The sequence below is a fragment of the Tachypleus tridentatus genome, chromosome 11, assembly GCF_004210375.1.
Source record: "Tachypleus tridentatus isolate NWPU-2018 chromosome 11, ASM421037v1, whole genome shotgun sequence".
NCBI lineage: Eukaryota > Metazoa > Arthropoda > Merostomata > Xiphosura > Limulidae > Tachypleus > Tachypleus tridentatus.
The window spans coordinates 97,877,869-98,160,092 of NC_134835.1; the positions used below are offsets into that span (position 1 = coordinate 97,877,869).

The 282,224-nt window shown below is 33.1% G+C and overlaps 2 protein-coding genes and 1 long non-coding RNA gene across 12 annotated transcripts; 2 read left to right on the plus strand and 1 right to left on the minus strand.

Moving 5' to 3' along the window:
• Nucleotides 1-30,870: 30,870 nt before the first annotated feature.
• On the plus strand, nt 30,871-211,947 carry LOC143232870 (BAI1-associated protein 3-like). Of its 2 annotated transcripts, XM_076468859.1 has the most exons (33): nt 30,871-31,007; nt 133,033-133,120; nt 151,539-151,622; nt 153,244-153,411; nt 154,389-154,455; nt 156,712-156,967; nt 157,688-157,732; nt 158,909-158,986; nt 160,681-160,762; nt 161,710-161,916; nt 163,112-163,215; nt 163,535-163,658; nt 164,702-164,826; nt 165,576-165,666; nt 166,256-166,312; nt 166,800-166,897; nt 169,956-170,007; nt 170,609-170,641; nt 170,935-171,089; nt 172,768-172,891; nt 178,562-178,633; nt 180,083-180,157; nt 181,691-181,780; nt 183,759-183,974; nt 191,472-191,540; nt 192,198-192,338; nt 194,833-194,946; nt 196,728-196,811; nt 204,288-204,369; nt 206,951-206,989; nt 207,600-207,723; nt 209,476-209,669; nt 211,280-211,947. In XM_076468859.1, the coding sequence occupies exons 1-33, from the start codon at nt 30,877-30,879 to the stop codon at nt 211,363-211,365; spliced, it is 3,555 nt and encodes a 1,184-aa protein (XP_076324974.1). In that variant the 5' UTR covers nt 30,871-30,876; the 3' UTR covers nt 211,366-211,947. The 2 variants fall into 2 exon arrangements, with proteins under 2 accessions (XP_076324974.1, XP_076324975.1); XM_076468860.1 differs by lacking the exon at nt 170,609-170,641.
• On the plus strand, nt 47,872-58,090 carry LOC143232872 (uncharacterized). 6 transcript variants are annotated; one of them, XR_013017838.1, is made up of 3 exons: nt 47,872-48,090; nt 54,822-55,099; nt 56,748-58,088. It is a non-coding gene; the product is annotated as an uncharacterized LOC143232872 (long non-coding RNA). The 6 variants fall into 6 exon arrangements; XR_013017837.1 differs by lacking the exon at nt 47,872-48,090 and adding an exon at nt 50,118-50,402 and having other exon boundaries at nt 56,748-58,087; XR_013017840.1 differs by lacking the exon at nt 47,872-48,090 and adding an exon at nt 50,415-50,805 and having other exon boundaries at nt 56,748-58,090.
• LOC143232869 (uncharacterized) lies at nt 108,331-116,519 on the minus strand. 4 transcript variants are annotated; one of them, XM_076468856.1, is made up of 2 exons: nt 116,155-116,519; nt 108,331-108,783 (listed from the first exon to the last, which is right to left on the minus strand). In XM_076468856.1, the coding sequence occupies exons 1-2, from the start codon at nt 116,320-116,322 to the stop codon at nt 108,709-108,711; spliced, it is 243 nt and encodes an 80-aa protein (XP_076324971.1). In that variant the 5' UTR covers nt 116,323-116,519; the 3' UTR covers nt 108,331-108,708. The 4 variants fall into 4 exon arrangements, with proteins under 4 accessions (XP_076324971.1, XP_076324970.1, XP_076324973.1 ...); XM_076468855.1 differs by lacking the exon at nt 108,331-108,783 and adding an exon at nt 109,259-112,141; XM_076468858.1 differs by lacking the exon at nt 108,331-108,783 and adding an exon at nt 109,260-109,857.
• Nucleotides 211,948-282,224: the final 70,277 nt, after the last annotated feature.

Here is a 282,224-nt window from a genome sequence, read left to right on the forward strand (position 1 = left end):
ACACACACACAGGAAACAAGCTCTTCATGTGACATGGTTGGTTCATTGTATCTTGGAAGCAAGTTCTTCGTGGAATGATTTCATTGTAACTCAGCAGCAAGGTCTTCAGGTGACATAGTTTCTTTTGTAGAGTTTAATTATACTTCGTAAGTTCTTAAAAAATGAACTTACTTGTTAATGATCATAATAATATCAGTTCCTAAATGGCACAGCGGTAAATCATAAGGCCTTAAAATGACGCTAAAAACCGTGTTTCGAAATCCGTTGTGGCAGATTACCATTGTGTAGCTTTGTGCTTAACTTCAGACAAACATAATATTAATACATATGTTTAATTTATTAGAACGTTGCTGTTTATATTCTTAAACTGTTTTTTCTTCCTCAAACCTACTTGTGTAGTTTAATAATATTCCCCTCACCTGTTGTTTACTTGTTTTATAAGTGTGTGTTTTTTTTTATAGCGAAACCACATCGGGCTACCTGCTGAGTCCACCGAGGGGAATCGAACCCCTGATTTTAGCGTTGTAAATCAGTATACTTACCGCTGTACCAGTGGGGGACATGTTTTATAAGCATAATTATATTTTCGGTCCGCGTGTAATATTTTCTCTTCTATATGATTTAGTTTTCAGCTTTTATTTTATTCAATACCGGGTGTAACGTGCTCAAACATAGAAATAGAAACTTGTACTTGGATGTTTTTGCGTATATTTTATTTTGCAGAGCTCAAGTTGTTTGCAGTCCGTGGTTAAATGTAACGCATCTCGACGTATCAATCTATCTTTCGCTAATCTTCGTCGAATCCAGCCATACTGCACATTGAATAGCTTCACTTACACTAATGCCTGTACTTCGTTTCAGTTGGAAGTACATATTGTAACTAAGCCGTTACTTCTTTGGTGAAACAGCATTTTTATAGTTAACAATTTCTGCATAGGATTTTTTATCATAATCACTTTTCGTTTTAGAATGGCGCGTGACATCTTTATTTCATGGTTAATTTTAAAATGACAAATAAAAACCCTTGTGACCGTAATTTATCTGAGTTTGATGTAAGATGTTTCTCTACGTTGTAATTACTTCTTGGTTATCATTTTGTTAATTTACTTTGGGAATATGTTTAACCATGATTGTTTTTCCGTTAAAATTATTTTCGCTACAGTATGCTAATTTTTCTTCTCTATAAGAACATACAGCTGTAAGTGGTATGAATTTCGTAGCTATGAGAGCGGTTGCAGGTTTTAAAGGTATATTGAAATATGTAAATTTTGTGGGATAGGACGTTGTGCATAGTTGAAATCTGATTGATTTTTGATGTTTTAAATGTAACAGATCTTGACTGAAATTCAGATCTAGGTAGTTAGACTGATTTTGATCCCACAAATGTTCACCTTGTTTGTCAGAGTATTTATTTAAGCTCTTATAACTATGTAATTTTTGAGTAGTGAGGTAATTTTAATATCTGAAGGTATTTTGTCTCCCTATTGAGTTATTCTGGTTTCGCTACATTTTTAAATGTTGTTCTACAGCCTTTTTTCCAGGCTTTAATTTTGCTACCATACTTTGTTTCTTGACAAAGTATTTTAACCTCCTGGCTACATTCTTCTATTTTTGTCTTTTTGATTTTTAGTCATTATTGGAAGATCTCAAAAATGTTTTGAACTTACGTGTAACTTCTAAAAGTTTTAATCATTTTAATATATTAGACCCAATCTATTCAATAAATGCGGGCGTTCACTACATTATTTTTTGGGGAAATTTGTAGATAATCTGTATGTTACTGAAGAATAGAATTTGATGATATATGACTGAAATTAATTACTAGAATATTCATCTATATCTAATGTTATATAAAAAACAGTTTATCCCAAATGCAACTTTTATGCACCAAGTTAAGCCTATTAAGGTTATGAAGCGTATACAAATACCATACACTATACTGACCCGTTTAATTAAAAAATTAATAAACTGAGTTATTTCAGATATTACAAACATAGCGTATTCCGAGCAAAACATTAGCCCTCTCTAAAAACAATGTATTCTCTAAGAGTCTCTAACATTGCTCTTTGAGAATTGCATCTGACGATCTTGAGTAAGAGTTGATCAACTGGGATTTTTTATCAAGTTAATAATCAGAACGAAATGAAACTGCACAATTGATGAGAAATAAACGATAACTTATAATATACAAATTTTAAAAGCTTTGTTACTTTATGGTAAATTGAAATACAATATAAATAGAACAGGATGTTTTTCTGATTGAATATTATGTACTACAATGATAACAGTAATTGATGAAAAGTAGTAAATGCTTAAAATGTATTTAGAGTAATATTGCCCATAACTCCATAATCTCGCAAGTCCATAATCGTCATTCGGAAGTACCATGAACATCTAATGGGATTTTACTAAAACACGTTAAAACAAAGAAAGAAGATTCATTTTAATTATGCATTTATTCGTAAACATGTTTTTAAACGTAAATATAAATATTAGTACAGTTAAATTTGTTGTCGTAGAAGTAGCATATATTAATGATGAAGATTCGATAATGTAGTCATGTTCGGTATTTTTGTACCTCATCTTAAGATGAAAAACATACTGTAACGAACATTTCCGATTAGAAGTAGGTATCCTTATACGTTTATAAACTATATTCATCTCTTGTTAGAATTCAGCAGAATTACTAGGTCTGCACAAAAAAATTATTTTTTATTCACCTTTACATTTTAATAATATTCCAAGACAATAACAATATTTATTAAATTAGAAGGTATAAAATAACCATTTTAAAGGTTAACAGAAAATTAAAAAACTAACGAATTAAAAGTTTCATATAAGAATATTTAACGGTAAAACGCCTTGGCTAATAGAAACTGTGCAGTTGAAGTTCGTATTACGCAAAATTTGATATTAAATTCGTTCCAACTATTTGATAATTTACTGTTATGCTCTCTTTCCCGAAGCAAAATTAATTAAATGTAGTGTATTTAGAAACTGCGTTTGCAGTAGCAGTGAAAATGTTTTTGTTGTAACCTCCCGTCCATGAGGTGTACTCCAATCAGTTTTGCATACATGATTAATTTTCTGAGAAAATACACAATTGCTTGTGCTGCTATCTAACAATTTTTGAAGAAACGTAAGATAAAGTTTGTTCAAAATAAAAACTGGAAGGTAAAAATCGTAATTTTAAGAAAATGTAGGCTTAGGTGACTGTTGAAATTTAATGAGTATGGTCTTTCTAACGTTGTTTTATAAAGCGAGTAAATGAAAATAATGTGATAACTGTCGGACTTTTGTTATAGTTTTGACGAATAGATAGGAACTTCTCAGTCGAGGAGGAGGATGAAATACAAAAGGTTCTCTGTAATACTAACTATGTATGCAATATAATATTTTAAAAGTTATAGTGTAAACAGCGAAAGCTAGCGAAACGCTAGAAACCAATAGGCCTAAAATTTGTGAATAAAATCAAGTTAACTGCACATATGTTTTCCGTATAACTTGTGAGAGACGAAGATTAGATAGACAATTTAAAAGGATTGTTAAAAACAATATGTAGTTTGCATGATTTAAACACATGTTGCATATCTAAATGATTAGCAGTTGAGGACATTTTACAGTGTTTGATATTGTTTCGTTTGAATGTTTATTACTGATCTTATCACTGCTTATAGGCATGCAACACATATTTTAGTAGGATTGAATTATTTAGAGGAAATCCTAGTCATTAAGGCGATATAACGAATTGTTATTACAGCATGCAAAAACAACAACAACAACAAAAAATAAGTACGATTTAATTCTTTGTTCTTCAGGTTACCTTGCGTGAAGTAGAATATTTCTTTTAAACATGATGTTATCATTTTGTTGAGATGAAACGGTATAAAATATTTTAAAAAGTCCAGAAAGCATGAATTGTGTAATTAGCAATAATTAATCACTTAAAAGAAAAACGAATAGGCATGGTTTCAGGTAGATTATGTTATATGCAATTTTGTGATAAACACGTTTTAGCACATAAAATTTTATACTTTATTGTGCATTAAGTTTTATAACTAAATAATCGAAATTCAGAAAATAATTACTGTTTTATATTTACTTTTTTTATTTAATGGTAAAGCCACACAAGGATCTGTCTGCTTTATGCCTATTCCAGAGATAAAGCCCCAGTACTAGCTTTATAAACCTAGTGGGAGGCTCATGATAAGAAATAAATATTCTTTTAGAATTTTATATGATATTAATTTGTACGCATTCATTAAAACATCAGTTTATTATGTTAGCGAAACATTTTACGAGTAAAATAAAAATCCGTATGAATAATAATTTCAACAATTTTTTTTTTATTCTGATCATTCTTTAAAGAAATTGAAGTACAAAATATGATATTTCTTAATTACTAGCTGACAGACAACCTTAGTTATACCGCTGAATCATTCAGGTAAAAAATAGTGACTGTACTGAATACGTCCTAGAAACGATAGCCTTCACGATGCAGTATTAAGGGTAGGGTGTGCTACAATACATACATTCATCCCTGATTGCAAGTTGCGCCTGGAATGGTAGTGGTACATTCTGTGACTACCTTCAATCAAGATTTCCTCACGTGCTTTTTGTCATACGCTCTTCGTTGGACGCTTTCAGAATCATTACTCAAGATTTTCCGTGTTTGAAACAGACATATGATAAACCAATGAACCAATTTTATTTGTTTTAGCACACATTCATTCAGAAACATAGTGTATTGTTGTTGGTTTGTTTTGACAAACACACTGTACATACAAAATAAATGTTTATAATATTTGGCATTGGATTTATTGCTCTCACTCAAACTTCCAAACTCTTCGGCGCTTGAACTAGGTTCTATTGATTCTTTTTTTTTTTCTATATTGTTATTCGTTTAGTCACTGAGTGTGTGTTTTCTTATTATAGAATTAAGTCTGTATTTAGGAAACGCATGTTTTTATGAACTTTTATTAAAAGGCATACTTAACATTTCTATAACGCAGTTTTCGTTCAGGGCTTTCGACTAAATAGCTTTTCGCTTCTTCTTTGTGGGTATTTGGGCATGTTGAATTGTTTTTTAAATACCCACGAGGGTCAGATGCACAAGACCCCTTCCTCTATTCCTAACTTTCATGTCGACTACTACTTTGTTGTTATTGTAGTGCTTTTGGGCCAGAGTATGCCACAGTACTCCGGCCCTTTTCAGGACAATGTCCGTGTATTGTCTTGATTTGCCCTTTTTTATTTATGCTTCATTTTTTTAATTTTTTCCATTATTACTTTTATTATTTTTTCGTTTTATTTTACTTTATTTTTTCCTTAATTTTTTCTTATATATATATATATATGTCTTTAACGGAAAAAAGAAACATTAATAATAATAATACACACATAAGAAGTATGAATATTATACTAGTTTTAAGCGTCTAGTGCATGGGGGCCAGGCCCGGCATGGCTAAGCGTGTTAAGGCGTGCGACTCGTAATCTGAGGGTCGCGGGTTCGCATCCCCGTCGCGCCATACATGCTCGCCCTTTCAGACGTAGGGGACGTTATAATGATACGGTCAATCCCACTATTCGTTGGTAAAAGAGTAACCCAAGAGTTGGCGGTAGGTGGTGATGACTAGCTGCCTTCCTTCTACTCTTACACTGCAAAATTAGGGACGGCTACTCGGATAGGCCTCGAGTAGCTTTGTGCGAAATTCAAAAACAAATCCTTGTTTTACATATTTTTCTTGACTTTACTAGTTGTATGTTTAACTGGGGTAGTTTTTAATTTTAGATCTTCTTTAGCAAGCTGCTTAAACTCTCGTTTAAGGTTAGGCCACCTACACTTGACTTATGTCTCTCTTTTCTTCTGTAGCCGACATGTCTGCTTCAAGAAGACTTGCACCGTAGCCCTGCCGCTCTCCTTCTTTAGTTTTTATGTTGATAGGGTTTTCTTTATATGTTTTTCTCTCTTCTCCTGTATTTCACGCAACAGAGTGATTTTACTTCTTACGTGTGTTTTTTTCTTTTTTTTTCGTCTTCCAATATACTATACCATAGTCTGAGCCCTTTTGAGACCGGCTGCTATCAATCACACCGCGCTATACGTTCACACTTCTTAAAAGCCCACAAAATCGCTGTTTATCTCTTCACTCGCCAATACTAAGTAGCCTCTCTCTCTCTCTCGGTGTTTGGGTATGATATGTTCGTACCCTGAAGGGTCAGGTTCTCTTTGACCTCTTCCTCCTCCCCGTACTTTTGTGGTCTTGCAGTATTTGATATTGATAGTTACTTCATTTTTGGGTCAGAGAGAACTGATTATTTTTCCGACCCTTTTCAGGGCAATGTCCATGTATTGTGATACACATATGGGTATTATTTTGCCCTATCAGTAAAACGTCAAGATTGTTGGTGGCTCTTTTTATTTTTTATTTTTTTATATTCAATATTTGTATATATGTACATACATTTTTTATTATATATTTAGAAAACCTCCGCTTGTTTGTTATTTGAATTTCGCGCAAAACCACACTATGGCTATCTGCGCTAGCTGTCCCTAATCTACCATTGAAAACCAAATGGCAGGCAGCTAATCTTCACTGCCCATCACCCAATTTTGGGTTACTCTTTTACAAATGAATAATGGGATTATTGTAACATTATAACACCCCAACGGTTGAAAGAGCGAGCATGTTTAGTGGGACGAGGATTTTTTAGAATGTATTAACATAGAGTTTTTATTAAGAAGCTATTTTGTGTTCGTGAAAATACTTTTGAAGTGCCAAAGATATAAAAATACGTTTTTTGACAAATTAATAATTTGTTGACATCTTTATAATGGATAAGTGGCTGAATATCAGTAATAAATCTGATACAAGTAAAAATCTTCCTAGGCCTAGGCCTAATACGAATTCAACGGCTTTATTGTCGTGGGCAAGCACTTCAACGCAAAATGGTGCAAGAAGTACCGAAACAAGAGGTAAAAGAAAGTATCGTTAAAGTTTTATTGAATATGATTTTACATCTACAGGTAATGAAGATGGACCTAGTGGGTTGTGTGTTGAATGTGGAACAGTGTTGAGTAACAGTAGTTGCATCCAGTAAAGTTAAAACGGCATCTAGAAACCAAACACTCCTAATTAAAAAATCCAACTTCCGAGTGTTTAAAAAAGTGTTTGCAGTTAAATGAAAGAAAAGCTGCATTTCTTTTGTTTGTCCATTAGGACAAAAAAGGTTCTCTTATTGCTTCATATCATGTTAGTTACTATATTGCAAAAGCAGGTGAAGCTCACACAATTGCAGAATATTTGGTGAAATCATGCGCAAAAAAATTGATAGAGTGCACGATTTATGAGAAGTTTCTTAAAACCATTAACTCTGTGCCCCTTTCTGACCACTCGGTTTCTCAAAGAATCAAGGATATGTCAGCAAATTGATTAACGGAGTTAATAAGGCGAGTAAAAGCGAGTCCAACCTATTCGCTTCAGATGAATGAATCAACAGATGTCGCAAGTTATGTGATGTTACTTGTGTTTGCTCACTATATTCATGAAGCTAGTTTTGAAGAAGGCATGCTAATTTGCAAGCCTTCGCCTACTCAAACAACAGGCGAAAAAATATTTAAACTGATCGATTGATTTATGGAAGAAGATAAGATTCAATGGCAACTTTGCTTAAGTGTTTGCACTGATGGAGCTACAGCTATAATTGGAATCTTTTCAGACGCAGTGGCACGTATAAAAAAGAAAAACTCGGACATCGAGAGTATCCACTGCTGTCTTCATCGTCATGCACTTGCAATGAGGTGAATGCCAGAAGATTTAAAAGAGGTATTGTTGATGTCAAAAATAGTTAATTTTATAAAATTAAGACCACTCAATGCGAGGATCTTCAGTTTACTCTGTGAAGATATGGGAAGTTTGTATAAAATTTTACTGTTTCATACAGAAGTTCGATGGCTTTCTCGAGAAAAAGTGCTTGCTCGGTTTTACAAACTGCGTGAGGAGATAGATTTCTTTTTTTTTTAATGCCATTTTGAACTTGCGTACAAATTAAGGGGCAAATGCTGGATACAGAAAGTGGCTTACCTTTCGGACGTATTTGCCTATCTAAAAATATTGAATGCTACAATGCAGGGTACCAGGTGAACATACTTCAAAGTTCACAGTAAAAATTGAAGCGCTTCAACGTAAGCCAAAACTTTGGGGTGAAGGTATACTTTTAGAGAACTTGATTGCTTCGAAAATCTCAGTGGTTTTTACTTATGAATGAAATTTCCTTAAGTGAAGATGCAAAAGTTTCAGTCTTGCACCACATATCTGATTTGTGTATAACTACTGTGGAATACTTCTCTCATCATTTAGAATAATTACTGTGGATTCAAAATCACTTTGTTGCCTCTGCAAATATCAGATATTTGCCTTTAAAAGAGAAAGAACAGCTTATAGAAATTTCAACTGATTACAACCTAAAAAGAAATTCAGCAGAAAGAAATTACACGATTTTGGATTCAAATAACTATGCAAACCCTGAAATAAGTAATAGAGCTTTGAGAATTTTGATGCGTTTCTCAAGAACATATCTTTGTGAGGAAACAATTTCACTGTATACAGCTACAAAGACCAAATTTAGAAACAGGCTAAATATTGAAGATGATATGCGCCAACATGTAACAAACATAACTCCAAATATTGAACTACTTTGTGGACAAAAGCAAACCCATCCGAACCACTAATAAATAAATAAGTACACTGCACTTTTACTGATATAAATTTTGTGAGCAAAAATTTTTGAGCAAATGTGTATGTGTTTTTTATTATAACAAAGCCAAATTGAGCTATCTGCTGAACCCACCGATGGGAATCGAACCCTTGATTTTAGCGTTATAAATCCGTAGACGTACCTCTGTACTAGAGAGGTTTTTTAACCAGAAAGTAGAAGTAAAAATTTTTCTTTAAATATTGATATTTTAAGAACTTTATATTTTAAAAGCTTAAAGTAAACTTTATCTGGTGCTAGTGACCAATTGTTTCTATATTTAGTGTATTTTTTATTTAGATTCGGGAATGTCTTTTCTTTCTGATGTGAAGCTCCCGCAGTTCTAAAAAGTTTGGGATCCTCGGCTCTAAACAACCTGATGAATCCAGCTTCTTTACTGTGTTTTAAACTTCTAATTAATTAATAAACGTAATTTGAAATTAAAATAAGTAATTCGAAAAACTTATTAATAAAAGTTGTCTCTCGCTTCTTGTAAGATATTCAAAGAGGCACATTTCAACCGTGTATTTAGCTATTATGGGGCCGTAGACGCAACTTTTAAGCATTACTCTTGACATAATTATTTAAATAATTGATAATGGTGTGAATTAGTTACTAATAGCAATATGGTATTAGGAATAAATATATATAATAATATAAACTCAAACAAATAAAGAATAAATAGGTACTTCATATCAAAAATTTTCTGAAACTTTAAACTGCAAATTGATCAATAATTTCTTCCTAATTCATATGTTCTAATTTATCGTTTTCTGTGTTCAGAAGGGAAAGATAAAATAAACGATTCTGGGTTATTGTATTCCGTAAATAGTTCTTCTTTCTTGTTAACACTGAAAATTCACTCGTAGCATTGCCAATACAAAGAGTTAAAATTATCAACACAGTTTATACGTTTACAAATGTCGATTGCAATTCATTCGATAGTAAATTATATATCTTACTCTGGTAGAAAAAAAGACCGGCATGGCCAGGTGGTTACGGCCCTCGACTCCTAATCTGAGAGTCGTGGGTTCGAATCCGCGTTACACCAAACTAGTTCGCCCTTTCAGCCGTGAAAGCGTTATAATGTGATGGCCACTCCCAATATCCGTTGGTAAAGGAGTACCCCAAGGTGATGATTATCTGCCGTCCCTCTAGTCGTACATTGCGGAATAATGGTAGCTAGCGCAGATAGTTCACGTGTAGCTTTACGTGAAATTCAGGAACAAACAAACAGTCATGTTTTTCTTTGTATTTTGTAAAATCAAATAATATTTTTAAAAGTTTAACAATGGCATTATAACTTTCAATTTTTGTTAATATCTGTAACTAGTCGATCACAAATTACAAATAAAATTCTAGAAATGTATAAATTTTTACCTATTAACACATACTTCATTAGTAATTTCATCAAAAAATATTTTCTTTTCTTTCGCCTGTTTCTTTTTTTTTGTGAAATATTTTATTACTGGTGTTGAATAAATTACTTGCTTTATTTTTAGGTGTGTTATGTATTATAATTTATCTCGGACGAGTCTCCGATTTATTATGTTAGGTACGTTATGTACGACAATTTGAAACACCCGAAAATTTTTAAAATTTAGAAGTTAATTGAATATCGATATGTATCAAATTTATAATGTTTGCCAACAAGATTGATATACGCAATTTTCTTTTTTTAACACAAGTATATTTTAACATATAAACAAATAAACAATTTATAATAACGGTTGTTACAAATAAAGATTTATTTTCAGAAGTTTTACAAACTCAAAACAATACTGAGCCTTCTATCTGTCTGGAATTGAATATTTTATCGATGGTTCATGATGAGCAAAGTAATTCTACGTTGATACACAGGTACCCTTCACTTGACGGGAAGCTAGCTAGCTTTATTCCTCACAGAAGTGATTTTTCCCAACTGAAATATCTAATGTTCTCATCGAAATACTAAAGTCCGAAGTTAGTTCACTGTAGTTACACAGTTTGTAATGCTTGAAATCTATAAACGTCGTGGTCAAATATCTGTAGTTTTCTGATCAATGAATGTTTATCATAGTTACAGCTTCCGAGGTTTACAGTATACTAACTGTAGCAAACCAACAATATTCTAGAAAATGTCTTTTGGTGCGTCTATTTATAAACCTTAGGCGAGGTTCTCGAAAGCTCAGTTGGCAACAATGTAAAACATATATTGTTGATTCTTATACTCGAAATCTTGTACAAATTTAGAGAACAGGCGGAACTTTTTCAATACTCATTTAACAGTATGAGTTACATGCATTTCTAAATATATATCAAACTGAAACAAACATTCATATTAAAATAAATATACAATATTAAATTCGTTACAATTTCTTGAGAATTTTTATATATTCCAGTCCTAATTGACACCACAGTTCCAGTTTCAGCTATAGTATTGGATATAGTGTTACCATGTTCTATGTCATACTGGTGTTCTTATACTCCTTTGTCTTCTGACCTTGTTTTTAATAATGAACTCATCCGTTAAAGGTTTACTGTTGACTATATTGTAAGCCAACACCGTAGATTTTAGCCCTTCGAGGAACGAAACATATTCTAACCTAAATTCACACCATTGTTGTTGTTGTATTAGTCCTAGTAATGGTAACTGTGTTGCCGAAACTAATCGGCTGTAAGTAATAATAAATTTTTACCATTTGTTTTGCTAAAAACGTCTGTTTTGTATTTTTTACTCTTTATATAATAACACAATGTGTTTGAGAAAAATATTGTTCTGTTACGATTTCGACATTCATAATATAATTTGCCTATATTTCCACTATTGTTCCCCGCTGGTGTAGCTGGTCTACAAATTTACAACGCTGAGATCAAGGTCTCTATTCCCCTTGGTGGACACAGCACATACATAACCCGATGTGACTTTGCTATAAGAAAACACATCTCCCAAATTTTCGGATTTTGATGTTATGTAATAATCAATAAAGCAGTATCATGTGATTAATTAATAGTTTGGCTTGAATATTTTTCAATTTTAGCCTGATTTCGCTTTGGATCATTACTGCTGGTTGAGGCTGCGTTTATTTGATCATCATACAGTTCACAAGCATCGTCGTCGTTGATTGTTTTCTCAAATAAGCTAACTTTACATTCGGCCACATGGCGTCCTAGAAAATGAAAATTACACTACACTGTTTCTGTTGCTTTTTCTTTTATTTTTTGTTCGTTTCCTTCTTTCTGTACCGAACTGGTATACCCTTTTAATTTTTCTTATTGCACAATGTAATTTAAAAAAGGAAAGAAACAGTTTCACTTAGAAAAAATATTAATTTTTTATATTTGTCCTACGTAGGGCAATTGCAGCAGTTATTCCTACTTCTGAATGCTGTTTAGGTGGATGTTACTTGTCAGAGTAAAAGAACCATGGTGGAAAATGCATGTTGATCTTATGGTTGCAAGTTGAAATCTGGCGCTCTTCCCGGGCATAAAGACCTGTTCATGTGTGTTGTATAGGCTTACCAAGCTTTTAAAATGCAATTGCGGGAGATAAACTTGTTTGTATATATCTATTATTTGAGTTTTTATAATTCATGTATAGTATTTAATAATTCGAGGCATATAAAGGCTAATACTATGCAAGTGATAGGTTGATAACAATTCATGTATTTAAAGAAAACTATTTTTAAAATAATGACAAATTTTTATTTTTAAAATATGTCTGGTTTGGATTTGGCGTCTTCTTACAGAAAGTTTATCGTTATGGTATGTCATGTCTTCCTTTCCTGTGGCGCTCTGACGCATCCTGCAAAGTCCCTCTTGGTCTACTCCTTTGTCTCTTTTAGTTGGTCTTGACCTCCAATAATGTTCTCTGTATTGCCTGCTCTCTGACCAAATATTTGTGTGTTATGGGTTATCTGTCCTCTGTCCATTGTGGATGTGGAAACACAGATTTTAGCGTTGTAAGTCTGTAGACATACTGCTGTGCCACTGGAGGGACTGACTATAATATGTGCACGTTCATTGTTTTAATGTATTAAGTAACGTTCTTATAGCTTTGATCTTTCTAATACCTAAAAAAATGCAAATTAAACATTCTAATTTTCTGTGAGAAATATTCATTTATATTTATTTTCACTATTTCACTAGAATTAAAAAATAATTTTACCTTTTCTATGTAATACATTCTTTTTCTCTGACTATTTATCGATTTCTTTTACAGGACGTGGAAGCTTTTTAATTTGTAAGCAAAATTTATTGCAGATAATTTGGCAAGCTTTCCGGAAACAAGGAAAATACGTACGATTTCGGGAGGACTGAAAAGCTTAGTGTTGTGTATGAATTACTGAAATGTCAAAATAACTTGTGAATTATTTAAATAGTAAAAATTAAAAAAATATGTTTTTTCAAAGATAATTAATTTTTAAGTTGCCTAAAGGGTATTCTTAAACTTGATGTAGGGAATGGAAAATTAAGATGTCTCAGTACAAGATGTTTCAATGAATGACAAGTCATTTATCAGAAGTGAAAGGGTTAAGGTGTAGTGATACAAACTCCGTTTTGACGAAATCTAAATCACGTACTTTGCTGTAAATGTATGTGCATTGCTCTTTGTGTAATAAAATAAAAATAAATAATTATAATATATATCATGTACATGTTTCATAAAATATGAGACATGCATATTAACATTTTGAACTTAGAGTTTGGGAACTCCTAAAATCGTGGGCCCTTGGCGCCCGTCTTTTACATCCAGTGATAAACCCACAACTTACATTTTATCCTCACACTATTCTAATATCAACAAGCAAGCATGTCAATTTATACACATGATTGTTTAAGAAATATTGTTACAGTAAAAATGTGTTGCACAGCATAGGTAGTATAAACGAGCACTTTATAGTTGCCCCTAGAAAATACACGCCATACAATTCTTACATAAACCATTGTTTTAGTTTATTATTTTTAATGTTATAAAAATCAAGTTTGCAGAAGAAGCTGCTTTGTATTGTACTATCACATTTTTAAACAAACATGGTGACGCACAACGTCAATTACAGTTAATGTCAGCTATGTCTGATTAAATGGTGTAAATGATTTAGTTTTGTTTATTGTAAGTAGTAGTATTCTTTTTTGATTTATTATTACGTGAAAACATCAACATTTCTCATGAATGCTTCTAACAGCTAAACAAACAAACGGCTAGAAGATTACGAAACTTCAAGTTGTACTGGAATTACAACTGATGATAAAACTATTCCTAATATTCTGTTAATAAGATAATTTATTATAGGAACAAGCGATGGAGGATAATCAAATAGAGATTACCATGACATAGGAATTGTGCGCGTACCATTTATGAAATATGTAAAATATTTTCTAACTATTTTCTATCTATTTAACTACAAGCCAGCTAACTATTTCACAATAGATAAAGTATTATTTCTTCACTTTTCAGAATTTAATATTGTATGTGTATATAGTTCATGAACTGATTACCAAAAACCACACTATTATAAATGACATGGCTAGCAAATTAATATAGCAAATATAGAGAGTAAATGAGTGTATTTTGTGTTAATATGATGTTGAAGTCCCAGGTGGCTAAAATTAATTCTTCACACAACTATAGCATTAATTATAAAACATAAGTTTATAGATAAAAGCTATAAATGAGATCATATTTTTAGTTTTGTATAATGTATATTACTCCTGTGCAACATAAAATAATTATCTTATGTATTTTCCAGTCGACCTCGTCCAAAATAATATCTATTGTTCAACGTAATTTTAAACAGAGAGGTTGAACTGAAATTGAATAATATTTTTGGAATAAAGTATCAAGTGAATAAGTTTAATTAAAGTGTTACGTCTCTACAGCATCGGAAGCAATGATGTTATCGATTATGTAAAGCAAAAGGAATCAGACTGGAGCGGGTAAAGAGCTTTATTCAAAACTTCTTTAAGGAAGAACAAAAGAATATTGATTAAGGAAAGTAATTACGGAATAAAGATAGCTCGTTTGTTTGTTTCATTTCAGTCAATAGTGAAGAAAAGCGTTACCTTCATTTCGCACTTACCGAGACAGAATGTTAAGCATTCTAGAAATTAAAGCGTCACCTACTTTACCATTTATTTTATTTTAATTGCCATGCTATACCAAAGTTAAAAGCTCCAAATAAAGGTAATTGTGTATTCTTCAGTTTTATGTTGAAGTAGGGTGAGATGTATAAATATAATACTCGCTTCAGTATTAATGGACTGTACAGTTTAGAGACACTGAAACTTAAAGTTTCAACTAAGTTTACAAGATACGATATTTTACATTTCATATAAACATATTTTTTTAGAATTTTGTACAGTAGTCAATAACTGTTTGTTTTGTTTGTTTGTTTTTTTAAATTTCGCACGCAATCTGCACTAGCCGTCCCTAATTTAGCAGTGTAAGACCAGAGGGAAGGCAGCTAGTCATCACCACCCTCCGCCAACTCTTGGGCTACTCTTTTATCAACGAATAGTGGGATTGTCTGTCACATTATAATGCCCCCACGGCTGAAAGGGCGAGCATGTTTGACGCGACAGGGATGCGAACCTGCAACCCTCAGATTACGAGTCGCACGCCATAACACGCTTGGCCATGCCGGGCCCAGTAGTCTATAACACCCATGAATCAACCTGCACTCAATGCATTTCATACTTGAATACTTTTCGCATTCTGAGCATTCATTAGTCTAGCAAGTAACGTAGCGACGATAGTAAAGATGAAATGTTAAAATAATACGTGTAAGGAAGTTTTTACATTTTTTTCATAGAATTGAAGTAAACAGGTTTCGAGATCTTTTAAGTCAAAGGAAACGACATTCAATAAAGCAAACGCAATAATGTACTATATAAGCGCAAATATATGTATATGGAAACGTAAAAAAACAACAACAAAATATTTCATTCAGTATCAAACATTACTTCTTTCTAATCATATATTTGAACTTTTAACAAAGTATTTTATATTTAGATAAGGTTTACTTCATACAAGAAGACTTGCAAACTCTGCAATAAATCTTCGAAAATTTTGAAGGGAAAGGTTTGCATGCCCAGTAGTTCTGTTAATGTGATATCCATTTCCTTGCCTGGCTGGAAATGTGTATTTGTCGTGAGTCAGTGCAATAACACCGACATGTTCATTAGATACTAACATGCTTTCAATTTCGTATGAGTTAGTGCTATGTGGTAACGCATCTAAATAGTTTGGAACAGATACCACTTGCAGCATCACTCAATTAATTCCAAAGAGCTTCATTTGTTACTTTTATAAGAACACGAGTGATTAGCTTGCAAGACTTTGGATCCTGATCTCCTGTTTGCATCCCGTTATCGAAAGAAGAAGAAAGAAGCTTTCTACACTTTGAGTCCGTGGGTAGGTTATAAAGGTAACGATCGAATCATACTATTCAGCAGCTGGATGCTGTTAATGAATTACCCACTAATTTTTCTTCTTAACCTGAAGATGATTTAAGAAGGTCGAAACTTTGTTCTCTATTTATCATTTAAAGTGCTAATACCCACACTAGCCATTTTGAGATACATACCTACTAGTTTATCAATTTAAATTTAGGTACGGCTAAAGCAGGCCTCGAGTAGTTTTAAACAAATATTCTAAACACAAAAGCAGAAACTCACATTTTCATATTTGTTATTGAGAATATCGAATCTCTTGTTTACGAGAAAGGCGTAATTACTCCTCAAATGATGACACATAGATAGTGATGATAATTCTGACAAAAGTAATAGTATCAGCTGATTAAACACTGAAAGTCTACACCGTCTTCATTAACCTCACCTGAAGATAAACAAAAAAATACACCTATTGTGCCAGAAAATATAACTTGCTTTATTTAAATCAATGTTTTACCATTACGGCTTCATTGTGGTAACAAATACACTTACTAATAGATTTGTCTTACATGTATATATATATATTCATATTTTTAACACTGCGTTTAAATTCTCATAACATTTCGGGATGGTCCTCCAGTGGCTAAGCGGTATGTCTGCAGACTTAGAACGCTAAAAACTGGGTTTCGATACTCGTGGTGGGCAGAGCACAGATAGCCCATTGTGTAGCTTTGTGCTAATTCAAACAAACAAACATTTCAGGATGACATTAAAATTTCTTAACATGAGTCCTGAAGAGGTTTTAATGTGTTATATATACAATATAAATGAAAATATAGATATTAAATGAGACAAATAGCCTTACTGTTTATTGTTTTTCTCTAGCGAAAAATGATCTGTCTGCGTTATATCCGCCAAGAGGAATTGAAGTTCGTATATTTGCGTTTCAAGTTCATAAACTAACCGTTAACCCACATTATGAATAAAGTAAACACGAATAATTACCGAGAAAATCACGCAGGTGAACTTCATTGCAATATGGAAACAAAAAACTGGGCACCATGATTGAAAGCAGCAACAATAAAACTCGTGACACTTACTGTAACGTGGAACGGAAAGTTGACATCGTTACGTGCCTACGTTCTTTTCTAATTATAGGTTTTAGGATGCGTTCAGAATTGAAACCTGAATGAAATTTTCAGAAGTATATTATGTGGCATGTTCGAGTAACTCAGGGAGTTAGTGAACAACAAAAAACAAATTATATCTTATTAATTTAATATATTTCTAACTCCAATGCAGTGTTAGCAACATTAACTTCTATAATGGTACAGACAATCCTATCTTACCAACATTAATAACCAAAATAAAAGTAACCTTCGTTGTATAATATGTAAATAATAAGTTTTAAAAAATGTGTATTTTTGAAACACGTGGTATAACTTTAAAATATTCTTTATTAAATATTTTAATGTCACATTCTTGTGTTTTAATAACCACGTGACATACGATATAAATATTTAATCATTTAATGCTCTGACACCGGTTATTGTGCCGAAGTGATCGCATGGTGCTTTATGCCAATTTCTGAGGGAGAGCCACAGAGCTTGGCCGTGTAAAAAATCTCTACTAGTAACATTGGATATCACAAATAGCCAGTGTGTTCTTTAACACTCTGCTGGTTTGGTTTTAGGTATAATCTGAATAAACAACTTATTGTTAGATACATAATTTGAGTTTTTAAAATGTCAGGACTCATCTCCAATTTCAGGTGCCCGCTATACACCTGCATATAACCATAATGAGACAGTCCGTAATGCACAACTTAACACTACGTTGTAACATTACATATAACTATAGCAAGTTAATCCCAAAGTAGTGCTAAAAATACTGAATGTTCATGTCTTTATCGTATCTGAAATCTATAGGGCTCGAAGAAGAAATAAAGAAACATTTTATTTCTTCTAAATGTTGCAAAATGATCTAAAAAATAAGAAAAGTCAATTAGGCACACGGCATTTGTGATCATTCGTGTGTCTTTTTTTCGGTTATAGTTATTCAACGCAAGATTAGCAGGTCGAGGTTCATTGGTTAAGAACAGTGATCAGTACTTCAGGCCACTTTGGAGTCTCTAGTTCTGAGTGAGGGGACTTTTGAAGAGATGCAAGCAGAGAGACACATTTTCCAGCTCGAAACGCAGCTCCCAGAAAGCATTTTAAACGGTTTAATAAGTGTTGTTTTCTAGAAACAACGTAACAATGTTGTCGCATCGCAACAGAGCATTCAGTTCCAGTTAGTAAATAAATATATTGCTGGTCAGTAATACAAGGTGATTGATAGTTTAAATATATTCTATAAAGATGCACATACGTTTGTTTGTTTGTTTGTTTGTTTGTTTGGGAATTTCGCACAAAGCTACTCGAGGGCTATCTGTGCTAGCCGTCCCTAATTTAGCAGTGTAAGACTAGAGGGAAGGCAGCTAGTCATCACCACCCACCGCCAACTCTTGGGCTACTCTTTTACCAGCGAATAGTGGGATTGACCGACACATTATAATGCCCCCACGGCTGGGAGGGCGAGCATGTTTTAGCGCGACTCGGGCGCGAACCTGCGACCCTCAGATTACGAAGTGCACGCCTTAACGCGCTAGGCCATGTCGGGCCTCCAACTAAGTCAAATAACAACTTTCTATGTTTTTATCTATTAATAAAACATATCTTAGAGTTAAAACCAAGCACCAGGAACTGTATGAGAGTAGCTAAATCCTCTATGAAAATTTGCTTTATTAAGAACGTAAACATGATAAAAAGTTAAACTACCTGTGTCCATGTGTTCCTATGTCACAACTGATTACACATACCTTATACATTTTTTTTTTTCATACCAAAGGTAAAATCGAAAAAAAAAAAAAAAGAGAAGAATTTGTGACGTAGTAGTCTGATGCTTTCTTTTGATTGGCCTTGCGTATCTTCGGTTGTAGATTGCAGTTTCGCTTATTCATGGCTCATCAGCACAACTTGTGGCGGCAAACCAAATAAATTCAGTTGGGTCTCTTATAACGGTGATTTGTATTAAGGTTTTCAAAGTCCCTTTTTGTAGGGATAAAAGGGCTTAAAAATGACACTAAGGTCGTAACCAGTTATTTTGTATTGACTTGTTCGTGATTATATTCTATTGTTAATAGTTTATTGTTTACAAAAACGTTTAGTAGGGAAACTTGTTTTTGTCATGTTTGTAAATGTTTGTTTTTATAAAAATAATAATTTAATTAGAAAAATGAATAATTGTAATCGGGATTGTTTACAAACGTTATAATCAATCAAGACTATCGCAAACGTATAACTTAGCATTATATTTTATAATTACATAGAAATATAATGATATAATCCACAATATATATAATTACAAATAATTATAATTAGACAAGGTTAGGACTATATCATCTCCAACACTAAATTTTGACATTAAATATGACAATAATTAGATTGTTTATAATGCATAACTTAACAGTATATCAAATGTTTTCATATTAGACATATACTTTCATGATATTTCAAGGAAAGGCTAAATATATGATGTTTTGCAATGTAATCTGTCAAAAACATAGCAGATCAATTACAATATCAAAGATACATTTCAGGTATTCCTGCAGTAAGATATTATAAACCTTTTTGGTAATGTATACTTCAAATACCAGACAGAATCTTACTAATAGTTACTTGACACAGCCGTTCATAATATAACTAAATAAGCTAGTAAAACTTTACTGTTGTAGTATACTGGCTGAGAGTACCTGTTGTAAGAAAGCAAAAATTGTATAAGGGACAATATTAGATAATGTTACCTTTCTTTTTCCTTTTGTTATTAAATCCCTAATTATCTCATTAAATTCTAATTTCATACCCTGCTTTGTAATAATAGACCAATTTAACTGCTTTTTTTGTTCCTGTATAGTTCAGCATAAGCTATACAACAGAGTATCTGTGCTATGCCCAACACGGGTCTTGAAACCCTTTGTTATAAGCTTTCATACTTACCACTGTGCCATTAGGGAGCCTTATTTAACTGATGAAGTGTTGCATCTTTAAATTCAAGTCAAACCTCCTTACAAATATGGAATTGTTCTCTACTTCACTTTTTCTCCTTCTCCCTAAATTAAAATAGCTCACGTACAGTTTTCAGCTACTATATAAGCTAATTGAACCAGTCAACACTGGCTATATATATAACAATACACACACAGTTGCTTATCTCCATAACAAGTTTCTAAAGAAATATTGTCGCGTAGACTGTAGAACAATATTAATTTTATTAAAAGCTAATTTTTTACTCCATTTATTTTGTAACTTTTACCAGAAGACTTCGTTAAAATCTTCAAGAAAAATTAAAATTTCTAATATTTAGTTTTAATATATATGAGTAAGAGGCACGTCACAAAAAAAGTCTCTATAAACACATAGCTCTTGGTCATAAGTTAGTTATCCTTGCTGTTAGCGAGATATTCAGCTGTCATACTAAGAACAGCTGAAACGAATATGGCGACTTAATGAATTACTCACGTACGAGAGTAGAAATCTCGTACGAAAAGCTTCACGTATCATTCTTATCATACTTGCCCAGTGCAGTTACTATTGTTTAAGAAATGTAATAACATATATATTAGTCTACTATAAATATTATAAATAACTAAACTGCTTACTGAACTATTGATTTTTTATACTATAACATATATATACATATATATTATAACCATATTTTTAAGCCATAAACAAAACAAATTAAAATTAAAGAAAAAACCTTGCATTGAAAAAAAAGATCTCAGGATAGAAGCTACAAAGTGGACTTATAAAAGATATCATACGTTTTAGAAGTGACTGAAAAAGTAGAACCTACCTTGAGGTGGAGATACACTGTCTATCAATCTTAACCTCCAATTGATGAAAAGGATATCAATACAAATATTTTTGACAAAAAAAAATATTTTGACTTTCCAGTTTATGGTTTACCCTCCTTACATAGTAATGTGCTATACCCATCTGTTATAAACATTATAATTTTGTAGTTATTCAGATATTGTAAAATTTGTAATGAATTACAATATTTTATTAATAATGTTGATATACTAATACAAAAAATAATATTTAATGGATTTAATAAAGAAATTTTACATACAGTTATTAAATTATTCTGTAACAAATACAAAAAATGTAGTAAATAAATACAAAGAAAGTAAAATCAGAAAAATTTTATTAAAATTACTAATACTTATCTTTAGTTAAAAATAAGGTCATTCAAGAACTTGGCACTACTTTATTCGGATGTACACCTCAAGCCACATATAAAAGTACGACAGTAACAGTAAACTATCTCTTTACTGATAGGGTTCAATGTCGTGTTAATTAGTATCTCTACCATACTAGGGGCAGGAATGCTAACTTCGAGAGGTAAGTTTTATCTTACCCCATATAACAGTACCTTCATTTCCTTATTTTCATATTTTTATTTTATTTATTTATTTTACATCTTTTTTTTATGTTTATCTTTTTCTTATTCTTATTTTAACTTGGAAGCGCAGTCACCTTCCCACAGCTATCTGCAGGCAGTGAAGGGTGATATAGTTGTGGGACGTTGTAGACTTGAGCACCTACATCTTGCTCTCCTAATTTTCAATCTTCTTATGTGAGACTAGCGAATTGGAGGTTAAGACTGATAGACGGTGTATCTCCACCGCAATGCGAGTCCTATTTCCGTAGTCACCTTCAAAACCTAGGATACGTTTTATAATCCCACGTTGTAACTTGTACCCTAGGATCCTTTTTTAAAAACATGCAGCGTATTTTGTTTATAGCTTAAAATTTATGGTTATAATGTAATTAATGAGAAGTTGGGATATGTTGTTTTTAACGCAGTTCTTCTTCATGAGTTTTACTTATTTAACTTCGTTTAAATGTAATTATTTAATTTCAGTAATATATACATGAGTTCTCATGCAACAGGTCACAATTTGCATATTTTACACCATCATCATACTAAAAGTGACGTTTTGTATGTATGTACGTGCATTTTAAAGGTAAACAACGTTAGTTTTTCTCTGTCTACCGCTGAGGATCGAACCACTAATTTTGAGCGTTGCAAGTTCGTAAACTTATCGCTGATCCAAAGAGAGAATAAGTAAGCCTGATTGAGGCCAAATTAGAAATATCCTTATGAAGAAAACAAAAGGAATGTGACCAGTTTTTAAAGTTGAAATAAAATGCAAGAAAATTTAGCAAATAACATACAGTTTTAAATCTCTGTGATGTGATACATATTTAGACTTGTGTTGGAGTAGGTAGGAATAAAATAGTTATTTTCATTGTATAGCGATTATTTTAACTATGTGAACTGTTGATTGTTTTATCTGCTAGTTTTATATATGTATGTTTCATGTAAATATTTTAAAGATCCCTCGTTTGCGTCTAATCAGATTGTTAGCTGCTGCTTAAACGATATCGCTTGTAAAATAATTTTATTCAAAATTTCAAAACTTTTTAATTGCTGATTATTCAAAACAGCACAAAAAATCATTTATTCGCAGTAGGCCTGACAGACTTTGTATTTTCTAAAGGGAAGAAAATTATATTAATACTAGTACAGCTAGAGTTGCATACTTCTGTTACGGATAATATATCCTCCATCAATTTCTGTCCATGGTATAGCAAGAATGGAATTTTCAACTTTCAGTGTAATAAGGAAGCTGTTGTTAAAAGGAATATAGGTTCATTAGAAGTATCAGGTATGTAAAGGCAACAGAGGCAGCGATAGCAGGAAAGTTATAGCATTAAATTATTTTTATCCGTATTTATTAAAAGAAACGGAGCCACAAACAAAGCTTACCTTATTTTACATTTGTGTTAAGAATACTATGGATATTCAACGGTGTTTTTAATTTTGAACTGTTGATTAGTGGAGAGAAGGCAGTCAATCAGCAATATCCTACTACTTATCTGTGCCAAGGGATTGCCTGTCACTCATATAATATATCCTGAGTTTATAGTGTAGGAAATATTTTTGGTATCTTCAGCTCCAAAACACAGCGCTGACACAGGTTAAGATATTGGTAATATTAATATCAAGGTAAAGAGGTTCGTAAAATCAAACCAATGCTTTCCCGGAACATGATGAAACCTTTATTTTAGAAATTTTTTTTTTCCAACCAATATTTATGAAAATATTAGAACATAAAATACATAGGTAGCCTAAAGTCAACAAAATTAGAAAGTCTCAAAAATGAAAGTGTAAAATGATGTTGAACTGCTGTGCTAAATCTAACTATCAAGAAAATATATTATTAAATTACAATCTGCTGAACCTGACTAGCTGTGTCGGATGTGTTTTGTGTTTTATATGTGAGTAAAGAGTTTTAAGTTTATTGTGGTTGATAATAATTCTGACGTATAGAATGTAAAGTGAAGTACATTGGCGAGATACTGACGCTGACTTTATTAAAAAAATGCACGAAGTGTAGTAATACAACTAATGAGGATGTATGAAAACAGCAATAAGACTGTGTTGTTACTAAATCTCTTAAGTTCCTTTCTTTCATTAACGAGCTAACATAAATAGTTTTTGCATCAGATAATAGTATAAGATATCTTGGTAATCTAAATTAATCTCATTTAAAGTTTCTGCTTTTTTTTTCGTTATTGGTAAATCATTGTTAGTATGTCTTCTTTTACATCTTTTTATGCCAATTTTTAAATTCTTAAAAGGTGATTGTGTACCTAGGTGCTCTATAAATCTTCTTTTTTGACATTATATACTCTTCAAAACAAGAAACGCAAAAGGGATATTTTTGTTATTTTAAAGAGAAATATATGTAATAACGTTACAAGCTCAAAGTATGTGATGTTACACGTGTTAAGGCACTGATTGTCAGACCAAAATGACAATAAAAGTTGTGCAGTTTGAAAACGGAGAAAAACATCAGATTTTTCGCCAAAACTCATGCGTGTCCAATAAATTTGTTTGAGAGATCTGCATGTTCTGCAAATGCAACATGTGCAAAATCCCTATAAAAGTGACGGGTCCTCAGTTTCCATAGCTCAGTGTTAAGCCATCGACACGCAATACAGTTACGCCAAGACTGACTGAAGCACAACGCAACAACGCCACTGGTCGTTGGAAGCAGGCGAATCTCGATCAGATGTTGCCAGAGCTGTGAATGTCCACCCAAGCACCATCACAAGGCTATGGAATCGTCACCAACAACATGGATCAACTCGTGACCGTCCACGATCTGGCAGACCTCGTGTAACCACGCCCGCACAAGATCACAACATCCGGTTACGTCACCTTCGGGATAGGACCACCACTGCCTCAACCATACGAGGGCTGCGTAGGATTTCCGATCAGACCGTACACAAACGTCTACGAGATTCTTAGGACCCATGTGCAACCAATCATGGTGAACGTCAACGACGTTTTTCAACATGACAACGCCCGTCCTCACACAGCCCGACTCACCACTGTCTTTTTGAGACTCCACAACCTCAACGTTCTTCCCTGGCCCTCCAAATCACCAGATTAAAACCCCATCGAACATCTTTGGGACGAGTTGGACCGACGTCTGCGACGGCGACAACCTCAACTGCAGACTCTACCTCAGCTTGCAGCAGCTTTGCAGGCTGAGTGGACAGCCATTCCACAGGGTGTGATTCGTCATCTCATCGCTTCCATGGGCAGGAGATGTTAAGCAGTTATTAATGTTCACGAGGGGCATACTCGTTATTGACGTTGAGTGACGTTAAACTTCACCTAGTGAGCGTGGACTTCGCCTTTGCAGACTTTGGATGTTCAGCAGTGAATGTGCAACGTTTCACACATGTCATACAGAACTACCCGGAATAAACTTGCTAAAAATTTGTCTCATATTTCGCCTTTTGCGTTTCTTATTTTGAAGAGTATATTTTATTGTCTTTATTTTTATTTATTGTCGAAAGCATAAATACTATTCTGTGTCCTCACAATTCCAAAGGTAGCACTTAAGTTATTCTCTTTTTAACGTATGCCATCTAATAGTTTAATCAGATTTCGTTTGATTTGGATATTCGCATAAAGATAGAAATGCACTAGCTATTCTGTGCTTTTAATAAGATATACGGTATCCAGCCAACAGACCTATTTCTAACTTGCTAAATGTCAGGCTACTCTAAAGAAGTATCGGGACTTCTTCGTCGTTCTTATAAACCTATTTTGTTTTCGGATCTGTAACCACGAACACTCGGATCTACAATCTTGCATGTTACCACTAAACCACGCCTGCTTATAACACTTTAAAATAATTCATTTATATAGTTGAACAGAAATAATGGCAATAATATCAGCGCTTAATCATCACTTGTAAACTCATCTTACTGGCTTTTATGTCAAAAAAAAGTTAATGCGTTAAGAAGGTCTAATCATTATCAGTCAGGGCTAGACGTAGCCTAGAGGAGAAGTAGCCTAGAGGTTGTCCTGCCAAATTCTGAGTCAGATGGTTTAAGAAGCTTCGCGTCCCGTTTCCGCAACATCGCTCTCCGCATACTAGTGAGGAGATGAGTTTTAAAATTGACAGCTAGATTTCACTCTTTGGTCAAACAAGAGTTGTAGTGGATGTTGCGTCATTTAACTTTAGAAGGGCTAGCGCAGGTCATCCTTGTGTAGCTTTCTGTTAATATCCAAAACGGCAACAAGAAAAACCCAACAACATCCAAGTCAATTCATTGTTATTAATCAAAATAGTTTATCGTAAGAAATTTGTTAATTAATTAATGCTGTAAAGTCTATTAATAATTAATTAATTTGCCGTAAATAATTGATTGTAAATTAGTTGCAAATAGTTAACACAATAGTCTATTGTAAAGACTTTGGCATATTAACTACAATTGTATCTTATACATTTGATTATTAAATTGTTAGAAAGTTGTAAAAATATATTATAATTTATTAAGATATTATTAAATAATATTATATATATTTTGTGAAATATTTGCTTTATAGTTTAATAATAATTATCTTATTACATAATTCTAGAGAAATATTTTTAACTAGTCTGATTTAAATATCTTAATATTAATCAATTAATATATTATGAATATATATATATTTATCTAATTAGTCTGTTGTAAATAATTTATTTATTTTAAAATAAGCCCGAGGTAGAAATGAGTTTAAACTAATTAACATCTTTTGGAAAATGATATGAACTAGCTGCAAACAGTGCTAATTATTTTGTTATAAAGTTTTTATGTTTTTAGTCACAATATTGTAAAGTATGTAGGGAGGTTTGTGCCAAAAGAAATAATTAAAAAGAACATTAAAGAAACGAACACGTTATATTGATATGTACTACACTTAGTTTTACAGACGATGGAAGTATACAGCCCTATAAATATTTTTAGTTTTAGAGATAGGAATATTAGACTTATTGATAGACGTGTGTTTGTGTGTTTTCTTATAGCAAAGCCACATCGGGCTATCTGCTGAGCCCACCGAGGGGAATCGTACCTCTGATTTTAGCGTTGTAAATCCATAGACCTATCACTGTACTAGCTGGGTGCGTATTGATAAACCATGTTATTATATTAGTCATACAAACAAAGAGAACCTGGAATTTTAATCTCGTTTTTATAATCCAGAGATGGGCATACAAAGTTTCATCTTTTTTTATTAGATTGTCATTTAGAATTTTTTTTTTTATTTGTCAACATGTTACTGTCTTTCGAGGATGTTGATGGTAAAACAGCTTAGCAATATAATTTATAAACTGTTTTGGTTTGTAAGATTGAAAATGACATAGATGATGAGGAAAATAATTAACTTTTTATTAAAGCCATAGCTCATGTTGCTCATAGAATACATATCCTCTTCAAGCTTTACTTTATGTACCTACTTAGCGATTATATGATTTAAATAAAAAGTATAAAAATATTTCTGGTTATGGTATTTGTATGCTAAATTTTCGAACGTAACAATGAAATGAACTGAAAATTTGATTGAAAATAGAATGCAACATCAGAATGAAAAGTTAACAATTTATTTGTCTTGTATATCAATAGCCAATTAATAGCTTTCAGAAAACAAAGGATAATTATTAACCAAATAATAATCATTTTCATAACACAATTTTTAGATTTCACTGAAAACGGAATGAATGTATTCCGTAACGTTCGAACCTTTTAAATAAAACGCCTTGTGTTTAATCAACCGTCTTTATTTTCGTTATTAGACATTTTTATTTCCTCATCATGAATCCCTTGTCAACAGGGAAGATTAACAACAATTCCACTTTAGTTTACTAACTTAAGTGACTACATATAGATTTAGTTTGTTTTCGTGTTAATATATAATCATGGCTATATATGTGTGTATAGAAATGGCGAGGTATATGAGTGTACATGTGTGTGTTGTTGTGTATAGTTCAGAAGCTTTCAGCAAATGATTCATTGTTACTGACAGCTCTTTTGTTTATTATCTGAACTCTTCAGAAAACCTGAAAAAAAATGGACAAATCATTCGACAGTTTCTGAATTTACAAACTTAATGAGACGAGGAGGTTAAAACAAGTTACTGCACCTCCAAGTACGTCATGCTGATGGACACTCTAGTTGATAGGACATAAAGCTACAGCTAATTATCTGTTTTGTCAAGTGGAAGTCGACCACTCAACATTCACGATAGACCCTAGTGATGCGAGTAAGCTGTATACACAAACTAGAGATAATGATATAGTATGACTATGAGAACTTTGGTTGTCTGGCACACAAGAGTGTTTAGTTCACTTTACTAAGTTTGTAAGAATTGATTATCCATGAAGTATATCAAGAGCCTTGATAGATAGCATGGACAACCTGTATGCATTGTGCTGTACCTAAGCTTTGATTAATAATGGTTTATGAAGATGTGAGCTTTCTCTGACATGACATATTCGTATATTTAACTTATTTTGCTGATTAGCAGAAACTGATCATCGTATATTTATATAACGGTGATTTAACACAACGCTTTAGCTTTTAGCCTCTCGTATCTTAATAAAATAGACATATGTGAATATACGTGTGTATGTATGTATATATGCAGTTGATATAAGAAACTAAATCAAAATAAGGAAAAGTAAGTATTAATTAAACTAAATATGGTTTTATATTAAAAGACAATCTAACTTAAAAGCATGGACAAAATTATTCAAAACATAGTAAGAAAAACATTCAGCAACTAATACGAGTGTCTAAAATTAAAGTTGAAGCGACAGTACAACAGCTATAATTGATATTGCAATAAAAAGTATAACTAACAAATATAGAGAAAAACAATTAAAACCCTTCAAACAAATATTTTACTTTTATAACTTTCTAGTTTAGTATTTATAATTTATTTCTTTTTATTTAATTTATTACTATTTGCTTTTCAAGTAATTTAATTTAGTCAAATTAGATCATTTTGTTTCCACCATGGACGTCAGTCATTTGGTAGGTGTATAAGGTTTCATTTTTTATTGTTAATGACATGCTCTGATTAGGCGTTGTCTTATCTCGTCTAATACTTTCTATAAATAAATATTTATTTCACGAATATCGTATTAAAAGTTTTAAGTATGTTAGAACTTGCATATACTATGTGTTGTCACTATTTCTTGTTGTCACTAAATGTATAATTTGTTTGTTAGTAATATTTTTTCTTTGGGCCGACAGGGCCAGGTGGTCGCGGGTTCGAATATATATTACACTATGTAACAAAATGTTTACTTTTTTTTGTTCCTGCGCGGAATGTATTATTTCCCAATTGCTTATGGTTAAAGTAAATGTAAATGACCTATTTTTCTCTTTAAACTTTGCTTTTGTGACCTGGGAGCGTATAACGAAAATATGATGGGAGTCTATATTTGGGAGCTGACACGTGAAAGTGATTTACATTACCGTCGCAAGTCTCTAAAAACCACTCATTTCTAAACATTTTTCTCATTTTTGTATAACTTTAGTATAAATACATGTAAATCTTGATTCATATGTTTTGTTCAGACCTTATGTAAATGAAAATGTGCAAATTTGCCCGTTTTTACATAGAAAATAGGTTAATTTCTAAATTTCATTATCCAGGTCACAAAAGCTAAGTTTGAAGTGAATAATGGCCATTTTCTGTACTTTTACAACATAAACAGTTAAGAAATAACAATTACTATCTAGGAACAAAATTTTTTACATAATGTTATCAAAACCTTCGTAAAGAACTGATGTTGAGAATAAGCGTTACAGTCAAATATGAAGCTAATAATTGTTGGGCAAAGCAAGAATAAAATTTTTTTTGAAATAGTGGAATTTGAAAATGTTCTTTACTCCAATAGCAAAAACGTAGAGGTTTCTTTTTCAGTATTTCAGTGTATTTTTTAATTCGATCAGAACATTCAATAAATCATAAGTCTAGAATTTCCTTATGCAGCTTTTAATCTTTATCTGGTATTTTCATTGCAGTAAAGAACATATTTTGTAAATCTCTTCTACACAACAATCTTTGTCAGCTACATTCAATAATACTTCATTAAACCACGTTTTTCTCTCTTAATAACACAGAACCATAAAGTCGTTTCGTGTTGCTATATTACGTAGTCTAAGGGGAAATGGGAATTTTTTTGGGGGTAGACAATACGTCGTGACGTATTTGGCTCTTTCTTTCAACAAGTAAGGTTTTACTGTTCAAAGTTATTTGCTTTTAAACTGTTATTGGATGAGATAATTTTGGAATTATTTGTTTTTAAAATATTAATGTTTGAAGCAGTATCAAATTAATATATTTTAAATCATTAGTGCTTGAGATAGTAATAGAAGTATTCGTTTTTAGAATATTAGTGTATAGAATATTTGTTTTTAAATATTAATGCTTGAGATGTTAATCTAATGATTTGTTTTAAGCTATTAGTACTTAAGAGAATAGAGGAATTTGTTTTTAAAATATTAGTGTATAAAAACGGTGTGGGAAGTGTTTGTTTTAAGCTATTAGCGATAAGATAATAACAGAAGTATTTGTTTTTAAAATGTCATTGTATGAAGTAGTATCAAAAGTACTTGTTTTAAATTGTTAGTGTATATGGTAGGTTTAGAAGTGTATCTTTTTAAAACACTAGCGCATGAAATAGCGTTAGAACTATTTGTTTTTTAAACTATCATTGTATAGAATAAAGAAGTTTCAAAAACTATTAGTTGCAAGATATTACTTAAATAACTTATTTGTAAACTATTAGTGCTCGGGATAATTTTGTAATGGTGAAACTTAGATATATTCTGAAACGGTTTACAATTGTAAGGTAGCTGTTATTTATATAGTTAAAATATATGATTTTATTTCTTTTTGTTTTTCTTTTAACTGGTTGGGTCTTAAACAAACAAAACATTTACCATTTAAAAACAAACAACAAAGTTGTGTTTAACGAGGATCAGCAGATTAACTTTATAATTAAGACATTCAGGTGAAGTGTCACTGAATGTGCAAAACCTTCATATTCACAAAAAAACAATTTTTAACCCGCACAGTGTCTTACGAAAAGCTGCCTTAAATAAATACAATCATTGCGTGGAGTCAGGATTGTCTGTATATCAGATGTATAGGTTCGACTATTATCAGCCTTGACAATGAGCACGCATTTGTCAAGCCGAATGCGCTGATGACACGCGCACCTATTCACAGGTATAATAGAAATAGATCACTCGGGACGACACAAACAAGCCTGATTCAGAATACATGCTAAGTGAGTCTGCTACGCAGGCAGCCAATGAACAGAGAATGACCTCATCTTTTACGGGTAATAAGTTTGAGAGCCAGAGTCGATGCGAAAATGTACTCATCAATCAACAGGGGTCTAGTGACAAATGGTAAGAACTGTTTCTCAGAAACATGCATTACTTGTCACGTAATTTAACACATTACGTTTATTAATACTTTTTAAATAAAAACATGGAAAATTCTCAAAAGCGTAATTTCTATGCATTTATCCTTGCGCGTTTAAATATTTTGTTACTTTGTTGCATGGCGATAAAATGTTGCTTAAGCAAGTAGTATATATATTATATACTACTTTAAAGTCTAAATTTTAAAGTCTAAAATTTGTATAATATAACATCTTACTATTCAAAGAAGCAAAAATTGTCTATCCTACTTTCTAGAGTTTTTTTGCAGTGCTTGCAGGTAAAATGAGGTGCCCAGGGTTTGTCTTGATCTCCGACAGGCATATCGAAATATGCCTTGTAGGCTTACACATTTTAGTAGATGCTGTTACAGTGTACTTTTTCGCTCTTGTTTTGATAAATTGGCCACATACATAGCAGAATGCGTCTGAAGAATGCCATCTCTTACAAAATCAGATAGGCAGCTAAAACTAAACTGAAGTGGTGAGCCTCTGTATTATTATGGAAAGTTCTTAAATTCTTAAGTTCTACAACATTCTAGAAAATTTCTTGTAAGTTCGAGAAAATTCTTTATCAGCTATCGGCACTGAATTTACCTGGAATGTTCTGGAAAATAGGTAAATTTGAAAAATTCATTACCCAGGTCACAAAAGCGAAGTTTGAAGAGAAAAAAAAAAGGTCTTTTACCTTTATTTTAGGCCTAAGCAAGTGGGAAATAACACTTTCTGCCCAGGAACTACAAAAAGTAAAACTGTTGTTACACAGTATAATAATTTATTGGAATTTTCAAGTTAATTTCCGAATAAATTATAATAATTGTTATTACTGGTAATAATGAGACAAAGAGTCATCGCGAAAGTGAAAGGGATTGGATTTTACTGCAAGAATCTGAAACTTCATCTTTCTGTTAGGGTTCAAGCACTGGTTGGATAAATTACATAACTAACTAAATAGAGCATGTGGTAGGGTAGGTTTTTAAGTTTCAAATATGACTTATGAAAACAAAAGTATTGCGTTTTATAAGCTGCAACCGTATTTTTTTAAATTAAATGCGTATTCTAATAAACATAATCCATTATTTAGGTATCTAAAGAGTCGCGCAAAATTACTTCTAAAACAAATCTAGGTGATACATCATACTAGTGATAATCAATTCGAACAAAATAACCAGTGGTCTCTCAATTCAGAACAAAATGTTACAGCATAGCGATGATTAGTTGGAGCAAGAGAAAGTGTAATCGCGGTAGGTTTCAAAAATCCAATCTTTTTTGTTGTTAGTTTATTTTGTTGAATAAAATGGTTTGGGTACCAATTATTTTTCAAGACTTTCATTTCATACTTGTTTTCTTTACGACAATTTGATTAAATTGAAGAGAGATTTTAATATTTTCTCATTGACGTTTTAATAACCAGAACTTTGTGGAAAGAGAAGTCGTGGCAATAAACTCAAATGTTTATCTACATTCTGGGGTTTAAAATGTTCAGTAATCGTTAGTTCCATTGCTTTTGTCTGCAAACCAAGTATCTAAGAAAAACTTTTATTCTTTTCTGCTGCAGATTGAGTGTCATTGCTGATGACTCAACTTTTTTTCCAAAATTTTGTTTATTGGTTAATTTGTCATCCAGATATCTTGTATATATTTCAGTTTTGTTGGGTATGTGTTTGTATATCTTATAGTAAAACCACATAGGGGCTATCTGCTATGTTTACCGAAAGAAATTGAACACCTGATTTTGGCATTCTAAGTCTGAAGACTAATCGATTTTTCATGGGGAATCAATTTTGTTGGGAGTTAATACTTAGACATAGAAACTAGAAGTCATTCAAATTAGAGAGTACATAGTTGTACCATAGACTTGTTAATAATGCTCATTGTACTGGAATTGGAAGCTGTCAAGACAGTTTCAGTACGGTATAAGTTTCATCTGGTGAAAGTAACGTCCGTTGAGTCAAGGTCTTGTCTTCATGTGATCTAAGGCAATCTCTTACGCCACTTTGTGTATAGATACGAACAGGCCTATGAAATCAAACAATATCACTTCTTCATTTTTGTTGACGGACGGTTTTGAATATAATTTATGAATTTAAAACTATTTCCGGTGTTTAGAAGGGTTGTGTGGGTGAACTAATAAAACTGATTATCTGTCGTTATGAGATGTTCTCTTTCAACACCTTTTTAAACTCATTTTTTCCTGTTTCTATAAGTACTCTTCTGTTTGAATATTTTACATTTATTTTAAATTTTTATTTGAATATTATCCTTCAACAAAGGTAATTTCTGATATACTTCATCCCTTTTCCTAGACTTTTAGTCTTTGTTGTAAGCATCTTTTGGAGAATCGCACAATTAGCCAAGATGATTCTTTCAACAAAACTGTCTTATTTATGTTTTTTGTTGTTGTCATCGTTTTACGTAATACTTGCAGGATTCTTAATCTTTCGTTGTTTTTTAAAATTTCAGTAATATAATGTCTTGGAGAATTTGCATTCTTTAAAATTTTAACATTTTCTCCCTGACTGACAAATTGGTTCCTTGAGTATTTTCCGTATAGTTTGTTAAACGCAAACCTATACAATGTATAGGAACTTTCGTTTTCGGAGTTACCGTTGAGCCACTGGGAAAGGGGTTTGGTTTGTTCTGAACTTTACGCAAAGCTACACGAGGGTTGCCTTCTCTAGCCGTTCCAAATTTAGCAGTGTAAGATTAGAGGGAAGGTAGCTAATCATCAATACCCAACGCCAACTCTTGCGGTACTATTTTACCAACGAATGGTGGAATTGATAGTCATATTATAACTCCCCCACGCTGAAAGGACGAGCAAGTTTGGTATGCCAGGGATTGATATTTGCTCAGTATTCTTTATTTTCAAATTACCGCTTTGAAAAATGACCCTTTTAGTACTTAACGAAACGATGTAATTGTAAAAAAAATTACTTTGTTTTCTAGATGAGTCGAAGATTTCACAATTTTCTTCATCTTTTCCGCAAGTTGATCAAAATATTTCATCAACTTTAATACCTTAACTAACATTATTTTGTTATTTGTTTAGCCCAGTAATCATTACTGAAACTCATACGCTGACAAAACCCAGATGTTCAACAAAATCATTGCTAAAAGTAAAGCAAGAATGGTTTGAATCCTTATTGTGATCTGTACCTAAGTCCGCGTAACTCCATATTTTGCAAAGGGTGTTTAGCGCTGTACTGATGTATCCTTATACAAACGAAATTTTCAGTAAGCACTGAGAACATACTGTTCTTGGCAGTTAAGATGTAATTGGGAATTTCCATATTTTCCAATTATGAGAAAGGTCAACTACGGAGTCATGTTAAAGAACTTCTGATTTTCTTTTTATACAAAAAATGTGTCATTATTCAATTATTTGATTCAACTTCAAACATCTACTATTGGGATCTACTTTCATGAAGGTTAATTTGGTGCTATACATTTTGCAGCTTAGTAGGTAATAAGAAAACGTTTATTGATAATCTATGATTCTATTTTAAATCATACATTGACGTGACAAGCTAAATATGAGACAGTACAAGCTGCTGATATGATACAGCTTACTCATCTTTAACGGATGACAGTTGCTTTCACTTCATCAACACTGTCTAGGTGAATCACCAGCTACCAAGCGCCTTTAGATGCTCATTGAAGATCTAAGTCCAATTGACGTGGTGGCAAAGACTATCCATTCACTACTGTATTCTTACGGGAAGTTGTTAACTAGTTGAGTACTGTGTAGGAAATGCGTTATTGTCCATTTGAAGAAAATTCTAAACAACTGGATTTACAGATGGAAAAATTTATACGTTAAACTTTGTGGATGTGATATTACAGTAAAAGTGAGGAAATTCCGACATTTTATGTCAGATTCACTTTTTATCAGAAGTGCTCTTAAAAGAGCAAAACAATCAAATAAAATCGCAATGTTCATAAAATTCTCTTATAGTTAGCGTTATAAAACACTAACATATATATTTTTAATCATCTTATTTGTGTAAACAAAATTGATTTTTGTATCTCAGAACGGTTGGTATGAGTATTAACACTTATATATAAGCAGAAGACAACGTTTCGACCTTCCTAGGTCATCTTCAGGTTGACGAAAGGTTTCAGCAAATTATGAGTGTCACTTTATTACCTCATTTATTATATTCCACTTGCAGTCTCAATTGTAGGTAATCAAGCTAAAGAACAAAATTATAATTAAGGCTACGTATGTTCAATTGTAGTACATTAATAATATTTAAATTAAAGATATTCTTATATGGATGGTATATTATAATTTAGTAAAAGCCTATTCATTTTCTAATATTCTTACCAGAATGTTTTCATTTTTAATCCAAATTTTGTTTAGTTGAAAACATTAAATCATTTTTATTTTTAACAATCTGAACATTTGTGATACTCTTTTCACTAGCCATTAAAACATTCCACAGCGCATTTCAGCACTGATCACTTTGTTACACGTGATATACGCTAGCGACGTCTTACTTTTACTTGATTATGTATTTACTCTTACCTGAGATATGTGCGGCTATTTCTACTGAATTGTGTGTTTGTTGATTTTAACCACTTACAAAACCTTGAACTTTAGCTCGGTTGGAGTACGACTTGTTGCAGGTCTCCTTTTGGACAGTCCTAGTTTCTTAAATTGATAATTATTCCTTTATTTCTTAATGTCATTACATACAAGTCTAAATTCCCGATATTAACATATGATGTGAATGGTTCGATATCTTATGTCGGAAAAAGTTGTCACTGACAACTTCTCAAAAGTGAACAATTTTCGGGACCATCACACTGTGCTTGAAACGTTAAACAATGTCCAAAATGTAGTTTTGATACCTTCTGTTCCATCGCAACTTTATATTGTCCAAAGTTGTCACGTGACTTTTTGATTTACATATTCAAAATAGTCTTAGTATAACGTATTAAAACTTTGGTACAAAATATTGACGTATCCTAGAACACAATCTACCTTTTGTTGTTCGAAAAATATTTGCCAAAATCCATATAAATAAATTTTCCTTAATTTTTTGAAAATTAACTACTTTTCTTATTTTGTATTAGAGATTTTATGGCTTATATTTAAATGTTTAACTTCAAATTATTACCTTGAGTTCAACTTCATTTAATAAACTTAAATTATTACTCTTTGTGGCAAGAACTTTATTTTACGAAGTAACTATGGTAGAATTTTCTTTTAACTTTTAACACTTTTAAGTAGGTACAATTTATGAAGCCTCCAGTTGGTCTATTCTAACTTCTCCAATTTCGTAAGATATCAGTTGAAGAACTTTTAACACCGGATTCTCGATCTCGAGCTATCTCGTTTATTTTCACCCTTTAAAATACTCATTCTAAGAAATCTCTAGAATCTTGTACGTAGCATTAACCAAATTTTACAAATCCTAGTTAAGACATTACGTCAGTTGGACCTTGTTAATATTACACGTAATGGGATTTTTTGTTGAAGTTTTTCGATTTTATCTACGATTTTCTTAACATGGCAATAATTAATTTCGGTTTCTAGTGGTAATAAACCATTTATATTGTCTAAAACCCTTTTTATGAAAATAGTTCTTTCATAAACGTCAAGTATGAGAATTTCCATATTTGTCAAAAATATGGAGACCCTTCACTGTATTATTTAGTTACATTTCAATTTTATGCGCAATGTTCAATGGTCAGGTGATTAAGATGCTCGACTCCTAATCTGAGGGTCACGGCTTCTAATCCCTCTCGCACCAAACATACTTGCCCTTTCAGCCGTGAGGGCGATATAATGTTATGATCAATCTTCCTATTTCTTTGTAAAAGAGTAGTCCAAAAGTTGGCGGTGCGTGGTGATGACTAGCTGCCTTCCCGCTAGTCTTAAACTGCTAAAGTAGGGATGGCTAATACAGATAGCCCTCGTGTAGCTTTGCGCGAAATTAAAAAATAAACATACATTTATTTTGTTGTGAATATTTTTCTAGAATCGCAACAGCACGGCGTCAAAGTAAACGAAAATGAAATTAAAACTTAGAAAAGTGTTAAAATACTTTACGAGTATACATGTCTTCATTTTCTTTGTTTAATTGTTAATGTTAGTAATAGACTAGTTCTGAATGTCAAGACTGTATTTGTTAGATGCAAATTTCGTTTCGTAACATGTTTTTTTTTTTCTCTTTAACTTTTGTTTCAGAAATTTAAGGAATCAGTTAACGAATCTTTAAATCCTATGGGAGTATCTGTAAACAATAAATTCATTAGCAACTTAATCAGAGCTAAACATTTAAAATCGTACATGAGTTAGACAAAAAGCAGTTAATTCACAACTGTAAGAAAGAGGGTCGATTTTCGTAGAAACGTGGAGAATTGAATCAGATTCTTAAAGCATAAGTCCAATCTTTTGTACTAGTATTGTTTTATACGTAATTATCTTTAAAGAAGCGAGTAGATATAATTACGTCTAAACAAAAAACAAGAACATTCATTAAAAATGAGCTGGGAGGCAACTATCCCTCTTTCACAAGTTTTGTTTTAAAACTAATGTGATTACACGAGTCCAAAAAACTTAAAGTACAAATTTTAACATCAAAGAGTAATCTGTGATGTTAATTGTACTTTTAAAGTTTTTTTTTGGAAGTTAAGAGGTGTCTGTGACGCTGCAAAACCGGTTTGGTAAAAAATGAAAATGTTGGAGTTTTCATTATACATATTGATCTTAAAGCAAAATCACATTTGAATTGCAGTTGATTTATGCATATTACTTATTTGATATTCAATGGACAATACAATATTTTAAACTCCCAAGATAAGGCTTAGACGATTGCAACCTTTACAACAATCAAACTTTCTAGTTTGAGATATTCATGAATACAATAAGTCCTATTACAAACAATGTGTTTGAAGGAAGTAAATGGAAACATATTTATACTGTAAGATTTCTATAATATCTCATTTTCTAAGACAGGTTGATTAAATTGAAGGAAGAAGGCCGAAAACGGGGGGGAACATTTATCAGATGTACTTGTACGGTCGAATACTATGAACATAAATAATGGGTTTATCTGCTTTACAATAAAAGAATGTCACGTATGTAAAAAGCTGAATTATACGTGATTGTTAGCTGTAGCGTTCACAACGAGTAAGGGTTATTTCGGGAACTCTCCATGTAGACAACAGCCATGCTCATAAGACTCGAATCTATTCTGCAATGAAAGAGTCATTTGTAGTAATTGATTTTTAAAATTCAGGAAATTCATTATTTTATTATTTGGTGATTAATTATCTTTTAATAAGGTTATTATTTGTTTTCACATACCTTGATATTATGTTTTTATGAATTAAATTAGTTCTTTGTTCTTGTGTGAATGTCTTTTTTTTTTTTTTTCAAGCTGACAAATAAAGTAACTATTTCTTTGTTTGTTCGGATATTCGTCTGAAACTATACAAGAGTTATCTCTCTTTAAGCCTGAATCGATAGATTTGAGAGGCTACGGCTAGTCAATAGCACTCACCACCGAATCATGAGCTAAATTTGTCTGCCCGAATAGTGGAATTCAAATTTTTCTTCAATGCATAACCATATATCTTCGCATTCTTAATCCTGTGCATTGAACCACTGCTCACGCATTGAAGAAAAGGTGGTTTTAATTACTACTACTTTTAAAACTATATTCTTACTTATAAACTATCAGAACTTCCACCGATCACATAAAAAAATGAAGGAATATCCCTTATGTTTTACCTATGATTCTAGGAAACTTTCTTTTCAAAGTTATTTCTGTAGTGTTGGCACGTGATAGTCTGATTGTTGAGCGCTTGCCACATAAGATGGAACACGCGGCATATAAAACCTGGCGTTAATCGTGTTCACTTTTTCACCAGGCCCGGCATGGCTAAGCGTGTTAAGGCGTGCTACTCGTATTCAGAGGGGGGCGGGTTCGCAGCCCCGTCGCACCAAACATGCTCGCCCTTTCAGCCGTGGGGGCGTTATATTGTGACGGTCAATTCTAATACTATTGTGACGGTCCTTCTTATTTGAAACAAAATAATTATTTGGCAACGCATAACACAAGCCCTCCCTCCTCCCGAAAAGAGAACATGACGTTTAATGATTGATATCCGTTATCAGAACTAGGAAGATTCTGACGAGCGGATTTCAGTCATTGTGAAAACTATTAGTTATAATTAAACTTAAATGATTGTATAAACCCCATAACCATAGCCTGACCATAACATAGAGATGAAATAGATTTGTCTGTCTGTCAGTCTTCGATAAGTTATCAGGTTTCTAAGTTTTATTTTGAACGTACGGGAAAAGGGTGTTTGCCAGCGAGACATTTAAAATAGAGAAATTTACTAACTTTGCAGCTAATGAGTAAATAATACTGCCTATATCATAATGGCGATTTTGTAGAATAATTACAGTCCTCGCCTTATAAAGTAAATTAATTTGTGAAAATTAAAATAAATACGAGTTACCGCCCCATCTTATTTAATTCGTCCATGTACATATGTACCAGGCTCATAACTGTTGAAACTTTCCGTATTTCTTCAAAATGCGATGAATGTATATATATTTTATTTATGATTAAAATATTAATGATGAATAACAGAACGACAGTAGTAACAACGAATTTGTGTATGATCAGTAGCAAACATTTAATTGTTAGACGTTTCGGAAAATACATATTCCATATTCAGCAAATTATATTAAAAATCCTAAATTATTAGGTACAGACATATTATAGAATTTAAACGTTCTATAAAAATAATTAAAATACAACACAAGCGTATGAAATAAATTAAGAGACAATCGAATAAACAGAGAATAGAATAACGCAACGATACTATACAAGTATTTAGAAGACTTAACTGTAGTGAAGTTATTATTTAAAGTTGGGAGTTTACCTAAAACAAAAAAATTTCTTTACTAAAAAGTTCAGTATTTGATGATACAGATGAGATGACTTTGGAATTCATAATAAAGATAGGGTTGTTAGTGTTTTCAGTGTGTGTGAATCGTGGAGTCTGGGGAATTTGATAATTTGTTTACCAGTTCTGCTTCATATTCCCATATGTTTGCGGGTATAATTGTGGTATAGTTTTACCAGTATAAGTAGAATTACAGTCACCACATGTGTATTTATAAACGGTCCTGGAACGCATGGGTGTAGATAATAGGTCCTTAGATCAAAATAGATCTTGTATTTTGAATGGTGATTAAGATAACGAGGTGGTATATCTAACGTGAACAAATAAAACATTTAAAAAAGGAATTTGAGTTTGAACAGTAAGTATTAATTAGTACTTATTGTCAATCATCAGTGACATATCAAATAGGGTGTGTTTTTCTTATAACAAAGCCACATCGGGCTATCTGCTCAGCCCATCGAGGGGAATCGAACCCCTGATTTTAACGTTATAAATCCGGAGACATACCGCTGTACTAGCGGGGAGGCTACATATCAAAGAGACTCCCAGTCTTCAGAAGATAACGTAAGGTTTTAAGGTAATAATGGTAGGAAGTGTAAATTAGTTTTATTTTATAGTGTTATGTTTTATGCTAGATAATGGAAGTTTATAATAACTGTCATCATTTACTTCTATCTTATTCCAATAACATACTTTACTCTTCTTTATATACTTTTCGAGAGGAAGGAAACGTGCTCTGCACTAAGGAAACATGTCCTGCAATATGTTTCTAATTCGCGAGTCCTTCCGTAACATTAGAAATATCACGAAATGAATTTTCTTCCTGTTTCCTAAGCTGCACCTGAGTGTCTTATTGCCGTGAAAGAAATTTTTTTTCCTGTCTTAAGAAAAAGGTTGACGTTAATTAATGATACGACTATTCACCACTGAACATGTTACATCACTTGTCTGTGTAGTAAATGGTTTCGTATAAACATGTTTAGAAGTTTTCTTCATGCTCTAAAAATTTGTATACTTCTAGAAGATTTCATATGCTGTAATGCAAGCTCGTAGAGTATACTAACCTGATGAGTTAGTCGTTCTATTATCAAGGGAATACAGGTATATATCATACATGTTTGATGCTTACATGGTATACTCATCTTGCAAGTTATCTTTTCCCCGAAAGGTACATACACTAGTAAGTTATAATCAAGGTTGTGAGGGTCATCATAGCTAATAAGTTTTCTGTGTTGTGTTAACAGTGTAGGATATGTATCACTACTAAGTTATTTATTCTGCAGCCAGGGATATACAACTTCTTGAGTGTATTATACTTGCTTAACAAGCTAATCTTCTGTTGTCAAAGCTATGAGTGACTAATTTGTGATTTACAGATATAATAATAATAAGTGAGAGTATGGATTATGTGTACTACCGCAGGGTCCCAGAAAGTGTTCTGTTTCATGAGTAAATAAAACAAAAATTAAGAGTAACAAATAGTTTTCTTTCTTTTAAAGTTTGTATGCCACGCTGTGTTGTAGCCTAAAGAGTGCATAATTCTTTTAATGGCATGCGCACTTTTCACCAATGTCACGACAAACTGCAACATTAAGCATTTCTTATGGTACATCACTTCAGTGTCTACTAAATGACTCACAGACAATACAGTGCTATATAAAAATAGGCGACCCTTTTTTAGTGGCCTTCAAACCCCTTTCGGATAAATTCTTTAGAAAAATCTACGGAAACTCGAATTGTAAACGTAACGGATTATACCTAAATGTTCCTAAATTTATTGTTGTGACATCTGGATAAGCAGACTTATTATGATGAGCGCCGGTTTATGATATACTAAATTTATTTTTATAATTTTGTTCAATCAAAACAAATATTTAGTCAGTTTACTAGGTCTAATGACGTAGGTTTTGATAGTGGAATCAAAGTTTTAATAAATATTTAGCCAATACATTTACCGCTGAATAAAACTGAAAAAAATAACAAATAAATGGGAAAAGTAAAAAAAAAAAGTGTTACTAGTACGCAACGACTGGTCCACCCTTCTTTTGGACGATTCTATCTTTTAAGATGAGAAAAATATGAAATTTAATTTAAGTACAACAGAAGTATATTAATCAAGAACATAGAAAACAGAAATTATACTTGCCGTTTACTATTGGAGAAAATATTCAGCTTCTTCTTTTATATCCGAATTTATTGTTTAGTTAGTGGTAAAAATTTAATTGTTTGAGTTACTTTTTTATATCTTTCATTGCGTATTATAACATATTGCACATTTCCCAGTTCCTGATAATTTTACTATACATCAGTGTCTACGTTAATTATAAAACTTGCAGTAGCTTTAGAGGCGTTTAAATTATTTAAGTTATTCTTAGTTTGTTTTATATATTTGAAACTTTCTGTATAAATATTTACTGTTTCTAATTCGTACGGGCACATTAGCTGGCAGAAAGATTAACATTTATTGCTTCTAATCCATATAAACACTCCTTAGCTCAAAGGTAAACATCTACTGTCTCTAACTGCTTTAGACACTCCAGGTGGCTTAAAGGTAAACATTTACTGCTTCTAATCTATATTTACACTAGCTGGCAGAAAGATAAACCCCTACTGTTTCTAATCCACATAGATATTTCAGTTGGGAGAAAGGTAAACATCTACTGTTTCTAATCCTTAGACACTTCAGATGACAAAGATAAACAGCTACTGTTTCTAATCCACATATATATTTCAATTGGAAGAAAGGTAAACAGCTACTGCTTCTAATCCATATAGACACTTCAGATGACGGAAATATAAAAATCCAATGTATCTCAGAACAGCTGGTATGGGTATTAACACTTTTTCTAATAAAGTAGAGAACAACTTTTTCGACCTTTTCAGGGAATCTTCAGGTTAACAAAGAGATACATTTTTACATCAAGTTGTTGTCATCACAAATCACGAATAAACACCTAATGCTTTTAATCCATATAGATATTTCAGTTGGAAAATGGTAAACTACTGTCTTTAATCCGTATTTACACTGCAGTACAAATTAAATAAAATTAATTTCCCACAGGAAGAGGTTAGGTCATTTAAAGGTGATAGTTCTTTGTTTAAAAGTTTATTCAAAGATTTTAAATCAAAAGTTACTCTTCAACAATTTTACCTATAAAAGTGCAAACACGTATTGTCATCCCGTATTCGGAAATAGTAATCAGAAGGAGGGCAGCCAACCAAGAGCATTAGGTGCCTGACAGATGTTATGTGACTCTTCAAATCGAATAACGGGATTGATATTTTTTAATGATGTGTTCGCATTGCTAAGCGTATTCATCAGCTTAGACCTGTGAACTCGGACACCAGCAAGGTAACGACCAGACGATATGTTTGATTCTGGAACACTTGTATTAACCTTTTAAGTTCATATGACAAACCTTATATTTTTATTGAGTTTTAGAGAATTTATCAAACTTTGCTAATTGCTTCTAATCACGTTACTACTTACCGTAGTATCGGAAGAAAAAACATTAAAAAGCATCTAATAAAAAAACAACAACAATTATTCCAAGAATACGTCTAAGAAAATCCTGTTAAGTACGGACATGTGTAATATTTTGTTACTGATGGAGTTAAAATAACTCTTTTTAATTCTACCCGAAGACATCAAGAAAATTGAGGTATTGTATAAGTAATAAGAAAAAAAACAACGTATATACTTATTTCCATTTATAGTGCATGTGTGACAGTGTTAGTATTTACTCACATACGTTACATAAGGTAATTAATTATTAATGTATCAGAGCAACAGTAATGCAGTAAACTGTCTAATAGATTCCTTAGTTTAATAACTATTTGTCGTTCTTATTTTATGGCATTGCAGTTTGTTATAACATGTGTTGTGGTACAACATGTCATTAGTGTGTTATTCGATTGGAATAGGTAAGAGTTGACGAAGGGCACTGTTGACTAGCAGTCTTCCCTCACTGTCTGGGGTGGCTATACGTGGATATCCATTGTGCAGCTTTGTGCCCAATTCTAAAATAAACAATTAATTAGTACTCATATTTACTATAACCAGAGCTTATGGGAAAAATATTCATAGCACTGGGAACCATGTGCTCCGTGTTTATTTTCACCATAAATAATCTACTAAAGCGTGTTTCACAACTAATCGTTAGTTGTTTTGTATTTTGTTTGTTTGCTGTTTGAATTGTGTAATTCAATTTTGGTATTTCTTCCAACTGTATCCGAACTAGTTCATACTAATTATAGTATAACTCTGGCAATTGTAATAACGTCATATCCTTCATTCTCTTCTTAACTAATGAAAACATTCAACTTCTATAATAGCGATGAAGCTTAGATTGGTACAGCAAAATGTGATCATAGAAAATGCAAGTTTTTTAACGATTTCACAGGTAGTAATAGATTTCTATAAATACGTTTTAATAAACAGCAAGCAAATTCTGATAATTTGAAAGTAAGCCAAATTTATTAAACTTCTCAAAACAATGTTGCCAATGTAACATTAAACCTGTTTGAAGAAAGAAAGTAAAGAAATACAATTGAAAACAAACGTAGGTTCTGATAATGACACATTAAGTTCGTTTAAGCTAATGATTTCTTGTTTTATCCAACTTGTATTGTTCTTGTTAAACTAAGTTATTTTTAAAAGACAAGAGATATAATTAGTGATTTAGGAGTGTTGTTATGAGCAGGAAAATAATATTCTTCAAAATAAATACTTACAGTGAAGTTAATAAGATACAAGAACAATCACAGGAATGCAATCTCTGTCTACAGATGTTTTTTAAACAAGCAGACTAACAGACAGGGTGATTATCAGGGAATTTTATATCTATATCTTAAAAACTGCTTTTATTAAAAAACTTCATTTGAGGTACAATTAAACGTTCCCCGCTGGGACAGCGGTAAGCCTTCGGACTTACAACGCTAAAATCAGGAGCTCGATTCCCCTCAGTGACCACAGTAGATAGCTCGATGTGGCTTTGCTACAAGAGAACACACACAATTAAGAATTATAACTTTTATTTTGAAAACATTTGGAAATGGTAAAAATGTTTCAAGCCTCATCTACAAGCCTAAGCAAGTTATATTTCCACCAAACTTACAAGTTTGGTTGTTTTCCTTGCTCTAGGTTTTATTTCCACAAACCGTCTTTAGTTTAGTTTTACATCGTGCACTTGTGTTCAATACTTCTAGGATGAATCATAACTAACCAGAACAGGTGATGCTGCTTAATATGCTAATTGAAAGTAGCTTAGATGGACGATTTTGTAAACATAACTGACAGTTTCGCTATTAAGCTGTCGATTAGACAGTTTTACTATCATAATCAGAAATAACACGGCCTTTACTATGATAATTGAAAATTTGATTATCACAATTAAATGCTTTCATCATAATAGGATGGAGATTTTATAATACAACTCCACAGGTTTTGCTATAAACAGTTTAATTTTCGTGACAGTTCATTATCACTGTCGGAAAGCTTTACATGAGAACCAGATGTAACAATTTGTTACGTTGTATAAATGTATACTATTAGTCCGACCGTTTCGCTTGTTTTGAACTTTGTACCAAGACACACAAGAAGTATCAACGTTAGTCGTCCCTACTTTAACAGTGATAGGCTAGAAGGAAAGCATCACTCCCTCCTCCAACGCTTAGGCTATTGTTTTACTAACGAATACTTGGATTGACCGTCACATTATAACATCTCCAAGGTTTGTTTGATGTGACGGGGATTCAAGCCTGCGACCTTTAAATTGTGAGTAAAGCACGCTAGCAGCATGGCCATGCTGGGAATAAATGGGTTCGCTACCACAGTGAAATAATAACAGTTATGCAAATAAATGGCGATCATAAGGTGCCGAGTAGTTTGTTTTTGCTGTATAAGCATTTTTTCTTGTGACAAAAGGAATGTGGAAAACTGTTTAACTGACTGATGCCTCTTATACGATATTCATATGATATATGATATTATACGATATCATTCAGATTGAAAAATATCGTTACATGATCAACAGACATATAAAACTGTTTCGGAAACATGTGTTCTGAGAAATGTAGCATATTGTTTAGAATATTCTTTAAAAACATTATGCATTATCCTCAAATACTTTTAAAGTAAATTGTTTTTTACGTCATAAGATAATAAACATATAAAATACATACAGAGTCAGAAATTATTTCTCATGGTGAATAGATTGATTTAATTAGTCATCGACCCTTTTTGTTATCGATCAAACTTCTCCCAGATATTATGCACCAAATTTCTTTCACCTAAGAGTTGAAAAAACACGTAGTATTTAAAATTAACTAGTCGCGAGGTAGCGCCATCTTAAGACTGATAAAGAAACCTACAATAAATGTTTTGGAATGAAAGTTGAATTTGATCATTTTTTACATAGTAACACTAGTAAAACAATATCTGTAATTTTAGGACTATGGACTTAATTTTGTTAAACAATTAATAAACCGTAATAAATCTATAGAATATCTAACACTGGTTTAATTAGTTTTTACATGTGAAATAAAATAATATTAATACTGTTTACTAACAAGTACATTTAATTGTACGATGTAATATAGCTCTTAATCAGCACATTATAAACATTTCAGATCTCTAAGGTTAAGAAGTAACACAATACTTGACACTCACTTCTCTGATTTCAAAATACATTCGCTGTAAAATTCCAATTAATGCTTCTCAAATATTTTAGAGATATATAAGAAAGTCATTTAAAAGTGCCCTGCGATAAAACGCATAATAAGCGCTTAAAACATACTTTATCGTTTTTTTATTACCGACAGATAATGGAGTGCTTAGTAGTCATTTTGAATTATTTTGCATACTTTTGTCAGTAAAACGAGATATAACACTTGATTGGAATATTAGAATTAAACTTTAGTTTTAATTATAAATGCCACTCAGTGTCAAAACAGTGTCTGGTGAGCCAAGCACAGATAGCTCATTGTGTAGCTTTGTGTTTATTTACAAACAAACAAGTTTAATTGTAAAAAGCAATAATAATGTTGAACTTTTTTTTAACATACTATCGGCAAGAAAAGTAGCATTTAATAGACGTTTTAACTAAATCATGGTAGATAAAAATAACAAAACACTAGTTCGATTCTGTTTCTCTCTCTTCTGTGTTATTTTCTATCTGTTTTGTTACTTCAAAGGTTCCTCATTAGGATATAAATTTACAAAATTTATAAAAATCATTAAAATACACGTAACTAGATTTAAATATACCTAAAAATAAATTAATTGAAGTTTCCGAAGCACATTTTCCCTTCTTTTCTTGACAAGCATAATTTTTCTTTGGATTAAACTTTATTTTAATTATACGTTTTTCTGTAGCTGTAGAAAAGTAGTTTATTTGCATAAAGTTAAACAATTTTTTACAAAATATAGTGGTTAATTTTCCTTTCTGTAATTCATAGTTTTAACTGATCCCTTTATAATATAACATTAACCTTTATTCAACCACTGTTCCTTCTACCTTCTCAGCTGATAGTCTGATATGGCTTTGCTATAAGAACACACCCCCTCCACATACACACTGCCTTCTTACCTTTCATCAAAATATTTATTAATATTGTTTTGAACCTTAGTCCTTTAGGTTTTATTTTACATGTCTGAAAAGAGAACACGTGAAAATATAGTTCCTTCATTATTTTAAATATGCTAAGAATACATTCATTAAAATGTTTGACACATTTTTAGTGAATCTAGCGCGGAATTTATGTAAATTTATCATTAAGTTTAAATTATTTGTTTGATCAAATTCACTACAATTTACCCATTCTAGAGACATATTGCCTTTCTAGACTTACAATTAAACAAATTTTTAATAAAAACGAAATATCTTTAGATTTCTTTTTCACAACCGAAAATACCTTCTTTACAAAAAATTTTTTATATTTAATTTTTGTTTAATTTAATAATGTACATAACGTTTTATGTTGCTTCCTTGATAAAACAGTTTTCCTGTCTTTGAAAACTTCTTTCAGTTTTTAATCTACCATTTCTTTTAATTGTGTATTCACAAATAAAATATCAATACGTACTTTTGGACAAGGATTCACTGCTACAAAAAGTAAAGTATTCTCTTTGGTTTTACTAATTTTTATCTCTATATTTATAGTGATTTTAAAATCGCATAGATATAGCATTTTCCGTTAGTTACATTGAACTGAAAACTAGTTTTGTTTTAATAACCAAGTGGTTTTCGTTTCTAAACGATATAGTTTATTTGAATGATTTACTGGGACGTTTTATTGTATTTTTGATGACTACTATAAAGTTTGCATACTGAATCAAGTTTGTAAAAAATATCAGTTACAATGTTTTCTGTGTGGTGAAACACTTAGTAAAATCAATTATTTCCTGATATTTACCTGCATAAAATTTCAAAGTTTTAAGTCCATAATAATGTTCGTAATATCTGGATAAAGAACTATTGTATCTGAAGAAACAAGGGTTAGATTTTATTTAATTTTTTGGACTATCTTTCAATAACTTAAAATCACCTCTAATTATAACTGGGACGTGAGTTAAAAAGGGGTTTTAATACGATGTTCAAAATATCACTTAAATTTTTTTTTCACTCTTTTGGAGACATCGGATTCACTAATCTTATCTGATACTCGTTTTTATAACAAGTTTATTCCTACAAGTGGTTTTCTAATCGTTTACTTTAAGGAATTTCTTGATGTGTTTTGATAATTTTAGTTATTTTACTAGTTCATTGTATCAACGTAAAGAACCACACGTATTTAAATAATGTGGTGAATAAGGTTAGTTGAAATTATTTTGAAGATAACGAAAATAAGGTGTTTTTTTTCTAATTACAGGACAGGGTACACAATTTTATCGAAAGAAAAATAGTGAAGGAATATAAAAATAAGGGAAAATGTATTCGATAAGTTAAAACTAATTTATTTTGAATATGTTTTGACATATTCAATTTATATAAGAATTTTATTCTTCGTTAGCTCAATCTCAAGAATGTATACTGAATCCAAGTTATTTATTATTTTTAGTCAGAAAGAGGTACTTGAAATTTTTATAGAACGCCAGTAAACTTACTTCCTGAACAGTGACTTTAAATTCAGTCACAATGGCGGTAGAAAATCCCGCAGAAGAGCCAGAAACAGTAAAAATCAATGATTGTAGTGTTTGAATTATTTGACAAATAATTAGTCCTAATATAATATAAATGTTGTGAAAGTAATTTATATAAAACAAAGAAAAACTTACAAAAAGTTTATAAAATTAACAACAAAAGCAATGTCCTTTCTGCGATTTGTTTCTCCTGGTGGCTCAGCGACAGGTCTGAACGTTTATAGCACTAAACATGAGTTTCGATGCCTGCGATAGATTAAAAGCAGGGACCCTGTTGTGTTGCTCTGTGTTTAACAACAAATAACAAAACAGACAAATTTTCGACTTTTGTAATTATTATACAATATCTGAAACAAAATTTTTAAAATTTGTTTGTTAAGCATAAAACTATACAGTTGTTTCTCTGCTTTTAACCCACAGCGAATATCAAAACCAAATTTTGGCGTAATAAGCCTTCAGACTTACCACTGAGCCAGCGGGAACAAAATTGTAAGAATTAGAGTACATAGAATATCTAAATGGTTATTTTTTTTATAAAAGTAAAAACAAGAAGGTAGATAGAGATAACATATATTTCCACTATATTTCTAATTTTGCCATCATTTCAATAATACTTAAAACTGAAATACTTTAAGGCTTTTAATGAATATCAGTTTGTTGCTATAAAAACATGCTTTTTCTCCTTTGAAAAAATCGACAATTTCAACTGTCTGCCCTTAAAATAATTACGAACACTCCTAGCAGCCTTATTCACTTACAAAAATGCGGTTCATTAATTTATTTCTGGTAATGTCAGTTTCACACATTTTATAACTAAATAATAGCAAATAAAAGTAAAAGGTTTAATCATTGTAATAAAGTTGTTTAAGTAAGATACAGGTGCAATATTCGAATGGTTATTTTTCGCTAATACCTGTTGTTGTCATGGTTACTGGATAAATCTGCGTGCGCACAAGGGACACGACGTCGCTTGTTGTCCTTTCGAGAGTTGACTGTATGCGGCATATTTAGAGTGATTTGATAGGTAACAAGGGAAGGTAGAGCCTCAAAAATAGAACATCTCAATTTAATTACAAAACCCGTCCTGGTTCTTCCGTATTTAGTAATATTACAACCATAATAACAATTATTCTCTTTTGTAAATTTTTCTAGAGAAAACACCCGTAAAAGATTAACTTGATTTATTGTTCACATGTAAAGTTGAATTTGGGGATTTAGACCACTTGAAGACCCTTTTGGTGGGCAATGAACGTGCTTTTAAAGTACTTGCTGAAGACTTTCACAGTGAGTACTGTTGATTGGTTGTTCGTGGTTAAATCTTAATTGCCTTGTTTAATGACGATTAAAATCTTTGCTTTCGCCCTCACTTAGTGATAACATGAGGTTTTCAATAATATACTCTTCGTTACTGAATTATTTTAAGCTAGCGTTGGATTAGTGCACTGCTATTAGAAAAACACACGTATAGTAAATAATAGAATTTCCAGAAAGCTGTGTAACTTCTGAAGGTCGCTATGGTTACTTTATAAACCTTTTTAAAGTACTCTTGCTAAGTTTTTGAAGTTGATTCAGCTATTATTATTTTTGTAAAGCAATGCGTTTTGTAGTTGAGACATACCCAAGATGACGATAGATGGAAATATCTCAATTTGAGATTTGTATTTTACTTGGTTCCAGCTGGTGTAAAGTATTTTTCATTTTTATAATTTTGTCATTGTTCTGCTTGTTTCTACACAGTTGTTTAAAATCATTTTTGCTCGTTGTTAAATACGTCTACGTTTATAGGAGTTACTACCGAAAGCTATGACACAACGGTAACTTATTAAAATTTTTACTGGACAGCCGCTCTTTAACCTGCTAAAGTGGTTTAGTAGGTACACATTACTGTTCTTAATCTAATGAAGCGTTTTAATTGGCACAAAAATTTATTCTTTAATTTATTAAATAATTTATTAGGTACCACAGACTGTTTGGAGCCAGTTAAATCTTCTTAGTGAGTAAATAAAGTTTTTCTTTAATCTCTCAAATGTTTTAGCACACACTAGTGAGTGAATGTAAATATCATTTGTTAAAGCGTTTTAGTAGGTTAGTGCTGTTATTGTCTTAGTACCTGTTGAATATCGCTCCGGAAGTGCTATAGCTTTTAGATAACTTTTAATGCGATAACACTCTTTTAAGTCTTAATCAACTGTGCTAAGTTTTTAAAAATTCCGAATTTTAACCGTTGAAGGCTATCCCGGACGTGTATTAGACTGCTTGTTAGATATTTTGCAAATATCTAAAGTTTATTCTGGATACTCTATTCTTCGAAAACGTTTCAGTGAACACTGAATTATATTATGTACATCCAAAGTCATTCATGCTCTGTAATATACTGGAATTATTTTGCGAAGTTACTGAAACTTGCTCAGTAGCAGCTAGATCTTGAAGGAAATGTTTGAGGTTACTGAAAGTTATTACGTAGAAATTAGGCGTTGAAAACTTCTATGATATAACTGACACTTATGTGTTAAAGATTTGTGAGTTTTGGAGGAAGTTTTTGAGGTTACTGAAAAGTTGTAATTAGAACTAGATGTTGACACACTTTATGATGTGCTTAAAATTTATTACTATAAGCTAGAAGTTAAAATGTTGTAATGTTACTGAAATTTACTTATTACGAGATACATGGTGAAAAACTGTGACGTTACTAAAAGTCATTAATTAGTATTTAAATGTTGATAACCTGTTTAATATGAAAGGTTATTTATGCATTGTGACAGGTTGAAATTTATGAGGATATAGAGGATAAATAGGAAAGTGTGTGTTTATGGGAAATATCATTAGTTGATTGAGATGTGTTGTAGTTTGTTGTAGTAAATAGTGAACTAGTATATTTGAACTCTTGAAGATTGTTTTGGTGGTGTACATGTCACGGTAATCGTTGAAATTGGTGTTGTGCAAAATGCTAATTGTTAAAAAGTGATGATATATGGCATGCTAATTGTTAAAAACTTATCACATGTAGCCCGGTTTAATAGATACCATACTAGTATATTTTAGTTATTAGTGTCTAGTAGATAAAAGGATAAACTACCATAACTCAAACTGTTTAAGTGAAGGCTAATAAAGAGTGAACTACTATCTTTTTAATTAGTGTGGTGTGGTTTAAGATTATGGAAGTTAGCTTATATAGAGGAGTAGTATATTACTGAAGTCAACTTTGTAGTGAAGTAACGTGTTACTGGTCAACATAAGTAGTGACAGGAAGTGTGACTCAATTGCTTTGCGAAGTGAATTGGTTGCGAGTTCGGAGCTGGGCTTCGTACCATTGTGTCCTTGAGGAAAGAAACTTTACCAGAGTACTCCAGTCTACTTACCTATCCGAGTACCACCTGTTTGCTGGGAATTGACCTACGATGGACTAGCATCATATCCAGTGAAATGAATCACCGTCCTCATCACTTGAATAACTTAACTGTAGTTCTAAAGCAACGACTATACATGTTCCTTATAAAGATAGCAAGGATTGAACTTTTACAAAGTAAATTAGTATGTTTGATTATTAAGTTGCTTTAAGTATTGGACTCCCCATATTTGTGGTTATTAAAGTCAGCTTAAGTTGTAAAGTAATATATTTCAATGCCCTTAAGACAGAGTCTTGAACATGTATTATTGTAAATGGTGATCGTTCTTAGCTTTCAGGTAATTAGTGTTTTAATACACTGAAAACAAAACTCATCACATACGCCTTTAGATATTTAGTTTTATAGTAATTACCGATGTTTTTCTACGTACCATCAGTATTCATTAGATAAATAGTTTTTAGTAAGTACCCTACATCTATAATTACTCTCCGTAGTTTTCAGCAGTTAATGACTTTTAATGGTGCTGTTTACTTACGCATGGCTTTCTTACCCTTTAAGTTAATTATTAGTGTATTCTATAATAATCGGTTCTTTCTCCTTTAGATCTTGTGTGGAATCGATTTCTGAAGCATGAATTAGTGTTGTCAATTGCTTCATTTATTACTCTATATGCTAAGCAATGAAAAACTTTTCTATATCTGTTTTGAACAACCTATTTAATGAAATTAAACCGACTTTTATGCTTGTTATTGACTTAAGGTGTAATGATTGCTACAACTGATGATAATGAAATTACCCTCCTGTTTAATAATTTAAAGGGTCACGAAACGGAACATCTATTTTCTTGTGTAAGGTGTTAAAGTTATATGACTGGTTAGTACCTTAGGTCAGGGGTCAAAACACCTACACCAACATGTTACGTGTAATAAAATTAAACCTGATGGTAACTTTTTGTTCTAGCAGTTAATCATTTATAAGGATACGAAACTGAAAACTGAAAATCTTTTTCCCATGTGTAGGCTATAATTAGTGTTAAACTTAAAGAGAGTTAATACAGGGCAATGAAACGAAGCAGTCAACATAACTTTTAGCAAAGTATAAACTTTATGGACTGGAAATAATCGTAAAGGTTGGTAAATTGAGGTTCTAGAATGAAGGAGGATGTAAAAAAAGTTCTATCTTTCCTTAATGGTAGGTAAGTAAACTTACTGTTTAGTAATATAATATGCTTGAGCAGCTGAAACCCGGAATTTATAGCTTGATCAGTAATGTAACAAGTATCAAACGGTACACTCACGTTATAAGGCTTAGTTATTCTTTGAATAAACATTTTTCTTTCATTGTTTATAAAATCATTGAGGCAGTTAAGTCTTTGTGTCTTATACTTTAAAGTGATTTTTCCATAATTATTCTTTATGTCGGAGATACTATGAGCTCATTCCTATAAGTATCTTGATCAATTATCAAGTATTCGTTTTTCCACTTACTGAGTGTTGAACCAGAGTTCTTAACACTTGAACCGTCCTTATCAGACGGTGATAAATGTATGTAATTAATTTTTTATCATATTTTAAATATTTAATTTTCAGGGTGAAATTCGTCCTCGTTAATAAGGAGTCTTGTTTATTTTAACGTGTTTACATTACTTTGTAGAAAGGGGCTTAATGGTAGCGAGTTCTTAAGATGTTTAGGGAAGCTCTTTAGATTATTGAAGTAACCAGCAAGAAACTAAATGATGTTTCTGAGGTTACCAAACTCTGAGCTGACTAAATATTGTACATGAATATTTAAGCTGCACATTGGATATATTTAAACTTGCCTGTTGTGATATACTAATTATGTACGAAATTAGTTATTATGATAGTCACTATTGTTTAAAATGGTATATTTTAAACTTTTATTTAATAAGCACGTAAGTTTTATATATTAGATAATTTTAAAATGTTGCAGCTATTAATTACTTATAAATGAAATACTTAAACAAGTATATGTACATCTATTTGCAGTTTGTATAATAAACTGTTGTCTAAATTCTCCCTTAAAGGACATTACAGATTTTATTTAGAAAATTTAATGAAGTTATTATTGTGAAGCAAGAATTTGTTTCTGTTTACCTTCTTGAACTTCTCATGGGTAGTTAGAAGATTCTGACACTTGTTTTTGTTCTCCAAACCTTCCGTTAATTGAGCTTGTAAGTGAGGACACTACTGAAGACCACTTTAAAAACGATAGGCTAATCTTTCGTAAAATGTCATTAAATTTGTTTTAAAGATATTTCATCTTTCTAAATGTTTGAAGTCAATGTTGTGACACTGTAAAGTGGTAGCATATTGATGAAATGCTTACATTACTGTAGAAACTGTCAAACTAAGTTGATGGGACTACAAACACCTTTAGAACATTGTAGAGATCCTTGGTCATTTTGCTGATCAAATGTCCACACAAGACTAATCTCCATTTGGTCTTTGCGGTTGTCGAAGTGTCTTTCAGACTGGCCTTCAAGTCTTTCCTGGAAGGTCTTCTTTCCATTTCTGTACCATCTGTGGATTATGAAAAGCTGATTGACAGAATAGTGCCTGGAAGAGGCACTCGCTCAAAAGCGGCAACCAAGACGAGAAGAGATTTAACATCCTGGTAAGGTTGTGTTTATCTGTGCTATTTACCCTGTTTCTCCTCGTGTATTACCCATAGTGGCCATTAGATATGTTCATCTGAATGTGTATGTTTTAGAAATGTCTTACAGCTAGGCTTATCAAAGTACTGAGTAAACCCATGGAATTTAGGTTCCAATCGATAGTCCACGTGTTTCTTAAAAAACTAGACGTGATGTAACCAAGTTCTTTCCGATGTTATCTGTTTAAAAATGCATATTTTATATCCATTTAAATTCAGACACAAGTTTATGTTGGTATAATCAAAATTCATAACTTTGTATGAAAATGTAGTTTCTCGAGTTATTAATTATTTAAAAGTATTTACACTTTTAGTAACTTTTGAAATTACAAATACTAAAAACTGTTGTAATAGGATACTATATTATAGCTGTTAGGTAACTAAACGTGTAACGAATATCGGTCGTGCGCCAACTTGTATTTTAAGTCGTGTAGTCCTATATAAGCCTATTATACCACTTATGTAGCGCTTAGTTGTAATATTTTACGTCGTATTGTTGCACATAAGCATAAGACTCGTCGACACTAAATATGGTAGGTGTAGTGTGACTGACATATTATTTCATATTCCTTTTTGCATTTACTCAAGTTCTGAGAATTAATCTGTCTGCATTGTCGTAATGTGAGCCTGAAATATTAACTAGATAGATCTTTCAACTGTAAAACGTTTTACAAAATGTGAACATTGTTTTCAAGGCCAAGTGTTTCTTTTCTAAAATTTATCTATCGTACTTTGCACTTAGAGTTACCGTGTGTTTTCACTAACTGTGACGATTCACATTAGTCTCAACAGAATAAAACGCTTATTTTGATATTTTCTCCCCAAGTTAACTAAATCTTGTATGTATTACAACAACTTTCTTTTATAATGATAATGAATACAGGGCATCTTAAACACCTCTATTTCTCGTGTTTACAGTCACTTTTAAAAACGATATCACTAGTTCACAGTTATTAAATGTTTTACCTTGTGTCCCAAATCTTGAATACTATAATAGGTTTGCAGCAGACCTTGTAAACGAATTTTGTATTGTATTTTATGTTTTAAAGTTGTCCGTAAGCATATAGCAAGCCTTATATTGTACTTTAACTTGTACATATCTTTAGATCCCCTAGTGAAAATGCAAACTGCTTCATCTCTTATAAAATGAAGTACCATAATCATGTTTTTAAAGCTAACATTAAGCACGTGAGATACCTTATCTCTAACAAGATGAAGTAGTTTCAGTTTCGTTTTAAAGCAGTCAATAAATATATCATAAACCTTCTATTATACATCAGTGTATGGTATTAAGATGTTAACGTCCTCACTTAACACGTAACAGACCTATATTTTGTACAACAGAGTACAGGATTTAGTGCCGCCAATAAGCATATAAGATACCGCATGTTCTTTAAGTGTATGATATTAAGGTTACTGACGTCATTATGCATGTGGCATACCTTATTTTAAATTTAAGAGAATATATTTCATACCCATAGGTTCATGATGAAAATTTGTTAGATTATATTGATCTTGATATCTAGAAAATTACGACAAAGTATTGCTTATGTTATCGAGTAAATTACTTCTTCAACTTAGATACTTTCATTTATTTTAATAAAACCAGTAGATCTTGGTATGTGGAATCCGTATTGGATTACAGAAGAAACTCTTGAAAGCAGGGGAAACAGAATCGAAAACATCTAATGAATTAACCTGAGCATCCGTTCACGTCACACATTTTCTTTTAAAAACTTTTCCGTGATTGGTTTTCACGTATGTATTAAAGGACCAAGATTAATAAACTGCCGTTGCGTAAAATACAAGTTATCTATAGAGACCCTATTGGATTTATTCTTCCAATTTACGATCGATTTTTAGATGAGCAACAGATTGAACAGTGCGTTGTTTAGTGTTTGCAATTATGTGCCTAAGTTATGATAGTATTATTTGTTTAAAATTATGTGCATAAATTATGATAGTATTATTTGTTTTTTAACAATTAGATGCCTATATTATTAAAATATTATTTGTTTTTAACTTTAAAAAAATTATAGATACAATAATTTCGAAAGTGAATTTAAATATTAAAAAAATCTGTATAAAATATTAAAAGCATACGATATTCGTTTGATTGAATTAAAACAACTATTTTTCATAGTGTGATAATTTATTTCCCCACTGAACTTGTATTATATTTATAAGCATCAGACAAATTATGCTGCTTATTCTGCACTGGTTGTGTGTTCTCTCCACCAGGTGACTCGGTGGAAAGTATGATGACTTAAACGCTTATGCTGAAACTAGTAGGAAACCGCAACTAACTCATTTTGTAAAAAAACAGCCGGGAAATAAGCATTAAACGAGTTGAGATATAAACGAAAGTATCAGAAAAAAATAATCCCTAAGGGACGTAGGTATAAATAAGTTAAAGCTTTAGAAACTTGCAGCATTAGGCACCAGATAGTGTTGCTATAAAATAAGTATTAACAAAACTTAAAATTAGTATAGGATATTATAAAGTTTGATCCATGAACAAGGAGAACTGGTAGCAGGAATTTGACCATTAATCAGTGAGGCGCGTTAAACACACAAATTATACATAAACAGCATCACACCCATCAAAATTATTTAGTCTCTATGTATAGATTTTATTAGAGTCGGGTCTCCTTGTGTACAACTCAAAGCAAGATTATATAGACTGTTTGTTTTTGTTGTTAGGAGTGTTTGTCTGAAAATAGACGTTTAGGAAGAACATTCACATGTTTATTTCTCAATACAAACATTTTGTGTGAAGGCCAGGAATGCTTGTTACATAAAATTAAACTACGGCAAGAGATCCTAATACTTTGAACTACTGTCTTAAAAAAAAAAAAACAATAACAGCCTATTACAACACCTAGTAGAGATCTGTTGACGTATTGTAATAAAACCTTTCTAATATGATTTGTAGTCCTGATAATAAAAATATACTCGTACACTAAACAGTCATTTTATTAGAATCGCCCTACCTCTTATACCCACATAGTTAGTTAGACTGATAATATGTTCTACTACGTAATTGCTTGAACTGTACAAACAGTCAGTGACTATGATCTAACTGGAACGTCTTTATTAAATACCACTTCGTTGCTTGCTTTTTAAAAGCATCTGTCATCAAAGCCTATCGTCAACGGTGACAGAAAAGGAATACATATGATAATATACATATACTCTTGTCCCAGACTATTGAACATGTTTTTAAAATGCAAAATGTATAAGATCATGTATCAACTGCGTTCACGATTTGGCCACCTTCAACTGTAACATGCAAAGAAAATTGCAAAATTAAAACTACCTACATCATGATAGCTGACAACCAGTGCTAAAAATAATTTCAGATGTAAACACGAATGTTTGGTTCGAACATTATTTATATCACAAACTGTATACGTATATTCTGTGCTAAACTGTGTATATTGTACAATTGGGAGTTTATGCTTTTCTCAACTATGTAATATGTATAACTGGGAGTTTATGCTTTTCTCAACTATGTAATATGTATAACTGGGAGTTTATGCTTTTCTCAACTATGTAATATGTATAACTGGGAGTTTATGCTTTTCTCAACCGTGTACAATGTATAATGGGGAGTATATGCTTTTCTCAACTGTGTACAATGTATAATGGGGAGTGTATGCTTTTCTCAACTGTGTACAATGTATAATGGGGAGTGTATGCTTTTCTCAACTGTGTACAATGTATAATGGGGAGTGTATGCTATACTCAACTGTACATATTGTATAAGTTAAATTGATGTATTAATGAGGGAAAAGCTCTTCTAGCAGGCATTTGACTCCTAGGGTGTACATGTTGTCCGTCGTATCTACAAAACAATGCTGTGTTTCCAAGTTAATAGAGGAAGGTGCTTTCGAAATATATTAAACAATACTAATATGATGGATTATTTTGAAAGCACCTTCCTCTATTAACTTGGAAACACAGCATTGTTTTGTAGATACGACGGACGACATGTACACCCTAGGAGTCAAATACCTGCTAGAAGAGCTTTTCCCTCATTAATACATCAATTTAACTTATACAATATGTACAGTTGATGATTTCAACCATCTTGCTTGACCATTACAGAAATCATATCTTTATCCGATTGGTCGTCTTTAGAATGACCTTAAACATTATAATTCTCGACGAGTTGGATCTTATTGAACTTGGCACCTTCCAGTATTTTTGGTGACTATGCCACCCTGATTTTAGACTACCATAACAGCAAAATGATGGTGGTGGTGGGAGAATCTTAATAAAGTGCCAGTCAGTTTATGTAGTTTTGTATAATAAACCAATTAACAGATCAATGTTTTAATGTATTCTCAAGACGGCTTGTATGGGTATTAGCACTTTAATTAAAATACACAAGAGGAATTTACTGTTCTGTACTTTATTTTACTTAAAGTGCTAATACCTATATCAGCCGTTTTGAGAATACATTTTTCTTTAAGTGGATTTCTCTTCATCACGAAGATCTTTGTCTTATTACTTCACCACCTAAAGTTTGGATGTATGATTTACAACGGGTCTTCGTTTATGTACTTTTATGACTCTTGTTAACATTTTATCCATTTATAGTTTTTTAATATCAACCAAAATATTTTTGAAATAAACAAAAAAACAATTATTTTAACGTGTCCTGATAACAGGAGAGGTAAGTAGATCATAACTCTTATTCTAACTGACACACACACACACACACACACACACACACACACACACACACACACACACACACACACACACATTGCTTTTATTGCTCTCCATTCTCAGTCGAAATACAGACTCCGACAAGTTAAAGTATAACTTCTGAACATAGTTTCCGAGATTCACCGCTGAAATATCTGAAGTCTGCCTGTATGTTTTAAAACATTTGCCCTTGTTTGTTGTTTTTGTTAAGCACAAAGATATACAAAGGGTTGCCTGTGCTCTGATCACCACGAGTATCGAAACCCGGTTTCTAGCAGTTTATAAGTCTATAGACATACGCTGTACCACTGGGGTGCGCTTATTTGTTAGTTAATTTAACCATGAGAATTTTGCATTAAACAAAGATATTATCAAAATTATAACTTTCAGCAGCTATTGGTCTGTTTGATAACGTCTCATTTTAATTAAAAACAAAACTTGATTATTAAAAAGTTTCTGTTCAATAATTTTATTCAGCTAGCAATAGTTACTTTTGTGACTCCCAATCTGTCCGGTTCATATTTACAAATATTAATACTTTTAAAACACTAGTTTAATTTCCATTAAAATGTCAAAAACTGATAAAAAAAAGTTTCTCATAACAGCCACATAGGGGCTATCTGCTGTCTACAGAGAGGAATCGAACTCTTGAATTTCGCGGTAAAAATTTTAAGATTTACTGCTCTCCCACCAGAGGACTAAGAACGACACATTTATGCATGCAAAATCTCTGCTTCAATCGTTCAAGACAAATTAACAGATTAAATTAATCCAGTATGTAAAGACAAAACATAATTTAAAGTTTAATCTATCTTATAAATCTGTAAACTACAGTACAAATAAAAAAAATATATATATACTTTTACCTCTGCGTCTCATACCCTAGATTCTTGTAGTCTTCAGACTTTAAACGTGAATTGCTTATTCATTTATTAGTTATATTGAATGTACTATTTATTATATATATATATATATATATATGTATACATTTCTTCTGTGTAGAAGAATGATATGTCTTAATGGTGAAAGACATTATTAAAATCATATAACAGTAGCTGTTTCAAACATATATGTAGAGAAATACTGAAAGTGAGTAACGTCGAGACATCTCAGCTTTGAACATTTCTTTCTGTTTAACAATCTTTTAAAATTCATCCACAATTTATTTTAATAATCCACAAAGTAACTGAGTATAAGGTATGATATTGTAATTGTGCTTTTAATGCGATTACAAAATTTAAAGGCAATGTATTTTTAATGGAATACGTGAAAGTTTGAAATAAAGTTTTCGTAGCAAGAGTGCCTTATTTTTAAATATGTACAGTAAATTAAAAACTGTAAAGTGTTACAAAGCTCTAGCATAAACAGGATCGTTAACAGTTTTAGACGGTAAATTTAATTAGGACGATAAAGTAGGCTTATTTTTGTTGCACACTGTAAAGGTTGTAATTCTCGTGTCTCAGTTTTGACCATTAATGATACCACTTACAATCTGTTCACAGTTTGGCAAAATTTTATTTTATTTGTAAAATTGGAAGCCTAGACTCAGTTGTTTTTTTTCTCTAGTATTATCGCCCCTGTACAGCCGATGAGTTCTGGAATTACAGTAGTACGAGTGGAGTTGGAATTTGGGCTGAAGATGAAACAAAAATAAATGTTTTATATCACTTCAAACAAATGTCTAAAATAAATAGAATTATTCAACTTATTCCTAAATCCTCACAAGCCATCGTAAGTGTATCGGAGTCTAGGAGTGCTTTAATGTGATCTTAATATCAGGTTATAAAGGTTGAATAAACACTATAAAACACCTTGGTTACACCACTTAAAACAACATGTGTGAAAAATTACGCATTAAACAAATATGAGAAAGTTAAAGATTGCTTTCAAAATGAAATGCCGACTAGAGTGACATGTTTAGGCTCAGTGCAACAAAAATTTTTAGATCTATATTCACAAAACGCAAGTTTTGAACAACTGCATCGCATAACCATAGAACTAATCAGTGAAATGTGCAGTAAAGAGAGCGTCGTTGCTTGCTGAAGTCTGGCCTAGTTTCCTCTTAGTTTGTAAATTACCTTGGATTAACATAATTCACTACTAATATATTTATTTATTTATTTAATAGTTTGTTGTTAAGCACACAGCTACACGATATCCAACTTGAATTTTTGCGTTATAAACCTTCAGATTTACCGCTGGTCTACTGGAGTCTGTATATTTAAAAAGGGAAATATCGGTTAAAAATCTGCTGAGATTTGTTGTCTATGACGTGTTGATTTACGGCTTGCTAGCACATAATGAATATTTCAAAATTTAACATGTCAAGACTACGTGCATTAAATGATGTTTAAATTAACCTAATATTTAAAAGCACACTTTTAGTAATTATATTGATAATGTTTTTGTAAACGTTTACATTAGAATTAATGATTTCAAATGTCAGATAAAAAGGACATGACTTCAATTGTTTAATGAAATACATTAGAATTAGCGTTGTTCGTTTGGTTCCAAACGTGATACTGGGTGTAACATTGGAAGGAAGGCTCACTACGTGGTCACTGAGTGAATGAACGAGACGTACGTTTTGCTAAGTCCGATATTTTGAGAGCAAGTAGTAACTTGACATTTATATAACCTTAAAACGCAGTATTTATCTACAAATAACCTCCTAAACATTTGATGCAATATCTAGTTGATCAGTATGCGAAACGCATACAGTAGATCTTATACGGTCGTTACCAACCACACATCAAATCTGTATATAATGTTTCCAAAACTTATCGCTGTCCTTCACAAACCTACAGCAATTTAAAACAACTAATTATTATTCTTTGCTTGTTTATAGTTGCTGCCCCCACCCCCACTTTAGTGGTCTATAAACAAAATAACTAGTGTCATACCTGGTGGATATCAATAGACGATACTGCTGAACAATTTCCGTTCTTTCAGCTGTGGTCAGGTTATAAACCTTAAACCAGACAAAACACTTTCGTGGCTGGTGCTCCAAGATAGATACATTTCTTCTTGACAGTACTTCAGAATTAAGGACAACTAGATTTGACAACTGTAGTCATCTGACCCGACTGTTTAATCGAAGTTGGCATTATGTGCTTATTTCAAACCCATCACTGTGTGCTGAATGAATCGTCAATATTTAGATCGATGTATGTTATAATTTAATTTATAAAAAGCTTTGTGTGGAAATACACAATAACATTTATAGTTAATCAAGGTTTAGAAAAAATAAAAAATGAATTCACTAAATATGTAATTTTAAGATTTTATATAGTGTGCGTGTAAATAGTTTATAAACTACTTACAATATTGAGAAAAGAATTTAAACCTTATTGAGATTTATAAAACAGAAAACTACCACGTTTAGCACATGTGTATTGGTTCTTAAAATTAATATATTGCATGATGCAATTACATTAACGCTTAGGATATATAATGACCATATATATTCTAATATAGTTGTTCCTAATGTTTGCTTTCTTTGTGATTGTCTTTTAGAGAAGCAGATATTTATGGATCATTCTACACTGTAATTTCTTTCTTTTGTCTAACAAATGTCTTTAAGATGTACTAAGACAAATAGTCGGTAGCCGAGAATCAATGTAGAAATTCTAATTACAAAATGAGTGACGTTTATTCCTGAGATATTTTAAAGACATATGTATATAATTAAAATAAACATACGTCATTTCATAGTAAAATGTTTTTTCTGTTATTTTATGTTGACAGTTTAGTCGCAAAATATAAAAAAAGGTGTTTAATCTATAAGATCAGTTTATCTTCACGTCCAGATGAATACACTTGCTAAAAATCTATTGTATGATCGTCTATTTTAATTTTTATTATCTTCTTATGTAACGACTCATCTGTTTTTAATTTGATTTACGAATTATAACAGTAGAAATGAAAAAAGGGGGAAACGGAAAGGAAAAACGTGTCTTGTAGAAACACTTTTTATATATTTATAAATGTTCTGAAAGACTTACTTTTATATTTGGATCGGGAGTAGCTTACTATGTAACATGTTATAACTTTTACAGTTAATCCTAGTATTAGTTGGCGGGTGCTGCTAACTGTTTGCTATCCCTACGAGAAGGAGTTTCATATCAGGAATGACTATACCTGGATTTCTCTGATCTGGCGGTTTAATAATTATATCGCATAAGTTATTGTTGAGGCTATAAATATTAAATAAGTCTTTCACATCTTCGGCTGATCTACAGATATATTGCCTACAGTACTGGATGTACTTTCGCACGGTTCCCGAACGTGTTTTGTTTAAAGAGTAAATAAAATCAAAATTCACAAATGTTTTTATTTTTTACTTTTGAAATTCATATGTCATGCTGTGCTGTTACATAATTTTGTTGTAGCAAAAGTGCATAATTATTCTTGTGATTCATGGCATGCGGACTTTTTACTGACGTCACAACAGGACAAATTGCAACGTCAAGTGTCCGTTATGTGTCATCATTTTAGTGTGGTCTGTCTGTTTTTTGATTATCGGTTCTTTAGTTTTAGTTTCTATTTCGTCAGAGCTATCTGACATCCCAGCATGGCCTGGTGGTTAGGTCGCTTGATTCGCAATCTACAGGTCGCGGGTTCGAATTCTAGTCACACCAAACATACTTACCCTTACAAGCGTGGGGGCGTTATAATGTTACGGTCAATCCCACTATTCCTTGGTAAAAGGAATATCCCAAAGGTTAGCGGTGGGTGGTGATGACTAGTTACCTTCCCTCTAGTCTTACACTGCTAAATTAGAGACGGCTAGGGCAGATAGCCTTCGTGTAGCTTTGTACGAAATTTAAAAATAAACCCGCTATCTCATATTTAAAGCCAACTATTTGAAAACAAAAATTTTAGTTTTATTAATTTAAAGATTTAGTTTTAAATGTATAAGAATATGTAACTATTTAAATATAACGTTGCTTCGTGTACGAATAGTTAGAGGATCAGTGTGTGTGGAACTTTAATACTTGTGTTAAATCCTATAGTGTACATTAAAGTTTTTAATACAAGTGTGAAGGTCTTCCTTTCTAGCTGGCAAATCTATGTACAACTGTGATTTTCTTGATGACGAGAAACCCACTTGAAGTAAAAATGTTTCTCAGAACAGCTGGTATGAGTATTAAGACTTTTAGTAATAAAGCAAAGAACAACGTTTCGACCTTCCTAGGTCATCTTCAGGTTAAGAAAGAGAGAGTTTATAACTGACCGTTGCCGAACACGTCTTAATGACGAGTCTATAAACAGGTACGGGATTGTAAGGGTTGTTGCAGTTAGATGTTAGGTTATTAATTAGTATAGGTATAAAAGTGTTCCTTTATATTGGTTTAATTTTGGGTTTAGTTGTATAAGTGGAGCTTTTTGATTTTGCGTGTATTTATATTTGCTTCCCTATTTAATGTGTTTAGTGTTTTCTATGGTTATGTTGTGTTTATTTAATTTGCAGTGTTAAAAAACGTGTGAAGGTGTTTTTTTTTTGTTCTCTGAACCTAGTTCATATCTTTCTGCTTGTTTCTCTAATATAGAAGTTGTGGCAGCTGTTGCGTTATATTTTATAAATTATTTTAATGTTGTGTAGTTTTTACATAGTATGGGCCCCCGCTAGTACAGCGGTAAGTCTACGGATTTACGACGCTAAAATCAGGGGTTCGATTCAACTCGGTGGGCGCAGCAAATAGTTCGATGTGGCTTTGCTATAAGAAAACACAAACACACATACATACATACATACATACATAATTTGGCATTTACTGGAATTTTAAGTTTTTTTCCAAATGTTTATTTTTTTGCTGATGTAAAGAACATATGGTATGCCAGCAGTGTAAGATTTTGTAGTTTGTTGTATCTTGGAGTTTATTATCGTTTGTTTGTTGTTGGTCTAGGTGTGTGTGCGTACAATTTTTTTTCAACGGTTTTGGAGAACATTTGTTGATGTTGATGAAGTGTTGTTTTATTTTGTTGACTTCATCGTTACTTTTATCGGGTGAACATACTTTTGTGATTGTGTTTATTTGGTTTCTTGATGTTCTGAGTTTTTGTTTTGTTTGAGTCCAAGGGAATGTATAGCCCAATGTGGGTGATTTTTCTGTGGACTTCTGTTTTGAATTGTGTATTGGTTCTTGTGATCTTGAGGTCAAGAAATGCTATTTAATTAGTTTTTCTCGTGTTCACAGGTGAACTTAATGTTGGTGTATCGAGTTAACGTGGTTGAAAAATTAAGTGTGTGTTCTGTAGACGTGAATCCAGCAGTTTTATCGTCAACATACCTGTACCCGTATACTGGTGGGTGTAAAACTGAACAGATCGCTTGTGATTCAGTCTGTGTCATACAAATGTTAGCTAGGACTGGTGACATGGGATATTAAACATAAAGTTAGTTTTGGTGGTAGCGAATTCTATAAGGGTTGCTGAAGATATTTATTAAGAGGTTTGGGTTTTGTATATAAAGTTCTAAAGCTATATTGCAAGCTTCGGTAGGGAGATTGCATCAAAACTGGCCATTAAGGCTTTATGATTTAGTCGGTCAATAAAAGATTAGGAGTTAAGAGTCTTTGAAAAAGAAGCCAGTTGATGTTACATATTTAGAAAATTGCCACGCGATACATTTAACAAGGTTGTAGTTAAATGTTTTATAAGTTGACATTATGAGTCGTAGGGGACAATCGGGTTTGTGAGGTTTGGAGGTACCGTATAGTTATAGTGTGCGTGAGACGGTTCATCAGAAATAAGAATAAAAGTTTTCTGACATTGTGTTGATTTTTCATTTGGAGCAGTATTTTATTTAATTAGTTTTCATGTGTTTTTGTTTGATTTGTGCTTATTACTTTAATGTTTTTTGAGTCAGATGTTTATTTTTTGAATGTATTAATGTGTGGTCATTATAACTATAACATTGCCTTTATCTGCTTTTAGAATTTTGATGTTGTTGTCTTAAGTTGCTTTGAGAATTAATATCTTTTCGTGTGAGGTTGTTTCTTAATTTTCTTTACCGTGAAATTATGTTGATGGTTTTGCGTGAAAATTCTTTGAAAAAGTTGTTTGAGATACTGTTTAGATCAATGGTTCTTAACCTTGTTGGAGGTACTGAACCCTGGAAGTTTCGTACTTGCATTCGCTGAACCCTTCGTAATTGGAAAAATAAAATGATTTTTTTTCAAATTTAAAACATAAGTAGATATTTTATTAGTGCTCAACATGAACCATGCATCAGTTGCACACAATATCACTGTGTTCAAAGAACAAAAACAACAAAACATGAATTTCACACAAAAACATAACTCAATGAATATTTACTTCAAATCAATGTGACTTTTGCTGTTGCCTTTCAGAGACAAGTTCATAAATGCGCTGCTTCACCTTGGCAAGTGCCACTCTCATATCATTTTCGCAACAAAGTCTGTTCCTTTTCTTCGTGGCCAAGCGTATTAAGGCGTTTGACTCGTAATCCGAGGATCACGGGTTCGAATCCCGGTCGCACCAAACATGCTCGCCCTTTCAGCCGTGGGGGCGTTATAATGTGACGGTCAATCCCACTATTCGTTGGTAAAAGAGTAGTTCAAGAGTTGGCGGTAGATGGTGATGACTAACTGCCTTCCCTCTAGCCTTACACTGCTAAATTACGGATGGCGAGCACACATAGCCCTCAAGTAGCTTTGCGATAAATTCATAAAACAAACAAACAAACCTTTTCTTCGTTTTTATGTGTACCATCCTCGTAAAAAATTGCTCGCAAAGATGCGTTGTAACAAATGGTATGAGTATCTCAAGGGCTTTTTTAGCAATAAGAGGGTACGCTACGATTTGGTGACACCAAAACGTTGAGAGCGTTGTTCTGAAGAGTTGCTATTGAACCTGGCTCTGCTGAAGTTCAATGATTTCGTCGAGGTATTCATCATTGACATTTGCTGTTGCAACGCTAAACGTGAACGGCTGTCTCACCCATGCTGGATATAAATCTCTGGTGGGGTAGTATCCGTCGAGAGACTTTGCAAGCTCATCTAAGTACATGGCAATTGCTTGCTTCAGTTCCACGGGAACAGAAATGTCTCCGATTTCAGACACATCTTCGATCTTACTTACACAGTCGTCCAGCAGGGGAAAGTTTGCGAAGTTATCATTCTCTGTTCGTCGTTTCCATAACGGTAGGTTTTATGAAAAGACTTCAGGTTTTCTTCCGCTTCGATGATGTTGACTTTACCGCCCTGCATCTGTTGATTGAGATGATTGAGAGCATTGAAGATATCGGTCATATATGCCAAAATTAGAATGAGCTCAGATTTTCGAAGCAATCTGCATGACAATGTTGGCGCAAAAAACAGGGCTAATTCCACACGCATGGCAAAAACACGATTCAGTACCTTTCCCCGGGATAACCACCAAACGTTAGAATGGTACAGAAGTACCTCGAATTCAGAGCCCATTTCATTACACAGCTCTTTGTGCAAAATAGTGTCCTGAAGCACCGCATCTTCAAAGTTCACACATTCCATTACAATTTTTAATACTTCTGCCAGTTTTAAAGGCAAGGTTTTTGTTGCCAACGCATGTCTGTGCAGAACACTGCGTTACAATGATCTGTGGTGCATCTGCTTTCAGCAGCGCACCAAAACCAGAGTTTCGTCCCAGCATGACTGGAGCTCCGTCCGAACAAACTGCAGAAACCATATCCCACGATAGATCGTTGTCTCTGAAGAAGTCATCCGCAAGTTTCTTCACGTCGGCTGCCTTAGTTGTTGTTGTAAGAGGCTTACAAAATAAAAAATCTTTTATCTCGTCGTTCTTCACATAACGCACGAATACAACAAGCTGGCTTAGATTGGAAACGTCGGTGGTCTCGTCGATTTGAAGGCTGAATTTTGTTGGGCTTGAAATCAGATCTGTAACTACTTGAGCCAAGATGTCATCGCTCATGTCATCTCTTCTGCTGCTGATGGTGTCATTTGAAAGAGAAATTTGGGATAACGTATTTTCAGCAGCTTTTCACACCATGATATTCGTCATCTTCAACGCAGCTGGTTTTACGAGTGCTTCACCAATGGTGTGTGGTTTGCCTTGCTTTGCGATCAAGTACGCAATTTCGTACGATGCTGTGAGGATCGGTTTGTCGATGGGTACAAAGCAGAGAACAGGCGAAGTAGCCTTTTTTACCTTGAATTAAGCAAGCGTAGTGCTCTTGTATTTCCCATCTCCATGCAGCTTTAGGGAGTGTTCTCTTAGTTTTGCCGGTGCTAGACTAGAATTGCTCAACTTGGCATTGTAAATCATGCATTGAAAACGCTGATTCCCATCTTGTTCAGTTATACACGTTAATCCATATTGTACGTATTCGTCCGAACACTTTCTGTTTTTGCTCGACATAGTTACTATGAAGGGATTGAAAGATTAGGAAAAAATCACAAATGATACTCGATTACTACAGTCACAAGTCGACTGCTAAGCGCACGAAGTTCTCTGCAGCACAGATATTAAGGCCAAGTGATGTGACGTGATTAGCCGCAGCCAATGATGGCCAAGTGGAGCATGACGTCACGAATCATACGAGTGGGTGAACGGAACGGGCACATACACAGTGTGTGTGTGTGTGTGTGTCTTGGCCTCCGCCGAACTTTAGAGACTGACTAACCGAACCTCTGGTGTTCGATTGAACCCAGGTGAAAAACCACTGGACTTAAGCTTTTGATTTCTTTATAAATATTTCATTATTGTTCAATTATCATTATATTTTGTGTAACTGTTTAAAGTGTTTTATTGTCCTTTAAGCTTTTGTTTTTTACTAAAAAGTATGAATTATCACAACTAGTTGTACTAATTGTATTTCAAAATAGATTATTGAATCCCATGGTTTATATTTTTATACTTAGTTTTCATTTACATATTTGAAAAGTTATAAAAACTGTTTAAAATGTCATCATTTAACAACGATGCATGTTTCTTTTCTTAAAGATTTTGACCTTGGGTAATCTGACAACGAGTATTAGGTGGACGGTTTGTACGAAAAAGTACATATTTTAAAAACATAATGGTTTCTATTACAGTAATAATTGAGTGCTACACAACTTAATGGAACTGTGGGTATTAATTACTAAGTTCCGTATTCTGTGGCATACGTTACCCTAGACTGTAGTATAGTGATTATAATGAATGCCAACTACAGAAGTTTTTCCTTTCATTACTGTTTTGGTTAGCGACTATTTTTTGGAAATCAGGATAGTCCCTGCAAAAAGTTGTTATACGCATGATAGTAAAATGTTGTATTTTCCTTTATTCCGGTTCAGTGATTAAGGATTAGGGAGGGGTCTCTTCATATGTACTGCGCACTGACAAACGTATTGCAAGGGGAATCCACAATTGGCGAAAGGAGAACCTATGTTTTGGTCGGTGATAATTTTCTTCATCGTCTAAATTAGTAAATAACATAACTATTTCTTTTTAAAATTATACCATATTTCATTACTTCATAACGGACTATAGGTCGTGAGTTATAAAGTATGGTGACAGACGGCGTACATCAAACACTGTGTGTCTTTACAGACATTTTCTACTAATGTTTTCAAGTGTTCGATCTCTGTAGTTTTGTTGTTTTTTACCATATTCTTGACTGAAACTGAAATATATCAATGATACTGAGAAGTTATTACATTATACTCTTTGTTTAAGATCCTAAATGTAACTTAAATTTTATTGTTTTACTCAACGGAGTTACAAATTTAAAAGGATATTATTATATTCAATTTTAAGAGTAAGGCTACTAATATTAAATAAAGGAAATACTGTGATAGTTATTTCTGATTTTTAACAGCTGTTTATCTTTAGTTGACATATATCACATGAACCTCTTTGACCTTAAAATGTTTAACTATTGTATCGTCTGACGAGAAAACTTGATATTAAGTGCTGTCAGTTTCTTAATTTTAGCATTTAATTCTAAAGGCTTATAGCAAACAATAACGAAGGTATTTTAGGTTTTGTTCATATCAAACCAAATAACATAGCAGACCAAATAACACAGTGAGGAAGAACATCAAATGTTTTTATTTTATTGTCGAAGAAGAATAGAGCTAGTGAACAAATAATTAAAAAAAAAAAGTGTGTATTTCAACCTATTGCAGCGAAAATGTAAAGTAACTTTCTAAACTTCCTAGATTTTTGTTTTAATGCAAGGAACCAGCGATGACTGAAGTTCTTATTTTTGTTGTTAATTCAAGTTGTTTCAGATCATTGTAGCGTTTTGGATGACAAATGAAGCTAAAAATGAGTTAACAGAGAATAAATTTTGTTTTAAAGTAATAAAAAAGATGTGTAGCATCAACAGTTGGGCTGAAATTTTAATAAGGATTCGATTATTGTATATTTATTTGTAGTTTCGCAGTATACGAGTATATCATTGGTATTGGCTCATCGTTGCCGGACCTTCCGTTTCGTTTATCTATTTTTAATAATGAGAAATGTATCGATTTCTGTTTACTACAAAACATAAATAACTGAAGAAGTTTAATGCTTTGCTTTTAAACTTCAGAGACATTGTATCAAAATCAGTTTTTGGATTTAATCTTATCTCATTTTAGTTTTATACGCGTAGTTCAGAGAAATTTCGAATTTATGTATCAGTTTGAGGGAAAAGTTCAAACGTATACCTTCTTGCAGAAATCGGTTATCACGCTAAATGCCATAATGCATTTTCATGTTAGAAAATTTATTACTTCACTCAGGATGGCATAATAAATTCAACACTAAGTGTATTACAGAGAATCTACTTATTACTACTAAGAACTAAATTAAAATCATGAGTGTTGAATTGTAATTCATAAAACACAAATAAGAGTCGTGTAAGTCCGCCCTTATAGTTTATTTAAATATTATCTCATAAGAAAGTCACATCAACAATTAATCTTGTGTATTGTCACTTGAAAGACTTGATATAAAACGTTATAATTCGTAACGTATATAAAGCATGATATATTCAAGAATGAACTGTTATATCTATTAAAACCATTTCATGAGGGAGAATGTCCATTAAAAAAATATGCACTGTTCATATGTGATATCGGTTAAGTAACAGAAAGGTGTATATACCTGAAAAACAGGGATCTGAGACAAATATCTGGGGTTTTATGTTATCAAAGAATGACAGATAAATTAAAAATTATTTTTGGTTGTTATGAGACCAGACACTTGTTATGACGACTGTATTACAACATAAAACAATGAATAAGTGGTTGGCAGATGTTTAGTTGGTCAGTACTTATTGTATAACATGTTGCAGTAGATTAAACTCACTAAAGCTGATATGACAATAATTAGTAGCAATAAAATTGGGTGCGTTATTATGAAACATAACTTTTAATTCAACTTACTTTAAGTTTGAGTAACAACAACAGAAATCCAATCTCCTGGATGTAAGCAATTTAGTGGATCGTAGTTAGAAGGCCAGTTGTTGCTTAGCGATCACCGTGTTGTTTTGAAGGTTTATGGTAAGCGTTCAGTGGTCACAAAATCGTGATAGACAAGAGTAGCTCAACAGTTGGCGGTTGATGACTAGTCTATCACTTTCAAATTAGAGACGGGTATGAGCAGATAACCTTTTGTTTAATCTTGCGCGAAAATTCTCAAACAAACATTAAAAAGTATTTTCAAAATATTATAAAACGAATATCAATCATATTCTGTATTTATCACATTTATATGGACTTATAATTTGTGTTATAAGTCTTACTTTGTTGTTGAAACTAAGTACAAAATACATAAAATGTATATCATATACCACAAGAAACGACAAAAGACATTAGTAAACAAATATACAGTACAATAATCTAACAATCAAACAAAGTATATTTTCTCAGTCCTTAATATAGTAACATTCTTTAAACACTCATAACGACTTTTTCTCAAACAATAATAAATTAACACTGAGTAATTTAAAAAAAATATATACTCTTTTAAGAATGAGCAAAAAATAAAATCTTAACAAACCAGTATTTCTTGGATGTTAACAACCTGACAGAATTTTAATTTTAATTGACACTCTCTCAAACGTTAATAAACCGATGCACCATCAGTCATAAATAAAATGATTCTTTTTCTGACATTGAAATGTTGTATCATTTTTCAGATATTAACAAACACGCACATGCTCAGTTGTCATCCATTTAACGTTATAAACAATTAACAGATCTTAAATATAAAACATTGGTTGACTTTTGCTGTAAGAAATAAACAAATTGGTTTCGAAAGACGTTGATAAACGGACACTACTCTTTCAAACACTGACAAAATTATAAGGGATGAGCCACTAATAAATAATTACGCTCTTGGAAACCCGGACACAGAAAGTGCTACGAACATTAGGACTTCCTTTCTCATATACTAACGAGGTGTCTTAACCAAATATTAACAAACTGATACTTTTAGTCACTAGCAAACGGTCTCGACTAAACCATTAAAAATCTGACAGTGACACTCTCGGAAAACACTAATAAATTGTAATTATTTCATACGTTAAGGAATTCATAATTATTAAAAAAAAGCCATTGAAAAAAAAACAATTGAAACTGAAGAAAATACTTTTCAAGAGGACCAACCTGTGCAAGACAGACTCCACCTGGATGTGACACACTGTACACAACTCAGTCGCACAAGAGTTCCACAGGTACGAACGCTCCCTCACCGGCAGGATGTTATGCACAACACGCTAGTTGAAAGCCTTGAGTAGCTATCAACATGGTGCAGCGCAAAGCGGCCCCAAATAACCTCCCACGGCAGAGCAGGGTGGTGTCGCTCGATCCTGTGGGTACATTGGAGAAACAGCAGGCGGTAGAGGGAACGAGAATTCGTCGATACTTCTGCAGACACTGTAACGACACCGCCGGATCACCGCAGCAACATCGGCGTACTAAGAAGAAGGGTCAAACCACGCAGACGTCTGCAGGTTCAAAGGAACACCAAAGAGCCTGCGCCCCGTGCCAACCAAGAATCTCGCGAGGTGGCAACTGGGGTAACCCTCCAAAGACAGACAGCCAAAGATAGCTGAGAGAAGAAGGGAAAGACACTGGGTCCGCACACATGGGATGCAAGGCGGCAGCATCAAGAAGAGCCGAGACACGGCCTCAGGCTTTCCAACCCACTGGAAGGTAAAGACATGGCGTTCAATGGCTCGTGCAGTGCAGTCATTTAGAGGAAGGACAGCCCCCAGGTACCAGACCAAGGGGAGGATCCTCCTCCTTACCACCTCTGCCCTGTCAAACAGGTTAATTGTGCACCGCTGAACCACCCCCTTCCAAGAAGCCCCAGGGCTCACGAGAAAACGAACTCCGAAGCAGGTGATCGGGGAGGGGTCCAATCCAGAATAAGCAGACGAGGCCCATTTACCAAATCCCCGTGCATGAGACTTGGGAATATCTAGCCGGGAAGCACTGGCCCGAGAGTATCGATGGACGATGGTCAGCGCTGAACCTAACGAAGTGAAGTTCTCAAGGAACAGGTTCGCATCGTCCGCGTGCGTGATATACGTCATATAAGCCCCCGGTATCTGGAGGCCACGCACCGACACCGAGTGGTACAGATGAAAGAGCAGGCACTCGATAACCAACACGTGAAGCGTTGGGAACAAAGGGCAGCCCTGACGAACCCCCTGTAAGATGGGAAAGGAAAACGTCAGGTACCCGTTAACGAAGAGCCTGCTCGAAGCAGTCGTATACAAGACTTGTACGCATCGAATAAAAACTGGAGGAAGACCACACCTCCCCAGAACGGACCACAGAAATCCATGGTGAACTCGATCAAAAGCTTTGCTCTGATCGAGGGCACAAAGAAAGCAGGGATATCCCGATCTGTAATGTAGTGGAACAGGTCCCTGAGAAGCACCAGATTTTGGTGGATACTTCTGCCCTGCAGACTGCACGTCTCAGCGCAGTGGACCAAGTAAGGCATAACTGCACCCAAACGGGCACACAGGACCTTAGAAATAATCTTTGCATCCACGTTCAGGAGAGAAATAGGTCGCCACGAGGAAAGATCTTCTGACTGACTGGGATCCTTACAGATGAGAGTAATTAGCCCATCCAGCGTTCCCGGTGGCAGAGACCCCGCTGTCAGACAGTTAAAAAGTCTGACGAAAGAGGGTCCAACGAATGGCCGACCAACTCTCACCCAAGCTGATGGGCTTCACCAACTGTTCGTAAAAGGAAGGATTGAGAGAGGGTAAAAAGCGAAAAGAAACGGCTGTAATAGCCGAGGCACGCGTCCAGAATGTCGGAGATGTCAGATGATGAACGACCATTCTCCAACACCAGACTGGAGATGTGTCTGGTCTTAGCCATCTCCTGTGCCCTGCACAATGGAACCCTAATGGCAGTTCTGAGATTGAGCTACTCGATCAGACTAGAGATGTTCGCCGCACGGAACAGTTTGAAATAGTCCAAATCAATGTCCCGACGTAGTATCTCAGTGTTGAAGAGAACTCAGCGATCCGTCGGTCTGCCACGAAGCAATGCAGCCAAGGTGTCGTGCTTGCCCCACAAGGCCAGGCGGCGGGCCCGCCAGTTTATCGCAGCAAAGAGGTACTGGCTTCCTTGAGACCCCCTCACCAAGACCCGGTGACAAACTCGACAGAACAGAGCTTCCGAACAAGAGCAAGCAAAGCGTCTCCAACCTCATTCCCGGCAAGGAGGGAGACGTTGAGCCTCCACACACCGGGACCCTGATAAACGGGGACAAAATCTCAGATTGTGGGGAGAAACGCCCGATGGTCGAACACATAAAACGAGATATCCCCAACCCGTTGAACAGCAGCCCTGTCGAGGCTCTGCCGAAGGCCAGATGCCACATAGAACCTGTCAAGGCGACAAGAAACGCCCTGACTGGTCCAGGTAGCCAAGAAAGCAGACCCATGCAGTGCACGCCAGACATTGGAAAAGTCGAAATCCGACAGCACCGCACAAAGGGACTGCATATACTGATCACCAGAAAGAGGATAATCACAATCTTGTCGATATGAGGATCCAAAACGCAGTTGAAGTCGCCAAGAAGGACGACATCGGCCTGTGTAACCATGAACCTGTCCAAGCCCGAGAAGAAGGCATCCCACTCCCCGGTCCGGGCAGGCACATAAACAGTGATGTTGTTGCTGGGGGTCCTAAGATTTGGCTTGTCAAAGTACACCACCCGCCCCTCAGCATCACTATGTGATGCGATGATGGCCTATGAAAATGCGGGTGGAGAGGATCCCCACCCCACGCGAACGTGTAGTGCTAAACAACCAGAAGGCACGGACAGGGTAACGGAAGGAAAAGGAAAAATGATTCCTCTGAGAGGTAAAATGGGTCTCCTGCAAAAAGATGGCATCAACTGCAAAGCGGTTGAACAGGGAGAATGCTACGCATCCCCTGGATTTTAAAGTAAGGCAGGAAAAACCCATCAATCAAACAGAGGGGAGAAATCAGTGACACTGCTGCTTCGACAAAGTTGATGGAGGCAGGGGGCGTGCAGCTTTTTGAGGCTACCCGACTCGCTCCCTCTACGCAGCAGCGGCCGCCGATATCCGACCACCGCCGTTGCACACGAGAGATATCCGGACCAAAGTGCGGTAACAAAACGGGGCTGCAAGGCCCCCTGCTCCTCCTCAATGTCCTCACCCAGTCCAGAGAGACAGGGAAGACTGGGGAAGTCCAAGATACTCAGAAACGAGCTGCGTGACGGCAGCTCGTCCAACGTCGGGGTCTGCGCCTCGGGGGAGAGGGCCAGAACAACCACCATTCCCAGAGCTAGCAACGAAGGCCCCTCAGAACCCCCAGCTGCAGCATCACCACCAGGCGAAGCCTGAGGCTCCACGGAGTCCCCGATCACCCTTACTGACCCATTCTGACCAGAGAGAGCAGGACCCTCCACAGTGAGAACCTCCCTAACACTTACAGGGGTGGCGGAATTGCTGGCGCTCATATAGCGCCAAACCCTACATAACCCGACCGTCCAGATCCTCCCCAGGGGCCCTGTCCAAACCCAGGCCCGACGGATGGGCCGAAGCCTCCTCAGAGGCCCCCTCCACCCAAACAGCACCCACCCACCACCCCAGAGGACGCAGCTTCCACGATCTGAGTGGGGGAGAAGCGATCCTCCTTAGGGGACCGTGACACATCCTCCCTGGATGCTGCAGCCGCCGGGACAAGCGCCCCCTCGGGGAACCCACCCACGGCAATCGCGGACGATGCGGGAGGACAAACAGCCTTCTTAGCCCTGGTCTTCTTGGGCTGCAAAACCGTCGGCGGCCCGCAGCCATCGAGGCATACGTCGTCATACGCCTCAGGCAATACGAGGGCGTGTGCCCATCACTACAAATACTACACTTGACAGTACAGGCACTATCTATATGTCCATAGGCCAGACACGTCCTGTACCGCGGGGTCTGGCACTCTGCCAATAGGTGGCCCTCGAGGTCACAGCGTCGACACAGGCGTCGCATGCCCGGGTAATTGCACATTACCCCTAAACCGTTCATCAAAACAAAGTTCGAAACCAGCGTCCGCATGTCCATGCAGACACGTCGGTTCCCAGTGCAGACATTCGGGCGCGACTGTCGCCTCACGTTTAATACAGCGGACCGTCCTTGACGACGTCATGGGACATGTTAAAAGGGGGCGACTGGAGGGTGATTAATGTTTTGCTCGGCTGGCTCCACAGGCACACTCTGTTCCCGCAAGGGAAAGTCTCCCCAGTCCAGTAGGTAACGGGCATGAGCGGCAGACGCCAGCGTCGCCACATAATGTTCGCCGCCAAAATGCTGGAGGCACTCAGTATGGCTACCCCGACAGCGGCGTTCAAGGCGTCTATTACCGCCCAGGGTATTGATGGACCCCCCCGGTCCATCAGCGTTGTGGTGCCCGCGGCCGAACAGAGTATGGTCGGATGGCCGTGGCCATACCGACCTACACGAGACTGTTGCACACACACACACGAACACGAACGAACGAACGAAATGTGGCGCGCAGTCGCACTGCAACAGGCAGGAGCGCACCAAACTAAATGTCTGAGGTGTACATAGGGCAAGCCTCATTCCAAATGCTGAGTAACGAACGTCTAATCATGTGCACCTGGTGTGATACACCTGTGTGAGTTGAGTCATTTTACGTAGAAATAAATGTGGGGGTGTTCTAACGTGTTCCTCAGTTAAAATATGCATTTTTGTAGAATTACATTTACAGAAGATCTTGAAAAGTCTTTTCTTCAGTTTTAATTGTTTAGTTATATTCCTATAATCTCTCAGTATTGTTAAAATTGAGATTAAATATCTATATATCCAAAAATGTTACACAAATACACAGGCTTTCATAGGGTGTCCTAACTTTTTTCACATGACTGTACATCGTTATACATGTAACAATAGTTGTTGTTTTACATTTTATTAAAGCAGGTTTTGCTACCTGATTCTTTGAATTTTAAACGTAGGACAATAATAAACATTCTAAGAAATTGGTTAGCTCTGTTTATCATTTTGCACAGAATAAGTTAGAATTCGACTTCCAGTTGAAAATTTATAATATCGAATTACGCATTACGCTACGCTCATCTTTTACTGTCGCTCAACTTGATGTGTTATTTGAATATCTTTTATTATAGACTGAAATCCTAGTAAATGGTCTCTTAATAATGGCTGAAATTCCAGTCATAAATCTTACGTTCGTGGCTTTAGTTGCGCTAGTTAACATTAGAAAATGGCAAAGATTTGTTTTTCTCCTGAGTTAACTCTTAATCTCATGTAACAGTACACTGATGATCCTCTCTTCCGTGTATTAAATCCAATATTTTACGATTGTTTATGCTTATAATCAGGTTCATGGGTTTGTTTTAAAAGTATAACGTTATTGGTCTGAGATTTTAGCGTATTTACAACATGGAAGAAAGTATGTTGTGAATGTATAACAATAAATTTATAACCACAGTGTATACGAAGTCTTCGAAAGGTTAAAGATTGGTTGGTTGTTTAGCGCTTATTGGTACCAAACAAACGGTAAAAAGTTTAAAATAAAAGTAAATAAATTAAAATATGCAAAAACGTAATCATGTTAATACAAAACAAAAGCCAATTTTCGAATTTAAGTCTTAGACAGAATTAAAAAAGGTTGAAGGTATTAATGTAATATCTAAAAATTATTAATCAACATTAGTTTCCACACGGTTTCACCATGAGGTGTCAGAGTTTGCACATGTAAAATATTTTTCATTTATATTGTTGAAAAACTTATTGTGTTGTTAAAAAGATGCGCTGGCAACAGAAACAATGCAGTTAAAACAACACATTTAAAAAACTATAACTACACCTTATGTCTGTTTCTTTAAATATGTTTTAAAGTATCAAATATACTATTGAGATATTTAACTGTTCATGAAAGACGATGTATATAGAGCATCCAATATAAATATAAAATGAAATGCACCATAAGCAACACCTTCATTTGTAATTTAAAATGTATATGGTGGTATTTACATTAATTTATCCCAATTCTATAATTTTTATCAAATTAACATTTTGCACTTTAATAAGGAATACGCCTGTATTAAACCTAAATAAAGGCATTTACACTGTAACTATATTACTTTATTAATTAACTTTAATTGATAAAAAGCAGTTCGAGAACGTAATACATGACAAAAAAAAGCCATAAACATTTAATAACTGTTTGCTTACAATCTGTCTTTTTTTCATAGGATAGTGTTGACAAATTAGTATTTATTGTTGTAATAATCGCTATAAACCTCAATATTCCTGATTTTCCTTTCTAATCATTTCTTCACTCTCCCAGTTGTTAATGAATTATTATTTATATGAAAGTTGATACAATAAGTTTGAAACATGTTTCGTTTTCTATATTTTCAGCATATAAATGTATTAGTAATTCTCTTTTATTAGCTACTGTACCTTTTGGTTCATTTATATGCTACAGAGAAATAACAAAATATAACCGCTAATTTTCAGGTAAAGTAACTTTATTTGACTTAAACTAGGAACAAACCACAGTATGCTGTTTATTGATACACTTACTAACAAGTTATTTCATAGAAAAGAAAAATTGTTTTATTCTTGGTCAAAATACTTTTGGTTTAAGTCCTCACTTCCATGTTACTGTTTGTATTCATATATGAAACTTGGTTCCTCGCTTTGGACAATAAAGGCCATAATAATGAATGGTTGAAAACAACAGTTTCAAGCAATATCAGCTCTCAGTAGGTTGTTAAATGTTATCTAATGTAATTAAGCACCGTCCGAGTTGGGAATACTAAATAAGTGCAAAACTTATTGACACACTGGCCACTGATTTATTTTATATAAAATAAATATTGTAAGGCAACCCTGCAGTACACTTCCTCCACTACTCGATTTATCACATACTTATTCCAAAATAAAATGTGTACTATTTAGTGTTAAAAATGTTTCTTAATTTGTAGGTAGTTTTACTTAATGTTATAAGCTTTATAGATCGAAACAACAGTTTTCAATGAACAAGTATTAGCAATTATCGAAGTGTATTTATTATCCTCCACTGGTTCAAATGTAAGCTTGTGTGCTCATAACACTAAAAATCGGGCTTTGATATTCGCGGTGGGCAGAACACGATTGAATGTTTTGTAACTTTGCGCTTAACAACAAACAAAACCATTTTATTACTAAAAATACAGAGAAAACAAATACTTTGCTTTGTCAACGTTTACGTTGGCGACTTAGTAAAGCTTTAACAAGGCTATCATAGATTGTGCTTCCTACTTGTTGCTAATCAGATGACAAAGCTTTATCATTTTTGACCAGCTGTTGATATTTTGGTATTTCTCATATGTTGTCATTAAATTCTTCATACCCAACAAACAAGACTTTGTGATTAGATTATCATATTAAATTTATTGTCTAAGGTAAATAGGATAATTTTTAGAACAAAATAATAACAAAACTGATATAATTTTTGCAATTACTTTGCTAGATACGAAAAATTAAGTTTGACAAAGCTGTATCCTTTTATTACAATATATAGATGTATATATATATTAGTATGTATGTGTGTTTGAGTGTGTAAGGAAGAGAGAGTTTAGCATCTTCTGGAACAAATAAACTATTGACTTAAAAGAACAAAATCTCAAACAAACTTTGTTTTGCGTTAAGTTAGCTGAAACATTTCTCTGATTGATATGTTTGTAACAAATCTGTAAGGTCGCAGGTGCTGGAGATTACTGACATAATGAGAAAAACTAACGAATATCTATTTCTTCCTATTCTTAAACTTATTTGGCTTAAAAAAATTACCTTTTGTGTTTCATGAAAATGGTTATACATTTTTCTTGTATGGTAAACGGAGCTGTCCTGAAAGTTTTTACATTCGTTATTAATGACTTAATTAATTGTGAAGAATGCTCAGATCAGAAAGCTTTGATCATTAAGATGTTGTGTTAGACACATGATTAGAAGTTCTGTATTTTCAGTGATATACACATCAAACTTTGCAATGTACAGTATTGTGCAAAAGTGTGTTAGATAGTTAGTTATCACCATTAGATTCCATCTAGGAACATAGGGCCGCAATCGCTTGCGGATTCTTCAACAAGTATTTAAGTGAGTAGGTTGTTAGCCCACTGCACGCAAAAGTGTGTTAGAACAAAATAATATTTTGTCATTTTTTCCATTTTATGGAGCTAATTTATCCATACTATTGCAGAATGTAAATTTCAACACTATGGTAATGCTTCACTGATTCATATTGAAAATTTAATGAGCCAGGGTGGGAATATTTTTCTATTTTATAGAATTCCCATATACTTGTACCATAGGAATACCATAATAATTCTACTTGAATAAACATACTGATCAGACTTAGGGTCTGAAATAACTTTCATGGTATCCCATGCAGTGTCTTAACTATTTAAGCAGAAGCCAACAAGAAGCTATTATATGGCACCGGTATACGTTAGAAGAAATCAATTTCATAGCACTCCACAAATACACCTTAATGAAAACAATATTTAATACTATATATTAAGTTCTGCTGTCATGCAACAGCACAAAAAAGCGCAGTGAATTGTCAGTAGAACAGAGAGTTTACATAAAAGCTTTACGTGATGCTTGCTGGATTCTCTAGCAAATTGCTGCAGTCTTGAAATGCTCCCCAAACACTGACAAGTACGCTATAGTCCGTGGGATCGAAACATGTAAATTTGAAATAGGCAGAATACCTAAACTCAATGATACTGATGTTAAATATATTCACTTATGCAGCCTACAGCACAGAGGGAAGACTGTTACTGATCTCAAGCATGAAATAAATGACCGTGTACCAAATGATAGAAAAGTGTCCAGATCTACTGTATGAAGAAAACTCAACAAAAAATTTGATCATATAGCAGTTAAAAATCTTTACTTCGATCTCCAAATATTGTCAATCGATGATTTAAATTTGCTAAAAAGTACAAATACTGGACTGTTGATGATTGGAAAAGGGTGTTATAGACGGAAAAATGCAAGTTTTAAATATTTGGTGCCACCCGCTAGTACAGCGGTATGTCTCCGGATTTACAACGCTAAAATCAGGGGTTCGATTCCCCTCGGTGGGCTGAGCAGATAGCCCTTTGTGGCTTTGCTATACGAAAAACACAAACACACAAATATTTGGTTTAAAGCGTAGATTGTACGTGTGATGGAATAAAGGTGAAAGATACTTATCTCAATGCATAGCACCTATCATGAAGCATGGAAGAGGTAGTGTGATGGTTTGGGGGTATTTTTCTGCTAAGACGACAGGAAATATTTTCAAAATAGATGGAATAATGGACCATTGTAAGTATCATCGGGTACTGATTTGTTACGATATACCCAGTGATAAAGGATTCTACTACTAAAAAGATAATGATCCCAAACACTAATCCAATTTTGCAGGAATTACTGTGCTAAGAAATAAGTTACTGGAATCATTCAAATGATGCAACGGCTCCACAGAGTCCTGATCTTAATCCAATTGAGCAAATTGAAAAATTTAATGGGAGCGTGTTAGAGACATTTGGAATAAAATTCCATAAAACAATGTTATTAAACATGTTGCAACAATGCCTGAAAGATTGTCTGCAGTTATTAAAGCAAAAGGGGGACAGACAAAATGTTAACTGTTTGCTGAAATAATGCACATCCTCTGAGTTTTTATTGTACTGAATATTAAATTAACAAAAGTTTGTTTTATTTGTAATTTGCCTTCCGCTGTTCTTTGAAAGTAGCCTGAAATATAATTTTTGACTTTGTCCTAACACTTTTGCATAACTCTGTATATTCATAAGAAAGTAGTTCATTTTGTACATTAAATGTACAGGTAAAAATGTAGAATTTGTAGCTTATACATCATGTTTCAAGTTTAAAATATATGTATGTTTAAATATATAAAATATACCCAATTAATTCATTATTATATACAATTAAACAATTGAGATTTGATGAGTGCGCAGTGAGCATAACACATACAACCCATTGTGTAGCCTGGAGGTTAAACACAAGCTAATAAATAGAAACTACTGTATCATAAGTTAACTGTTAAATCATTTTATTTATCATATTCATATAGCTAATTTCAAAACTTATTATGATTGTTTTAGTCTTTTTCTAAGCGTAGGAATATCTATAGGACATATAAAACCGAAAACTGATACTATTTAGCGTGTTCATACATTTGTGAATGAAATTAATAATAACTATAATAATAGAACACTGATGTTGGCAAAACTGAAAGTAAATTTATTACAGATAAGACTTATAGTAGTATTGGATCAAGAAGTTTTACGTAAGTAAACTCGCAACCAAGTAAAATTGTCTTTGTTTATTCACATACTTCATAGATGTACAGTAGCTAGTGGTGAGGACCCAAACTTTCAGACGTTTTGAATTTGACCTTTCAAATTTGTTATAAATTCCCTCTCATTACAACAGTGTTGGACCTGAATTCTACATCTTAGTTTTAAGCATCACTTGACGTATTTACAAGGCATGACAAGTATAGTAGTAACTATGTTAGTAAGAGACCACAGTTGGGCTCAAAATCGGTAAATATTTCTACCATTGGTGGTAATGACTTTTCTCGCATATTTCTCATTAAATGCTATAAATTTCATATCGTTAAAAAGGTCTTTGTCCGTAAAGTCGAAGTGAATACTGGAGTTTCCATTCAGAATCACAACACTTGTAATTTGCTTTGCCAAACTTTTTAATGGAATGACTATGGTACATGATGCCAACATGTGTCATATGTTCATATTGTGCATAGTAAATGATTAAAACATAACTAAACTGAACGAACTGAGAATATTTCTTAGGTTTAATAGCTTTTACCATTTACTCAGAAATCGTATTAAGAAAGTTAGTACTTTATCCGAAAAGAATGAAGATTATGATATTTAAAACAACCTATTATAGCAAAAATATTGATGACATAGCGAGAAATTTGGTGCATTTTATAATTTTTCGAAACATTTACAAAACTAATTTTACTCACCATAGTTTCTGCAACATATTTCATACTAACTCAACGTCTTATGTAATGTTAGAATGTAGTACCTTAAATAAGATTCTGATGCCGCCTGAACTATTTTCAGTCGAAATTTCACAATGTTTAGGAATTAAAAGGATCTTGACTTTCCAGATAGTCAAATAAAAGTTGAACGTTATGTTAAGTAATCATGTTTTAAAATATAATTAAGTTTTTTAAGAATTTTCTTTTTTCAACACTTTGTTGATAAAAGTACATTCAGTAAAGGCACAGAAGATTTATTACAAAAACATGTCTTTTTTTTTTCTGGTTTCTAGCTAATAACTGACACTACAAACATTTGTGGAAAGTAGAAACAAATAAACAATCCACAGTTAAAACAAATTATAACCATGATGTTAAAAAACACGTAGGTTCAAGAAGTCTTGATAGAAATGAATAAAAACGAGCAAAGTGGAAAATGGGTTGACTCCCAGTCTGTCCCTGAAGAAAGATCTACCTTTCGAAAGCGTTCAAGTTACATGGTTTTTATTCATATCTAACCGCAATTTCTAAACTTGTGTTTGAATAAACAGTGATGAGAAGTAGAAACATTAATTAAAACAAACAACACATATTTGCTCTAATTTTTTTTTTAAAAAAGGTTGTTTACAACTCGCTGACTGCAGTACTACAGCAAGACTGACAGTATATTCTGAATAACAATCAATGGTCACACGTAAATAACTTACACAGTTATATCATTATACGTAGAAGAGTCCACACTGGTATTGTTTATTGTGATACATTGAACTAAAATAATTAAAATAAGCCTAAAACGAACATCTGACATCAACAGAAAGAAAAGGACAAAACTTCTAAGTAACAGTGAATACATTATCATTCAAAGAGCCGATAAAGGAAACTTGACAGGGCTTTTACCAGCCAAACAGTACGATTCCTTAATGTTAATTAACGTTCACTCAGTCAAATACTGACTTTAACTAAACATACAACAAATGAGAGAGCAAATTAATCAAAATAATATTGAAAGTGAAAACATATATATTTTTGTATACAAATCAACGAAGAACATAAAAAAAAATATAAGATTTACCAAAAGTCCATAAAATCGAATAAACCTACACCTAATTATGAATTCTTATAAGTCTTTAAACTACAACCTTGTATTATAAATTTAGTTTACACTATATGTATCACAAACAACATCGATGAGAAATTTGCATAAACCAGTTTTTTACTAAAGTAATGATAGAAATTGTTAATTATTTTATTTTTTGAATATACAAATTACATTTAACAAACCTAGAAACAAAGAAAACAATATCTTATATATAGTAAATACTGGTATACCTTCATCAAAAATTTCGAAAATACTAACACATAAATGTAACTTTAACATAACGCTTAGATTCGTTTTCATTACCGAAAAAGAGTACACTCATGTTAAAACCTCATATAAAGAACTCGCTCCACCAGCAAACCTAAAGATCATCAGTTTAAAACATCATCATTTCCCCTTTCTAATTCCATGAACAAAATGGAACAGCTTTCTGAACAGAATCTCAAATTACGAAAACATGAGCCTTTAAGAAGCTCTAATGATAAGATCAAAAGTTTATCAAATATCCAGGTACTTCTCTATATGTTTTTCATCATTATTACCTCAAAACGTTCCTAATTTTATCCATATACTTAACATAATATATTTTACATTCCTTTATAAATTATCTTTATTCACTTTTTGTTGTTTTTTGTTCTTCCATATATATATATATCGATCTGTTAATTCACGCAGATAGATATGCATATGCATAACTAGTAACTACTATAAATTCTAAAATATAAATACTTTGTTAAATTTTCGAATGATGGTTTAATATTAAAACGTTTTTTAACTTGAAAACTTGAAAGTGATCGCACCAGTGACGGCTCAGTATTTAGAAGGCCGATAGTCATGAATTTTTGATTTTCATCTGAAATATAAGATAAGAGTGAATAATTACATAAATAAATTCGTGGCTCCACAGTAGATGTTGGTCTCAAATAAAACGCTTAAAGAGTATATTTTGGGCTTGCTCTCGTTATAAATAAAAACATAAACATTTGAATCATCATTGTACTATAAAATTCATTTCACTGGCTCAGTGTTAAGCTTTTACTAATTGCAAGCTTTCAACATGTTTAATGAGTCGTGATTATAACATTCGTTGTTAGAGTATTATAGAATAAAAATGATGAATATCCAGTCTCTCAGAAGAGAGAAATCCAATCCTCATGAGTAAATATGCGGGCTTGCAGCTAACACTAGACACGTGTGCAACAAAATAACATCGGGAAAATGATAAACATTATTCCTCCATTCGTGAGAAATTGTTACATTCTATATCATACCTTGCGGTGTTTTGGTAAAAAAATTAACAAATTTCACAAAACAATCAGTTTAACATTTTAATTGTTAAAATATAAATATTTGGACTACCGAACCTTCAAGACAATGGATTAACGGACATTTATCACGTGGTTGAAACGTTGCAACATCCCTAAAAACAAATCTTACTGTAAAAGCTGTAATATGTAAGAAAATGTAATATTAAGTTATCTTAGGTGCATTAATGACAAAAACAGTTTACATTATAACAATATTGATTGATACCATTATCTCATTTTAGATTTGACAAATTGTAAATACTTCTATTTAGTAAAATTATTGTTGCATATCTATAAGTCTAGTTATTTTTCCAGTTGTAGTAGACCAGGACGAGTATATATTGTCTTACTCTAGTTGTATTTCCAATTGTAGCACAAGGGGTGATTCCACGTGATATCGCGATAACATTCTCACACGTGTATAGATACGACACGTTTTTCAAAATTATACATCCTTGTCTTAGTCTATTCTTGTTTGCAGTACACCATCGATTTAGTCGTAATGATTTTCGCATTTACAATCCTAATCCTTAACCTTTTCTTTACTGTGCAGACAAATGTACCTTTATTTTTGTTTGTGGAATTCGAAGTTTTATTTTTGACTTAAACCCAAAGTTATAAAAAATATGATTTGTACTTTTCTTTTTCTTCTCAGAATATAAGGTAAAATATTTGGCTGTTTTTTTGTATAAAATTTTGTATGGTTGAATTTATTATTATTGTCTAAATAATGAAGTTATTCAGCTTATTATTTGTTGTGAAATTGCTCATGACTTGAAACGTGTTGGAACATAAATAACTCGAAGTGAAAGAATATTTACTTTTATGTAAAGTAATACGAATCGTTTTTTCTATGCTCGACAGTAAAGAATGTGATCTGTTGTTTGATTATAAGAATATTTACAAAGGAAAGCTAAGCACTGATTATGTTTCCATGTCCTAAACTTGGTGGTTAGTGCATTCGATTAGCAGTCTGCGGGTTAAAATCCTTGTCACCGAACTTGGTTTGGAAGACGTTATAGTGGGACAGTCAATCCCAATATTCTTTGGTAAAAAGAGTAACCCGAGCGTTGTCAGTGGATGGTGTTGACTATCTCTCTTCTTTCTATTCTAATACTCCTAAATTAGGGACGGTTGGCACAGAGTAACTTTGCAAGAAATACAAAACAAAACACAAAAACTGTAAGCGTAAGAATTCTTGATGTTTCGATAGTTATGTTTAAATAACTTATTTACTTCTTGATAAGTGGGAAGCCGAATCACAATATTTTATCAACATATGTGTTAAAGGCCTTAGAGTTTATAATTACTGGGCTCTAGAATGTTTTCTTCGGCAATGGTTAAATTACCTTGAAGTTCAGAAGAATGGAGGATGAATGGATTTTAAAAAGGACTTCTTTATGTGAAATTCACTTCTTTGACAAAAAACAAACGCGCCACCTTTGAAGTTTCTATGATTAAATCATAGAAATATGACATTTGTAGAAAAAAAGAAATACGTCCAGTTTCTGAACTTTAGATACTGATTGGCGTAGTTAAAGAGTCGTTGCTGTAACAACCACCGAAGTGCATTCCAGGCGAGTCGCTTAGTTGTTTAAAGTATTATGTGCCATTCTCTTTCGCATACACTTATAGTCAGAGAGTTGTCATGGAAACAAATCATTAGGAAAGAAAAAAATCCAGAAATGACGCTCAAAGATTTTAACTAGGCATTTTCAAATTCTAGATTTAAGACAACAAAGGAATATAGTGAAATTAGTGAAATGGTATTCACGCTAGCAAATTAAATTAACTAAACATTTTGGATTTATTGACTCTTCGTAATCATAATATTGGACTCGTACTGGATTATACGAAACAAACAAATGCAGCATATGTAATGTAACAGATAGAATACTCAATGCTTTCTACACTATATAATCACTGTCTTTAGAGAGCCTGTATTATGTATGAAGTAAAGGAATAATTAGATTTTATCATAGGTTACACTAACTTTCAGTCAGGAGTGAAACGCTATAAAACAACTAATAAAATCCTTTTTAAATGTGAAATGATTTAGGGATGGCATTGTCAAATATATATAATATAAACAAAAAATAGAGATGAAATAACTATAATTAGATCATCACTACATTACTTTGAACAATAACACTTAAAACTTACATTGTAAAATGCGTAGTTGACTTAATATTACTCCAACTGGAAGTTATATATTTAAATTGGTATGCAGTTTGTTTATCATAATATCATGGTCGCGTCGGGATAGGTAGGCATAAATGTAGAGTAACTAAGAGCCTAGGATTTATGTACAATGAAAACAAAGTTGAATCAAAACTTGTCTTTATTTTAAAAGACTCTCGCTCTCCACGAGATCGGTCGAATTGACTGAACCTTCATGAAACCATTTCGTACTTATGCAGTCTACAGTGTTACATTAATTTTAATATTGAAACTCATGTAGAGATGAATTATGTTTAACTGTTTCATTCCTATTTTCTGTTTGTATTTTTTTTGGCACTGTCACCCCTACCTCACTTTACATTTACAAAATACTTTTTATTACTTTGCGTTTCTACAAAATAGGTTAAGAGACATGATATTTTAATAAATTATTTGTGGGACTAAGTAATGGTTTTATTGTTTTATGATGTATATATGTGTGTGTGAATTTTTCATCTTTGGCAAAGCTATTTTGAACAAAAGATTAAAATGGTTCGATATATAATTCATTTGTTCATATTCGAGAGAAAGACTAAACGAAAATAAACAACTCGAAAATATCCTCATGTACTGAAAAGGTAAAAGAAGTGCTTTACAGCTTCAACATACTCTCCAATTAAACTGTGTTTAACTCAGCGAAATAAAATGAAACTGGATGACGGAAACTAGAGAATTCAAAGTTCTTATAATTTTTGAGTTTATTTTGTTAGTTTGTAGTGCGCATTGGAATTCTTTCATGCTTCATTGCTTGAAAATGTGAATTCCAATGTTCAGAGAGTTCTTTAACTGCTTGTCTGCAATCCATGGATATTTTAAATCAATAAGATTTCGACATCAAGGAAAAAAACGTCCAATAGGTCAAGATTAGAAAAGTTTGCTTCATGGTCAGGCTGAAATAGGTCAAACATTTGACGAATTTTGCTGTGTGTGTGTTTTGGTTTTTATATTAGTGTTTTCTAATTCATGAATAGTAACTAATACATATATATGATGTGTGCATTGGCTCTCGGTTTTCATATATAGGTTAGTGAAACTAGACTAAATTTCATTTACATTGACTATACAACAGTTAATTGAGTTTGATATAGCTTCAAAACCGTGTCTTTATTGAATTTTATACATTTTAATTTTTGCAGGTATACTGATAAGAATATAGTAGCTAACAAACATATTAATCTAGTGGAAAATTAAAATTCTCTCAGTTCTGTCCCATTTCTTACAACTGCATCATGTCTATTGTAGCAAGATACCAGAAAAACTAACACAGAAATTAAAGGCAAAAAAGATAGAATTGCTGGCTCCCCCTGAAACTTATGTATTTATTGCTGGTTGTTTACACAACTTATTACTTCTTTGGGCCGCACTAATGTATTCGACTCTAACGGCTTTCCAAATGCTCAGAATTATCTTTTCACCATTTATATTACATAAGAACTACATTTGTATATTAAGTTATACGTTTTTTTGTCCAAAAATACTTTTAATTAATGTTTCAAGGTTTTTCATTCCCTGGTGGGAAAGTTGTAAGTCTATAGACTAAAAGTCCGCGGCCCGACATGGCCAAGCGTATCAAGGCGTTCGACTCGTAATCCTAGGGTCGCGGATTCGAACCTCGGTCGCACCAAACATGCTCGCCCTTTCAGCCATGGAGGCGTTATAATGTGACGGTCAATCCCACTATTCCTTGGTAAAAGAGTACCCCAAGAGTTGGCGGTGGGTGGTGATGACTAGCTGCCTCCCTCTAGTCTTACACTGCTAAATTAGGGACGGCTAGCACAGATAGCACTCGAGTAGCTTTGTGCGAAATTCAAAACAAACAAACAAACTAGAAATCCATGGCTAGATTTATATGGTGATAGTTTTCCTCTCTAGAAAAGTGTTAATAGCTTCCTTTACAGCAACGACATGGAATTTAGATTAACAGTTTCTCGTCATCACACCATGCAATCTATATAGCTGTGTCAAGCATCATTATTTATGCTAATTACTTAAGCTAATATCACGTAACGCGAAATGTTCTTTAATTAGGATAATTTTATAAAATGTAGTAAATTTGTGCTGAAAAGTGGCAATGAATGACCAATAATAATTTTCCAACGGTATGATTGTTTCGAAAATTTGAGCTTGAAACTGATAATCTAGTTTGCTTATCCTAACCAACATTTCGGCTATAGTTGTGCTGTTGTAAGTCAGCCGTCTTTAATCCAAATGACAAAAATTAAAAATGGCCCACTTTTACTTTCAGTTGAAGTTGCACTAAAAGAGTTAGACCAATAGTTCACATGACGTTTTGCGTTGGCATGCACAAAACTTGCATTCAAATTTGAACGGGTTTTGTACGTGTGTCTTACATTTAAATTAAATGAGACCCATAGTTGTAGGTTGGCAAGATCTATCAGTGTACTAAATTTTAAAAAATTCATAAAAGTTAAGTGTGTTTTTTATCAAACGAAGTTTTAGTACTTTAGATGCGAAGAGAAAAAGGAAAAAAAAACTTAATCAAAATTGGAGGTGTTATGTCTCAGATATTTCTAAATGGGTTGTCATGAAATTTGATATGCGATATAAGAGTCCAGTAGATTACATCAACTGAAAATGTGTGATAGTTTGGATTACTACAGTCCTAGAGAGAGAAAGTGAGTATATCTAAACTATCACTTCTGTTAATAACACACATTGTGTTTCTTTTTATATAATACCAGTTGAAGTAATACGTTTGAAGATGTATTTCAGAAATACTCTTCTCTAGAACAATTAATTATTTCTATTTGGTAACTCTAATTCAGTATATATATATTATTTGCATACAGAAAGATGAGACACTGAAGAAGAAATACTTCACTTTTCCTGCGTTATTTTGAGCTACAATTTTTTTTTTCGCAAAATGTACGTCCCTTAACCAAGGCCCTAAATGGCACGGCGGTTCGTCTGTAGACTTACAACGCTAGAACCTGGGTTTCAATACCTGCGGTTGGCAGAGCACAAATAGTTCATTGTAAAGCTCTGTGCTTGATTAGAAAGAAACAAACCTTTAGCCTAGTGTAACTTTCATAGCTCTAAACTTTCAATATCGCTAGCACGCTGCAGCAAGAGAGAAAGAAAAACTCTGGGTTATTATCTAATGCCCAAATGAAAATACTTATTTTTAGCCAATTATAAATAAAGCACAGATAGGTTTAACAAAACTATGTGTTCAGGGTTATTTTGAAATGGGCATAGATTATGCATTGCAATGTTCATAAGTATAAAGACGTTTGATTATTTATTAAAAAGTATTAATCTCCTATATTTTACTTGGTATCTAACATTAATATAAATAATTAGAGAATAGCCTTATTTCTTATCATAGTTTTAAAAATATATTTTGAAGAAGTTGCAGAAAAGGCTTAATTAATATATGTTAACTGCTGTATGTGTTTCTGGAATCTCTGTTATGTAGACATGAAGTATGTTGAAATTATTAGAAAGACAGTAAACCGTATTGGATACCTATGTAATTAAATCAATAAGTCTAATATTTTGGTAAAGTATTTTAATCATCACTTGTCCTCAGAATGCATATGATATCTCAGATTTAAAGTACTACTTTGAATTATTCACAAATGAAAAATCAGCTGTATCTTTATCCGTCAACTGACTTAAAAATAATGTATTTGGACCACCCATAATTGTTTCAATGGCATCATAATAAAAAGCAACCTATGTTACAACAGTCAGCTAGGATGACTATATTGGTAAGAAGTTAATTGGAATAATTACGTTGATAGAAGGTACATTAGAATAATTATCTTTGTAAAAGGTCATGTAGGATAATTCTATTAATAAGAGGTAACCAAGAATACTTTTATTAACAATAAGACAGATAAGCCATCATTATTTATCTTGAAAAGAAGACAGGCTATCACTAGTTGTCTTGATGAGGAAACAACTAGATCATCATTAATTGTTTTGAATAGTAGACATCTAAGCTGTTATTATTTGTCTTGAAAAGAAGACAGCTAGGCCATCATTTGTTGTCTTGATGAAAAGTACTCTAAATCATCAAATAATTTGACAAGAAATCGACTACAACATCACTAGAAGTGTTCGTGAGAGGTTAACTAGTTCGTAATTAGTTGTATTGATTAGGAGTAATGTAAATCGTCATTAGACAGTTTGATGAGATATCAACTAATCCATTGTTATTTTACTTGAAGAGAAATAAACTAAGTTAACAACAACTGTCGTGATGATACGTCAACTAGACCTACATTACTCATTTTTGAGACGTTTTTTAAAATTATTAAGTTTTATTAAGAAGTCAGGTTTTCAATAGTGGGCTTGACCATGTATGAGATACCCCAATATTACGTGCTTGTAAAATAAATCACGTAAACTATCACAACAAATATTATCACATATAATGTCTTCGAGGAAGACTGTCTGTTAATTTATCCATATAAATAAATAGATAGACTGAAACATTTTTTTTACAACGATAAAATATGTATGAAAATTAACATATACCGTAACTTTGTATGTTTACATAAGTAAGTACACAACCAACGAATGAAGTTTCCTATAGCTGACTTGTTATGTTAAATAAAGGTAATATATGTCGGAAATACATTCTTCAGTTGTAGATTAGCGGACATTTTACAAAAGATGAAGGTTACTTCTCTCCACGGTAGAACAACTGATAGTCTGTTTTTCAACCATTGTATACTTAATGAGAAAAAACGTTGTACATTGGACATTTACAAAAGATGAAAATGTTTTAGAAGTACTATAATCCTTAAAACAAAAAGCTATTGAATCATTGTTTGTTCACACTTCAAATGTTTCCACAAGCGTGGAAATGGCAAAGCAATTTTGCCATGTGAATTGGTGACTCGGTATAATTTCAACATGAAAAATAGCAAATTTATCATAAATGTGTTACATTTAACCATTCCTACAAAATACTATAGTTTACTATTTTGTTGTATTTTCAAAACATGCTCACAAAAAGTTTTGCAATCATCATGTTACTACATGCAACATGCCATGGTCAGAATGAAATAGGTTGTAATTTGCTTTACCGAGGGGAAGGATTTCTTGAAAAACAACACATTTTTTTTCAGATAACCACAAGTATAGTGACCACTACATGGAATTCTCATGGAATAATAATTTTAATGGTCCATGTTAAAAACTTTCAGATATATCTAAATAATTAAAGTCACAGAAACAAATAATAAGAGGTATGTTTTGTGGAGTATTATCACCTTCAGATACTTTTTTTATGACTTATAAATCCGAATGCTGTCGTAATTTATTTGGCAATGCCAGAAATAAATTGCATTATATAATTTTGTCACATTAACACGTATATTATCATAATCGCATTTGGTAATATATTCTCTGAAGACATGCTTTTCGCTACATTACTTTTCTTTTACCCTCCAGGACCTAGTGAACGTTACTGGTAAGCGGACACGTTGGGATTAAAACTGTTTGATTTCGATCGATATTTGATGCACGTTACTTCGTATTTCACTACCCACGTATTTTACATTTACCTTACATTCTGCTTCACCGTGGTGGAAATCCTTTATTACAACAGTATTACACATACATTTTACGCTCAAAGCAAAACAAAGCATAAAGGGCTAGAAAGTGACATAGAATTTCTTATAAAATCACATTTTACGTCGTGCAAAGCATTTCTTCCGAGAAATTTGATATCAAGCAATAGAAGAATGAGGATAAACAAAACAGCAGATTGTCTTGAACAATAGGTTTGTCTTGGTTACATTTTTCTACTACCGACGTTGCTTTAACATACATATACGGTTCCATCTGGCTATCTTTTAACAAAATATTTGATTAATATTGTTTGTAACACGCTAAAAATCATAACCAGAATAAACAATAAGGTAAGGAAGACAGTACTTTTGGTATGAAAATATAAGAAACAATTATTAACTAAAATAGTAAGTCTTATGATGTCCATTTCAAGTATAATTCTATTTTTGCTGCAGTTAAGTTTGAAAGAAAAGAAAATTGTAATAACATGTGTGATGTATTAAAACTTTCGTTGTTAAATATGTGAGCTTAACAACAATTTTTTTTCTGTAATAAATATCTTCATAAACAGTTGGTTACGTATCTAAACGCCCTCCAATGGTATGACAATATGTCTGTGGACTTACAACGTTAGAATCTGGATTCGATACCCGTGGTGGGCAGAGCACAGATAGCCTATCGCGTAGCTTTGTACTTAATTACAAAGAGACAAACATATCTAAACTTAGAAAAAGAAGCATAACACTCGTCCATAAAGCCCTTGTATATCTCAACATTATTCGTTATCTATACCGTAACCGATTCTTTTGATTTGTTTGTTCATACAAATCAGAAGGTAATGTTTTTATTATATATTTTATTAGTATACCTTAAGAAAGCAGTCTATTATTACTTTCTTTTGATGTGTTTGTTTGTTTGTAATTAAATACAAAGCTACAGACGAAACTAACTGTGCTCTGCCAGTAACAGAAGATTTATTACAATGACTTGAAGACAGTCTTTTCAAGGTAGAAGCACGAGTATTTCTGTTTTATGAACTTTAAGTAATCTAGACCCTGATATTAGGGAAGATACAGGAATTTGGAATTTCCACTCGTCCATGTTTCAAATCCCAGTAAATATTATGACACCCACTTTGACTGACCATATTTTGAATCCTAATAAATGTTATGACACCAACATTGAATGAACTCAAACGATTATTATTTGTTATTTTATCGAATACACATCTGAGCTGATTTCACTGAACCAATTATTATGAATTTGGTTCTTTCACGAATTTAATCTGAGTGCATCGAATAAACAGTTAAAATAACAGTCCTATTCCTACATTTCAATTCATCTTCTATCTGTTTCAGCTAAATCATTATTTAAAGCTTAGTTCTTTTAAATGATCACTAAACATAGTTAGACTGAATGAACCATTGCACATGTTGATTTATGTTTCTTTGTTTTCCGGTGCCATATTATACAACTGTGTATAGCTAAAGATAAAAGAAAGCTGTAAATATAGATTATTGTTTTCTCTTTTTCTTATATAACTTGAGTTTCTTATGACTGATAAAATGCTTTTGTTGTGTTAAAAACCTTAAACGATTTAGAATTGCTGTGTCTTGGTATAAAACAGTTTTCAATAAAATTAGAAGTTTCCAAGCATTTAATAATCATATCATAATAGAAAATGATATAAATGGAATATTAGGCTTAGCAACGCTTATCTTTATTACAAAAAGCTTCTAGGTTTCTTTCTTAAAACTACTTATTCTAGAAAGAAAAATGTTAGAGGAGTATCTGTCTGGGGAATTTGACAAGCAAGTGATCTAATGGGATTGTCACGATTTGGTCTCTTTCGTCATTTTTGTTTTACCACAACAACCGTTGGTTTCAATATGTGGCTAGAAGTACATGAACCTTTTCATCATGAAAAATCACTAAATTTGAATAGTTATTTATTTTCTTTCTAGCAGAATCAGAAAATATGCGCAGATCAGATGTAATAGTTTTTCTTTTTGTTTGGCTGGGAGGAGGATGGGAGTGATCTTATTCCATACTCATAACTCTTACTTCGCACACGAGTGAGTTGTTGTAAATTGGCTCAGAGCGTGTCTTCAGAACATTGCTGTCCTAAATGCCATTCACGTGCTCCAGGCAACTGTATGCAACATAATTAAGGATTTCCGTCTGGAAAAGCGACACAAGTTACGCGTACACAAATTATTTCCTCGATATATCCACTCAACCGCAGCAAACATAAGCGGCTGGTAAATGAAATGGTTATTCATGTTATTCCACTGGAAGACATGCCTATCAACTCGCCGTTCACAGTACTTATGCATTTCTATGTTATCGGACTGTGGAAATGAGCACTGAGAAACCATCTTCTTCATACACAAGACTGATTCTGAAATGCCTGAACACAGGGAGGTATGACGTGCTTAGAACATGACAACCTTACGAAAGATTCTTTTGCAATAGAAACTATATTGCAGGGCTGCTGTCAAGATACGCAGACGCTCAATAGAGCATGATATAGAAGTAGAGTTATGAAATGTAATAACATGGGAAGGTTCTAACTCTATTTTGTGTAAGCCCAACTCTATATATGAGGATCAAGTGAAATGTTGACAGCTATGGATACTATGATGAAAATTAACTCTGGAAATGAGATTAGTTTATTTTACAAGCTGAAAGTTAAAATAGTATAGATATTGATCAATGCATTATTAAGGAAGTATAAACAGATAGTGGTACAGTAGTTTAGATGGTCAGTGTAGATCAAAATTTGACTTACGCTTTCCCTATGTTTGTCTATCTTGATGTTTTGAAGTTGTTGATTTATGTTTCTCAAACTAACTAACAAAAGTTACGTTTATTTACAATAAAATAGAATACTACACATTGGGCTGTCTGTGATCTGTCCACCATGGTTATAGAAACCCAGTTTCTAGAGTTGTAACTCCTCGGGTATACCGCTGTGCCATTGGGAACATAAATGGAATACAATGTTAAAATATTAATCAATAAATAGTTAATAGAAACAGGGACTTGCCTTATAATAGCTGTACATATATTTCAGTGTCACTCCAGAAAAACATATGTAAAGTCATTTTTGGGCGAGTACCTACCTGTTTTTAATAACTGTTTATTGGGTAAGCTTTTTAGCGGTATATTCCATTTAACTCTAAATAGATGTTTTGCACAAGTGTTTTTGTTTGTTTGTAATTAGCAACAAAGATATCTGTGTTCTGCCCACTACCAGTATTGAAACTCGGTTTCTCGCGTTGTTAGTCCACAGACTTACCGCTATGCTATGTTTAAGGGTCAAGACAAACTATACAAAAAATATGAAAAACTTGTGTACGTAGCTTACTGTTATCTCTTCTTTCTTATTTAAGTTTCGTTCCACTTTGAAACAACTGTGAGTTTCCGGATTTACAACGTTAAAATGAGGGATTCGATTCCTCTCGGTGGACACAGCAGATATCCCAATGTGGCTGTGCTACACGAAAAACACGTACACACATTATTTAGCTTTCATTACGATTAATGCTGGATGCATCGTTGCTTAAATTCAGCAAATAACATAGGTTCTTATTACGAGTCTTGATGATGGTAAGGACTTCCTTTTTGCGATTATCAATAAACTACTTTTTGGATCACATCTTATCAAAGGTGGAATTGCTGGTAGATATGAAACGATGTCATAGATAGCAATGCACTTTCTCTTTGCTCCAGATCCAGTAAAAAAGAACAATTTACATTCACCAATGGTATTATAATGATGACATGATATTGCTATCGTAGTATCTGGAAAACAGACAACAATTTGTATCATAACCATTGATTTTGGAGTATATGAAGTGCAAGGGCATCCTTGTATCAGCCTTCTCGTAGTAAAAAAAATAAGAGATAAAATACAAATTGTATTTTGTATTTGAAACTGGCAACCAGTGTAGTCCATAAGATTACAGATGTTTTTTTAGAAAAAATTCTTAACTAAAAAACTCTGATTTTTAGTGTACAAAAGATTTGCAAAGTTGATTAACTACATGCAGTCTTGTGATAATACACATAGGGCTTTCAGAGTTATAGTAAGTATAATATCATGGTTACAAGGTCGATCAAAGAGGTAAAAGGAGCTATTATCGTGTGTGATACTTATTTTGAAAAATAATCCACTATGCTTATGGAAAATAGCATAAAGGGTTAAACGCTAAACATACAATTAACGTTGTATCTAGAATTTTGCAAAATACTTCCATCGACACAATTATTACATACGTGTAAGGGTTACTTCAAATCAATGCACTCTAAATACTCTATCCATGTGGCCCTTTTTATTAAAAATCCATTAAATTGTAATCTTTCAAACAAACAATGTTTATGATTAGTTTAGTTATGGATAGTAAATTTATTTAATAGCCATGAAAGCAAAAGAGCCTTCAAACGCAGATATTTGCATCTGAGCACCAAGAAAATCACCCTAACCGCAAATTGTTATGCTTTTACCAGTTTCGTATTGTCTAAAACCGTATGTCTCTAAATCATTTAGAGTATTTTTTTCAACTTTAGAAGTAATCTAAAACTGATTTTCGTGGTGTTGAATCCCTGACTACGAGAATAATATTTTATTTCTTCTTTGCAATAGAATTACTGTTTCATACGAAAGATTTCACGTTGAGAGCAAAAGTTGAACAAGCCTATGCAGCTTTTATGTTTTCTGTCGATAAGCACATAAATACCCAATGGGATATTTATGCTGTTCCGACCAAGAGTATAAAAACCCGGTTTTTAGCGTTGTAAATCTACAAACTTATCACTAAGCCATCAAGAAGCAGCTGTGATGAAACATGAGATCTAAAATAAAATTAATTGAATGCTGTTGAAACTATTCATAAATTTAACTATCAACAGATAAATTTCAGTGTTGAAGCTCATATTCTCTGCAGAAAAATTAAAGGATAATCGGAATACCTAATATCACATCCTTACGAAAATAAAAAAAACACTACCACAGAACAATCATAATTAACCTCCTCAAATCACTCTTATGCGAACTAGAAATATAATGGTCATTTATGTTATCAAAAACTCAAATGGCTAATAATCTAATGTATGACACAGACATATAATGGTCTCATCACACAAATTTATATTAATGTCAATTTGAAATTAAACATAGAATTTAAAACACCTCAATGTGTTTATGGCCTATAGCTAGATCATAGAGAATTTTTTTAATGTCGACTACCTTTGAATGTATTCCACTTAGTTATTACAAGCTATTATGAGTTACTTATTATTGTCTTCATGTGTCGCTATCAGAATATGACTTCCGAATCAACGGCACAATTATTAGCACACTTGGAAAATGCAAATAAACTTTCTCAATAACACGAACAGACGACTGCTGCCTGTTGATTTTGGTTTGAAGCAACCTAAAAGCATTTAATCTAAAACTGAACCAAATGTCTGTAGATCTAACACCACAACTAGAAGACTCCAGTGTGTGCATAAGGTTAAAAAGAGTCTGTATTACACAGCCACTTTAGGCTTAAAAGAAATAACAACACAAATTCCAGCAGTATTTCCATGGACACGTTAAATTGACGTAAAGCAGTATTTTTCCTAAGACGTATTGCATTTCGCTCGAAATTGGATAAAAGAGGGTTCACTACTTTTGTAACAAAATCTGGAACCAGATCATAACAAATTTCTCTAGAGCTAAGTAAAGCATACTTACTCGAAATTTTAGTGTGAGTGGGAAGACTTACCGCTGTCCCAGAAAGGAACTGTAGTATGAGTAAGAAGACTTACAACGTTCCCAGTGGGGACTGTAGAGTGGGTAAGAAGACTTACCGTTGTCCCAGCAAGGGACTGTAGTGTGAGTAAGAAGACTTACTGTTGTCCCAGTTGGGGGCCGTAGTGGGGGTAGGAATAAACATCCTTAAACGTACAAATTTCGATATTCTGAGAAATGGTAAATTAACATCTACCATTGTAGTATTTTTACTGCTATATACTGATGTAAGTCATCTTGCTTCATCATCTTTGGATGATAACACTGGTCCCAACCATGCTATACAAGTTGTCACTTTGAAGAAAAATAAATTGATCACTATACTTAGTGAATTTCAAGCTCAACAAGCGTTATTGGGATGCTCTTGAAATCCGTGTTGCATCCTTTAATTAGACTGCAAACATTTAATAATCTTTCAGCAGAATAATCGCAAACATTTCAAAATCTTGTCAGTACTTTGATTTTAAGCACGTGCTAAAAAATCCAAGACTCAAGCTTACTGAGTGTATTCTGTATTTTCTGCTGTAGACGCACCATAAATGTGGTAATCAATAATGCTGTTAGGCTAATATTAGTCCTGTAGGGGCGAGGTATTATAATTACGTGTGATTAAAATTGATAAAGGCTTAGATTATTTAAATGAGATACAACCATTAGATAATCACACTTTAGGATTTTAGTCGGTCAAATTTTGTAAACTTTCATACGTGTATATATATATATATATATTTATATACACATATATCTATGAAAGTATATATATTCATATACATATATAACAAATCTTTAAGCTTCAGTCGAATTAGAAAAAGGTTGTACATAGCTAGGTGGTTAGCATGCACAATACCTATCAGAAAGCTTAAGATTCGCAACCCGGTATAGCGTTGTACACAATCTACTCTCACCTTTTTTTTCTAACAGTCAGTCTGACTGGCTACTTAAAGCCAATTCTAGTGTCTAGTTTATTTCCTGATTTAAAGGCGGCTCTATAAGCTTGAGCTTCGAAGCCTCTGCTCTAAAAGATACAGTTAATACCAACTTTAATCAAAGGTACTAAACTTTTGCTAACCCTGATTATGAGTACGCAAATATATTTCGATACTTGTCTCCATTGTAGAATTTTTTCAACAATCAGTGGTGGTCAATAATTTCAATTTTCAGAAAAACGTTTGTTTAGGATTATAATTATTCAGTAGGTGTACAAAGATAAGACCTGCATACTCTAAGTATAGAATCGCTACTTAAGGATTTTACACTTTTCACAGATCATGTTTTAAAAATGTCGTTTCGTAAAAGAATATTCCCAAATATATGACTTAAAGTTTCATAAAACATGAAGTATTTATGTATATATATATATCTATATATATATATGCATAGTAATAACAATTTACAGGTACTGTTTAAATATAATTGTTACATTATTGTACTTTCGATTTGCTGTTAAACGTATATATTTTTGGAGAAAAGAAAACAAGAAAGCATAATAATGAAACGTATAGCTTTAAATGTTTTTAAAGTGTGAGTTTTAATTTTTCGTCTCGTCCAACAAAATACTTTACTAACGGTTTCCATGGAGATAAAGACGTCATTGAGAAGGAGAAAATGGTTCAAGGACGAGAGCACAATTTCATATTTTTGGTGTAATCAAAGTAAGTCAGCATGACGTTTTTTCAGTTGAAATGGTAAGCTGTGTTACTGTATAAGATCTATGCGAGTTGAAGTGTATGTTAATACGTCCCGGGTTTCAAGTTTATCTTATGGAAAATTTTCAATGATGCTGCAAACGTCCGCCTAATATCAACTTAAAGTGCCCAGGAATTTCAAATATGTTCAAGAATTTTAACCACTCTGAGAGGCATTGTAGTCGAAAATTCATCGTTGGATGACGACCCATCTCAAATGTATATGATATTCGTCTAACAATTACGTTTATAATTCTTGTTTCAAAACAGCCTTAGCTTCTATGAAAGTGAACATTATCGTTTTACTTTGCGTTAATAGTTAAGTCATATGAAAAGAATTTCCCTATAAGTATGATGTAGGAAAAGCATTTTTAAGTGACTTTTTGTATAAAACAAGCAATTCCTTTTGTTAATGACCTTCAGTGGGCGGTCAGCGGTAAATTTATGGACTTAGAGCACACAAAAACAAAACTACTTCGGTGGACGGTGCATATACAGCCATATTTTACCTTTGCTTAAAAAAACAGCATAAAACGTCTGGTTAGCTGCATAAAAACATTCGTTCAGTGGCTGTCAAAGGTGTTGTTAAATTTCTCGCAAAGTTTGAGGACTATCTGCGCTGACTGTCTCTAATTTTGAAGTGATGGACTAGGAGGAAAGTGGTTATCCAATACCATTCACCTCTAATTTGTAGGATGATCTAACCAAATAGTGAGATTTGACCATAACTATTATAACGTACTCACGATCCCGAGGTATGGAGCTCGAATTCATTTTTTGTTGGCATTAAGTGGATGCAAACTATGGAATCCTAGATTAACACTCCGGAACGGAATCCACTGGGTCCCGCTGAGTCTCCATGTTAAAGGAATACATAGTCAATAATTTCCTCTTCTGAAAATATCATATCGAGATCAGTTACGAGCTTCTTTTCTCCGTTAATTCCTCTTAGAGTATTTCTAAAATAATATTAAATATATTAACGTTATTTAAAATATTTGTAGGTGAAAATTATTACCAAACTAATAATTTGTTTTAAACTGCTTATACTTTTAAAATAAACCGCAGATAGTTTATTTTATTTTATGAAGTATTTTTGTTGAAGAAAACATGTTTATGATTATAGAAATATTTGAAATCTATTACCGCAATTATAGTCGAACGATCCTGTTATCTTATCTACATGTTGTTCATCGATACCAAGCATGGCCTAGTGGTTAGGATTCTCGACATCCAATATGTGGTTCATGTGGGTCGCCTAACATACTTATTCTTTCAGTTATGGGGTATTACAGCGTTACGATCAATCTCATTATTCATTCTTGTGTACAGAAACACATTATTCTAATATAATTAATATTAAATTGACAAACAACGATTTATAAGCATAACGAAGCTGTTTTACTCTGCGGAACATACAAGATGTTTCGAAGAAGACAAACTGTCGTTCTGTCGTGACATACAAGATGTTCTCCAAAGCAGAACGGCTTCAATATGTTAAGTAGATTTTTGTGAGATTCAACTAAAAAGTCTCCTGGTAAAGCGGTAATTCTTTGGATTTACGATGCTAAAAATTAGGAGTGCGATTTCCCTCAGTGGACACAGCAGATAGCCTGATGTGGTTTTCCTACAACTAAGACACACTTAACAAATAAAGATCCAACGTCATATCTACTAATAAAGAGATTTATTTGAACTTAAAATATATTAAGCAATATTTACATTTTAGTAAGGGTATATCTTTTTGTAGATCTTAAATTATATGCGTGTTTTCTCATAGCAAAGCCACATCGAGCTATATGTCCACCGAGAAGAATCGAACCCGCTGCTTTTCGTATTATAAATCTTTAGACTTACCTCTGTAGCAGCGGGGAGCTTTTTAAATTAGATAAGATATTCTAATAGACCATATTAATACACATATATTTATATATATACAAATTTTACGTTTATTTTTCCAACAAAACAATCTACATTAGCACGAATTAACTTTCGAAAAATAACTTAAAATTCAGCTTAAAATATGTTTATTCAAAGTAATTGCATAAAAAACTATTTTTTGTTTATTATTAGATACAAAGCGCCCCCCAGTGTCACAGTGTCTGAAGACTTACAACGCTAATCACCGGACTTTGATACACGTGGTGGGCAGAGCACAGATTGACCATTGTGTAGCTTTGTGTTTTGCTTCAGGCAAACAAAGATAGAATGGTGGACAGTGACTTTTCTGCACTGTGCCTATCACAGCGATATTTAATACTGTGAAGAAGATTTACCACAGAATCAATTGAGGTCGATATCAATATCTTTTATTTGTTTTTGAATTTCGCACAATGCTACTCGAGGGCTATCTGTGTTAGCCGTCCCTAATTTAGCAGTGTAAGACTAGAGGGAAGGCAGCTAGTCATCACCACCCACCGCCAACTCTTGGGCTACTCTTTTAACAACGAATAGTGGAATTGACCGTAATATTATAACGCCCCCTCGGCTGAAAGGGCGAGCATGTTTGACGCGACGGGGATGCGAACCCGCGACCCTCAGATTACGAGTCGCACGCCTTAACACGCTTGACCATGCCGGGCCGATATCAATATTAATTTATATTTAGTTTAAATAGACACGATTGCTTAATATCGCTGAAAATACCTTTCAGTATCTGCAGACATTAGTAATTAAATGGTTACATGTTAATGTGTAACTTCTAGGTTTTGTTACAAATTTTAATGATTCAGTTTTTGGAGTCATAATTATCACATTTCTAGAGATTAAACTCAATGAAAAATCTTATTACAGTTATCATTATGATTATGATATATTTTTACCATAAACAATTTTTCAGTTATTTTTTTTTTCGTTTACACTTTGCCAAATTAAGACAAAGCTTGCTTGTCAGTCATTGCACATATCTTTTGTCTTCAAAAGAGAAAAAATTGTATCGTTAAATAAATGCAATTCCATAATTGATGGAAAATGGCTCTCGAAAAGCTTTTTTAAGCATTTAACTTGCTGAAGAAAAATTAAGATAAAATTACCTGATAAAGTAAAAACAATCTATGGGATTATAAAAAATGTTAAAAGAGTTATATAAAACATTTCAACTGTTTGAGTATCTTTGTAAACTTGATGTTTCCCTGTTATCAGTCAAATGGATATAAACTAAAAACAAAGACAACATATAGCTAAGTATTAAATAATACATGATATATGTAATTTACAAATAATTTGTGATGCATTCATAAATAGTTGTGTTTATTATTTGTTCAGCAGCCTGAAAGTTATGACTTTGACAAGCTTAGTTGATCCTTAGCCAACAGAAAAAGCACGTACACGATCTTGGGTTGTTATAATGCTATAAAATAACTTATTAATTATCTAAAATTTCGATTCAAAAGTACTATGTTATATTGATCTTATGAGTTACTTGTGATAACATTATTAAATCTATTCTTCCTTTTTGTTCCTGATCAAAATCCCATACTGTTTTTATTGTCATCAGAGATGGGAAGGTATTTTGAAACCTGGCCTTGTTGAATCATATTTTCTGTCTCGTTCGTTTCTATTATGTTGTATCATAAAAAAACTCTCTTTCCAGTAACTGTACTTGCTCAATTTAGTTAGAAAAAATTCGTTATATTCCTGTCTCGTTAAATAACTAGACTCGGTAATTTACTCCAAAATAACTTATGGAAGAAAAAAAATTACTGTCCTTTCACATAATCATTTGCCAAAGGGTTAAGCTCTTAATATTGTTGAATAAATTAATACAATCACTACCTTCCAATTCACTACAATATGGTCGTTTAATTAATTGTACTTTAGTTGAATCATCTTGCACACACCTAGTGAATAGTTAAATGTACGTTTTTGTACTCTTGTACAGGACTCTTCTTGCGTATTGAGGTTTGCAGTATATATCAAATATATCACGATGCCTATGGCTCTTATATCACGTAATAACTTTACATTTAATGAACTTAAACAAATGGGGTCAGCATGGAGAATTTAATTTCCTCTAAGCAAAACTTCCCGACATAATTTCAGTTGTAATCATAATTGATTTCAGTAACTTACATTAGTAAGAACTGTTTTATTTGCAAACTACTAAATCACAATCATGCTTAAACATTTGTAAAGGATTGACTTACGTTACAGCACATTTTAAACAGGTTCTTTAGACTTAGACTTTCCTTTTGCTTTGTTAATTAATTTATTTGAAATTGAAAAAAAACAATATCATTATATTCAAATTTATTTCCATTGTTCAAAGCTAGAATAAACAAATATTTAAACTGTTCATTCCTCTAGTAACTTTAACAATAACAACTTGCTGATTCCACGAATTTGTTATATAATTGTATTGATAATGTTCCCTGTTAACTCTTTAACTCAGTATTATCTCTTTGGTATTTTAGATTTCTAGTTTGCAAACTTGTCACACATCATTCACTCATTTAAATTTAAATATAGCTTACTGATGATATTCCTAATACACCTTTTAAAGTTTATCACCGTTGTATTTCAGTATTTTTACTTTAAAAAACAACTTTTCTTGTTCTATTCCTTTTTTTTTAATTTCTTTATAGTCCTCCATCATTGTCCATTACGTTTCTTAAGACACATGTAGCAAAACTAAACTTAATTCGTACCAATAGCTTTTCAATTCCAGGACGTTTTTTTATGAAAGCCATCGACTGTTATCAGTGCATTGTTCAACGCATTAGTTTTTCTTTATATTTTCCTTAATAGTTTTTATAATCACCAACTAGTTATCACTACTAGTTGTTTGTTACTCTTGTACGTTTTTCGCTCGTGTGGTTTGTTAAAAAAAGTAAAAAGTAATTTAATACTATGTTGTTACAAAGCATACAACAAATAATATACATGTTTTAAGATTAAAGAATTTGGGTATTTCAACGTCATCAGTGTTTTTATATTTCTTAATGAAATTAAATTATTATTATATTCTAAGTAGTAACATTTGTTATTAGTTTATTTCAAGTAGTAACATTTGTTATTAGTTCATTTCAAGTAGTAACATTTGTTATTAGTGTATTCTAAGTAGCAATATTTTAGTAGTGTGTTCTAAGAAGTAATGTTTGTTATTAGTGTGTTCTGAGTCGTAACATTTTAGTAGTGTGTTCTAAGAAGTAATGTTTGTTATTAGTGTGTTCTGAGTCGTAACAGTTTAGTAGTGTGTTCTAAGAAGTAATGTTTGTTATTAGTGTGTTCTGAGTCGTAACAGTTTAGTAGTGTGTTCTAAGAATTTTAGTAGTGTGTTCTGAGTCGTAACATTTTAGTAGTGTGTTATAAGAAGTAATGTTTGTTATTAGTTCTGAGTCGTAACATTTTAGTAGTGTGTTCTAAGAAGTAATGTTTGTTATTAGTGTGTTCTGAGGCGTAACATTTTAGTAGTGTGTTTTAAGAAGTAATGTTTGTTATTAGTGTGTTCTGAGTCGTAACATTTTAGTAGTGTGTTCTAAGAAGTAATGTTTGTTATTAGTGTGTTCTGAGTCGTAACATTTTAGTAGTGTGTTCTAAGAAGTAATGTTTGTTATTAGTGTGTTCTGAGTCGTAACATTTGCCAAAGAGATTACTCTTTCTCCAATATACTTTATATCTAGGCTTTTTAGTATTCATATTAATTGATAAAAGCTTCAAATCAAAAACCATTTTTAAAGTAATTTAGAAAACCACTATGTATGTCAGTTATATGAAGATGATTTTATTTAATTTTATATATTTAACGTTGCCTAGGTGTATCTTCCAATCTTATATAACATTATTCTATCATTGCTACACTCAAAATTTTTTCCAATTGTGTTTGTCAGTGAATATTGCTTTTCCCTGAGGCTGTCAGCATGCCCGCCTATGTCACCTTGATTTATTCAAATGGTTCGCAGTGAACAAAGTATTTTGAAATTATGCTGTCTTTTTCAATAACTAATGAATTTAAGTGTTGGATAAACTGGAACATACATATGTCGTTTGATGGTGAAATTTTGTTTAAAAATATATTCATATATAAACTCATTGTCATATTTTATTTATAGATGTATATTGTAACATAGTTAATCTTTATTTCGGACGAATCTCCAATTTATTACGTTATGTATGTTTCGTATTACTATGTCAAATAACCAGAACTTTGTATTTGAGCTTAATAGTTAATATGTATTAAATTTATATTATTTGTCAACAAGATTGACACACACAGTTTATTTTTTAACAAAAATGTATTTTAATGTACAAACTTTAAAACAATACATTTTATAATAATGGTTATTGCTTATACCTATTACAAATAATGGTTATTATTAATAACTATTACAAATAATGGTTTATATACAACAGTTTTACAAACTTACAGACAACACAGCCTTATATCAGGTCTAGAACTGAATATTTTATCGACAGTTAAGACCACGACGAGCAAATTAATTTTGAGTTGATATTGTTGCAACTAGCTTGAGCTAGTTAGTCGGTTGTTCTCACACTGGTTAAAGCTCACTTCTTATCTATGAAGATATTTCATGTCCTTTTAGAAATTCTATCATCCCAATTAATTTACTAAAGTCGAACGGTTTGGGATGTTCGAAATTTAAAAACTTTCCTGGTCCAATTCTGTAGTCTTCTGCTGGGACAGCGGTAAGTCTACGGAATTACAACGCTAAAATCAGAGGTACGATTCTCCTTGGTAGATACAGCAGGTAGCCTGATGTGACTTTGCTATAAAACACACACACACAGAAATTTTGTGTTTTTCCAATTGGTACGCGTTAATCACAATTATAGCTTTCTAGTCCTATAGCACACTGATTGTAGTTGTTCAATAATATTCTTCTGTCTCTCGGATAGCCGCCTTTTATAAGAATCACACGAGTTTGTAGAAATTTTGAAAAATTCACGCACGCTTCTTTCAAACAAGTATTGTTGATTTTTTTCTTTCAAGAACAGGCGGGACTTAGGCAATAAACAATCAAAAATATACGTCATACGAAAAAAGAAAACTATACAGAAACAAGTGTAGGTATTATAATAAACGTATAACGGGAAATCCGTTACATTTCCTTCCTCAATAATTAAAATCTGACGTTAGACAATTTCTTAACTAAGATATTACATAAATATATATATATATATATACACTAATAACAATTTATTAAATAACATACATTGTCAAAGAATTATAAAATTTTAAAAATCATGACAATATATAACACAATCAATACAAATAACTTCATGATAATAAAATTAAATAGCACGTGAAGGTGCTTAAACATAACTGTTATCTTTTTGGTTTAACAAAAAAATCAGTAATCAAATTACTTAGGTGTTATTCAAAAGTTCAAATGCGTTTTTAAAGGAGTAACAAAATTTTTCTAGCTAAGTTTTTTAGCCAATTGATATTCATGACAACTTTTACAAAAGTGAGAAATATCTTGTCTGATTTTTTGGACAAAAGAAATGTCTCATAATTTTGTCACATATCTTGTTGACTCTAAATGGGTTCCATGAGAAGTTCATGGGCAACTTTCAATATTTCAGAATGATATGCTTTTCGAACACCAGTTTGATAAACTATAACCCTGTCCTCTGAAGTTGATAGATTTGGTGGTCTCCATTTCCACATGAGCACACCATTTCTTGCAAAAGTAACCATCGGGAACTTTCTCCACTTCATTCTTTGGGAGTGAATATTTAAATAGCGAACAGATCTGGAGATCTTTTCTTTGCTCATGGATCAGTTTGCTTTTGGTAAGCGGCCCTTCCCCAGCTGCTCCGGATCCCTCATGTTCATCACTGGCAATCATCAAAACCTTATCAGTAGGACAATCATTCACAAATTCCATGTTGGACCAAAAATATTTGTGACAAGTTTATAATGTCATCCTCTGAACACACGTCTATAATTACTTTTTGGATGAACTTTCCTAGCCTGAGCTCGAGTCACAGTACATGAAGGAAACATGTCTGGATTCTTCTCAACAACAACATCATCCTTAGATGAAACAATTACCGGCTCGCTAACCATTTGGATTCGGCAACAGCCAAATCATTTTCCAACAATAATTATAATTATGCACACTGATTTGGCAGAGCTGGTCATACTCTAACCACAACTAGTACCGAAACTAGGTCTGATGTTAAACATATGTTATGAAGAAAAACATTAATAAAAGCACCCTCTATACCCTAAGCCATAATAGACTCAACAGTGATAAAATTCAAATCTAACTATAGTACACCTTTTAACAACAATAATTGTGGCTTCCCTGTATCACGTAAAATACGTATGAATACGGGATTATCAGGTCATTTGTCAAATACACAGAACAAACAGACAAAAGGTCTAAGTTCCTCCCTAGCCTCTTCAGCCTTTTTATCAGTGGACAAATAAACAACATCGGGTGATCTGGTGAAGTTATGTCCATGTGTATTGTTGTTGTCTTTTTTCTTTTTTATGTTTTCAAACTCCAACAATCAAACATAACATGACCAGGTTTTGATTGTTTTAATAAAGTTTTGTCATAACTGTCTGAAGATTTAGAATTATAGAAGCTGGATTTTCTGGGAACAATGTTTAACCTTGGTAAATTGGACATATACTGGTTTTTGCTGGGATAGCAAGAATTTCTTTTTTATAAAAAGTGGTTTTATGTGTTAAATTGAAATCATCGGAAAGAGCAGCTGCTTCCTGTAGTGTTTCAACTCTCTTTTCATCCAAGTAAGTTTTGAGGTCGTCACTTATAAAGCATTTAAATTCCTCAATCAGACATAATTGTCTTAGTTTGTCGCAACTTTTGCGAGAATGTATAGAATTACATCATGAATCGAAATAAACCTTTTTCTCGTGGGCGAATTTCATATAAGTTTGATTATCTGTTTGCAATAACCTCGAAACGTTTGGCGATAAGCTTCTGATACTAACTCGTACACAGTTATAGATATACGACACAGACAAAAACAAAAACTATACAGAAACAAGCGTAGGTATTATAATAAACGTATAACAGTAAATTCGTTACAATACTAAGAGTGAAAGCTAAATGAGCTACGTTCTAAAAATAAATTTATATCTCGAGTATGCAATGCCAGATGTAAGGAATTTGCTGTGGTACATTTATTTTATCTGTGTTTATTTCATTTCGTTATCTAAGAAAGCATTAGGAGAACACTCTAGCTACTAGGGTGGAATGATAAAGTTAAGTTTGAAATTCAATTAAAACTCAAACAAATCGAGCTTGAACAAGCCCGCTTTGAAGCTAAGAAAGAGCAAGCCCGTTTCGAAGCCGAAAAAGACATTGGTTTTAAAGAACTGAAAATTAGACTTAACTGTGATCGATCAAGGCAAAATGTTAACCTTGATCTCAATCAGTGTATAAAAATACCACCATTAAAGGAAAATGAAGTTTATAAATTCTTCCAACATTTTTAGAAAGTTCCCCAAAGTATAGAGTGGTTTACCCGAAAAATGTTCATTATTATTATGAAATTGTTTGATTGGTAAAGTACAAGAAGCTTATTCTTTGATAGATTGTTTAAGCAGATTATTCATGATGAAACTTTGTAGAATGGACGGCAACTGCCTGTTGTGGAGTTACAAGTGTAGATTTCGACGTTTCAAAAGTCTTGCAGGGGTTTAGCTTAGAAAGAGAGAGAAGCCTGAGAAATTCTCTCTCCAACAGGGGTGGTCAGGAACGTTGTGGTTCCTCTTCGTCCCTACTCATGGAATATTATTTACTTTTACGTGGAAGTTTTCTTATAATTTGATTTGGCTTGTTTAAGGTAATGAAGTGAGGTGGGGCATTGTAAAATTGAAAAGTGAGAAAGGGGAGCGAGACACAAGCAGCACAAGGGAAGTAGGCTGGGCCGGAGCCCGCAGTCCGACGAGACATCAAGTCAAACGGCACGACTCGGGGCCGGGCAAGAATATTGCCTTGGCTGGGATCTAAAGATCCAATGCCTGAGATTTGGATGTGGGGGAAAACGGGAGTGCCCCGAGAAAACCCACTTTCACAGTGAAGTTTCCCGACGACAATATCTAATGTCTTCCCTGAATGTTTTACCTGTCCTGTGCCCAGATCTGAAAAGAAATACATATAAACATAAACATATATTCACCTTATTTGTAATTACGTATTTTGTTGAGTGTTTTGTAATGGTTGAAATATGATATATGGTAAAATGTATTTTGTAGGAGCGCTGGCTAATTTACATAATGACGCAGTTAGTTTGTTTTTATGTTCTGCTTTTAAGTAATATTTGTATGATATTTCTGTGACCCTTTTTCTAAGAGTGGGTAGATAACTGAGTTTGACAGGTGTGTATCATGGTAGTCTGTTTGCTGCTCTTAATAATTTATTTTGTTGTATTTAGATCTTTTATAGTGTGTTTTTAGACATATTGTATGTGACATCCATACTTTATTAACGGACAGATGTAAGCCTTGTATATTTAAATGATGGTTTCTGGTGAGCAGTTTGAGTCTTTACTAGTTATGGTTATCAAATTTGAAATGCATTTTTGATGGCTAAATGTATGATGTTAACATGTTTTTTCCATGTTAATCTGGAGTCGAAAGTGATGCTAAGAAATGAGATGTGTTTGCTCATGTTGATAGGCGTATTGCCGAGCGATGTGTTTAGTTTTTCTAGAGTCTTTCTGTGCCTTTTTAATATCCTATAAAAAGTGATTGCTTGCGTTTTTGTTAGATTTAAAACCACGCTCCACTTATTGCTCCAGCTTGCGACAGTATTTAGTGTTTCCTGAAAGCGAGGCATGGCCATTAGAGGGATTTCTAAAAATACTCCAGATAGCAATGTCGTCTGCGTATTGTGAATTGTAAGTGTAAATTACACTAGGGAAAGGTATATCACTAACGAAAATAATGTAAAGGAGTGGCGAGAGAACGGATCCTTGGGCACTCCCACTGGCGAGAGAACGGATCCTTGGGCACTCCCACTGGCGAGTGGACGGATCCTTGGGCACTCCCACTGGCGAGAGGACGGATCCTTGGGCACTCCCACTGGCGAGAGGACGGATCCTTGGGCACTCCCACTGGCGAGAGGACGGATCCTGCACTCCCACTGGCGAGAGGACGGATCCTTGGGCACTCCCACTGGCGAGAGGACGGATCCTGCACTCCCACTGGCGAGAGGACGGATCCTTGGGCACTCCCACAGTTATTTTAAAAGATTAGATGTTTTTACTCTTACTTGAGCTTTTCTATCTGTTAGGAAGCTTGATATTCATTTGATAATAGTTTGTTTTACTTTCAAATTAGTTAATTTATACTTAATGGCCTTATGCCAAACACTGTTAAATTCTTTTTTTAACATCTAAAAATACGCCTATGGTTATTTTCTCCATCAGTTTACCAAGACACCTAACAGATTGATGGGACCGAAGTTGTCAGGATTAGTCCTGTTTCTTTGTTTCTTGGGTATAGTGGTGATGATAGCTTTTTTCCAAATGTCGGGGTAATAGCCTATTGTTAGTGAGAGATTCAAGATAGTTGCGAGATGTTGTAATAAGAGATTGGAGCCTTTTTAGAGAATAATATTTGGTATTTCATCATGTCCAGGGGAAGTTTATTTCAAGTTTTTAATGCTAATTTTGAGTTCAGTGGTGGTGATTTTTCTATTAATTGAATCGGAATGGCTGTTTAGAGTGTTACCGGGAATTGTGGCGTGACGGAAGATTGATTTGTATGTATGTAGTTGTTAATATGTTGATGGTGTTTTGTGTCAAAGTCAGCAAAGTTTAGGTTACCGAAGGAGAATTCGAAATAGTCGGCTAGTTGGTCAGCCTTCTCCGAGTCCGTCCTTACGATTGTGTTGTTGTATGTGATGTGTTGGAGTAAGTAATTTGTGTTTTTGTCCGAGGAAATACTCTTAACTTTTTTCCAAAATTCTTTTGGGTTATTCTTAGTTTTTTTACAAGTTTTTACAAAAGTTAAGCCAACTTGTTTCATTGTTATTTTAATTTGTTTTTTTTAATTTTTGTGTTTCTTCTGTTGATCTATGTTTTGATGATCGGGTCGTGTGTTGCAAAGTGAGTTCGTCTTAAATGCCTGCGTTTAATTATTAGAGCGTGAATTTCCAACGTTAAAGTCCATTGATTATAGGAGTGTTTTTTTCCTTGTTTGTGGAATTGTGTTTTTAATGGCTTTGTGTATGGCTTCAGTATCTTGCTCAACAAAGTTCTCTAATTCACTTTTATTGTTAGCATGTTCAACTAAGTGTGGTAGATAGGAGTTGAGTGAAGCGTTAAAGGTGAGCCAGTCAGTTTTAGTGTACGTGTACACTGAGGGAGTCACGTACCTCGCCGCTGGGCAGCGCTGTTAAATCATACAGGAAATGGAGAAATAGTCGCCGGTGATTTCCTGTTTGCTGTGTCCTTGGGAGCTATGATGAAATCGAGTACAACATTGGAAACGTTGGCAAAAGAAAAGTGTGTAGGTGTATGGTTATTTATTAGGTGTATGTTGTTTATAGAAAGAATTTTTTTTATAATTGACCCTCTTAGCTCTATGTGTGAGGAGTTAAAGTCCCTTATGATAATTGATTTCGGATAAAGATCCGCACATTTTTTAAAAAAGGTAATGTCGATATCTTTTGAAGAGGAACAACATATGGCTAGGATAGGGATTGTTAGACGGTTATTAAAGTGTATGTTGCAAAAATTGTTTCATTTATGTTTGATTTAAAAGTATCTTCTATCGAGATGAGATGTGACATTTTTATGCTGAAGTAAACTATTATACCTCTGCCGTTTATAGAGTGAGGTATACTGTATCTAATGAATCTGGAGCTTGTGGTGTTTTGTTTATCTGTGCAAAGTGTTTCCGAAATTATGATGATGTTGACGTTTATATGTTTGTTTACGTTGTAAATTTCTGTTCTTTTATCTTTGAGGTTTCCTTGGCGGTTGATATGTAGAATCTTAATGTGTTTTATCATTGTGTTGTGCTACTTTCCTTGTATAAATTAGGTGATAAATGATGTGATTTGAGATTGGGTAGGTGAAAGTAGTGTTTAGCCAGGCTACAGAGAGCATTGAGTGACTCGTGTCTTGAGGGAATTCACTTAATTCAGTTAACATGGCCAGTAAGGTTGTAGTGAATTCGATGGAGTTGAAGGTGTGTGTTGTCTTAGTGCGTGTTGTTTGTGGTTGGGTGTTTGTGTTAATGGTCTGTGAGATTTTTGAGTTTCTAGTAGTGGTTGTTTTGTGGTATGAGTTGTTGAGAGGCTGTGTGTTGGTGTTCATGGTTTTAAATAGGTTTCTGTTTCTGATCTGTGTGTATTTGGGGCAGCCTTTATAACTGGATGCATGTGGGTCCTGACAGTTTGTGCATGTAACTTTGTTGCGCTCACTGGGGCAATGAGCGACCTCGTGAGGTCCGCTACGTCTCATACATCTGTCTTTGGCCATACAATTAACCTTTGTGTTTCCGAACCTCTGGCATTTGTAACATTTTAGATTGGTCTTAGATGTGGTTTTGCGAGTTCGGTCGTGTGTTTTTTTTTTAAAGGAAGCAACTGTCTTTTAGTAGCTTGTTTTGCTCTTTTTTCGTGTTTATGGTCACCTTGACTAGTGGTGTTTTTGTTTCGTTTTAACTGAGCTTATTCATTGTGGTTTTGTTATGTCGTAGCCTTGTGTTTTAAGTTCTTCCGTGATTTCGTTATCTCAACGTAAAAATCTGATAATTACAGTTGGTTGAATGGTGTTGTTTTTAGGTGTCTGGATGGTGGCATTGACTCCGAAGACATCCTTAGGCCAAAGGGCGAAAATGTAAGCGAAGTAAGTCGTGTGGTTGTGTACGTTTAATCATAACTCTTATGTTGAGAAGTCTTCTGATATCTTTAAAAATATCCTGGGAAATATAATCTCAGTCGTTTAACAATCTGAGGAATGCGTTTTGTGTTCTGTACGTCTTCAATAAACAGAGTTGGGATTCCGTATTGAGGATCCGTGTGTGCTTTTGTGTTTGAAACCGTGGGGTGTTGTTAATTTTAGCATTGTCTGTGTTAGTGGTTGTATCGTTAATTTCGTAGTTCTTAGAGCTATTAGAGTTATTTGAAAAACCATACTTACCATAGCCTTTTTCCTGTTTTGTTTCAGTTTCTCTGGGGTTGGTTTTCCATCTTTGGTCGGCTGACTGGTTGGTTGTTCCGGTGCCGAGTCCGAGTTTTCACTATCTAAGCCGTCTGTTGAAGAGCTCGAGATGTCTGAGGCTGGTCCTTCGATAGCCTTGTTCAGCATTTCTATGATTTCTTAGTTTGACATGGCTTCTCCAGTGGATTTCGTCACTACCTTGTTCTTAGGTTTGCTTTTTATAGTTTTACTAGTCCTTATAAGGACTAAGGGGTTGCCTTTTTTAGTAAAACTCAAACGATTGCTCGTTCACTATACTATTCTCGCTGCTGCACACTGTACTCTGACTTCAGTGTGTGTGTAAGTGTTGTCAATCTTTTATAGTGTCCTGGTAGATTGTGGAGAGCGTGTTATGGTTGGTTGGATTATCACTGTTTCTCATTGGAGAAGAGACTTCGCGTATATTCAACCAATGGCAGCCACAGGCTACTCACCTATAATCTGGAATTTCTGTTTAGTGAAGGTTTAATAGTGTTAATATAAAATTATTCTTTGAATTTTCTTGTCTTCCTTCGGTGCCTGTCCTGTGAAAGTGGGTTTTCTCGGAGCACTCCGTTTCTCCCCACATCCAAATCTCAGACATTAGACCTTTAGATCCCAGCCAGCGGGCCGTTTTACGTTGATATCTGCTTGTCGGGCTCTGGCCTGGCTCACCTCTCTGGTGCTACTTTTGTTTCACTCCCTCTTTCTCACCCGATAATTATATATTGCCCAATCGCATCGCACTTCATCACCTTAAACAAGTAAAAGAATAAATACAGGAAAATTTTCAGTTAAATGATTTTTTTACGTGAGAGGACGAAGAGGAACCACAACGTTCCTGATCACCCCTGTTGAGGAGAGAATTCTTGAGACTTCTCTTTCTAAACTAAATCTCTGCCAAATCCGTTTGTGTTTCTTGTTTTCCGGAATTTGTCTGTGTCGATGATTTTAGTTTTCTCCCAATTTATTCTGTGTCCATTTGACGTGGCATGTTCTGCAATAGCTGACTTTTGTGTTTTTATGAGTCTTGTAAAATCTTTATGTTATTTTATTTTTGTCGCGAGTTTTCTTCCTGTTTTTCCAATGTATGTATCGTTGCAGGAACACGGAACTATATAGATTACGTTTCTAAGATTATCTTTGGTAGGTCGCTGTCTATTTTTTAGCAGAATGGATTTTAAGGTATTGTAGGATTTTCACTGGACTTCTATGTTAAATTTCTTGGCAATGCATTTGGGTTTTTTACTAAAATGTTGCAGGTATGGTAGTTAAATGGTGGTAGTAGTGGTGACTTTATGATCTTTTCTTTCTCTCGTGATTTTCTTCAAGGAGTTTTTGATGAAGGAGGAGGTTTAACCATTCTGTTTAAAACTCTCTATGATCGTTTAGTGTTCTGCTTCAATAGATGTCTTATCGCAAATGTTTTCTGCTCTCTTGTTTAGGTATTGGATTATACCACGTTTTATCGAGGTAGTGAGTTCCATTGTTTACAATCAACCTATTTCCAATACAATGAGGAACTCTATGAACAAACAAATGGTCAGGCCATGGAATCACCACTCTCTCCAATCCTAGCAGAAAGGGCTCTTTCTTCAAAGTCTTCCATGAAAATGTCGTCCTTCAAAACATTGTCCTCTGCACTTGTGTCTTCACAACAGGCAGTTGCTGTTCATTCTACAAAGTTTCATACAAGAAGCTTATGCCACTCTCTCTCTAGAAGAGTCTACCAATTATAATAAAGTTAAAGCATACGAGTTAATACCGTAGGTTTATCGCCAAAAGTTTTGAGGTTACTGCAAGAAAGATAATGAAATTTATATGGAATTTGCTCACAAAAAAGAAGTTAATTTTGGTCGATGGTGTAATTATACGCATATGTGAAACAGTTTTGACAAACAAAGACAATTATGTCTAATTGAGGAATTTAAATGCTGTACAAGTGACGACCTTAAAACTTACTTGAATAAAAAGAAAGTTGAAACACTACAGAAGCAGATTCTCTTTCCGATTATTACACTTTAACACATAAAATAACTTTGTATAAAAATAAATACTTGTCATCTCAGCAAAAACCAACACATGTCCGATCCATTAATGTTGAGGATCCTCTAATTTGAAATATTTTGACAAACAAGATAAAATGTCATCAAATTCTCGTCATCACTTTTATGTCTTGGTTGTTTCAACATGTTGTTTACCAGCTCGGTTCTAAACCGATCAAATGTAGTACTTAACATCCCAAATCAATAGGTGATCTTGAAAGATTCCATTATATTTTGAAAAATATGATTTGGACTTACTGTCTCCATAAAGAGAAGAAATGAGCTGAAGGAATTAATTTATTATTATTTGCTATTTGTGAATCAATTCAGGAGTTGTTAGGGTCTTAGTCCGTTCGAGTTGGTGTTTGACCGTTCAATGCGTGACCCTTTAAAGTTGCTGAAGGAACGATGGTTGGAAAATGATCCAAAAGAAATGTACTTATTGTATTACGTCTCCAAGTTTCGCTCCAGATTTCTATGTGATTGTGAATTGGCTCGAAAATATTTGAAGTCATCTTAATCTAGAAGGAAAGACATTTATGACTGAGAAGCTGAAGAGAGTAAGTTCTATCCTACTGACATTGTCTTAGTATTGTTAACTACTATCTGACATCCATTCAAAGCTAGGTATCGTGGTCCCTGTAACGTAGTTCGGACAGTAAATGAGACAGACGATGTAATAAAAACACGTGATCGTCGAAAAGCTATCCAGTTGTATGACACCAATATGTTGAAGCCTGTGAAGAGTTCTCCTGATATTGATGGGAGTCTCTTTGTCTGAGACACCCGTAAATTAGAAAATTATGGGAGATGAATGCAACATAAGACTGAGTGATTTTAGCATTCGGTCCAATCATGTTGCAAAACTTGTTCACTTGCTTCCTGAAGAGAAAAATCACTTGGTAGTTTATTGATTGAATGTTAATGTATATTTCTGGATGTTCCTAATCAAACTAACAATGGTATTCATCATGTACTTATAGGTTATGCATCTTCTGTGAAACAACATTCCTATCATGTTAATCCATTCAAGGCCAATAAAATGAGTAGAGAAGTATCTTATATGCTTGAAACAGCGTTATAGAACCCAAGAAAAGTGATTGGTCTTCACATTTTGTACTTGTTTCTAAATCTGATTGTTCAGATATATTCTCTACAAACTTTCGCACAGTGAATGCTTTGATAAAGACTGATTCCTATCTCATTCCAAGAATGAAGGATTGTATTGGTAAACTTGTGAAATACAAGTGTATCACAAAATGTAATCTGATTAAAATAAATGAGCTTTTGCTCTAAATGACAGAGCAAAACAAATATCTGCTTTTGTTACTCCTGATGGATTATACCAGTACAATGTAATGCCGACTGGGACGAAAAATTTCTCAGACACCTTTTCAGCGAATGATAAATCAATGACTCAACATTATATTAGATGTTGGAATTTATGTTGATGATACTGTAATTTACAGTGACACCTGGGATGAATACTTATGTGTATTATGTGGTGTTTTTGAAAGACTTAAGAAAGCAATCTCACTATTAATTTAGGAAAAAGTGATGTTTGTAAGGCCGAAGTTGTTTACTTCGGTCATGTGGTAGGTCACAGTTGAGTTTCTCTAATTCAAGCCAAAGTTGATTACATTGGGAATTTTCCAACACCTGCAAATAAGAAAAGTTTAATGAGATTTTTGAAAATGGCTGGTTATTACAGAAAGTTTTGTAAAAGTTTTACTAACATCACAGTATCATTAACAAATGTATTGAAGAAAAACTAAAAGTTCAAGTTGTCTGAAACATCCCCATCTGCTTTGGAAAAGGTCAAATCTTTATTGTGCATTTACTCTGCATTGATAGCACCTGACTTTCATAAGTCTTTTGCTTTAGCTGTTTATGCCAGTGATTGTGGTGCTGGTGCCATTCTATTACAATCAGACGACAGAGGTATTTAACACTATGCTTGCTTGCCATTTTTCTAAAACGTTTAACTGTCACCGAAAAAACCATTCTACTGTGGATAAAGAAATATTGGTTTTAGTATTAGCTTTATAACATTTCAACGTGTATGTATCTGCATCTCAACAACCTATTGTAATTTACACTGACCACAGGAAATTGACGTTTTTGAACCAAATAGAGGGCAAGAACAGAAGGCTGTTAAATTGGAGTTAATATTACAAGAATATGATTTGAAGAAAATCCATGTCAAAAAGGCCTGATGCACTTCCACTATGTAATTTTATTATCATAAAGTTATTTGTATTAATTGTGTTATGTATTACAATGATTTGTTGAAATTCTATAATTCTTTGATAGTGTATTGTATATAATACATTGTTATCAATGTATATACATAATATATTAGTTAAAAACCGTCTGACGCCAATTTTTAGTTGTGTTATATATTTACTTTAATATTTGTGTTTGTTTCAGTTTGATGCATATGACGTACATTATTGAATGTGTAATGCGCAAGTCCCGCCTGCTCTCTAAATCTGTAGAAGATTATCTACAACAAGAATAAAAAATATACGGCTTGCAAAAACACTAGCTTGTCTTCGAACATTGTTGGACGTTTAAGAATCTCGCCTAAATGGTGTAAAAGGTAGCCGAGAGATAATAATAGAATATTGTCAGTTAGCTACAGTCAATATAGTATTAACCTCAGAAGCTATAATTGAGGTTAACGCCTATTAATTGGAAAAGTACAGAATTTGACCAAGCCGTTTAACTTCAGTGAATTAACTTGAGACTTTAGTTTTTGTACGAATACATTAAATATCTTTATCGGTAAAAAGTCAGCTTGTATGTGGTATGAGACCAGTAAGGAAAAGAAAGCACTAGCTTAAGCCAGGTGTGACAACATCAACTTAGAATTAATTCGTCGTCGTTGTCCTGGACCATCGATAAAATATTCAGTTATAGACCTGATAAACAACTCAGTACAATTTGCAAGTTTAAAAAACCTTTGTATATAAACCCATGTTTGTAATAGTATAAATTACATTGCTGTTTTTTGTATATTAAATTATACATGTGCTAAGAAAGAAAATTGTGTGTATCAATCTTGTTTGCAAATATCATAAATTTGATACATATCAACATTTAATTAACTTCTAAATTCAAATTTCTTGTGACTTAAATCTTAATAGGCAACGTACATTGCATATTAAATCGGAGACTCGTTCGATATAAATTATATTATATAACACAGAAAATCTATAAATTTTATTTTATTTTGTGGAATACTGTCACGATGGTTAAAGTATTATATAAATTTTGATTTTTTCTATACATCTATACATAGAAGGTATATTCAGCATAATATGTACGTTTATTAAAAAGTCTGAGCTTAAATAAGTGCTTAATTCCTCAAAGTTTCCATGCTAAACGAGCACTTAAGAAGTCTTAATTGTTTAGCGATGCTCAGAATTGATGTACAACTGTCGTTGTCGTTCAAGCTTCAGTCTATAAGAATAACTCTCTCTGTTGTAGAGGATCCAATATTTAAGGCATGAAAAGAATCAGTATACCATAAAAAAAAGAAAGCCAAGTCTACTTTGATGTAACATATATTAAAGACTCACATAGGTAAAATCCGTAATAACTTGGATTAGGCAACTGGTTTGAGAGAACTTTCAGCCCTATACATGTTAGATTTTCGCTAATGCAGTATTTAAAGTTCTCTCAAATATCTGAAACCATTTTTTCCGGTAAAGATGTGAACTGGTTTGATTTGCTGATATTATGCACTTTGTTGAAGTGATTATGTAAAATTTTATAACTTACTGTCAATGTATACTTAGCTTGTGTACTGAAATTCAGAAATAATTTCAGCAGAAAAGAAAAAAAACTGTTTGTTTCTAATATAACTTACTTATTTTAACACACCTGTTTTAAAAGAAAAAGTTTAATTAAAGGTAACATGTCATTCTTGGGTAAAACAGCAGGAAGTGTTTATTTAAAATAAGGCCAGCGGTAAGAGTTAACAGTGTATAAATGTAGCCATTAATCAGCCATCAAAATCTAGAGCTGTCAATCCAATTTCGATACGTCTCCCTAGTTTTAACTTGAAGTCTGATTAAAGACAGTGCTATTTACATCAAAATTATATACTCAGGTGACGTTTAGAAACAGCTATTTATCATGATTTACCCTTGTAAGCTTCCTTATTCTAGTCATTATTTACTGCAGTTTTCTTTTTCCGATGCCAAACATCATTGAACCCACGCAGCTATAGAGACTCAATGATATGAGGGAACACACTTTATAAACTGCCTGTTTTGTTGTTGACTGGTTACTCTACGACTCGTTTTCTTTGTTTTATTTATATTTTTAGAAAAATGAATGCAAACATTGGTTTGAGAAATCAATCGTTAGATAATGATAATGCTTTTATATATGTGTGTTTCTTATTTTGTGTATTATTGTGCATTTGATTTACTGCCTTTCCATTTTTAATAATTTGTAATCATAGAGATACAAATTGAGCGAAACTAATTTTACAATAATATAAATCATTATTTCTACAAAGAATTTTAAGACTGGACTTGGTCTAGTAGTTAACGGAATGAAAGGTCTGTGGTGTGAGCCATTTTATGCTTCTGAAGACGTTTCATACCTTCAGTTGTGAAGACATCATAGCCGTGGTAGTCAATTTCGAAGCTCAATTAAGAGTAACTCCTTAGGTAGCAGATGTATCTGACTGGTTAGTTTTATTTTGGTCAACAATTCTAAATATGTTTATTTACTTTTCCAATGTTATTTTGGAATTTCTTATGCACATATTTAACCCATGCTCATTACAAAGTACATTTCAGATTGTAACTGCAAACGACATTTTTTTTTTAAATAGAGATTCCGTTACCTGTTTTTCGTTATTTAATTTGAAATAACTTTTCTCTCTCTCTACTATTACTTTCTTCTTGGGCAGCTAAAGCCTTCTATCGATTTACCCAAGATATTCTTTAAAGTCAACCATCAGTTATAAGGTTTTTATACATAGGTTTGTTAAAGTGTTTTTTGTTTTATTTTACCAAAGGTGAAATTGAAAATAGGATCTGTGACGTAGAGACCTAATGCATTGTTTGATTGACCATGCTCTCTGCTGTGAACTGTAGTTTCTTCCATGTAAGGTTCATCAGAACAGATTTGGCCTAAAAACCAAAGATAAAGTGTATGTAATATCCATGTGGTTTTGAATTGAAAGTGGCTCAAGATACCATACAAGTAAAAAACGTTTTCTCTCTTTCTATGAGTGCAGCCATGTATAAATTCACGTTTAATCAAATTATTATATATTTTGCATATAGCATTTATTTTGTTCTTTTGAAGAATTCAAGAGCCTAAATAAAAAACTCACAATTTATTAGTAACTACAGTAATATATTTATTTGTTTAAGGTTTAATGATATGATCTTTACATCTAATACACTTAAATCAAAATTTAGCGTTTATTTTTAAATCCTTTTTTAATACAATACTTCGTCTCGAAGTAAAATCTCATGCTGAGTACTAGCACGCAAGAAGTTCTAAAGTTTAAACAATATTATAGATTAAAACTTAAAGATGAACCTTCAATTACAAGGACAAAACATATACACGTCATCTCACATTAATATGTAGTTAATGAAAAGACATTATCTCTCTTGGCCCGGTATCGCCAGGTGGGTTAAGGCGTTCAACTCGTAATCTGAGGGTCGCGGGTTCGAATCCCCATCACACCAAATATTCTCGCCCTTTCAGCTGTAAGGGCGTCATAATGTGACGGTCAATCTCACTATTCGTTGGTAAAAGAGTAGCCCAAGAGTTGGTGGTTGGTGATGATGACTGGCTGTCTTCCCTCTAGTCTTACACTGCTAAATCAGGGACGGCAAACGCAGATATCACTTGTGTAGCTTTGAGCGAAATTAAAAAAAACAAACTAACTTTCTCTCCTTGCGAAATTTTGTAGTGTTTTTCTTGTGATTTTTTTTAAATTTCGCGCAAAACTATATCGGGGCTATTTGTGGTAAATGTTTATAGTTCAGCAAAGAGGAAAGGTAGCTAGAGGAATTGACCGTAAAGTTGTAACGCCATCATAGTTGAAAGTGTTTGGTAGGACGTGGATTCAAACCTGCCACCTTCGGTTTGAGAGTCGAGCGCCCTAACCACTTGGCAGTACTGGGTGGTGGGTTTCTTACAAGGAAGTTCTTATCTTTGATATTTTAAATTAAGCTCTACGTCAACGTCATCTTAGTTTATTTTAGTATTTATGTAAAGTATTGCAACTCATAATTATGTTGTTTATATAAACACGTGTGTTTATATCAATATAGCTGCACACTGGACTGTCTTTGCTCTACCCATTATGGATATTGAAACCCAGTTTCTAGTTTTGTAAGTCCGTAGATATATCGCTATGCCATTATCGGGGTGGGAAATTGATGTATCAGATCAGAAAAGTTTAGAATCGAACTTCGACACTAGCGGTTTACAGAGCATAGGAAGTTCATTATGCAGTTTTCATTTAACAACAAACAAGGAAACTTTAATTTCATTAAATACCCTCGTAATTTTATATCCCTAGTATCAGTAAGGTATTGGTCAAGCTGGACAGATTTGGTTGAATCACTCAACTACGTCCCCCGCTGGGACAGCGATAAGTCTTTGAATTTACAACGCTAAAATCAGGGATTCGATTCCCCTCGGTGGACTCAACAGATAGCCTGATGTGGCTTTGCTATAAGAAACACACACACACTCAAGTATACCACTGTATCCGAAATTACTATATTATTTCTTTTGTTAGACTTAGTAATCGCAGTATTATTAATTTTTACTAAGTCGTTTTAATGCTTAAAGTTTTTTAATTGATACTGAAAAACCAAATTAACAATCTAAAATATGATAACTAAAATATCTTAAATTCTGTTTCTCAATTACTCAGCGATAAGAAGCGATTTCTGACATTCAATGTTAAAATACGGGCTTGTATTCCTCATGGTGGACAGGGTCGAGATAGCCCAGTGTAAAAATCCAACTATAACAAAAACCTAACGTAACTGAACGATTATTCAAGTTTATACCAAATAGGTTGTTTAGAGAATAACTGTGAAGATCGTTCAATGTATAAAAACAATCTTCAAGTTTTAAATTGTTTAAATAAAAAAATATGAGTTTTGTGAGGTGCTCTTTAAATTATTCAAATAAGCGTAAATTGACTTTGAAAAGAAGTGAAAACAATAACAAAAATTACAATTTTTGAACCCCGATACTGACTTTGCTTAATTTCAAATAATGTAGGACATAATGAAATATTTTATTAATATAATTTAAGTTTATGAAATCTTAAACGAGAAATAAAATGGTTAAGTCCATAAATATGGTCAGTAAGTAGGTTGGCATGTGTAAAAGAGTAGACTGGATACTTGAACATAATACCCATTAACAAATTGAAAGACACATTTTTTTCTTGAGATGCATTTGCGACCTTCAATATGTGGACGTGACGATTGTTACCAATGAATAGCGTAAAATCTAAAGTTTAGACAGCATTTCTAATATTCTTCTCAGTAATGTGAAAGACAACATTAAAACGCTTTTCACCAAACAAGATCTATAAACTAGATTAACAGCTTTAGCAAGAGAATAAAACATACGTATATTAGAATCATCTTATATGCTAAAGATTCTCTACTACAGATAAGATGGCAAATGTCCTAGGAAGTTAGAACACTTAATCCTCATGTCTTCATAAATAAAGGCGGCACAGTGGTATTTCTGCGGACTTACACACTATAAACCGGGTTTCGATCCCCGTAGTAGCAGAGCACAGATAGTCCATTGTGCAGCTTTGTGCTTAATTCAAAACAAACAAACATAAATGAAGTCTAAATTCGCTGAATATTATAAATGCGTCAAATAATTTACTGAACTCATAATATCAAAACAAAAGTAGCATCAACTTAGTGACATGCGAGTAAATGTTCAGGTATTTCATTTATATCAAGAGCTGGATACTACAATAATATCTGATACCATCAACATTATAGTAACTAATATTAATAAAATGCTTTTTATCAGTATTACTATATAAGGAAAAGTTATGATTTCACAATGAAACAGACATGAATATACGTTTCATCATGTTTTATTCATGATAAATTTGTTTCAATTTCTACAAGCTTATGTAGAGTTTGTATTGTAAATAATCAGCTGTGTTTGAAATCTAGCGGTTTAGTGCAAATGTATAAGATTAAGAAACAGATAAGCATGTTCTAATACGTTTCAATAATACCAAAGAAATCAAATGTTACACAACAGTACTGAAGCTGTGTGGAAACTATTAGTGAATTATTATTAATTTATCTTTGTTTTAGTTTGGTTTAATTCTGTTTTATTTAAAGCTTTCGCTTAAGGTATGAAAACAATTTTATTTTATTACCTGTTATGTTACAAAGTCTGTTTTGACACTTACACGAAAGTAATATCATAAACAAAGGTATTAATTTTTCCTTACTTCTACTTTTTTCCTAGAATTTTTTACATGATTTATGATGTTTATTGGCAAACATGTAGAATGCAAGATTTATCTTTTAAATGATTCTAACCTTTATTACAGATTATTTCGTTTCTATCAAGTAAAGATATTCTCATCACACATTACCGAACGACATAATTGATAAGTCGTAATTTATCAACGATAATATAATTTTGTGTTGTACAATATGAGCATAGTACACGTCAAAGAAGGTTTTCATTAGTAACATTGAAAAGTAACAGAAACTAGTCCAGTAGCCGCTAAATTTTTGCTAGTTATAACGTTTGGAAAAAGCTGATAAGTAAATAATTCTCTAATTTAAGTGCATTCGTTTTCGTACCTCTGCAAGCATTATTACATTTCCTGACGCACATCCCTTCTCTTCTGGTGTGGGATTTTTCAAAGCCTATAAGAGGGTAAATTTTATTGATCAACAATATTTAAGTAAGTAAATACACAACACACATGTTTGCAAGATACAGTGGCTAGTGACAATTTAAAGCTAATATAGGTTTCAAATGTAGTATGATATTATGATACGTTTTAGAGCATCTTTCTTCTAAAAGTAAAAAAAGAAAAGAAAAGTAAAGATAGCGGCTAATGGTCACTGTATTCTTCAGGCGACCCTTTCTCATGCAACTTGTCTTTATGTTATGTCATGGTACCTGAGAATTATGCTATTAATCATGCAGGAAAACTTAAGTGTTTATGACCGAACTCTACGCTGACTGTTTGAATACGCTGGTTTCAAACCAAGTTGTTACTGTAACATTATTTACATTTTCTGGTTACTGTGTTAATAAGTTGCTGAATCAGCAGCTGAAAACACGGCTAGGTCTTTTTGTGGTGAGAAGAGCCAATAAATTAAAAGAAAATGCCCAGTTTTATATTATATATAGTATATTTGTGTTTAAACAATTACAACGATTAGTGTGTATAAAGAGCCACGCAAACATGTAAAACTGTTGTATTTTAGGATTGTTTTCAAACGTGCAGTGTCTTATTAGTTTTCAGGATAGAGTTATTAACATTTGTACTGAAACACAACGGAAGAGGTAGTTTTCTTTTTCCTGTGATAAAACACAGTATTGTGCTATAAAGAAATACTACCAGTAAAAACATTCGAGTCAAAGGTATTTCTGAAGGAGGTGAAAAACTTCCTCCGTCTCTGTATTATTCTAAAGACGGCTGATATGAGTATTAAAACTTTAATTAAAATAAAGTATAAAACCACGTTTTGACTTTCTTAGGTTAACTTCAGATTAATAAACTTCAAGTAGGTTTCTTGTCATCTTGAATCTCTTCCCTTTCTGTCTACACTCAGTCAAGACATGACGATAAATGTCAGAATATGCTTGTATGCTATGCATTTCATAACAAGATAAGTCTTGTAACGTTTTATAAATTTCAAATTTCTGAGCATAACCTGAAGTGATATTAACATTTCTTTTGATATATAAGATTATAAATGATTACAATCAAGTTGTACTTTAAATAAATTTCTGAGAATTAACACAAGACTTTTTTCTTTAATGTAAGAAAATACACCAATTATTTTGATAACTTGCAATAGTGTTATTTTGTAGGCGATGATATAATACAATATATAAAATAAGTTTTTGTGCTTCTTCCAACAATGCCATAGAAACGTTTCTCTTGTCTTTGCTTGTTCAAACGATAAAGATTGCAGAAATGTCAATTAAAACATTTTGTACGAATGGTAATTACTGAAAAGGTTTAATGTTGTGGGCGAAATATTTGTAAAATTACGAGAAATGCCCCAGTGTAACTGATACTGAAAATTCAGCAAATAACAAAAGCTAACCAACATGTCTTCATCGTTATATTATATTATATTATATACAGACGGGAATCTGGAGGCGTCCTAAAAATATTTGTATATTTCTTAGTATGGATACCATGTTCCACTTGCGTACCAAGTTTTTGTTAGGTTGGTATGTTTGACAATCCACACCTCTAATGGAAGTATTTTGACAAGAGTAGGTTGTAGGAGAAATTTGATAAATAAATGTCACAAAGAGACAGTTGGAGTTTATTGGAAACGTTATGAGGAAAGAAGAAATTGAAAGAATGGTAGTAACTCGATACATTGAAGGAAGGAGAGACTGTGGAAGACAAATGTTGAATTATGTCAAGAGTCTATTAAAATTGATGAACGTATCGACATTGGAAATTATTTGTGCCTCAATGAAAAGAGATCTGTGGAAGATTAAAGTGACCATTGTCCCGTTTCAATGTGATATCTAAAGTGAGAGACACATTTTTTAATGTTGTCGTATCTTCCCACACCTGGAAACAATGTTTTACCCCTGGCGACGTTTCATAATGTTAATATTGTTTTTCTCTCGTCAAACCATTACAGTACAAACCATATTTAAGCTTATCTCAGCACAATTAAAGAAATGTTTAATCATTAGCTCTAGTATAATCTAAGGATGTTACGAATAGTTTAGTTTCGAATCTTCGATGCATTCACATTATATTTATAAATGTAGGGACATCCACATGTAACATAAAACATGTAAAACATGTAACACGTGCCACATTTTTACGGTGCATGTAATATTTTTTTTTTTGTGTGGAAACAATTCCACACAATTACAAACTGTTAGTATTTAACATTATATGGACAAATGGCAATCTTGACTACCAGAAGGTTTAGTGTAGAGACACCTCTAGGTAACTAGAGATATTTTTAGGTTTGATTTACTCTTATAGGACCAACTGTTTTTTTCGAAACATGGCGTTCAAGTTGTAAGAAATTAACTGTTCAGTTATACACTTGTCTATAAACCAAATTCATAGAAACGAGCGCTTGGAGAATGAGTTTTCCATTAACGAAAACGTGGTCTGTAATCTGTATTCGTTTTTATTGTGGCAAATATATTGAACTTTAATCATGAAAGACGGCAGGAAATGGCCGCAAGTAAGGAAAACAATTCTTTAAAAGAATACATTGAAGTTGCTATGACAACGAGGACATTTGATTATAAGACAGTTCTTTTCAGTATTCAATAAGAATAGAGGAAAATCAAATTGTCTGTTTGAAAGCTCAAAGAAAGGTCTTTCTTCAAAGCACGCTTGTTAAATTCTTTATTTCCAGAGGTATATAAATTATTTCATTACTCATAAAATTTATACTGATTAGAGAAACCAACTTGGACGTTAAAGGAAATTATTCACTTTTTAAGAACCAAAAGTATATTTTTGAGACAGAAAAATCTAACAATCTGAAGAAAACTTGACATAAATGAAACTAAAGTGTTTTTAATCGACAAAATAAGATCACATCTGTAAACATCACATATTTGATCTTCGTTTTCAAACAGCATGTTTTCTTTCATTCATACAGTTCGGATTTCAATGTTTCTACAAAACACATATTACGCTTGTAGTATCCAAAACTGAATGAATGGAGCAAAGTACTATTGTGCTACTGGAAGGAAATTAGAATTCTAATCTTACGTGCTAATCATGCAGTAAAAGGTTACAATTTTACCACGTAAAAAAACTGTTCAGTAAAAGAGAACTTTACATTTATTATTTTTGATGATAGTCAATCAACATAACACTAAGTTATGAACTATAGCTTCCTTAAAGGAGTGTTTAAGGAGGATAAAACAAATAGAAACATTTAAAATTTAATTTATTTAACTATGAAATACGGGTGACATTTAACTGAACAACGTAGGTGATAACTGAGTGAGATAACTATGAGCCAGATGCTATAGTCATCCATTATTTATCCAAATATCAAAAATAACACAGAAGTAGAAAATTTACAGCTTTTTCTTTCTATTGACCAAATAGAATAGAATAGGTAAAACAGAGCTGAAATAAAGTCTCTTTCTTCAGATGGCTTCAGAGCATCAGAAAGATAGAGCTAAGAGCTCCACTAACACTTTAATGGAGGTAAGAGTAACAAGGATTTAGATGGTGTAATGTGTTATGTCTAAACAACAGTTGTTTAAAAGTAACATACAACTAGAAAGATTGCAGCTTCTTTTAAATGAACATGTAGCGAAGACAACATAAAGTTAGATGGTTGAAAGTTGTGCAACATAAAGTTAGATGGTTGAAAGCTGTATACTTTCTACACTCAGATGGCTATGTACCAGGGACAAACTAAAGGCAATTTTTTTAGCTTCCCCATGCATAACTATATGCACGGTTAGAGAATCTACTGCCTTTTTCTTCATTAGATTAATAGTAAAAGCCAGAGACACTGTAGGACCCCTCTTAGTTGAGTTTGTAATATTTCTTTGCTTGCTTTGCATTTTGCAACAAAACTACACGAGGACTGTCTGCGCCATCTATCCTTAATTTAACAGTGCAAACTTAGAGGTAAGACAGTTAGTCATCATCACCCACCGCCAACTCTTGGGTTACTCTTTTACCAACGAATAGTGGAATTGACTGTAACATAGTAACGCCCCGATGACTGAAATGGCGAGCATTTTTTATATGACAAGGATTCGAACTCGCGATCTTCAGATTTCGAGTGGAGCGCCCTAACCATCTGGCCATGCTGAGCCAAAGAGTTTCTAGTAATGGTAAGAACAGTACAGAACTAAAGAAACTAAAGGACTCCTTTTAGATGTCTATATAGTAATGGTAAGAGTGATATAAGGCTAGAGAAGCCAAAGTTTAGTTAGTTAGTAGTAGGGTTAACAAAGAGAATATAAGTTATAAACTTCTTCCTAGTTAGACAGGAAGTAATTATAAGAATAACACAGAACCAGAAAATCTAATGACTTCTTTCTAGTTGACCAGGTAGTAACAGTAACACATTGGTAAGGAAGTTACAGACTCTCTTTCTTTCTTGACTTGATAGTAAAAGTAACAAAAGATCAAAGAAGCTACACACTTTTTTTTAAACCAGACAGGTAGTAAATATAATAATAACACAGAACTAGAGAAACCAGAGACTTGTTGGTCAGACTGTAAGGATAAATAACTAGAACAAAGAATCTAAACTAATATCTTAATTTAATATATCAATGTAGAACAACAGAACAAACATTTACAAGAATATAACACTGTTATCATATTTAAAGACGCTTATCGAGCAAATCAAATAGTTTTTCATTAAAACTAATAAGTTTAGAACACTGGTCACCAGAGTCTGCGTCTAGTAGTCACTTTTTCTTCGTATTTAATTTCAAAATGCTGATAGTCACTTCTGAGTAAATTTGCCCTGAAAGAAAGCGTAACAAAAGTATAGTTCAAATATTTATTTAGGCATCCATTTAAAAAAAAAAAAGGTTTTTCGTGTAGTAAAGGTAAGACTAACACAGTGTTAGTGAAGTTATAGACTCCTTCCTCCTCGGAGATACTGAAGCAACACTGAAATAATTAGTTACAAGTTTATTCACCATCATTTGGATAATTTCCAGTAATGTCTCGTTAAAGCCACAAATACTCATACAAAATTTTATTTTGGACTATTATACAAAGTGATAGTTTAAAACTTTCAATATCCATGTCGTAGGATTATAAAAAATACGACTAACTACAATATGAATAATTTTAAGGGTAGCACAATAGGAACCTGAACGACCACTTCCATTAACCTAACATATTGAAAAACTATATCACATTTGTTGTTCCTCTCCTTTAGCTATGTATTTCACACTAAATTCTGTGTGTTGTACTGGCAAGCAAGTCAAATATGGCGACACGTAGAAGGATTGTACCTTGTTTACTAAAAGAGTTATATATTGTTGAATCTACTTTAAACATGCCAATTTGAAAATTGGAAGATGATTACTAATAAGAGCAAATTTAATTATACTGAAATTACAATTAACTCAATATGATCTACATGTGCCACGTTAGATATACTCTTCCAATCATTTACAGCTTGTTTGTATACGTGGTGCGACTTTATAAATGAGGGATTTTACCAGCGTTGTTGATCGCAAGGCTTAATTGAAAATAGCTCTTAAGAGACGAACCTTTGTTACACGCCGTTATGTATATCAGTAAATGTACGAAAAGATTAAGCGGTGTATGTTACTACGGCGAAAGTCGACTCTAATACTTTGTAACGAATGAAGCTGTTACATTAAGAACCTTGTATACATTACTATTGCTTTCGTGAGACATATTTATAACGGTTTAAAATATTTTTAAATTTTACCTTTCACATATAGGAAATGTATATTATAGTAAAAATTAGTTGTTAATATATGTTTTCTACTACAACATTTATGAACACACGAAATATATATATATATATGTATTTTAATTCAGTGATCAAGATGCCGATGAAAGTTTCTTTGAGAATTTCACAGCGTTATCTTGGAAACAGGAAAATAGAAGACTTCAATCAGCACGAGAGGTAAAGTATAATATTATAACATCTGTTTTAAGTTCTATAATAATTATAAGTTATTATTTATATCTTTCCACCTGCAAACTTGAGGCACACTTTATCTGTTTGGCTTTATGATAAATATTATATTTCCCGGGATACTGAGTCTATAAATACCTAAATTTATTATGCAATTTTATTTTAGTACTACTGAAATTTGCAGAAAAAATAAATGTTTTCCATCAAATAAGATAAGATTAATTTAACTAAGCAATATGGAAAAGTTGTTCATTTGCTTGAAGTTAAGGAAAAGTTACACAGCTGGCTATCTGTTCTCTGCCCACCACGGGCATAGAAACCCGATTTTTGGTGTTTGAGTCCCGCCACATACTGCTTTACCACTGGGGATCTTAAGAAGGCGATTCATCGTTAGAAAGATATAATATCAGTTTATCAGTATCTAAAAAATACAATTGGAGTATTTTATGCAGTCATAGGAATTCCGTTTGTCTTTCTTTATATTTCATGTGGTTACAATAACCCTCAAACGAGAAGGAATCCTCAATAACCGCAATTGTAATAGATGGTCAACAGATGGAGCTATAAGCAAAACATTTGTACTTGAGAAAAACTCGGAACCATTCTTGAGCCGCTATATTTGCAGTTCTTAACATTGTTGAAGGTACTGAACCCCGGAAGTTTCGTACTTGCATTCACTGAGCCTTTCGTAATTGGAAAAATAAAATATGATTTTTTCAAATTCAAAACATAAGTAGATATTCTATACTGTACAAAATCAACCATGCATCAGTTGCACACAATATCACTGTATTCAAAGAACAAAAACAACAAAACATGAATTTCACACAAAAATAAAAACATAACTCAATGAATATTTACTTCAAATCAATGTGACTTTTGCTGTTGCCTTTCAGAGACAAGTTCAGAAATGAGCGGCTTCACCTTGGCAAGTGCCACTCTCATTTCATTTTCGCAACAAAGTCTGTTCCTTTTCTTCGTTTTTACGTCTACCATCCTCGAAAAGGATTGCTCGCAAAGATACGTTGCAACAAACGGTATGAGTATCTCAAGGGCTTTTTTAGCAATAAGAGGGTACACTACGATTTGGTGACACCAAAACGTTGAGTGCATTGTTGTTCTGAAAAGTTGCTATTGAGCTCTGCTGAAGTTCAATGATTTCGTCGAGGTATTCATCATTGACATCTGCTGTCGCAACACTAAACGTGAACGGCTGTCTCATCCATGCTGGATATGACTCTCTGGTGGGGAAGTATCCGTCAAGAGACTTTGCGAGCTCATCTAAGTGCATGGCAATTGCTTGCTTCAGTTTCCCGGGTACAGAAATGTCTCCAATTTCAGACACATCTTTGATCTTACTTACACAGTCGACCAGCAGGGGAAAGTTTGCGAAGTTATCATTCTCTGTTCGTTGTTTTCATAACGGTAGCTTTTATGAAAAGACTTTAGGTTTTCTTCCGCTTCGATGATGTTGACTTTACCGCCCTGCATCTGTTGATTGAGATGATTGAGAGCATTGAAAATATCGGTCATGTACGCCAAAATGAGAATGAACCTTGATTTTTCGAAGCAATCTGCATGACAATGTTGGCGCAAAAACAGGGCTAATTCCACACGCATGGCAAAAACACGATTCAGCATCTTTCCCCGGGATAACCACCGAACGTTAGAATGGTACAGAAGTACCTCGAATTCAGAGCCCACTTCATTACACAGCTCTTTGTGCAAAATAGTGTCCTGAAACATCGCATCTTCAAAATTCACACATTCCATTACGATTTTTAATACTTTAGACAGTTTTGAAGGCAAGGGTTTTGTTGCCAACGCATGCCTATGCAGAACACAGTGCGTTACAATGATGTGTGGTGCATCGGCTTTCACCAGCGCACCAAAACCAGAGTTTCGTCCCAGCATGACTGGAGCTCCGTCCGAACAAACTGCAGAAACCATATCCCACGAAAGATCGTTGTCTCTGAAAAAGTAATCTACAAGTTTCTTCACGTCGGCTGCCTTAGTTGTTGTTGTAAGAGGCTTACAAAATAAAAAATCTTTTATCTCGTCGTTCTTCACATAACGCACGAATACAACAAGCTGGCTTAGATTGGAAACGTCGGTGGTCTCGTCGATTTGAAGGCTGAATTTTGCTAGGCTCATGTCATTGCTCATGTCATCTTTTCTGCTGCTGATGGTGTCATTTGAAAAAGGAATTTGTGATAACTTATTTTCAGAAGCTTTCCCCAACATGAATTCGCCATCTTCAATGCAGCTGGTTTTAAGAGTGCTTCACCAATGGTGTGTGGTTTGCCCTGTTTTGCGATTAAGTACGCAACTTCATACGTTGCTGTGAGGATCGGCTTGTCGATGGGTACAAAGCCGAGAACAGGCAAAGTAGCCTTTCCATCGAACCTGGCATTCTTTACCTTGAATTCAGCAAGCGTTGTGTTCTTATATTTCCCATCTCCATGCAGCTTTAGGGAGTGTTCTCTTAGTTTTCCTGGTGCTAGACTAGAATTGCTCAACTTGGCATTGCAAATCATGCATTGAGGACGCTGACTCCCATCATGTTCCGTTGTACACGTGAATCCATATTGTACGTATTCGTCCGACCACTTTTGGTTTTTGCTCGACATAGTTAGTATGAAGGGATTGAAAGATTAGGAAAAAATCACAAATGACACTCGATTACTACAGTCACAAGTCGACTGCTAAACGCACGAAGTTCTCTGCAGCACAGATATTAAGGCCAAGTGATGTGACGTGATCAGCCGCAGCCAATGATGGCCAAGTGGAGCATGACGTCACGAATCATATGAGTTGGGTGAAAGGAATGTGTGTTTGTCTTGACCTCCGCCGAACTTTTGAGACTGACTCATCGAACCCCTGGTGTTCCTTTGAACCCAGGTTAAGAACCACTGCGCTATACCATGGCTAAAAACAGGAAAAATAATTTTATATCTAAATTGTTTGTGGTCAACTATAACTAAACCGAATGGGCTATCTATGGGGTCTTACATAAATATTTAATTAACTCAGAAAACATTTGCACACACGTTAGGGTTAAAATATATTCCTACAAATATTTATATTAACATTTTCTTTTTTTTGTTCAGTTCCTAAGGAATGTGACCATTATGAACATCCGAAGGTCCAACTTCGTGTGATAAGTTATAAAATATTACCATAAATGATCTGTTTTATTTAAATACTTTAAGGTTTTTTTAGACTTCGTGTGGCCTTGTGGTTAGCCCGCTTATACTGGGAATCAACGGATCGCGACTTCTTGCTGTGTAAACACGCTCTGCACTCTTAACTGTGTGTTACAAGGGTCAATATTCAATCATTTCATTAGTTCAGATAAGTCCATATTAAAAGTTGGAGATGTTTATTATTTTAAAATAAGTTATGATTTTGAGTAGTTAGCCTCTTGTGTACTTTTGCACGAAATATCTTGAAACCAAACATGTTTCATTGGCTTAGTTACCTTTCATCAATTAAATTTGCATGGTAAATGTTAGTTTTAAGTGTGGGACGTTGCAGGCCTTAATAACTACAGTATCAAAAATATTTATAGTAGCAATAAATAAAGCGATTTAAACAATTATGGGAATGGTTTCCTTCTATTGTATGAAAATTAACTGTACCAGAGAAAATTCCATTTTTATGTTGATATTTCATTACGTGATTGATTGCCTGTATTCCAACCAATCAAGTTATATTGCTGTATATGGACACAGAGAATATCAAGTACTAATTGTACAACTCAGATGAAATGCTGGTTGTAATACATTGCACAACATACCGATATGAGTACTATCAAAGTTGTGTGGGCTTATATCGAAACAGAGAATTTGAGACAGCAACCACACATCTTGGTAGGTAGTAATACAGGACACTTAGTTTACTATTCCACCAATATATCCATCAATAAATATTAGGTAGCATAAAAACATAGCATACTTCTCTCTTTAAACAAAATACAAAATACTAGTTCTTATTCATATTTCTCATGTATTTTTTACAGCAATGTATTGTAGTGTTAGTAGGTTGGTCATATAATTCCAATTTTTTGTGACTGTTGTATCACATGTACATTTCCGTAATTTGTTTCCAGTATTGTTTATGATATTCTAATTTTAACTTATAATTAAAAGATTTGCTAAAATTAAAAAAATAATAAACATATATTTTTGGCCATACGTTAATGTTCGATAAAATAAATTGTTCTTACCACTATTAAAATATACACAGGTGAGATCTAGTGGTTAACACACTCATTCCGCAAAAATAAAAAGAATCGAGCTTCGTAACGTGACTCTGTAGGTGCGTTATAATGGTAATGGCCCAATCTTATTATTCCATTTTGCGGTGAGTGATGTTGACTAGCTGCCTTCCTTCTTGTCTTACTTCACACTTTTTGACTACTAGCGTTAGTACATTAGAGCGAAATTAAAAACAAAAACAAAACACAAATCCAGCAGCGTTTGGAAAATAATTTGAAAAATTAGTGTTTTTTTTTTTGTAATTAAGCACAATTCTAAGCAATGAGCTGTCTGTGCTAAGCTCATCTATGGGTATCGAAACCCGATTTCTAAAGTTGTAAGTCCGCAGGTTTGCTGCTGTGACATTTGGATCACATAAATCGATGAGTACATGTTAAAGTTTTCAGGTTTGATATAAACAACTTTGATAGCATGATTATTTCTTTGACACAACTCACAGTCCTGAATATTTCATTTTTAGTATATGCTCTCAAGTATCAGTCATATTTAATGATGTAAGAGAGGAGATAAGAATTTGCTTACATATCTGTCCACTGGTGTCGTGTGAAGTCATGGCTGTTGAAACAAATAATACATAAATTCATTTTAATGTTATATTTTCCCATTTAGAACGACGAGTGAAAACGTTATTGATTACTTGGTTGTTTTCTACCGTTCTCTCTTCACTGCTAAATGCTGAATCAATTAAATTAAATGAACGGTAAACCTATAAAAATACCTTATCAGTAATGACAAAGAACTAACTCTGAATTAAAAAATACATTACAAGTTTTAGAGCATCTAAATCTCTTTCTTTTATCGGCCCGTTCCTATTCTGAACATAGTGTATAAATAACACTATGTATGTTGTTTTGAATTAAGCAAAAAGCTACACAACGGGCTATCCGTGCTCTGCCCATCACAGGTATCGAAACCCGATTTTTAGCGTACTAAGTCCGCGGACGTACCGCTGACCCACTAGGGGCAACACTAAGTAACACAAATTTTGTTCCTGGATAGCATGTGTTATTTCTTAATTGCTTATGTTTTAAAAGTACAGAAAATGGCCATTATTCTCTTCAAACTTTGCTCTTGTGACCTGGGTAAAGAAATTTAGATATTAATCTATTTTCTATGTAAAAACGGGCAAATGTACACATTTTCATTTACATAAGGTTTGAATAAAACAACATATGAATTAAGATTTACATGTATTTATACTAAAGTTGTACAACAATGTTTAGAAGTGAGTAGTTTTTCGAGACTTGCGACTGTAATGTAAATCACTTTCACGTATCAGCCCTCAAATATAGTCTCTCATCGTGTTTTCGTTATACGCTCCTTGGTAGCGACGTTCAAAGTCCAGTATATATTGGTGGAAGCGCTCGCTTTGCTCCTCTGAGTATGTTCCTATATTCTCATTGAATTTATCAGGATAAGCATCAAGGATATGGACTTTCAGGGACATCCTACATCCCATTTTGTCGAAGTTCTTCACCAGAGCCTCAACTATTCCACATAATTTTCGGCCTTGTGATTGCCAAGAAGCCCCAAACCACTGCGACAAAGCTGCCCCAAGCTTTTTTCCCTCCTACTGAGCTTCTTGGGGAATTCTGTGCACTCCAGTATCTTCTTTATTTGTGGTCTAATGAAGACATCAGCTTTGACCTTTGCCTCAGACAGCTTAGGGAAGAAGTCTTGAAGGTACTTGAAGGCTGCAGACTCTTTATCAAAAGCTGTGACAAATTGTTTCATGAGACCCAATTTTATGTGCAGTGGTGGGAACAACACCATCTGGAGGTCCACTAATGGCTCACACTTGACATTGTTCCTCCCCACAAAGAACGCAGTCCGTTTGGCCAATGCCTCCTGTTGTAGTGCGCAACGGTGTCTCTGCTGTCCCAATGGCAAAGATAACAGGGAAACTTGCTAAAGCCTTCTTGGAGACCCATAAAAAATGCCACCACTTTGAAGTCTCCGATAACCTCCCAGCCATACTCATCATACTTCAAGACTTCTTGCAAGGTCTTGACGCTGTTGTATTCCTCTTTGAGGATACTTATTCCCGTTATGAAACAACACAGTTTTGAGACTTCTGGATGCATCTGGAAAATGCTTGCAGCTTCTTGATGCCATCTCTGATAAAATCAGATAGGTCTATGTGTTCACATAGGCAGCTAGAACTAAACTGAAGTGGTGAGCCCCTGTATATATATATTACTATGGAAAGTTCTAGAAAATTCTAAATAATTCTTGAAAATTCTCGTAAATTCTACAACATTCTAGAAAGCTATTGAAAATTCTTGTAAGTTCGAGAAAATTCTCTATCAGCTGCTCATCACTGAATCTATTTGTAATATTCTGGAAAATGGGTAAATTTGAAAATTTCATTACCCATGTCACAAAAGCAAAATTTGAAAAGAAAAATAAATCTTTTCCATTTACTTAGGCATAAACAATTGGGAAATAACACTTTATTCCAAGAAAGAAGAAAAAGTAAAAATGTTGTTACATAGTGTAAGAGATATAAGTTTTGATTATCGTCGTATATACCTTTTAAATAATTTGCGTTGCCTTTGACTTTAATAACATTATCTAAATTAAACGATCGATATTTGAATATGTTCGATGAAGTATTAATAATTAAATTTTAAACTAATTCTTTTCACGGATTTTTCAGGTCACGGTTATTTCTCTGTTTATTTTTAACAATAGGTTAAACCAGAAATATGAGCTCATGTCTGCTAATACATTGCCAAGAAAACGTAAAACTTCATTCTAAATACTAAGCTTGAGAGATATTCCTGCTTGTCTAATCAGCTGTCTATGGTTCTCTTTTATGCATTCTGTTCTAAAAAGTTTCTTCAACTTTATTTGCAGTAAATGTAAAGGTAGTTTATTTTATGTTATGTTGTATAAATTTTCTGATACATAGTTGGCCGTAATGTACGTCGAATCTATCAAAACTATGACAAGTGTTAAAACTAGTTTGTTACAGGTATGTAATTTTGTTGTACTATTTTAACATTATAAAGATAATGCAGAAGTGTTAATACTGTCTGATTTTTAAATAAATTAGTTGTGAATAACGTATATTGTTTAGCAAGAGTCTTAGGGTTAATATACACTTTATTATATTGCTTGGAAAGCGTTTGTTATAGCAAAGCCACAACAGCGTTGTACTGTGTCTAAGGCTGGGAGGCAAACAGCTGATCCTAGAGTTATAAATCGAAAGACTTACCGTTGTCTCACCTAGAGATACACTGCTGGTCAAAGTCTTAAGGCCAATGAACATAAAGAAAAAAATATGCATTTTGCGTTGTTAGACTCAACCACTTATTTGAGTAGAGCTTTGAAAGATGAAAATAAGAAAAGGGAAATTTAAATTAAAAAACGTTTTTAGCATTTAATAGGGAAAATGTGAACACTAGGAAATTAGCCTTAATACTAGCTGGTTAAAAGTTTAAGACCATACTGAAACGAAACGTTAATCGGTAAACACGTAACGAAATTTAATCATTTGTGTTCAAGCATTAGCGTTGTCAACATCTCTCACTGACATCTCCTGTGTTACATTGGGAAAAAACATGGCAAAGGCTAAAAAGTTGACAAAGTTTGAACGTGACAAAATTGTCAAGCTGCAAAAGCAAGGTCTCTCTCAACGTGCCATTGCTGGTAAGATTGGGCGTAGTAAAACTGCTGTTACAAATTTCTTAAAAGACCTTAATTTATACGGAACGAGAATTTCAAGTGGTCTGCCCAAGAAAATTTCGCCGGCGTTGAACAGAAGGATTTGACAGGTTGTCTGGCAAGACACCAGCCGATCATCGAACCAGATTAAGGCCCTTAAGGACGCAGAATGCAGCTCAAGAACAATAAGACCGCATCTACGAGAGAAAGGCTTTAAAAACCGTAAACTTCTTCAAAGGCCACGCTCCCTTTCACACCACGAAACAGCTCGGTTAAACTTTGCCGAGAAGCACAAAACATGGGACGTAGAAAAGTGGATGAAGGTTTTGTTCTCTGATGAGAAAAAATTTAACCTGGATGTTCCAGATGGCTTCCAACTTCCACTGGAGACATTTTGTACACGACACAGTGGAGGAGGTTCCATAATGATCTGGGGTGCTTTCTTCTTCCATGGAACAAAGGAGCTTTAGGTTATACAGAGGCGTCAAACAGCAGCTGGCTACATTGGCATGTTGAAGAGAGCTTTCTTATTGACTGAAGGCCCTCGCTTGTGTGGAAATGACTGGATCTTTAAGCAGGATAACACTGCAATCCACAATGCCCACAGAATAAAGGACTTTTTCATGGCAAATAACGTGATTATTTTGGACCATCCAGCATGTTTGCCCGAACTGAATCCCATTGAAAATGTTTGAGGGTGGATGGAAAGGAAAATCTATAGAAATGGATGTCAATTCCAAACAATGCATGATCTTCATGAAGCCATCTTCATCACTTCGAATAACATTCAAGCTAGCCTTCGGCAAACACTTATATCAACCATGCCAAAGTGAATGTTTGAAGTTATTCGCAATGATGGCTGTGCAACTCACTACTGAGACCTCTTATTGGGCATAGAGCCGTACTGCTGGCTTGCAGATTATATTATACGTCGCTGAACACGCTCCGTACTTGCAACTGTAGGTTCTTGGTAAATGTAGCAGTCAATTCTAATCTTCAGTTATAAAAGGTCAACAAAACACTTGTGACCGTGTTGCTACCTGGATTTTATGGAAGTTTCTTTTCTGGCCATTTAGGTAATGTGTGTGTAAGGTACCTTTCAGGTTATATGTGTAAGTTAATGAGTATATCGCTATATTATTTATTAGTAACAATTGCACTTAGTAGTGAATTGTTAATAAGATATTTGATCGTATCATATGCGTCACTATATTGTCATTAAGCAATAACACTGTTGAGAGCAAAAATCAGGGCTTTATTGTGTTTTACTACACAGTTTATTACGAGATTCAATTTATTATAAGATGCTTTACTATATACTTTGGCATAAATAGCCGAAACTCTTTTTTGTTTAGAACTCTATATTACTCTGTACAACCTGAGGCAGTAAAAACTGTTAAACTTAAAACAAATTTAGAAAAAAATAAATTTATTTACATCTTGTAGATAGTCAATGAATCGCTTGAATTGTCTCTTCAGACCAAAGTTACATGCATAAGAAGTAGCCATTCAAGAGAAAATGTACTTGCATCAGCTGGCTGTTTATCGTTTTACTCCTGTGATGTCAATACAACCAAGTGTAGGAATAGTGCAAAGTTTTATTGATTGTTATAGGCTAGAAGCCAATCTCTTCTTGAAAGCAGTTTATATCAGTGGTAACTGATATAAACAAATAAGATTATGGAATACTGTACTAGAACTCTGGTCTGACATAAGTGTGATAACGATATGTGTCATTGTACTCTGAAAAATGTCTCGTTTTATAGCTCTATCAGTCCGTCATTCAGTCTGTGAATTCTTTACTAGAAATCCAACTAGCAGTGAACGTTGATCAGTATATTGCTACAGTAATTGTAATCAAGAGAAAAAATCACGACATTCAAAGGATAAATAATATATTTTATTGTTTTTTTGACTAGTTTTGTTTAAATATAAAAACAACATCAAGTTAGGGTAATTTTTAATCTTCTGCAAACATTTCCTTGAAACCTTTCAACTCACCTGCTAGTTACATTTATACACAACAAAGCTATTGATATTCCGACATTAGGAAGTGGTCCTTAAACATAAAGATAGTCTTATTTCGTTACTAAGCCTAAACTAATAGTGCGTCTGAGTTTTGAAAAGAATTAACGATTGTTCGTAAAATGATAATACATCTAAATGTTTGAAAACGTCTTCAAAACAGAACATCATGAAGCCAAGGTTTAAGTTTTTAAACACAAATTTAATGTTGTAATTATCCTATTAAATCAAAAGGAATTATAACCATTTTGACGAAGTCCTAATCTAATGCATATATGAATACTATACTTTATGCTACCCGTTGTTGTAAAACACTCTAACCTAATATATACTCATCCTTGCAAAGCAGAAGGTTTCAGTTTTGCATATAAAAAATGCATCGTCGTATTAGCTGGTCACTCTAGCTACTAACGGTATTTCCAGCTATAGCAGTGAGTCCTAATGTTTGAAAGAAAAAACATAGTGTAAATTTTACGATCATGCCACTGAACTGATTAGTTTAATCTCTAACGTGATGAACCACTTCTTGCATTTTACACTGAAGTAGCTTCTAGTGAAACCTGTGTGTGTAAAAATCATTAATACTAAGGAGAAACTCTTCTTCGTAATTTGTGACTTACTACAGAAGTAACGCTTTAACAATAGCGACGTATCAATAGCTATTTACAAGCGTTAGTCGTAAATAGGTATAACTATGGGAAACAACTGTTGAAATTGAACTGAATCTATACTTCATATCTTGTTTATTCAACTACCAGTAAATATGTTGCAAATGATGATGACTTGCTATAATCTGAAATTTTCTGGACCACGTATCAGGACGGACTTTACACTTTTCGATATGATACACAGTTTATGAATACGTGTAACGTGCAAAAAAGTAAACACTCCAACCCAGATGTTATGTAATTCAACAATGTTGCCACTTATATTAGATATATAAATGAAAACTAATAGATTTCATGGCTTAGGCGTACAGAGCTGGTTTTATACCATTATAACCAAAATACACAAAAGTGCGGTAAAGCCACTTTCAAGATACAAGTAAATTTTTCAGACCTTGGTTGTTTGAAAGTAACTTAGATACTGCAAGTGATACTTTTACACAGACATAAAACGTATTTCATTTATGTCATAATGCCACATGAATTTGAATCATATGGGTTACTAAAATGTTTATAAAACTTTACATCCCATATAATCTGTAATAAATTCATAAGATGCATAGAAATATAAATAAATCTAGGTAAGTTCTATACATAGAAGTTTCCTGTAACACAATGTGCTTAAGTTCAGTAAATCACCAATCTTCTTTCCAGTACTAATCAATGTATATGTATACATCTATTACTCCCATATTCATCAAGAGAAGCATCTATCGCTTCCATTATTTATCAACATATACATCACTTATTGCCTTTATCAAACTATACACCTCTTATTTTCTGTATTAACTAATCTCTACATACATATTACCAGTATTCACTAATATCTACATACATATTACAAGTATTTACTAATCTCTACATACGTTTTACAAGTATTCACTAATCTCTATGCACATATTACCAGTATTTACTAATCTCTACATACGTATTACAAAATATTCAATAATCTCCACATACATATTACCAGTACTCACTAATCTATACGTACATATTACCGGTATTCATTAATCTCTACATACATATTATCAGTATTCACAGTACTCACTAACATGTACATACATATTACCAGTATTGACTAATCTCTACATACATATTACCAGTACTCAATCTCTACATACATATTACCAGTACTCAATCTCTACATACATATTACCAGTACTCAATTTCTACATACATATTACTAGTACTCAATCTCTACATACATATTACCAGTGCTCAATCTCTACATACATATTACCGGTGCTCAATCTCTGCATACATATTACCGGTGCTTAATCTCTACATACATATTACCAGTGCTCAATCTCTACATACATATTACCGGTGCTCAATCTCTACATACATATTACCGGTGCTTAATCTCTACATACATATTACCGGTGCTCAATCTCTACATACATATTACCGGTGCTCAATCTCTGCATACATATTACCGGTACTCAATCTCTACATACATATTACCGGTGCTCAATCTCTGCATACATATTACCGGTGCTTAATCTCTGCATACATATTACCGGTGCTCAATCTCTGCATACACATTACCGGTGCTCAGTCTCTGCATACATATTACCGGTGCTCAATCTCTACATACATATTACCGGTGCTTAATCTCTACATACATATTACCGGTGCTCAATCTCTACATACATATTACCGGTGCTTAATCTCTACATACATATTACCGGTGCTCAATCTCTACATACATATTACTAGTGCTCAATCTCTGCATACATATTACCGGTGCTCAATCTCTACATACATATTACCAGTACTCAATCTCTACATACATATTACCAGTACTCAATCTCTACATACATATTACCAGTACTCAATCTCTACATACATATTACCAGTACTTAATCTCTACATACATATTACCAGTACTCAATCTCTACATACATATTACCAGTACTCAATCTCTACATACATATTACCAGTACTCAATCTCTACATACATATTACCAGTACTCAATCTCTACATACATATTACTAGTATTCACTTATCTCTACATATCGTTTTATCAGTTTTATTTAACACTTAATTTCTTTGTTCATCAATCCATACCCTCCTTGTTATTATTATTCATCAATCTGTAAAATAACTATTCAGCGACACAACAAGTTTAAATAAATTCGGTATTACTCGAGTAAAATAATAGTTTATTTAACCAAAATTTTGCCATTACGACCTCTAGAGGCTAAAAAAAAATCTACTTTCAGATAATCTTGAAAAGAAGGTGGCTTGGTAATTAGAGCACTCATCTTATAACTTGCGTGTTAATAGATCGAAACCCGGCTCCAAATACACTCTCTTTTTCAGCGATTGGGCGTTATATTGTAACAGCCAATCATATCATTATTGGTTATCCAAAAGTAGCCCAAGAACTGACGAAGAGTATTGCCCTCAAGTTGCCTACCCTCTTGTGCGCAGTTAAAAGTTAGGAACGGTGACTGATCTTTTAGTTTAGCCTTAAAGATATCTGTTACTACTTTAACTAATACTAATACACGTGACAGGATCAAATGATACATTATATTGCGGGTAGTATACTAAGTATTTTTGCTGTATTTTTTATCCAAAAAGTATACACAAAATGGTGGATGAATAATGAGTTTCTATCCATTGAATAATTACTAAGAAAGGAAATAGTAACCAAAGAAGTAATAAATTAATAATGATCAATAATTTGAGGGAAGTAAATATTAATAAAATAAGATATTAAAGTTTTTACGTGAAAAAGAGAAAGAAATAATTCTTGAATATAAAACGAATGAAACGAATTATAAAATAAGCATAACATAAACAAAAGGTACCATGGTATCAGATTAATGTAATATGAATAAAAGGCACTACAATATCAATTTAACGTAACATGAATAAAAGTAATACATCATCAACTTAACGTAACATGAACAACAGGCAACAGCATCAACTTAACGTTGCATGAATAAAAAGGACTATAATATAAACAGAAAGTAATGCAGCATCAAGTAACCGTAACATGAACAAAATGTACTATAACATAAAGTAATGTGAACAACAAGTAATAAGACATCCGCTTAACGTAAAGTGGCATGAGGTATTACAGAGCCACCTGTATGTGCCAAGTAGAAAATGCAGTAAACTATTTTAATATTTATTGTTGTCAAAGTCTAACTATCTAAGAAAATTGCAAAACTTTTTGAAGACGTTTCTGTTTACTAGTGACCTTCTTTTAGATGTTAAGAAGAACTTTGCTGCGCTTCTGTTTATAGAAAAGTGTGACATTTTGGTACAATGTTTACGTTTGTAGAACAACTAATATCAAGTGTGCCCATAAAGGAAATTATTGTCAACTATAAGCAGAGTTTACAGCTGTTTGCCGGTTGTTCTCAGAACGGGTTTGTCCGTTTTGTTTTTGTATACAACAATGTTTGCTGGTTGTTTCGTGAACAGGTCTGTCCGCTTTCCTTTTTTATACGACACGGTTTGTCGGTTGTTTCGTAAACAAGTCTGTCCACAGACACCACAAAGATGGCATATAAAATTGCAAACAACATTCTTTTCGGCATCTTTTTAGTTAAATCTTGTAACATGAATACTTTTTCTTGTCAGCTTGTTGCATGTTCTTGTCTTTGATTTTAAGACTAATATTAGCGATACGTTTTTAATGTTTGGCTGAGTTTTGATGTAACACTTTTTGTTTTCGAATTTTGCGCAAGGCTACACAAGAGCTATCTCTGCTAACCGCCACTAATTTAGCAGTGTAAGACTAGAGGGAAGGCAGCTAGTTTACATCGCTCACCGCCAACTCTTGGGCTACTATTTTACCAAAGAATAATGAGATTGACCGTCAAATTATAACGCCCCCACAGATGAAAGAGCGAGCATGTTTGGTGCGACGTGGGTTCGAACCCGCAACCTTCAGATTACGAGTCGAAAGCCTTAACCCATCTGGCCATACCGGGCCCGTAACACTGTGATAAAAATCGGGTTTTTTGGTCGCCTTTCAAATACGTCGATAAAGAAATTATTGCAGGAAAGCATGAAATAACCAGATTCGCTTGCACTGTACTGTAGTTTTTGTGTTTATTATTATTTTAATATATGAAGATATTTACTGCTGCAGTTATTGCAAACTTAGGTTCACAATATTTTAAGGTCTTATCAATAACTTGATGACGATAGTCGTTAACTTCCAGTTTATGTACCGACTCTTGATAGACTTTCCTTGAACGTACTAATCTTATTAACACACTTCTACTGGCTATTAATAAACACTTGTTGCGTATTATAATTTATCTCGGATGAGTCTCCAATTTATTATGCTGCGCACGTTACGTATTATGATTTCAAATAGCTGGAAATTTCAATTTTAATGAGGAAGGTAATTAAATTTGATATGTATCAAATTTACGATATTTGCAAACAAGATTGATACATACATTTGTCTTTCTTTACACAAATATATTTTAATATACAAAGAACATTGCAATTTATAATAACAGCCATTAGAAATATTTGTTTATACAAAATAGTTTTACATTTGTTCTAGAACCGAATATTTTATCGACGGTCCAGGTCCACGATGAGCAAATTAATTGTGAGTTGATATTGTTATCCCTCGCTTAAGCTAACTAGCTTGATTGGCCTTATGCCGCTTGTAAGCTGAATTCTTACCGACGAAGGTACTTAATGTCCTCGTAGAAATACTAATGTAACGACTGTACGACCAAACAGTATAAAACTGTCTCTTTGGGTTTTGTGATGGCTTGCTTTTATATACTCATTAGGCAACATTCTCGAAAGTTCAACAAAGTTTTCGTAAAACATGTATTGTTAATTTTTGCTCTCGAGAATCTTCTAGAGATTCAGAAAATAGGCGGGACTTGTGCTATACACATTCAACAATATACATTACATGTATCAAACTGAAACAAACGTTGGTATTAAAATAAATGTATAGCAATAAATCCGTTACGCACACTATTACATTGCAGAGGATGGCATCAATGGTGACTAACAAAAATTTAGTTTTATATAAGGATTGGAAAATTCTTTTTTGTTTGTTTTTGGTGAATCATAAAGTTAAACAATTGGCTATCTGTGATGTACTCACCATTGGTACAAATACCTACATTTTAGTGTTATAAGCTCTCACACTTCCCGCTGAGTTATCGTGGGGCGGTTAGAGACGATACTCAGTCGCCGTAATCTGCATATCAAAGAGAAAACAGAGAATTTCCAAATTATTGTTTTTATAAAAGCATGAAAATCCTTTATGGTATGAAAAGCACTTAAAAGCTGTAAACAACTTAAACTAGTATTCTGAGCATAAATACGTCGTCGACAAATCTACTTCCATATGGCTGGTTTGTGTACTGATTTAAAACACAAATTTCTAATATGGACGTAATTACTTTCTAAGTTAAAAAGTTGACTGATATATCCTGCTAGATCTGCATTACATTCTCCAATATGGATATAACAACATTTTAAGTTAAAAAGTAATGGATATATCCTGCTAGATCTGTTTTAGATATTCTAATATAGTCATAATAACATTCTAAATTAACGAATTGACCAATATGTCCTGCAAGATCTTCCCTATATACTCTAATATGGATATAACAACCTTATAAATTAAAAACGTGGCCGATATATCCTACTAGATCTGCCTTATATTCTCCAATATGGACATAATATACTTCTAAGTTAAAGAATTGGTTGATATATCCTCTAGATCTGCCTTATATTCTCCAATATGGACATAATATACTTCTAAGTTAAAGAATTGGTTGATATATCCTCTAGATCTGCCTTATATTCTCCAATATGGACATAATATACTTCTAAGTTAAAGAATTGGTTGATATATCCTCTAGATCTGCCTTATATTCTCCAATATGGACATAATATACTTCTAAGTTAAAGAATTGGTTGATATATCCTCTAGATCTGCCTTATATTCTCCAATATGGACATAATATACTTCTAAATTAAAGAATTGGTTGATATATCATCTAGATCTGCCTTATATATTCTCCAATATGGACATAATATACTTCTAAGTTAAAGAATTGGTTGATATATCCTCTAGATCTGCCTTATATTCTCCAATATGGACATAATATACTTCTAAGTTAAAGAATTGGTTGATATATCCTACTAGATCTGCCTTATATTCTCCAATATGGACATAATATACTTCTAAGTTAAAGAATTGGTTGATATATCCTCTAGATCTGCCTTATGTTCATTTTCATCTACAAAGTTCTTACTCAAATACACTCCTACTACATTACGAATAGAGAGATAAAACGACACATCAACGAGACAAATAAAATATTTTCTGAATTAACTATGTTAATAGTAATTTCTAGTTTGTTCTTTTAAGATATGCAAGAGTGATTATTAAGTGTGTTTGCAAACCATGGTAGCTTTTGTGAGGATAAATCATGAGCTGACACCAGTGGTCTAAAAGGAACGCCTTCCTTACAACCCTTCAGGAGGCTATGAAAATAAGATATATGATTCAGATTGTGATAGACGTAAACTGTTCAGTGTCGTCTTAATGATCTTTTTTTGGATGTTCTTATGCAAAACGCTAAAATTAGTCACGTACGTTAAACATATCTTACTCGGGTATCCATCATTTTAAGACTACAGAGTATTATGGGTAATCCTATATTTAAGAACAAAGTTATGTCAAATATAGTTTTTAATCAGATATAGACACTTCATGTAATTAAAACATTGTCATTTAAGATATCTAAACTTTAAGTTGTGTATTATCATCATATAATTATTAATACATTCCGTTGTTTTCAGTTTAAAATTATTATATTAAACATTTTCTTTTGATATTAACGGAGGCCCGTCATGACCAGGTGGTTAAGGCACTTGAATCGTATTCCGAGGGTCGTGAGTTCGAATACCCGTCACACCAAACATGCTCGCCCTTTCAGACGTGGAAGCGTTATATTGTGACGGTCAATTCCACTATTCGGTGGCAAAAGAGTAGCCCAAGAGTTGACGGTGGGTAGTGATGACTATCTGCCTTCCCTTTAGTCTTACACTTCTAAATAAGGGATGGCTAGCGCAGATAGCCCTGGTGTAGCTTTTCGCCAAATTCAAAACAAATCAAACCTGATATCAATGGCTGAACATGGCCTTAGGGTATCACCGCGAGCAACACACGCCGTACGTTTTTGTTGTGGGCGCGTTAAAAATTTAACTCAAGCTCAATTCGACTCAAAAAAGTCGGAAAATGCCTTTATTGCGGCAAGCTTTACTGGCTGTCTCTACTTTTTCACTGGTTAGTTGTTCGAAATTAAGTACGACTATACCTGAAACACAGAGACCTTTAACTTGCGGTTAAGACTGGAAAATACAATTGTAATACTAAATTCTGTGTATTCATGACACTATACTCTTCAAAGCCAATTTCGAAAAAAAATTATTAATACAGAAAACCACTTCTACAACAACTAGTTGATAACATTTATCAACAGATTATGAAAGAATGTGATTATGTATCCTCACATAAAGAATATAAAACATTTTATAATTGCGTAACTTTTGCATGCAGCTACGCACAGAACAGACATCATGTTAGCCATTCTTTGCTCATTTCCTTGCTTTAGTTTTATATATGTGTTTACTATATTGTTAACATTTCAGAGGTAGTTTTGAAAACATATTTAGGTGCATTTTTGTATGGAACGTATGATAAAGGTAAAATTTAACAACTTACATTTTCTCTAAATCTGTTTTAACAGGATGAGTCAGAAACAGACCAACCACCACCTAGTGAACCTGATCTCGGTGTTACAGTTCCAGAATTTAAAATTGTCAAAAAAGAAGTGAGCATTTTGTTTACTTTTTAAATAAATATACGTAATTTAACAAAGCGGAGTACAGTTTCCACATAAACAATATGAATAAGCGAAAATAAAATGTGCACTTTGAGTAATTTATGTTGGTGTGAAGAATTAAACTTTCGAATAACTATTAATGGTCAGTATGTTTATCTGTTACATGTCATTATTAATGGTCAGTATGATTATCTGTTACATGTCATTTAAGGTCATATGAGGGGTATATTCTAAAAGATAGACCTAATTAATTTTCCTACATTTATATAACAAGCTTAGAGAATAAATAAATCTAATTTGGAGACTTCTTGAAATTATCAAGTATACAGAAAAAAACAGGCCTATTTTAGTGATTCGTTTTATTCTTAATGTACAAAACAAACGGATCTAACAGATCTCAAAATCACAGACAAATAACCTGACAGTTTAGGGCAACACTCTTTGGTTGGCTCAGAAAAAATAATATAGATAAAAGAAAATAGCGAAGTCGTTCTCATTCAGTGTATGTGTATGTTTACGTATAGCAAAACCACATCAGGCTGTCTGTTGAGTCCACCGAGGGGAATCGAACCCCTGATTTTAGCATTGTAAATCCTTAGACTTGCCGCTATACTAGCGGGAGACTCATTTAGTGTAAAGAGCATCGAAGAGTTTGTATGGAAATTAAGAAAGAAACATTTATTTCATGCAAAGCAGTGAAGGGTTATAATTCTTTTACAATAAGAAATGTATTTTTGGAATTTGTGAAAGTATTACTGCTCTAATGCGAGCAGTTGTTAATATTCTCTCTGCTTGCCCGTTTATTTATAACGATAGAAATATAACCTCAACTTTCCGTGAAAAAGAAAACATTAAATATGTATAGATATATAAATTTTTCTTCTGTCTCCCGGGTGGTTGGATATTAACCTTTAGGGCTTAAAACATCAAACTTTGAAGTTTGATTCCTGTGGTGACCACAGCACAAATAGTCTGTTGTAACCTTTATGGTTACTTATTTTCCATCTCTTACCTATTTTTTGCAAATGAAACTTTTTAAAGATAGTCACACATCAGAGGATCTTAAAAAAACATAACCTGCAGGTTAACTTCACAAATGAAAATAATATTTTAATGCGGTGTTAACCTAAGATATTTTGATCAGTATTTAAACTTATTTTAGTAGTATAAATCGTTAAATGCATTGTGATTAAAATTTTATGATATAATACCACTTCTAAACCAATCTTATTTATTGAGTGAAACAAGCTTTTTATTTGGTATTATTTTTTGTTTAGAGGGGAGAGGACTAGGCTGTTGTTTAGTTTATTGGTTAAGCACATTAGTATGGGATTCTTTTGGCACTCAGATCAATACCAATAAAATAGTTTCACGAAACTACATAATTAAGTACTAAGAAGATCGTATGGTATAAATATTTTAAATGTTAATTTTAAATTGTTAAGTTTCTATTTGATATAATTTTTTAAGTGGTGTTGGTTTAGTTTTTGATTGAACTAAAAATTCCATAACCGGTTTTAGGTTATCATTAAATCCTTAATTTGTTTGGTACTTTTTTTTCCATAAAATCATATTAATCAGTTTTAACGTATTCCTTCTATTATTCTAGTTGGAACACTTGTACGTGGAAGTTTTGTATATTGTCAAACACAAGATCGGCGCAAGTACAGCTGACTACGATGCCTATACCAGTGACCTCTGTGAGTACGCAAAAAAAGCATTCCAAATGTCTCCAGAAAAACATTGTCAGCTTTTAGAAGTGGCTCACGATGAAAAGGTATATCGATAAATAGAGAACTTAACTAAACGTAATTGATACACTTTGATAATACATGTATGTTTTATGGGCTTGATTCTGTTTAACGTCTTGGGTCATTAAATATTATAAAAATAAAATGAAACTGGAAAAAATAGTGAAGCAAGCTATAGGTGAATTATAGTCGAGCGTTTCGTATATAGCCGAGCACTCCCGATGTTTACGTCCGTTTCAGTGGGTTCTCTGTAGCCTAAGTATCTCAGGCTATTTTCCCAGTCAGTCCTTGATTGTAGGTTACTGTGCAGTAAAATGGACAACAATCCCTTTAAAAGCATATTATTCTGCACATTCATACCCGAAGTCATTAAGTACCGATCGATGAATCTTACCTTGAGCAGTAATCACAATATTTTACCCTCATAACTGTACGTAACGTCACCCAACACCTATAACGTCAGTAAATACTGCTAACTGGATGTTACTTTGCAAATAAGATCATCACGTTAATGATGCTAATGGTACATAACGACGTGGAAAGTTCCATGCTTTGTAGCAATGTGTGCTCTGCCTTTAACAGCTTTTACTTTAGAAGTAAATCTGGTATATACATATTCTATTACAGTATACTAGAATGCCTTACTTTAATGTCATCCAGCAGGAAATGTTAAGACAAATACTACTCTAAGCAACATTTCTTCTATGCCAGAAACTTGAAAAATGTGTTAAAAATAAACAGAGTTTATCATAAGTTTAATCTGGAACCAACAGCTCTTATTATCTGAAAACAAATACACCTGTGAACGAAACAATAAGTGGAAAATGTTTACTTAATTTATCTACTGCCTGAATTTGATAACAACGATTAAACGGTATTGGTAATTTGGAAGCATGGTGATACATTTTTTAAGCCTTAATGTATTCGTCAATTAAAACGAAAAATTCTATGGTAATTAAGATTTGTTATCTAAGTATTTCACGTTTCTTCTTTACTGTTCTAGCCTCCTATACCGGTTTTGAATGTGATTGTCGTAGAAGCTCAAGGCTTAGAAGCTAAAGACCCAAACGGTTAGTGTTAACGCACAGGATACACAAATCAATGTATTAAATTCAAATCTGTGATTTATCTATGCTTTTATAAAATATACTCATTTGTTACATTAACAAAGATACTTGTACAATTTCACAGTCAGAATTCTTTTTCTTCGTTTAACAAATCTTTAGTCGTTGATATGAAGTTGTTTGTTTGTGTAATCGCCCTGACACAAAATCTGTGTGATAGTTGTACTGGCATCACGAGTATACTAGTATAAGATAAAAAGAAATGTCGAGTACAAGTTATTAATAAACATTTACTTCGTGTTGCTTGATTGTGAAGTATCGATCTGTATGATGAACCAGTGTTTATATGAAAGCACTTACAAAATAAATTGCTACTTTAGAACAAACGTTTCTCCAACATTCGTCATAAGTTTTTTATTCTATATATAAACCACAAAATCGTTGAAAATTTAGTTTTAAAGTAAACTGATTGGAGTAAGTAAACAATTTTATTTAAGAACATCAATGTTTTAAATATAATAAACTATTTTTCATTTTACAGTCCGATTAATGATTTGGGCAAGCATAACCTACTGAAAATGAGATTCTGACTTCGAGCATAATGAACTCGATGAAAATATTGAATGAAGCATATTAAATTCTACATCAATTTCTTTACTGTGCAGTAGAGAAAAAACCAAGTTACAATATTTGTAAAATATATCGGAGATAAAATGAACTTCAAAAGGTTTTATAATCTATCAGTCTGAAAATGTAGGGAAGAGAACATTTAATCCACTGATGCATGTGAATGTATTTTTTTGTTCAGGACTTTTTTTCAGAAAGTTCATTTGTCTGTAAGCTTTATCTCGACTGAAATGTTTCTTAAGCATCTAACTGATATAAATACATCTGCTACTATCAGATTTATGTTCAATATTAACATGTTTTAAATTTTATTTCATTTGAAACAAAAACAATCTAAAATCTTAAACTCTTTGTTACCGTCTGAACTGAGGTTTGGATTTTAACTGTGACAATATACACGTGGTAGGAAAAATTACAGGTTTTATATAACATGGCATCTTGATAAACAAAGTTATTGTACTTAATGATTTTGAAAGCAACGAAAGTAATCGTATAATCACTGATAGTGTAAAATACACTTAAAACTTTATAAACATGTAAAAAATTTGTGTTACGAAGACATTCTCTGTTAGTAACGGAGCTTTAACTAGAAATCCTGAAATCAATTGTCTCTGTAAATATTTCTATTATAAATTATATCTTATTATAGACATAGGGATTCCAAAACATGATGGTACTGTGCCATTTGAAGGTACAGAAGTGTAATAAAAAGTATTGCCAACTTCAACCATTGGTTAAAAATAATTTCACTTGTTTCGTATATATGTAATAGATTGAAAAATATTATGAAGGAAGTATTATAAGGAAAATTTTGCAAAACGTAATTCATTCTTGAGATTGACGAGATTTTGAAAATTATTTTGTAGATTTATCTAGAAAAAAGGTCTTATCGTAAAGTCTGATGTGTCGTCCACGTGTTTGTTGGGCACAGGTTGGCTTTGTGAAATAATTCTAGATTTATTTATTAGGCACAGGTTAGCTGTTTCCTAGAGTTATGGATTTTTGTAAACGGCGAGTCATGTTGAGATGTGTGCAACACCACGAAATATTTCCCCGCACTATATATAAGTTGTGGGTGAGTTACAAGAGCAACAGTAAATAGCTTAGCGTGGCTGGTGTGTGATGAGAATCCTTCTGACTGGCCACATTCCTTGTGGCCAATAGTTCATAATTAGAAACAGCTGAAAATGGTAGCTCTAGTACTTTTAATATTAATATAAATCACAAATTCAGTTCTTGTCTACTTTATGTCCGCAATACTTTGAGCAGTCAGTCCAGTTCGGTAATCTTTTTGCATGAATTGTTTTATTTCAAAAAACAGCTTTTTATTATAGGGTAAAAATAATTTTATACACAAAATGAAGAGGAGAGTAAAGCAATCACTTTTTTTTTCTTAATCTCAACAATAAAAATTTGGTGACGTCAAAAGCGTACGAGTATTATTTTATTCTGAATGAATTTCTACTAAGAACATTTATTAATTCGTTAATATTTTAAGAGGACGGAAAACATGTATTAGCGATTAGATTCATTTGAAGACAAGACTTCAGTTCCCGACTGTTTCGTTGTGTTATTGGAACCTGTTAGAGCATTTTATTCGTGTTTTACGTTATTATTTTGATTCGTATTCGGCAGGATTCAGCGACCCCTACTGTATGTTAGGAATATTAGCTGGGGGTTTGCAGGAGAACAGAAGAAATTCTGACGAGGATGGAGAACGAAGTCGTAACAGCCCTAAACGCCAAGGCTTGAGGAAGTTTGGTGCGTCCTTCAAACGCCGAGATCGAAGCAGGAGCAATAGTACCACAGAAAATCTTCCTGCAAAATTTATTCGCACCACGACCGTCAAACCTCACACATTGAACCCAAAATGGAATGAAAAGTTTCGCTTGTACGTTCAATTATCAACACGTGCAGAGAAAATTATTGTATGTCATTGAATAGCGTATTTGTAGAAATACTTCAAATTATAATTTATCATTCCTTACGGTATTTGTTTCTAGCTAAATGCACTCGATTGATCCAAATTTAATTATCTTATGAAGTAAACGCATAATATAAAATTGTGTTTTTAAGTAAATGTTTAATAACTGCAAAAATACTAACTATTTTCTATAAAGTGGTTTAGGCTAAAAGCTAAAGGACTCGTGACAGAATATGTTTATAACAATTACAAATATTAAGTGTCATATCATGAACTGAATTAAACCAGAATTATCAATGTACTTGTTCCTGTAGACAAGTTAAAAAGTAGATCTGTAGGAACTAAAAGTAACAACGTTAAGAAAATACAAAAGAAGTTTGAGATAATTATAGTAGTTTATTATCTGATATTTTATATTGTATATTATTAGATTTATACGCTATTTTAAAATATTATATGCATATTATATTACTCTGTTCTCACTTATTTTATGTATTGTTTCAGGAATATAGACGATGTTTTAAAATAGCGTATAAATCTAATAATATACAATATAAAATATCAGATAATTATAGTAGTTTATTATCTGATATTTTATATTGTATATTATTAGATTTATACGCTATTTTAAAATATTATATGCAGATTATATTACTCTGTTCTTACTTATTTTATGTATTGTTTCAGGGATATAGACGATGTTTTTACCGAAAAATTGCATCTTGATATATGGTAAGAGCAATTTCAATGTCGTATTTGGAAGATATTTTGCTAGAAATTACCTGATGTATGCGGCGAGTTTTACTGAACAACTGTTATGTTGTTGTCAAAACAACAATAACAACAAAATCCTGAACATGTGGATTTTTCAAGATAATATAATTTCTGTGATTTCATTCCTAATTAAATTACATATTCTTTCTTAAATAGTATGTTGTTTAAAATTGTGTTGATGACTATATGTCTTACTGGCTCAAGCGCAAGAAAAGTGTTTCTAACGGGAATCACATTCTTGTCTAATATTATCTAGTTAAGAATTTGAGGAGAGTAAGGGGTTTCGCTCATTCTCAAAACCATGAGAAACTTAGAAGAAACTGTAAGCATTTTGAAAAGCTTCTCTAATATTGTGTTCAAAGTGAAATATAAAATTCCAATGTATGAATGAATACCTCACAAAGCACATAGTTAATGTGGGGGTATTATACCCACATTATGGTATACTCATCACCAAAGTAGTTCAGCGCTCTGTGCTCTGCGGACTCATACCGCCAAGAACCGGGTTTCGATACTGTGGTGGATAGGGCATAGATATACCATTGTGTAGCTTTAAGGTTAATTCCAAGTAACCAACAAAGAAAAATATTACAGAAGCCATCGTGTTAGTTTATTATTAAAATATTAACAATGTACATTTTTACGTACCTGAATTCAATTAATTTGTCCTACAGTTTAATTTTTAAAGGTTTATGAACTTAACTAACTGAAATATATTCTTGATAACAAAAAACGTCTTAAAAATAAAGGTTATGGATGTTGACAAATATTTTGTTATATAGAAAAAGAATCCTTCTTTTCCCTTTAATTGCGCCTGATAGTATTTAAGTTAATTTAAGGCTGCCATAGAATATGGAATTACTTAGCTTTTAGGAATATTTAAAAGCTGAATTGAGAAGCAAATTATGTCCATTTTAGAATTATCCAACATCCACTTATTTAAATGCGAAGGTTTATATATATGTAAATATAATATTGTTAGTGATGGTAGCTCACCAAATTAATGAGTAGATGGCAGGTAACTTTAAAAGTATTTACTACGCTATACACTAAAGAGGAGACATTGATTAGTTTGATTATTAGGCAAAGAAGATTTTAACTCTTATAATTTAAAAATATCGTGATTGCTTATAGGGATCATGATGACGAAACATCCGTGTTTGACGCTGCACGCAAGTTAAATGAAGTATCTGGCCTGAAGGGTTTGGGAAGGTTAGTTTAGATGTTTATTACTCCACTATTATTAGATATTTATTACCCTATTGTTATGCATATAACCAAGGTTGACCACAACAGTAATTACGTTTTGGATGCCATAAACTTGAAAACGTTTATTTATTATGGATGTCAAGTGAAATGGTAGCTAATTATGTACATACGTTTGGAATAAGTAATTTAATATAAGGCTGAGAACTTTATTTGGTATGTTGTAATATATCAATATTTTAATTCACAAACTTTACATTTCAAGCTCCTAATTTAAAACCAAACGTTGATTGCTTAATAGAAAGGATATATACACATATTTAGACTTAAAAATAATTTATATTTTTTAGCCGCAGCATAGCGACTTATAGAACGGCTCTGAGTTTTTGTGTGTTTTTTTCCCAAGTACAAACTTTTACCTCGTATCATTTTGATGTCTTGACAGCCAGGCATGACCGGGTGATTATTGCGTTCAATTCGCCATCTGAGCGTTGCGGGTTCGTATCTCCGTCACCCTCGAAACATGCTCGCCCTTTCAGTCGTTCCATTGTTCGTTGGTATGAAAATAACTCAAGGGTGGGCGATGATGACTAGCTGCATTTCTTCTAGCGCAGATAGCCCCCTTGAAGGCTTGCTCGTAATTAAACACCAACAAATTTCTATGACGTTTACAAAATTAATTTATTGGACTTATCACAATATCTTAGCTACTTTGTTCATTTATAATTCCGTTATGTTCTGACTATTGTTATTCAGCGTTCTCTAGTTATTTGCTAAAGTTGCTTAATTGTTTGTTTTTTAATTTCGCGCAAAGCTATTCGAGGGCTATCTGTGCTAGCCGTCCCTTATTTAGCAGTGTAAGGCTAAAGGGAAGGCAACTCTTGGGCTACTCTTTTACCAACGAATAGTGGGATTGACCGTCACATTATAACGCTCTCACGGCTGAAAGGGCGAGCATGTTTGGTGCGACCGGGATTCAAACCTGCAACCGACCCTCAGATTACGAGTCGAACGCCTTAACCCACCAGGTCATGCCGGGCCAGTTGCTTAATGTAGTATAGATTAACCAACCACTTTTAGTGAGACTACCAATAGCAGATCGTTTATTTAATGAAAGTAATAAATCATTTGAAGGCGTCATCCCTTTGGATAACTAGTTACTATCTTCTTGTAAGCACAGATTTCAACATAGAAATATATAGTTCCAAATTTTAAACAAACTACAATAAATTAATGAAATAATATATATTTTAATTGCACAAAACTAAAAGCTGATTTCGAGTTTTGCTGTTGTGTATGGTTAAAAATATTTAACTATTTGATCAGGCTAAGATGATTTATCCACCGTTTTATTACAAAATAGGTTGACTACCGACAACTGTTTCATCCATTGTATCTGCTCCAAATAAGGAACTATGTGAAAGTAGTCCTTGTGTAGCTTTGTGCGAATGTTTTAAAAATAAACAAGTCAGTTTGTAAGATTACCGTAATTATTATATATCGTGTTTATTTTGATCTTAATAAATTTTTCAGTAAAACGCAATCAAATCTGTTATAAGGTAATTTTTGTTCTGAATGTGAACGTATCGAAAACGTTATGTTCGAAACTTTGCTTTTTTATTTTGAAACTTTAAGTTAATATTTGAAATACATTAAACTGGATGAAAGAATAAATAATAAGGTATCTGTGTCTTATACAGGTACTTCAAACAGATCTACCAATCAGCCAGGGGTGGAGAAAATAATGATGACTTCTTAGGTTGTGTCACAATACCAGTGGAGGTATAATTACAATTTCTTATCGTCAGTTTGAGGAGGGCTTTCAGAAGTTAAAACAAAATCTTTAGATGTATAATAAATTAACTTATCACTATGTTGTAAAAGCAGTCTTACATTTTTGCCAAGAAAGGTTAAAACGGATTCCCAGCATCTTGTTATAATAGATAGATATAATTTATAAAATCTACACTTAGATCAACTACAACTACTAACACAATGTTTAGTTGGGTTTATTTAGGGAAATTTCTGATGGAAAATGTTTAAACGAGCAGTGATGTAGTTCTCCTTTTACTGCTTATTCTCATTATAGTCCAAATTGTTGTTGTTTCAGGAACTGGAAGTGTTGGAGGTATGTACTAGGTTTGCCAAAGCATTATATACTATGTATTTCGTGATCAAACGAACACATTTGTATCGTAATATTGTAAAACGCTTCAGTATGGAAACATACTGTGTTAATATAATTATAAAGAAACAAATAGCTGTTTATAAGTATAATTAAACGATTTATTCTGTGAAGTGCTTACTACATGCATCGACAGGACATTATTCTGTCTTCTTCAGGTCTCCCAAAAATAAGCCACTTCATTATGCTTATAAATCGTTGTTTGTCAATTTATTGTTATAAAACTATCTTTATATTTTGTTTTGTGAAAAATGTGCTGTGTGCAAATGTTTTATTGCCACACCCATAAAACAAGAAATAAAAAGCATTAGTTTTACAATGTAAGTTGTGGGTCTAATTGCAAAAACGCGTAAATGATATGTTTAAAGAAAACTGAAACATCAGAGCCATTTTAATGATCACTATATTTTATATCTTAATTGGTACGTATATGTTTGTGTTCTGATTTATTCAAATACAAGTTTGCTATTTAGAATTTAAAAATGGATTGTTATAAAGTTTAGTAAAAATGCTGTGAGGTTTCATCAAATGGTTGGTTTTACAGGAAATTCCTGCAACTGGTTTGGACAAATATTTCCCTCTTCAAGGACGCACTTCTCGTTCAACGATTCAGGGACAGATACGACTAAAGTTGAGCCTAGGAACGAGAGAAGATCGAATGATGACGGCTGAGGAAGATAATTGGAGAGAATTTGTAGAACATCAAGAGTTGCTGTGGTTATTTATTGAGCATGAACTTAAAAATCACCAGGTTTGCAAAGACTGAAAATGAACATGATAAATTAAGCCATCTCTCTGTTCTAATACTTCGGGGTTAATATTTGTTTTTAAAAATTGAATATAAGAAATATGAAAATATAAGAAACGTGAAGAAATTTTCATAAAATTAACTTTGATAATGTGAAATATTTTTCAGTGACTTCCTGACCTGAATAAGGGTCTAAGAATAAAAAGAATTGAATCTTTTTAAAATTTTAGATATTGTCTGCAGAAGCTCTGTTGCTGCATATAAATTTGGCTGATATGCAATTGTAAGTGAGTTTATACTTCTAAGTAAACTTATTGAAAATTAAACACCGGTCAAATTTTGTTTTACAGTGCCTGTGTTGTTTTCGCATTCAAGTAACTTAAAGTTATCAGAAAGTAAAGTAAAACACTGTAGATCTCACGCTTTACTCGTGCCTTTCAATGTGTACTTTAATTTTGGGTTGTTCTTATTATCGGTTAAAATTCATATTTCCCGGAAAACCTCATTTTTTCGAACTCAGAATCGATGACAGGTGTTTTATGACAAATGCAGTGTCTTTAGAATTAATTCTCTCTGCTAGCTGAAACTGACTTAACTGATATACTAACTTTATTTTCCCGTTACGTGTATTCAGTTTGTTCAGAACGATTTTAAAACGGGGTTCTTATTCTATTCTTTTTCAGAAGAAAGGTTCAAATTTATCCCTTTTTAAAGTTGACAGATCATAAAATTTTATTTAAGCTCTATTTAAATCTGTTCATGTATATGCTTAATTAAATTAACAAAATATTTGTTCTATTCGTGTTCCCATGTATATAATTACTTTGAAATAAATCATCAAATTATTCAGACAAGATAAATACACAAATAAGATTAAAAATAAAAGCATACAATATAAATAAAACCCATTACGTTCATTACCTGTTTACTCGGATGATTTAGGGTATTGTAATTTTAACTGGCGCATATCTTTCACAACGTTGTAGCTATTGTTGTATTTACAAAGTTTGTTTCAATTATTAATATCTTCGATCACACAAAACACAATTTTCACAGACTTGAACTACGTTTTATGAATGTATTTTACTTCATGAGTTATGGCATCAGTGAAGGTAAAAATAATAATGCTATTACAGAATCTTTATTTATATGGATTTATATAAACTAGAATTCTCTTTGTGTTTGGTAAACAAAAAAGGGTCCCGGTTACACGTGGGCAGGTGATCTTCAAACACCAGCATTGACGATCTTACATCAGCACGCCATTCAAGGAGATATAACCGAACTACAGAAAATACTTTGGTACGTATTTTAATTTAAATATTAATGCTACTTAAAAGTGTTCTACTTTTTTGCTAACCATAGTAAATCATATGAGGCATTTTTTCTAGTTTGTGAACTCGGCTTTGGTATTTTATGAAAGTTGGGGATCGCTGGCGACGAGATTATAAAAAAAAAAAACGTTTCAAAGTCTAGTAAAGATTATTTATGGTTTCATTTCAGAAGTATTTTATCTCAATACGTCTCAACATTATTCAAGTAGAACTGTTAGCCGTTCTGTTTTATGCTAGTATAGTATTGTAGGGAATTCGAACTTCACAAAGCTATATTTTACCTTCAGTCGTTGGATAATGTACGCCAGAAAACACATGGAGGTTCAGTTGGATTATGCTTTACTAAAAGAATTGCTGGAGAATTTTAACACCTCGTGGAACAACTCAGAGACTCAACTCAGCAAAGACGAGGTTTGACATTTACTTAATGATTCTAACTGTTAATTAATTAACTGATACGCCATGATTGTAGGCGTTTTCTCAGCACAAAGCTGCACAATGCTTTATCTGCGTTCTGTCTACTGTGGGGAATCGAACTCTGGTTTTGTATATCGGTAAATTTACCTATGATCCACCACGGACCTACACTATTGTTAATAAATTTTATTAATATTTTTGATTAAATTAGAAGAGAGCTAAAGTGTTTGAAATATGTATACTGAAATGATAACGCTAACATAAGTTCGAGGTTGGATCCAAAAACTTAGGAAATATAAATTGAGTGTAAGTTTTACTGTTTCTTTTGTTTATAGTTCTAGATTTATAATAAATATGAGCTTAGTTATAATCCTCCAATCAGAGAATAACAATAATCATTGAATAATCTCTCCAAAAGATACTAAAATAACATTTATACCCTGGGTAAACTGTCACCCTTCCCAGCTCCGGTGGTTTATAACTCTTACAGTCGTGATTCGATACCCACGGTGGGTGAAGCACAAATAGCTCACTGTGTAACTTTGTGCTTAACAATAAACAAATTGAACTGAAATATATCTATCAAATCCACAACTAACTAGTTTTGTGCTGAATCTAAACAGTTTAACTATTACAAAAAACTATTTGAAAATAAAATATAAAATTTAGACTTACGTAATATAATATATCTGATTTTATTAGTCCCAATTAGTGAGATATTAGGTGAAGGTAGAGATGCCTGATACACCCTGTTTCATTTGACTAACAAGAAAAAGTAAATTATAAAGTGAAAGATTAGAAATACGTCATATATTTCAAGAATTTCTCTCTTGAGTAAAAGTAGAATTTAAAGCTAAGAGTTTACGCTGATAACGATTACGAATATTAGAAATATGTATGAAATTTATTTTGTTGCTACAGCTTTATTTATTTGTAGTTCAAGATTCACCACTCATACGTTCTATCTCAGTGGAAATGAGTAATCTTGCAAACGTTATTTGTAATCTTTATACTAAAATATTGTTTGTGTATCAAAGGAAGCCGCGCTAGCTGAATCCTACAACTTATTTATTGACTTCTGTCTTGCTCGAGTCCGTAAACACTGGGATATCTTTCCATACAACAACAAACAGGGTCGGCACAAACTTATTTATTTGCTCAAGTAAGTACAACTTCAGGATTAAATCAGCCTAAAAATTGAGTTCTTAATATGCTATGTACCAAACGACATTAATGACATAATGAGTACATGAACTACACAACCCCAGAAATGTAAAAGTTAGAATGTCATCTCAGTTTGTTTTTAAACAAAGAAACTTCAACACTACCTTAAACAAATAAAAATAAATTTCAAGGATGCACATAATTTATTGATTGGTTTTCTCAAGTGGATATGTTTCAGTTATTTAAAAAGAAACGCAATATCCTAACGAGTACATTAAAATTGGAAGTATTATTTCCTTTTTTAAATTACAAGTATTACAAATGTCGTTTCACAGAATACTTTTAGAAAAAATACTTGCTGTAACTGCTATGATTTTTGGTATATGGATTACTAATTAATTTTTTCAGGAACTCTAGGCTAGAATAAGCAGCAACATAGCATGTATTCATGTAGTATCTTTTATATGGAATTAGTAGTTATACATAGGGTAGTTGGGTTGAATCTCATAAGGCAGGTAAAAATGTAGTGGAAACGAATTCGTACTTTTTATTAAATGATAAGAGTTGTTCGTTTAAAGTCTGTGTATATCTTTTATTCTCTCTAAGGTTTTTGAAATTCCACCCAGCTTCAAATTTTGCATTATAGAACACAATCCAACGAATAATATTTGCTACCCATTTTAATCTTGGACTTAGAGCATAAAGCTTTCGTTAAGAAATAGCCATATGTTCTTCATTTCTCTACAGATGCATCGCTTTGATTTACAGTATGAAAGTTTTCAGACGTTGTTGTCCTTTTCGTCCCAGCCTTCATGTGGAGATAATAAATACACTGAAGGTAACTAAACTCTATTTCTAGTTTAAAATTATGGAGATTTAATCTAATTAAAAATGTATGAAACGGTATCTTTAATGTTTAAAGCAAAGCGAAAAGTTTTCATGCATTACATGGTATCGTGTTCGAATTTGTTAACACACGGTATACATTCCACTTCAGCGCGAGAGGCAGACTAGTGAAGGTAGATACAGAAAACGTGTCATAAATGAGTTTTTCAAACAGTAAGAGTAGTCAAGTATTAAAATCAGCAAGTATATAGTACAGAACAGCAAATTATTAATTTCTCAGAAAGTAAAGTTATTTTGAATTTTGTTTAGACAAACTATTGGGTAATAGAAAAAATATTCAAAAACAGATGACATATGATGAATATAAATTTTAAAACTAAACCTTAAACGAAACAACTACAACTTCTGTATGAGCAGTGTTACATCTATATTAGTTTAACGCTGTTCATATTTTTTTAGTAACACGTTTTTGTATAATAAGTTGAACTTATAATAATGCTAATGTGAGAGTTTTATATCATGTTATCTGTAGCTTATTTACTTTTTCTAATAACCAAACCAATTTCATTCTTTTCCCTTAGAAAGGAACATTAGCGTGGTTTGACACCTTAGTATCCTTTAATGAATCAAAAGCACACGTGAGTTGATAAAGAGTTAGTTTATGAAAAACATTTAGAAATAATTTGACTTGTCCTGAGTAAACGATTGTTCAATTTGAATATTTTCTGTTTTGAAATATTTTAAAGTAATCTTCTGGGTAACTCTTTAAAATCATGTTCAATATTTATGAAAAACGTAGGAAAGCTTTATAGAATTACTGGAAAGTGCATAGATACATCTTAAAATATATTACTTAAAGCATTTCTTGTTCTCTCTAAAACCTTTTGCAGAATCATTATTGCTGTATACAAATAGTGCTTTTTAACTTAGTCATTCTGTTTTAGTTTTATTTGAGTATACAGAAAGAAACGTCTTATAAATTAGGCAAAATTGTTTAACATTTTAAACTATATATCTTTTTATTTGTTTTATCGCATTAAAGAAAAGAAACATTTAATGAAACGATCAAAGATTGCTTCTTGATGAAAAAGTGTTTCATGAATTAATCCTTTTTTTCGTAATTAGACGGAAGAGAAAATTCTCCAGGGGTTAATTAAACTTGTCAACATTATTAACTCCAATGTACAAAAAGGCGCTCTTTGTTACGATCACATCTTTGAAAGGTAAGATACTGGTGAACCTTTACGAAATGGAATATCTTTGGGTTTCTGAACTTGTAACAAAGCCTAGAACCATACTAATCTGAAGAGTTTATAGAAAGATTTAATTATAGATTTTATGATACTGCAAATATTTCCACCGTGTAATACGCAAAACACCAATACACTTATATAAATACAACAGAATGAAACAACCAGTAAATGCAAATACGTAAAAACCCATACTAAAAGCAGAAGTAAATTAGAATAAACTTACAGCGACACGTATTTAGAACATAAATATATATATATATCTTTATCGTGGGAATTATTTTACGTTGTTAGCTTAGTATGTGGATTAAGCAATATTTTAGATTTTTTAAACTGGTAGGTCTTTTTAAGATATTCTGGGATTATTGTCACAACAAACATGCTCGCCCTTTCAGCCGTGATAGCTTTATAATATTACGGTCAATCCCACTATTTGTTGGTAAAAGAGTAGCTCTGGAGTTGGCCGTGAGTGGTGATGACTAGCTGCCTTCTCTCAAATCTTACACTGCAAAATTAGGGACTGCTAGCGCAGATAGCCATCGTGTAGCTTTGCACGAAATTCAAAACAAAACGTTTTTGTTTCATAATATTACATACTCTTAGCTAAACCAGTAGTTTAAATTAGCTACAGTAGTCATTGTGCTATATTGGTTATTAACTGTTTTAATAATTTGATTCGATCAAAAGTTATTGATAATATTAGTTTGTCATAAAATATATATATTAATGTCTTTACATAATAAAATCCTTAGTTCTATAAAGAAATGTGAAGATTAAGTCCTTTTATCACGCATTAACTACTCATTTCAAAATGTATCTACTTCATTCATACACATTAAGACATTTATTAATAGCTTGTTTGTTTGTTTTTTGAATTTCGCACAAAGCTACTCGAGGGCTATCTGTGCTAGCCGTTCCTAATTTAGCAGTGTAAGACTAGAGGGAAGGCAGCTAGTCATCACCACCTACCGCCAACTCTTGGGTTACTTTTTTACCAGCGAATAGTGGGATTGACCGTCACATTATAACGCCCCCACGGCTGAAAGGGCGAGCATGTTTGGCGCGACGGGGATGCGAACTCGCGACCCTCAAATTACGAGTCGCACGCCTTAACACGCTTGGCCATGCCGGGCCTTATTAATAGCAACAGGAAATCTGTTAGGAATTTGTTTGAGGAAAGGAATCGAACTTAACAGTTGCATGCAATATATTAGATGTTGATTTTCTCGTGACTAACTTTACTTTAAATATTAATAAACAGAAATCTCAATAATTATATTTAAACTTTGAAAATCAGGCTTTTGTGATTCTTAATAAGCAATAAAACTAACAAAATAAATTTATTTTATATTCTCAAGACGTCTGGTATGGATATTCAAATTTTAATTAAAATAAAGTACAAAACAACATTTCGACCTTCTTAACCTGAAGATGACCTAAGAAAGTCAAAACTTTGTTCTGTACTTTAAGTAAAGTTTTAATGCCCACACCAACAGTCTTGAGAATACATTTTTACTTCAAGCGGGTTTCTCGTCATCATGAAGTTTATTTTGCAATAAGTAAACATGGTAATGGGGAAGGATAATCTTAAACTTTCAAATAATGGATAAACAACATAAATTTAAGACTTGTTGGGTAAAAAAAGACAATATTTAGAGTTTAAAGAGCATTAGTTTAAAGTACTTTTAGTAGAACATGATAACAAAGAACAAATATAAATACTTTCTTCGTAGCTTGATTTTTGTTGGCTTGTGTTTAGTACGGTAGACCTATTATCCAGTTTCTGTTCTGCACCGTCATATTGGAGAAAGCTTGTTCCGAGGAAGGCCAGTAAACCCTGTTTCAGTGAGATTTTTAATGGTGGTTTGCTGTTAAAAAATCTTAAAATATAGTAAATAATGCATAAGAGTGTCAGAAATTAATTTAACTTATATATAAATAGTGTTTGAACATCTTTTTTTTAAAAATACTTATTTATAACCTTCTACATCGAAAACTGAACGTTCTTGAGATCTTCATGTTGATAGTAGTTTGAGTTATATCAACATTTTGATCGTTTTACTCCAGATTTTCACTGTGGTATAATTACGTTTAGTAATGTTTTTTTTTTCTTTAAGAAAGATTTGTTTCTATTACAACGTGCACCCGTTCTTTGTCTCCTTTAGTATATCCATTATTCGTGTGATGTTAAAAGAATGTACCACGGATTTGTTGCTATTTATCTCTTGCGAAATTTCCCTAAACAGTTCTTTACTTCAATGGTTTACAATCATAAAACCTGTAAACACTGAATGTGTTTTATTTGTTTCTCTTTTGTCTCTGGTTTTTTTTCGTTGAGCTTCTTTTATTCAAATGCAATGCTAGACATATTGAATTGTTTTAGTTGATAAAGAAATGCTGTATTCTAAGTGTTTATCAATTTTTAAGTATTGAAAAAAATGCTCCAGAATATGTATTGATATCCTTACTATCAAAGTATGATTTTAAGAGGCATATTGAGCATTCACTGACAACCACATCTGTCACCATGGTGATTGTTTTGTTTGTTTGTTTTTGGAATTTCGCACAAAGCTACTCGAGGGCTATCTGTGCTAGCCATCCCTAATTTTGCAGTGTAAGACTAGAGGGAAGGCAGCTAGTCATCACCACCCACCGCCAACTCTTGGGCTACTCTTTTACCAACGAATAGTGGGATTGACCGTCACATTATACACCCCCACGGCTGGGAGGGCGAGCATGTTTAGCGCGACGCGGGCGCGAACCCGCGACCCTCGGATTACGAGTCCCACGCCTTACGCGCTTGGCCATGCCAGGCCTCACCATGGTGACAAACATTACAATTACTTGATGATAATTACTCTAACAACTGGGCACTAGTTTTAATTTTAAGTAATTCATTAGATTAATATTAATTGCTCCACAGTTATGAAAATAAACTGTAACCTGTTTTATTTATTAGCAGTCTAACTTGGATATGTCAATTAATATTATAAAAAGTGAAATTAATAGAATATCTTTCTTCTTCTCACAGCAGTGTCAAAGTCAACTACACAAGTGTAGTTTATAAGCATTTAGAAAAACTGGTAAGCTTACTTATAATTTCTATGGATTATAACACTTTTAATTTTAATACGAGGTAAGTAAAAAAAAACACATTATATTTAAAAAGATTCTCTATTAAAACTTATGTGTCCTGGAGGAATTAAATTTCACACTGGAACTTGGACATGAAACTTCCTTCATAAAGTTTTGTAAGTGTCGAAATCCTTTCCTTATAAAGTTGATTCGTAGTATTTGTTGATATTTAAATTTTTACAAAGATGATAACATATAGATGTTTAGAAATATGTTGTTGAACTAAGAAACAATTTTAATAAATTACGTAGGTAAGTAAAATAAAACACCCTTTTTTAAGTTTCCATTAAAATCTCAGTTTGATAAAAAATTATAATCAGAAATTGTTATAAAATCAAAGCATATGAAAAAAAAAAAACAGTTCACCATAAATTGTGTTGTAACATTTGAAACATTATCCGGTTTTTTAAACAGGTGATGAATCCAAAGAAAGTGCGTTTCACAAATAATTAAAATAAATTATAAACTTACAGCCTAACCGCTGTTGATTGTTTAAATGTCATTAGTTAATAATAGAGTATCTTTTCTTACATGCTGCGTGGTGTGTAGTTGGCGGACCATGTTTCCAAGAAGTTACGTGAGGTTTGTCTCTCTAATTATAACATATTGTTCATTGAGCCATTTTTATAATTAAACAAGTGAATGGTTTCAGAATATTTATTTCCAGTTATAGTTTTAGGAATATAAGAGATTGTTGGAAGCCAGTTTTATAAAAATATATTTAAAACAGGTATTAAAACACTTCTGGTTTGAATTAATATATTTTATACGTTTATAAAACTGTAATGTGCTTTAAGGTTAGAGTTTTATTGTCTCCTAATACAGTTTTAGTCTCTATGAGTAAACCAAATCCATTAGAGAAATGTTACCTATAGATTGGAGAAACTACATATATGAGAGTGGAAGGGAGAAATAAAACTTCGAAGGCAGATGGAGGGAAAGAAACTCAAATAAATATAAGCACTTCTAAGTTTGAACTCTATATGGCACTGCAGGAGTTCGTCCGTTTTAAAGACAAACTACCATCCGCGTAAGTTTCATCAACCATTTTTAATATTGTCTAAAATTACAGCCCTTTGTTATTAAACTCTAAACATATTACATACTAATTCTTTCATGTACTATTATTATTAATTTCCAGAGAAAATTAATTACAAAAAGAGGTATACCAATTACTTTTGGTAATTTATAAGGATAACAGTTGAATTTACCCAACTACGTATCACCAACCGTTGTTATTAATCTCTAAGAACAAAATACGTTTATGTAATATATTTAATTAATGTCCAAGGGAAGTAATGACAGAAGGTGCTATGAACCATTTTGATTTAATTAAAAAAGACAAGGAAATACCAAAGCACATTTCATCATTACAGTTGTCAGCATTTTTCCATCCTTAAAACAGTTTTAAACTTTTAATCTCTCCGAACTGCATATTACCAGAGTAGATTTCATCAACCACTCGTATAAATATTTTCTAACAAAATTTAAGCAGCTTAACATTCATCAACCATCTTTGTTAATCTAGAAGAATAAAACAACAGCGTAAAAGGTTTTGTAAACCGTCATTCTTAGCAGGTACATACAAATTATCACCAGAATAAGTATGAATGATTAGAGCTTGTCTAAAAGTTAAACCAAACAAATAAACAAATTTGAAAAAAAGAAAACCATGTTTGTTTGTTTTTTATTAATAGAAAACGTATTCTAAACTTCTCTTTGGCCAGAACAGTAGAGAATATACGTCATTGTTGTTTAAACAGTTGTTCGAAACCGGATCTTTCTTTACGAGCTGTGTACCATTATGGTTGATATGGTTATGTTTGTCTTGATTTGTTGTGTGAGCATTATATTCTTAAAGTATATACGGTTGTACGTGACCCTATCTGTCAATGCGTTCGGTACACTGTTAAAGTAGAAGTAATTGTAAAGAGACTTCTCCCTTTACACCATCCTAATATGGCCACAGTAAATAAAACAACAGGATCCTCATACCTCTCTACTTGTAGTAGTGGGCCGCTACAACCAATGTATGTGTATGGACTTTCATCTCTTCGTACATGTGGAATATCTCTGTAGTAGATATAAATGCAAAAATCTTAACTTCGTTATATGGACTGATTACTGTTAATATAGATACAATTGTGAGGATCTATTCGTAAGTGTAAATATAATATTACAGTAACTGTAACGCAAGGATCATTGTGTCCTCGTAGGTGTAAATATAATATTGCAGTAACTGTAACGCAAAGACAATCACTTCTTCGTACGTATAGTATGTCATTACAGTAGTCGTAACTACAAACATCCTAAAAATGTTTGTACTGTTGTAGTCTTAAAGATTCTAAGTAAAGCATGTTACTACACTATACAAGTAACTGTAATATATCTTCGTAGTTTCCTTTTTGCATTTATAAGCTCTGATGAACTAAAATAGAAAATATCAGATGTGTACTAATAACATAATTGACATTGATCCGTGATATATAAGTAGAAAACGCTGCAAAAACGGAAAATAATGATGAGAAACGTCCAAACCTTTTATTTCATAACGCATATGAATGTATTGATATATATATATATATGTGTGTGTGTGTGTAGGATACATTTTAATTTTTATCTTGGATCATCAGAACTTTTAATATTTATAATGTTATTTTGAGTCTGTAACTTATTTTAATTTATAACTAATCTATTTATCCACACAGGGAGAATAAACATCTCGTTATATCCAATTATTACACATGGTTCACAGACGACATCAACTTATGGCTTACTATTGCTAAGCTGAAAGCCAAAGAAAGAGTGAAGAAGGCACTGGAACTAGATAAGGTGAAGATCAGTTACTTAGGCGCGTTCTTTGCTGTCAGAAGAAATCTCAGTGGAGCATTATTTAATATAGACTTTTCTGGCTTCGTTTATTTTCAACTGATAAAAGCAACAGTTCTAGCTATTAACAATAGGTTTTCGATTTTCTCATCCATTATTGATTTCGTTTTTTCGTAGAATCTTTTAACAAAGTTAAAAACAAACGAACTGTCTCTTCTTCTACCATAATATACATATGTATATTGTTAAAACTTTTACTTAGCACTGCTGATTCACAAACATGAGATCATTGTACACGACAATACAAAAATAATTTACTTTAATTAGACCATATAATAATATAACACTTAAACTACAAATAAAATGTGTAACATTTTTTTTTTCACAATACAGCTCAGTGTTATTGAATTTTTATAAGTGCAACTTAGATTTTTTGTTACAATATCTCAGCGTTATTTTGAGGAAACAATTTTTTCATTTGACTGACAAAAATATCTATTTCTTTATTGAAGAACAGTTACTTAGTTTCAATACTTTCTGAAAGGTTGTGACTGAGATTGGACTCTATTTACTATCGTAGTTATATTTGCAGAGTTTCGGATCCCACATTACTTTCTTTAGAAATACGATTTTTAAATAAATATTATAAGTATGGCAACGCCAAAAAAAAAACTTTATTTACGGACGTTTCGGAATTGCTTTAAATTCTATCATCTTAGTTAAAACTCAGAATATTAATTCACAGTATTCTAACTACAAAAACAAACTTAGCTATTAAAAGAATAGTGTCTTTTTATACAAACAGAATTTCAGAAATAACAGATTTAAACAGTAACTCTACAACGGAATTATTATAAAACGTTCGGCATACATATGTTTTATAATATTGTTATGAAAGAAATATTTAAATATAATTATAAATGCTGCATTTAAAAAAAAACAATAATAATAATGTTAATAAAATCAAATCAAATACATGCACATGGACACATGGGAATTTCAGTTAGAAGTGGATATAAACTAACTAATCCATCTGGGTCTTGCATTCATTATACAGTGAGAATAAGAACCGCTTCATTCTCGACTCTGGAACCACAGATTAGAAACTCTATTTAACAAAAGCCTTTCCATTTTCAATTATCACCCAATACTAACTAATAATAACAACTTTCTGTTGTCATTAATTTAATCAACTCGAAATTCACAGTGTTTTTATTTGTTTATTATTGTTGTATAAAACATGCTTGAATGAGTGTTGTTCCCAAGACGTAAAAATAAGAATTGGATAAAAGATTATAAAGAAGAATCTGACACGTCTAAATGGAAACTTTTTCTGTTTTGAATTTGTGTACTGTTTCAAATAGATACCCTTCGTCAGGCAGTAAAGACTGAGTTAATACCTAAACATAATTTTATTCATCACCAGAATGTACATGAATTCAGAAAATAACGTTTGCTATTAATTGAAAAACACTGGTGTTCTTCAGATATTCATTTTGAATGGAACCAAAACTTGGCCACAGACAAAATTCAGCAAAAGAATTAAAAAATATCTCTCTACTTAAAGCTTACAAACAGATTACTAGTGAACATCAAAACATCTCAGAATAAATCTGTTACTTTATTATTAATGTTATCTGTGATTTTATCTGGTGTTCGGAACACTATACATTAAGAGTGTTTCACTATGCAGTATTCTAATCAGTTAATTTTCCACATATTCTTTACAAGTTCTAAATTATTACAGATATATATGTTTTGTGAACTTTTTTAAATCTTTGACATCAGATAGGTAATGAACAGTGTTACCAGACTGACATCAGATAGGTAATGAACAGTGTTACCAGACTGACATCAGATAGGTAATGAACAGTGTTACCAGACTGACATCAGATAGGTAATGAACAGTGTTACCAGACTGACATCAGATAGGTAATGAACAGTGTTACCAGACTGACATCAGATAGGTTATCCACAGTGTTACCAGACTGACATCAGATAGGTAATGAACAGTGTTACCAGACTGACATCAGATAGGTTATCCACAGTATTACCAAGACTAGTGAGATCATTATTACCATCCCGCCATCGTAAAATTTCCACATTTGAACAAACTTTCCTATGCTCAAAAAGCGCATGCTATTTGAACAAAAAGGAAATGGTTACAAATCACTTTGAGCGACTTAACTCGTCGTGGAAAACAAAGATTGTATCTGGTGAGAGAATCCGCTCCAACCTAAAATTTTGGATTTCAGGAATGCAGTTGGTGCAATTCTATGTGTTTTGATGGTTAAATTTCCTTATTACTTTATGGTAAAACACCATAAAGGGAAAGCAGCTAGTCATCACCACTCACCGCCAACTCTTGGGCTACTCTTTTACCAACAAATAGTGGGATTGACCGTCACATTATAACGCCCCCACGGCTGAAAGAGCGAGCATGTTTGGCGCAACCGGGATGCGAACCCGCGACCCTCAGATTACGAGTCGCACGCCTAAACACGCTTGGCCCTGCCGGGCCCGTTTTAAGTAATCTAGGTCATTACTTTTCATTGTTCAAGTGTTGATATATTTTTTGATGTGTGTGTAAAATTAATTATAACCAGAGAATAATATAAGCTGTTTTGATGTTGTTACACCGTTCATAAAAGTAACAATTTTTTGTAATAAATTAGTGAAATATTTTGATTTTAGTAAATAAATCACTAAAAATGATTTAAAGTGGTAAGGTGAAATCTGCCAGCACATGAGGAGCTTAACAGCCAAACACCAGAAGCGTTAAGTCTCCAAATGACATACAGAGGTATTAAAGAAATCTTTATAATCACCTTGTTAGATGTTGTGCAGCAAGATGAGTAAAATATTATGCTTGTAGCTTATTTCAAAGTATTCATGTCTGTTTATCATACTGCTGACTATCGTGATAGTTCGACCTTCCCTACCGAATCACATGTGAAATTGTTCGTATCTCACTTGGAAGCTAAACATAATAAGGTGATACTACTAGAAGCATTAAAGGTTGGCAATTGTTCATTAATGATACTTTATTGGTACATACTGTATTTACTTCTAACTAGTATGGAAACTTGAGGATACTGTGTTTAACTTTAAAAATTTAGCAATTAACAAACGAAAACTAGTCTCGAAAAGATATGTCCAACATTTTAATATTCAACAAATTGAAGTGTAAAGTCATCCCGTGACTCCCGAGAGACGTCTTAAAACAACAGTCATAGTATACAAGTGAATTTATTACTATGTATTCATCATAAAAGAAACGAGAGAATTTTACAAATTTGTAAAATTTCTCACGATTTGTGTACATTTAACACAAAAATGTACCATAGGACTTTTATCGATTATAAAACTTACCACCGTCTGGCAACACCATGAATGTATAGATTTTATGTGTAATTACACTGTAACATACAGGTCAAAGTTTAGATTTACAAGTTCCAAGAGGTATAAGTTTCACGTATTTTGTCAAGATTTTCTAAAGAAATGTCATACTAATAGAGTATTTACAATGTTGTTAAGAGTTTAATATACTGTTGAAGGATATTCACTTATTTTTCTTTTAATTTTCTATTTTTCTTGTCAACGCTCAAAATGCTCTGCACTTAACAAGAAGGTAAGAACTATCAACAATAGTTTTCCAATTCGTGTGTTTACTGACATCAAATAAGTTGGTAAAGAGATTCTAGAGATAGCTGACTAAATTAAATTAAATTGCAACTGAAAAATTAATATTTTGGTTTAGAGTTAAAATAACACTAAATATTCTATATCATTAAAATAATATCAGATTTGTTTTGTTTCCCTTGTTATCGCATTATTACGTGTAGATTATTTATTGAACTCTGAATACTACAAAACTAACACTTCTTGTTCTAGTGCCATTTTGGAATTCATCAGTAAATAATTTCGTAATTACCATGCTTGATAAGTTTACAGTTTTAACAGTTTAACAAATGGTATTTAATCTCGTGAGAGTAAAGTTCAAAGTTATGATGTTACTATACCTAAACACACCAAAACGATCACGATCTCAAAATTACTAAACACGCGTTAGAGCAGAAATTCGCGGCTGTAACGAGGTTAACTTTAGAAATGTTGAAACTTTGAGATTATCAGGCTACGTAATTTTCATGTGGATAAAAATAACAGTGAAGAAATTCGTGGTCATGACAAGATAAAGCTCATAGAAACAAAAACAAGGTTGTGCGCTTTCCTGCATACCACATATATATATTTGTTTCTGTTCATATGTTTATTTACTCTTAGTTTAATCCTTTCCGTAGCGACTGAGCTGCTACGTGCGAATACAATTTCCTGCGACTCTCGAGTAAAATCCATTAAAAGACAACCGAAGTGTTACTTTTTCAAACCTTTGAAAAATAAATCCTCTCGGAGCTCCTCCTGAGATAGTAAATGTTGCAGCACTCTCTTGAGTAAAATCCACTAACAGTTTAGCTAGTTATTATACGCTATTTTAAAGTTTTCAGGTTCGAATTTTTCTCTGGGATTAATAATTCTGTATAATGATTAACAACTAAGATACATCAAAAACGAATCTGCTTTTAATAGGCTTAATGTATACAATATCTGACGTCATTTCTACTCATAATTTTTCCGTAGTCGAGTGAAGTTTTTTGTATAACCCAATCAACTGTGTAGAAAACTCTCAAAAACATCAAATGCGATGAAAAACTTCCGATTGACAATTTAATATCAGTTTTTTAGAACTCACTCTTGTAATTTTATGTGGTAATATACTGCTATATAGAACACAGCTTCAGTAGTAGGTACTTGTTATCATATTACAAGTGAAAAATAAACAGATATTTAACTGTTCTGAAACAATAGTATTTGGTCTATTACATTTTTAAACATTAGTAACTAAGAAACTAGATTAACAATGTGGTGTTTAAAAATGAAATAGGTCTGATACTAATGCATTGCGACAATTAAATATACATTTGCACAAAAACAAACTGCTTTAACCTTCTAACATGTCAACTTTAAATTATTATGTATCCCATCGTGATCTTTTAGCTTAAACTTTTGTTTGTTATGTTAACAAATACATAATTTAATTTGACTTTTATTTTGTTATACATTACTAAATATAAATACCATTTAACCAGGGTTTGAGGCAAATAAAGTGCAATCAATGAGATTATAAGTAAAATTATTGATGTAAACAACTTATTAAAAACACCTGCGAGAAACATTTTTATTGAATGTATGTAAAATAGAAGTAGGACAGATATTCCTTGTAACCCAGTGTTAAGACCTGTATGATAGTAGAAAGACTTCTTTATTGATGGTACTGTTCTTCATTGAGTATTAGGAAATGTATTTAAAATATAATCATACAACTTACCAGTTGTTTGTATTTTTGCTATTGTTTGTTTATGAGTAAGCACAAAAATACACAATAAGCTGTCTGGGCTGTTCGTATCATGGGTATTAAAATCCGGATTTTAGCGTTATAAACTTTAAGTGTGTTACACTTGGGGAATTTTTTCTATTGTTTCTAAGGAGAGAGTAAATCATGATTATATTTAAGATATTTTTAAATAATCGTCGTGTTTGTTGTGCTAATAAACATTTCATTTATTAGATTTAAACATATTATATAAAATGTCGAACTTATTTTATTTTACTCAGATTCAAAGTGTGGATTCTTCAGTGAAGTACAACAGTACTTCTTCTGTGGACGTTGTCGCGTGCTTTGCTCAGGTAAAGTTATCTGATAGCGTCCTAAAGCTCACCGTTGTATATTTAACTTTCACACTAAGATAGATAGATATTTTTGGCGATGTTTGCTTTGCATATTAAGATTTCTCAAAATCGTTTAGACAGTGTTTTGATCTGCACTCTCGAGCTTCATGAGCCCCCCGCTAGAACAGCGGTATGTCTCCGAATTTACAACTCTACAATCAGGGGTTCGATTCCCCTCGGTGGGCTCAACAGATAGCCCAATGTGGCTTTGCTAAAAGGAAACACACACACACTCGAGCTTCATGAACTTTTACTTACAAATATTTTGGTCTGCAATTAATTGTCTGCTTATTTTTTTATTAAATGGGTAAAATAAAATATTATTTACTAATATTTAGTTAAAATTACATATTTAGGCTTAAGTAGTATTTAATGTAAAGAAAAATTATCGTGATAGCCTTTACATCATGGATTCATATTTATCATTTAAATTTCCCTTTTTCTCACAAAGAAAAGAAATAAGTGAAGATTTTGAATCTTATGGTTTTTTTCATATGTTTAAAAATGTAATTAGTCATGTGCTTAAAACTGTGAAGCTTAACTACATAATAAAACACAAAGTCTCATTGTTGTTTTATTTGAAAAATATTTTTATATTTATATAATGACAGTGTGGTATAACTGCACTATTATTATCATTGTTACATATTATGATAAACTTAGTTACTTTAGTGTAAAATACCAAGGAATTTTGTCAATAAATATATGACAGAAACTTTGATTGCTCAAGGCATCACTCTCCATTAAATATTACTGCGCTTCCTGACGTGGAAAACATTAACGTAATTTTGCCAGGTTTCATTTGTAAATGTAAACTTTTCTAATCTATATTTACAAAATCCTCCATCTGCTCGGCATAGCTTAGAAACTTATACGTATTTTCTAAACTATATTTAGACATGACTGACCCTTCCATTACAAAAATAAAAACGTGAGCAAAGTTATTAAATTATTGGTATTATTTCTATAGTGACTTAACCTGCTTAGAGATATTGTAAGTACTATGGCAGAAAGGCTTTGGACGATGAGTATTCGAGCTGAATAATCATTGTAATAGTAAACAAGCTGGAATTAAAACGGTCTTTATTGCTCAGATAATAGTAAGAAAAACAAACTTTTTTATTTTAGTCAAACTATTAGTACATTTTTAGTTGTAATCAATAAATCAATTTACATTGCCTCCGTTTATTTTTGCCATAAATAAACATTCCAGGTATTTCAACAGTCTTGTAATTAAACTTTGTTAATAGCATTTGGAGCAATTTTAATAAGTAAATAGTTATATTTGTAAAAAGAAGCAAAAATAAAACTTTTTGGAATTCCAAGAAACTGGTTGTTGTACGTAAACAAAGCTTGGTTGAATTATCTATAAACGTTTACATCAACTTCTCTGGTCTTAATTTTCAGATCAAAGAGTTTTGGTTTCAGCTCTCCTGGCCAGATGTTTTCTCTTCTTATCCGTTTATCATAAAAATCCTCGAGGTAAGTTTAGATGAATTATTTATAGTTTAAATATCTTTCATGTTACCTTTTAATTCAAACAAAGTATTTCACTATGTCGTCTCTTGGTCAAGCATGGACAAGGGTTGCCGGAGTACAATATTTCGAAAAAGGGAAAAAGAATGCAAAATTTATGATGTAATTGTAAGTAAGTAGAAAACTTTACACTTCAGCAAAACGTTGGTCTAGATTTAATACAAACTGTATTACAACATTGGAGTATTCTGCATTAAGCTGCTTAACCTAATAAATGTGGAATTAAAATAAAACTTCATTAAAGCATTTGAAAGTTCTATACAAGGCCTAATTATTTTTAAGAAACATAGGCGAAAGATTTTGGAAGAACTGCGCTAGCTGTAAATAACCTCAGAAGTATTTAAGAATTATAAAATAAGTTGAAAATAGATCAGGAACTACGCTTCTAAAATAATTGCTGGAAACACTATAAGAGTTGAGTCTATACATGATAAATGATAAATGTTGTTTCAAACGATGTTCGCTATTATCAGCACAGCCACAGATAGAGACCGTCAACCAAATGGATCTATACATGGATTTAGGTGTAGTTTTTTAAATATACACATACCTTTATATTCTTTCTGCCCAAAAGCTAAGCAACATCAAACGTTCATTCGAAATGAAAAAGTGTAAAGGTTTGTTTCTCAAGATATTGTTCAAAATTTCTTAAATTCAGTCATGAATATTTGCTTCAACCATCAGACTGCTTTTCACGCCCTATATATAGCAAGTTAACAAGAAAGAAGAATCAATGCAAAAACAAGGGCTTCAAAATTTAGAAAGAAAATTCGAAAGGCCTAATAAAACTAAAAGACAACAACTTAAATTTTACTATATAAATATGTACATGTGTGTAACATAAGTCAATCATTAATTTTCAGTACATGCTGTTTCCGAAACTGCAAAGTTGTATATATACATATTTACAGATAGGCGTTTCATGCATCACAACTAATAGATTTTCTCGTACATTTAAGTTTGAAGTTACCTTCCTTTACATTTAATAATATTATATTTATTGTTAAAATACAACTGTTTATCTCGTGGATCAGCACGTATTTGTTTTGTGCCAACACTTCATACAAATCATCTTTTTGGCTCAAATATTGAAAATTAACAAATTATTTTTAGATAAGTTAGAAAAACAAACATTTGATATATATAAACCATAAAAAATATCAATTTAAGCAATTCTTACCTTTTCAATATTCAAATCGTAAATCACATATGCAACTAATTTTTAAGCCTAAAGATAAAAAGTTCAAACACTATTGTTGTCCATTAATATAAATGATAATAATGCCATTATACAAATTACTTTATGTCATACGAAATATATAAAATTTGTTGTCATTTCGTTTTTAATGAGCTAAAATATTTTTGTTGAAACGAACTAATTATTCAATAATTAAACATAGTTTCCTTGTTTTTTAACTACGAGAATTCCAGTGAGTTATTGTTTTGTGGTTAAAAAATATTACTTACTTAATTATGCAGGTAATTTGTAGTGGAGCAACATTTTACGCTAATCTATGCTACCAGAATATGGGAGATTCCGGACGCTACGATGAAGACATCAGAGAACAGGTACTTGTTTAAGTATGTGTTATTTCTAATAGAACGTTTATACGGTTATATCATTAACAAGATGATAATCTGTTGTTCAATTAAGTTTTAATATGTATACTACGTTTTCCACACCTATATCATAGTGCAATATATAAACAAATTACGTCTTTTTAGTTTGGGATGTTTTGTAACATTTTAAATTTTATTTCATCAAAAATGTAACTTAAAAACCCATAAATAAATGGGATATACATTTTTTGTTACTCAGGAAATTTATCCAGAAAGTAGTTGAAAGGATATATGAATATATTGAACAGAATCAATTAATAACACCATTATAAAAATAATAATGTAACCTCACCATGTTGATAAGAGAGTAGATTTAGTTTTCATCAAAGTTAAAGATTATAACGGCACGAACGTTTTATTACATCTTTAATGAGGCCGCAAGACGTTGTATTGATTTACTTCAGGAAGTCATAAGTAATGTTAGGTTAAAGAACTTTTGTAAATGAATCATACGAACAAATCACCACATTATTATGTTTAAGAGTGTTTGATTCTTTTTGACTTACCTTAAATTCGCTAGTACTGCAATAATACATCTCTGGGTTACCTCTGTAGCAAAACTTCTTAGACTGTTCTTAAGCTATGATATTTTATTATGAAATGAAGTTATTTTTTATTAATAACTAATTACACAAAATATAATGAATAATTTTATGGAAGTAATTAATGTTATTTCATTACATAAACAAACTATTCCGATGTTAGTGAAAAAGTCTTAAAGGTCTTTTTTTTTTAATTTTGTGGTTTTTAAATTTCGTTTCGTAAAACCAGTAGAACCAATAAACCCAACTGGATTGCTTTAAACAGTCATACGTCAACGTACTTTTAACTATAAAATTTGGGTTTGGTTCTACACGGTAGACACAGCAGATAACAAAAATGTAGCAAATGTAAAGGAATAAAGTATTTGTATTGTATTCATCATTCCATTCCTCTGGTGAAAGAATAATAGAGGAGTTATAGTTTTATTTTAATCATCTAGGGTTACACCATGTTTTTTCTACCGGTAAAATTTCGACTTTTTTGATAAATCTTTTCATCTTCCGAGTGTTTAAAAGTAAGCATATAAATTTGATCGTTGTATTTTTTTCCAAGACGAAGTCTCTGTTTGTTTCTTTATTTGCAGTACATATTGTAAAATACTGTCTTGTTTACGATGTTGCCTAGGCATCTTACTTTTATTTGATAAAAGATGTCACTTTTCTCATAGTTTTGTTGCTGTTTATATTCTAGACATCGTTAAATCTTCTGCCATTTCAACGTTGGGTTTTATGTTGAATTCTAAAAAATTCTAAAGTTCAATTGACTCCCCTTTATGTGACGAAATAAAACTAATATTTCTGTACTTTTAATTTTAATTAAATTTTGTGTTTGTTTTTTCTTTAGAAAAAGATTGGTTACAGGAGTTTTGAAAAGTGTGTCACTGTTCGTCATGTTGAAACACAATTTGCATCACGTATTTTCTCAATCAATTTAGAACTTTGTCATATTTTAAACAGCTATCCGTTTGTTGCATGTTGTTTGAATAATTTTCTACCTGTAAGCTTCGGTAAAAGTAAGAATAATTTTAATTAATATGTATTACTCGGCTGTAACGCTAGGATTGTTTAAATGATCGTCATGTATTTTATTGATTGATTTCATACAAATTCGGTAACTCGTACAATTTGTAATAAGTGATAGTAATGTGTTCTTTTAACATCTGTATAAAGGATAACATACTCGACTCCTTGCGTTTAAAACAAGTTGAAAACATTACAGAAATTAAATAAAATCGTTTAACATGTACTGTTGAAGGTTAACTTAACAAAAACATAAATAAAGGTAAAGAAAGAAGTTTTATAATGTATCGTTATTTACTCAAAACGATTTTTGTATAAGACACTTGAGTGACGTTTATTTTTATGCATTTCACTTTTATTCACAGCTTTGTATCGCAATCAACAACATACAACACGTTAGAAAAGCTCTTAAACCATTGTTTGAAGATCTTGAAATAGAACAAATCTTGATCATGATAGCACAAAGAGAAGGAGACAAAACGGTCAGTCAGTGCCGCACTGCTGCGAACAACCTGCTTCACAATGCTGAGGAAGACGTCTTCGCTAAGATACAAAACATCGCTAATGTTGTTGCTGAGAAGGTATTTATCTCACTAATCTTCAACCGCTAATAAATTGACCGATCAACTTGAATTCCTCAAAGTTAGAAGGAATTTGAAAATAACAGTACGTTGCATCGTACCCCCTATAATAATTTCTACATCAGAAAATGGTTTGAATTATGTAGACAATATTTTGCGCATTTATTTGCCATTCATTGCATAATAATGTTTGACCATACAATTATTATTGTAATAATATATTTATTATCATGTTCTTCCCAAGTAAACCGTATAAAATATTTCGTACAAACTTCTAACATATACTGTTTTATATTCAAATATTTCGACTAATTGGTTTTCGTTATCTCCTTATGTTTCCATGCGTATTGTTTTCTGTTAAATTTTTCAATAATTTCCCTATAAGACTAACATACAGGCCGCCGACAGGAAAAAGGACAAATGAGACCCAGACGAATGAACCCAATTATGTCGTAAAACCCCCCAAAACTGTTATGCTATATCTTCATTGAGTCGAAAAAAAACATAGCTTTTGGTTTTTCATTGCGTATATGTACTTGCTTCATTAAGAATGATCGGAATAATAATTCGAGTAATAATTAATGTATATTTGTTACTTTATAAGTGTAATAGATATTTATAGTTACTTTATTAACGTTTTTACACTTATATTGTCAGCTAAAAAAATGGCATCTGCTATAATAGTACCTTGTTTTTGAGCTCTTTGCTGTCCTAACTTAGGATCTTCTTTTTAATAAGTTCTTTAAAGTGTTGAAAAAAGAGAAAGAGATATCCGGGGAGGATGTTTGCCCCTTGTCAGCTCTCGACGCTCCTGCCAACAAAATATTTTACGACCGCACCATCACAGTGGCACAACGGATGTTCTGTGGACTTCTACTGCTCGAAACCAGGTTTCAATAGCCTTGATGGACAGAACACACATAGCCCTTTCTGTAGCTTTGTATTTAAAAATAAACGAGAACAAACTACTGCACTCATAATTTGTTCGATGATTCTCTAAGAATATTACTTAGACAAAATTATACTTTTATTTATATTTTCAACAGTTTAACAATTTAACACGATCTTTCCTCATCAAGCTATACCCACGTGCTTCTCGACACTTTCATAATTATCACAAGTTTTCGCATGTCATGATCATCAATAATCCCAATAATCTTCTAGATTACATGTTTTCTGAACCAACTCTAACCATTGCTTCTCCATTCTTTTATTATGAACACATGTTCTTTTACAACGCAGTTTCATTTATTTCATTTTTCACACGTTCATAGCTGACACAAGTCTTTCAACTAACCTGTTAACAAAGTGTTCTCAACTCCGTAGTTAACAGTGTATTCCAATAAAACTATTAATGATACACTTTCATAACTTGACAGTTAAACCTACAGTTACCAATCTTTTTCACATCTTAAAAGCTAATACAGCTCTTCCAACCAGACTGTTAATGAAGTGTATTGACACCTACATAGTTTACATAATGTTCCAATAAACTTATTAATAACACGTGCTCATACTTCAAAAGTTAACATACATTCATCGATGATTAATTAATTAGTCATCATACTTATAAAACTAATATAACTTAATTAACCAAAGTTATACCTATGAATTTTAATATTTCTAGTTGCCATCAGCTTCTGATCAAAACAAGCTATATACATAGATAAAAACTAATAAATAACTTGTAAGTAACTTAGCTAATTTAATACATCATTCTTAGCTATAATGTTTTGAATAGTCTAACATTCTAAATATCGTCGATATGAGCCATGTTATCATTTATAAGTTATTACAGTACATTTGTTCATTATTATTTATTACATGTACCCAGGTCTAGCATGAGCTGGTAATTAAGGCACTTCGCTCGCAACCTCTGGGTCGTGAGTTCAGTTCAGCAAACGAACATTCCTTTTCAACCGTGAAGTTATACTTGATAGTTAATTACACTATTCATCGGTAAAGAATAGTATAAGAGTGAGTGGTGTTGACTGTTTGCCTTCTCTCTAGTGTATCACCTGAATATTAGGGACGGCGAGTCTTTAAGAATTTTGCTCAAAATTCAACAAAGCAACAAAGATATATTCCCCAATTCCTGCTCAAACTACTATTAATACATACTTCAGGTCTACCATGTCAATGCACCCTTTACAGACTAAATTGTTTTTATTAATTTTAAAAAAGACGACATATGCTTGTAATTTTGTATGAATTTATTCAAACACAGAGAATAACACTGCACAACAATTTGTTTGAAAAGTTTTGCTTCCTGAAAGGTTTTTGCTGATTGTGTCAGGTATAGCTGATTATAACAGGTATAAATAACGTATTTAATTGCGTTTATGTTTCTAATACGCTATTAAGTTCAACATAATTAAAAATGTTTTGCTCCTGATTTTCGTTTGTATTCATTGTCCGGTGCATCACGTTGCAGTCTCCAACAGTAGTCAGCAAGCATTGGCAGATTCCAGTTTCTCTGATATCGCTTATCCATTGTAGCAATGTCCTGGTGAAACCTTTCACCGTGTTTGTCACTGACAGCACCGAGATTTGCGGGGAAGAAGTCCAAGTGTGAGTGGAGGAAATAAATCTTTAGTGACATGTTGCACTCAATTGTTTTGTATGCTTTGAGAAGTTTGTCTACCAGCTGAATGTAATGTGGGGCTCTGTAATTGCCGAGAAAATTGTCAACAACGTCTTTGAAGGCTTTCCAGGCAATCTTTTCTGGCCCAACTAACAGATCTTCGAACCGCTTGTCACTCATAACATATCTGATCTAAGGGCCAACAAAAATGTCCTCTTTGATCTTGGCCTCAGTTATTCTTGGGAACATCTGTCTTAAATAACGAAAACCTTCGCATTCTTTGTTCATTGCTTTCACGAAATTCTTCATAACTCAAAATTTTATGTGAAGAGGACACAAAAAAATCTTTGCCGGGTCGACAAGTGGTTCATGCGCCACATTTTTCTGTCCTGGACCTAACTTTTTACGGAGTGTCCAGCTGTGTATAGAATAATGTGGCTCTTTAGCACGACTGTCCCATTTACAAATGAAACAACAGTACTTTGTATAGCCGAGCTGCAGTCCCAGTAACAGAGCAACGACTTTCAGAACTCCACAGATATTCCAGTTGTACTTGCTGTACTGGATGTGCTTCAGTAACATTTCCATGTTCTCGTAGGTTTCTTTCATGTGTGCTGCTTAGCCAACAGGTATTGAAGGGTGAGCGTTGTCAATGTGTAACAGAACAGCTTTGAGGCTTAACACTGATGAATCAATAAAGAGAAGGTACTCATGCTGGTCATGATCACGACCCAAAGCAGAGAACAATCCTTCGATGTCAACACAGAAACAGAGACTGTCAACTTGTGCAAAAAATTTGGTTATACAATCTTGGCGGCTTCGAAAAACAGAAATTTTCGTACAGCAAACACCATTCCTGCAGTCTGGAACCCAGCATTTCGGGTTTTGCTTTTGACAGACCCAAATCTCTGACCAGATCGTTTAATTCGGACTGTGTTATGAGATGTGGATCGCCTGAGGAGCACGGTTCAAAATCCGGATCAATGTCACTGCCAGTTCCCTGCATTGCAGTTTATTCATCTGGTTTGTCTAAGGTCCATTCCTCTAGTGGTTTCGAAGACTGTCGTCATGTGGCATGGGTCTCATTGGTGAAGGCAGATTAGGGTATTCAACTGACTTCTTGTTTTTGGCAGAGAAACCAGACACATTAGTCAAACAGAAGTAACAGTCCGTCACATGGTCTTTCTGCTCTCGCCATATCATCGGGACAGCAAACGGCATTGTCTTTCTAGTACCTCTGAGCCAAGCTCTCAGACAGACAGCACATGTCGCACAACAAATGTGAGGGGTCAATTCCTGGTCTTGATCGCCAATTTTATACAGATGATATGCTTTCTTCACAAGAGCAGTCATTGAACGTCTCTGATGAACAAGCGTATACTCAATATACTGTATATTGCTATATACACAAATATAGCAAAATGTATCGCGGCTGTTACGACATTGACGAGACATATTGACCGACACCAATCGTCTTGTAAAACGTCTATAACACATAATTTACTTGTTACAGTGTTACTGAGGCAATGTTATATTCTCAAACAATATGTACACACTATAATGTCTATATTAATCCAATGAGCAGCATCTGTGTATGCAAGCCACTTTTATAGCCTGCTGAGACAGTGTCAAGCTGGCTCCGGCTTACCCGGGCTGTATAATTCCACAGAACAGCTTCCAACCTGGCCTGATTTCATGCCCAGACTGCACCAAACATTGTTCATAAATCTCTTATAGAAACGAAAGTTTTTGGACAGAAATATAAGAAAAAACATGACAAAACTGAAGATTTCGATGAAACGGTACGTGATGGGTAAATTTGAATGTGATTTTCGTGATCAGCAGCCAAAAGTCTATAAGGAACACCCAACAGTTTTCAAGAAGCAAAACCTTTGTTGTTCAGTGTAAAATCGAATATACTTAGATATCACATGTCAAGTTGCTTCTCAGCCTGAACAACAATACTACTGGCTTTCTTTCGAGGAACTACTTATAATAGTAGATATTTTTGTGTATCTCCATTATTTAACATGACTAGTGTTTGTCAGATCTATAATAGTTTTACACTATTGATACTGTGAAGTTATTTCACATTTCAAGCTTATATAAAAAGAAAGACTAAAGACTTATAATACTGGGTTAGATACTCGAGGTGGGACTATCACAGATAGCCCATTGTGTATCAAAACAAACAAAATAAAAGGTTTAACTGTTTAAGAAAGTTCTGATTATATTCATACACAGTGGCAGAAACCAAAACTTATTCGTGTGTTGATTTCTTCTAAAATATTTGGGTCCAACTCAAGCAGGAAATCCTGCTGGGCCAAACTTACAAAATTCATTTTATGAGTCCCAAATTTCATTCCTAATTTCAGTACTTATGTCAAAACCTGACATATATCGTTCTGTTATGTGGAAAAAGTAAAAAACATCCGATTTTACGTATTTCTTATAAACGTGCTTATTTGTGATCTGAAAAACAAATTAATATTAACTATCGCTCAGCTACCTTCTTAGATAAAAACTAAAATGCAACTTGGTAGTGAGTTTAGTTTAATTGAACATACTGTTTTGTTTTTTACGTTTTTACTTATAAAAAATGTCAATGCACAGTTTAGAACCCATGCTATTAGCGGTATTTTGGGCTGTAAACCCACAGATATTTCACGAGGTTTCGACAGTTCTAAAGTAAATATGTAATAAAAAATACGTGTTAAATGTTCTAATTAACACTGTTAATGAGAAGTCCCATTATATTGACACTTGTTTGTTGGATGAAGTTTTCACTTTTTGCCCATCTCAAGCAAAATGAGTTGATGCTGTGACGTATCTAGTTGATTGTTCTTCTTAAAATGTAGATTACGAATTAGGAGAGCTTCCTTTTCTTTTGTTACCGTCCATTTATCTTTCACTGAGTGTGTTATCCTGAAGTGTTTACTGTTCGAATTGTCGTTACAAATTTTGCTTAGGTGGTTGTAACTTCCAGAATTATTGAAAAGGCTGTTATGCGCATGCTCCTTGATTTTGGTAGCTAAGGTTGAAGTCGTCTAACCAATATAGACTGGCCTGCAGAAAGGACACAAATATTTATATACTACCAGTGAATGTTTGAAGGATATACTTTGTCTTTAAACAAGAAAAAATTGAGTATCTATTTATTCGATAACTCTTAGGCTGACTTTGGGATTAGTTAATTTAATAATACTTTTAAAATTGGCAAAAAACGAAAACTTCATCTAAGAGTATAAATTACTTACGGATGGGCCCGACATGGCCAAGCGCGTAAGGCGTGCGACTCGTAATCCGAGGGTCGCGGGTTCGCATCCCCGTCGCGCCAAACATGCTCGCCCTTTCAGCCGTGGGGGCGTATAATGTGACGGTCAATCCCACTATTCGTTGGTAAAAGAGTAGCCCAAGAGTTGGCGGTGGGTGGTGATGACTAGCTGCCTTCCTTCTAGTCTTACACTGCAAAATTAGGGACGGCCAGCACAGATAGCCCTCGAGTAGCTTTGTGCGAAATTCCAAAACAAGCTTTGTGCGAAATTTCAAAAAAAAAAATTACTTACGTAGCTCGTAGGCACTAGCCGTTAGCTTACTGTCTTAGGAAACAGTGAGAAGTCTCAAGTATTTTACATGTTTCTGTAGCTTTTTTAAATATGAGATATTTACAATAGTGCAATATTCGAAGCTATCACATTTACTGTCCTGCTCACACACATATATATATATCACTGCCCCTTTCAATTAAGTCAAACTGGAGTCGTACTTGTAATACGTTAACGTGTAAATCTATTTTTAGTTTTCGGTATAAATACTTTTGTTTCCAAAGTATCTTGTGTCACCTGACTTATACGATTTTTGTAGTCAATTCTGCTGCATGTACAACTCTTCCCATTCTAAGTACGAACGTTCATTGAATAATGCAAGAATATCAATTAAATGTTTGCTTTTTTACAGGACTTACATATTAAGGTAGAGCGAATGTATACATATAATATAGATATAAAACAGACACAACTGTGAAGAGCAAGTAACGAATTTCACAATCTCAGCAAGTCTGGCAAACCATATTTGATTTAATATTAAGTTTTTTCTCACTGTAGTTTCTGTTGTTGTTTTGAATTAAGCACAAAGCTACACAATGGGCTATCTGTGCTCTGCCCACCAGGGGTATCGAAACCAGGTTTTTAGCGTTGGAAGTTCGCAGACATACCGCTGAGCCACTAGGGGGCCTATAGTTTCGGACAAGAAATATTACAGTATAAAATAATTAACATTACATCATAAGTCAGAAACTTCTACCTCTTCATTACTAAACACGAACAAATGAAAATACATATAAACTGTACTGTGGTTGTATCTATAAATACAAAGAAAGAGTTAACGTCGCCAAAAGACAGAAAAAATGTGGACAGCGTTTCGATCAATAAAAGTTGAACAAGTCGTATGCTTAATACATGTTTATAATATTTTATTTTCACTGACAGATAAACTACTAAAATGTATGCATGTTAGTAGAGTTTGTAGCAGTGAAAATAATAGATTAAGAAACTCTATCAAGACGAATTAGCATTATTATAACATTCCTCTGTAAAAGTACCATAAGAATATACGACGGAAACGGTGAAAAAATAAATAAAGTAGTTTAGCAATCTTTCAAACGCTTGGAGTTACGATGAAATTTTTTCCACCGCAAATATTTATCCCATATAAGAAATCGCATTACTTTTCTGGTAATTATTAATATATTGCTTCAAATATTTTTCTAATAATATGTCATTTCTCATATTTCAGAATAAGTGTTTTGGTTTTTTTTTCTTCTATCCTGCGGACCTAGACTTACTAGTAATTAAATAAGGAAGAATAAAACTGGTTTAGATATATTAATTTTATTCCAAATATCATTTATTAAGATGCGGCCGGATATCAAAACTCGTATCTTTCACTTGGCTTGGACCCCAGAAAAAAGTGAGGCAGATGTTGTAAGTAATATTTCTAGAGTATTATCATTTACCTAAAATATTCTAATAATTAGCCAATGAATAGCAAGTCGTACTTGAAGTTAAAAATTATAACATAGCAAAGAATTAAAATACGTGATCCATTCCTCATGTGAATTGAGTATAATGTTTTAACAATTTTCTTCACTCCTTTTCCTTCTAAATCCACGCTATAAATTTCTGTTTAAATATTTTTTCTTCATCTTTGTGGTTTATTTTAACACAAAACGCATTAGATTTCCACACTTATGTTCTGTTCATATTGTAAGGCAGAAACTTTACTTTTTAATTGTTGTATGTTTTTATTGTATATTTTAACAAGTGAGCTTTGGTATCCTCAAGTGATAAACTGCATAGGTGTCAATGTGATATAATTATAAATTCTCCTTTTAAATAACAATTCTCAGTTTTATACAAAACAACTAACATTTTGAAAGAGTACACGATATTATTAATTGACCATTTCGGAACAAATTTCCCTTCAACACCAACGACAAATCATTTTACATCTTCAGATGTTAAGAACTATTTTCATGCATAAAAAACAACAAACATCATAGCTAACAGCTTAAAACGTAGATATGTTTATTAGGTCAAATATTCCAACTGCACATGATTGTTTATAATCTTTTCCAACAGGCCCCATTGCTAGATTACTTAGACAGTAATCTGAAGACCCTTTACAACAGTCTGTTTCGCCCTAACTTTGATTGCATTCTGGAATCCATCTGGAAAATGGTGTTACAAGAACTCACATTTACTGCTAGGAATAACATCGGGGTAAAGTACAAGAATTTGAAAGTTACCTAACGTGTAGTGATGTTTTAAAGTGTAAAAGTTTTCAGAAGTGGCAGAAGCAGTTCGTAAATGGTTTTTATTTTTATTTTACATAAATACGGCAACTTTCAAACTGAATACGTTACAGAAGTTAAATACATTACATAAAATTATTAAATACATTACATAAAATTATTAAATACATTACATAAAATTATTAAATACATTACATAAAATTACTCTCAACACGTCGTTATAGTTCATCTCGCCACTTTCGATCGTGCTTTATCTGACAATAGTAGATTTTAAGAAAAGCTCTGCAGAGTAGTTTTCACAAAAAGAATAGCTTTGTCGTAAAGTTTCATGTCCAAAGTACACCACTACTCTCGACTTTCTTTCCCTAAGCCCTCAAGTGTAAGTGAACGAAGATTATCCAGCGTCTGATTAAACAATCCGTTGGGAAAGTAGATTTCGTGGAGATTTCTTCGTATGAAACAGCATGAATGTCAGTATCCTTTACATTTTCCAGCTATTTAAAGTTGAACAGATATGGTATGGAAGTATATGTATACATGTAACATGATTAGATTTTCTATGCAGAGGTCATTATTTATCATGTAGCACATTTTTGTTCATATATTCTCATCTGTTACAAGACGCTGCACTTGGCTTTCCACTACTGTGATGCAACTTGTTTCAGGCCACTTTACGGATGATGACGGACCCAAGGTTATCCGTATTCCTTTGCTTTCCAATTTCATTAAATGCAGGGGCTATCATCGTCTTAAAATTCTCAACCCTTTTCTCATCAAATCTTACTGTTCAATTGCGACTTTATATCGGTGTGTGATTGTCACGTGGCTTACTGATTTGCAAATTTAAAATATTTTAAATATAACGTACTCACCCCTCTATATGATCTTTTTTATGATTATTTATTCCGTTAAATGTTGATTTTATATTGCATCTAGTTTAGTGTCTAGAAATGAGTCTGAATGTTTGGTAGTTACATTTGTTTTTAATTGCTCAGTGTGAACAAAAGCTCTAATAAACTATTTAAGCTCCGTTTAGAATATATCAGAACAACTAATTTCATTACAACTGTCCAGAATGCATGTGTACGTTGCTTAAATATTTTTATTTAAATGACATAAACGCAGAGTGCACGATGCTGAGCAAAGTGTGATTTCATATTAAATATGGAAGTAGAAATAAGTATTTTAATGGCTTATTTAATTACAGTATAAAACTACAATACTGCAATAAACTTTGATGCGGTCAGAAGTATAAAAATGAAGTACATATATAATTATCATTGCTTTGGTTTGCGATCTAAACTTTTAATTTTTAATAAACGATTTGTCCTTCGGAGGGACAGTAATAAGAGACCTGTGGTAGACACAACAGACAGCCACATGTGACTTTGCTCTACAAACAAGCTAGCTAACCAAACGTTTCAACTGCGTTAACGTCGTGAAAGTTTTCTTAACCTAAACAAATAAATGAATTAAAGAAAACCTCCAGACCTGAAAAGATTATCTTCTTCAATCCAACTAACGTAACAAACCCTTCACACAATACATTTATAACATTTTTGTTTTTCAAACATTAAACAGCCAAAGGTTATTTGACAGAATCTGGCCTTTGAAACACTTTCTTGCTCATTCGAACTCGTAGGGAATTGAATTTTACAACAACTTTTCTTTTAGAACGATTATATTAAATGCATTACGCTTCACTAGAATTAAATAAAAGTAGTTTAAATATAAACTAAGGGTAGAAATATACACCAGATAAATACCCTAGTGGGTCAGTGGTAAGTTAAAAGATTTACAACGCTAAAATCTACGAATCAGTTCCTCACGGTGAACACAACGCATGTAGCTCATTGTGTATTTTTGTACTAAAGACACTAAACGAGACAAAAAAATAACATTATTTTATAACAAAATTAATTTTTATTATTACTGAAACCTCTTTCAAACTCTTGTAATGATGGCATAAAACAAAAGCTGCTATACGAAATGTAAAATTGAAAAAAATAAGACAAAAACGCTAATAAAAAATTGTAGGTAATTGTGTGCTTTATTACATAAAATACAAAGCTGAGAAAAATATTAGAGAAAGATGTAGGCAAATATTTCCTTTGTTACAAAAAAGGCAATAGTCACATTACGGAAAACATCTTAACCTCTGAACCACCAAATTATACGACTATGCCTTTTGTAGAATTTAAATGTTTGACGCCTTGGATAAATATTTACAACAAACATCTTACAAATACATTACAGATGCTTTATCTGTAATTTCTATAGTAATGAGAATCGATATAAGTTAAAATATCTGTAATTTAATGAGTAAGATCCAAGGTGAATTTCTACAAGCACATTAAGTGAATATTTAAATTAAATATTGCAAATACAATAGTTGAAGACAAACGCTAATATGATATTAAATACTTGTATAATAACAAGTATGTTTTATAACTCATTTACAGGAAAAAATGACCTTTTTCCAACGGCTTCTACATTCTTTGAAAGTTCTTGTAGATTTCTTTCATGCTGGCAGTATAGGTTTGCAATTAAAAGTACTGCACAATCCTGCATATCAGGTAAGTTTATTTTTCATACAAGATATTTAATTATTCTGTTAATGTTCAACGCGTAATTTATTTTTTTAATATTTTAATGAGACCTGACTTATGGGTATTGGTGCTTCGAAATATTTTGAAACAAAATAAGGCGTAATTAAACTATCGCTTGTTCAGTCAGTGCAACAATGAAAATCATGGGGTATTCATACGTTCTATAGCTGTGACTGAAAGCTGTTATATACTTAAATTACTTATGCAAGCGGAAGGAATTGTTGGTACTAAGACACCTACCACCCAAATGCTAGAGCTAAAAGTTCCATCTTTAACGATAATATTTTGATCCTTTACAGAAAATAGGTTTAGATTGACAATATATTTTATGATATTCAAATAAAATATCTTTCGTATATACATCGTTTAAAAATACTTGAGTTAAAAATAATCATCTTATAATTCTTAAAAGTGATTTTGAAACCTGCTGGATATGATTTAGTAAAGGATTAAACGTGTTTGTTTTGTTTTATTTCATTAATTCATTGACAAAGAGGTTGCCCTAAGAGTAGCTTAACTTATATTCTGCTTTTGGTCATGAAAAGAATGAATTATGGAAATGAATGTGCAAGTTCGCAATATCATTGCTATGTTTATTCATAGTTGTTTTGTTTTTTTCTGCTGACCCATCTACAAAATTCTATTTTAATCATATATTGAAATCTAAGCGTGGAAACTCGAACGAAATTATTATGCATACAAGTACAATGACTGAAACTGTCGTGAAAATGCTGAAGAAAATCGACATTGAAAAACAGAATTAAAACCAGTATGATTATTTTTCAAACGTCAAAATAAATTAATATGAGTAAAATACCTCAAAACAAATGCACTTGAAGAAGCTTTTGAACTTTAACTTTTTCATACCAGTATCTATATATGGGCTGTAAAAAGATGCATACCGTAATAATAACGGTCATGAACAATATTTTATAAATTGTAGCTTGTACGTTTATTCAGTCATTCATCAATAGAAAACAAACACAGATATAAAGAGTCTATAGACTTACAACCCTATAAACCCGATTTCGATATGCGTGGGGCAGAGCACAGATAGCTCTTTGTGCAGCTTTGAGTTTCATTATAAACAAACCTGTGCTACGATTACATAGTTGAATATTTTTAAAACTTAATATAAGTATATATTTTATAGTAGGGGTCGCTCTATGATTCATGATACACATAGCCTTGAGAGAAACTTTATAGAAGATAGAATTTTAATAACTGTAAAACAAGCCGGTAGGCGTACTTATCTAAAGAGTTTGTTTATCATTCTTTTTCAAGTCTTTAGCTTACAATCGATCAGAATATGACCCATTTCTAAAGGTTTTTTTTTCTTTACGAGAAGGAAAGTAGTATGCTTTAGGAAAAGCGAAAACTATGAAATTTATGCAAATATTTGGTGATTTGGAAACATCAAGAGTGATGTCCTGGTTTAAAATAACCATTATCCTCTAATAAGTAACGATAACTAAAACATGGTAATTGTTACCAAATTATGTTTTCTTTACAGTGTATGATTTAGGCTTTCATATTAGTATTTATATTGTGAGTGATAAATAATCCCCTGGTGAGACAGCATAAAGTCTTCAGAATTTTAACATTATGATCAGGGGTTTGATTACCCTCGGTTGACACAGCAGATAGCCTGATGTGGCTATGCTATGGAAACATACATGATGATTAGTAAAGAACTATAACAAATCTTGATTTGTACTGAAACAAACTTCTTTATTTCCTAAATTTAGGATCTAGAAAAACTACTAACTCTTCACAAAGACGAAACCAATCATTTGATACAACAATATATCAATCAACGACTGGAGGAACAGGTAGGATTTACGAACATTCTCTAAATCCGTAAAGTAAATTTTAAATTTGCGGTATCACTAAAGTATAATAAACAGAAATAAACTAAAGTTTTCTTATATAAAAAAGGTGTTTAATAATATATATTAAACCTGACATTTAGATATAGCAGCCAATTTTGCCCCCCCCCCCACCGTCACCAAACTAATTTATTTTCTACTTTAACCGCCAGTTGCAAATAAAACTGCTTGTAGCATACGGTTCCTAGGGAATAAATATAATAGGTTGAAATTTCTGTGACGTGAAAAATGATTGTATTTTTTCATAATTTATCTCAATGTATCTTTAGATTTTATGACATTATATTTGAAATGAATGTATTTATTATTTATATTAATTACATATAATCTATACTCACGGTAGTTACTGTTGGTAGTTATATAAATCTGTTATATATTATACATGGGTCGTGTATTGCTTACTTACTAGCTTGGCAAGTTGCTAATCAGAATGGTTGAATATTTTATTTGCGATGTGCCACTGAACGTGATTTGTATTATGAAAGCATAATAACCGCAACTCAATACACATTTGTTAAGAATATGTTGTTCAACTGCAGCTTTTTCTCTGGTCAATAGTTTTACATTAGGGATGACGATACCGGAATTTTAGGGATTTCTGACCTGGTAATTTAATTCCTATATCGCATAAGTTGCCATTCGGATAGAAAATATCAAATATATTATATTACATGACAAAGTTGTTTTACTTTCCAAAGTTTTAGTCCCGTAAGAACCTAACAGAAATATTTCAAGTTACAAAGTATTTTAAATAACTGTTAGTTTTATAAATGCCCTTCATCGGCATAGCGTTATGTCTGCGAACTTACAATGGATTTCGGTACCCGTGATGGGCAGAGCACAGATAGGTTATTGTGTTGCTTTGTGCTTAACATAAAACAAACAAACCGATCTTAGCAATATACATAATCATCAATATTTATGATGTGCTAAAAACACGTAGGTCCAAGAAGTCTATAAAACTGAAATAGAAACCTTTATAACCTGAGCGCTTTCGAAAGGTGGACCTTTCTTCTTCAGGGGCAATCTAGAAACCCCGGAGAAGAAAGGTCCACCTTTAAAAACTATAGGGTTATAAGGGTTTCTATTTCAGTATAATCATCAATATGTTTTGCACAGAAAAAATAATTATAGTACTTAAACAATCTTAACATCATTTTTATGTGCAAAAACGGCTCGTTTGGGTTGAGAAAATATTTTACATAGAAGAGCGAATAACGTTTCGACCTTCTTCGGTCATCGTCAGGTTCACAAAGAAAGAGGTAACTGACCGGAAGCTGACCACATGTTTGAAAGGGGTTGTGTAACTGTGTGTCGGAATGTAGAGGGCGGTATTAAATGTTTGAATATATAATTTTATTTATTTTATTATATTAATATAGGTATAAAGGCGTTCCTTTATATTGGTTTATTTTGGGTTTAAGTTGTTCTATAAGTAAGGCTTCTTTAATTTTGAGTTTGTTTATGTTTGTTTCTTTATTTAGTATTTGAGTGTTTTCTATGGTTATGTTGTGTTTATTTGACTTGCAGTGTTCGAAAACGTGTGAAGGTGACTTTTTATGTTCTTTGAATCTGGTTTCTATTTTTCTACTTGTTTTTCCATTATAGAAGTCGTGGCAGTTATCACATTGTATTTTGTAAATAATGTTGGTGTGGTGTTTGTCAGTGTAGTTTTTACATAGTATAGACCTCAGTTTTGTGCCTGGTTTTTGAATAAATTTGGTATTAACTGGAATGTCATATTTTGTTACTAGTTTTTGCCAAATGTTGGTTATTTGTTTGCTGATGTCAGGAATATATGGTATACAGCAGTATATGGTTTCGTGATTTTTTGATTCGTGAGATATATTTACTTTTGTTTGTTGATTTTGCTTTCTGTCTAGGTGTGTGCGTATAATGTTTTCTACGGTTTGTGGAGGAAACTTATTGATGTTGATGAAGTGTTGTTTTATTTTGTCTAATTCTTCGTTAATTTTATCTGGTGAGCATAGTTTTATGGCTGTGTTTATTTAGTTTCTTAGTATGTTGAGTTTTTGTTTTGTTTCATGTGCTGAGTCCCAAAGAATGTATAGTCCAGTATGGGTGATTTTTCGGTGGATTTCTGTTTTGAATTGTGTGTCGGTTCTTGTAATTTTGAGGTTAAGAAATGATATTTGATTGCTTTCTTCCTGTTCACATGTGAAGTTAATGTTGGGATGTATAGAGTTAATGTGATTGAAAAAATTAAGTGTGTGTTCTGTAGATTTGAATCCCGCAACCGTGTCATCTACATATCTGTACCAGTATAGTGGTGGATGTAATGCTGTGTTAATTGCTTGTGTTTCAACTTGTGTCATAAAAATATTGGCTAGAACTGGTGATACTGGGTTGCCCATGCTTAGGCCATTTGTTTGTATATAGTTTTGGTTGTTGAACATGAAGTTTGTCTTTATCGTGGTGAATTCTATGAGCGTTGCTAACTGGTTACTGGGAATGTCTATAGTTGGGTTAGGGTTTCGGATATAGAGTTCTAAGGCTATCTTGCAGGCTTCAGTGGTTGGAACTTCTGTAAAGAGGGATATAACATCGAAACTGGCCATTAAGGCTTTATGATTAAGTTGATTTAGATTAGACTTGAAATTAAAAGAGTCTTTGATGAATGAGCTGGCTGATGTTACATATTTGGAGAATGCCCATGCTATGTATTTACCAAGATTGTAATTAAACGATTCATATGTGGACATTATTGGTCGTAATGGACAATCTGGTTTATGAGGTTTGGGGATGCCGTATATTTGCGGTGTGCGTGAGTCGGTTTTACGTAGGTAGGAATAAAGTGTTTGTGAAATTGTGTTGGCTTTTTTTATTTTTAGTAGTAATTTGTTCAGTTGCGTCTCGTGTGTCTTTGTTGGATTTGTGTGTATTGGTTTAAATTTGTTCGTGTCTGATAGGATGTTATTTATTTTTTGGATGTATTCATTCGTGTTCATGTTTTTGTCTTGTTTTAGGTTTTTAATGGAATTAATGTCTCTTTTTGTGAGGTTGTTTTTTAGTTTTTTGTTTTGTGAAATTATGTTGATGGTTTTGTGAGAAAATTCTTTGAAAAAATCGTTTAAGATGTTGTTTTTAGGTGTTTCTGGAAAATATAAATTTGTAATTTTACCTCGGAAGTTTGGCTGTTGGATGTCAATAAAATTATCTAAGTTGTCTTCTTTCTGTTGGTTGTTTTTGGTTGTTTCCTTGTTATTTGTTCTCTGTAGAAAGTATCACAAGTCTCCTGGCTAGATCTTCTAAACATGTTTTGATTTCTATGGTTGGAATGTACCTAGGTGCTATTGCGAAGTTGAGTCCTTTGTTAAGTAGAGGCCCCCCGCTAGTACAGCGGTATGTCTCCGGATTTACAACGCTAAAATCAGGGGTTCGATTCCCCTCGGTGGGCTGAGCAGATAGCCTTTGTGGCTTTGCTAAAAGAAAACACTTGTTGAGTAGATGTATCTCGTCTGTGTTTAGTTGTCGGTCGGATCTGTTAATTATGAGATTAGTCAATGGTTTGTCGTTTTGGTGTCTTTTCTGTTGTTTGCATCTTAGTTTTTCTAGTTTTTTGTTGTGACATATCTTTTTTCTCTGTCGTTCTTAGTATTGATTTGGTTTATGTTTCGTTGTGTAAGTCCATAAATCTCTGGTTTAACGCAGCATGCCAGTTGATGGTCTAGGTTCATTTTTTGTTTTTGTAAGTCATGTAGTTTTTTGTATTTTGTGTTCAACATGGCTTTAAGTAGTTTTTTCTGTAAATTTTGGATAATGTTTGTGTATGTATTAAAATTTTTTGAAAGTTTTACCTTTACAAAATTAGGGGTTAGTTGTTCCTTTCTACATTGTTGAATAAAATAGATGTCATTTGTTTTATTAATAATACTTCATTAATAATTAATACTTCATCAACATCAATAAGTTTCCTCCACAAACCGTAGAAAACATTATACGCACACACCTAGACAGAAAGCAAAATCAACAAACAAAAGTAAATATATCTCACGAATCAAAAAATCACGAAACCATATACTGCTGTATACCATATATTCCTGACATCAGCAAACAAATAACCAACATTTGGCAAAAACTAGTAACAAAATATGACATTCCAGTTAATACCAAATTTATTCAAAAAACCAGGCACAAAACTGAGGTCTATACTATGTAAAAACTACACTGACAAACACCACACCAACATTATTTACAAAATACAATGTGATAACTGCCACGACTTCTATATTGGAGAAACAAGTAGAAAAATGAAAACCAGATTCAAAGAACATAAAAAAGTCACCTTCACACGTTTTCGAACACTGCAAGTCAAATAAACACAACATAACCATAGAAAACACTCAAATACTAAATAAAGAAACAAACATAAACAAACGCAAAATTAAAGAAGCCTTACTTATAGAACAACTTAAACCCAAAATAAACCAATATAAAGGAACGCCTTTATACCTATATTAATATAATAAAATAAATAAAATTATATATTCAAACATCTAATTCCGCCCTCTACATTCCGACACTTAGTTACACAACCCCTTTCAAACATGTGGTCAGCTTCCGGTCAGTTACCTCTTTCTTTGTGAACCTGACGATGACCGAAGAAGGTCGAAACGTTGTTCGCTCTTCTATGTAAAATATTTACTCAACCCAAACGAGCCGTTTTTGCATATAAATTTCTCAACAAGTGGGTTTCTCGACATCACTGAATCTTAACATCAGATAAAAACATAAATAATTTACTCTATTGTACAAGGTTCTATATTTTGTGACATGTTAAATAATGTGGAATAGTTATGCATTAAGATAACGTTTTACAGGACAAAAAATAACGCAAGCGTTTAAAACGCGAAAGAAAAACCTATCATTTTAAATAAATGTGTTGTCTTTTTACTGTATATATATGTGTGTATTTCATATCTTAAATACAATATTTATAGTCATTTTTAACCAAAAGCAGCAGCCACTAACCAAATGACCAAATTGAATTATATTTTTAACTTCTACACTGTATGTAAAATCTTGAATTACTGATTGACATTTTACCAAAATATTAGGCTGAACCATCTCTCAAAACGACTACTAACTAATCCCGGCGTAGCATAGACTCCAGAAGAAAGCAAAGGTTTTTTTTTTCCGATTTTAGTTGTGTGTGTGGTTTTTTATAGCAAAGCTACATCGAGCTATCTGCTATGTCCACCAAGGGGAATCGAACCCCTGATTCTAGCGTTGTAAATCCCAAGACTTGTTCTTTGTCCCAGCGAAGGACGGATTTAGTTTAATGAGTGTAAGTGTACAAATAATTTAATAAATATCGACAAAGGATAACTGTACAAGATAAATAACTGACGTCATTGTTGCTCTCGTTATTCCAAAGTCAAATGATATTAGGGCGATGAATGTTATATTATTACTTTAGAAGTGCTTTTGTGCATCAACATAGAAATATAACATTGGAAGGTAGGAAAGATCGGTAACAACGTTCCTGAAAGAGTCAAAGAAACTAAACTATACCACAAAAATATTCTTCACTATTATACCAATAGTGCAACTTACACTGTCAATATAATACAGGAGGATAAGATGGTTAATGCGGTTTTCTTTTTTATTAAAACAGAAATGGGATAAACATGAATCATTAAACCACAGTACACTATAAGTCATTTATTGTTTACAGTTTTCACTCTTTTCATAACTGGTACCTTGGTTCTTTTACTATGGCCTTCCACATATCTCTTCTCCTTGAGGCACAGAGAATTTTCAATGTCGATACGTTCATCCATTTAGAGTATTAATATAAATTAATCTCTGTCTTCCTCGTCTTCTCATTCCTTCAGTCTTTCCAATTACGTTTAGACTTTTAATTTCTGAAATATAGTTGAAGAAACACAGCGCCACCTATGACCACAAGAATGTGGTGACTAAAGAGGAAGTTTTGACACAGTAAAAGCAACTATGACTACAAAAACATGATGACTATAAAGGGAGTCTGGAAATAATTTTTTTAAAAAGTTGTCTGAATTGGAAACGTTTTCACTTTTTTACCACTATTTCGCTCTCGGCATGAAGATTTGTTGGGTCCATGGAAAAATATTTACAAATGTTCAGTTTTTCATTTTGTATTTTGCTGTTTTATAGGCACATATTTGCACATATATGCTTTGAAGAACAAATAATTATTTCGTTTCAAGACTAGTTTTAGACCATTAGGGTGACGATAAAAATTTAAGTCGTAAACAGCATCATTTGACTCATTCTAACTATAAACAAAATTTATGCTCATATGCTCATAAAAGCAAAAAATATATTATTGAAAAATACCCTGAAAACACACAAGTAGAATAAATAGGTCATAAACAATGACAGATTCGATACATAAAAACAAGAAATAACATATTTAGTGTTTATTTTGGACATAAGTTATTTTAAGTCTGAAGTACATTGGTTTGATTTTTGTTGAAAAAACACACACTAATGAATGCATCAAACATACAACCCCTGGTGGTTCAGCAATAAGTCAGTGAGCTTATAACACTAAACATAGGGTTTCGATACCTCCACTGAGCAGCTCGTAGATAAACCATTGTGTTTTACAACAACAAAAAATATAAGATGTGTTGCTACCGTTAGTTGTTATACAACTATTTAATTTGAATGTTTTTCTGTTTTGTTTTTCATGGACTTCTTTATGAAATTATAGATTTATTTTTTAACTAAGAATACTTTTTTTTTAAGAATGTAATTTTGTTTAATAATTCTAGTAATCAAAATTGAACTATGAAATATTCAATGTAGTACAGCATACTATAGTTTCATGTAATCTAACTCCACATAGAAGTACAAAATGTTTGTGAGTTTTCATTTTCAGAAACACTTATATTAACATAAAATTCAATCAATTAAAAATCTTTGTTTTAAAACTTTCACATGAGGTATTTATCCCCTGGTCATAAAAACTGACTTCGCCAAATAGTATTTTCTTGGTGTTTAAGGTTATATTAGTAAACAACATACTGTAAATGGAGATCACTAAATTTCTAGGATTCACATAATAAGTCCTACAAACATTTCGGATCTATTTAACCGCTTGTGAACTTCCAGGTTGACCCGGTGAGTTCTACAAACTTTTTGGGTCTATTTAAGCCACTAGTGAATTTTTAGGTTTAACACAATACGTTCTACAGAAATTTAGGGTTTATTTAACCCACTTGTGAATTTCTAGGTTTGTTGTAGCAAGTTAAACTTGTGAATTTATAGGTTTGAAGTAGTACTTCAAACAGTAAAGGTATTAAAAAATATTAATAATTTAATTACCCAAGATGAATGCCTTATTCTGGTATTTTTATCAAACCACAGACTTATTTAATCAGTATTGTTTTTTGTTGTTCTTTTAAACAGCAGCGATTTCTGGAGAAAGAATATGGGTATTTAAGTGTTAAAGCTGTTTTTAATCCTGGATCGGATAGTCTTTGTATTGATGGTAAGCTTTGTTTGTAAATATTATTTTGTCTTTGGACCTTAAAACATTATGGCACTCTAGCCAAGATATACAATAAAAAGTTACCTGCAAATACTTATGATAACGTACTAAAAATATTCCATCCAAAATACATAGACGTGGTTTTTAGTTATTATGCTTGCGAAAACTATTCGGAACCGTAACTCTTACATTCTTATACTTAGACATCACTGGTTGTTCAAACTTTAAGTTATCACTTAAAAAAACATTTTTGTAGGTTTGTTATTAAGTAGAAAACTGCACAATGTTTATGTCCGATTTTAAGCTTTAAAATCTTTAGACTGATGGGAAAATACTTGAATAAACATTTATTACTTAATTCATGTTTTTACGATTGCGTGTTTATTTATTTGTCTTTTGTATACTACTACGAAAACTAAACCTTTTTTAGACAAGTATTTATTTTGGCGGTCATATTGAAATGTTTTATATATATTGGATGACATCGCATGTTTGCTTGTAAAAGTGAGTTATATACAAAGAAAATTACATGTTCTTTAGAAATAGATGAAGACAAAAATTTGGTACTTTTGACACTAAAAACTTGTTATTTGGCACTTTAACCACTTAAAAGACAATTTTTGTGTAAGTTAGATACGTTACTACTCCACTAAATGTTTGCATCCAGAAATAACTACAAATATTTGTGTTAGACGCCTTTAGATGAAGCTGTGCCACTTATGAGATATAGTAGATTCAACAAGTTTTATAGGCTGTGCGATTAACTCTGCAGGAACAAGGAAATCCTGAAACTTATAAATATAAGTTCTAAAATTGTTTATATGGTGGTATATGTTTTAGAATGGCTTACATGGAGGTATGAGCTAAACTAAGAATTTGCCAACTTATTACCTTGTGATGTTTTCATTGAATCTACTTTTTCACTAATATACAATTGCAGGTCATTTGAAAAACCTTTAGGAAGATCAAAATAATGTTGCGTCCTCTGTTGGGAAATAGGTGAATGAATACAAATACAATTTTGAAACCAACTCGTTTCAACTTTACTTTGATCAACTTAATATATGAAAAATATATTGAACTATTAAAACTTTATTTACATAGACAAACACAGCTGTACAATAACAAAAGAATATATACTTGCTATATGAAGTTGCAGAAAGCTAAATAGACATTATGTTACCAAAATATTTATATCAGAACACGGATATATAAATGGGGCTCTGCACAGAGTTGAACATGTTATAATGAAACGATTTTGAACATGCAAATAAGACATTCACGTAACAGACACAGCTAATATAAAGTCGATGTGGAATGTATCAGGACTACGTTTTGACATTATTTGGCTTTTTGTAAATAGCGTAATACCTCCAAAAATTAAACGTTTTTTGCATAAAGTGTGTAACAGCCCTTTATGAAACGCCATATTAATTTAATCAGATGATAAGGATGGGTTCAGAAGGAGTACTTAAATCATACAAGAGGTGGATATATCTTGTACTTAATAACGCTGGAAAATAAAGGAATTTGAATCAACCATGACCATCCAGAAATAGACAAAGTAACGTCTTCTATCTTAGTCTTTGTAACCAAAGCGAGACGTTTTATATTGTTCATAGATAAGTGGTGAGAAAGATCTACGTGACCCAGGCAACATTATACAACATAATCATGAAAACTGTTTGTTTGGAAACGAGGCCAATAGCGTACGTGTTCACTAAGATAAAGATTTTAGTCACACTTCCCGTTCAGCTTGTCACATACTTCATACACCTATGGAATGAAACAGGTATTTATGCTAATCCTTATGAAAAAACATCCGCTCAAGTCGCTGAAAGTAGCGTCCATGAATTTCTGTGCGATAGGACTGTCGAAAATGGCGCTGGAAAATCAACATTCTTGTGCACTAGATAGAATATGGAGCTACCTCAAGAAAAAGTGTGGTGCTGTGGAAATGACAGTCTCACAAGAGAGCCTTTTACAATAGTAACTACGCTCCACAGTTATTATAACTAAACACAGTCGAGAGACAGAGTATGACCGGATGTGACGACATGGAACTTATTTAATTTCTGTTCTCAGTCACTTATAAGTTGATGTTTTATCAATTTATTACATATTTTACCTTTACCTCTATTACCTTTACCTCTCTTCGTTATAAGAGATGTAAGGTAGTAAATTTTACTGTACACATATTTCCGTCTGTTATTCTAATTCAGTTTTTTAAATGTGTGAGAAAATTTTATTTAAAAATATTTTAATATATTTTATGTAAGGTGTTTTACCAATTTCTGGGATTATTTAAAACTGTCTTTGTATTTTACCTTATTGTAACCTATAAAATGCCAAAGAAACTGTTTTCTAAATGCTTTCATGCTATTAATATATGCGTATATATATATGTTTGTGTATTTAAGGTTTATGCTGAATTAAATATGGAAATGTTTTACAAATACATAGATTATCTTTATTAAAAATATTATATTTACATCGTCTGAAGGTTTATTAAAGTGTCACTAAATTGAGTCGAAGGAAAAGTATTTTATGGTTATCAACATGAAGGCGTTTTTCATTTCAGTAATGAACGCAAGAGACCTAAGGCCATTGGATCCTAATGGTAAGTTACTTTCTTACAATGATTTTGTAACTGACGGAAGTTGGAGTAACGTTTTCTGTTTAAAAGGAATTGTATGGAATGAATTATAAGCTTTTAAAATGAAGCTTAAAGTATATCAATGTAAGCTAAATAATGTATACCTTTAATACACAAATACTGCTGCTATTATACTTTCTTGATTCCTGGTACCTCTTATTAAGCTATAATGCTGTTGATTCAATGGACAGAGATCAAAGTGAAATAATGTAAAACGTTACTGTTTAATGTTAACATATGAATTAAAAACCATTAACGAGTGACAAAAAATACTTCTTCGAATTCTGACATTCACAAGTACGGTTGCGGTTGTGTTTTTCAATATATATCCTCTAATATAAGACATGTTAAAAAGTAATTACTGTAAAAAACAAGATTGATGTAATCTATAATAATATAAAACGTGTTTTAAGCATTTCTAAACATTACAGACTGTACGATAAGGAACTTAACGGTATTATAAAATTGATTTTTATGGATTCACTTACATTTTTTTGTTTCTGAACATGATTTTTTCGCTAAAAACAGTAATCGAAGTTTGTACACACATAAACAGTTTCGTTTAATACTTTAGGGTTCAGTGATCCTTTTGTTATAATTGAGCTGGTTCCCCGACACCTTTTCCCTGACTGTCCACGGCAGATGACCAAGATTCAGAAGAAGACATTACATCCTATCTTTGACGAAAGCTTTGAGTTGTAAGTGTTCAGCTGGAAGCAAAAATGTTTTCGCTATTTTTGTCGTCGCATTAAATCTATATCGTTTTGATGGTAATCTTCTTTGATGGGCGTTTTTCCTTGCGAATAAGAACATGTAAAGAAATATAATGTACAATATCAACACAATTACGCAGTTTTTAGCATAATCCCATGTACTAAAATATCTTAACAGGCTTACAACCTTTTATCCACATATTTTAGAAAAGAAATTAATAAACAAATACACATTGTGAAGATTATTGTGGAAAATCCGTTTCGGCTATCAGACAAAATTAGGAAAGTGACTTAGTAGGTGTACATGTAAATGTTTTATGTTCACATGTTTATTTTTACGAGTCAGTATCCAGTCCTAAAACAAAAAAGGCTAATAATAGTCAAAATAAGTAAATAAATAATATATATAAACAATGCGTGATAAATTATATTTGGATGTCAAGACTGAAAAACTGCGGTAAACAAACACTATTTCCATATAACAAAAGCGTTAAATGGGTTATAAATTCAGGTTTTTTGAGTCTTTAAATTAAACCCGGTTCATCACGTGAGCTTGTCAAACGATTTAAGTTTTTTTCTTGTACAATTACAGTAACTGACTTGTTATGTACAAAAACAAAATAAATAATTATAAAGGCGTACGACATAAGTCTTTGGTGATTGTTATTATAACATTGGCTTGCATTATAATTAAAAAATACGGAAAGTGCAGGCGCATAGTAACTAACATTTCGTTACTGTTTGAAAGTACGCAAATATGCACGTAAAAGAATAAAAGGAATTGTAACTAGAAGTACATTACTTTTAAAAAGATCAAAGGAATGGAAAACACCTGAAAAGCAGTCTATTTCACATGTTTTACTTACGGAAATAAAGTCATATGATACTAGAGTAAAATTCATTGTTAAAAATTTAACTTCTATTACTATAAAGGGTTTTACGTTATATCAATAAAAAGCCTAATTAATACTAAAAGTCATGTGTTTTAATATCGAGCGTATGAATTTACATACAGCTAATCATATCAGTTTGCGTCAAGAAAGACTGAACTATGTTTTAGAATAATCTATCATTTCCAAGTAACTAACAGTCTTTAATGTATAATAAATTTATCATATCAGTTTTTGTCTAGAAAGCCTAAACTGTGTCGTAGAGTTATCATACCAATTCGAAATGTCTAACAAGCCTAAAATATGTCATAGATTTATCGTATTAGTTTGTATCTACATAGTCTGAAATATGTCATAGATTTATCATATAATTTTACGTCTACTAAGAGTTATGCACTATCATACGAGAGTATCAATAAAAGGGGTCAAACTCTTAAAACTCCTTTAACATTTCGTGAGAGTTATTGTAAAGTACAAACACTATATTTAACAAATATTTTAAATTTCCTGCAGTTGTTTACATCTGTGTATAACTGATCTAATGGTTACTATTCAAACCGCAGTACGAAGAGATTTTAGTCATATAAATTTTTAAACAGTTCAAAACGTTCTAATGGTGTTACATTATAATTTTATGAGTCATCTCGGACCATTTCTCGGTTTTTCTTGCTATTCTTAGCCCTTTACGATAAAATATTGCGATATAAATTCGGGACTTTCATCAATTTCGCCAACAAGAAGTTTTAAGTCCTCCGCGAATACACTTAATTGGAATATTGAACAATAATGTTTTCAATCAATCTATTTACAAAATTTGCACTTTTTTAATATGTATGAATTTATTCAGCAATATCGCTGCCGACCGCTGTAGGCGGGGTGGTGTAGCCGTGTGTTTCGTTGTTATGGATCATGACGTAATGACAAGAAACGACTTCGAAGGTGAGGCATATCTTCAATTACAAGTAATTCCTGGAGTGAATGGACAATATGTGAAAGACCTAAAGCCAACAGAGTTGTGTCTGATGCAACCAAGAGAAAGAAGTATGTGTATCTTTGTTTACCGTCAACCGTTAATGGAGCGTTGAAATAATAATTAATAGATTTTTGCGACTGCCACTCGTCTCCATCAAGTTATAAAGTTTTCAAACTAAATTATCCTGTAAAAATTACTCTTAATAATCATCAAATACACAACGCTTATCTTCATGTAAACTAAAAAACACACACATTATTATGAATTTTAATTTCATTTTTTTAATGTACACTGAAAATCCTTTATTCTAAACACCACTTAATAACTTCTATGTTTTTATATACTACTGAGTAGGTCAGCAGTAGATTTATTAATTTACGATGCTATAATCCACAGCTCAACTCCGTGGTGGACAGAATGCAGATAACCCACTGTGTAGCTTTTCATTAAACAATAACCGTTTGATATATCAATCAAGGCCCGGCATGGCCAAGCGTGTTAAGGCGTGCAACTCGTAATCTGAGGGTCGCGGGTTCGCATCTCCGTCACGACAAACATGCTCGCCCTTTCAGCCGTGAGAGCGTTATAATGTGACGGTCCATCCAACTATTCGTTGGTAAAAGAGTAGCCCAAGAGTTGGCGGTGGGTGGTGATGACTAGCTGCCTTCCCTCTAGTCTTACACTGCTAAATTAGGGACGGCTAACACAGATAGCCCTCGTGTAGGTTTGTACGAAATTCAAAAAAAAACAAACATATATCAATCAAATCAATATAATATTCTCATTTAACACATGCACATGACGGAAAGATATTCGATGGTCGTGCTCCAGGTATCATACTGGATATCAATATGCAGTTTGAAACGATTTCTACCACGGGATGTTCTCATTATCTATGGAATTATGTTACATTTTATATCTGTTAATAATGTTTAAAAGTCCTACATTTACAAGCTTTGTCAAGTTGTGTTTTAGATTTGTTTAGATTTAACCGGTTTATGCTTTCAGATTCATTTATTGCACAATATGCTGTTGTTGTTTTGAATTAAGCACAAAGCTACACAATGGGCTTTCTGTACTCTACCTACCACGGGTATCGAAACCCGGGTTTTAGCGTTTTAAGTCCGCAGACATACCGCTGAGTCACTGGGGTGCTGCACAATATGCATAAAAATTATACTTTAATTTGTTATTTAAACTCATGCAAAAGAAATCCATGAGTGTAAAGTGATTGCTAAGTCACTGAGATAAACATTTGTTAATTTCTGTTCACCATGAATAATCTGATAGCAAAGTGGTTGCTACAGGAAACATATATATATATATATATATATTACTTTTTGCTTGACTGTTTTGAAATAAACATTTCATGATGTTTGTATACTTGGTTGTCAAAAAAAATCCTAAGTCTTAAGGATTTTAAGTGCATTATTTTATTCTTAGTGCGTTGGAATCAACTGTAATTAGAATTACTATAATGATCAGCTTGCAATGCATATAAGTGCAGAATTATATTGGTAACTGAAAATGCTCTAAAAATAGTATTTTCAGAATATGCTCATTAATAATGCAATCCTAAAAAATGGTTTTAAAGATTCCTGTTTTTTAAAATTTCATATATTTTAAAAGAGCAACATCGTTGCTTTCTTTATAGTAAATATGAGACATTTCTTTCCAGATGAAATAATTAACGCCTTAGAGGTTCGAAGCTGGGATAAAACAGCTCAAGAATTTGCCAAGGAACAACGTGGTAAACGACCTTAATGATATTGTATTGATTTGGAACAGTAATTCTCTAATCTTATCCTTGGATATCTGTATAACAGTTACGTCAGCTGAGAAAGCAAATTCCTCTCTCTTTGCTAATCTCACATTTCTCCACCTGTCTTTCAACGTGCCTCTTGGAGATCATAAATGTGTTTCCACTATGTGTACCTCGAGATCTGATTTGAACTAAGTGTAACCTAATACAAATTACAATTGAAAACAAATATATTTGCTAATAATATTACTTTTAAACATAAAACACGTGTTTATATTAATTGTCGTGCACTTCTGGAATCATTTTCTCAAATTATCTGAATAATCTCCCATTAAATAAAAATTATGAGTTGTATATCACAGCTGGAAAAGTCTTAATGTATACTCGATAAATGTATCAATATCTCATATAATATGATTTATTCTAAATTCATTTTACGAATAATTTATACATGTTTAACGTTCTGGTAATGTAATTAGTATTTCCATATGTCACTTAAACTTTGGCATTTAGGATAAAAATGTTTAGATTTAATTATTATTTATTTCTACTTTAATTGTCTGTTTCATGTTATTTATTATTATGTTGTGAAAAATCACTTTAATTGATATCATCAAACTATTCTCTTTCTTTTTCATTTTTGCTAATTATACCAAATCAGTTTATTGAAATATGATAGAGCCTTCTTTTACTTAAATGATATTAGTTTCGTTCAGCAATTATGACTCAATGGTTCTTATAATTATTATTATCCGTTGGTTTCTGTTTTTAGAAACTGCTTTTCAAACCTGAAAAATTTTTTTTCTACGTTTTAATAAACATTGTGAAGTAACATAAAGTAAATATTTTGTATAATGTAAACAAGTATGTAAAATTAGAAGTAGTTATTTTCAAAATATGGTGCGATATGCATGAAATATTGTTTATTGTGTATTTAAGTAAATAAAAGTATTGTAAATTACACTGTTGTAGTGCTGTACTTGAACTGATACTAAGTAAAACTGTCCTAAAGACGAATAAAACAAAATTTTAACGTAATAATGATCATTGTATTAATAACCACGTTCGTTTAATATCAGATATTGCCGGATGCAGGTGAATATTTTAGTCAGTATGACCAAATTCTCTTATTTAAACGTTTATTTTATAATACGTTAATGAAATATATATATTTGCATACATGTATTTAAATACATATTCCTGATATTATCACTGAGTACAGTGTTTCTTTGTTTTATTTTGATAATTTGCTACTCAAAGGTTATCTGTACTAGCCATTCCTGATAATGAACTGATAGACTAGAGGTAGGATAGATAGTAAACAATACCGACCTTCAACTCTTAAGATACTCTAATTGAATAGTGGGATTTGTCTGTCACTCTTACAGAGTACACACAGCCTCAAAGTATGAAGGGCGATTTTTGGGTAAATGGATGCAAACTGTAGACCTTCGGATTCACGGTTCGAAACGCTGGGAATTAGGATACGCCTATACACTGAAATATAAGGTTCAGTTTTGTCTATTTCATTCCAAAAATATATAGACATACCATTACAAAAGTCTTGCATAAAACTAATCCAAGGTAAAAAAAATGTTTACTTTTTTAATGATGCTTACCAAAAGTTTCTTCCAATCCGAAAGACATTTGAAATATATGAGACAGGAAGATAAGTCAACAATTACTTGCATATTAAAAGAACAATGAAAAGTACATTTAAAATGAATATCCATTAGTATAAATGGACAGTATTAAAAAGAATTATGTCCGAATCATCAGTAAATCTACATGAATGATGTTTTATTTACCTTATTCACCTTTATGTTAGAAATGAGAAATTCCAAAGAGACATGGCTAGACGTTCGTTATGAAATTAATGACAGTTCTATATGCAGAGGATAATTTACAAATCAATGTTATAATATGATCTACATCCAAAGACACAAGGTTTTAAAGAAGGATGTTTTTCAACGTCCTCTAAAAAAAAAGTAAAAAACAAACAAACTTGAACATGAGGGCAATTAAGACTAAAAATGACTTTAAAATAACACTTCAAGTCAGTTTGGTGTAACGTCTTCATGAATAAAGTGAATATTATTTTAACAAAAGTAACCCTCTAACTCGAAATTCTATTCAATGAGCTAAGTATATCAATGTTAACTCACGAGAAAAAATTCTGAAAGCTTCCAATCACACTTCTAAACCAGGTGGTGTTAATATGAGAAATAAAAAGATATACCTTTTTGTATCTTTGGTTTAATCCAACAAGCTCTTGTAGATTGTAGATCTACTGCTTTAGCTAAATTATGGAAACCTGCACAAGAGGAGTGAAGTAACACTGATATGGTTGTTCTCCACATAAACTAGATCTCATGAAAACATTGCTACGAGGTCGTTTTCAAACAACAGTAAAGACAGATAAATACAGTCTCCAGTACTAATATAATGAATTTAATTATCGTTTGCAAAAATGCAAATGGCTTTTAATGGTTATATTAGTTGTGATTATTATCAAAGATTTGACCTATCACTTTTCAACAGAGTTTATGTTGATATCTTTCAAATGATTACATTTATATATACATGTCACTAAACTATATAATCAAAGCGACACTTTCTTAAAGAAAGTATTTAACATGAAAATCATGAATTGTTCCATAGGTTTAAAATTTAACAACCTTACAAAATCTCAGTTATATTATGTGTATACAAAGAGAAACATAATTTATATTTAAGGTAAATAAAGCATTTTATTATTATCAAGGTTTATGCCCAGCTATAGTTAAGGTATTGTTTTAAGAATTTGCACTTATAAGATGAAACATATCAAAAGTTTCGGAAGTTTTTACGTCAGACACACAGCTTATAAATTACAAAGAGAACACAAATGATCCGTAATATATATACATACATATATATATATATATGTGTGTGTGTGTAAGCATAGATGTAATCAATTAAAATTTATTTTTACTATTTTAGGTTTTTATCAACCACGAACACTGCTTATTGAGCAGAAAATAAAACGAAACTAACGTAATTGTTATACTATAGTGAGATTCTGTAGAGACTTAGACCTTGCTACATTAGTATTTGTTGTTTGTGTTATAGCGCAAAACTATCCAAATGGGCTGTCCACTGCGGAAAATCGGACTCCGAATTTGCATGTAATGCAGGCAACTTTCGATACAATGAAAATTTTGCGGGTTCGAATCCCCGTCGCACCAAATATGCTCGCTCTTTCGGCCGTGGGAGTGTTATAATTGGTTGGTCTATCCCACTATTCATTGGTAAAAGAGTAGATAAAGAGTTGGCGGTGGGTGGTGATGACTAGCTGCCTTCCCTTTAGTCTTACACTTCTAAATTAGGGACGGCTAGCGCATGTAGCCCTGGAGTAGCTTTGCGCGAAATTCAAAAAACAAATAAAAAACTATTATGAAAATTTAGATTTCTTATTTCTGTTCTTCATCTGAGAAACCACCCAATGTTTTCTAATGTATTCTGTATACTAAGCTGCAAATATTGATTGAAATGTTCTTTTTTCAATCCTTTTCTCTGTGTTGTAATACACTTTGTGTTTATGCTTCTTTTCCTATCGGAATAATATTTCTTTGTCAGAATACGTCTTCAGATGTGCACGGGTTTAAAGTATTGTTGTTACATATACACCCTTGCACAAATTATTTGAAACAAGACGGAAAATTACGATTTTTCCAATATTTTTTGTTTTATTTCTGAGAATCCAAAAATTACTGACAAATTAATACATGATATGACCGCCTTTATTTTTCAGAAGATCATTCATCCACTTTGGCATCGAGTCAACGAGTTGACTGCAATCTTTACTAATATTTGGATCGCGGTACCACACCTCAATTATGGCCTCAATTAGCTTATCTTTTGTAGTACAGTCTTTTCCCCGAAGTCTTTCTTCACAAATCGCTCAAATATCTTCAGTAAGATTTAAGTCCGGATAGCTTCCAGGCCAGTCCAGCACCTTTATTCGCGTTGTAGTCATAAAATTCTTCACAAGTTTCGATGTGTGGCACGGAGCCAGATCTTGTCGAAAAATGTCAGATCCATCTGGAAATCTCTTTATCAATTCTGGAATGACTATTCTCTGCAAAACTTCGATGTACTGTGGTCCTCGCATCATACCTTCTACGATGTGTAAGCCTCCGACGCCATAGTAGCTGAAAAAGCCCCAAAACGTCTTCTCCAAGGGATGTTTTACGAACTGAATGATGTGAAATTCTCGAAGTTTCTCACCTGGAGATCTGTGAACATGCAGACTTATTTGACCCTGCACGAAGAAATGAGTCTCGTCACTGAATAACACCTTCCTCCATTGTTCTTGCGTCCAGTTCTTGTATTTCAGACCATTGATATCGTTTTTTCTTCATTGAGTTGGTAAGATGTTTTTTGACTGGTCTCCTTGCCCTTCTAACGCAATTTCAAATGACGTAATATTCCTCAAAATTTCGTCATATATCCCCAAAATAGATCGACCGTACTGCAAAACACAGCTAATGACGCCGTCTGTGTGAAAAAATGACTATTAAAGGAAATCAGCGGGTCCAGCGAGCCTACACCGGCCGCTATGCTGAAAATACTGTAAAATGACCATTTGTTTCAATTACTTTGCACAAGGGTGTATAACTAGTTTATACGAAGCAAGGTATCTGTAGAAGCCAGAACTAACAATTAACCCACTAACAATGTAGATTATTTAATATATTACCAAACTATAGATGTAACCAAAGTAATGAAACAAAAACTAATAATGATTAGAACGCATTAATTTATCAGGTAGGAATTTTCGCGGTTATGAATCTTTTCGACCACAATTCCAATAAACACTGATCAAGTTTGTCCAACTCAGAATATTTACTAAAAATCTTCTTAATGTACATATGTATATGTATATGTATATACACACGTATAATTCAAACAACGTTGTTCTTCGGTTCTGTTTATTACATATTTTTATATTAAGAAGATTCTATTGCACTAACATAAATTTAAAAATATGTAATAAATAGAACCGAAAAACAAAGTTGTTTGAATTATACATATATGTATAAGCGGTATGTGCCATACATTTATAACACTTTATACTATTATTTTTACTTTATAAAACATAAGACTGTTTATATCGAACAAAACTTACGTATATTACAGATCACGATGCACAAGAAGTAATGAACGGTTGTTAGGAAGTGCTATATTCACACTTCGTTTCCTCTTCTTTTATTTATGTTATAGCCATATAATAAACATCACTTTAAACATAAATTATTGTTTAGTACCGATAATCGACAATATTTACATTTATAAATTAGTTTTTTACTGGCACCATTTCTGCACCTCTTTTGGTTTCTGGTTTCGGTTCTCACATTTAACCCAATCTTTCTCTCTCATTGAACTGCTGCTTTTGTATATCTTTATCGTTCCCTTTGTTTAGGATTTTTCAACTTGCTTTTAGCCTTCGTACGGACTAAACTGAAAAAGGCTACTGCTCTATCCTTTCATTACATTCACTTTTTAATGCCATAGAATATTTTGAGCTCCTAATTTCTTAGAGAATGAATAGAGCCTCATTTCTTTCTTATACTCATCCGACTTCACATTATAAAACATTCAAGCAATATTACACTAAACTCCATTTCCTAAAGACGTTTATTTTATAAATAGTAGCCGTGAGTGCCCGTTAACAAGATAAAATTGTATAAAGAATAATATTGGATAATGATTACATTACAATGTCAAATGCATATCTCGTTTTGTGAAAAGAGATAAGTGACTCATTTACCTTTTAACTGATTAAAAACTTGTGTCTTTACTTCAAAGCCAAAAGTATGTAAAAAAAGTAGAAATGTGCCCTATTTCAAAGCGTTTTTATCCCCTTTCTCAGTCAAAAACATCAAAACCAAATTGCTTATACACAGTTTTCAGTTACTGTACTAAAACATTATGTTACTCGAGCCAGCCAACTCTGAGTGATGGATGATGACAAATACACACAAGTAGAAACATATTAAAATGTTTCCATAGTAACATAATAAGGTGATATCTGGAGATATTCAGTGTTATACGTTAGAATCCCATAAAGAAATAGAGAGAATCAGCGCAAAAACATCGTAAGCTACACGTATCTGTTCGATCATTTGTTTGTTTTTGGATTTCGCGCAAAGCTACACGAGGGCTATCTGCGCTAGCCCTCCTTAATTTAGCAATGTAAGACTAGAGGGAAGGCAGCTAGTCATCACCACCCACCGCTAACTCTTGGGCTACTCTTTTTACCAACAAATAGTAAGATTGATCGTAAAATTATAACGTCCCCAAGGCTGAAAGAGCATACATGTTTGGTACAATGGTGATTCGAACCCGCGACCATTAGATTACGATTCGAGTGCCTTAACCACCTGGCCATGTCAGGCTGTATCTGTTAAAAGTGATATCGCAAGATTCTTATGTAAAAACGTTTAAAAGGAGTCTTTTTAAAATATATCTTATAAAGTATGTTTTCCTGGTTTCTCTGGTGAGAGCCTATAAATAACATAGCTGATATTACACTTAAAATTTAATGTTCTTGGATAAGAAAGAAATTTTCAAGAATAATAAAATGAACAACAATAACTGATACTCTGTTAAGAACAATTACTTATAAGTGTAAATTTTTTTTATTACATGACGTTTCTGCTGAGACAAATAAAGCGTTCCAACTTTAAAGTAAGTTTAGTTTCAGGATTTAATCCAGAAAAATTTTGATTTCATGAACAAAAAATAATTCTTGACTGTGTAATATAGTAATTAATTAGTGCATGAAATAGGATAATACAAACAGTTTCTTTAGAACAGAGTTGTGGCATATAGTTACATTAAAACGCATTTTCAGTAGGTTAATTTGAAAGAGGAAATTTTGACACAACATAAGTTTAACTGAAAGAGTATCTAACTTTCTGAGTTCAGATTAAAAGCTCCCCTCTCCTCACCACTGGCACAGCGGCATGTCTGCGGACCTACAACGTTAGAAACAGGGTTTCGATATCTGTGGTAAGAAGATCACAGATATCCCATTGTGTAGTTTTGTGCTTAACTTCAAACAAAATCAGATCAGAGCTCCTACTCATTTGTAACACATCATTATAATTGAAGTTAAATCCCTTTACTTAGATTTATTTATTGATGCAAGTTTTGAGTATTATTTTAGGCTTATTTTCATAACCATTCAAGCTTATTTATGATTACTCCTCAGACGAAGGTCAAATAGTTCATGACTGCGCTTGAAAATTGCTACAATAAATAGAATGCTGAATTAGCCAGACAGAAAAAGACATGTTTTGTAAAAAATATACGACCTTCCCTCAACAATTTGTAATAGTTCATAAACTATTTCTTACATCTTTATATATAAAAATATATCCATTTGAATGGTATACGTGCTTTAAAATGAACAAAGAAATAATTCAAAGTAAATTGAAATAAGTATTTCAAGCACTCATTTTGTAGAATTAATATTATTTTTCTTTACATTTGTTTATAATTAAACACCAAGCACAAATATAAATAATATACAAGTCCAAATTTTTAGCCTTATAATCCCACAGACTTGCCACAGTCACTGGAGGGGGGTATTTTCTTTCCTAATTTCACGTTACTATTAATATTATTTCAAATATTTCCCTATATATATATATAACATACAAATACAGGTTAAGATATTTACCCTTGCAAGCTCACAGAGTCTCTGTAGGGAGCATTATTTTTAATCTCACATTAATATTAATACTGTCTGAAATATTAACATCAAATGGAGCAGCGCCAGCAGCAAAATATTCAGCCTCCCACTAACCAACAGACAACTCCTAGATTACAAACTGACTATGTTCGTGACGCGTAACCCACACTGAATAAAGACTACAAAATACAAACAACCACACAACGAAAGGAATTTTGGAAAATACTATCTTTTAATGCTATCACAAGTTAGCGTTGTTTGGACGATAGGAGGCGATCAAAGCAGGAATCTACTTTGCTGAATGCGATGAATGAATTGACAATGTATTTCGAATAAGGTCGTAAAACAACAATTTATGCGCATCTTATGTGTCCGAAAAATACAAAAGTGATTCATTGTGATAAAGGTAATCTTTTTATCTATGTCTCATGTTTTTTATGTAACAAAATGGTATCATTCTGGAGTGGATACCGATTTAATAACTGGTAGGCTGTGTACACTTCTGATTATTTTATGGCGCTGGACTATTTATCACTGTTATAACAACATGAAAATGCTCTGGCATAAGTTGTACAAGATCTCAGAACTTGTTCCTTTGTCGCCCATTCATACAGAAATCCGATGAGAAATTTGTTCATATTCTTCGGTCAAGAATAATGGATGATAAATGCAACATTCATAATAATCCAGTGGATGGCGAAAGATAATGAGTAAATCCATTAATATTCTTTAATTTTGGATTATACCATCAAGTTGGATCATTGGATTATCATCTCAGAAGAGCCTTGCCCATCATGGTGAAAGCGCAGTGAAGTGGAAATGATATATATAACAACGTTCATGTCCGTTTGGTTTTAAGTTGCCTTTCTAAGAAAATTAGAAGGTATAAGCCCTGCTACAAAAACCTTATTCTATCACCTGGCAGCTGCAGCTAGCACTGTTGAAACAGTATAAGCAGGATACAATACCTCATGTACCTTCTTGTTTATTTTTACTACCAAAACATAAGAGGGTAAACCAGACTCATTAGATCACAAGTTATTGCATTCATTCAGAAGCCTCAGCTTGTGCTCTAAGTGAAACCGTATTTTTCTGTTTACATATGAGACAAACGGTTTTTGAATTTATTGCAGTTTTATACGATAAGTTTTGTAATGACATTCACATGTTATAATGACGGATAGCGAAATTCTTACAACCATTGAAAGAATCGCTTTATGATCTGACGCCTATGGTAGTTTAAAAGTCAGTCCAATGTTACTGTTTTTCTCCAGTGCTTGGTGACTACAACTTTTACCTAATGGCAAATACACTACATGTCCAAAAGTGTGTAAACACCCCCTTCTAATTAGTGGGTTCGGCTATTTCAGCCACACCTATTACTAATAGGTGTATAAAATCAAGCATACAGCCAAGTAATCTTCAAAGACAAACATTGGGTAGTACTGAAGAGCTCAGTGACTTTCAACATGGTACTGTCATAGGATGCCACCTTTCCAACAAATTAGTTCGTCAAATTGCTGTCCTGCTGGAGCTGCCCCGGTCAACTGTATGCGCTGTTATTGTGAAGTGGAAACGTCTAGGAGCAGCAACAGCTCAGCCACGAAGCGGTAGGCCACATAAGCTCATAAATTGGTTTGGTTTGTCTTGAATTTCGCGCAAAACTAAACAAGGGCTATCTGCGCCAGCCTTCCCTAATTTAGCAGTGTAAGACTAGAGGAAAGGCAGCTAGTCATCACCATCTACCGCCAACTCTTAGGCTACACTTTTACCAATGAATAGTGGGATTGACTGCTCAATTATAACGCCCCCACGGCTGAAAGGACAAGCATGTTTGGTGCGACAGGAATTCAAATTCGCGACCCTCGGATTATGAGTCGAGGACCTGAATCACCTGGCCTACACATAAGCTCATAGACAGAGACCGCCGAGTGCTGAAGCATGTAAAAATCGCGTGTCCGCAGTTGCAACACTCACTACCGAGTTCCAAACTGCCTATGGAAGCAGTGTCAGCACAAAAATTGTTCGTCGGGAGCTTCATAAGATAGGTTTCTATGGCCAAGCAGCCACACACAAGCCTAAAATAACCATACGCAATGCCAAGCGTCGGTTGGAGTGGTGTAAAGCACACAGCTATTGGACTCTGGAGTGATGAATCACGCTTCACTATCTAGCAGTCTGACGGACGAATCTGGGTTTGACAGATGCCAGGAGAACACTACCTGTCTGAATGCATAGTACCAACTGTAAAGTTTTTTGGAGGATGAATAATGGTCTGGGACTGTTTTTCATGGTTTGGACTAGGCTCTTTAGTTCCAGTGAAGGGAAATCTTAGTGCTACAGCATACAGCGACATTCTAAAGGATTGGTGCTTCCAATTTTGTGGCAACAGTTTGGTTAAGGCCCTTTTCTTGTTTCATGATGACAATGCCCCCCTGCATGAAGCGAGGTCCATAAAGACTTGATTTGCAGAGGTTGGTGTGGAGGAACGTGACTGGCATGCACAGAGCCCTGATCTCAACTTAATCAAACACCTTTTGGATAAATTGTGAAAAGCCCAGAAGAGTGGAGGTTATTATAGCAGCGAGATGGGGACAACTCCATATTAATGCCCATGGTTTTATAATGAGATGTTCAACAAGCACATATGGGTGTGATGGTCGGATATCCACATATTTTTGGTCATGTAGTGTTTATAGTACAAGTTAACTTTCACATAGAGGCTAGGCTATGACCCCGTCTTAACATTTACAGGGCTAGATGAAACTACACATGATCATTTGTTTTCTTTTTTTATAATAAGAAATAAAACGTTTCACTAGTATCTCTGTGTGCGCATGCATATTTTACTAATGAAATAGCCAAGCAAATTAGGTTACTTGTATTAAAAACCTGGCCCGGCATGGCCAAGCGTGTTAAGGCGTGCGACTCGTAATCTGAGGGTCACGCGTTCGCATCCCGGTCGCGCCAAACATGCTCGCCCTTTTAGCCGTGGGGGCGTTATAATGTGACGGTCAATCCCACTTTCGTTGGTAAAAGAGTAGCCCACGAGTTGGCGGTGGGTGGTGATGACTAGCTGCCTTCCCTCTAGTCTTACACTGCTAAATTAGGGACGGCTAGCACAGATAGCCCTCGAGTAGCTTTCCTTGCATCAAGATTACAAAATGTTTCAAATTAGCGAAGACAATAGCATATAAAACTAAAGTACTGAAAGCTGTAATAAAATGATGACTCGATTCTATTTAAATATGACATCTAGTCAGATTCACTTAGTTATGCACTTCGACAGGTACTGACAACCAGTTCTATAAATATATTATGTGTTTCATGTCACGTAATCATTGAATAACTCAGTACTTTTATTTTATTTATACAGGAGATATAGTTACTCTTTCAGTTAATCCGGATTATTGTTTTTTTATTGTTTGTTTATAACTAGGGACAAAGTTACACAATGGGCTATCTGTGCTGTGCCAACCATGGGTATCAAAATCCGGTTTTTAGTGTGTAAGTCCGCAGACATACCACTGTGCCACTGGGGGTAATCCAGATTACATGAATACATGTAATTTGTATCGTAACTTCAAATAAAACAATTCATGATTTTTTAAAACTGGAAAAATAGTGCTTGTAATAAAGGTGAATTCTAATAACAAGTTATCCAAAAGGGCAGGTAAAATTAATAGATATCTTGCACTCATAAACGCATGAATGCACATATCATTTATCATTCGAATTTCTATTTCATTTTCATATTAGTAATAACCTAAGGCAATTGATGAATGTTCGTTTAAAAGCACCATTTATTCGCTGTTGTGTGGTTTCCATGAATAAATTTTTGTAATCCGTTAACATGCTCTTTCAACCAATTTCAATGGAACACACAAAAAAGAAAACTGGAATAGAAGAAAACGAGGGAGAAATAAAACTTAAATGAAATGAAGACATGAATAAAATGATTTTGAAGCACGCATACTTAAATTTTCGTAGCGAAATTATAATCCTTTAAAAGAAAGTAGTCACGAACCCTAAATCATCAACTTAAAAGGAAAAATATTTTATGTTGACTATAAAAAGGTTACTAAACGTCATACATAAATCTTTGTTTCTTTATTGCAATAATAGTATTAAAATTAATACTTTATTACAACTTGTTTTTTATTTTTGTGCTTCATATATTTGTTTTAACTGTTTTATCTCCTTACAGTTCTTATTCGTCAGTAGCCCGAATTACAATCAGCACTTCGATTCCCCTTGGTGGATTCAGCAAATAGCTACATATGGCCTAACTATGAAAAAACACATATACATTCTCTTCGTCAATTTCCATTTAGTTTAATTCAACTGCCTTTCTTTGCATTTTATATTGATATTTTTATTATAATCTATTTTAAACAGTTTTCGTCATGACTTATTTTTAAAGCTGTTATCGCTTACTCTTTTGTCATTTTATGATATTTTTCTAGTTGTAAAAGGCTGTTAACAAATCGTCCTCGAGAACTACTTTTTTGTGTGGCCTGGCATGGCCAAGCGTGTTAAGGCGTTCGACTCGTAATCCGTGGATCGCGGGTTCGAATCCTGGTCGCACCAAACATGCTCGCTCTTTCAGCCGTGGGGACGTTATAATGTGACGGCCAATCCCACTATTCGTTGGCAAAAAAGTAGCCTAAGAGTTGGCGGTGGGTGGTGATGACTAGCTGCCTTCCTCTAGTCTTACAGTGCTAAATTAGGGACGGCTAGCGCAGATAGCCCTCGAGTAGCTTTGCGCGAAATTCAAAACAAACAAACTTTTTTTTGTGCTTTCTTCATCTTTGAATTATAAAATGTATTTCGCCATTAATTATAGACTTTTTGCCTATTACTTTGTCTGCCAATAAGTTCCTAATTTTGTTTTCAATTTAACTAAGTCTGACATTAAATTAGACACTTACAACTAGGAAGTTAAACTTGGCGGATTATTTGTTCAAACATCATACTGAAATCGAATTCAACTTCTCCTTTGAACGGCAGTCGATTTTATCAAACCTGTCATCTAAACCGCCAATCTCCAATAAACCCAATTTTTTTTATATCACGTTTATTAATTTTACAGATCTTGTTATACAGAATTTTTCTCAAATTCAATCACATGAAACAGGAAAGATACAAACTTCGTTATTCCATATTTTCCATCCAGGCATAGCAGCTTATGCAAAATGGAATTACTATAGGATTTCTGTTTTCCTTTTCATGCTGAAAATCGATAATAGACATCCATTCTCAACGCCACAAGAATCTTACATTACCCTCTTCACACCTCATTAGACTCAGTCATAATACTTTAGAGTCTAGACCGAATATCACACATTATTTTTATTCTGATAAAATATTTCTTTTACCGATTCCTCTAAGAACGTTTCCATCATTACTCAGGACGAGTTAATCGAAATTGTTCAAGTTAAAACTGTCATTTAATATACTTAAGTTTATCAAAACATTATTGAATTTTCTACCTCGGGTCATAACATCCAAAACCAGTAAACAGAAGAATCAAATAGTTTATGCAAGATATCATAAGTCTACGATAATTCTGAGGCAGTATTCTGATATTTGACTTTCTCTTCCACTGACATCTAAACTGTAATTTTTGCCTATCATTAGAAATCTGAATTTTTTCTCTCGAGGTGCAGTCTTTCTTCCTTCTAGCTGTGGATTTTTTCAACAGTCCCAGTTTTTGTTAATACTTTTAAACAGTTACATATTATTTCTAACATTATCCATTTCTAGATTCCAGTGTGTTCTGTATTCTCCAGATTTTAATCTCCATAATCGTCCTTTCAGCACTATTTCATTATTGTTCGGGTAGTTTAGTTTGGATTTTGTGCATATCTCTGCTAATTTCATTCTAGTCATATCTAATTTTGTTGGTTTTTAATTTCTTTCGTTTTTCAGTTTTCTCTCCATAGTTTCTCCTTACAATTATCTTTGCTGTTATCCTTTTATTGTGGTTTAATTAGGTCCTTGTTCTTGATGTGAAGGGAATGTTATACACACATTTCTGCCAGGTTCAAAGCAAGAGAGTCAATAAATCATGCGAGCTATTACAACAGTCACTCAGACAAGATAGAAATTAATAGGTACGCTATATACAATTTATATCTTAATTCCAAAGAATATTGTAGACATTTTACCGGAGTTTTACTCGTGGTTAAAAATATTGATGGCAAACAATAACGAATTCATGTTAGCGTGTCAAAATGTAGATACTTGTGCATGAACTATTTCTTATAAAAATAAAAGACATGAAAAGTACGAATTCTTATTTTACATTAAAATATTATTATTTAATTGCATTATTTTATATAAAATATACAAGTCATAAACTATTATACGTCTTAATCCCCAGAGTCGTAAAATTTTGGAATGGGAAATCAAGTTTTTGATATTTTGTTTGATGTTTGGCAAAATTTTCTGCAACTAGTACAGAAAGAAACTAACATGTTATTGTCTTTAATGAAACAGTAACATAGAATTTTTCATGAAAAATGATTTTCTTTCATGCTGGGTCAGTACCTTTGCTGACAGAAATAGCAGTTACAGGAAGGTTTAAAAAGTACCTTTGGAGAACAAACAAAATGAGATCATCATCTTTGGTTAGTAACATTGTACGTAAAATATGCATTAAAGTGGAAATGTAATCATTCTTATTTCAGCAAATGTTTTGCAGATATATATTTCTACACTTAGAAAAAAAAGGGTAAAATCAGTGAACATTTAATTCACTTAATGTTTACAATTATAAATAAATGGTGTTCTTTCTTTGTTACTCTTTCTGCAAGAAAATTTCAATGTTTAAAAATTATCAAAACAAGGCTTACTGGCTGTTTTTGTTCCTTTCTTAAACAGTCTACTTTTCTATTTTTTACCAGTAGTGACTAGAAAACAAGTTTAGATGCAAAGAATAAGTAATAAATGGTTATGAAATTAATAAGCTGACTAAGTACATGTATTAATGCACTTGCAATTGAACAGAATTGATGTGATATGTATACTAATACATATATATAATAAACCATATTAAAACTACATCAGTTTCGAAACGTATTTCTTCATGTAATGACCGGATTACTTTTATTATGTAGACACAGTATAATTATATCAAAAGATCGATAACACCCACATAAACCTTACTAACGAATGCATGTGCTCGCCGAGGAATCTGTATCGTGCAGCGCAGGAAACTGTGAAAATAGCTCTTATTTATGTGGAAAGTACATACCAGTCGTTAAGAGCTACAAGTGACCCACTAGATGATTTATGAAAGTGATTTGACAGCTTTGCGTATAAATCAACACTTGCAATACAATAATAAAAACAGACAGCAGTCAAAAGTCGTTTGAAGTTTCATGAACATCAAGGAAATTTAATTTCATACATTTTTATTTACACATTTATAGCTATACTGCAAGCAGAGTTGATATAAACGTTTCTTTGTTCAACTTTCGTTTCAGGACATCTTGGAATATCTGAATACCATGCAGCAACTAAATTCTTAAAGACATGAAAATCCTGCTACTTTATATCAGCGTATGTGGCTTATCAACTCCCACGCATTCTCAAATGCGGCATTTTCTCAAACACCTACGCACTCAAACCCTATAGATGTTTTAAATGATAACTTACGCAATATATAGTCCAAAATAGTCAATTTCACAAATTAAACATTTTAATATGAACTCTCAACAAGATTTTGTTAAATATAAGTTTATTGTTTCTGTGTAAACTTCAATTGTTACTCTCAGTCAGCAATCATTATAATAGCTGTGTGTGTGTTCGTTTCAGAACAAAGCCAAATTGGGTTATGTCCTATGTCCACCACAGAGCATTGAATTCAAAATTCTAGTGTTGTAAGTCCATATTTTCTGCTGTTCCACTAAAAGTCCATAGTAATGGAAGTTCGTTTAGTTTATTTTTCAGAATTATGGTAAGCTACACAGCGATTACTGGTTGTAGTTATAAAACGACAGAAGCACGAGCACAGTTGTCGTCCTTTTGATTACTTGTTTTATTACCTTTCATGGAAAGTTACTGTGCGAGTAGCTTATCTCTAATTTATCAGCGAAAGACTAGAGGAAAGGCAGCTAGTTATCACCTTTCACCGCCAACCTTCTTACAAAGAATAGTGAGATTGACCGTTACATTATAATGCTCCCCCGACTGAAATACATAAAAAGCCATATAATAAACTATTCTACACGAGGCATATGCTCGCCGAGGAATGTGTAACATATAGCGCAATAAACTTGGAAAATAGCTCTTATTTATGTGGAAAGTACGTTCCAGTCATTATGAGCTGCAAGGGACCTACTAGCAGATTTATGAAAGTGACATGACAGCTTTGTACATAAGCCAAAACATAAAATATTAGAGAGAAGGCAGCTAGTCGTCACCACCTTGGGGATACTCTTTTATCAACGAATACTGCAGTTGACCGTAACATTATGACACAGCACACACCCAAGGATCAAAGGTCAAGCATGTTTGGTGGAACGAGGATTCGAAACCGAGACAATAACCATCTGGACATGGGCAGAATTGAATTAGGACACTGTAAAATTACGGTTACCATCTGTCTTTTTTGTAAACTTCGATAACCAGCTTTTCAAACTACAATATTAGTGATACAGTATTGACATTACTGCATGCTTTCTGCTTAGATATTTTTTTAATCACAGTATTGACTCACTATTTAAAATTTATCGTTTCCGGCAATATTACCTTGACAGTTATACAGGGTGTTCGGAAAGTCACTGTGCAGTTTTATAATCATATGTTATTATATTTCAGATTTTGATCCCAACATGGTTTTAACAACTGAAGAACGTGTATGGCTCGTCGAACACGTATTCCGAGGTGGTGGTAGATACACAGATGTGGTGCGACAGCGATTTGCTGAAAAATTCCCAGATACACCTGTTCCACATCGCAATGCAGTTCGTAACCTTGTTGATAAGTTTTGGGAAACAGGATCAGTGGATGATGCCAAACGCTGTGGAAGGCCAGAAAAACTATCGGAGGAAAAGACTGTAGGATATTTCTGAGAGTGTAATGCAGAGTCCATCAAAATCATTACGAAAGTTAGCTCAGCAGCATGATATTGGTCTTGGAACTGCTCATAAGGCCGTCAGAAAGAAATTAAAGCTCTTCCCATACAAAATAATGGCGGTACAAGAACTGGAAGCAACTGATAATGAAAAAACGAATACGCTATTGCAGATGGTTTAACCGACTTATCGAAGAGAATACAGCTAATGTGTTGTATGTGACATTTTTCACCGACGAAGCATGGTTCCATCTCTCGGGTTGCGTTAATTCACAAAATTCAAGATTGTGGTCAACCGATAATCCTCACAGTTTGCACGAAACACCCCTACATGATTTCAAGGTTGACGTGTGGGTTGCGATTTCCAGACGTCGTATTGTTGGCCCTATTTTCTTTACGAACGCAATAAACAGCGAGCGCTATTGTTCGGAGATTCTTCACACCTTCATCGGTCAGATGACAAGTGATGAAATCAATTACTCATGGCTTCAACAGGATGGTGCTACTGACCACACATCTCACAGATCTATGCGGTTATTAAAGTAATGTTTTGGAGACCGCATTATTTCCAAAGACGTGTGTCCCCACGCTCACCAGATCTTAATCCACCAGACTTTTATCTATGGGGAGCAGCAAAATCCGCAATGTATCGAGATCGTCTGCGCACGCTGGATGACTTGAAAGCAGCGATAACAGCATTCATTCAGTCCATTTCAAGCCAGAACTGATACAGTGTTTAGAAACAAAATAAGAAGGATCCAAGCCTGTATTGATGCCAACGGGGGTCACTTTCAACATTGTTTATAATTGTCGTTCATATTTACCTCCTGTATTCTATATTGAAACATGTCTGTTAATAAATATATAAGAGCACAGTGACTTTCCAAACACCCTGTATATCGAATCATTCAACTGTCTTCAATAACTTCTAAGTCCAAACAAATTTAAATTTGTTAATAAAACAGATTTCATTTTACTTCTTGCATAATCAAGTAACAAGAACACAGGTCAAGAAACAATACAATTTGATTGCACACAAAAATGAAGTATCAAAATTATGTTTTATTATAATATCGCCATCTAGTGACACTTTTGATAATGACGGTTTAAATATATTTTACTAAATAAACCATGTCACATTATCTGTGATGTTTTGAGGGCTTTTGGACCCATAAACTTAATAAAGCATCGCTTCTTATACAGTAAGGTTCATTATGTAACACTTTTATGGTTCCTTAAAGAATGTGACTCAAGTATTATAATTATTCTCTATCAAATTCCTAATTTAAAAGTTTTAAATAACTGACAATGTAGTCCTACAAAATCATAAGCACTCACCAAACAAAACTTAAGAGTTATTTAAAATGAATATTAGCAATGACTAGATATCTCAGTTTAACAGAAACAAAGTGAAATGACATGCTGAAAGATTACAAAAATACAACAGAGCTGCATAATAACATGTAAACAGTCCATTTCATAATTGTTTGGTTTTATACATATTTTTAAAAAATGATGTTATGAAAACAACTTCTGAACAATAAGTTTGATTTCTAGTTACTAAAACCTTCAAAGAACTGATAAAAGTACTAAAAGAACAAAAATAAACAGCAAATCACTTTCATATTAAAACTATTCACACTATGTAACAAAATTTGTACTTTTTCTTATTCCTGGGCAGAAAGTGTTATTTCTCAATTGCTTATGCCTAAAGTAAATTGAAAAGATCTATTTTTCTCTTCAAACTTTGCTTTTGTGACCTGGGTAATGAAATTTTCAAATTTACCCATTTTCAGAACATTACAGATGGATTCAGTGCTGAGTAGCTGAAGGTTATAGAAGCCTTAAAGCTAAGTATCTGTCTCTTCCCCTGGCTCATTCGGTGCACCTCACAGAGGAATACAACAGTGTAAAGGCCTTGCTAGAAACCTTGAGGTACAATGAGTATGGCTGAGAGGTTGTCAGAGACTTCAAAATGGTGTCATTCCTGATGGGTCTCCAAGGAGGCTTCACCAAGTTTTCCTGTTATCTTTGCCTTTGAGACAGCAGGGACACCGGAATGCATTACAACAGGAAGCACTGGCCACAAAAGACCGAGTTCTCTGTGGGGAGGCACAATGTCAAGTGTGAGCCACTAGTGGACCTCCAGTTGTACCCATTCACGAATTCTTCCCTAAGCTGTCTAAGGCAAAGGTCAAAGCTGGTGTCTTCATTGGACCTCAAATAAAGAAGATCCTTGAGTGCACAGAATTCCCCAAATAGCTCAGTAGGAAGGGAAAAAAAGGTTGGGGTAACTTTGTCGCAGTAGTTTGGGGCTTCTTGGGCAATCATAAGGCCGAAAATTATCTGGAACTGGTTGAAGCTCTGGTGAAGCACTACGGCAAAATGAGCTGCAGGATGAACATGGAGAACATGGTAGCATACTCAGAGAAGCAACGAGCGCTTCCACCAAGATATACTGGACTTTGAACACTACTACCAAGGAGAGTATAATGAAAACATGATGGGAGACTATATTTGGGAGCTGATATGTGAAAGTGATTTGCATTACAGTCACAAATCTCAAAACACTACTCACTTCTAAACATTTTTGTATAACTTTAGTATAAATACATGTAAATCTTGATTCATATGTTGTTTTATTCAGACCTTATGTAAATGAAAATGAGCAAATTTGCCCATTTTTACATAGAAAATATGTTAATTTCTAAATTTCATCATTCAGGTCACAAAAGCAAAGTTTGAAGGAAATAATGGCCATTTTCTGTACTTTAACAACATAAGCAGTTAAGAAATAACACATACTATCCAGGAACAAAATTTGTGTTACATAGTGTAATTGCTTATGCATCTCACATCTGTAATATTTATTACAGGTATACAGTACAATGTTGGGTCTGTTGTCAGTAGGTTTGAATCACTTTATATTTGTCGATGTATTTCCTTATATTTCACCAAAAAAGATATGTTACAATTTGATATAAAGCCTATAAACACTGCACATATTTCAACAATTACTAAGCATACAAAATTCATGCCTTTAAATTCACTAGCTACCTCTTTTTTTTCTGTTTCTCTTTAACATATTTGTTTTAACTTTTTGTTTACCTTTTCAGCTTTATACTTGTTTATTACCTGTTAAAGTGCACTTTTGTATTCAAACATTGAAAGATATTTTGGATTTGTAATACATGTATAATGAAAAAAGTAAAAACAATTTTTAGTGACATAAAGCAAAACAGTGTTGAAATAGTAACAGATATATTTTGCAAAATTAATAGTTAAATTCAAGATTTTTTTACTTGTATTTATAGCAATGCTGCAAAGCCCACATTCTGCCATCCATAATTTTGACCAGTGAAATGTGGTCAATCAGCAGCATCCTAATACTCACAATTCAAGATAAGGCATTGACTATCACTCTTGCAATGCAAACACAGTTTAAAATTACATGGAGTATCTTGTGATTTAAACTCAGCTTACAAACTCCAAACTCCAGATCTCTACTACAACTTGTACCCCTAAAAATATATTTTAATACATAAAGCAGTTTTCTTTTTTATTCAATAGCTCTTTTAAAGTCCTCCTTCATGGTGTTTTTGTATGTTTCTGTATACTATTTTATAAATTAAAATTTATAACAACATTATTAAAGATAGACTGGATAAACTACCATGAGATTGTATTCTAAAAATTAGTCAGTTTACCCTCAAACAATACATAAACTACATCTTATGAAACTGTAAAGAAGATGAATTTTAAATTTTAGTTTAAAAAGTGATTGTATCCTCAAGAACTTTTGTATACAGTAAAATAGAAATACATATAGAAAGAAAAAAAAATATGAAACAAATTTATAAAAATACAAAATTCTACCTCTTGTCTAAAAATGCAAAAAAAGACACCAGTTCCAACAGAATGAACATCTCAGCTTTGTGTGTATCTTATGTATAAATTAGTTTTCTCAAAAATTAAAAAAATACTTCAGCCGATATTAAGAGCCCATTAATAAGAAATGAAATGATATATGAAAAGGGGGAACCAAAACAAGTAAAGGTAAGAACTTTGAAAACATATGAAAATTTAATCTTCTTCTACATTTTCATGGATTATGTTTGTTGGCTTACATAATTCATTCCAGTTTAGCACACTAGCACATCCTAAGTCCTCCCTGTCAGAGAAAATGCTACTGTGCATTCATTGTAGTTATAATAAGTAACTTTTGGAAATATGTCTATCATTATGACCATTAAGTTTTTCTTACACTGTTCAAGCATGTATAGAATGTGTGATTTTGATATGGGATATAAAGATAATATATAATTAAAGGGCCATATCTTTGTCTTAAGCATGTCTTAAAATCAAACTATAATAACAAGGAACTAAAAATTTTAATCACAATTTTCAATAAATGAATAATTTAGTATTTGAAAGACACAGTATTTTTAAAACAACTAAATGAATATAGTATTACTGATTCATAATACTAAAATTTCAAATGGAAAACAAAATGTGTATCATCACAGAGCAGATACTAAAGTTACTGTAATCATCTGAAACAATAATTATAAAATTTCATTTTTGTTTGTTGGACATTTCGTATTTTTGACAATTTTTTTAAGTTCCATATCATGTAAAAGTTATTCAATTTTAAAACATTCATGTATATAAAACTATTTTTGATGACTAGTTTCCTAATAGATTGCCCTCTTACTTCACTTCTTTTGATTCAAGAAGTCTGTCATCATCCTCTTCACCCTGACAAGGACTAACTGCAAGGTATGTATTTCCAGGAAGGTCTACTCCAACAGGGAAGATATTTGCTGTTTTCATCATACCATAAGAATCATTATGGATGTCTGACACTGCTAAAACAAGACACTGTACCTGGAAGACTAGGTCTTGAACTGGAAAAATAATAGATAAGCTTTTCTACATATTTAAATACTGTAATTACTTAGTTTAAAAATACACATCTTTCTTTTCTGTAGTCAGCCTCATTTGTGCCATTAATGAACATATAATATTCAAATATTTCTAGTCATTTGTATCATTTGCTCCTTCAAAATTCCATTTCTAATGGAAATGGCAAAATACTTGTGACAGATTTACTATTATATATTTAGTTTAGCTCCCCAGTATGTCTGCGGACTTATAACGCTAAAATCCAGATTTCGATACCCATGGTAGGCAGAGAACAGATAGCCCATTGTGTAGCTATGTGTAGCCCATTTTTAACAAATAATAACAAGATGGCCTGGCATGGCCAAGCGTGTTAAGACGCGCGACTCGTAATCTGAGGGTCGCGGGTTCGCATCCCTGTCATGCCAAACATGATCGCCCTTTCAGCTGTGGGGGCATTATAATGTAAAGGTCAATCCCACTATTTGTTGGTAAAAGAGTAGCCCAAAAGTTAGCGGTGGGTGGTGATGTCTAGCTGCCTTCCTTCTAGTCTTACACTGCTAAATTAGGGACGGCTAGCACAGACAGCCCTCAAGTAGCTTTGTGCGAAATTCAAAACAAACAAACAAAAAAATATTTAGTTTAATATCAATATTTATTTAAGTTAAGTATATATTTAGAAATGCATGTAACTTATAATGTTAAATATGTACTGGGAAATTCCAGCCTATTCCCTTAATTTGTAAAAGATTCTTGAGTTTAAGAATCAAAGATATATGTTTTCTGAAAGCACATATTTTCAGGGGAACTGAAATTTCTAGAACCTTTCCTTAACTTTTATAAACTGATGTACCAAGAGACAGTTTCTATTGTTAATTTGCTACAGTTTGTGTACTATAAATCACAGAAGCTATAATTGTGATTAATACTTATTAATCAGGAAATTACAGACACTGGACCAGGAACGTTTATAGATTTCAAACGTTACAAAATATTCAACTTCAGTGAATTCACATCAGAGATCAACATTTTTACAAAAACATTATATAATTTCAGCAATCCAAGATAAGCTCGCAAATGGTGTGAGACCACATAAGAATATAGAGGTAACTAGATCCCTGTTAAGTGAATTGTATCTACATTAACTCAAAATTAATTCTCTTATTATGAATCCTCAATACATTGCAAAAAATGTTTCAGACTGGAAAGAAGACTTAATATTATTTGTAAGTTTATAAAATATTTGTAGGCAAATCATTATTTGCATTAACTACTTATAATAATCATTATTATAAATTGTATATTACAATATATTTGTATTAAGAAAGAAACCTGCATGTGTCAATCTTGTTGGCAAACAATATAAAGTTGATACATCTTGACATTTAATTAACTTTTAAATTAAAATTAAAATTTAACTCAGTTTTTGTTATTTAAAATAATAACACATAACCTAATAAACTTGAGGCTTGACGAAGACAAATCACAATATGTTAACATACTGAAAGATTGAATGGGGTTTTCACTAAATGAAAAAAATTACAATTATATTTAATATTTTGAGATTTTTTAAAGAACTATTTATCATTCATCACAGATACGTCTACAAAAGCTATATGCAGCAATATAGATTCCATTAACTAGAATAACAAAAACTGAAAAATAATATAGAAATACTAATAATTGAATACTGAAGATCTATCATTACAGAATTGAGGTATTACTATTTCTATTATTGTAGGCTCATTGTAACTTCTGGTAATGAAAATAAGAAAGTAAATTTTATCAGTTGACATATTTTGTGTTATTGGTGAAGCAAAAAGATACTACTGATGATCAAACATTTTCTGAAAAACAGAAGCAGAAAGTCTGTCACAGTGTAACACTGTGGACATACTTCTGATCCAGAAGTTCAAGCTTGATAAGAACATCAGACCTGAATTTGGCAAACCTTTTTTTTTTTTTTTTTGTTTGTTTGTTTGGAAATTTCGCACAAAGCTACTCGAGGGCTATCTGTGCTAGACGTCTCTAATTTAGCAGTGTAAGACTAGAGGGAAGGCAGCTCGTCATCACCACCCCACCCACCGCCAACTCTTGGGCTACTCTTTACCAACGAATAGTGGGATTAACCATCACATTATACACCCCACGGCTGGGAGGGCGAGCATGTTTAGCGCGACGCGGGCGCGAACCCGCGAATTACGAGTCACACGCCTAACGCGCTGGGCTATGCCGGGTCTTGGCAAACCTAGCTCTTCCATCATGTTTATACCATAGAACTAGCCTGCGATTCAAAGGAAATGCAATATGAATGATAAATGAAGATCAATAACTATGTGTAACCAGCTAATGAATTCAAAACCAAGGCCATACAAAACAGTTGTAATTCAATACAGGATTTACTTGCAAATCAAATAGCCAATTAAACACCACATTCTAACAAACTACTGAAATCCACCTTACAATTATACATGGTTATTTGCCTACTGTCAAAAACTAAATTAAATTACAAATTATAAATATTACCATCAGAAATAACGAAAATGTTTACTTAGTTTGCATTTTTGAAAATTCTGTACACTCTATGAAAGTTTCAGTTGCCAAACAATGAGCTTACATTTCTATATGACAACGATAAGCAGTGGAATCCATCTCACGATGTTATATGTGGAATTTACTCTTAGCTAAGTCTTACTAGTACTCAACAAGTTTGATAGACAATAACTAGTAATGTATGCTGTATTTGTAATTCACCGACCCAAACGTACATGTAAGAAAAGGACGTATACAGGATTTAACAAAAAACACTAATTCCATGATAAATACCTTGTGACTTTGAAATTTCTGAAACAGATAGAAATTTCTCATAAATGCACCACTGGTGCATTTGATAACACCTGACGTTTAGTGAATAAAATATTGAACAGTATTCAAATGTCATCAAAATGTTTTAAATAATCTGTTATTATAAAAACTTTTCATTCATGTAAATTGGTTGGTTGGTCGATTTAGTGTTTTATAACACAAAGCAGCTAGGCTATCAGCACCAAACATCCAGTAAAAATGTTTACATCTAGTCTACAACATCAAGAGAAAAACTACAGCAATTCAAATTGTAAAGATCTTTCTGTAGTGTAATTGTAATAATCATAACTCGCCAGGAAGACTAATGGGTAGTTCAAACAGCAGCATTCATCACCTGAAGTAGGACTTTCAGTCCTGGTTTCGAGTTATTTAATGTTACGGCCAGTTTCTAATTGCAAATAAACTGGATGAACTGTGAATTTTAAAAGGGAAATACATTAATGAGGTGTAATGTATAAATTAAAAAACTTAAATGGCATTAAAAAGATTAGTGACCTTTGAAAAACTAAAAGCATTACCAAGGTGGACAGTATCACCATCACAAATAACACTGTCTAACATTATGAACAAACCTTGGAACAGAACATACTTAAAATGGTGCCATTGTTGAGAGTCCCAACAATGACAAGAAAGTAAAACGTGGTTTATTGTGATCTGAGTATTACACAAACTACACACTGGTGCATCAATTCCAGATAAAAGAAAACAATGATTTAAAAAACTGTAACCAAAGCGAAGTATAGTTAGAACAACTTCCTCTTTCCGATCCTTACAGAAGCAAGACAGCCAAAGTTCAATATGGGGTTTTATTTGGAAAAGCTTGTTTTCGCGTTGCTCACTCCAAATCGACTGCCAGCTGGCAAGAAATCCAGCCATAAATACAGGACCATAGTCCAAGTATGGAACACGAACAGTGGTGATAGTGCCAGAGCAGATAGATTTAGCTGCGATGTCGGTGAACTCATTCCCACAAATCCCAGCGTGGCCCGATATCCAGAAAAACTGGAAAGAAGTGGATGTTAAAGAGAAATGGGCTAGTCGGTTTTGAATATTGGCAAGAACAGGATGTGAACCAAGTTAAGTCATTCCAGGGCCACTAGAGAACTAAGCAAATCAGTATAAATAGTGCAGTTTGAGTACTGCTTAGCTTCTATGTGATCCGGGGCAAGAAAAATGGCATACAGTTCAGCAGTGAACACAGAAGCTGTAGAGGGGTTCTGCACGCTACCATCGAACCACAACAAACCATGACAGAGTCCACACAGTCACCTGATTTCGAAGCATCTGTATAAATAGGAATGGAAGTATGGTTCAAAAGATGTTCAGCAAATACCAGACACTATTTCCAATCAGGAGTGTCTATTTTTCTCAGATGAGTTAAAGATAGGTTACAATTGGGGACTGTAACAAGTTATGGTGGGATGAGCTGACCAGTGGATACAGCAATGTTATCAGAGAACGGACCCAATTTATCCAACTGTGCCTAAATACGAAGGCTAATAGGAGCAATGACACACTGTCTGGTCTGAAAAAGCATGGCTCATCAAGGAAGGAAAACACAACCCCAGGTGGGATGTTTTGTAAAGGAATGAAGTATTGAAGCATATAATAAAGACAGTTGCAAATGGCGGGGGTGCAAAGAACATTCATAAGACTCTACGTATAATCTCTGAACTGGGGAAGTGCGGAAAGCCCCAGTACAGACCTGAAGTCCTTGATGATGAATAGGGTCTAACATCTTTAAGGCTGATGGTCTGACAGAGCCATAAACTAGTGATCCATAGTCGAGTTTCGATCGAATAAGAGCACGATACATCTTAAGCATAGAACTTCGATCCCCTCTTTAAATGGTGAAAGAGGGGACACAGATGATGTTCAGTACTCTTGTACATTTGACCCATAGCTCCTTGGTGTGTGGTATAACGGTCAGCTTATGTTCAAAGATAATCCTCAAGAACTTATTCTCAGGGACCACAGGCAGCACAACTTCACTGATACATATTTCAGGATCAGGGTGCATACCCCATTGGCGGCAAAAGTACATGCAAACGGTTTTAGAGAGAGAGAATTTAAAGCCATTTGCTGTGGTCCACTTCAGTAAACAATTGAGGGCAATCTATAGCTGATACTCAATATACCTCTTGTTCAATGAATAACATGAGATGTGAAAGTCGTCAACATAGAACCTGTTTGCAACAGTGAGAGGGAGTTGTTCAGTGATGGCATTAATTTTTATACTGAAAAGTGTGACACTCAGAACACAGCCCTGAGGGACTCCAAATTTCTGTAGAAAAGAACGGGAAAGTGTCGAATCCACATTAGCTCGGTATCTCCTGTTCATTAAAACATTTGTAATAAAAATGGGCAAATGGCCACGTAACCCATATATATGGAGGTCTCGCAAAATGCCATACCTCCATTTTGCATCATAAGAATATTGATACAAGATGTTGTTAAAAGAATATTGATACAAGATGTTGTTTGTGTGAGAAAGGCTTTTCTGATTGACGTTTCAAGTCGAATCAGGTAGTCCATGGTGGAGCACTGTCGTCTGAATCCACACTGGGTGGGCAAGAGGAGGTTGTTTGATTCAAGGAACCAAACAAGATGAGCATTAACCATCCTTTCTGAGGTCTTACAGAGACAACTCCTCTAATCAATTGGATGGTAGTTTGAAGGAATGTTGGGCTACTTCCTAGGCTTAGAGAAAGGTAGGACAATAGCCTGGTGCCAGGCATCAGGAAAAACATTCTCCTGCCAGATCCAGTTAAACACAATCAGAAGAATAGCAAGAGAAGCAAGAGATAGATGGTGCAGCATGTCATAGTGTATATCATCAGGTCCAACTGAAGGGCCAGTTTGGGTTCCACCAGTGTAAAGGCACAATTATAGTCATAGAGACAATCAGCTTGAAAGGAAAGAGGTGATTGATCTGCCTGAGTCTTGATGGCCAATAAGGTGGAGGAAGAAATGCTAGAGACCCAGCAAAAGCTTTCACATAGAGTATCGGTGATGCTCTAAGTATCAGTTACTTCCTGGCCATCTGGGACCAAGATCGAGAGGGGGACAGAATTATATTTCCCACTGACCTTTCAAATCTTGTCCCATATATATTTGAAACTGGTGGTAGAAAATATGCTGGTCGTGAACTTAATCCAAGATTCCTTCTAACCCATTTAAAACTGATGCAGTTTGAGAGTCTTGGATATCTACAGAAAGTATCCTAGACTCGTTTCTGAGCCTTCCATGCCATGTGACAGGATTCTACCATTATGAAGATCTAGTGGAAAACATGTTGAGCTTTTAGGAATACATTGAGCAGCTGTTATTATAATACAGTCAGCTACTGCTGCCACTCAGTTGTCTATTGATGACTTACAGATGATGGCAGGATCAAGTTCCACAAGAGCAGTGAAAAAGAGCCAGTTTGTGTGATCCATCTGCCACCAAAACATGTGGGTCAGGTGGCATAGACCATTGCAGGTCTCTCTCAAATGTATAGAAAAATGATCACTGTCTTCTGGCCAAGAAAAATTGAAGAATAGTGAAGGGGAGCAAATTGAGAGATCAATAGCATTAAATAACTGACTAGGTGCATGAAAATAAGTATAAAAACCAGTATTGAAAAGAGAAAGGTTGTGATAACAGAGCATACGCTCAATGGAGCAACCCATCCTATCAATATCAGCACTTTCCCAGAGGGAATGATGTCCATTAAGTTCCCCAGATTTAAAAAGGGAGATGGCAACTGTTCAGTGAGAGCATCAAGATCTGATTGATCACATGTCTCTTCAGGCAACAGGTAGAGAGAACAAACAGTGATTGTATTACCCAAGGAAACACGGATGGCTACGGCCTCTAAGTGTGTGTCGAATGGCAAAGACAGGGTGGGCACATGCTGATCAACCAAAAGTGCCACCCCTCCATGCACTCATCCATCACACAGCCTATCATTTCTATACAAAGAAAACCACCAAAAGCTGACTGTATCGGCAGGTTTCAGAAATGTTTCCTATAAAGAAAGACATACAGGATGGTAGAAAGCAATCAGTGTTTTCGTGTCATCCCAATTATAATGTAAACCTCGAAGTTTTAATGTATCAAGGTGGCCATTTTTTTTTTGTGTAGGCGAATTGGGTTGGAGAACCCTTCTGTTTATGACCATGTCTTTTTTCTTTACCGTCTTTATACAAGGGAGGTCTATCGACCTCCATGGATCCTGCGCTGGGTCGACTGAGCAGATCTTTGCTGTTGTAAGAGGATTCCAGTGACTGAGAACATGAATGAATGATTGTTTCGCATCTTTGGGTGGGAGAAAATGTATCTGAGGTAGTGCCTGTACCCAAAACCAAAGTAAGTGGATCTTGGGATTTGCTTGAATGTATGTAAGGGACAGAGATGAGTGTTGAGATTGATTCATTAACTTTTTTAACTATGGAGGTAAAAAAACTTTTATTGAGGTCATTTAGTTTAAGAATGATTCTTTTGCAGGCACAGTGAGATCTATCTGCACTTCCCCTGTAGTAGTGGAATGAAGTGCAGCAGCATACACCCAAGATGAAGTGGTGGACAGCAACTTGGAAGCCTCAGGAAAAGTAATGTTATGAATCGTTTTCAAATACTGCACCTCTTTTTCTTCCAACCATTTAGGGCAAGACCAAAAGTAGGATGGACGAAAGCCATTGTAGCTGATGCAACGAGGGTCCACTTCACACTCACAGGCATCGTCGTCCTTGCCACTGCAACGAACACACATCAAAAAACCATGACATGACATCTTCAAGTGACTGAACTGCTGGCACTGGAAACATCAGGGAGGGTTTGGAATGTATGGCCATACCCTGCAATTAAGACAACCTACCTTGATAGTGGCAGGTGGACGTGGTGATATAAATGTGATAATGAGAATATTGGTCGGCATCGTAATTCCATCTTTGTGAGTGGAGATATGCCTCACCACAGAAACTCCTTGAGTGGAGAAACCAGCGAGAATCTCTGACTTGGGTATGTTCTTTAAATCTCTCTCAACAATAACTCATGCTGATGAATTCAAAGTAGCATGAGGTGTAACCTCAATAGGTATATCTCCAATTGCCTTTGAATGCATGAGGAGTTCACTGTGTTGAGATGTGGATGTTTCCACCAATATGTCACCAGATCGAAGCTTCTTTAATGATTTTGGAGACCCATTAAGTCTCTCTAGACCCTTCTAAATGAAAAAGGGAGACATTTGCTTTAAAGGTTTGTCTGAAAGAGAATATAGAATAAGAAAATGAGGTAGAACAGGGGATGCACTACAATGTCAAACAAGGACACTGCAGCAATGCCAGAGTTTCATCAGCACTATATCCAAACACCAGCATCAGATATAATGTCCACAACACCTGTTGAGAACATTCAACACTGACACTTGGTTGACCCTAGTCTGAATGGACCATCTGAGCCGATTAACCCAAGGGGGGCCACCCGAAGACCGCTTGTCTACAGAAATTCAAAGCCAAAGTGGTGTGTTAGGGTTAGATCCCTCAACCACCAGGATCCTCTCCTCCCCTTCATGGGTTGCAATGCATGGCAAATGCGTGGGTGAATGTTTTGATCCGAGAGGAGGTAAACTGAAAGAACAGAACCTTCCATGGGAGGTCCCCTCACCACGTACAGGAACCTACACCAAGAGGACATGTAAATTAATTAGCATGATTTGTACAATATATAGCTATCACATGGTTGTTTAAAATGCATGTTTCTTGCAGGTAATTTAAAGCATGAATGGGAAAATAATTAAAAATTTAACTTTTAACCTTGTTGAATGTTGTTATTTTAAAGAATATAACAGTATTAACTATAGACAGCTGTATATCAGAAACAGATTGATATAAGCTAGCTTTTACTTTAATTTACTAGTAATAGCTTACAGTGTTTAAACACTCCATACAGAGCTTGATTTTGATGAAGACACAATAAGACCATTAACATGGAAAATATGTGTGAATACAAGAAAAAGAAATTGTTGGGTGTAAAGGCTTACTCACTTTATGAGGCTAGTGTTTATACTTTTTATAATTAAACTGTTAATACTGCATGATATAGTGTTTCAAACAAACTTTCACGTGTCTCATATTCAACATAACTGATGGTATTGAAAACAATGCCTTCAAACAAAAATTTATTACACACCAAGAACATATTGGAAATTTTATGTATGTTTTGGAATAAAATATTACTAATTTAAAATATGTCTTAAATTGGTTCAAAATAATGGAATCAAACAACTTAAGCAAAATAGAATGTTTCTTATGATAACGAAAAATTCAGTTATGCTAGATAATATGATATACAAGATATATATTTTTTGCATGAACAAAATACTTTCAAAATATGAGTGAAATCACACTTTCCACTATGTTTTTCTAAAGATGTTTTTTTGTTATCAAACATAGTGTGCCAACTATGTAGTTATGAGTTTTGGGATTCTGCTAGTTTCTTTAAAATAAATTTTTGAATACAAGATAGATATGCCAATGTATGCAACAGATCACATGAGATAAAATATAAAGAGTAAACTAAATTCCTTTCAAAACTTGTTTATACCTCAAGCCATTCATGAATATTCAGTATTCATTCATTCACTGCTAAACGTAAAACATGTATAATTATCAAGGTACCTCCAAACTTTTTCAAAAGTGTTTTGGCAATTATTTTATGTTTCTACAAATAAATATTAAAATTAAAAACTAACAATTTCAAATGGGAAACACAACACCCATATATTTAAGCTAACACAATATATAATTTCACAGCTTGTACAAAAATCTATTTAATCATCTTAAAGAAAAAAAGTGGAAGAAACAGAAACCTTTAGCAGCTTTGTTCAGGCTTTATAATTTGTAAGATAAGATATTAGCATCAACATTTACATTAACTGCTTGTACTGTATGGTACATAGCGATAGTGAAGTGGACACATCAATGGAATAAAAATGTCTAAAGAAATATTGTTAAAGTTAAGCTACTGTTAACTACATTTGCAGTTTTTTTGGTTTCTTTTTTACAATTTTCAAACAAAGCAACATAAGAGAATCTGAATACAGCCATCTCCAATTTTGAGCTATTCAGCTGTAACCCATCACCAACTCTTGTCTTCATACAGCACCCATGGTGTCCAAGAAAATTTTTGCTGCATGAAGTATGAATCCTCAGATTCACAATTTAAGCAGGCTAATGTGAGGACCTTGCCACACCAACTGGAATAAAGCTTAGGTTCTTTTGTGATATTTATATCTTTTTCTTTTTGTGCTATTTCACTATAAAGAAAGGTTGTTTCAAGTAATATAAGTCATATACTTAAATCAATAATAAATAAGAATAAGTCGCATTTGTATGTTTTACAAGCATCAAAAAAATTATATATATTGATTTTATGTTCTTTTATACCTCTATATATATGTTAATATCTTTCTAATACTTCTAGCTTCTTCACTAGGCTGTCTATTTGAATCATGATAAAACAATATTATAGTATTAGCAACACTATAATATAACAATAATATAGTATTATAAGACTATAATTTCGTTTTAAATGGTAAGAGATAATTACATGTATAATTATTAATGTATTTGCAAAATAGTTCTTATTATTGTAATTAAAGTAGAATAATCATAACAATTCCTCAATCCTAATAAAGGTAATTCCATTATTGAGGAATAGTGCTACAGATAATTCTTTATTCCTAACCAAAGGAAAATTTCTGAAACTCAATGAAGGGCAGGCCATAAACACCTACAAAATAAGAAATATGAGTTCTAATTTTCCTAAACTAAAATTATTTTTTTCTACTATATACTTCCCTCTGATCATAAGATTAGTTTTTCTCCTTTTATGCTACCCTCTATATGCAAACATTCTTTATAACATATACTACAAGCCCTTCTAACCCCCTATTGTAATAAAATATTCCAACATGTCTCTCATGTGAATCATTATGCATCATCTCTCCAGTCTCACAATGAAAGGCATGCACTGGGCATAGGTTATTCAGATCAGAACAACAGAAGAGATAAGAAATAGACATAATGGAAATGGGCAAAAAGGAGGAGTTACCCTTATAGGCTGCTTAAGTCTTGGGAAAGAAGGAATAATCTGGATAAAGAAGAAGATATGAAAATATGTTGGATGGTATAGTATGAGCAAGTGGTGTCAATAGTGAATATATCTAATATATTCAACCAATACCATCAATAGGCTAAGAGGAAAAGGAAATAAGCCTTAAGTAATAAATTAAACAAAGAAGATGAGAGAATGGGCTCACACAGTGGTAAAGGAAGAGAATGGGGTACAACATTAATGTCTAAATCCAAAAGTACTGGATGCCTAAGCAGCTAACATATCCATAAAGAATGAATCAATAGGGTAAGGATATGGGAAAGAATGGCCGTGAAGTAATGAGAGAAATGGAAAGTATAGGATACTACTGTTAGATACTCAGATATCAAGAAAAAAGAAGAGTTAAAAAATTCATGAAAGAAACTGGGAGACACCAGTAACCACTGAGTGAGAAGCTGGACACCCATCTTGAACCCATGTCTCTATGTTGTTCAAGTGTTTGATAACACCCCTGACACAAAAGATGGTACAATCCAATCTGATGATGAGATAGTAGTAGTTAATGGAATATTAGTGAAAGGTAGAACTAAAGTTGAGATTGCCAAGTTGATTGAAGGTTTGAAAGTAAGTAAAGTTGCCAGATTACTTATATTTAAATTTACATGTTTGATAACATTTGTTAAAACTGAGACATATGAAGTTATTGATGGATTTTTAATTATTCAATGAATTTTGGAATAATACATATATGCATTGACAAGACTCGCATTCCAATGTTTATTAATGAATAAATTTTTGCCAAGTTTAAAGTAGCTGTACATGTATGACAGTGACAAGATTTAGATATTTTCTTATATTTGGACTGCCTATAATTAATTTCAATGTTATATCAATCATATTGTTTTTCCTTCCATACATCACATCCCATATATATTGAAGTTTAGATTTACTAGTTAACTAGAATGTAACAGTCATTTCCCTAGAGAAAATGGTTTGCAAACAGAACTTAATCACAAGTGCACACTGCTGTAACTGAATTTGTAAGATAATATAAACTGATAAAATCCTGCTGTTTCACATGTACCTTAGTGCAAATTTGTCACTGTTACTATGGAAGTATTGCAATTACTGAATCCTCTAATATTCAAAAATATTTTACTCCTTTAAAAAACATACAAATTAATAAAAAAAAACAATAATCTCCAGCAGTTACTTTATTCTATTGTATGTTACACTATCTGTCAACAATCAAGTAATGTCACATGAGCCCCTAACAAAGCTAACACAGAAGATTATTAAACATATAGTAAAATAATTTCTGGAGTTCAATGATATCTTTGTTTTTAGTTATTATGTGAACAGCACTCTGGTTTGTTCAAAATACTAATAAAATAATAAAAAAACACATTGCTACAAATAAAACAGGTTAATGTATAAGTATATTTTAATAAATTAGTGAAATTACAAAAATAAAAAAAATGTATGAATTGCATTACAGGTATATTCTATGGTTCATTACAACAGTTTATTATAGTCATATTTCTAAAACTAGAAACAAAACTGAACCCAAAAAATTTGAAGAAAAATAAAAATGAGAGATTGTGTCAAATATTATCCTGAGTTTGCAATGAACTAGTTTTAACAAATATAACTATACATAGGGTAGGAAAGATTGCACTGTTTTACACTGAACTCTTATTTCTCAACCTAATTCCTGTAACTTTTTTTATAACCAATTTTTTTATAATTTCACTAAATATAAACTTCTTTAAATGTAAACAATAATTCCTACACGTAATATGTACAGTAACAAAAATCACATATACATTTATTATAATTTCATAATAATTATTCTAATAAGCTTACAGAAAAATTACATTAATATGTACTAAAAATGTACAATTTTTACAAACATCCATGACTGCATATTACATTTAGTTTGATGGTGGTGCAGTTGTCGCTTTTACTAAATGTTTTATATACCAAATACACATATCAATACTTTGATAAATATAAAGTCAAAAAATTAACATATTGTATAGAAAGAATGTAGAAAAATAAGTTAATTAAATATACAACATATTTTTGTATCTATGTTTACCTACTTTTATTTTCCCTATGACCTAATAAAACAGCTTAAGATTTTTACATGTACCATTTACACAACAGAGCCAAATCTTAAATTTAGAGTTAGAAAGTTTAATATAAAACTGCTGAATGTTTTTCCTAATGTAATATTCAAAGGTTATAAAATCCAATTATTTCAAATACTAGTTATAAATAAACCTAATTTTAAATCAGTAATACCCAGTTTTGGTAATGAATTGTAAAATGACATAGACAAAAGTTAAAATTTGGTATTGAAACATTTGTTTTTAAAGTCTAAATTCATTTCTTTTTTTTTATTAAATATGTCTAACAATACACTTCTATCAGCATTTCACATATTATAAACTATTTGGGGTTTCAAAGCAAGATTACATAATTTAATAACATCTAAATTAAAACAAGCTTTGTGTAAAAGAGTTGTCATACCAAAAACCAAATTATGTATGAAAAGATTAGTCAGTAGGTCACAGTAACACATACATCTGGTCTTCCATCATAGTGACAACTACAAAAGAGAAATTATCTTAAAGGTCAGTACTGTAGATGATAACATATAAGTATTGGTAGCTCCAAACATAACTCTAAATGACACTAATATAAGAGCAAAAATCATCACATATAACTATGAATAACTAAGGAAAAATATATAATAAAATAAATCTGTATTTTGATTATGTTTTTTTCATAGCCTATAAGTATATTTATTGTACATTTTATCTTATCAAAGATACTGGATTTTAGACAAAATTCTAAATAGTAAAAGTTCACTTAAACACCTTTATATGTGGAAATGTGGACTATACCTTCAGTTGTCAGTTGTTTTCTAGACTACTTAATATATTCTTTTTACATGCATGCTACCTTATGATGCCACTTTTAAACTTTTTCATTTGTGTGTCTCAAGGAGGCTCCACTTAAGAGTCTATCAGCGACTTACGCTTGTATGTGATGTTGCAGCAGACCACAAGTGCCATATAGCACTCAATGAAATTACTCTTTTCACATTCAACCAAACAAATATTTGAATATGAAGGATACACAGTATGTTACATTATACCTAGTATGAAGTAGGTACCAGATACCATCACATTTCTAAAAACTGAGATACATTAAAAAAATATCCTTCCCATACCTAGAAACAGTGACATTGTTTTAGTCAGGTTTTTTTAAAATTTGAAATAAAAACATTCTAAATCCCTACAATTTACCAGATATTTGACCCTTAAAAAGTAAAACTGCAACAAATGCCCTGTACTTAATTATTTGAACATATGCCACTTACTTATTCTATATATTAAACTAACATTCATGTTTCTACATGCTGAATTACATGGTTAAACCTGTTATATCTAAAAGTTCATTGTTAAAGTTCCTATCATTATATAAAAAAGATAATTATTCAGGATATAGAACAGATTAGTCCATGAAAGATTTGATCATAATATAAGCAAAACTAATTAAAAAATATTTGATACACCCAAAGTGTATAATATCAATATTACTTCAGTGGCAATTGTTAGTTTTTGTAAATGTCTTTCTGGAAAAAAATAACACTCGAAGGTTAATTGACTCTGTAATTTTTGCTATGGATTTTAATAACCTAATGACGGTGTTAAACACACATATTTAGAAATTTCATGTTACTACTTAAGTAAGATAAAGCATACAATATACTACAAAAACATGGTGGAAAATTAACAAGTGGCCAGTGCCAAAGTCATGTCCTTTGATTATGAAGACCTAATACATTCTTATAGAGAATAATAAAATTCAAGCAGTGTTAAAACCTATAAAGCCTTAATATATACACACACACAAATTACATGTGTTAACTGAAGAGCTTAACTGATACTTCTCTACTAACAAAAACTAGATAGTGGAAGCATTAGGAGCTTTTGATGCACCTAAACTTTCATGCTCTCATGCTTCCTGGAGAGAGATTCAAAAACCTGTTTAATCACTTATATGTCATTTAAAGTTATGATCTAAGTGGATTAAATCATTAATTTACCATTATATTCTAGCCTACAGAAAATAAGTATTTACAAAACACTTCCCATTACTATTAAAGTAGTTATATGAGTATCAGTGCAATGAACTGGATTATAAGCTAAGCATGCAAACTCTTAGATGTATCTAAAACAAGTGACATTATGCTATCTATTATCTCTTAAATAAGCTAATATTTTAGCATCACATTTACATATTATTGAGTAGCTTTATTATAGAGCTAATATTACTTGTTTATACAATTAATACCTTTTTAAAATATTATTAAAACTATCTTTGATAAACAAAAATTCATTTTTGAGCTCATTATTATATTATAAAACATTTTTGAAAAATCTATGCTTTGGACATTAAATTTTATAATTGACTGCTCATTGGAAAAAACTCAGTTTGAATATACTATGATATAAGGATATCTTCAGTTACTAAAACTTAACTTGTATCAGTGTTTTATGGCTTTTACTATCCATTGATAATCATCAGCTGAAAACATTTTTTTGAATATTTATTATCCATGAGAGTAAGAGAAGGCATATTTCTATAAATCCTCACATAATTAGAAAAATAAAATAAATATGTTAGCTAACAAACGACAAATATAACCAATTGTAAGCACAATAATAAATGTTCTGATTTCTTACTTTTATAAAATAAAAATAACATTACACATTATACAGTTAATTTTTAAATAGACATTTACCTCTCTGTTTGAAACAAGTTTTGTGATTTATGTCCTTTAAAGCTAGATCCAATTTTTTTTATGAATGTATAACATTTGTTGGAGGTATAAACTGCACCCTAGTTTCCACCACTGTTCCTGTCTTCCAGTAGACAACTCTTTCTTCACTTGTTAAAAACCAAGTATGGACACATACAACATTCTCACCAGATCATAAAAAAAATCCGTCAGAAGAGGTACACCACAGAAGGATTCACCTGTAGAGAAAACAGAGAGTATAGGCCTCAAACTTTGAACCAAAATCACAGATACTGATTGCATAAAATGCTGGATATTGCAAAAATTGTGTAAGATCTATATTAAAACAGAAAACATACTTATTATGACAAGTATTATTATATGTACAAATAAACTTCAAAAAATAATCTTTAATAATCAAGATACACAGAGGTTCAAGAGTATTATACAAATGGTGATGAAACTTCAAAGCAATTGTCCAAGAATGTTGAAAAAGGTAAAAACAACAGCTCAATGAGAACAGTGGGAATTAACAGCCATGTGAAAAGAGCTGAAAAAGGAGCCACAGTAGGATGGCCTTAAGGAAGGAAAGGCTGATGAACAAATGTGCTAGAAACCCACAACTTCCATCATTAATGGACATAGTTAAAGGAAGATAGCAATAGGATTAGAAAAGGGCTACATTATAGGAGAGTCCAGTCATGTCACAAAGTACTGGATAAATCTCTCCTGTAAAGATGAAAGCACAACACTTCTGGGTGAAAGAGAGATGTGATTGCAGCTTGAAAGAATAGAAATGGGACAGAGGAAGAAGAAAGCTGAATGTCAAATGATTAATCATAGAAAATCAAGATTGTGCCAGCAAAAGAGGCACCACCAACAGGATCCAACAAGGAGTGTTGTGTACCAAAGCAAGGACATGAGAGAGAAAATGAACAGGAGATCAGGACTAACCAATTCACGAGAAGAGAGGAAATAAGTAAATGCCACATTGAGCTCACATGTTCAAAGTCATGTAGTCATTCAGAGACACCCCTCCCAGCCAGACAGAAAATCATCTATAAAGAGATAGAGATCCAGTGAGTGGTTGGCAAGGTGATCCCACTATGGTATTGGTACAATCAAGCCATTAACCTGTTCAGTGCCATAGACGAGATAACTCGTCCAAGCTGATCGGTAACACAGTGCTATGGACAAGTTAATTCATTCTCAATACTACCCAAGTTCAACGCTAGATGTCAGCACCATACATGCATTTGACCTACTTACAAATTGTTTCACTTTCGATCTAAAATGGCGTCACGAAAAAAGTTACAAAATGAAGAAGCATTAGAGTTGTATTGTAGCAGCTGAAATACTTGGCAGTTAACAGGTTAAACCAATCCTTGAAAAGAGGAGATGGAAGGCACACAATGGAGAACAATAGATCCTGAGAAAGGATTTGCTGGCCTCACAACTTCAACTGGTAGAGACAAATGTGTATGTCCTAAACGATTGAGTAATTCAAGGAAAACTAGAGTTCTCAAAAACAAAAGAACCTTGTAAAAGAGAAGCATAAATCTTGACGAGAAGACAGACTGAAATTGATTGAGACATAAGTTGGAAAACATGCCCAAATACACCAAGCTATCCCAGGTGAGAAGAATCCTGCAAAATAATGCATGTGTGAGGGAAGGGACGAGAAGAAGACAATCATCCATCTAACATAGGAACCTCACCCACAGTCCATGAAGATGAAAGATGAATGCTTCCAGGACTTGATTAAAGAAATATGAAGTAGATGCGATGCCAAAAGAAGAGAACATTTTTGAAAGACCTGATTTGATGGACAAAACAAAGAAAATATCTGTAGGATGGGGCAATCAATCTGTATATAAAAAAAGATGTCTCAAATGTTCATCTTGGTCATCAACAGTTCAGACAAAAAATGATCCTCTATATGAAACTTAATAATGGTAGAAAACCAGTTGAAAGCCAAAACATGGATAACCAGTACTTCCTGGTCTTCTTTAAGACCACAAAAAGAGAAATGTGTAGAAGTAACTACTTTCTCAATGACATTCTTAGCCTAGAGATGTGAGATCACATCCTTAAGCCACTGAGGATAAAGGAGAATGAAGAGAGGATAAAAGGAAACAATAAAGGAGAGAAAGTGAAAAGATAAGCTGCAGGTGAGAACCTGTAAGCCCACCTATCTGACAAAATATACAACAAATACTGGTGAAGACAGATAGATGGGTCCCCACAGGGTCAGACATAATAGGGTAGTCACCAACAAGACAAGCAACAACCCTGATGTCAGGAAATGGGAGGAAAAGAAATAAAAGAAAAGGTTACAAAACTGAGGTGGAAAAGAGAGACATGAATTCAGCAACTCTTGGAAGAGAAAACAGTGACAAGGTTGAGAAAGACAATAAAACATACTAGACACTAAGTATTGATGTGGCCTCAGTCTGGGTCTCTAATGAATCACAAACTCCCCCAAAGTTCTCTGAGTAAAATAATGAAACCCAACAAAGAACACAAAGAGAAGCAGAAGATAAGCATACTTTAGTTTAGAAAGCAACCCATCCCAACAAGCCTCAACAGTAAAGGAAACAATAGAGTAGTGACACAGGAATGTGGTGAAAAACAAAAGAATAAACTTCTCCAAAAAGCCCTTCCCTGGAGCACAATGAAGTACCTCACACATAAAGTGAAATGATAAGATGTAATACAGGAGGGTGTTATGAAAAAGATAAAGGCACCAAAAGTAGACACTAGAAGAGAAAAGAGTAATTAAGGAGTAAACTCCTCAGGTGTGTAAAAAAGATTCCCAAAAACTATGTAAGCCAAGGTAAAGGAGTCAAGTAGACAAAAATGATGAGGCATGGTAGTATGGGTGTGTGTAATTGTTCAAAATATAAGTCTGCATGAATCCTAAAGTCAGGTGAAAAAGAAAGACAAAGTAGTATTGAATATGAGATATAATGTAATAAAGCATAAGAGGAATCAAAAGAAAAAGAGTAAAAAAGAAAGAAAAGAACATACTTCATGTCCAGGAAGAGATTAGAAGGGTGAGGATTTTCCTTCACTAGTAAAACTGAGACTAGAGCAAACCCTATTGGGGAAGATAATCAGTCAATTCATCATCATCCTGATCATGTTCAAATTGGGAAGAAAGAATATCAACAGATTAAACAGGAGGAAGAGGCCCAGTGTGCATAAAGGAATGCACAAAATATTGAACGATAGCTGCCACGTGCTCCACAGACAAGTTTCCCTTGTAAACACAACCGATACAGGTCTCATGTTACAATCATAGTCATTATCACAGGACAAAGTGGAAGTTACTGCCAATTGAGAATTCACAAATGTTTATTTTCTTAAGATTTAATAATAAAAGAAACTTGTGAAATCTCAACAAAATGTTTTATAAACTCACAAATCTTATGTCATTGATTAATAATTAAAAATGCATATGCAACAGAAGGAAGTTATTTTAAGCATAACTTTGGAGAGTTAATGCACAAAAAGGTTGTGTCACCTTTCTATTGGTGAATGGATATCACCACATGAATATTTCATCATGCACTCATGCAGATCACAATAAACAAGATTTATAGGTTGAAATTTGCTCAAGGCTATTAGCATGCAAACCTCATATACAGATTTCTGAGAGATCAAGTTATTCCCTGTATGAAAGTGAGGTAGCATTTCAGAATCAACAGCTTATGATGTGTCATGCTAAATGACAAAAATGATGTTGTAGGATATAAGTGAGCAGTTAGAAGTATATAGATCTTCAAAAATACTAAGAGAAATATTTGGAGATTAAATCAATATGTAAAGAATGAATTGAGGTACAGTTCAATAAAAGAGAAAACTAAGGAGAAAAGTAAATTCACGATTACCTAAGCTCTGCAAGAAGTTTACAAAAATAATGTAGAAAATAGATAAAACATAGAATTTCAGAAAACTATGGGATAATGTAACAAAGGGATATACATTAGAAAACTATAGGATGATGTAACAGAAAGATTTACATCACTAAACTATGGAATGATGTAAGAAAGAGGATATATATCTGAACCTGCAGAGAGAGAGCAACATAAAAGACTACGATACAAGATGTTCTCCAAGATGGCCAAATAGCATACACTTTAAAACAGATGCCAAAAAAAACCTACTGCCAATCTTTACTAAAACCCCTTTGTACAGTGTTGTTTTTAGGACTTTTTATTTTGGGGAAAAATAAGAGAAGCAAGAAGTTAGCTTGTAAGTGGGAAGAAAAAATTAACACTTTCTTGTCAGTGGGAATCAAAATGTAAAAAAGTCTCAAATGAGGGAAACTATTAGGGTGACAGAGCTCTGAAATATGGACTGCATTCCGTGCCATTCCAAGGTATAGAATCCTCTCTATACGTATATATTTATATATTACACACACTTTCACGAGAATAGGTAGGTTCACCCAGTAAGTAAACTTAACAGGAAAAAGCAAGTTATACACTAAAGACCTATCATATAAAAGTTATATCAAAATGCCCATCTAAATGTGTTTAATATAACTATTTATAATTGCAACATTTGTAAAATAAAGATAAACACAACAATTGTAAGTTCTAATTTTCTTAACAATAGAACCAAAACTTCAAAATTGTAATAACTATGTATAATGTACAGTTTGGAAAGCTTAAACACAATTTAAGAATATTTAGGCCATAGCACAGCAGTATAATGTAACTGGAGGAAAGTGTTAACACAATATGAAATTATTTCTTTCAAATCACACCCTATTCAGTTAAACAGAACAAAGAAGTCTGATTAAGCAAAAAAGTGATATACAATAGATGTGATACTATACACATTCATATCTACGAGAAGATTACTCACCAAAGTCATTTCATTAAGTTGTTAAATTAATGTATTGCTCAAAGAGTCTCTTATATTGTGCTAAACATTTCTCCCCTCCCTACTAAGTGGTATTCATATTCTTTTATGTGTTTTAGACCAATATATTAGTTGATCCAGTATACCTAGAATTACATTTAGGACACTGGTTTTCAACACTTGTTCCTCAGGTAGCTCTATCTGGAAACTGATCCAACAAAATATTTGGCACAAACAAATAAGCAAGTTAATGAAATCTTAAAATAAAACATTGTTTACATTTATTCAAATATTGTGTGCTGGTTTTTATAAATATAACAGGGAATCTTGATTTTTATCAACATGAGTCTTGTGGGTGCAAGGAAGAGAATGCTGCTTCATAACAAAGAACTTTTTTAGTGAATTGAGTACATAAATGACAGACAACTTTCAGTTAAATTAAATGCAAAGTCATACATTTGCATTATCAACATTTCAATTATACACCTGATTTTAATTTCCATAGTATTAAGTGTTATTGAAAAACAAATGTCAGTGTTCTGGTTGATCAGTCTCTTGAGCCATCCAAGCATTATGTTGTTTGTGGTAGGACAAACAGGCTTTTAGTTTATATTTACAGGACTGCAGAATATAAGTCTAAAGAAGTTATAATCTGATTGTATAGATCATTGGATAGGCCATATTTGTGGTATAGTGTTCAGTCTTGGCTCCTTATCTCAGAAAGGGCACTGATAGTGCTGATACATCATTTTTTTTTTCCTATTTAATGGTAGGACTAAGGGATATAAGTATAAATCTTGGCATGGCAGGAGTTATCTTCATCTAAGTCAATTTTATTTTAATAAGGTTGACCTTTGGAAAGTGTTACTTTTACAGGTGTTTATGGGAAGGCTTGATAAGTATTTCAATGATAAGGACTAAGTTTGAGTATATTTTTTTTAAAATTTTAGTCAATTACACAGGTTGGATGGATCAGCATGCCCCTTTCCTTTCTAAAGCTTATGTTAAGTTTGGTAAAATTATTTCTCAGCTAGATACCAACTTGTAAAATTTGGCATGCCTGTGATGTGATGCATCTTTACAAATTGTTTCAATTTTATGAAACCTTTGTGTGATACGCATGAGAAATATGAAAGCTAAGGCTTATAATCAGTTTAGATTGGGGAAAACTTTTGGTTTTTTCTTGTCATGAGCAAAAATAAACAAGGATTAATCAAATAATCTTCTGGTATTAGTAGCATATCCATATATAGCCTATATATTTATAATTAACTTGGTTTTGCCTGATTCTAGTTGGAAAGGTAGGTGATTTAAAACTTAATAAATAGTCAATTAATTTTCTGTCACTCTTTCTTATGTACCTTACACTTTCAGCATGGGTGCAAGCCTATGGAAGTAAATAAATAATTATGAAGTTATTCAATGACCTCAACCTTCAATGTTTGATGTTCACCTATGTACAGAAAATTAACCCCCCATTCCTCCTAAAATGTATAAAATTATAAGGGTCCATATAAAAAAGAGCATCCCATAATACCTCTCTCACCATTGTGCAAGTATAGAAAAGAAAATACTGAATATGATTATTTTGCCAAAATTTATTGAAGTAATATCTTAATTTATTAACTTTAAGTTTTATTAACAGAAGCACTTGCAGAGAACTCATAAAAGTAGTAGTTAAGGACACTATAGGTTCAAATTTCTTGAACTTGTGTGACAATTGTAAGTTGCAGTTACGACCATTTCACTAGACTATTATTTACATTTTGTAGTATTAAAAAAAACAAAAACTGGTCACTGTAAGTTTCACAACCTACATATATTGAAACAACGTAATCAAGAATACAACTATCAATATATACTGCTTCAATGCAGCCACCAAAAATGACTTCCTCACAACGTTGATGAAATTATGCATATACTGTTGCAAGTTATACAGACAAATTTCTTCACAGTTTGTTTTCTTCAAGTTGCTATAATAATTAGTCATAATCAAGCATTATTTTATCAATCCTGCTATAAAGACACGTTTTTGATTTGCTATTAAGCTAGAGACAGTTTGTTTGTTTGGAAATTTCGCACAAAGCTACTCGAGGGCTATCTGTGCTAGCTGTCCCTAATTAAGCAGTGTAAGACTAGAGGGAAGGCAGCTAGTCATCACCACCCACCGCCAACTCTTGGGCTACTCTTTACCAACGAATAATGGGATTGATCGTCACATTATAACGCTCACACGGCTGAAAGTACGAGCATGTTTGGCGCGACGGGGATGCGAACCCGCGACCCTCAGATTACGAATCGCACGCCTTACGCGCTAGGCCATGCCGGGCCGGCTAGAGACAGCCTTTTTTATTTATTTAACAAAACTAAACATAACCTTATTATCTAACTCTACTTCGAACCTTCAAAAAGTTTTGACAGAATGTTTACTATTCGAAATTGATTTTTATGAAATCTTGTTTTCTCTAATTAAATTACCACCACAATTTAAATAAAATAAAATTCCTAAAAATTGTTTTTTGTTTGTTTGTTTCTTAATTTTGCGCAAAGCTATTGGAGGGCTATCTGCGATAACCATCAATAATTTAGCAGTGTGAGACCGGATGGAAGACAGCTAGTCATCACCATCTATCGCCAACTCATGAACTACTCTTTTACCAATGAATAGTGGGATTGACTGTATGTTATAACGCCCCCATGGCTGAAAGGGAGAGCATGTATTGGCGCGACGGAGATATTCCTAAAAAAACGGATAATATTTGTATAATTACATGCAGCAGACGAAAACACGATGACTTACCATTAATTTTTATTGCTACAGAATTTTTGTGTAAAACTACACAAAAAGCCATCTTCGAAAAACTATATTTGACCGTCATTCTTAAAACGCACTCAAGGCTTCATACCGTTGAATTCATTTTATTTACTTAGGACCGCAATCATGAATTATCAGATTCCCAGCAAGAACATATTAGTTTTTCAGACCACCATCGGCCTAATCAACTAAATCGTTTACCCCAAGAAGGATAAACTTATTTAATATAAATGACACAGCTGTATGTCTGCAGACTTACAAAGCTAGAAACCGGGTTTCGATACCTATAGTGGGCAGAGTAGAAAAATCCCATGTGTATTTTTGCGCTTAAATGGTTAGTTTGGTTGGTTGGTTTTTTGAAATTCGCACAAAGCTACTCGAGGGCTATCTGCGCTAGCCGTCCCTAATTTAGCAGTGTAAGACTAGAGAGAAGGCAGCTAGTCATCACCATCCACCGCCAAATCATGAACTACTCTTTTACCAACAAATAGTGGAATGGACCGTCACATTATAACGCTCCCACGGCTGAAAGGGCGAGCATGTTTGGCGCGACGGGGATGCGAACCCGTGACCCTCAGATTACGAGTCGCACGCCTTAACACGCTTGGCTGTCAGCTTGTGCAAAGAATTTGATTATATCATCTTGGCGGCTTCGAAAAATAGAAATTTTCGTACCTGGTGACAGCAAACACCATTCCTACAGTCTCGAACCCAGCAATTCGGCTTTTGCTTTTGACAGACCCAAATATCTGACCAGATCGTTTAATTCGGACTGTGTTAAAGCACGGTTCAAAATCCGGATCAATGTCACTTGCAGTTTCTTCATCTGGTTCGTCTAAGGTCCATTCCTCTGGTGGTTTCGGAATTGGAAGACTGTCATCATGTGGCAGGGGTTTCATTGCTGAAGGCAGATTAGGGTATTCAACTGACTTCTTGTTTTTGGCAGAGAAACCAGACACATTAGTCAAACAGAAGTAACAGTTCAACACATGGTCTTTCTGTTCTCGCCATATCATCGGGACAGCAAACGGCATTGTCTTTCAAGTGCCTCTGAGCCAAGCTCTCAGACAGACAACACATGTCGTACAAAAAATGTGAGTGGTCCATTCCTGGTCTTGATCACCAATTTTACAGCCGAAGTACATATGATATGCTTTCTTTACAAGAGTAGTCATTGAGCGTCTCTAATGAACAAACGTATACTCGCCACAAGTATAGCAGAATGTATCGCGGCTGTTACGACATTGACGAGACACATTGACTGACACCAATCGTCCTGTGAAACGTCTATAACATCCAACTTACTTGTTACAGTGCTACTGAGGCAATGCCATATTCTGAAATAATACATACACACTATAAAGTCTATATTAATTCAATGAGCAGTATCTGTGTATGCAAGCCACTTTTATTGCATGCTGAGACAGTGTAAAGCTGGCTTCGGCCTGCCCGGGCTGCATACTTCCACAGAATAGCTTCCAATCTAACCTGATTTTGTGCCTGGACATGCCCATAATGCACAAAACATTGTTCATAGGTCTCTTACAGAAAAAATTTGGACACGAATATGAGAAAAAACATGATAAAACCGAAGATTTCGATGAAAATTACGTGATTGGATATGAATTTGGATGTAAATTTCGTGATCAGCAGCCAAAAATCTATAAGGAACACCCAACAGTCTTCAAGAAGTAAAACCTTTGTTATGCTGTGTAATCAAATAAACTGAAACAAACAAATAAGCAAACAAACTACCTTACACAATGAGCAGCAATGCAATTAGTAATATAGCCCAGACGTTATTATAATACTCACAGCTTTTTTCGTTATAAGCTGGCTGAACAATTTTAAATAATAATAAAGAATAACAAATGAGCGATCCTTATTATGAACCACTAATGTGTTTCACGATAGATGAACAAAAAATTATTTGCTCTTTTAATATGACCACTTTTAACTGAATATTAATTCAATTATTTACTCACGTGCCACAAACATAAAATACATATTTAAAACACGGCTATTTGCAACAAAATAAAAATACAGGTGGCCCAAAATAATTTTTCCTATTTTAAGATGTAATAATTAGATAACTAAAGACGCGCAACCTTATAGCTTTCAACAACTTGAAGCAAACAATTTTTATCAATATATCAGTTACTTCCATGTGTGCTCCGATATTTGATACCGGTCTACGTTTTCTGCAACATCTTTACAGTTACAGTGACTGGGCTATTCATTATCTTGGTAATGTTTGCTATAAGTTTCATTATTCACTGGAGTGAAAAATGACAAAAACAACAAAATAAGATGTGACAATAAAAACTGTTTCATTTTGGCTATAAGATTTGAAAATGGCATGGTTGTATTTCTTTAATTATTTAATTTTAAAATTTAAACAAAAAGGAAAGATTTTTTGGATCTTCTTGTACATTTATACGTGATTAAAAGGAACACTTTAAAAATAAATTCCAGCAGTTCCCGCCAAAAGAATAATTTGGCTTAAAAATAGTAAAATATATGAAATCAATAAACAAACAAATTATATTAGGTATCATATTTAAAAGATTATTTAATATAGATAGCTCTATTAATTTCTTTATTTTGTGTTTGTAATGCATTAATGTTGAAGCTATCGAATGTTGTGTGTAATCCATTGATGCCGAGGTTATAGAGAGTTCTAGAATGCTTGAGGAGTGCCCGAAGTAGTGGAACAAAGAATAAAAAGTAAGTCACTGAAGAGAGAAGACCATTCAGATAAAATTTAACCATCGTAGAGTAAAATACCTAACGTTTGATATATTAGAGCGAGATTTACAAACCTGGAAGAGATAAAGAGAATAACTCTTGTTGAAAGAGTGACAAAAAAAATCTGACAAATATTGGAAGTATTGGATACAACCGCGATCACTCAAAGACACCTTAAGTGAACTATACACGAATGCTATTGCGATAGAAATAGATCGGAAAGTAAACAGGCTTGTCAACTTAATTCTAAAGCAAGTAGATTGATCTAATTAGACTTTTGACAACAAGAAGAGAACTCTACACACTCATATACTTACATTATTATATATACTATGAAAAATTAAGTTTCCTGACATTAAGATTACCCTTCTCGAAAGTTTACGGCATAACACTTCACATCCAAACTATGATTTGAGTTTCATCCATTTTATTCAGTTTGTTTCATTTCAAGTTGCTATATTTTTAGCGCATATGTCTGGTTATGGTATAATTGACGACTGTATATCTTCACAATAGTCCTGCAGCCTAATGTCCATTCAAAATGATCTTTCGTCAGACTATCGTTGTGTCCAAAGCATACTATTCCTTCCTTCATGTTTTCTTTAGCTTGCCTGTATATAAGGATAATGGTTTCTCAATGCTCGTTGGAACAGTTACATTACACAAAAACCCATAGACATTGATATCCTACAGCTTAATCGTAATGTTTTCATATAAATAACATGAATACCTGCTTCATTAATCAGCTGTTTGAAATATCTGCTGGTTCAGCTGGAAGCTGTATTGGCCTCATTTCTAGATGGGGACTATTCTTGACTATGTCTCCTGCTGCTACCTCAGGCATGTGAAATTCTTTTGAAACTTTTTTTTTTGCGTTCGTGAATTTTCACCTTGCTCACTGTGGCTGTGGCATGACTTGTTGCCGACTCCATTCCAGATAAATCTAGTACACCAACTTGATCCGTATTCATTTATTTTCCAGTGAACACATCGTTATGATATGAATATTTAGTTCTAGAGGTGAGCTTTTAAATACTCTACTAGAAGTGACAAAATTTCGATACCTGCCTGTTGTCTACAACACGTCGAACAATGCCAAAATTTATTAATGAAATACGCAAATTGATATTGGTTGTGATTGTTACATGAGTTGTATGTTTAAAATCGTTTTAATAATATAACGTACATTCTGTGGTTAAATTTTATTTGTTTTTAAAACTAAAATTATTCAATATAAGAGCCTCAGGTATCAAACTTGAATTTTTAACGTTATGAACTCACAGATTTATAGTTGAGTTAGTGGAACTGGAAATAGTATGAAAAATTGTGTAAGCAGATGTTTTAAAATAATCGGTAGCTTTTATCATTAACTAGATGATCTGCCTACAAATTTATCTCCGCTTTCTTTCTTCATCAGATGTTTCATTTGCTTGTGTCAGCTGTTTTATCCTGCTTCATTTATCCTAATTTTGTTAAGCTTTATTAATGTTGTCGTGCCATCCGTCTAGGCCCGACATGGCCAGGTGGGTTAAGGCGTTCGATTAGTAATCTGATGGTCGCGGATTCGAATCACGCTCGCACCAAACATGTTTGCCCTTTCAGCCGTGGAGGCGTTATAAGATTACGGTCAATCCTACTATTCGTTCGTAAAAGAGAAGCCCAAGATTTTGCGGAAGGTGGTGATGACGAGCTACCTTTCCTCTATCCTTACACTGCTAAATTAGGAACGGCTAGTGCAGATAGCCCTCGAGTAGCTTTGCGCGAAATTTAAAAACAAACAACCCATCCATCTACATTTTCTTTCTCTTACTAAACGACGTTTTCTTTTTTGCACTGTTTCTGAGCTATTTATAGTTTATCATTTAGTTCCTAGATGGTGCTAAACGTCTTTACTTGAAAACCTGAAGTGGCTTAATGCTGTAAACAGGTCATCTTTGAGTGCAAATGTCGACGAATATCTCATATCCCTGATTTAACCTATAGTGGCTGTGAAAGAAATGTGTGTAAATAGAATCACTTATTAAGAATATAATTGATGTTAAATCTTGACCCGAGTGGAATTTCAATGAGACTTTTACTTAAAAAAAGGAAAAATAAACAAACTCTCTCACCAATAAACCACTTTGAGCTCTCGTATTTCAATCCAGTGCTAACTAATATTAACTTAAAATATCATGGTATTTATAATTTTTTCGAATGTTGAAATAGCTTGTTGTAAACATGATTGCTTACTTAAGAAGAAAATAATATTTAAAAAAAACACTTTTTTGTATCTGAACGCGATATTACCTCGTGAAATTTGGGGAATTAATTACGGAGGTAGTTTGAACGTGACCCCTCCTGGCCGTGACTCTTATGTATATAGATTTCCAAATACTTGCAGTTATACAAAATATAAGCTGTATTTGGTTAAAGAACATCTACATGATATGCAGAGATCGTAAACTAAACCTCTATATAACAGAAGGTCAAATCTATCATGCCATGTCAGCATGCATTTACGCAAAAATGTTTTGTTATTAAAGTCATTTGTAAAATTAGGAAGCAGAATTTCTTTGTTCTTAGCTCCAAACTATATTAAAATACTTTTATCTCAACTTCTAAAGAAAGTTATCATGATTTTTATTATTGTTTAAAGCTACTATTATCTAACATCCATACCTTTACCATACGATGATTCCTATTATTCTTTAATAAACAGTAAGTAATAGTTCATATCAAACAGTTGCCTTCCCTCTAGTCAAGTACCTCAAAACTAGAGACTACAAGTGCCGATAACCACTGAATGGTTTTGTGGGAAATTCAACAAAACGTACAACCAATGTGTAAACGAACGAAAATAATGTCGCGCTTTTACTGTTGGTAGATTTGTTCTACCTTTTATATTTTGGTAAACAATTAATGTTTCGCTTTACTGGGTAATTTTGCAGTTGAATGTTTGAGTAGCATAGTAACTTCATTATTTATTGCTTTAGTAAAATTAATGAGAATAAGTAAACAGTGTCTACATATTTGGTAAATTGATTATATGCTGAGTGGGAGTGTCAGTTTTAAAGTCTAAGTGAACATGATATACCAATGTATTGCACGAAACTTTTATTACGTTGAAGTGAGGAAGGGATGTAATAGGGTTAGGGGATCTGTTTGACCAGGTACCTGTTAAATCTCTTTACACTTTACTTATGAAGGTACGATAAAAGAAGATTAGAACAGCTCTTATATATGGAATTAATTTAATGCAAATAAAAATACTTATACAGATAAACGTGTTTAGAAAGATGTTCTTCATTTAACATATCCATCCAGACTGAAAACGCACTAATCTTCCCCTTGAATTATCAAACACCATTCAAAGGTTTGATGAAATATGTGTGTACTGCTATGTCTTGCAAAACTGCTGGATAATTCTTCAAGCGAATCTTAAAATGTTAGTTGCAGAAGGAAGTAAAGATCTCAGAAACTCTCAATTTTTTTCTCGTTAAATGAAATTGCATAATGATGTTGGGAATGATTTGGTGGTATGGTAGTTATTTAAGAATTGTAAACACATACTGTAAAATAAATACTGTACTGGAAAATTTGCTTTGTAGTTGTCTAGTGCATTTGGACTATGGACTAAGTCAATCTTATTTACGATCTGTGTTACAAATTGTTATTGTGATTTGACAACTACTCGTTCATCAAGTCTTACTTTAAATTAACACAGAATAAGTTATTTAAAATGCTTTTCGTGTCGTGAAGAAGGTGTTATTATTCTTTAATTTAAGTTTTGTATGTTTCCTGTTGCTACTTTATTCTCTGTTCTTTTCATAATTTCTATGCTTTGTAGATACGGATTGGTCATTTCTAACTGAAGTACTTACAGGCAAAAAGTAGGATGTGGTATACTGGAAACCGGTGTACGTTTAGGAAAAAAATGCCTACTGTATGTAGAATGTTCTCTTGCAGTTGTCTAGCTCTGTAATTTCCACTATTCAATCGCTGAGTTGAGTAGCCGAGTCCCAGTGTTGAACTAGTCAGGCTTTCATGAGAAAATATTTTCATAGACCCCAAGTTTTCAACAACCATCACTACTAAACTCCACTGATATATGGAAAATCCAGTGTCTAGGAAACTAGAAGTGCTGTTAGAAACTAGTGTTTATAAAATAACGGGAAGCTCTTACAATATGGCTCATCCCATGGTTTAAAGAATACAAAACTGATGTTTGATTTTTTTAGATTAATTATTTTGAGACAGCATAGACTCACAAATTTTATATATAAAAATCATTTGAACTTGATAAGCCTGTATATTTTTTTATACGTAGATTGCCATAAACAATCGGGAAATACTTTCATTAGAAATAAAGTGCATTCTTGAAGAAAATGATGTAATATTTATACATACCAAAACAACATTTTGAAAAACAGATACATCATTAATTTTATTTTCACTGAAGGCCAAAAGTCATTAGGCCCATCAAGATTATCACCCACTAAACGGAATATCAAAACTAGATTTAATATAGCTATTTACATCATTATAGCTCTTCAACTAAAAATTAAAATACCTAAACCTAACTGGAAATGTCACGTCATCATTACCATACAATATTTGTTCATCTGCTTTCGAAAGCTAGGCTTAAGCATATTATCCCTAATACGTAATTTTGTATTACGAACCTTTTCATTCCACCATTGAAACATAATACCCAAGATACAAACTTATGTGGCAGAAATAAACAAAAACTTGAAACAAAGACAACATTGGTAAATATTCTAATAGACAGCAAACTGTTTTAAGTCAGATTTTGAAAGAGTGTACGAAAAAGAAACATGAGAAACAACTTCTTTTACTAATGTACAAAGAAAATATGCAGCCTTTTTGGTTGTTGTTGATGTTTGAACTAGAAACCGAATATTTTTGTTGTCTTTTGGAATCGAAATTTTCAACGTGAGTACAATCTCATAAACAAGTGGCCTAAACATTACAAAGACTTTTGGTACTGAGACATGACCGTATTTGTTTTGAACTACTAACCAGAAGGAAAATAACCATCAACAAGCGATTATTGCCATAAAAGCTTTATATGGCTCTTTGAACTGAAAAGATAATTTACTCTCATGTATATAGCATGTCTACAGGTGAAAGTGCAGAGTGTTTTCACCAATGTCATTTTTCTAGCCTGGACACCATGATCTACTGTTTCTCGTCTTTTATTCCACTTGAGATAATTTTGTAAAATCATTATAGGAGCTAGTTTTCCATCCGTTAAAATTTTCAAACAGTAAGAAATACTTACTAAAGCTGGTTATCATGTTCATTTACTTTTAACTCTAATAATGTTTTAACCAGTTCATTAAAAAATCCTTGTTATTGTTCTTTCACAAGTGCCTTAGCTCCAAAACTGTTGCTGGGCATGTAAGATTAAAAGCTAATTAATGCGAATGTTGTTTGGAATATTATAAAGAATGTATTAGCCTCTATACTTTCTCGTTTCTAGAAAAGCGTTTATAATAGTATGATATAATTAAATTTGTTATTTTCTTAGAGCAAAGCTGCAATCCGTAGATCGTATGAATCGTTTATTTTGTTTTTCGCACAAAGATACACGAGGGTTATCTGCGCTAGCTGTCACTAATTTAGCAATATAAGACTAGAGGGAAGGCCAACTCTTGAGCTACTCTCTCACCAACAAATAGTGGGATTAACCGAAATATTATAATGCTCCTATGATTTTGAAGAGCGAGCTTATTTTTGTATGACAGGGATTTAAACCCGCGACTTTGAGATCGCGAGTCAAGCGCTCTAACCACCTGGCGATGCAGGGCCCGTGGTATAGAATCCCTAACTTAGCATTAATTGTAAGACTAATCTACCGAGATACTGTAATCATTAAAACAAAGTGATACTACGAAAATTGTCGTGGACAGTATAACGATAGATTTGTTTAATTTTAAAATTCCTTTATTATAAACATATTTATGCAGAACTTGATCTCTTTGTTATTTTTACTACAGTGTGGCACGAGTGTTTTATAGTAATAAAGTGATATAATGTACGTCAGTATTTTCATTTTAACTATTACAAAGTACTAAAATATAACAATTTGTCTGTGCTAAGTAAATCTATTGTATGAAACTCAATGGAAAGTTGATGTGGTGTTGTACAGCATGTAAAAAAGGTGATATATTTCTGTTGTTTATATGCTCATATAATAAAAGAATATAATATTTATTATTAAATGTGATAGTACTCAACAAAAAATACATATTCTAAGGGATCAAAGAAATAATAAAATTAACTACATATAGAACCTGTACCAGCCTCGTATTTTACGACTGGCAACGTAAAGCAGGAAATTTACTCAAATTCTGAAGATAATATAATATAAAGTATTTGATTATTACAATATTAGAGTTTATGGAAAATATTATGATCATTGTGTCGGTTCCTGAGTCTAGAGTGACGCATTGTTAGGTCAACAAAGTAAGAATAAATGAAGTAAATTAATTGTATGAGTTTTTAACGTATTGCAACTCACGTGAAAACTTTTTAAATTTCAGCTGAGTTCTTTCATTTCGAAAAGTTGAACTCTTACTTGACTACTTAAAGTGAATGTTCTTGATATCTGTTATTAAAGGTTTGTTGTGAATGTAACTGAATGCAATTTTTCAAGGATACAATAAATAGTTATGAAGATTTGAAAGCTGGGCTTGTTCAACAAGGAAAAAACTTATTAAAGTGCATGCAAGATAATGATTCTGACATTTTTACTCTTCAAATTCTTGACAGAAATAGCTTTTAATATTTATCTTTTATTTGCCTATAGCAAGCTCTGTAAAATTGAATTCACATGTGAACTTTATAACACCATAAAGTATATTTTTGAAGTGTGGCGATAGGTTACTATTGTATTTCAGTATTATCAGAAAAAACAACAACATGTATTTTATAACCTAGTCAAGAAGGGCAGTCTATTGTTTATTTGTTTGTTTGTTTTTGAAATTCGTACAAAGCTACTCGAGGACTATCTATGCTAGCTGTCCCTAATTTAGCAGTGTAATACTAGAGGGAAGGCAGCTAGTCATCACCACCCACCGCCAACTCTTGGGCTACCCTTTTACCAACAAATAGTGGGATTGACCATCACATTATAACGCCCCCTCGGTTGAAAGGGGCGAGCATGTTTGGGGAGACGGGGATACGAACCCGCGACACTCAAATTACAAGTCGCACGCTTTAACACGCTTTACCAGAGGGCAGTTTAATTACGTATTAAAAATTGATTTTACACGCAACATGTTTTCAAATTTGTTGAATTTAGAGAAAGATAAAACATAACTAACTGAATCAAAATCACAAAACAGAATAGCCCGCATTTCACTTAATATTTCACCACTGGATTCTTGATAAATCAAGTAGTTCATAATGCTACTTAAATAAGACGATGAATCCAAATTATATTTATCTCGAAGGTGTAAGGTTGTTTCTTTCTAAGCTTTTTTATCAAAATGTGTAAATCACTCCAGTATGCACTACAAATTTTGAAAGACTTTTAGTCTAATTTATAAAACGGAATATCATTGACTTTAAAACAATTTAGTTTTGTTTATGAAACTTTGTAGAATGGACGGCAACTTTCGGAACGTCGTCCTCTACACTTGAATATTCTGCCTAAACAATCTTTCAAAGAATAGTTTTCTTGAATCGTAACCACAATTTCACATCTTGTTGCTGTTAAAAGACTCGACAAACCAAACATATGATGAATGCATATACATATATGTGTCACTTTAATAAAATGTTTTGCTAATAAACTTAAAGGTCCGGCACAGCCAGATGGTTAGGGGCGCTCGACTCGTAATCTCAGGGTGGAGAGTTTGAATCCCCATCACACCAAAAATATTCGCCATTTCAGCCATGGAGGAGTTCTAAAGTTACATTCAATACGTTTATTCGTTGGTAAAAGAGTAGCTCAAGAGCTGGCGGTGGGTGGTTATGACTAGCTGCCTTCCCTCTAACCTTGCACTGCTAAATTTGGAACTACTAGCATAGACGGCTCTCATGTAGCTTTGCCCGAAGTTAAAAACAAATAAATACAATTAAAGTGATTATATTGGTTTTAATAAGATGAAAAATACTTTAAAGTACATAAAAACTAAACCCTTTCTGTAGTTACAGAGCTCACTAACTTGTTGTTCTACCAATGCATTAGGATATCTTTGGTCCTACTTATATATATAACAGAGTACTGAGCTTACTTACTTATTATGGTATCGAAATCAAACTGAATCTACTTATGTTTCATACAAAACATGCTCGCCTTTTCAGCTGTGGGGGCGTTATATGTTACGGTCAATTCCACTATTCGTTGGTAAAAGAGTAGCCCAAGAGTTGGCGGTGGGATGTGATGACTAGCTGCCTTTCTTTTCGTCTTAAACTGCAAAATTAAGGACGATTGGCGCAGATAGCCCTCGTATAGCTTTGCACGAAGGTAAAAAAAAAACAACACAACAAACTGAATATATCTTTTGTATCAGGATAATGCTAAACCAAGCCCTGAATCAATACTGCTCACTCTGTATATGAAGAAAGTTGCTGTATCATACCACTTTAAACATACTTATGGATTAGGATATTGTATACCTAATTATGGATCAGGATATCGTTAAATACTATGATTTTTGATGCTCTAAATTTAACTATGTAATATGTAACAGTGATTATAATAATTTCATAGTGATTCTTATAATGGTTATTATATTATGGAGCTTATGAGATAGTTTTATCGTAGATCTTATTCATTTGATATGCCTTTTTTTAATTTTGTCTGACAATATACTGATACATGTATATGACTTTAATCAAAGTAATGAAAACCTTTTATTTCGAGAGCGTGTCACATAAATATCAACTTCAGCAAATTATATTAAGAAATAATATCAACAAATCATTTTATTCAGGCGTTTATGTTACTTTATAAATCTCTAGTGCTCAGTTATTTTTAAAAACTTTGTTTGTTTGTTTTTAATTTCGCACAAAGCTACTCAAGGGCTATCTGTCCTAGCCGTCCCTAATTTAGCACTGTAAGACAAGAGGGAAGGCTAGTCATCACCACCCATCGCCAACTCTTGGGCTGGTACTTTACCAACGAATAGTGGGATTGACCGTCACATTATAAAGCCCCCACCGCTGGGAGGGCGAGTATGTTTGGCAAGACGGGGATGCGCACGCCTTAACACGCTTGACCATGCCAGGCCAAGAAAACTATGTAAAACGAAATGAATGAGAGCTTAAAATCTTAATTTTTTTTTTAAAGTGATGTTGCAGCTTTGTAACCAAAGGCAACTGCTGACAGACCTCTGATATTATGATTAATAATAAATCGAGATTAAACAATAGCTGCATCTCACATTTGTTTATGTTTCGATAATTAAATATTGAGAAAAAATGCTCTATACGAATAATTACTTTCAGAAAGATCTTTGATAATTAATAACATGCAACATGATATCTGAAAAATACTGACAATTAAAAATATCTAAACAAATCGAACTCTACTATAAGAAACATATTATTGACAGATATTTAAAAGTTATTGTAATTTGGTCATTAATGTTGCTTTGTAATAAATGTACAATGATTATTATTATAGAATATTTTATGAAGATACAGAAAGTGGTTTATGAAAATACGAATGCAGAAACTATCATTTACCCTCGATTACTTACTGTCATATCGAACATCGCAAAAAGCTTTTAGGGTTCATGTTTGTAGTGACTGAAATAACTTGGCAAATTCTTGTTTTATTCACACAGTTATCTCTAAGCAGTAAGAAATAAACAAATGTAGAACATTACGATTAAGATAATTTTGTCACCTTTTGTAGTTTGAGTATTACGAAATATGTTGATGACGGAATATCATGGAAACAAAAGGGAATCCTTAACAGACGAGGCACTTGAAATTATTCTAAGCAGAATTAGAGAAATTAATCCAAGAGATAATTTGTTTTTCCTTTTTATTAGGTGCATTTTTGTGCTCCAACAAAAACAAGCGTGGGGCGCGAGTATACCAGAAGGTCTCTATCAAACTACCTCAAATTGAAATTCTTTTAGGCAGAATTAGAGCAAATTAATCTATAAGGCCTTGGGCGTGGTTAAATATATCACTTGAAAGGGTTTGACCTCTTGAGTCAATCAAGAGATGAAAGGACATATGAGCTAACAGTTTATACTTGATAAACTCAGAGCTATTCTATGAGCCACTATGCCGCAGCTAAAAGTCAACATTTAACTTTAAAACCGACAACTTTATTTTTTGTCAAATACGTGAATAAGCGTGATAACCAAGTGCTTTCAGTTTACAGTTTGTTTTGTTTTTAATGTTTTGCTAATACAATTAAAAGCCCGGCATGGCCAGGCGGTTTGGGCGTTAGACTCGCAAACTAAGAGTCACAGGCTCAAATCCCTGTCCCACTAAACATGCTTGCGAACGTGGTATAATGTGCGATCAATCCTACTATTCTCTGGTAGAAAAGAGTAGCCCAAAATTTGATGGTGGATGGTGATAACTAGGTGTTTTTCTCTAGTCTTTCACTGCTAAATTAGGGACGACTAGCGCATACAATTCTTGAATAGTTTTGCGAGAAATCCATAACAAATAAATTATTGAAATAAAGTTATAAGTAAATATAAAACAGGGAATTATAACCAGATTGTTGGAGTGTGGTAACACAAACCCTTGAAATTGCACCTTAATCCGACCATTGGCTAGACTGTAAACTAAGATATCATAATGCTAAAATTTGGTGGTTCGATTCCTATGTTAGGCAGAGTGTTGATCAGTGTTTCCCAAAGTGAGAGTTTGGGGCCATGAAACTTTTCCTGGGGATTGGGAAAAAGTGGGCCGAAAACAAAGATGGTGAATTAGGTTTAATTTTAAATAAGTAATAAGCTGTGTGATACAGTTCGCGAAAAAAAAAAAATTTAGTATGGCACTATTTTCCAATCACCATACTAAAGTTATAGGTTGGGGATTAAACATTTTTATTCACATCAAGTAACCGCAGACTAAAATTGTTTGAGAACCAATAGTGTAGATAAACCATTGTACTGTTTTACGCTTAAGAGAAAAAACTTTTAAAGTCGACTTGTCAGCCACTACGATAGCCATATGGGAATAACCGAATAAAACCAAAGATTATAAACTATCACTCTTAGTATTTTCGTTTATATACCAGTTTTATCTGTCTTTCGCGTGCGAAAGTTTTTATTATTTGGTTTTGTTATCTAAAAAATGAAATATTAAGAAAGGATTGAAGTTACGGAAAGTATTTTTATCCTATCCGTCTTTTATCCTTATTTTAATCTATAATACCATTATAACCTAACCATTCCATCAGGAACTGGATTAATCAGGTAAGGATTCATTCTCCAGAAAAACAGCCATCTCAAACTTATAGCAAAATGTGATGAAATAATAATTTGACAGAAAAATAGGCTGTTGACATCGTTTAGTCTGAACAAATCCCAATGTAAACATTGTTAGATTTGAATGTGCTCACATAAAAACTGAAAAGTTAGGAAGCACGCAGACAATTTGGCTGATTTGTGTGGAGGAAAATGGGAAATGTGAAACAATATTCCACGATAATAAGGATGTTATCAATTTGGTGTAAATCAGCGACATTGTTAGTTCAGATGAAGTTCCAAATTTGTACTGATCTCACACTATGTTTCACTGTTGTAACACTGTGCAGCAGAACTTTATATTACACAATGTCGAAAACACTGTCATTGATTGTTGACGTACATCTGGAACGTAGTTTCCACTGAAAAGAACGCACGTTTCCAGCTTCGAGGATTCTACTGCTTTTATTGCGGTGCCTATTTCAACATTTTTGTTTGATGAATTTTTCTTAACATCGATTTTCGCGAACATTCATGTCTATTTCTACATAAGGCCGATAAAAAACTTGTTCTTGGCTGTTTTTTATTTCATAAATAACGTACTCTGAAACACTCTTTTTAGGTTTTGTTCATTGACGAGCTTCATGTTCTGTCTTCAGGGCCATGCGTACTTATTTTGTTGAAAAATGGAGTCACTCCACAATTTTTTGCATGGAGTATTTTTGACCTACTCAGACTTTTATTTCTACACTTATGTCATCTGTTAGATCAGCTTTCGGAAAATGACTGGAATCACGCTACCACTACGGTGCGTAGTATGATTGATTTTGCTTCATTTGGATTTAAGTCCTTGGAGGGTCAGGTGCAGTCTTGACCTCAAATTGCATAGGCTTTATACTAATACGGCACTTTCTGATTGGTTAGTTGGCAACCAATCAGAGCGTACATTATCAACGTATGATGATTTTCCAGTGAAGTTCATTTTCGAACAATAAAGGATTTTAGGTCTACATAACACTTGATCCTTCCAGATTCCGTAAAGTATCGAAATTCCGATCAAAATTACCAATCATAGTCTTTGTTTTTAATACTCCTTTTCTTCGCGGTTTTCACAAATGTTTTCAGCACTGTATATAATCACCAAAATATACACGATTTCCCAAGCTGTGGCAGTCTTGTAAGGTATGGTTTCAGATACTATTGATAATTGGTTCAATGTTTAGGAGCAGCAGTGCTCGAATAGCCGTTTAGTAGACTTGCGCAAAAATTCAAAAACAAATAGACAAATAAAAACCAAATAGAACAATAAGGTGTTAGATTTGTTGAAGACTAAAGTTGGGAATACGGATAGATGAATAACTGATGTAGACAAACATAACTAATATCAGCATCTAATAATAAAATAGTCTATTACACCTTAAGCTATTTGATAAATACATTTTTAAAGCTGCGTTATTCCTTTTCCAAATGGTAAATAAAATCCTAGTATGGAATTATTAATGAAGTTTATGAAAAGAGTTGCTTGATTGATTTGGTGTTTTATGGCACTATTTGTGCCAAACATCCGGTAAAAGGTTGAAATTAAGGTAAATTTAGTAAAATTCATAAAAGAAAATTAAAGTTAAAGAAAACATCATAAGTAGCATAAAACCAATGTTAACATCTTGTCTACAACGTTAAGAGAAAAACTAAAGTACTACAAGGTGTAAAGGACTTTTTGTACCATAATTGTAATTATAACAACTCCCCAGGAAGATTAACAGGTAAGTACAAAAACCACCGTCAGTCACCTGAAGTTGGCCTTTCTAGCCCTGGTTTTGAGTTATTTGACATTACAGCCATTTTCTAATTTAAAATCGGACTAGATGGACTGTGATTCTTAAAAGGGAATCACATTTAAAAAAGGTTTAATGTATAAATTAAAAAAACTTAAATGGCATTGGAAAGATTAATGGCCTTTAAAAAACGAAAAACATTACCGAGATGGACAGTGTCACCATCACCAATAACACTGTCTAACGTTATGGACAAACCTTGTGACAGAATATGTTTAAAATGGTGCTGTCATTGAGAGTCATAATGACGACAAGACAGTAAGATGTGTCTTGTGGTGACCTGAGTGTTACAAAGACAATACATTGGTGCATCAGTTCCAGATAAAATAAAACGATGAGTAAAAAATGTGACCAAAGCGTAGTCTAATTAGAACAACTTCCTCTTTCCTATCCTTACGGAACCAAGACGGCCAAAGTTCAACATAAGGTTTTATTTGGAAAAGTTTGTTTTTGCGTTGCTCACTCCAAGTCGGCTGCCAGCAGGCAAGAAACCGAGCCTTAAATACAGGACCATAGTCCACGTATGGAACACGCACAGTGGTGATAGTGCCAGAGCAGATAGATTTAGCTGCGATGTCGGTGAACTCATTCCCACAAATACCAGCGTGGCCCGATATCCAGAAAAACTGGAAATAAGTAGGTGTTAAAGAGAAATGGGCTAGTCGGTTTTGAATATTGGCAAGAACAGGATGTGAACCAAGTTAAGATTCCAGGGCCAGTAGAGAACTAAGCAAATCAGTATAAATAGTGCAGTTTGAGTACTGCTTAGCTTCTATGTGATCCGGAGCACGAGAGATGGCATACAGTTCAACAGTGAACACAGAAGCTGTAGAGGGGTTCTGCACGCTACCATCGAACCACAACAAACCATGAAAGAGCCCACACAGTCACCTGATTTCGAAGCATCTGTATAAATAGGAATGGAAGTATGGTTCAAAAGATGTTCAGCAAATACCAGACACTATTTTCAATCAGGAGTGTCTATTTTTCTCAGATGAGTTAAAGATAGGTTACAATTGGGGACTGTAACAAGTTATGGTGGGATGAGCTGACCAGTGGATACAGCAATGTTATCAGAGAACGGACCCAATTTATCCAACTGTGCCTAAATACGAAGGCTAATAGGAGCAATGACACACTGTCTGGTCTAATAAAGCATGGCTCATCAAGGAAGGAAAACACAACCCCAGGTGGGATGCTTTGTAAAGGAATGAAGTATTGAAGCATATAGTAAAGACAGTTGCAAATGACGGGGGTGCAAAGAACGTTTTTAGACTCCATGCATAATCTCTGAACTGGGGAAGTGCGGAAAGCCCCAATACAGACCTGAAGTCCTTGATGATGAATAGGGTCTAACATCTTTAAGGCCGATGGTCTGACAGAGCCATAAACTAGTGATCCATAGTCGAGTTTCGATCGAATAAGAGCACGATGTTCAGTACTCTTGTACATTTGACCCATAGCTCCTTGATGTGTGGTATAAAGGTCAGCTTATGGTCAAAAATAAGCCCCAAGAACTTTGTTTCAAGGACCACAGGCAGCACAGCTTCACCAATATGGAGTTCAGGATCAGGATGAATATCCCGTTGGCGGCAAAAGTGCATGCAAACGGTTTCAGAGAGAAAGAAGTTAAAGCCGCTTGCTGCGATCCACTTCAGTAGACGATTGAGGGCAGTCTGTAGCTGCCACTCAATATACCTCATGTTCGGCAACTGACATGAGATGTGAAAGTCGTCGACATAGAGCCCGTTTACAACAGTGAGAAGGAGTTGTTCGGTGATGGCATTAATCTTTATACTGAAAAGTGTGACATTCAAAACACAGCCCTGAGGGACTCAAAGTTCCAATAGAAAAGAACGGGAAAGTGTCGAAACCACACGAGCTTGGAATCTCCTGTCCATAAAAAAATGTTTATTAAAAATGGACAAATGACCACGTAACCCATGTATATGGAGGTCTCACAAGATGCCATGCCTCCATGTTGTATCATAAGCCTTCTCAACGTCAATGAATATTGATACAAGATGTTGTCGTTGAAGAGAAAGGCTTCTATGATTGACCTTTCAAATCAAGTCAGGTTGTCCATATTGGAGCACTGTCGTCTGAATCCACACTGGGTGGGCAAGAGGAGGTTGTTTGATTCAAGGAACCAAACAAGATGAGCATTAACCATCCTTTCAGAGGTCTTACAGAGACAACTCCTCTAATCAATTGGATGGTAGTTTGAAGGAATGTTGGGCTACTTCCTAGGCTTAGAGAAAGGTAGGACAATAGCCTGGCGCCAGGCATCAAAAGAAATATTCTCCTGCCACATCTGTTTAAAAACAATCAGATAGAATAGCAAGAAAAGCAGTAGATAGATGGCGCAGCATTTCATAGTGTTCATCATCAGGTCGAACCGATGTACTGCCAGACCGATGAAGGGACTGTTTGAGTTCCCAGAGGGAATGATGTTCATGAAAGCCCTCCAGAATTAAAAAGGGAGATGGCAACTGTTCAGTGAGAGCATCAAGATCTGATTGATCACATGTCTCTCCAGGCGATAGGTAGAGAAAACAAACAGTGATTGTATTACCCAAGGAAACACAGATGGCTACGGCCTCCAAGTGTGTGTCGAATGGCAAAGACAAGGTGGGCACATGCTGATCAACCAACAGTGCCACCCCTCCATGCGCTCGTCCGTCACACAGCCTGTCATTTCTGTACAAAGAAAACCACAGAAAGGTGACTGTATCGGCAGGTTTCAGAAATGTTTCCTGTAAGGAAAGACATACAGGACGGTAGGAAGCAATCAATGTTTTGATGCCATCCAGATTAGAACGTATCAAGGTGGCCATTTTTATTTATATGCAGGCGAACTGGGTTGAAGAACATTTCTTTTTATGACTATGTCTTTTTTTCTTTACTGTCTTTATTCGAGGGAGGTCTATCGACTTCTATGAATACTTCCCTGGGTCGACTGGACAGGTTTTTTTCTGTTGTAAGAGGATTCTAGTGACTGAGAACACGAACGAATGATTGTTTTGCATCTTGGGGTGGGAGAAGAAGATGTATCTGAGATAGTGCCTGTACCCAAAACCAATGTAAGTGGATCTTGCGGTTTGCTTCAATGTATGTGAGGGACAGAGATGAGTGTTGAGATTGATTCATTAACGTTTTTAACTATGGAGGTCAAAAGACTTTTCCTTTAGTTTGAGAATGATTCTTTTGGAGGTACAGAGAATTTCGTCCGCACTTCCCCTGTAGTAGTGGATTGAAGTGCAACAGCATACGTCCAAGATGAAGTGGTGGACAGCAACTGTCGGGCCTCAGGATAAGTAATGTTATAATTCGTTTTCAAATGCTGCATCTCTTTTTCTTCCAACCATTTAAGGCAAGACCAAAAGTAGGATGGGCGAAAGCCATTGTAATTGATGCAACGAAGGTTCACTTCACACTCACAGGCATCGTCGTCCTTGCCACTGCAACGAACACACATCGAAAAACCCTGACATGATATCTTCAAGTGACTGAACTGCTGACACTGGAAACATCAGGGTGGGTTTGGAATGTATGGCTGTACCCTGCAATTAAGACAACCTGCCTTGATAGTGGCAGGTGGACGTGGTGATGTAAATGTGAGAATGAGAATATTGGTCGGCATCGTAATTCCATCTTTGCGAGTGGAGATATGCCTCACCACAGAAACTCCTTGAGTGGAGAAACCAGCGAGAATCTCTGACTTGGGTATGTTCTTTAAATCTCTCTCAACAATAACTCATGCTGATGAATTAAAAGTAGCATGAGGTGTAACTTCAATAGGTATATCTCCAATTGCCTTTGAATGCATGAGGAGTTCACTGTGTTGAGATGTGGATATTTCCACCAATATGTTACCAGATCGAAGCTTCTTTAATGATTTTGGAGACCCATTAAGTCCCTCTAGTCCCTTTTGAATGAAAAAGGGAGACATTTGCTTTAAAGGTTTGTTTCAAAGAGAATGTATGATAAGAAAATGAGGTACAACAGGTGTTACAGGTGTTGAAGGTTGTTGCTCAGAATCTTCAAGACGTGGTTGTTTACCTGTGGACTGTTTTTTTTCACTATTTTCTTTTGGCGATCCATAATGAAAAAAAAAGGAAAATTCGGTGCCCACTGACCCCACCCACCATATCCACCAATAATTATACTCTATGAGGAATAGTATTCGTTTTATTGATGTTCGACTTCTGAAAGAAAGTTTAAAATAATTCTGTACATTGGAATTTTTTTAATAGCAGGAAGTTTTTGTCTATGATGACAGGAAATTACGTAGATTCAAGAAGTCTTGATGAAGGGTTCTTTTATCGTTTTACGTGAAATTTGTGTCTCTGTACAAGTGCGCAGCACTATATACATCAAAAATTAGAAACCGATTTTATTTGCATTTGGAATGTGTTAATATTATGTCATAATTTAAGGCCCTATGAGTATGTGTTGTTTATGAATAATTTCGGAAAAATAAATCTATAACTGGCTTAAACATTTATTGGGTATTGCTATATGTAATAATGACCTGCATATAGCAATCACAAGTATTAATTAAATAACCAAAATGAATTGAACGAGGAGACATCGACAAGATTTTAAGTTCAGACTGTAATTTTATAATTTTATTATACTTTCTTTTATTTCTGGTTTTTATAAATTGCATACCATTACGAAAACAAATGCAAATTCATTCAGTAATAAAAGAGAAATACATTTACAAAAATGATTTTTAATCATTATTTACACGAGACACAAAATAGCTGTCTCTGACCATGATATTGATTGTGATGAACGTCAACACGCAGATATAAGTGATGTATACACGAGAGTTTGCGTAATTGCTGTTTTTTCATGGATCTTTAAAAATTGCTATCGGCCTTATTACTTGTAATATTCACAACATATCATATATGATGTTTATTCCTCGACAAATATCATTCATAATAGTCTTTTTGCCTGCAAAACTAACAATAAGTTCTAGATGTGAATCCACGTGAAAGTGGGGTTTTGTTAAGTTGAGGAGGGAAAGGATCACACTGGACCTTTATATTTTAGTGTCTGTACAGACTAAGTCTAAGCAAAGCTAAAGAGAAAGCCATATTTTATAATTTTATCTCCCAGGTAACTGATGTTCATGTTAATAATGCTATTTTTATTGTTTTTGTGACTAGAAAAACAATTGAATAACACTAACAATGAAATTCACATAATAAGTACTGTATAGTGTAATGGGATATTCATTATTAATATTTTGATAGCGAGAACCGTTTAGTAGTTACATGTTGTGAATCATTTGATACAAGAAAGTTCAGAAATAGCAAGCGATCTTGTAGTGTAAATATTCTACGATAGAAAGGCTGTAATTATATGATTAAAATTTAGTGATACATGTAGTATGAATATTACTATCTGATGTAAAGCATGACATAAACACTGATTAGGTTCTTTATTTTACTGAGAAACTGAAATTTCTTATTTGTGTTGATTAAAGCTATGTCTAATTATATTTTCCATTTCGAAGGTGTGTGTGTATGTTTTCTTATAGCAAAGCCACATCAGGCTATCTGCGTAGTCCACCAAGGGGAATCGAACATCTGATTTTAGCATTGTAAATCACGTTTCGAAGGAATCACGTAGTTTTTCAAGCCTTTAGTGTAAATAATGTACTTATTTCGATTCTGAGGTATTTTTTAATGATACTTGTTATGCATTAGTGCAATAGTCTTATGCATAAAAATATTATCCAAACTCGTTTACTAGGTCAAAAAATTTTAAAAGTGTTTTAAGTCTGTTTTTCATTAAACATATCGAAATTTACATCCCTTACATAATAATCAGTGAAATTCGTGTGAAAGAAATTAATTTGAATTAAACTACTCGTTAAATTCGATGATAAATAAGACAAAAGCACACGGTTACATCTCTTGTTAACTATTGCTTAAATAAAAGTATTGAGGTCGCAAATTTAAATGATAAAGCGTCATCTATTAGCAACTTATACAGCCTGTTTCGGTTCAACTTAAAATAGAGTAGGCGTAGTAGGCCTGTGACCTTTAATGGACTGCAACTGCATGTTGAAAGAAAATAATACAACATTTCAGTCTATATACTGAGGCCTTTTTCAAAAGGCAGGCGCAGTCCATTAAAGCTCCCGAAACCATTCATACATGTTCAGAATCAAAGCAAAATCCAATTTGCAAATGTGTAAAGGTAAAGCCTAAGGTATTAGCATCTGTTAACTAAATGAATGTTATGTTTAAGCCGTGCTACTCTTTATGTAAATTAAACATCTTGAACAAAGTAACGTACATATTTCATTTTCATGCTAAAAATGATTCCCACAAATGCTTTTAAAAATATTTATTCAGCTAATCCAAAGAATAGAGTACTCACTGTTGAAATTTGTTTTAAACAACTCAGGAAGAGGGCACCAAAGACACTACACGCAGAAAACAAATAACTCTTGTATATCTTGTGAGAAAAGTTATATTTCGGTTTTCCTTTAAAATTAGTTTCATTAGTAGTATTATCTGTTTACTGTTGAAATGTATCGCCAACAAGTCACGGATACTTAGTGTAAAGAATTGGCCCTATAAAACCTGACATAAAAATACCTATAGGAAAACAAATTGACTTAGTAATCATCAACGATATTACTCTTATATGCTACCTGTTTTAGTAAATATAAAAGAGTAGAAAAGTATCACACTAAAAAGCTAAGTCCAGGAATACCGCTTGTAAGTAGGTGAAAATGCATTATAGAATGGTTTATGCAATTAATCAGACTTACGTCTATTTTTTAAAAAAGCAGTAGTTAACATAATGGTTAGAAGAATACAAAAAAACACGAAAGAGTTATATATTATCCCAGTAGAAATTTTGCTATTACGAATTCGTCTGAGAAAATAAGGTAGAAATATAACACACAGCAACCAAATAAAAGTAATATAAAATATAAAATACTGGAAAAGGTGAATAGAAAATGCAGATAGTTAATAAAAGGGGATATAAGAAGATACATAGAAAAAGAATAAAAAATGAAGAAACAAATATATAAAGAATTAACAAAGAAACGCATGAAGTGAAAATATGGAGTAATGTATGAGGAACAAACTCAGTAATGATTTGAAAAGATGTTTAAATAATCAAATTAATAAAGGATATGGAACTCAGAGTAGAGAAGCAAACACTTAATGTAATATAAGAAGGAAAAGGCAACAACATAATAAAAGAATGAATGTAGTAGGAGATGAGGTATGCAATAGAATGAAGAATAAAAGGTAAGAAATAATAGAAAAAAGACTGAAGAAGCAAACACAACAAGGATAGGAAGGAAAGTTGAAGAAGTTATGTGAAAGCAAAGAGTGACGTACGTACAGCAAGGATATCGAATGACGAATGAAGAAGTAAAAATGGAAAAAAATAGAAAAATACAGACAAAATACAAATAATGGAAAAATGATAAATTAAACACAGCAAATAATAAATGGAATTAAGGACAAATTTAAAACAAATAAAATACAAGGAAGAATAAAGAAGTAAACAAAATAATGGTTGGAAACAATGAATGTGAAATAAAATACAGAAAAGAACAGAAGTGGGAATGGAAAATCTAACACGCAAAGAAATAAAAATAGAACGAAATTACAAACACAAAAAGAACAGAAGAAAGAAGAAGATTAAAAATTTGCGAAAGTATGAAAGAAATAAAGGAATGAAGAAACATAAAATAAAGCATTAGACTATGAATGAAGAAAGAAAGATAGCAATGAATAAGAGAAAGAATAAAGAAGCAAATAGAAACATAGATAGAAGAAATAATGAAGAAAAACAAAAAGGAATGATTGTAAAAATCTGAAAGGAAGAATGTAACAAGGAAGTCAAAGAAAGAGTAACTACATCTAGAAAGAAAAGTATGAATCAAGCATAACAAGGGATTGACAGAAGAAAGAAGCAAACACAGTAGTAATATGATAGAAACAGTAAACAAAGTAAGGTATTTACTAAATTACAGAGAAGGAACAAACATGCAAATACACCTATTAGAAAAAAAAAGCATACACGGATTCTAGTTTGTTTGTTGTAAATGGGCCAGTTGTGCTTTGCCCACCACGGGTATCAAACTACATTTTTAGTGTTAAGGTCAACTGACTTACTACTAAGCCAGTAGGGAGACGGGGGCATAAATCTGGGAAAATCTATTTCTTTCACTATCTGTACTGTGCATATGTAGGCAGTTTCTGAATACACAGAGCTGTAGTTTCATTTTCTATTAAATTGTGTTATTTTATGAAAAAAAAAATACCATTGTCGTTTATGTTGGTATCCATCAAGTTAGATCAGACAAAAACAAAAATTACACCAGAAACTAAACACAAAGTTGCTTTTACGGAACTTTATTCACCAAAGCACTCGTTTTCAAACCACGCGACAGTAGTATTGTACAATTTATCTACAGTCTAGTGTCTACAAAATCTCATAAATATACTCATCAAATGGAATGGGAAATTGAAATGGCTTATCTATTAATGCACACACCCAAACTTTAACAAAAACAGGAAGATCAAGAGAATTACACCTATAAAATATATGTAGATGTGAAAACGTTTTTCTTATTCACGTTCTAGACCATTCTAGGCTACGTACTCATCAAAGAGACAGCCTGGATAAAGTATTACATCTACATTTATATCAAACAGCTTACGCTTAAATCAGCGTTGTACAGTGGAATAAAAATAATAACCTAGAATAAAATGTTAACACGTATCTATTGAAATACCTGTTAACTGTTTCAGATCATGCGATCATTTCTTTTCTAAACACATGCGTTTTAAGCATGCTTTTCTTTTTTACTACAGTGTTAAATTTCCATTTTCAAAGAATAAATTACAGTCATATCGACATTGATAGACATTCTAAAATAAACTATTTAAGCATTATAATTCAAAATCAAAGGAATATTATAAAGAAACATTCAGTTGGACGGAGGCTATAATCATTTAAATTTTAATATATGAAGTAAGTTCAATTTTTTGCTTTGTTCATTTCAAAACCAGTTACTTTATAGATCAAAAAATAACACACCAGATTACGATAAGCTATCTTCAGAGGGACGGATTATATTCACACTGGACGGCTTTATGAATAACAATAGCTTATCCATTCGCTTAATATGCTTACAGTATGAACGTCTTAAATTGAGCCACATGTTGTCACCTTTATCATTCGAGGAGTGGTATGTTACAAAAAACACAATTACAAAGATATATTTATTTATGTAATGCCAAAAATTGTTTTACTGCAATACAAAAGCCTGTCTTAATTTGCTTCATTGGAACGTGATAAGATAAAATATTTATCTTGAAATGTATCGTTAATCATATGAAAAAACAAAAAAGTTAGGCAGTTTAAAGAGACCTATAGATAATATACGAGTAACTGACATTTAACTTTCTAACGTAACATGTCACATATATATTTGATTCATTGATTCATATTTTTGCATAATTTACAAGTTCTTCTATAGGTAAGACACATGTAATAGCAACATTTTGTTTTTACAGTTAATATTATGAAAACAAAACAGTTTATTATCTTCAATTCTTAATGAATCGTACTTAAGTACTAATAATGGACTGTACACCATGCTCTAATGTAATTCTGAGTTTACAATCGCCTCT

Excerpts from the sequence above, each read along its gene's own strand:
- LOC143232869 (XM_076468855.1), bottom strand. The coding sequence starts at position 109,907 with ATGGAATTTGTGAATGATTGTCCTACTGATAAGGTTTTGATGATTGCC.
- LOC143232870 (XM_076468859.1), top strand. The coding sequence starts at position 30,877 with ATGCTAAGTGAGTCTGCTACGCAGGCAGCCAATGAACAGAGAATGACC. Across the intron at positions 192,339-194,832 it reads CTGCTAGGAATAACATCGGG|GAAAAAATGACCTTTTTCCA; the intron begins GTAAAGTACAAG and ends ACTCATTTACAG. Across the intron at positions 206,990-207,599 it reads AAGGCCATTGGATCCTAATG|GGTTCAGTGATCCTTTTGTT; the intron begins GTAAGTTACTTT and ends TTAATACTTTAG.